The 204,023-nt window shown below is 39.0% G+C and overlaps 27 protein-coding genes and 2 long non-coding RNA genes across 30 annotated transcripts; 3 read left to right on the top strand and 26 right to left on the bottom strand.

Annotated features, from left to right (window-relative positions):
- Window positions 1-37,117: 37,117 nt before the first annotated feature.
- On the bottom strand, window positions 37,118-44,197 carry LOC130424696 (protein-glutamine gamma-glutamyltransferase 5-like). Its single transcript, XM_056750573.1, has 14 exons — window positions 44,040-44,197; window positions 43,610-43,789; window positions 42,354-42,647; window positions 42,053-42,171; window positions 41,721-41,849; window positions 41,449-41,626; window positions 41,181-41,316; window positions 40,912-41,015; window positions 40,346-40,585; window positions 39,946-39,981; window positions 39,646-39,852; window positions 38,878-39,041; window positions 38,581-38,717; window positions 37,118-38,137 (listed from the first exon to the last, which is right to left on the bottom strand). The coding sequence occupies exons 1-14, from the start codon at window positions 44,044-44,046 to the stop codon at window positions 37,987-37,989; spliced, it is 2,082 nt and encodes a 693-aa protein (XP_056606551.1). The 5' UTR covers window positions 44,047-44,197; the 3' UTR covers window positions 37,118-37,986.
- Window positions 44,198-54,778: 10,581 nt separating this feature from the next.
- Window positions 54,779-55,874, bottom strand: LOC130424200 (uncharacterized). Its single transcript, XM_056749645.1, has 3 exons — window positions 55,720-55,874; window positions 55,308-55,590; window positions 54,779-55,171 (listed from the first exon to the last, which is right to left on the bottom strand). Exons 1-3 carry the CDS (start codon window positions 55,848-55,850, stop codon window positions 54,929-54,931), a joined length of 657 nt encoding a protein of 218 aa, XP_056605623.1. The 5' UTR covers window positions 55,851-55,874; the 3' UTR covers window positions 54,779-54,928.
- A 15,279-nt stretch (window positions 55,875-71,153) lies between these two features.
- On the bottom strand, window positions 71,154-77,180 carry LOC130424734 (protein-glutamine gamma-glutamyltransferase 5-like). 2 transcript variants are annotated; one of them, XM_056750632.1, is made up of 16 exons: window positions 77,054-77,180; window positions 76,634-76,813; window positions 75,992-76,151; window positions 75,657-75,901; window positions 75,235-75,353; window positions 74,897-75,025; window positions 74,624-74,801; window positions 74,337-74,472; window positions 74,039-74,142; window positions 73,499-73,738; window positions 73,399-73,422; window positions 73,102-73,131; window positions 72,786-72,992; window positions 72,429-72,592; window positions 72,132-72,268; window positions 71,154-71,513 (listed from the first exon to the last, which is right to left on the bottom strand). In XM_056750632.1, exons 1-16 carry the CDS (start codon window positions 77,058-77,060, stop codon window positions 71,363-71,365), a joined length of 2,211 nt encoding a protein of 736 aa, XP_056606610.1. In that variant the 5' UTR covers window positions 77,061-77,180; the 3' UTR covers window positions 71,154-71,362. The 2 variants fall into 2 exon arrangements, with proteins under 2 accessions (XP_056606610.1, XP_056606609.1); XM_056750631.1 differs by having other exon boundaries at window positions 75,657-76,151.
- An 8,610-nt stretch (window positions 77,181-85,790) lies between these two features.
- On the bottom strand, window positions 85,791-88,221 carry pxmp4 (peroxisomal membrane protein 4). The gene is made up of 4 exons (XM_056750136.1): window positions 88,083-88,221; window positions 87,717-87,779; window positions 87,172-87,370; window positions 85,791-86,947 (listed from the first exon to the last, which is right to left on the bottom strand). Exons 1-4 carry the CDS (start codon window positions 88,193-88,195, stop codon window positions 86,687-86,689), a joined length of 636 nt encoding a protein of 211 aa, XP_056606114.1. The 5' UTR covers window positions 88,196-88,221; the 3' UTR covers window positions 85,791-86,686.
- A 584-nt stretch (window positions 88,222-88,805) lies between these two features.
- On the top strand, window positions 88,806-102,232 carry acvr1bb (activin A receptor type 1Bb). The gene is made up of 9 exons (XM_056750135.1): window positions 88,806-88,960; window positions 95,973-96,218; window positions 96,347-96,595; window positions 96,673-96,903; window positions 97,461-97,628; window positions 97,758-97,914; window positions 98,028-98,152; window positions 98,247-98,377; window positions 99,071-102,232. The coding sequence occupies exons 1-9, from the start codon at window positions 88,894-88,896 to the stop codon at window positions 99,194-99,196; spliced, it is 1,500 nt and encodes a 499-aa protein (XP_056606113.1). The 5' UTR covers window positions 88,806-88,893; the 3' UTR covers window positions 99,197-102,232.
- Window positions 102,233-103,361: 1,129 nt separating this feature from the next.
- LOC130424446 (E3 ubiquitin-protein ligase RBBP6-like) lies at window positions 103,362-106,296 on the bottom strand. Its single transcript, XM_056750096.1, has 10 exons — window positions 105,917-106,296; window positions 105,358-105,457; window positions 105,238-105,274; window positions 104,832-104,873; window positions 104,666-104,754; window positions 104,496-104,592; window positions 104,271-104,410; window positions 104,015-104,190; window positions 103,834-103,937; window positions 103,362-103,749 (listed from the first exon to the last, which is right to left on the bottom strand). The coding sequence occupies exons 1-10, from the start codon at window positions 106,074-106,076 to the stop codon at window positions 103,498-103,500; spliced, it is 1,197 nt and encodes a 398-aa protein (XP_056606074.1). The 5' UTR covers window positions 106,077-106,296; the 3' UTR covers window positions 103,362-103,497.
- Window positions 106,297-107,514: 1,218 nt separating this feature from the next.
- On the bottom strand, window positions 107,515-110,373 carry LOC130424445 (E3 ubiquitin-protein ligase RBBP6-like). The gene is made up of 8 exons (XM_056750095.1): window positions 109,994-110,373; window positions 109,435-109,534; window positions 109,316-109,351; window positions 108,744-108,801; window positions 108,349-108,488; window positions 108,093-108,268; window positions 107,912-108,015; window positions 107,515-107,827 (listed from the first exon to the last, which is right to left on the bottom strand). The coding sequence occupies exons 1-8, from the start codon at window positions 110,151-110,153 to the stop codon at window positions 107,576-107,578; spliced, it is 1,026 nt and encodes a 341-aa protein (XP_056606073.1). The 5' UTR covers window positions 110,154-110,373; the 3' UTR covers window positions 107,515-107,575.
- A 1,001-nt stretch (window positions 110,374-111,374) lies between these two features.
- On the bottom strand, window positions 111,375-114,324 carry LOC130424919 (E3 ubiquitin-protein ligase RBBP6-like). The gene is made up of 10 exons (XM_056750908.1): window positions 113,930-114,324; window positions 113,371-113,470; window positions 113,254-113,287; window positions 112,845-112,886; window positions 112,679-112,767; window positions 112,509-112,605; window positions 112,284-112,423; window positions 112,028-112,203; window positions 111,847-111,950; window positions 111,375-111,762 (listed from the first exon to the last, which is right to left on the bottom strand). The coding sequence occupies exons 1-10, from the start codon at window positions 114,087-114,089 to the stop codon at window positions 111,511-111,513; spliced, it is 1,194 nt and encodes a 397-aa protein (XP_056606886.1). The 5' UTR covers window positions 114,090-114,324; the 3' UTR covers window positions 111,375-111,510.
- A 1,095-nt stretch (window positions 114,325-115,419) lies between these two features.
- Window positions 115,420-118,264, bottom strand: LOC130424924 (E3 ubiquitin-protein ligase RBBP6-like). Its single transcript, XM_056750913.1, has 10 exons — window positions 117,885-118,264; window positions 117,326-117,425; window positions 117,209-117,242; window positions 116,800-116,841; window positions 116,634-116,722; window positions 116,464-116,560; window positions 116,239-116,378; window positions 115,983-116,158; window positions 115,802-115,905; window positions 115,420-115,717 (listed from the first exon to the last, which is right to left on the bottom strand). The coding sequence occupies exons 1-10, from the start codon at window positions 118,042-118,044 to the stop codon at window positions 115,466-115,468; spliced, it is 1,194 nt and encodes a 397-aa protein (XP_056606891.1). The 5' UTR covers window positions 118,045-118,264; the 3' UTR covers window positions 115,420-115,465.
- A 992-nt stretch (window positions 118,265-119,256) lies between these two features.
- LOC130424442 (E3 ubiquitin-protein ligase RBBP6-like) lies at window positions 119,257-120,850 on the bottom strand. Its single transcript, XM_056750088.1, has 8 exons — window positions 120,830-120,850; window positions 120,734-120,775; window positions 120,568-120,656; window positions 120,398-120,494; window positions 120,173-120,312; window positions 119,917-120,092; window positions 119,736-119,839; window positions 119,257-119,651 (listed from the first exon to the last, which is right to left on the bottom strand). The coding sequence occupies exons 1-8, from the start codon at window positions 120,848-120,850 to the stop codon at window positions 119,400-119,402; spliced, it is 921 nt and encodes a 306-aa protein (XP_056606066.1). The 3' UTR covers window positions 119,257-119,399.
- A 259-nt stretch (window positions 120,851-121,109) lies between these two features.
- On the bottom strand, window positions 121,110-122,193 carry LOC130424939 (E3 ubiquitin-protein ligase RBBP6-like). The gene is made up of 3 exons (XM_056750933.1): window positions 121,812-122,193; window positions 121,253-121,352; window positions 121,110-121,176 (listed from the first exon to the last, which is right to left on the bottom strand). Exons 1-3 carry the CDS (start codon window positions 121,969-121,971, stop codon window positions 121,125-121,127), a joined length of 312 nt encoding a protein of 103 aa, XP_056606911.1. The 5' UTR covers window positions 121,972-122,193; the 3' UTR covers window positions 121,110-121,124.
- Window positions 122,194-127,148: 4,955 nt separating this feature from the next.
- Window positions 127,149-128,505, bottom strand: LOC130424915 (E3 ubiquitin-protein ligase RBBP6-like). The gene is made up of 5 exons (XM_056750902.1): window positions 128,419-128,505; window positions 128,024-128,163; window positions 127,768-127,943; window positions 127,587-127,690; window positions 127,149-127,502 (listed from the first exon to the last, which is right to left on the bottom strand). Exons 2-5 carry the CDS (start codon window positions 128,098-128,100, stop codon window positions 127,251-127,253), a joined length of 609 nt encoding a protein of 202 aa, XP_056606880.1. The 5' UTR covers window positions 128,101-128,163; window positions 128,419-128,505; the 3' UTR covers window positions 127,149-127,250.
- On the bottom strand, window positions 128,502-130,059 carry LOC130424916 (E3 ubiquitin-protein ligase RBBP6-like). The gene is made up of 4 exons (XM_056750903.1): window positions 129,668-130,059; window positions 129,111-129,210; window positions 128,991-129,027; window positions 128,502-128,626 (listed from the first exon to the last, which is right to left on the bottom strand). Exons 1-4 carry the CDS (start codon window positions 129,825-129,827, stop codon window positions 128,531-128,533), a joined length of 393 nt encoding a protein of 130 aa, XP_056606881.1. The 5' UTR covers window positions 129,828-130,059; the 3' UTR covers window positions 128,502-128,530.
- A 1,060-nt stretch (window positions 130,060-131,119) lies between these two features.
- Window positions 131,120-134,000, bottom strand: LOC130424905 (E3 ubiquitin-protein ligase RBBP6-like). Its single transcript, XM_056750885.1, has 10 exons — window positions 133,606-134,000; window positions 133,047-133,146; window positions 132,930-132,963; window positions 132,521-132,562; window positions 132,355-132,443; window positions 132,185-132,281; window positions 131,960-132,099; window positions 131,704-131,879; window positions 131,523-131,626; window positions 131,120-131,438 (listed from the first exon to the last, which is right to left on the bottom strand). The coding sequence occupies exons 1-10, from the start codon at window positions 133,763-133,765 to the stop codon at window positions 131,187-131,189; spliced, it is 1,194 nt and encodes a 397-aa protein (XP_056606863.1). The 5' UTR covers window positions 133,766-134,000; the 3' UTR covers window positions 131,120-131,186.
- A 1,095-nt stretch (window positions 134,001-135,095) lies between these two features.
- On the bottom strand, window positions 135,096-137,940 carry LOC130424846 (E3 ubiquitin-protein ligase RBBP6-like). The gene is made up of 10 exons (XM_056750809.1): window positions 137,561-137,940; window positions 137,002-137,101; window positions 136,885-136,918; window positions 136,476-136,517; window positions 136,310-136,398; window positions 136,140-136,236; window positions 135,915-136,054; window positions 135,659-135,834; window positions 135,478-135,581; window positions 135,096-135,393 (listed from the first exon to the last, which is right to left on the bottom strand). The coding sequence occupies exons 1-10, from the start codon at window positions 137,718-137,720 to the stop codon at window positions 135,142-135,144; spliced, it is 1,194 nt and encodes a 397-aa protein (XP_056606787.1). The 5' UTR covers window positions 137,721-137,940; the 3' UTR covers window positions 135,096-135,141.
- A 992-nt stretch (window positions 137,941-138,932) lies between these two features.
- LOC130424439 (E3 ubiquitin-protein ligase RBBP6-like) lies at window positions 138,933-140,526 on the bottom strand. The gene is made up of 8 exons (XM_056750082.1): window positions 140,506-140,526; window positions 140,410-140,451; window positions 140,244-140,332; window positions 140,074-140,170; window positions 139,849-139,988; window positions 139,593-139,768; window positions 139,412-139,515; window positions 138,933-139,327 (listed from the first exon to the last, which is right to left on the bottom strand). The coding sequence occupies exons 1-8, from the start codon at window positions 140,524-140,526 to the stop codon at window positions 139,076-139,078; spliced, it is 921 nt and encodes a 306-aa protein (XP_056606060.1). The 3' UTR covers window positions 138,933-139,075.
- A 259-nt stretch (window positions 140,527-140,785) lies between these two features.
- LOC130424868 (E3 ubiquitin-protein ligase RBBP6-like) lies at window positions 140,786-141,880 on the bottom strand. The gene is made up of 3 exons (XM_056750831.1): window positions 141,495-141,880; window positions 140,936-141,035; window positions 140,786-140,852 (listed from the first exon to the last, which is right to left on the bottom strand). The coding sequence occupies exons 1-3, from the start codon at window positions 141,652-141,654 to the stop codon at window positions 140,801-140,803; spliced, it is 312 nt and encodes a 103-aa protein (XP_056606809.1). The 5' UTR covers window positions 141,655-141,880; the 3' UTR covers window positions 140,786-140,800.
- Window positions 141,881-146,831: 4,951 nt separating this feature from the next.
- Window positions 146,832-149,728, bottom strand: LOC130424864 (E3 ubiquitin-protein ligase RBBP6-like). Its single transcript, XM_056750827.1, has 10 exons — window positions 149,353-149,728; window positions 148,794-148,893; window positions 148,670-148,710; window positions 148,268-148,305; window positions 148,102-148,190; window positions 147,932-148,028; window positions 147,707-147,846; window positions 147,451-147,626; window positions 147,270-147,373; window positions 146,832-147,185 (listed from the first exon to the last, which is right to left on the bottom strand). The coding sequence occupies exons 1-10, from the start codon at window positions 149,510-149,512 to the stop codon at window positions 146,934-146,936; spliced, it is 1,197 nt and encodes a 398-aa protein (XP_056606805.1). The 5' UTR covers window positions 149,513-149,728; the 3' UTR covers window positions 146,832-146,933.
- Window positions 149,729-150,645: 917 nt separating this feature from the next.
- LOC130424891 (uncharacterized) lies at window positions 150,646-155,864 on the bottom strand. Its single transcript, XM_056750872.1, has 4 exons — window positions 155,486-155,864; window positions 154,927-155,026; window positions 154,807-154,843; window positions 150,646-154,148 (listed from the first exon to the last, which is right to left on the bottom strand). Exons 1-4 carry the CDS (start codon window positions 155,643-155,645, stop codon window positions 153,660-153,662), a joined length of 786 nt encoding a protein of 261 aa, XP_056606850.1. The 5' UTR covers window positions 155,646-155,864; the 3' UTR covers window positions 150,646-153,659.
- Window positions 155,865-156,997: 1,133 nt separating this feature from the next.
- On the bottom strand, window positions 156,998-159,802 carry LOC130424855 (E3 ubiquitin-protein ligase RBBP6-like). Its single transcript, XM_056750816.1, has 10 exons — window positions 159,427-159,802; window positions 158,868-158,967; window positions 158,748-158,784; window positions 158,342-158,383; window positions 158,176-158,264; window positions 158,006-158,102; window positions 157,781-157,920; window positions 157,525-157,700; window positions 157,344-157,447; window positions 156,998-157,259 (listed from the first exon to the last, which is right to left on the bottom strand). Exons 1-10 carry the CDS (start codon window positions 159,584-159,586, stop codon window positions 157,008-157,010), a joined length of 1,197 nt encoding a protein of 398 aa, XP_056606794.1. The 5' UTR covers window positions 159,587-159,802; the 3' UTR covers window positions 156,998-157,007.
- A 1,110-nt stretch (window positions 159,803-160,912) lies between these two features.
- On the bottom strand, window positions 160,913-162,398 carry LOC130424438 (E3 ubiquitin-protein ligase RBBP6-like). Its single transcript, XM_056750081.1, has 8 exons — window positions 162,378-162,398; window positions 162,282-162,323; window positions 162,116-162,204; window positions 161,946-162,042; window positions 161,721-161,860; window positions 161,465-161,640; window positions 161,284-161,387; window positions 160,913-161,199 (listed from the first exon to the last, which is right to left on the bottom strand). The coding sequence occupies exons 1-8, from the start codon at window positions 162,396-162,398 to the stop codon at window positions 160,948-160,950; spliced, it is 921 nt and encodes a 306-aa protein (XP_056606059.1). The 3' UTR covers window positions 160,913-160,947.
- On the bottom strand, window positions 162,199-163,742 carry LOC130424847 (E3 ubiquitin-protein ligase RBBP6-like). Its single transcript, XM_056750810.1, has 3 exons — window positions 163,367-163,742; window positions 162,808-162,907; window positions 162,199-162,724 (listed from the first exon to the last, which is right to left on the bottom strand). The coding sequence occupies exons 1-3, from the start codon at window positions 163,524-163,526 to the stop codon at window positions 162,673-162,675; spliced, it is 312 nt and encodes a 103-aa protein (XP_056606788.1). The 5' UTR covers window positions 163,527-163,742; the 3' UTR covers window positions 162,199-162,672.
- A 1,147-nt stretch (window positions 163,743-164,889) lies between these two features.
- On the bottom strand, window positions 164,890-167,468 carry LOC130424436 (E3 ubiquitin-protein ligase RBBP6-like). The gene is made up of 10 exons (XM_056750080.1): window positions 167,309-167,468; window positions 166,750-166,849; window positions 166,630-166,666; window positions 166,224-166,265; window positions 166,058-166,146; window positions 165,888-165,984; window positions 165,663-165,802; window positions 165,407-165,582; window positions 165,226-165,329; window positions 164,890-165,141 (listed from the first exon to the last, which is right to left on the bottom strand). The coding sequence occupies exons 1-10, from the start codon at window positions 167,466-167,468 to the stop codon at window positions 164,890-164,892; spliced, it is 1,197 nt and encodes a 398-aa protein (XP_056606058.1).
- Window positions 167,469-172,229: 4,761 nt separating this feature from the next.
- On the bottom strand, window positions 172,230-174,925 carry LOC130425094 (E3 ubiquitin-protein ligase RBBP6-like). Its single transcript, XM_056751155.1, has 10 exons — window positions 174,659-174,925; window positions 174,100-174,199; window positions 173,976-174,016; window positions 173,574-173,611; window positions 173,408-173,496; window positions 173,238-173,334; window positions 173,013-173,152; window positions 172,757-172,932; window positions 172,576-172,679; window positions 172,230-172,491 (listed from the first exon to the last, which is right to left on the bottom strand). The coding sequence occupies exons 1-10, from the start codon at window positions 174,816-174,818 to the stop codon at window positions 172,240-172,242; spliced, it is 1,197 nt and encodes a 398-aa protein (XP_056607133.1). The 5' UTR covers window positions 174,819-174,925; the 3' UTR covers window positions 172,230-172,239.
- A 2,119-nt stretch (window positions 174,926-177,044) lies between these two features.
- LOC130424435 (E3 ubiquitin-protein ligase RBBP6-like) lies at window positions 177,045-179,839 on the bottom strand. The gene is made up of 10 exons (XM_056750079.1): window positions 179,464-179,839; window positions 178,905-179,004; window positions 178,785-178,821; window positions 178,379-178,420; window positions 178,213-178,301; window positions 178,043-178,139; window positions 177,818-177,957; window positions 177,562-177,737; window positions 177,381-177,484; window positions 177,045-177,296 (listed from the first exon to the last, which is right to left on the bottom strand). The coding sequence occupies exons 1-10, from the start codon at window positions 179,621-179,623 to the stop codon at window positions 177,045-177,047; spliced, it is 1,197 nt and encodes a 398-aa protein (XP_056606057.1). The 5' UTR covers window positions 179,624-179,839.
- Window positions 179,840-180,934: 1,095 nt separating this feature from the next.
- On the bottom strand, window positions 180,935-183,728 carry LOC130424434 (E3 ubiquitin-protein ligase RBBP6-like). Its single transcript, XM_056750078.1, has 10 exons — window positions 183,353-183,728; window positions 182,795-182,894; window positions 182,678-182,711; window positions 182,269-182,310; window positions 182,103-182,191; window positions 181,933-182,029; window positions 181,708-181,847; window positions 181,452-181,627; window positions 181,271-181,374; window positions 180,935-181,186 (listed from the first exon to the last, which is right to left on the bottom strand). The coding sequence occupies exons 1-10, from the start codon at window positions 183,510-183,512 to the stop codon at window positions 180,935-180,937; spliced, it is 1,194 nt and encodes a 397-aa protein (XP_056606056.1). The 5' UTR covers window positions 183,513-183,728.
- A 2,930-nt stretch (window positions 183,729-186,658) lies between these two features.
- prkag1 (protein kinase, AMP-activated, gamma 1 non-catalytic subunit) lies at window positions 186,659-196,525 on the bottom strand. The gene is made up of 13 exons (XM_056750369.1): window positions 196,340-196,525; window positions 195,311-195,362; window positions 193,727-193,827; window positions 193,517-193,598; window positions 193,380-193,438; window positions 193,240-193,285; window positions 193,099-193,153; window positions 192,861-192,987; window positions 192,477-192,642; window positions 192,199-192,236; window positions 190,777-190,923; window positions 190,483-190,582; window positions 186,659-188,772 (listed from the first exon to the last, which is right to left on the bottom strand). The coding sequence occupies exons 1-13, from the start codon at window positions 196,346-196,348 to the stop codon at window positions 188,762-188,764; spliced, it is 993 nt and encodes a 330-aa protein (XP_056606347.1). The 5' UTR covers window positions 196,349-196,525; the 3' UTR covers window positions 186,659-188,761.
- Window positions 196,526-196,532: 7 nt separating this feature from the next.
- On the top strand, window positions 196,533-199,112 carry LOC130424583 (uncharacterized). The gene is made up of 3 exons (XR_008906961.1): window positions 196,533-196,830; window positions 196,939-197,020; window positions 199,035-199,112. It is a non-coding gene; the product is annotated as an uncharacterized LOC130424583 (long non-coding RNA).
- Window positions 199,113-200,643: 1,531 nt separating this feature from the next.
- On the top strand, window positions 200,644-203,611 carry LOC130425139 (uncharacterized). The gene is made up of 3 exons (XR_008907036.1): window positions 200,644-200,779; window positions 201,986-202,059; window positions 202,882-203,611. It is a non-coding gene; the product is annotated as an uncharacterized LOC130425139 (long non-coding RNA).
- Window positions 203,612-204,023: the final 412 nt, after the last annotated feature.

Here is a 204,023-nt window from a genome sequence, read left to right as displayed (position 1 = left end):
TATGCGCGTTGATGGAAATCTTGAATGGTTTCAGAATGCAGTCCTGTTGAAACGCTGAGTTTGGGTTCTGAGTCCAAAGTTCCATGGCCTAAACAGACTCCCCAGAGGGGAGTCCCTTGGAGTGTCTTCTCGTCCTCTTTCTTTTCCTTTGTGATTCCAAAAGTTCTCTCAAAACATGGTTCGGTGATGCTGTTTTAAATGCATACCTGCCCTGCCCCCAGATGGTCTGCGGGCCAATGCCATGAAAGTGAAAAGGGGGCCTAAGAAAGATCCTTTGTTTCTCATGGCACCTCATTTGCATAGCTCTGACAGTTTGGTCAGTTTGCGTTTAATACCTAAACTTAGTTATGGGCATAGTATGATGTGTGCTATGTTTTTTATAACATAGCTCATCATATAGGGAATTCAAAGATGTGTAGTTACATATGAAACATGCAAGGCATTGAACTGTGAACGTATGAATACGTCAAATGAACCCTGAATCAAAACTTGCATATCTAACAAATACAGAGTATATAAAATAGCACGAGCGACAACACACAACCTAGACATTTGGATAGATTTACAAAAAGGATAGTTTAAATCACATAAGTTCCTATTTGTCATAGAAGTTTCTCTGGTTAGCCTCAGATGGTAAGTTAGAGATGAGACACAGACTTAATTACTTACGCTTTGAAGTCTATGAGTCGTAAACATCCTACAGGGAAACCAAATGGTTATCACACTATCTTTGAGAGTTTAAACCCTAAAACCAGACCCCATGGAGCTAGGTCTGCTATGGTCTTTGAAGATGTGATCTTAATACCTAGACAAAAGGGAGTGAGAGGTTGAATGGCTTGATCCATACACTACACCACCTAACTATTGATGGGGTGGGGTGTTGACAGGACTTGTCACAGTTTCACACAGTCAGTCCTGTTCTCTGCCCTTTCCGAGAGGTCTCCTGCTTTCGAAAGATACCTATATTACAGTTGTGTTCAAAATTATTCAACCCCCACTGAAATTGATTGTTTTGGTCGGTTTGACATTGATTATGATCATTCAGTCATCCTGCTTACAATTAAATCAAAGAGGCACGTGTAGGTCAGACAAATATAACATAACATTTATAATGAAATAACCACAAATGTCTTTTCTGAGCTCACATCATTATCAGTTTTATTCAACCCCCAAGTGATATTCAATCTTAGTACTTAGTACAACATCCTTTTACAGTTATAACAGCTTTTAAACGTGAAGCATAGCTTGACAAAAGTGTCTTGCAGCGATCTACGGGTATCTTCGCCCATTCATCATGGGCAAAAGCCTCCAGTTCAGTCACATTCTTAGGCTTGCGCACTGCAACTGCTTTCTTTAAGTCCCACCAGAGGTTCTCAATCGGATTTAAGTCTGGTGACTGCGATGGCCACTTCAAAATGTTCCAGCCTTTAATCTGAAACCATGCTCTAGTGGACTTGGAGGTATGCTTGGGATCATTGTCCTGTTGAGAGGTCCAACGTCTTCCAAGCCTCAGGTTTGTGACGGACTGCATCACATTGTCATCCAATATCTCCTGGTACTGAAGAGAATTCATGGTACCTTTCACACGCTGAAGCTTCCCAGTACCTGCAGAAGCAAAACAGCCCCAAAGCATGATTGACCACCCGCCATGCTTCACAGTAGGCAAGGTGTTCTTTTCTTCATAGGCCTTGTTCTTCCTCCTCCAAACATAGCGTTGATCCATGGGCCCAAACAGTTCTAATTTTGTTTCATCAGTCCACAGAACACTATCCCAAAACTTCTGTGGTTTGTCCACATGACTTTTGTTATACTGCAGTCGACTCTTCTTATTCTTTGGGGACAGCAAGGGGGTGCGCCTGGGAGTTCTGGCATGGAGGCCTTCATTACGCAGGGTGCGCCGTATTGTCTGAGCAGAAACTTCAGTACCCACATCTGACAAATCTTTTCTCAGTTCCTCAGCAGTCACACGGGGACTTTTCTCCACTCTACGCTTCAGGTAGCGCACAGCAGTCGAAGTCAGCATCTTCTTTCTGCCACGACCAGGTAGCGTTTCAACAGTGCCCTTTGCCTTGAATTTGCGAATGATGCTTCCTATGGTGTCTCTTGGTATGTTTAACATCTTTGCAATCTTCTTATAGCCATTGCCCTTCCTGTGAAGAGTAATCACCTGTTATCTTGTCTTCCTGGACCATTCTCTTGACCTCACCATGTTTGTAACCACACCAGTAAATGTCTAGAAGGAGCTGAGTATCACAGTCATTTTAAAGCTGCCTAATTGGTGCTTATTAGGCTTTATTGCTGCTCCCTGATATCCACAGGTGTTTCAATTCCTGATTGAAAACACTTCATTGAACCTCTGTTCTTCAGAGTGGTAGTCTTTAAGGGGTTGAATAATTATGTCAATGAAGAATTCACAAAAGAAACATTTACTACTGTATTACAAAACTAATTTATGTCATTTTAGCTGCATATGGTTCTTTAAGAAGTCCTTGTAGGATTTCATTCTGAATACAATTACAAATGTACACTAAATTCCCTAAAACCATTTACAGCATTGGGGGTTGAATAATTTTGAACACAACTGTAGGTAAAAGTGTGGGTTCAGCTGGTTTTGGGTTTGTTCTGAAAAAGTAATGAATTACTAGTTACTAATTACATATTCAATAGTGTAATTACATTACTTTACTAATTACTTTATCCTTTAACAACCTTGATTAGTTAAGAGATTCAAGAATAGACATGAAACGGCTCTTTTAATCCATTCAAATAAATAATGTAAAAATAGGTAGTATTACAAATAAGGTAGTATTACAAATAAAAAGTATGAAAAATGTGAGAATTATAAATTAAAGGAATAATTTTAAAGTTTAACTTAAAATTTTGATGACAATTCCACTATTGCACTGTAACAGAGAGTAACAAGTCAGATAAGCGGATCCAAGTGCAATGTAGATTTAATTAAATAATAACTGACAAACAGAAACCAAGGTAATCCACTGAACATAGGAGGCACAAAAACAAAGCATGAAACAAAGACCGACATCAAATAAAGGAAACACTATGGCTTAAATACACTTGGATAACAAGGAAACAAGAAACACCCTGGGAAACTAATTGACTGGAAAAAACTACAACAGACTACAAACATGGCACACAACAGGAAACAAAGCAAAAGTCCAAAACAACAGGGGAACAAAGAACAGAATCGTGACATGCACACACCTATAGTGTATTACAAAGAGAATTTAGTTTAATTACTTCAGAAGTAACTGTAATTAAATTACCGAAAAAATAAGAGTGATCCCTTACTTTACTTTTTCAAGGGTAAAGTACTCAAGGGTAAAGTACTAAGTAACTTGTAACACCCAACACTGGTTATAAATGAGAAAGTCTGAAATATCATGCCACGTGTTGCTGTCCTGATAACGTTTATTCATGGACGACTGAAGGGAGGGTTGAAGATATGTAGGATGTAGGATGTAGCACTTTTCCACAGCCAATCGAGGCAAAGAGGATTCTGGACAGCAGGTGCATGTTTATCTGGGGAAAAGTGAAATGACACTGAGTGTCATTCAAAACAAAATATCATACAAGGGTGTTTTTAAAAGCCTTAAAGCACAAGTAATCCAATAGGTGATTTGCAATCCAATGATATTGATGACGCGCAAAGTGCAGCCAGTGGGCAAGACTTTTGATAACACCTAGAATAACAAAAAACAACCAAACGGGTAGAACTTTCTCATAAATCGCACATAATCTCTAGAATAGCCTTCCCGAAATTATTCAAGGTCAGACACACTCTCTCAATTTAAATCTAAACACATATTTTCAGCCAAGCATTCACTTACTGCATAATATGCTAAATAAATGAATGAACAGGAGCCACGCTAATTATTATCTTTCTGCCCTCCTCCTACGCCTCGGGATGCCCAGCTACGGCTGAAAATTGTGTGCCATCCTCCTGCGAGATCCTGTGGACTGACTGACCGTCCCAGGTCCATCCAAGGCAAATCCATCACAACCCAAGAGCAAAGTGACAATCTTAGCATACCAGCTCCATCTCAGACAATTCCTTCACCACCCAAGAGCAAAGTGTCAATCTGACCATACCAGCTCAGACAATTCCATCCCAGGAGCAATGACGAACTACTAGTCACATTGATGCAGAATTTACAATACTTGGTATCTAATGCTAAACTTACATTACATGACAGCAGTTTGAAATTATAGCTGCACACAAGTTACATTATGGCATTACTATTTTCCCTTCTTATAACATTCAAATAAGACCAAATTAGACCTAAACAGTTTCAACACATGAACTTCCTAAATCACAACTCATAATCTCTCGCTTTTTTTAATAAACATTAACTCAGTAACTTTTAATCAAAGTCACTGAGTGCTGCTGTGACATGTCAGATGACATGAAATTTACCAATTAAACACTTAAAATATAACAAACTTAATTTTACAAAAACAAAAGAGAGGCACGTTCTTTAGTAAAAGAGAGGTACAGTACAAAGAAACAGTATGGACAAAAAAGCAGCATCGAAAAATGTTGCCCCACAAGTTAAGCTTAAAATGTTCATTTGTCCTTCATGGTGACTCCACGGCAGTAAAATCACTAAAGCAGCCACACAAATTAAGGCATTACGAGGACACGAGGCCAAGCGGAGGGTGTTCTTGTGTGACAGGGTTTATTCCACAATACCAACAGTCACTTATTATCAGATCCGATAGAGATACATGTCCGACAGTTTACTTTCACTTAAGACATAACGGATTGTTTTCATGTTCTTCTGACATTAACTCGTATTTCACAGTAATTTATATAGAGGTGCAAAAAGACGCTATAGGGAATTTGCTTAGCCTTGCGCTGTATGAGAACTGGTGTTTACATGTGTGCGCACTTCAAGCAAGAAATCGATAGAAAGTTTAATTGGGCAAACGTTTTTAAAAGCATAAAAAGAATCATCCTTGTGATGACAAACAACGGCAATGACTGTATAAGAGATATGCGGGGACATGCGTCACACTGCATGTTAGGACAGGAGTGCGTAGAGAAGACTCTTGTAGACTTTTGAAACACTCTTGCAGTAGTTTGGTATTGTGTGCGTTGACGTTGGAGACACATAAGAGTTATAAAGGCCCCACCTCTAAGCCCAAAGCAACACATGTTCACTGCTGTAAGAAAGGGATATCAAGACATGTATATCAGGACATACAAGACTTTATTTTGGTACATAAATATTTAAAAAAGCTGAATGGCATAAACCCGAGAAGCATTTTTCAAAATATCTTCGTGTTCTGCAGAAGAATAAGGTCATACAGGTTTGAAATGACAGGAGGGCGAGTAAATTATGACAGAATTTTCTTTTTTGGGTGAACTATCACTTTTATGTCAGATTATTGCTGTTAATAACTAACATTCATTTAATCTGTGACTGTGGATAGCCGATTATAACGTTGTAAATAAAATTCAAGTTTCTTGGACAGACCAATCAAATCGCTTTATTGTTTGTAGCAGCGTTTTGGACTATCAAAGATGTGGTGTCTCAGGACATGCATTTACACAGTTCTTAAAGTCCTAGTGAACTGAAAGCTGTGATATCACTTCCGTATTCTGACACATTTCCGAGTGAAAAGGAATTTCAAAGTAGAAAATGAGTGGGCAATGCTTGCGTTTTTCACTGCGAATTTTTTGGATGTGTAAAAACAGATGTTGCATTGATTTCGAAATGAAACTGGGAGCAGACTGACAGTTGAAGAGAAGGAGTTAACGGATCATTTACCTCATTTGATATTTATAGTCATTTCAAGGCAGAAGTGCATTTTAAAACATTAGGAGGTTGGATGAATTTTTAAAGGAAAATGACCCACATTGATAAGCTATTATATACACGCTGCAATATTTCATGAAAAAATAAAAATCATCATTTTTAATTTCACTGGAACTTTAAAGTCTCAAAATGATTGGCGGGCCAGCAGTTGACTAGACCTACCAAGACATATTTGGCTCGGGGTTGCTGCACAACTAGGGATTATCATTCCTACTGGCATCTCTTCTGATGAAAGGTGGTGATTAGGCTATTATTCCGTGTTTTACGTGCTATGAATTAAGGTATAACATAGTTTTCTTGTTTTAGCCTGAAGTGCTGTCTGTTTTTCTTAAAGGGACATTTCACCCAAAAATTAAAATTCTGTCATCATTTATTTCAGCTGTTCCAAATCTGTAGGATATATTTATTTGACTACTATTGATATTTTTCCTACTTTGTAGTCAATGGTGGGCAAGAACTGTTTGGTCACAAGCAGTTCTGTCTTTGTGTTCATCAGAACAAATGCATGTTGACAGATTTAGAACAACTCAAAGTTGAGTATAGATGATGACAGAATATTTATTTTGCGGTGAACTATCCCTTGGAATCCATTGAGTTCGAATTAAAAGACTAGTTTACCCCAAACTGAAAATTCTGTCATCGTTTATAGATATTAACAAATAGACCTATCGTCCTCAGACCAATTACTTACTTTTTTAACTACAGAAAGAAACTATGAAAAAAGACCATGATTACTATAGACTGTACTTCATTTTTGATAAGGTTAATCATTTCTGTGCATTTTGTAAATAATTTAATATTACGGTATACCTTTCAGGCTAGATGTGTGTTGAAAGCAGAACATGTTGAGTTTTTCAATAAATTATCAAAGCAGCAGTGAACTGAACACAGCGGGCTCGAGCCATTAGAGCATTTTGTTTGCATTCCATCAAAATGTGCCATCTGAACCAAACTCCCAACCAGATGTTCTTTTCATATGGGAATTTATGAAAAGATAATACAGCATAAAATAATGTTAAGCATTAGATACTTTTACTTGGGAATACACACTAACTAAATTAGAATCTCTCATTATTGCAGGATTATCACAGTTTCTGTTATGTTCAGATAGCACAGGTACCTCTGTAAGATGTCTGCGACAGTAAACGACCCAAAGCTTAGTGAACTAAAATAAATCATTCATCTGGGGTTGGCCACATTCAAAACAAGACATGGGGAGCTAATGGCCTTTCTGATATGAACTTGTCTAGGATTTGAATTTAAGGGCCAAAGGTTTACCTTGTTGGACATTGTAGATTACATCATTTTTTTTTAACCAAGACGAATGGTGTATTCTTAATGATTGCAATATGTAATCATGATGAATCATAAAAATTGGTCAGATGAATCATGATTAAACATTTGTGTCTACTACTGACAGACAGATTTGTATGTGAAACACACATAATTTCTGCCCTCTAGTGTCAAGGGTGGTATGTGTCAAAGTATTTGTAATGAAAATGCTTAATTTTCAGGCTATTTAAATGACTATATTTATAGTGATATTACATGTTAAACAAAGAAACAAAGAATCATTTTCAAAGTTAGTTTATTACTTTACATAAGGATTGCTTTCACACTTACTGTACATATATATATATATTTAGCAGATTGTTTTAACTTACAAATAAGGAAAACTACTGATTTGTTCTAAATAAACATGATATAAGAAATAGCACAATAAAAAGATTACAAATATGCTCAGTTGAGTTCATACACAGTTTCCCCAAAAATCTCTAAGCTTTCACCCTCTTCAAGACTGTTTAACATTGATGGTCATAAACCAATGGAGGACACTGGTCAGGTTTGTCATCATGGTCTCTACAGGCTTCAGTGTGAGTCTGAGTGACAAAAGAACACAACATTTAGAAAATGATAGAAAACTGTATACATACTATATACTACTACTACTGTTCATATTTAATTTTAAAGGGGTGGTGCAACGGTGTGTCATGCATTCTGACTTCTTTACAATGTTAAATGTTCTGTCCTCTCATGCTTATATGAACTTGTCAAAAAAACTGTTTGGGCGTATTCTGTAGTATTTCTGTGCTCGATACACTCACCCAGCGATCGTTCATGTTTCAGAAACTTTTTTTCGAACATAGAAAAGTTTTTCGTAACAATTTTTCTTAGTCCCTTATTGGACAATTCTCTGGAAAAGCACGCAGCACGCCCACGCGGCGGCAAGTAGAGCAGGAGCATACGCAGACATCACTGTCGCTTGTGTCCAGGAGAGAGAGAGAGAGAGAGAGAGAGAGCATATGTTCGCTAAATTCAGGTGATTGTTTGTTCACTGCATTTGGGGGATTATCTGAATGTTATATAAACGGTGGATATAACGCTGGATTTGGAGATTGTTTGAAACTGATATATAGAGCCGTCCCAGTGCTAAAAGATGCCGGAAATGAACCCCATGAGGTGAGTGAAACTGATGTCTGTGTTTTGATGGCAATGGGTGCACACGTGCTTTAGTTCAGCCCAGTGGCGGAGCTAGAGTTTAATTTATGGGGTGGCAAGGGGGTGGCCAAGGCAATTTCAGGGGGTCCACAGACCACGGCAGAAAATGTGTGTGTAACCCTGACCTGTGACATATGTACAGTATACAAAACAGCTGCACAACTTAATGGCATTAATTTAATTCTGAATGTATTTGGATTAAATACATTATAAAATATAAATAATGAAAATGTTGAAAAAATAGTTTAACCATGATAACTTGCTTAATTTAAACAGGAGCAAAGCAGCACCAGAGGTGTCTTTTAAGTGATGTGGATCAGAGCATCTTACATGTTTGATAAAACATACTCATTCTATGGGACTGCAAGATTATAACAAAATCATTGCTGCGGATTATTGTGAAAATACAGAACAGTAGACTTGCTAATGAATCAGAATCAGAAATACTTTAATAATCCCAGGGGGGAGAAGACAGTGGAAAGCTTGATAGTGACATGGGTCTGACTGGATTGTGACTGAGACTGCTAAAGCTTGCTTACTTGCGCCGTGAAAAGGGGAGATATAAAAAATGCCAACACAAAGCTTTTTCTCTGGTGGTATAAATGATGTAACAATTTACTGTTTTAAAACATTAAAATATTCTACACTTTTCTTTCATGGTTCTTCAACAGGTACAATCAAACATAATCGGTAAGTATCCACAAACGTATTCAGCTAATCACAAAAACAATGCTCAAAATATCAATAGCACTGGTAATAAACTCCTAAATACACTGCTTAACAAGGACAATTTGTCCCTCCTCCTCGTCAATTCCCTGCCTTCTTCATCACAGTGATACATTGCATGCCACATAGATAACCGAATTTAGCTAGCTTCTGAACAATATCCCAATTTGCAATTAGCATTAGTCTAAAAAACGAAATATAATTCAGAAAACACTCGACATATCAACAAAACATAAACAGAACATCTTCCCAAACACATATCAAGGTTATTTAAAAACCTGGAAATCATAAACACTCATTGAAAGTAACTGGAAAAGGGAGACGTAAATAACCATAAGATCCCGCCTCCTCAGCACGAGCTGACCGATAACACACCAAGAGAGGCGGGACTTAGGGCAGAACAGCCAATCATCATCCGGTCACACTTAAAGCCGGCGTCCTGTTTGAGTGGGAGGGGAGATGAAGCGGCCGCATCGAGAGCAGACACAGAGCTGCCAGATAAACGAGGAACGACTGCTGTAAAGCGTTTGCACAAAACTGCGGAAAACGGCAGAAAAAGTGCGGGTGTTTAACCCTCTCACCGGGAAAAGTTGCGACGCCCCTGATGGCTACCTACCAAATAAATAATTCATTTGACACAACATATTGATTTAAAAAGGGAGTTTATTGATTTAAAAACTATTTATATTGCTTCCGCTAAAGAAAATAGTCCGTTCGGTCTCTACGGTTAGAATCCTGCGTCCATGGCAACGCTCTGTTTTTCATGACAACGGTCTGTTATACTAAGATTAGTGCTGCATTACACGTGCCAATATGAATAAGTCTACCTAATGTCTGTGATTGTTGCTGAACATTTGCCAACGACATGTTTTAACCATATTCACGCAGGCGTGACAGTATTAGTCAGTCAGTTTCACGACTAGTAATGCTCATGAAGTATTAATGCTAAGCACTAAAGTGAAGCGTCTCCCTTACTTCCCGATAAAACACTACTTCGTTTAATTTAATACCAATAAAAGCCGTACATACCAGCAAAATGCTCTTCATCTATCCCGTGTGCTGTCGGCGTAGTTTTGGAGCCGTTTGGAGCACGTCACGAAGGTGCTGCGTGTCAGCTTAACCAATGAAAAGTGTAGCAGCAACAAGCACGCTGCGGCTGCACGCTTGTGCGTGCTGCGTAAGGATGCATTCACGTCCGCTGGGAGATTTGGGAAATGTTCGTAAAAATCTAACAGTCTTATGTTTTCAGCGGGGTGCAACAGGGGTGACAAGGACTTCGTCTGGGGTGACAATTGCCACCCCAACTAGCCCTCTGGCTCCGCCACTGGTTCAGCCTACCCTGCACGTGCCGTATGCTTTCGGAAATAATCGTACAGTTGTATCTATCTTTTATAAACGTGATCAAATTAAATACTCTTCTTAGATACGAATTATGCAATACTACTCTAGATTAATATGAGATTGGCAGAAACAGCGTGTGTTAAGGTTGCTTTAATGATTCGAACTGTGTTTTTAAACAAATTCAGATATTCTTGAGATATTGAGACATTTACTTTGAGATGTTTTGTATGTTAATCTAGGATTGATTATGTATCTAATGGAGCAATTCTGTTTATCCTAAATTCACTCCAGAGTTTTAGTGACTTTCATATAACAGCAGCACACACTGTTATGCAGACTCACACACACATACACACACACCTACACACACACACACACACACACACACACACACACCCAGGGACACACACACAACACATGTACTACACTTGTAATAACAGTTTAATTTACAGTTTCTCTGAAATGCTGCCAGTCAAGTCAATCAAAGTTCAACAAAAACAAATCAATCTGTTGGATTTCTTCCAGTGAATCAATCTCAAGTCTTTATGTAAGTCACCTCTCCCTGTTTGCAAATACAGTAAACAGCATGCATTTGTAATTTTCCACATTTGTTACTGGCTTTGGATAAAACTGTCTGCTAAACAAATAAATGCTGATGTATTTGATGTCACTTTTCTCATTTAGCAAGTTGCAACCCCTGAAACAAGTAAGAATGATAAAACACACTGTATGTACCTGATTTTAACCTTTTCTTCCCAGAGTCCTGAACCCATAACCGTAAGCTCTCCATTCACTGGAACGGCGAAGGGGCTTGTGAAGGTAACCGTGGCAACTTGCTGCTTATGGCGATATTGGCGATCTGGAAGAATGACAGTGATCTTTCAAAATCGATATTGGTACTTTTGGTTTGTTTATATTATAAACGTGTATTCTCTCCCTCATAAGGCAGTGACACAAGTATTTATTTAGTCCATGTAGTCAAGTTTATGTGTAGGTTTGTCCATTACAGGCTGACATACCTGTATAGTGAGAGTATGACTGATGATGTTAAACTCTTCAGATGCAAAGCAACTTACATTGCATTATCCTTCATTTGTTTCTAAGTATGTGCCATCAGCTGGGATCGAACCCATGACCTTCGCATGCTCTTACCACTGAGCTACATGAAATACTTAAAGTAGTCTTACAAATGTGAGAATTATACATTTCAGGACGGATTGTATAGTTAGACTTTGAATTCTGATGTCAATTCCACAATTGCACACACATATAGTACACACTTTATTTAGTTTAATTACTTTAGAAGTAACTGTAATTAAATTACAGAAACAATTTGAGTAATCCCTTCCTTTATTTTTTCAAGGGAAAAATTATTTAATTACAGTAACTAATTACTTAGTAACTAATTATACCCAACACTGATCATAAACGAAAATGTCTGAAATATCATGCCATCTGTTGCTGTCGTGATAACGGGTACGACTGAAAGGAGGGTTGAAGATATGAGGGTCATACTCAAACAGCCAGAGCCCAGTGGGCTAGTTTCACAAGATGGAGCTGTTGAGCATTTGCAAGCCCAGACTCTGCAGACTAATTTTCGGTCTTATAACACTATCGAGGTGTTTTGGCTTAAATATATAAAAACGTATTGTTTGAGTGGATGGCCTGGCACAGTGCCCCTGATTAACAACTTCAAAGGCAATTTTCTCAATCTTGTGATTTGTTTGCACTCTCAGATTCCAGAGTTTTAAATATGTGTATCTCAGCCAGATATTGTCCTTTTCTAACAACTCATATCTCAATAGAAATCTTTTTTCTTCAGCTTTTAAATTATGTAGAAATCTCAATCGAATTAAAGACTTGGTTTTGTTGTCCAGGGTCACATATAGGCTAAATAACGGTGTTGACTGAATGGGCATGATGGCTCTGAGCACGTATCTGCATGGAGTGAGTTGGTGTCTCACTGCGTTTACAGGAGCATGCACTTTTTGTTTGATTTAATCCTGGATCCCTAATACAATAGGTTATATTTATTCGTGTGGGGAACTAAAACCTAACAATTATGAAGTAGGAAGAGATTTAATCCCACAGAGAGCACTGATCATTATGAATTAGCCGCAGGTTGATGCTATGTGCGAGACTCCAAAACCCTCCTGCTTAGAGGTTACACAATGTGCATTTTAAACCAAGTAAATTATTCTTATTCACCATGGCAACAGTATTAATAAAGGATATCTGAAGAATCACTGGGATGCAAAACATGGTAAGTGCTTTAATTGCTCAGGTGTGAAAAGGATGACAAAGCCACTTCACAGTACAGGTACGTCTTTGAACTTGGCCTCTAAGACTTAGCTTACGTAAAGTTCATTTGAATATTCTTTTGGTTAAAATCATACCAATTTTGTAAAACAGGATGTTTACATGTGTTGTCTTCTCATGCTTAATTTGGAGTTTGGACGTCTGATGTAAATTTCTGGGCTTGATACACTCCCTCAGCACTCCAACTTGTTTCTGCAAATCATTGTACATGAAGGAATGGATCCGGCATAATATCCTAATTGTTAATCAACTCATTGACAAGAATGGGAATCTATACACTTACCAAAATTTTATTTCGACATATGTTTTCTTGTAAATGAAAAAGAGTTCAAGAAAGTAATTAAAGGGATATTTCAGTAATAAACCCAAATTTCCCCATGTTTTACTCACCCTCAAGGAATCATAACTGAATGAATATTTCTTCTTGAAGAATAATGCAGTCAGAGTTATAATACCACATATCATTTTAATTCCAAGCGGAAGAATGGGAGTGAATGGTTGTTCATTTTTTTCAAGCTCCAAAAAGTGCATCCATAGATCAAAAACTGCTCAACACAGCTTCATGGTCTTAAAGGTCTTCTGAAGCGAATCGATTCTTTTGTTTAATATCCATATTGACAACGATATTACCGATAATGTCTAACATCCCCTAACCCTCAGATCATTACACCATATTTGGCCGCCTCGACAGGTGTAAATATAGTGGTGGCATAACTCCGCTACAAGTAGGCCTACAGTAAATCAATGGGAGAGATTAATTTTGAGTGACAGTAAAACTGACCAGTCATATGATCTTTCTAAACGGGCGCTCTTTTTGTTTGGCTAACTTTCCAACATCTGTGGGTTGCGCGTGCGCAGAGGGCCAAGGCTCAATCGTCACGGTTTGCTAATGCTAGGTACTCAAGATTAATATGAGGTGCTGAAACTGCATGTGATGGCAGCTTTAACGACATAGCATATTTATATTACAAAGAAACCTGCAAACTTACTTACAGTTGAAACCATTTTTCCAGATTTAGATGTTAATTGCACAAAGCAAAACCCAACATTTAACAATTTAATGCAGTTTGATATAAACTATTTGTGATATTTTGATGACAGGAAATAATGTAACATGTAACATGTAACATTTCTAATTAGTGCACAGAACATAAGACAACGAGACTTGACAAATAACACAACAAGAGAAATGGCATATATAGTGTTTTGGGGATGAGTTTCAGATGTGAGTGCAATCATGATGGTAATCAGGTGCAAGGCTTTATGGGAAGTCTAGTCCGTAATATCAAAGTCTGGAGTGTGGGAACGGGTTAAGCTGGGTGGAGGCGCTGATGAGGGGGGCGTGACTGGCAGCGGTGGATAGCTTATTACAATTACTACCCACATAATTCATGTGTTGTGCCATGTGTACCATATACACTCACCTAAAGGGTAATTAGGAACACCATACTAATACTGTGTTTGACCCCCTTTCGCCTTCAGAACTGCCTTAATTCTACGTGGCATTGATTCAACAAGGTGCTGAAAGCATTCTTTAGAAACGTTGGCCCATATTGATAGGATAGCATCTTGCAGTTGATGGAGATTTGTGGGATGCACGAAGCTCCCGTTCCACCACATCCCAAAGATGCTCTATTGGATTGAGATCTGGTGACTGTGGGGACAATTTTAGTACAGTGAACTCATTGTCATGTTCAAGAAACCAATTTGAAATGATTCGAGCTTTGTGACATGGTGCATTATCCTGCTGGAAGTAGCCATCAGAGGATGGGTACATGGTGGTCATAAAGGGATGGACATGGTCAGAAACAATGCTCAGGTAGGCTGTGGTATTTAAACGATGCCCACTTGGCACTAAGGGGCCTAAAGTGTGCCAAGAAAACATCCCCTACACCATTACAGCACCACCGTAATTGCATTAATGAGAAATTGAAAAGGTGTTCCTGATAATCCTTTAGGTGAGTGTATCTTTCTTGAGTATACTGAAAACATTGATAATCCTTTTCATAATTTATTTTGGAAACACATACATTTCAAACCCAAAATGTTTATGACATTACAAAGAAACAAATTAAACTTGGAAACAAAAAAATGAATTTTCTTACATTTGACACAAACTAACATAATAGCGGAACTGAGAGGTTTTTTTTAAAAGCGGTTTTAGTCTTACAGGAAGTGCCAGGATGTAACACTAACTAAATCTGTTAAAACACTCCACGTTGTAGCTGTTTACTCCCACACCAAATATGATGATGTGTAAAAAAACGAAAGGCAACAAGTGCCACAACTTGCTCTCTTTCAGTCTATGCAATTCTGTTATGCCTGTAATGTCGCGAAAAATGGAAAGCGTCAGCTTTCAAATCTTTCAGAGAGAACACATTGCTCTGAGTGAGATGATGTTAAAACAAAAGGTTTGTATGGGACAATGGTATTACACTGCTACTAAATGAAAACTCATCATCAGATGTGTAAATAGAGTTGTGTGTTTTTTCTGGAATGTTTAAAAAGTGTCCCTAAAAATACATCAGAATTGTCGTATCACTTACGTATGATTCAAAAAAATCGAGTTAAATACAATAATACAGAAAACCAAAAAAAAGCAAAGAAAGGCAATTAAATCTTCCAGTAAGTACAGAGCAGAACTCAATTACACACGCCATTACATCTCAAAGCCACTGTAATGTTCTACCATTTTTTCTACACCAGCAGAAATGTCATCCGACTCCTTCATGTTGCAACTTTTTTCTCTCTCGCTCAGCTATCTCTCAAGCTCTCAGACTCCCCATCGGTACACTATAAAGATCAGAAGATGCTTGGGAAATTGGACGAGTGAATATCACATGATCACAGTACTGCAAGAGTGAGCGTTTGTAGAACAAAAGATCCTCTGCTAGACTTAAATAAACATATTTGAATAATGTGTGTTGTAACAATCATATATTTGTTAACTTTTTTGCCTTGATAACAGATTAGCCAAACATAAAGTTAATTTTGGACAAGAAACCTTAAATGTCTCATCAGACAACCACTTTCAACAAGTTGGTAGGATTTATTAGGGTCTTCATGAAATGTCTGGAACATATTTTCCTTGAAAACACTCAATGGCTGTGTAAACAGAACCCGTTTTGCCTCGTGAAAACAGCTCTGCTAACAGCAACCCGTTTTGGTGCATGTCTCTTTAAATGATAATGAGTTACAGCGCACCGCACCGCACCGCACCGCACCCCCTTCCGTTTTGTCTTGTTCAGTTGGTCTAGATCCCTATTGAGGAACAACTTCGAAGCTAATCCTGTTTGTACTGTCCCAGGTTTAAAAAGCAATCAGGCTTGGAGTGATTCGCGCAAAGAAGCAGGTTTTTACTTATGGTTTCTGATGGATTTCCACTAAAAATTAAATAAATACATTCCTCGCTCTTCCAAGTTTGGACACTGTGCAGCAACTGTATATGCGTTGTCCACAAACTTTAGCCATGACGTCACTCACGTACACCGCCGTCGTGTGTGAAAACTACAATGGTAGAGCGCGGTGGGTGGAGCTGTGTAGAATAAGGGGCGGTTACATTAATAAAATGCACTTTGGACATCACAACCGGAGCGAAATGTGAACGGCTCGATTTCACACATGCTTGCAGGAAAAGGCACACCAAAACAAACTTACTGGGTTCTCATTTTTTGCTCCGGGGACCCGTTTATAGCACTTAAACACTGAAAAAAGTGGGGTTTTCATATGATGTCTCCTTTAAATAATATTATAAGTAGATAATAGAAAGATTTAATAAAATAATAAAAATATAAAATTACCTTTTTTTGTTACGTGTCTATACTGTTCTGTGTAAGGCAGGACATTAACCCAATCCATGAATTACCCATCCCATATCAAACAGGAATGATTGTGGGGAAAATGGTGCTGTCATCACGTTATCTGAACACATGCATTACAGGAGGGTTGCCATGGCTACATCTCACCATCAGACTACACCCCTGATGAATAATAAAGACCTAGATTGCTCATGTTGCCATGACAATGAAGCAACCGAGCCGCCATGTTGATATACCCGGACATATAGTTAAATAAGTCAGGAATTTTCCCTACATACTTACAAGTGATTAATAGGCAAGGAAAGGCAAGTTTATTTATATAGCACATTTCATACACAAGGGCAATTCAAAGTGCTTTACATAAAATTATTGACAGAGAGAAGTAAGACAATATCTTTAAAATGCAAATGATTTAAGATCACAAATACTTTAGATTTTAAGAAACAATAAAACAGCAATAAAATTGATAAAAAATGTGAGTGTATATATAAAAAGAATAAGAGCAAAAGAAAAAGAAATTAGAAATAGAAGTGCAGTTGATGTAGACCAGCAGTGCTCAGGCTGTAAATGCACAGTTGTAATATAGATGCTTGTTATTATTTTAGCTTTGATTATTATTATTTTGCCTTTTTACTGACAGTATAAGACTGTAAACAATGGGATGAGAGAAAGGGGTACAGGCATCGGGAATGGACCATGAGCCAGGATTCAAACTCTTTTTCTATTTTGTGTGCTTGTGTCAGCACACAGGACCATCGGTAACTCACAGCTTATTTTTTTGACAAACCACCACCAACACCACTATGCAACCAACAATATTTTGCAGTCAAAACAGAACTTGATAGGTAGTTGATGTAGAGATGACAGAGACACATAGATAGTTAGAAAGACATATAGATAGACAGACAGATAGATAATCAGACATAGAGACCAACAGATAAAAAGAAAAAGCGTTGTTAATGTGACCCTGGACCACAAGTAGCACAGAAATATTTGTGGCAATAGCCAACTAGACATTGTATTGGTCAAAATTATAGTTTATTCTTTTATGCCAAAAAAGATCATGTTCCATGAATATATTTTGTCAATTTCATTCCGTAAATAAATCAAAACGTTATTTTTGTGAATGGATGCTTGGGTTCTTCAGATGTTAAAGGGATACTTCGCCCAAGAATGACAATTCTGTCATCATTTACTCACCTTCGAGTTGTCTGCATTTACATCTGCAAGATGTGTTTTTTATTGTCTTCTAATCTACTTCTTATTGTATCTGATGTATCCTGTCATATAGACATTTAGAAGATGTCTTTAAAATGTTTTGATCCACCAACAGATTCTACAAAACCTGGCACCCTCTGATAACTTATGTGAACAATTTACCTGGGCTGGAACTGGAACTCTGAATGTTTACATTAACCCCTGGTCAATCCTGTGATAAGGAATGTTAGGTGCACTTGTCCTCTTTTTTTTGTGTGTGTTTTTGTTTTGTTTTTATTTTATTTATTTTAGTTTGTCAGGTCGATTTTGGGTCTCGTCTGTCTGTGTCTTTCTCTTGTTGGGTTTTCTGTTTACTCATTTTTTTCTATTATTATTTGCATAACTGTTGTATACAATAAGTGAAAAATTACAAATAAAGTGAAGAAAAAAAAATGTTTATGATTTAGAATATATGTGAAACTGGTATTTCTAATGTTTACACTGTTTTTTCCACACAACACATGTTTTCCAGATCTCCAGATCTTTAGCAGACATCTTACAGATTTATTATCTTTGTTATCTGGGTAATTTGGGATCCCTCAAGTGGAAAGAATATGACTGACTGCTCAAAAAAATGGACGACATGCTCTAAATTAGAGACAGTTAAGTTAGTGAGTCCAATTTCATTGGTTAAAACATGCATGAAAGACTTCATAAGTGTGAACTTGGTCTAGTCTTTAAAGAAGAAACATAAACATAAAAAACATAAAAAGTCCTTTCAAATTTCCAAACTACTACACTGTCTCACATAGCTAGATGTTTCCTTAGGCTACTGTTGTCATGGAGAAGTGCATATACACTAACAACGTGAACAGGATGGGTGTCGAGTCAACAGCTTTAACCAATGTGAGGTTTGCAAGAGTTACACAAACACATCCCAGCAATATGCAGTATAACTTGGTCAGAGACACATTATGGGATGTTTTCAAATGTCTGTGTGTATGTATATCCTGTAATTTTCTTCGTGTTGAGTCATTTGTATTAGGTCAAAGTTATGTTTGGTTTTCTCTTGGTTTATCTGCAGATCCCTGAGAACTACTGAGATTATTATTGTTTTTTGCGGATGAGTCACGGCTGGTGATTCCAGATTGTTGTTTTTGCTTGTTGGCACTTAGTTTGAGCATTTTTATTGTTCTAAACTTATTGATGAACTACTTCTTATACTGTGCTTTTTCTAGCATTATCAGGAAGCCGTGCCATTATACTGTGGTTCACAACCTTTTCCCCTGTGTATTGTGTTTTGTCAGAGAAGCTCAGTCTGTTGTTACTTTTAAATCTATTGTTGTTTGGTTAGAAGAACTTTGACTGAAGACATGTTTGTAAAGGTCTTGTACTTTCCACATGCGACATCCTCTTTAACTCTATAGACACCGGAGGATTATAGCAAAGGACACCAGGTAATGTATATTATAGAGACTATTCTGGTATGAAGAATATTTATTGATATTTCCCGTTGCCATGTCATCACTTTAGAAGTGTTAATGATTTAAAACATGTTTATGTGCTCACAATAACACTGTTAAACTGCTAAACTTGAAGCTCATGTATAACATTAAGATTCACCAACAACGAAGTAAAATGTAGACAGATAAAGAGACTGTTAGATGTATTCTGTACATTGATATCCATGTACTGTGCTTTTGGTTAAAGGAATAATTCACCAAAAAAAATTCCTTAAGACGTAATTTACTTACCCTCATGTCATCTTAGGTGTATTTGACTTTCTTTTTTCAGCTGAACAAAATTTAAGGATATTTTTTTTGAGTTTTCGAGTAAAAATTATTAATATTTTGAACTTGTTTAGTCACACTTGGATATAAACAACACTAGCCACACACAACGTGGCTGCACACAGGCTCTACCTAATGCCCAGGGCTGGGTTGGGACTAAAAAGCGGCCATGTACTTCATCGCCAAAAACCTCTGTTCATCTTTTTCACCCACTGCGATTATGATTTTTTGAGGAAAGGATCATATACATTAAGAAGTCATGTACATTTGACATGAGGGTGAATAAATTATGGCTTAAATTCCATTTATGGGTAAAAGATTTATTTATTTCACTTTATAAAAAAGGAATTCAAATATGTAATGGGTTTTTGTTTTTTGCTAGGTAATGGACACGCTTCAGCTTTACCCAATTTATGTAGTTGGTGCCATACTATTTCATCTTGGAATAGCTGCATTTCTTTTCTGTATCCGGAACAGAGGTAAAGCAGATAGAACAGTCCTGAAATAATGTTACTTTGATGTATTGTATGAATCTGTGGTGTTTTTTTAAACTTCTTAAAAGTTTATGAACTCCTATGTTCTTTTCTCTTCTTTAAGGGTATTGGATACATGAAGAAGACGTCAGCCTTTAATACAGGCTCCTACAAAAAAAAGGCACCATGCACAAAACTCCTACCTTTGGTTTTTATTTTATTTTTAATATGATTTTTTTATAGGCCTACATAATTTTATATGATTTTTTTAATTAATCATATTATGTTTAAAATGATGTTTAAGTAGTTTAAAATTAGTTAATATCGTCATTATTCTGCCTCATCATGTTTTTCTTGATCTTGTGGCAGAATCATGAGATTATCCCTTGTTTTATATTTAGAGAGGCATTTTGGTCCATTTTGCTTTCCATATGCTCTCTCTGGACTCGTCTCTGTTTTCACCCTTTCGCCTCTTCATTATTGTTTGTTAATTAATTCATGGCCCGCACCTGTTCCCTCTTGATTTGTTCCTATATATTGCCCTTGTGTGTTCTGTCCTGTGCGGATTTGCTTTGCTTGGATTCAAGCTTGTTTCCCTGTACCTTGCATTGTTGACTGCGGTCAGGCCAGCCTCCACTTTGAAAACGTCGGTCAAGCCAGCCCTCACATTGGTTTTCTGTGCACGCATATATGAAAGATTGCGGTAGGAGCGCGGGACGACAAATTTCAAAATAAAAGCGGTTTCAGACTCTTTCATTTGTATGTGTTTTAACGGCTGCTAGTGATGTTGCTATGGTTACTCTTCAGTTCCCTTTCTGTCGGTCTCTCGACGTTGTGTCGAGAACGACAGATGGGGTTCGCCCTTGAGAACCAATCAACTCTGACTACTATAGAAAAGGCCAATGAAATTTGGCGAATGAAATTTGCATGCCGGGCTCCGCCCCCGGATATCCGGTATAAAAGGAAGCCGGCGTGCAGCATTCATTTACCTTTTGTTCTTCAGAGCCTTCGCTCATGACTACGAACTGAACGAATTCAATGAATTCTTCGTCTTCTTCTACTGCCGGATCTACGACGTGTAGCAGCGGATCGTCCCTACCTGCAGCGACCTTCCCCTGGGCGTCTCGGCAGTTCCGAGGGTGTGAGATTTATCTAAAAGTCCTTTTCAGGACTGACTGAGCATTCTCCAGCGCGGCTGTTCTCTTTGGTGCGGAAAGGAATGGATACGATCGCTGCATTAGGTGTGTGGGCGTCCAGCACACTGAAGCAGCGTTCGTTGACACATCTGCCCGCACTGCGGGTAGATTGTCATTCAGAAGTTGCGGTCACGGGTGGCTGTCTTCCTACGGGAACCAGCCACCATTTCGTTTGCTACCAGGGCTGTGACATCTGTGGCTACGGCCCTGATGACCACCCATGTTAGCAGCGTTAGTGATATGGGGAACTCTGCGAACGTAAACCCGCCAGCTAAGTGCTCACGGGCCGATCGCACCCCGATTCGCTTTTCTGAACGTTCCCCAACCGGCGGTGGCATACCGTCCGGATTCTCACGCACACACATCGAGAACGACATGTCCCGCTGTTCTCTTGGGTGCGGCAGGGGACTGACACGATCGCTGCATTAGGTGTGTGGGCGTCCAGCACACTGAAGCAGCGTTCGTTGACACATCTGCGCGCACTGCGGGCAGATTGTCATTCAGAAGTTGCGGTCACGGGTGGCTGTCTTCCTACGGGAACCAGCCACCATTTCGTCTGCTACCCGAGCGGTGACATCTGTGGCTACGGCCCCGATGACCACCCACGTTAGCAGCGTTAGTGATATGGGGAACTCTGCGAACGTAAACCCGCCAGCTAAGTGCTCACGGGCCGATCGCACCCCGATACGCTCTTCTGAACGTTCCCCAAACGGCGGTGGCATACCGTCCGGATTCTCACGCACACACATCGGGAACGATGTGTGACGTAGATGAGATGTCGCTCGCAGCATCGGAGGGAGACTGACATCCGACTCTGACGAATCCGAGCTCCACCCCCAGCGGTCGAGTTAGGAGGAAGCAGAAATGTCATTCATGCTAACCCCGGGTTCCGGAGGTGCATGGGGAGCTGTGTAAAACTTGGAGCGCTCCACTCTCGGACCGCTCCAGTGAAAACCAGCTCCACCTCCCTTACTTCCCTCGATGGTGGGGCAGCCAAGGACTGCGTCGAGATCCCCCGAGTGGAACGTCCGCCCGCGGTGCACCTGTGCCGCGGACGGCTACCACCTGGGGGGAATCGGCCACGCCTACGGTCCAAAGCACGTAAGACTTCGGCATCACTGGTGTCGAGGGCTTGCGATGTCGCGGACAAGGCTGCCTCCTCTCTCTTCGCCATGGCCATCCTGCAGGTCCGCCAGGCCAAGGCGTTGAGAGAGCCCCACGAGGGTAAGACCGACCTGGGTATAATGCAGGATCTCCGTGCCGCCGCTGACAGCGCTCTACGGGTGACTAAGGCGGCGGCACGGGCCCTGGGTCGGACGATGTCCACGGTAGTGGTCCAGGAGAGACACCCCCGGCTATACCTTGTGCAGAAGAGTGATACCAAGGAAGTCCGCTTTCTTGATACACTCATCTCGCAGGGTGGGTTGTTGGTAAAGACCGTCGAGGACTGCGCTCAGCAGTTTTTGACGGTGAAGCAGACAGTGGCAATTAACCACAGTTTTCTCACCGCGACTCGGCCGCCTGAAGGCCTCCGAGATCCCGCGTGACGTCTGCTTCCCTGCAACCCAGGACCCCTTCGACATCGATTCCGGTTCCTGTGCCCCCACAGGCGGCACCCCGGAAGCAGAGGTCGAGGGGGAAACCTCCACCCCGTCAGCAAACTTCTCACGAGAAGGGACACTGACGGGAAGACTCCAGGGAGAACAACATCGGGCCCGAACCATCACAGCCACGGCTCTGATCGGTCGGCACGTGACGACTCCTGCCTCGTCACCAAAGCCGGGCCCTTTTCAGGGCCTGGCGCCCACTTACTCACAGAGTTTTTCGGTCTCCCCGGGTGTACTTGCAGCCGATCCCACACTCCACTGGACTGTGCTCGGCGAACCGACCTCACGCCCTGGCGAGGCGTGAGGTCGTACACATACGACAGTTGTCACCACTCTCAAACCGACAGTGCGTGCCATTGTCCCGCCAGGCAGGTAAAAAGGCGGAGCCATCCTTCCCTCCGGGGACCCCCCGCGACAGATGGTTAGCTCCGCCAGCCGACGAACCACCCCCCGTGGAAATGATGAAGCAGACTGCCCCCTTGGTCACCCTGTACAGTCCCTGGGAGCTCAAGAGCTGCCCACACTGTCTCGCTGGCTAATGCGGGTGGTCCGTCTTGGTTACTCGATCCAGTTTCCCAGAGACTTCTGGCAAAACAGGCATCGAGTTCGTCCAAAATCAAGACGTTCAGTGGGTCACAACCTGCACTTCATCATTCCCTAGAAAGACGGCGGGTTGCCATAGGTCTGCGTACCCTGAACAAGCACCTTCACGAGTTGCCGTTCAGATGCTCACGCAGAGGCGCATCCTGACATCTATCAGGTGTCAGGATTGGTTTGTGGCAATCGACCTGAAGGACGCTTACTCTAATGTCTCGATCCCCTCGACACTGCCCCGTTCCCATGGTTCGAGTTCGAGGGGTGGGCATATCAGTACAGAGTCCTCCCTTTCGGTCTGTCCCTGAACTATCTCGACGACTGGCAAACACTCGTGAGATCTGTTCTGTACACAGAGGGACCTGGTGCTCCGGCATCTAGATCGATTGGGATTTCAGGTCAACCGAGAAAAGAGCAAACTCTCCCCAGTGCAGAGCATCCTCTTTCTCGGTATGGAACCAAACTCTGTCACCATGAAGGCACAGCTGTCCGCAGCACGTGCCCAGTCAGTGTTGGAACTGGAGGCTCCTGGGACACATGGCATCCTCCGCGGGGGTAAGACCCCTCGGGCTGATGCACATGAGACCGCTTCAACACTGGCCACAGAGTCAAGTTCCGAGGACAGCGTGGCACACCGGCAGCAGGCGCACGGTGATGACGCCCTGCTGCCGACGCACCCTAACCCCTTGGTCTTCCATGACCTTCCTCCGGGCGGGGATTCCCCTCGGGCAGGTTACGAGGCACGTCGTGGTGACGACGGACGCCTCGCTGCAGGGGTGGGGTGCAGTGTGCAACGGGCACGCAGACGCGGGGCGCTGGACGGGCCCCGTCTGCGCTGTGCAATTGCCTAGAGTGGTGTACGCTCACGGTAACTAACACAACTTGCCCGACGCCTCCTCCTGTGGAGTTAGCAGGTGATCCGCTCCCTGCGGGCCACACACATCCCAGGCAGACTGAACCAGACAGCCGACACGCTCTCTCGTCAGTATACGCCTTGCGGAGAGTGGAGACTCCACCCCCGGTCCAGCTCATTTTGGGTGTTGTTCGGACAGGCACAGATAGACCTCTTTGCCTCCCAGGACACCACCCATTGTCTGCTTTGGTACTCCCTGACCAAGGCCCCCCTCGGCACGGATGCCCTGGCGCACAGCTGACCACGGGACGGGCGGAAGCACACCTTCCCCCCCCAGGAGCCTTCTTGCACAAACACTGTGCAAGGTCAGGGAAGAGGAGCACCAAGTGTATTGGTTACACCACACTTGTCTAACCGCACTTGGCTTCAGAGTTGATGCTCTGAACAGCGACTCCCCCTGAACCATTCCCCTGACAGAGGACCTGCTCTCTCAGGGCAAGGACACGTTCTGGCATCCCAGATCAGACCTCTGGAACACCCAGGTCTGGTCTCTAGACAGGACGAGAAAATCCTGAGATGGCTACTCCCCCTCTATGGCTGAGACCATCACCCAGGTTAGGGCCCCATCTACTAGGCGGTCACACGCCTCTAGACGGCGCCTCTTCTCGTCCTGGTGTCTCTCTCTCTCAACGAGAAAAGACCCACTGAGGTGCTTGATCAGGATTGTGTTCCCCTTCTCACGAGACTGGAGACTAACATCTCCCCTCCAAACTGAAGTGTATGTAGTCGCTATCGCCACTCATCATGACTCAGTTGATGGAAAGTTTCTAGGGCAACTCGACCTGATCACCAGGTTCCTAACGGGCGTGAGAGGGCGGAATCCGCCTCATCTCCGCTCCATACCCTCTTGAGAGCCCCTCTGAGGTTCCGATCTTCCTCACCTGAGTAAGACAGCCCTCCTGTTGGTGCTCGCTTCCGTCAAGAGGGTAGGGGACCTCCAAGCATTCTCTGTGTCACCGGATTGCCTTAAATTCGGCCCTGGTATTCTCACGTTATCTTGAGACCCAGGCCCGGATACGTGCCCAAAGTTCCCACTTCTCCCTTCGAGGACCAAGTGGTGGACTTGCAGGCGCTCCCCACTGGGGAGGAAGACCCAACCCCATCCGTGTTGTGTCCTGGACCGCACGCAGAGCTTCAGTAGCTCTGACCAGCTCCTAGTTTGTGTTGGAGGACAGCAGAAGGGGAAGGCTGTCTCCAAGCAGAGTCTGGCGCACTGGGTCGTGAATGCCGTTACGACGGCATTTTGATCTCAGAATCTCCCATGCCCATTGGCAGTGTGGGCTCACTCCACCGGAGTTTAGCCACCTCCTGGGCACTGGCAGAAGCACCTCTCTAGCAGACATCTGTAGAGCTACGGGTTGGGCTACGCCCAAACACCTTCGCAAGGGTTAACAACCTTCGCGTAAACCCGGTGTCAGCCCACGTCCTGCGTGGCGACATGTAGGACTGGCATCCGGGGGGGCGTATGCCTGCGAAAGCACCTTCCCACCCTCCAAGAGGTTGGGTCAGTGTGCTATCTACCCTTTTCTTCTTACCCAAACACATGGCTAAGAAAATTGGTACCTCACCAACCTTCCTTCTTACCCAGACACTGGTTAAGAACAGGCATTCCATCCATCACTAAGCAAGCACCTCCTGGGGGTTGGCTGGGCAGAGCAGCCTTCCCCCTTAGGCCGGGAAACATTATGACCTATCACAGATAGTTCTAACCGGACCTGTGCTATCGGACGCAGTAACACCCCCACCGTGGGCTGTTCCGTCTGTTATACCCTCATGACAATGGTTCCCACGCATGGTAACCCATGAGCTTCCCCAGGTGGACCTCCACCTCGCGGTACTACCCAGTCCCCCCCTTCCATGCGTTCTCCTCCAAGGACGAGACCATATCTTATCTCCACCATATTCCTCCCCACGGGTAGGAGGTGGCCTCTGCAGCGCTTCTCTGATTAAGAGTTGCGCTTTTCCCGGTGTAAAACCGAGCCGGACTGCCTCTCGCCTGTAGAGAGCTAAGGCCCCGTCCGTGAAAGGTACCGGTCAGGGCTGTACCCATCTTTCTCCCAGAAAGCTCTGGAACCCCCCGACCACCACACTGGTAGGTTACAAGTTTCACGAAAGCGTCGAGCTGACACGCCCAGGCTTGTTACCGTCGCTTCGCTGAGATTGTGACGCGATACAGCGTTTGTGGCGTTTTCCATAGATAACCCCATCTGTCGTTCTCGACACAACGTCGAGAGACCGACAGAAAGGGAACGTCTTGGTTACGTATGTAACCTCAGTTCCCTGATGGAGGGAACGAGACGTTGTGTCCCTTATGCCACAAACACGTATCGTATTCTGCTGCAGTCGTGAGAGGATCTCAGGCTCTTCAGAACAAGAGGTAAATGAATGCTGCACGCCGGCTTCCTTTTATACCGGATATCCGGGGGCGGAGCCCGGCATGCAAATTTCATTCGCCAAATTTCATTGGCCTTTTCTATAGTAGTCAGAGTTGATTGGTTCTCAAGGGCGAACCCCATCTGTCGTTCTCGACACAACGTCTCATTCCCTCCATCAGGGAACTGAGGTTACATACGTAACCAAGACGTTTCTATAATGTTTTGATTGATTTCTAGGCCATTGATTAGATATTTTGGTGGTTATAAGAGAATTGCAATGCAGTTTGTGTGGCGTTCTGTGTGGTTACTAGGGCGTTGCTAAGGCATTCTGATGGTTGGTTTTGACCTAGCGGGCCAGTTGTGGACTAGTTGTAGGTCACAAAAAATAGGTAATTTTTCATACACCATATCAGGACTTTCTGATGTGGAGTTTTTGTAATAAAAGTCCCCTCTAAATCATATATAGACCTTTTTTCCTCTAAATTCAGATAGGGATTAAAAATAAACTACCTGTTTCTAGAAAATTATTTCACCTCAGAATCATAGAACACCATCTCAGATTGACACTCAAACAATATGAGGTATTTCTGATGTGGAGTTTTTTAATAAAAGTCCCCTCAATATCCTATATAGGAAGATTTTTCTCTATATTCAGATAGGGATTAAAAATAAACTACCTGTTTCTAGAAAATGATTTTACCTCAGAATCATAGTAAGTACACCGTCTCAGATTGGCACTCAAACAATATCAGGACATTCTGATCTGGAGTTTTTTAATAAAAGTCCCCTCAATATCCTATATAGGAAGATTTTTCTCTATATTCAGATAGGGATTAAAAATAAACTACCTGTTTCTAGAAAATGATTTTACCTCAGAATCAAAGTAAGTACACCGTCTCAGATTGGCACTCAAACAATATCAGGACATTCTGATGTGGAGTTTTTTAATAAAAGTCCCCTCAATATCCTATATAGACTGTTTTTTCTCTATGTTCAGATAGGGATTAAAAATAAACTACCTGTTTCTAGAAAGTGATTTCACCTCAGAATCATGGTGCACCATCTCAGATTGACACTCAAACAATATCAGGACTTTCCGATATGGAGTTTGTTATTTAAATGCCTTCAAAATGTCTCATATATGCTGACTTTTACATTTTCAGTTGTGAAAGGGAAACTTTACATTAGAAATCAAAAATTTGGTTTGTGTTTTTATTCACTGCTGAGGGGATGTTTTTCTTAACTCCATCACACTTCAATTATATCCTTTTTTGTGATGCTTATACGGAGCCATTATTTAAAAGTAATTACTAAGTTTTGACAAAGACGTAATTATTTTGATTTTTGTAAATTATTTAAGTCTTTGAGATGCTAAAAAGTTTTTTGGCATTTGTTTTTGATTTCTTAGTGTAGGCATTGATTCTTTGCTCTTGAGTATGTGAACAGCTTTCCCTGGGTATGTGAATGTACATCTTATTGCTATGTTTTTTAAATTATTCTGATTTACACATATTAAAACCCATTGATCACAATAGTGATCATGAATAGTTATTTTTCTTTCAGTGAGTTACTAATGGATATTTTTATGTTTAAGAAGTTTAAGAGTGTTTTTTTTCTTTAATTTGTCTCATTTGACTCTTTGTATATTTTCAATATATGCACTTATTGTATAAATTACAGAAGTATGGTACATTTAACCATAAAAATTCATTACTCATTCCCCATGTTGCCTATTGACTTATATGCTGCACCCACTGCTTTTTCCCCTATCAACCATCATCTCATAGCATTATGGGAATGTGTTTTTTCTTGTTGACTAAAGTGAACAGGAGTTTTGTGTAAGTTTTCTTTTTTGTTTTTGTAATCTGTCTAAAAGAAAGACAGCTGAAGGGTCCTATTCAATGTTTTGATAATAATCTTGAATACAAGGGTGCTGGAGGGTTCATGGGAGTTTGCCCAACAAATCCACATGTTTTGTGGATTTTGAGAAGGTATTCGACTCTGGAGTATGGGATTCGGGACCCTTTGCTTAGGGCTATCCGGTCCCTGTACGACCGGAGCAGGAGCTTGGTTCGCATTGCCGGCAATAAGTCAGACTTGTTCCCGGTGCATGTTGGACTCCGGCAGGGCTGCCCTTTGTCGCCGGTTCTGTTCATAATTTTTATGGACAGAATTTCTAGGCTCAGCCAGGGGCCGGAGGGCGTCAGGTTTGGGGACCACACGATTTCATCTCTGCTCTTTGCGGATGATGTTGTCGTGCTGGCCCCATCAGACCAGGACCTTCAGCATGCACTGGGACGGTTTGCAGCCGAGTGTTAAGCGGCTGGGATGAGAATCAGCACCTCCAAATCCGAGGCCATGGTTCTCAGTCGGAAAAGGGTGGCTTGCCCACTTCCTCAAGTGGAGGAGTTCCGGCCTCAAGTGGAGGAGTTCAAGTATCTGGGGGTCTTGTTCACGAGTGAGGGAAGGATGGAACGGGAGATTGACAGACGGATCGGGGCAGCTTCTGCAGTAATGCAGTCCCTGTACCGGTCTGTCGTGGCGAAGAAGGAGCTGAGCCGCAAGACGAAGCTCTCGATTTACCGGTCAATCTACGTTCCTACTCTCACCTATGTTCATGAGCTGTGGGTCATGACCGAAAGGACAAGATCCCGGATACAGGCAGCCGAAATGAGCTTTCACCGCAGGGTGGCCGGGCGATCCCTTAGAGATAGGGTGAGAAGCTCGGTCACTCGGGAGGAGCTCAGAGTAGATCCGCTGCTCCTCCACATCGAGAGGGGCCAGCTGAGGTGGCTCGGGCATCTTTTCCGGATGCCCCCTGGACGCCTTCCCGGGAAGGTGTTCCGGGCATGTCCCACCGGGAGAAGACCCCGGGGAAGACCTAGGACACGCTAGAGGGACTATGTCTCCCGGCTGGCAAGGGAACGCCTTGGTGTCCCCCCGGAAGAGCTCGAGGAAGTGTCTAGGGAGAGGGAAGTCTGGGCATCCCTGCTTAGACTGCTGCCCCCGCGACCCGGCCCCGGATAAGCGGAAGAAGATGGATGGATGGATGGATAATCTTTGTGTTCTGTTATTACTTGTCAGGCTTCCCTGCACACACCAGAAACTTTTGTATTATACTTGGCTGAAGGGCAATAAATGTTTTTATTTATCGCCCACAAAAACACCACTAATAACATTTACGTGTTATCTTTAGAAAATTAAAGGAAACAATGACTTCGCGAAGCATTACACAGGAATGATTTCCAATGCTCCACTACAGAAGGAACCAAACAATTACTTTTGCAAAGGTCTTGTTAAACACATCGATAGGTATCTTCTTCCCTATGCTGCACTGTGGAGTGGAATAATGCTAGGTAAGTCATATTTAATTACGCATCATAACCCTTCTTTAAAAAAGTGGCTATGCACATAACGCATAAGATTATTGTGATATTAAGGTGATCTTGGTCGCCATGGCACAAGTTTTTTTATTATGTTTCAATGCTTGATTTTAGTTCATAAATGCTTTGACCCATACTGTGTATGTGGTCAACCCAGCAAAGAGCCTCAAAGAGAAAGCTGAATCCGGCTGTGCTGCAAAAAACTTCAGGTATTTTTTTATTTTGTTTAACAGAATAATTGACAGTCAAAATGTGTCAGGACTGTGCATACTTGATGTACCTTGCTCTACACCTCTTCAGACAGTTTAATGCTGATCCAGAAGAATGTCTTTATATTATTTAGCATACTTTAATGAAACTGATATTGACACATATCAAACAGTTATACAAGCTATGAAATATTGGCTGTCCACGATTTTGCAGCTCACACATTTTTTGGGGGAAATTAATTACCCAATAAAATTATATTATTATTACATTTTATTTATATTTTATCTAAAAAAGGATGTGAAATTTTGCCTGCTTATTATTCACTCTTTACGCCCCGATACTTTATAATTTGTATCAAATGTACCTATTTTTTTCTGTGTTCTAAATATCAATTTCAATAACTATCATAAAAAATCACATTCAGCAAGTACCTAAAACTAAGAAGACAGTGCCATGGGAAAACAGAGTGGCAGAACATTAAATGGAAAGGAGGAGTGCTGACCCATCCAACCCAGCAGGATTCCAGTAGCTGTGGCGTCATTGTTACCATGGTATGTGAAGTAATGCAGAGTAATATGTGAAATATAATTTTATTTTTAAGTTAGTTTGCTGATAGATGTTGTCTCTACATTACATGCACTTTTTATTTTTAGATAGGTTTTGCTTGTGGATTTATCTACATTATACAAATATACATTTGGAATGGTCTCCTTTAGTTTTTTCAGCAGCGGTATCTAATGCATTGAATGTTGATGCTTGTTTAGATTGCAAGGGAAGTGATGAAGGCCTTTCCAGCCGTCCCAGTCATAAGCTTTGGGACTTCCAAAAGAGAAATGGCAATCGAAAGAGGAGTAATGGGTGCCCAGATACTGGAATCATCAGGTTTGTTAAGGAATTGATTGTATGTACTATGGTGCAATGATAACAAAATGCAGTTTTGTCAACAATACACTCACAAAAATAAAGCGCCTTAAAGGTTGTTCACAGCGATCCCATAGAAGAAACATTTTTTGTTCCCCAAAGAACCATTTAGTTAAAAGGTTCTTCAAGAACAATCTGTTTCTTGATTTTTGTTATCTGAGGAATCTAGTTTTGCCACAAAGAACCTTTTGCAAAACAGAAAGATTTTTGTGGAACCAAAAGGTTATTCTATGACATTTAATTACCTTTCGAAGCACCTGTATTTTAAATAGTGTATCCTAAAGTAGTTTTAACGTAACTTGTTGAGGAAAATTTCATTGAACTTGATTGTTGAAGAAAATCGTTTTTAACTAATCTTCAGACAAAACATCTATTTTTTATGATCACATTACTGTCTAGTAAAATTAATTTAAATAAGAAAGATTTCAAGAATGTCAAAATTTTGAGCAAATTACATACCGGACAACACAATATGTTGTGGGCTAGGCTAATCAATATGTCCAGGTTAGCAAAGGCAATTAAACTTTAAATACAGTTAATAACACTCATGAAATCTAAGAGAGTAATAATTGACTAAACAATTTGTTTTGACCCTTTTTGGCTAAATTCTTCAACACATTGGTTAGTAATATCTCTATCAGCACTGAAGGTTGTCCGGTAAATTTAATTCACATATAAGTTACAGACAGCTTCTGGCACAAACACAAAGGGTTCTTATAATCATTAGTAGAGTGCAATATCTTGTATTTATTATTGAACCTAAAGCAATAGTACTGTATAAAAATCAAAAATGTGATTATAGGGGAATGCATGCCTTTACCTGGACAAAATCAAGAAGCCTTTATTACAGTGGTAAAGATTGCTTTTTCTCAAAAAAAAGGTAGTTGTAAAATAAATTACACTGTAAGTTATCTATGAGGCAAGTGTATCAGGGGAGAAGTTAAATGGGAGTGTTGAACAAAACGGGAGTAGTTTGACAGCTGCAATGATTAACCCAGATGATTGTATTAACTCATGGCTGGAGATATAAATTATGCCGTTAGAAGCAAAAATCAATTACAGATATTAAGAGAGATTGAGATTAACAGAAATTTTTGGACTCTTGACAAAGTATACCTAATGTTGATGTAAAAGTACACAATACAAAAGAAATCTTAAACGGGTAGTTCACTCAAAACTAAAGGTACTTTTATAATTGACTTACTTTGTCATTTTAGACCTTAATGACTTTTTTTCTTCTGCAGAAACCAAAAAAATATATTTTGAAGAACATTTGTTATTAAAATAATACAATGGACTGTACAAAGACAAAACATGTCTTTAGTGTTAAGTTTTCAAAGACAAATAGGGTGAATCAATAACATTTGGTGTTTAATTTTCCATGAAGGGTCAAATTTAGTATTAATATAAATATAGATAAATAATAAATACATGCATGCTAAATATAATCTAAAATAACTAGAAATTTGAATGCCGTATTTGCTGCACAAAATTAAAATATGTTAAGCTTATATCGGTTTAATTGTTTACATATTTTTTAGTGTTTGATGTAACTGTGCCATGTGTTCAATGGCAAAAGCAATTGGCTCTGGGCCTCCCACTACACACTGGGTGAGTTTTTTGTTTCCTTTCACATTTCAGTATCATTTCACATTTTGGTCTCATTTTTTAGTCTGTGCTTGTGTAGTAAAGGCTGAATATGAAGGATAATTAATACAATTAAATAAGTTATCTTGTAATCTGAAGATATTTATAATTTCATTGAAATTGTACCTTTCCACTCTAGATCCAATGTGACTGTTGTGACAGGTGGTTCCATGAAGAGTGTCTGGGATGTGAAAAAAAAGAACTGAAACGAGCAAGAGCACACAGCTGGAATTGCAAGCTATGGTCTTTTGAATGTCTTTAAAACATTCAGAAAGTTTAATGACAATTGTGTTGGTTTCTATAAGCCAAGTGTACGTGTATTATAAAAACAGTATACTGTATATAGGACATTTGGGGGGGGGTATTTAAAAACATATCCCGATATTGTTTAAGTGCAAATCAAAAATGTTGTATATATGTGTATATGTCTATATAGAATATTGAGGATACCTTTATTAAAGAGCTCCACATCAGTAAGTCCTGATATTGTTTGAGTGTCAATCTGAGAGGGTGTTCTATGATTCTGAGGTAAAATCATTTTCTAGAAACAGGTAGTTTATTTACTCCATCCAGGGTGTATCCTGCCTTGATGCCCGATGACTCCTGAGATAGGCACAGGCTCCCCGTGACCCGAGGTAGTTCGGATTAAAGCGGTAGAAAATGGAATGGAATGGAAAGGTAGTTTATTTTTATTTTTCATCTGAATATAGAGAAAAATCTTCCTATATAGGATATTGAGGGGACTTTTATTAAAAAACTCCACATCAGAAAGACCTGATATTGTTTGAGTGTCAATCTGAGATGGTGTTCTATGATTCTGAGGTGAAATAATTTTCTAGAAACAGGTAGTTTATTTTTAATCCCTATCTGAATTTAGAGAAAAAAAGGTCTATAGGATTTAGAGGGGACTTTTATTACAAAAACTCCACATCAGAAAGTCCTGATATGGTGTATGAAAAATCACCTTTTTTTTGTGACCTACAACTAGGCCACAACTGGCCCACTAGGTCAAAACCAACCATGCCTTAGCAACGCCCTAGCAACCACCCAGAACCCCACACAAACTGCATAGCAACACTCTTATAACCACCGGCGGCGCCAGGGGGGGTCTTGGGGGGTCTCAAGACCCGCCCAAAAAACGCCTTGACCCCCCATTTGACCCCCCACCGCCTCCGTGATTAAAAAATATTTAATATATATTAAAATATATATATCCGGGATAAAGATTTAACAATGGTCCTCTTCAAACTACGCAGAACAATAATAATTCATTATTTATTCGACATATAAAAAAATATAAACATAAGAATCACTGCGACGCCCCATGAACGCGAGCCCGCAAGTGCTGCAACGTACTTTATATCTTTAAGCTAAAAATGGATCGCTTCGTCATACCTAAAAACAAATTGACAGCAGACGGAAATAGGACTGAAAATATACCCGTTGCAGTGGAGGGCGAGCCCTGCTTGAACCTAGAATTAGAAATAGAGGACACCGAGGAATTAGAGCAGTGGTTCTCAACTCTGGCCCGCGAGATCCATTTTCCTGCCGAGTTTAGCCCGAACTCTGATATAAAACACCTGAACAAGCTAATCCGCGTCTTTAGGAATAGACGCGTTCAATTTAATGCGTCGCTGCGCAAATCTATCAGAGTATGAGATTTAAGTACCGCGAGAGCAATTCAAGTGCAGATTGTTCTGTACGGATTTGAATCGCTCTCGCGGTACTTTAATGCGATATGCCAAACAATCTGTGGAGCCCTACATTAAGTTGAACGGGTCTGTTCCTGAAGACACTGATTAGCCTCAACAGGTGTTTTATCAGAGTTTGGGCTAAACTCTGCAGGAAAATGGATCTCGCGGGCCAGAGTTAAGAACCACTGAATTAGAGGATTAGGAGGTGGGACCGCAGCAACTCGCATATGGAAGCATATGTGTTGCAAAATTCTATTTGCAATGTAATATGCAAAATGGCAATGCAGTATGTAAATTGACAATGCAATTGTGTATCTAAATATACAATTCAAATAACGTATGTGCAACATTAAGTGCAAAATGAAAATAAAAATTAAATTATATCAATTACATTTGGGAGTTCCTACATGGGTTTTATGATTACAAATGAAATTGATATAATTGAATTTTTATTTTCATTTTGCACTTAATGTTGCACATACGTTATTTGAAATGGAAAGGATTTAACAGGGGATTTAAGCCATGGCCCAGACGAGAAACCAAGACAGCCTAAATTAAAATCATAACCCTGTCGTTCTTTCGGATCTCAGGGGCAGCATCCAGGGGTTTTAGTTACTCGTGGTTCAAACAGTACCAGTGTCTTGAATATTCTGTCAAAAGACGCGGCTTTTTGTTTTGCCTGTCGTCATTGTTTTCACAGTGTGCATGGATCTGGTTTTATTTGTTTAGTAGCAGTAATATGCAGTTATTAGCCGTGTCCACTGTTTTGTTTTTGGTTTTCATGAGACCCCCCTTGAAATGACCAGGACCCCCCATTGCCCCCCCAATCAAAAGTATCTGGAGCCGCCACTGCTTATAACCACCAAAATATCTAATCAACGGCCTAGAAATCAATCAAAACTTTATAGAAACTGAAGAGTAACCATAGCAACATCACTAGCAACCGTTAAAACACTTACAAATGAAAGAGTCCGAAACCGCTTTTATTTTGAAATTTGTCGTCCCGCCCTCCTACCGCAATCTTTCATATATGCGCGCACAGAAAACCAATGTGAGGGCTGGCTTGACCGACGTTTTCAAAGTGGAGGCTGGCCTGACCGCAGTTTAGCTTCTTGGGGACCATCTTGCGTTTCTCTTCTTTTACGTTTTTAAAATAAAAACTTTTGTGTGTGTGTGTGTCTGTGCCTGCGTGCGTTTGTCTTTGTGTGTCTGTGAGCGTCTCTGTATGTGCGTGCGAGGGAGCACGCGTGTGCGTGTGTGCGTGTGTGTGTGTGTGAGAGAGAGAGTGCACAGAGGATGGGCTGCTGCTTGCTGTCTAAGTCATGACATGCTGAATGCCCCTTGAGATAACCGTGAACTTCACATGGAACATCCATCACCCACTCCCCTCACCATATATTACTTTGATAGAACAGTTTTTAGGCAGCCTATCTCCACCATGAATATTAATCACATCCAAAAGTACCTACATGTTTGAAAGTGCAGTATTCTAGTGCAGAGCATGCAGTACGGTTTATGCATTATTAAGTAATTTACGTGTATATTTGTAAAAAGCATAGTATACACCGTTTTGTTATACTTTGCATATCTATAATTAACTGTCCCTCTTACCTCTTATGTAAATTTATTATTTTCATCATTGATGTATTTTATTTTTATTCTATATATTTATTTTTTTCCATTTCCTGTGTTTGTCTATACTGTATTTTTTCATTCTGAGCTCCTAAAACCACAACACATTGCTTGTCTGTGTGTGCACAATTGGAAAATAAAGCTTATTCGAATTTGTTTCTGATCCATTGCTCTTATACAATTTATTATACTCTTGATGGTCTTAGCCAGTGCGTACAATTTGGGGTGCCATATCTCGACTTTCTTTGAGGGTGCGTTAGACGTTCTACGTTGGAGTTATACCCAGTATTCGTGACTAACATCTAGCCAAAAAGCAGATAGTTTTATTGTAGAATTTTGTTGCAGAACATCGCTGGAGACCCATCTTCTGCAGCGTAGTGAAAATCTCTTTATGTGTTTTGACAGTTTCAAATAAGTCTTTAATTAAATCAGCATATGATTCCAGTGCGGCCATGATGTCGATACGAAATTACTAAAACAATACTGAGTTAATAACTGCAAGATTTTTTTTTCAGGATTCTTTTAACTTTTTGCAATTGCGGCAAACTTCCAAGTGCAACACACACACAAACACGAAGATAACTTCCGGTTCACGCAAATCGAACAAATTAAATATCAAAATCGGTCGTGCCCCCTTTATTTCATTTCCTATTTTTGATCTGATCATTAAATCAAAATTACGACAAATGAGCCGTTATTTGTTTTTTGGTATCACATTTATAAACGAATAACGAAATAACAAACCGTTTTTTAATTTTCCAATTTTGCAATCTCAATTGAATATGAAAAGAACGAATGATACACGGATTATTTTGCTTAATTGCTTGTCTATTTTTGTTTTGTTTTCTCTCCCTCTTTGTTGTTGGGAAATGTTACCATGGAACCATGGAAAAGAAAAGAGTGGAAAACATATTAAAAAAAATTCCATACTTTACATAAGGATTTCTTTCAGGTTTACATTTATTTATTTATCATATGTTTTAACTTACAAATAAGGAATACTTTTGTCAGGAAATGGATAGGAAGAACCCAGATGCAGATAGATGTATTAAACTAAAAAGACTGTTAATATATGTAAATACAAAACAAACCCAGGATGGGGCGAAAAACTACATTAAACAAGGACTCAAAAGAAAAACTTCCCCCTAAGGGGGCAAAACGAAAGATGACAAAATTAACAAAGTCCACTTGACAAAATCCACAAATCGGTGCACAGTAAACAGGAACAAGGCAATCCAAGTCAAGACATGAAAACGACAGGGATGAAAAACGACAATGATCCGCACATGACAATACACGAGTGGCATTACATAAGGGAACTAACAAAGGAAGATAGAAATGAGCTGGTGTTGGTAATGAGACACAGGCGGAAAGCTAAACAAGGTAATGAGAGGAGACCTGATGCGGCTGGGAGAGGAGCCTTTGACCAGCTCCTCTCAGAGCTGCTGCCGTTCCACCAATTGTGGGACCGGCTGATAAACCATCTCCTCTCGCTCCGGAAAAGGTGAGGGTCGTCCATCCGAGCCACCAGGTAGGCACGGACTAGCACCTCAGGAACGGAAGCCCTCCTGGCCCAGATCTAGACTTATCTACCGACGGACAGATAACTATGTGAAACACACATCATTTCTACCCTCCAGTGTCAAGGGTTGTATATTTAAAAGTATATGCAATGAAATGATCAATGATCAACTTTAAAACAATTGTTCTTAATAAACATAATACGAGAAAAACTGCAGAACAAGGATTTCAAATATGCTTAGTTGAGTTCATACATATTGACCCACAAATCTTTTAAGCTTTCACCCCCGTCAAGCCTGTATGACATTGATAGACTTGAACCCATGGAGGACACTGGCCAGGTTTGTCAACATTAAACTAGCCTGGAGCATCTTGGAACCTGTCATCTCTGGAGTGAACTGAACGGGTCTTTTCATGGTCTCTCCAGGCTTCAGTGTGAGTCTGAGAGACAAAAGAACACAACATTTAGAAAATGATTTATTGTAAATTCTGTGTTTGTGATTTGCATATAACAGCAGCGTGCGCACACAAGCAGACAGAACACACACATTTTCAATAAAAGTGTAATTTACAGTTTCTCAGGAATGCTGCCAGTCAAGTCAATAAAAGTTTATGAAACACAAATAAAAGATCAATCTATTGTATTTTTCCAGTGAATCAATCTCAAGTCTTTATGTAAGTCACCCCTCCCTGTTCGCCAGCATAGTATGTATGTGACACAGTATGCATTTGTATTTTTCCTCATTTGTCCCTGGCTTGGATTAAACTCTCTGCTAAACAAATAAATGCTGATGTATTTGATGTCACTTTTCTCATTTCTCGGGTATTTGAAGCAAGTTGCAACCCCTGAAACAAGTAAGAATGTAAAAACAGACTGTATATACCTGATTTGAACCTTCTCTTCCAAGAGTCCTGAACCCATAACCGTAAGCTCTCCATTCACTGGAACGGTGAAGGGGCTCGTGAAGGTCACCGTGGCAGTTTGCTGCGTATTAACTACGACAGAGTTCTCGTTGGCGATCTGGAAGAATGAGAGTGATCTTTCAAAATTGATATTGATACTTGTCACATGTTTATCTAATAAACGTGTATTCTCTCCATCATACGGCAGTTACACGACTGTTTATTTAGTCCATCTAGTTAAGTTTATGTGTAGGTTTGTCCATTACAGGCTGAAATACCTGTATAGTGAGAGTAGGACTGATGAGGTTAAACTCTTCAGATGCCAGTGTTCTCTTCTGAGTCTTCATGTCCTCTATAACCACAGCCAGGTTAACCAGATAATCCTCCCTCACCTCTTTAGATGCATAATCGCTGGACAAAATCTCGTGTTTGAAAGTCTTAGCTGGTGATAGATAACAGGAATCAGTCATAATCAGACTCTGATATATGATGTGTCTGCATGGAGGACATACAGGCTTTGTTTTTATATATGTTGATAATGCATATTGCATATGTTGATATTGCAAACTTAAATAATTACATTTTTGGCAGCACAAATTATTTAATACTGTTTAATGAAGCTGAAGCAGATTTCAGAAGATATGTTCGTTTTTATATCATCTTACAGGATTCATATTTTAAGGATTTGCTGGATAATAAAATATGAATGATCAATTTCACTTATTTACGATTTACATTTTGTTTGCCATCCTTTAGTACTCAAATTTCCTCTTTAGTTCAATAAATAACTTAATAATAAATTGTAACTGAATACAATCATCAGTAGATCAGTAAACTTTGGATCGTCGTCTCTCTAGCGCCACCACCGGCTTAAAGTTTACCTCTGTTCAGCTTGGTGAATTTAATTCACACTATTAGATTGTCCTTAATTGTGAACTTTCTCATACTTGTATCTTCTAAAGTAAATATGGTTCCATTGTAGTATACAGGACCGGTAGTTAGAAGTGAAAGTTAAAGCATCACGTAGGTTATTGTAGAAATCTTACTTTCTTTAGGAGCGAGCTTCAGGTCGTAATGAGCCTCCCAGAAGGTGTTGGTGGGATTGCTGTTGTACTCTTTATTCTGAGCGTTGACGTGCGCTTTAAGCTCTTTGTGTGTGCTCTCATTATTGGTGACAGTGACGTTGAATAAAATGTTTTGTCTGACTACAGGAGTCTTCAGAAGATTCAGAGACACAAAAACATCCTTAGGAGCTACATACAAAAAAATATCAAATGTTATAAAGCAAATAGACAAAAAGTTATGCATGTTTAGATTTTTTCAAATCTGTAAATGCTAGAACTTACTGACTCTTGTCGTCTCTTCAGAGCTAGGCCTATATGCTAGAAAAAGGTTAAATTGTTAGTAAAAAACATACAGATTTCAATCTAGTCAAATAATTTTTGTAATCAGCATGTTTGCAGTTTTACAGATTTTACAGCAAAACTGCAGATAAAAAATGAGATGTGTATTTTTTTTTTTTTAAGAATATATTTTGAATTCTTATCCCATTGGCCAATGAATATTCTTTTCTTGATCTTACTCAATTTAATTTCAATTTAAGAATGTTTGAACTTTTATTAGAAAACTTTTGTGGTGTAAGAAGTGACTTACCCATGAACACAGTTCTTTCATATGATAAAATGTGTTTGTTTTTGCAATTATGTCCTCAATATAAAGCCATTATCTGTCTTCTGTTTCTCTTACCTGTCTCAGTTTTGTATTGTGAGGTGATGTTTAACATTTTCATTGATCCTGGACACTTGGTGCAGATCAGAGATCCGACTCTTCTGGTGTCAGTCTCAGATGACAAAATCTTCCCGTCATGCACAATCATTGTATGCACATCAGCATTCACTGCAGCATAGAGAAATGGTACGTCGTACTCTGCCTCAACTCTCCTGTCACGAATGGCCCTCAGAGCAGCAGGTCCACATCTGTACATTCCTGCAGCAGAAGATTAAAAGATTCATTTGATTTGAAAAATATTGAAACAATTATTTCCTAATGTCTAAATATGATTTATTCACACAGGAGAACCCAAAATTTCCCTGCTGAAAAATGATTATGTTAAAGTTCCATTTAAATTCAAATTTACCCCGTTTACTTTGTAAGTACATATTAATAATTTTGTTGTAAACAATTTATCTGTGCTAATTCACAAAAAAGTATTTTCGAATTGTTCTTTATTCGTCTAATTTCACTAGAAAATACATTACAACACTGAAGTAAACTCAGTGAACTCATGGTTCAACTTGACTTCTATATCTGACCTGCGCTAATCTCCTGGGGTGTGGGGTCGAGTACCTGCCAACCATCAAACCTTTGACCCAGATCAGGCCTCTTCATCCACGACTCTACCCACAGATGGAAGTTCCTGAAAAATATTGGTCCTCAAAGTAAAAACATGATTGACAACAACATTTGGTCCAAAAGCATAAATGTAAATACTAGTGTTAGTCTGATTAACTATTTAGATCCTTATCCATTTATTGTGATTATAAAGCAGTGCCATCAGTCATTTTTCACAGATGTAACTCACCAGATGCTATCCTTACTGAGAGATAGCTTTTTCCCCAACTCTGAGTAATATTCCTCAATCACCATGTTTCCATTTGTGTCATGGGCGGAGCTAAAGTTGGTGACCACACGAGTTGGAATGCCAAGGGCCCTCATTACTGTTAGATGAATAAAACACATTGCGATTGAAAACCAACCGAAAGAATGCTGTTCATGCATTACAGTTTTTCTTTCAGGGCCGTATCTGACTGCAAAATAGCCTACAGTGGTAAAACTGATGTTTGTCTTACCTGTGCACATGACAGCAGCAAACACCCAGCACTGCCCATATTTAACAGGCCTGAATTGTGATTCTGACCATCTCCTGAGGATATCTGCACTCCCAGACCATGTTGATGGGTTAACGCCACCTCTGTATTCACCTGACCAGTTTCCTAACAGCACACCTCTATCATCCTGAGAGTTCACCTGTTCAAAGACAAATTGAGAGGAACAGTGAGTTAAAACTGAGAAGAATAGAAGATCGTAAAACAGTGGAGAGGAAAAGAGATGAGATGCTCACCATAGCTGAGATCACCCTGCCAATATAGACCGGATTGCTGCGGTTCAGTAAATCTCTTCTCCTGTCGGTTAGACACTGGGGACTCAACTCCAGCAGTTTCATACAGATGTCTAATATCCCCCTTTCATACTGTGACCATAAAAAATAAAATTTAAATATTTCAATTTATCTTTTAATGTTTTCCAACATGTGGCTCAATTTTGTTTATTCTCTTACCGGTAAGAAGTGAGGAATATAGACAGAGTCTGAATTGAACTGTACAATATAGGCGTTTAATCCTGTAAAATCCTTGCAATATTTCACTCTGTTTGGCAAAATAAGACATGGCTCACCTGACCAAAAGACCACGGTCTAGAGACGCAGTTACTCGGTGCACCTTTAAAGAGCAATCCAAAATCATTCCTTACATATTCATCTCTCAGCTCCTCAGAGCTCAGAAACACTGAATCACCTGCACAAGAAAAAATATAAAAAACAAATTTTTGACATGTGACCACATTACAAATTAACAATAATAATTACAATGATTTGGTTATTTTGATCTTTTTTTAAGTGTAAAAATAATTTATTATAATTGTAGAAATTACAATTCATTCATAATGAACAATTGTTCACATCTGGGGTGAGGCTCACCTTGACACCAGGGGTTGCAGAGCAGCGTGAACTGACCGAGCGAGTGGGTGCTCACACTCGTGCGTGTTTCGGCTCTCAGGCTGAGGCTGTATACCCCCACAGAGGCGGACGGTGTGCTGAGCACCAAGACTGATATTGTGCGGGGTGAGTTTGGATTGGGTATACCCCGCTCCAGAGTGGCACTCCATTGCATTGTAGATTGTTCTCCGGTCCCAGAGAAAGCCTGTCCAGACCAAGAGGCCGAAATTCCAGACACAGTCAGTCCAGACACAGGCAGTTCAACAGTTAACGGACCTGCACAGTGGAAATTATGAGAGGCCATTTGGTTTAGGTAGAGAGCAGAACAGTTGGGTCCCATTAGCACATATTGTACATAAAACAAATAAAATCAACATAATTTGATGACGTATTATTATTTTAGGAAGAATGTGGAAAATACGCAGAAACATGATTAGCAGTCACTGTTGACCTCTAAACAGAAACAAGAGAATTATGGAAAAGAGAGAATTATGGTTTCAAATACTGAATAATCCAGTATTGATGAATGCATCTTTGTGGGTGAGGATCTGGGCTGGCAATTAAACTGTTTTCAGTTCCAACCCAAGAATGATTCTTGAGATATAAACTGGATTTCCTGTGCTCCCTTGGAGTTTTGGAGTTTTGTGTGGAAATGCATGATAATTGTTTATTTATGATCATTGTCATGCATTCTCCGGTCTTGTCATTTGCCCTGCCCCCTCATTTCCTCGTTTAGCTTCCTGCCTGTGTCTCATTACCCACACCTGCCCATTGTTAAGTTTCCTAATCAGTTCCCCTATATCATGCCCTATATCGTGTTTGTTGTCCAGTGCTGTTGCGTTTTGCTTTGTTTGCATGAGGTTGCTTTTTCTTGTTCACCTTGTACCACCTTTTGGACTACCTTGCCCCTTTTGGATACAGTATGTATATGTAATCATGTCATTATCATTTTGTAAGTGATTTTAGTTCTCCTGTTTCCTCTGCTTTTGCCCCCTCGAGGGAAATGTTTTGTTTCTGTTTATTTTCCGTGTTGTTCCTGTTTATCCCTATCGTGAGTCTTATGTTTTTATTAACAAATTCTTGTTATTACATGTACCGCTGCCTGTGCTTGGGTTCTTTTTTCGTGTAAAACTGTGACATAAACACATAATTATATTCTGACTAACTATTAGTGACAACCTAACTGATGGATTTCAGTGCAATAGGCGTTCATGATATGGGATGATGCAGAACATTACCTAGGACAACTTGGAAGACAAGTTTATCCTGGCGTGGATCAAATGCCCGTCCATCGAAGCTCAACAAAATCTGAAAGGCCTGTCCTCTCCTCAGGACTAAAGTGCTGGAGCTCAGACCATTGGTCTTGTGGTTGAACTGGTTTTTGGCTGACTGCAGGTCGACACTTTTAAGCTTGAACACTACACAATACGAAAAAAATCATATCATGAACTATGAATTTAGCCACAAAACATATATTATTTACAAATATTGAACTATTATTATAATTGTATAGTAAAAAAATTTAATAATAATTATTTAAAATACTACAAGGTCACTTTTAATTTCTATATAGTACAATTTTTTGCAGGTTTCTGTAATGTCTTGCTTGCTAAATAGGAAAACTGTTAATAAATAAATCTAATATATAAAAATGAATGTCAAACTTACCATCCATGAGACTCTACCGAGTTGTTAATTTTCTGCTCAGCTGTAAATCTGTAAAGCTGTAAAGGATCCTGATCCTTCGTTTATTCTCCCCCTTTTTATAGGAGATTCTCGCACCCCTCCTTTCTGAAGTGTCATAAAACTGGTTGAACCGCAATAAAAACCTGCCAGATGATAGAGTCGACGCAACCAACACCTTTGACGATTACGCAATCCGACACACAGGAGCATTGTGCATTTAAGGGTGTGTGTACAGTAGTACGTACTATGTCCAGATACAGGATATTACACACACTTTTAATCTGACATCTTTAAAGGCACAGTTTATGAATTACAGCGGCCACTAGCGTTGTATTACATATTTGTAATGAATCTCTCAGTCCAAACACAACAGTGGCCTCCACTGTACAAAAATAAGTCATTCTCACGCAGTGAAGAGATTTTGCAGTTATTAGAAAGACTGTAGAAGAAAGAGAGAGCTATGACTTATTTCTCACATTAAATAAAAGGTCTGGATTTTAAGAATAAAAAGAAGGATACAGTCAGGCAGGAGCTATAGGACCTGTTAATATTATAAAGACTTTCCAGCAGAGACATGTTAGAACCTGCGGTACTAAGGCTTTAAGCAGAGATACTCGTACATATCTATGGAAATACTTTCCAGCAGAGAGACGTTGGAGAGAAAGAGAGAAAAAGATATGTACTGCCTGAGACCCATCAGACATACAATATCTAGTTATATTTCTTAAAAATAACAACAACACCCCTCCGGCACGGTGGTCGCCAGGGGGTCTGCCCCCAATGTCCCATGAACAATAGACGCAGGACCAGATCTCTGGTGACCACAGCAACCCAAACCATCAAGATAAGAGTATTTTACATCTGAATGGAATGTAGGGAGATGAACTCTCTTTACTCACTTTGGGGACAGACATACAATCCTAAATAGATATATGTACATCAATAAATCTATATAGAAAATGTACATGTAATCATTTATAACCTTTCCATGTATTGATGAAATACCGATGTAAAATGCATAGGATATAGCAATGTAAGCTGCTTTGGATAAAAGCGTCTGCCAAATGCATAAATGTAAATGTAAATGATGTTCTTGTTGTTATGTCTCTCTTAAACGATGTGTGTATAACTACTAGAATTATTAGATTTTTATTAACTCATTTAACCAAGATAATATGTAGATCATGTTTGGTGTCGGGCGCATTTGTGATTTCCTTAATGTTGATGTTTGTTGTGTTTTGGAAACTCTTTTCATATTAGTTTAATCAAACTTCCCTTTCTGTCGGTCTCTCGACGTTGTATCGAGAACGACAGATGGAGTTCGCCCTTGAGAATCAATCAACTCTGACTACTATAGAAAAGGCCATTGAAATTTGGGGAATGAAATTTGCATGCCGGTCTCCATGCAAATTTGCAGCATTCATTTACCTTTTGTTCTTCAGAGCCTTGGCTCATGACTACAAACAAAAGATAATTCAACAAATTCTTTTTCTACATTGCCGGATCTACGACGTAGAGCAGCGGATCGTCCCTACCTGCAGCGACCTTCCCCTGGGCGTCTTTGCAGTTCCAGAGGTGTTAGAGATTTTTTTTTAAAAAAAAGGTCATTTTCAGGACTGAGCAATCTCCAGCGCGGCATGTCCCACTGTTCTCTTGGGTGCGGCACCCTCATCGAAGAGGGGAATGTACACGATCGCTGCGTTAGGTGTCTGAAGCAGCGTTCGTTGACAGGGAGGGAGACTGGCACTCGACTCCGAATCCGAACTCCACCCCCAGCGGTCAAGCTCAGGAGGAAGCAGAACTGCCACCGACGGCGCTCTACGGGCGACCAAGGTGGCGGCACGGGCCCTGGGTCGGGCGATGTCCAAGGTAGTGGTCCAGGAGAGACACCACCGGCTCTACCTTGTGCAGAAGAGTGACACAGAGAAAGTCTGCTTTCTTGATACATCCATCTCGCAGGCTGTGTTGTCGGAAACGCCTGTTGTCGGTAACAGTTCCTGTGCCCCCACAGGCGGACCCCGGAAGCAGAGGTCGAGGGGCAAACCTCCACCCCGTCAGCAACCTTCTCGTGAGAAGTGACACTGACGGGAAGACACCAGGGAGAACAAACATTGGGCCCGACCTTCACAGCTACGGCTCTGATCGGTCGGTACGGGACGGCTCCTGCCTCGTCACCAAAGCCGGGCCCTTTTAAGGGCCGGGTGCCCACTTACTTGCAAAGAGTTTTCTGTTCTCCCTGGGTGTACTTGCAGCCGATCGCACACTCCACTGGACTGTGCATGGCAAACCCGACCTCACGTCCTGGCGAGGCATAGGGTCATACACACACGACAGCTGCTACCACTCTCAAACCGACAGTGTGTGCAGCTGTCCCGCCAGGCAGGAAACGAGGCGTAGCAAACCTTCCCTCCGGGGAACCCAGCGACATGGTTAGCTCCGCCAGCCATCGAACCACCCTCCGTGGGAATGGTGAAGCAGACCGTCCCCTTGGTCCCCCTGTCACAGTCCCTGGGAGCTCGAGAGCTGTTGAAACGCTGAGTTTAGGTTCTGAGTCCAAAGTTCCATGGCCTAATCGGACTCCCCAGAGGGGAGCCCCAAGCGCGGTTGGAGTGTCCTCCGCGTCCTCTCTCTTTTCCCTTCCAATTCTTGATTCCAAAAGCTATAAACTTCCGAAGTGGATCGGTGATGGTGTTTTAAATGCATACCTGCCCTGCCCCCAGATGGTCTGCGGCCCAATGCCATGAAAGCGATAAGTTTGCCAGATAAAGTTCCTTTGTTTCTCATGGCGCCTCATTTGCATAGCTCTGAAAGGATGGTCAGTTTGCATTTAATATCTAAACTTAGTTATGGACATAGTATGATGCATGCTATGTTTTTGTAACATAGCTCATCATATAGGGAATTCAAAGAGGAGTAGTAAAATATGAAACATGCAAGGCATTGAAATGTGAATCATCCCTAAAGTATGAATACATCAAATGAACCCTAAATCTAAACTTGTATATCTAATAGTTACAGACTATTTAAAATGGCTCGAGTGCCAACACACAACCTGCGCCTCTACCTGGACCGCACGCAGGACCTTAGAAGGTCCGAGCAGCTATTTGTCTGTTTTGGGAGACAGCACCAGGGGGGCCATTTGAGTTAGAATTGATTGGTTCTCAAGGGCGAACCCCATCTGTCGTTCTCGACACAACGTCTCGTTCCCATCACCAGGGAACTGAGGTTACATACGTAACCAAGACGGTTTCTTAGTGAACATCCAATCAGCTTCCACATGCAAAACAACATGTTGGAAAACAAAGGCCGACAACATTCCCTCCAAAGGTGCCATCTCCTCATTGAGTCAGTCACATCTGATATGATAACCTAACAGCTTAAAAGAGACCACAGTCTCTTCTGATAGCTGTTGGTTCTTTCTCTACTCTACCTTCTAACGTTTTGCTTTTCTTTTTGTTCAGTTTCTGTCCGTGCCATCTCTACAAGGGTAGAACTATCTCATAAGAATGGACTAGAAGGAGACTTCATCTGGACCCCTAAGTTTGTGTCAGGCTGCGGCTTCGTTTTTCCAGATAGAGAGCCTCTGCATAAAACTGCGCTACAAAAAAATGACTTTCTTACTTAGTCTCTTTTTCTTGTTTTCCAGTAAAAATGTCTAAAGGTTCTTGAATCAAGAATCATTTACTTGATGATTAAACTGACCTAAGAAAACAAGTCTTGTTTTAAGCACAAATTCACTCATATTTCATATCTGTTTACTAAAAACAAGCAAAAAAATCTGGTAAGAAAAATAATCTTGAATTAAGGTTGACCTATTTCTATGTCACTCAATTCAAGACCTTTCATGAATTTAATTGTGACAAAATTTCTGTACTAGTCAGGGCCGGCTCCCGGCATGGGCAGGGGTGGGCTGAGCCCACCTAAACGTCTGTCTCCACCTCCCAATGAAAAAAAAAAAAAGTGCAGTATTTTTCTATCGGCTGAAAGCAATGCCACTCTTCACTCACATAGCCAGGGCCGGATTATCCAATGGGCATTATGGTCACAGGCCCAGGCGCTTGGGGCCCAGGCAACGGGAAGAAAATTTCACATAACAGCGTTTATACACCATAATTATTCTGCTGTGCGCTTCTCTGGTCCGCGCACATGGAGGTGGGCACACAGAACTTTGTTTCTATATAAGGAAGTCTGTCTTTTAATTAAGTCACTTTTACTAGCCCTCTAGTGGCTTTTATTCAGAAGAAGCACATAGCAAAAAATCTAGAGACTAAATGTCGCCAGCTCTGTCCCGCGAGCGCGAGGTCTCTCTTTCCTGGCGCAGGGAACCCTTATCTTGGCATCATTCTGTACAGTGAGCGTAAGGAAGAAGCAGCACTGTAAGACAGGTGACTTGCGAATGAAATGAGTACAAAACAGCGTTTCCAACAACACGCCCCTGTTATTGACTGTTTGAATATAAAATATTGTGATAAAGTGTGGTAGTTGACCTATGTGTCATAGGGGTAATTGGAGGGGGGGTGTCCTAATGGGAGTATACAGGTGATGCGGGTAAAATCTAGCAGGCTATTTACGTTTTTTTACATTTATTGGGTGCGTGGTTCCTAGCCAATTATGAATTATTCTATATTGATATAATTTTGATCAGTAACTGCCTTATACTTCACCCATATTTAGCCTTCATTATTAAATGATCCACAGCGCTTTTACATAGCCTACATAGCCTAAATTACAACATTACAAAATGTTTACGTACACACAAATACGATGAAGCCATAATATATGGCAAAAGAAGTATACTTGCATATAAAAACCTACTTGTTAATGCCGTTTATTGTAAAACATTACACATATAAGAACGGGAGACTCGAGCTACACACTTGTTACACAAATAAAGTTTAACAAATGGACAAGTTACTCTTGAAGTATATTCATTGAAAATCCCTGCCCGTTTATTCTTGGAAAATTGATGAAAATTGCACTTAAGAATATTCTAAAGGACTTTCTGTAATTTATCTTAAGAAAGTTTGTCTCGGTTACGTCTGTAACCTTGGAGGGACAGACTGGGGTTTGATTCTGAGAACCTATCAATTCCGAGATAAAATTAAATCGGCAATGGGGTATAAAAGGAAGATGGCGGCAGTCATTCTTCTCCCTTTGTGCTGAGGAACCTGAGAGGTGCTCCTTGCAGCGGATCGGCAAAGCGTTGTGGCATGAAGCCACAATGTCTCGTTCCCTCCATCAGGGAACGAAGGTTACAGACGTAACCGAGAAGTTCCCCTTCAGTCGGCCTCTCTACGTTTTTGAGAGACAGAATGGGGACATATCTCTAGACGCCACAGCGCTGAGCCGTATTACGACCTCAAGCTTAGGGACACCGACTAGACTAGCGAGTCACGAGTGAGCGTTGCAGCGAGAAGTAACCTTCCAGTGGAATAGTTGTGGACATACTATGAAGCCTGTACTGACAGTCATCACGGACAGGGTGTTCGCCTTGTAAGTGAGGCGCCGTCCGGAGCCGTTGCACTGGCAACAACACTGCTGTCCTCTTAGAGAGTGTGTTACGGAGACCACATCCTGCCGTACTGGAGGTAACATGTGGAATACTGACATGGTCCCCCGAAGGAGATCACATGCGAATCGCAGGTGTACGCCCAGACCAGATGCCTGTCCTACACTGTAGGTTGTATAAGCAGGGCTGACACTGCTTCTACTCGGAGGTTGTAGAACCTCGCGAAGGTGCTGGTTGTAGCCCAACCCGCAGCTTGGTAAATGTCTATGAGGAGGCCACACTCCGTGTGGAGTGGGCTCTCACTGCAAGCGGACACGGGCGATCTTGGGATCAGTACGCCAAAGAAATGCCGTCCACGATCCAGTTTGCCAGTCTCTGTTTGGAGACAGCCCTACCCTGGTGCTGTCTCCCAAAACAGACAAATAGCTGCTCGGACCTTCTAAGGTCCTGCGTGCGGTCCAGGTAGAGGCGCAATGTCCGTAACCGGACACAGCACATTGAAGGTTGGGTTTTCCTCCCCTGGTCCCTGAAGGGAGTGGTGGGAACTTTGGGCAAGTAGCCGGACAATTTCTAGGCATCCCTGGGACACGGCAATGCCTGGAGGTCCCCCACGCTCTTGATAGAGAAAAGCGACATCAAGAGCATGGTCTTCATCGACAGAAGAGGAAGAGAAGCGTCTTCCAGGGGTCGAAAAGGGGCCGTACCAAGGCCCCAAAGGACTATAATTAGGTCCCAAGAGGGTATTGAGCGTGGTCGAGGTGGATTCACCCTTCTCGCGCCCCTGAGGAACCTGGTGACCAGGTCGTGCCGACCCAGAGACTTACCCTCCACGAGGTCGTGATGTGCGGCAATAGCGGCAACAGACACTTTCAACGTGGATGGGGAGAGGTTAGTCTCTAGTCTCTGCTGTAAAAAGGCCAGTACAGACACAAATGGGCAATTCCGTGGGTTTTCCCGGTGGGAAGAACACCAGGACGAGAACAGACACCACTTATAACCGTATAGGCGCCTAGTGGCGGGGTCCTGGCAGGCAAACAGGTCTACCTGTGCCTGCCCAAACCGCTCCCATAAGAGCAGGACTGCTCGGGGATGGAGTCGCCACTCTCCGCGGGGCGTCCTCTGACAAGAAAGCATTTAGGCTGTCTGGTTCAGGTCGCCCGTGAAAAATGTGGCCCGTAGGGATTTGCTCACCTGCTGACTCCAGATGTGGAGGCATCGGGCGAGTTGTGTCAACTGCCGTGAGTGCATGCCGCCCTGTCAATTGATGTCCCGCTACTGCGTGCCCGTTGCACACCGCACCCCAACCTCGCAGGGAGGCATCCGTCGTAACCAAGACGCGCCTCGAGACCAGCCCGAGCGGGACTCCCACTAGTGAAAAGGTCAGCTGTGACCAAGGTGTGAGGGTGCGCCGGCACTGAGGCTTGATCGTAAACCTCCTGGTGCCGGTGTGCCACGACATCCCTGGTACTCGACTCTCTAGCCTGTGCTGAAGCGGCAGCATGTGCATCAACCCGAGAGGGATTGCAAGGGTATCTTGTGATGTTAGGGATTACCCCTGCCGGGGACGCCATATGCCCCGGGAGCTTCTGGAAGTGCTTCAGTGGAACTACCAGAGACTGCCTGAACAGTCTCAGGCAGTTCAGCAATGACTGTGCCCGCTCGTTGGTGAGACGTGCCGACATGAGAACAGAGTCTAGTTCGATACCAAGTTAAGAGGAGCTCTGCGCTGGGGAGAGCTTGCTCTTCTCTAGGTTGACCCGTAGGCCCAAACGGTCTAGGTGCCGGAGCACAAAGTCCCTTTGCATACACAACACATCTCGCGAGTGTGCCAAGATAAGCCAGTCGTCGAGATAGTTGAGAATACGCACGCTTCGCTCTCTGACGGGAGCTAAGGCGGTCTTGACGAGTTTTGTGAAAACCCGTGGAGACAGGGCCAGACCGAAGGGCAGTACTTTGTGCTGGTATGCCCATCCCTCGAACGTGAACGGCAGGAACGGCTGATGTCGAGGGAGAATAGAGACGTGAAAGTACGCATCCTTCAGGTCGATTACCATGAACCAATCCTGGTGACGAACTGACTCCAGTCAGTTGTCCAGTCCGGTGCAGCCGGTGTCCAGTCCGGTGCAGCCGTTGTCCAGTCCGTTGTCCTGTCCGGTGTGTCAGTCGGCCTTCCTGCCTGCTTTCCAACCGGAGTCCAGTCCAGGACTTCTCCCGTTAAGCCCCCCGGGCCTACTGGTCTGAGTTTGTTCCCCCCCATCCCAACCCTAATGGACATCCCCCCATTAACTTTGTTGTTCCCCCTCCCCCCCCTCCCATGTTAGTTATTTTTATTGAGTCACCCCAATCCCCTGTTTATCCTTGCCTGTCTGCCCCTGATTTTGTTCTCTATATTTTGTTTGGTCTTGTCAATGTCCCAGTCTGTCTTGTCCTGTGAGTCTCCTTGAGGAGCGTCAGGATGTCGCTCCTTAAGAGGGGGGTTCTGTCACGGTTATGCCTATCATTGTTGGCTATCATATAGCCTATATATTGTTTATAGTCCATACCGACTGTCATATTTTCATAGAACATTCCTTCTGTAAAGTTTTTTTCATAGTAAATGCCCACTGTCTAGTATTTCCTAATATTGTATTCTGTATTTAATCACACTGTATATCCGGCACTTGCTAATTGCACTTCTGGTTAGACCTAAACTACATTTCGTTACACTGTACTTGTATATGTGCTATGACAATAAAGTTGAATCTAATCTAAAAAAAATGTATGATAGGCTGTGGTTTATGACAGGGATTTTCCATCTGGGGTGCGTGGACCCCATGGGCCCTCCAGAAGGTTAAGTGTTTATCTGATTTTTTTGCTACATGCTAAATTTCTGAATTGTTTGTATTTGTATTTTTCTAGTAGATATTTCCTTTTTTCCGCACTCAAAGTTAAAGTTGCTGTTATACAGTTCAAAGTAGGGAAGGAAGGAGGCAGGAACAGGAGAGCATTAAAATGAAGTTTTAATAAAATAAACAAACAATAACCCATGAAGTAAAAGGCTGGCAGCCACCTCACGGTCGACTGCCAGCTCCAAGAACATAAACACAAATTTAACCCATGTCCGGGCCCGGTCCTCTCTCGTCGTAAACTTTGCTGCTCGTCCTTTTATACTTCCGATCACCACAGTGAAAGATATGGAGCCTGTGCAACGCTCAGCTGACACTCATTATCACTCGTGTCACCGGCCACGCATCATTCCCTCACGGCTCTTGACCCGCCTTGCTCGTCACAGTTACATATTACAGTACCAAAACATATTGAAATGTCTCTTCAGGGTTATATACCTCCATCAATATTTGTAAGTTTGGAAAAAAAAAATTGTTATACTGTAATATCCACTCCAGCAACCGGCACCAAGCCCGGTCCAGCAACCGGCGCCGCCCGGCCGGCAGTTATCCAGCCGGAATCCAGGCCTTCCTGCCGGGTTCCAGTCCGGCATTCCCGCCGGGGTCCTTTCCGGCATTCCAGCCGGGGTCCGTTCCGGCATTCCAGCCGGGGACAGGGACTCTTCCCCACCCAGCCCCACCCCTTTTGAACATCCCCAAATGTACTCTGGTTTGCCCCCATCCCCCCTCCCTTGTTTGTTATTTTTACTGTCCCACCCTAACCCATTTATTGTACTTGCTTGTATGCCCCTTGTAATGTTTACCTTGTCTGTCTGGTTTTGGTCATTGTCCCAGTCAGTCTTGTCTTGTTAGTCTACCCCTTGATGAACGCCCGGAGGTATTCATTTAAGGGGGGGGCTTATGTCATGAATCCGCTATCATGCCATGTTTATTCTTGTTCTTGCAGTGGAGTCATGGCATAGCCTTAAGTTATGTGGAGGGAGAGATTGTTTCCCTAGGGTCCTTCTATACTCTCTCTCCGTGTCTGCCAAATGCCTAAATCTAAATGTAATGTAAATGACTTCCCTGAGCTATTCCCCATTGTTGCTTGTGTTATGACACTATTTCACATTGACACGTCAATAAAACACCCTCTGGGGCTTTGCAAATCTCAATTGTTTGTTTCTTTCGTGCTTTGCTCGCCACACCTTATTCCTCATCCTACTCAGCGGTTCCCAGATTGACAACCCATGAGCACCACCACACTGATGAATGCATAGAGTATGCCTCTATATGTAATCAAAAGGATTCTGAAAGATTAATTCAAAAGACAGTGACAGCTGGGGGAACTTGCTAGTTTTGTCAGTCTACTCAGCCAGTAAATAGTAACATTTTAGCCTTCCATTATTTTTTCAGCAGGGCAACTAAGATAATGTTAAGAATAACCTGTGAAAGTAAAGTATAATCTTTAGATTTTAATTTAGTTACAGTTTGACTGACTTAGACCTGATTCTCGTCACTAATAACTAGATTTCTTGCCTAGTTTTCACACACTGGGTCACACTTATGAGTGCAAGTTGCGCCTATTACAGTTTTTCCTCAAATGCTAAAACACATTTCACAAACGTTTCCTCCATGTTCCCCAATGTCTAAACACAACACCCTTTTCTAAAGCTACATAAACACAACCACACCTTCCCACTTCAAAACTCAAACTTTCACACCAAAAGAGCAGCTCGAAGCTTTCAAAAATGTAAACATTATACACATCATTACACACTACAGCAAAACAATTGAAAACACAATGCTCAATTTGTGAGAAGGTTCTTTGTTTCATAACTGCCAATGCATATTTTTAGAAACTTTACAGTAATGGATCTTCTTAGATCTCTGCAGAGGATTAGGCATTTAGATTTGTGAGTTTCATATGAAGAGTATAAGTCTATTGTAAATTCTGCATGTACAATACTGTAACACAACTCAATGCAAAGACAGAATCTATTGCACACAACAATACTCTTGAAAACATGATCAGGGTGTGAAGTTTTTTTATTTACTTTATTCACACCACAATCACTGTGCGGCATCATGCCGCTGAGCTGCATCGGGCCACATCACCTCATCCACGTCGCAGGCTATATTGTCTCTTGCCAGGCACCTCGGGAAAAACGCCCTGGAATGGCGAATCCATCCTTGGAAGGCCTCCACTGGGATGTCAACACAGGCCAGCTCCATTGCCCTTAGGAGGTTCTCTCTAGTGTATGGTTGTCTGTCATAAACCTTCCATCTCCACGATGAGAAGAACTCCTCTATAGGGTTCAGGAAAGGGGAGTAGGGTGGCAGACAGACGTTTAAAAAGTGGTTACTGTTGGTGGTGAACCACTCTCTGATTTGGTTTGTTCTGTGGAAGCTTACATTGTCCCAAATGATCACATAAATGTGATGTGCGGGCCCAGGATGGTGTTGTTGGCGGTCCAGGAGGATGTCTTTAAGCTCCTCTAGGAAGGTGAGGAGACGTTGGGTGTTGTAAGACCCAAGGACAGCATGCCGGTGGACAAGCCCCTCCAAACCCATGGTCGCACAAAGAGTAATATTACCCCCCGTTGGCCAGGAACCTCAGTGATGGCTCTTTGCCCAATGAAGTTACGGCCTCTTTGCCTTCGTTTCTGCAGGTTGAAGCCAGCCTCATCCAGGAAGAGGTACTCATGAGGTCTGGCCATCGCGTCCAACTGTAATATCCTCTGTGAAAATGTGAAAGTGCACAGGTGTTAAGAACAACAGTCAATCAGGTAGCACAGTATTGTCCAGAAGTAATGTAGGCCACTGAGCAACACAGTATATCCACTAACTGTACTGTGAACATGGATGTATACTTACTTGCACATACTCGTAACGTAGGTCTTTGTGTCGTGCAGAGTTGCGCTCAAAGGGAACCCTATAGACCTGTTTCATCCGCATCTTTTGGCGCCGGAGAACTCGGTCTATTGTGGCCAAGCTGACATCATCAATGCTCTCAAAGTTGACATTATCGGCAATGACTTTGTCTCTGATCTCCCGGAGTCTGATGAGGTTGTTCTCACGAACCATATCCACAATGAGGGTTTCTTGTGCTGCTGTAAATATGGCAACCCTCCCACCTCTATGTGGCATTCTTTCAACTCTAAAGAAAGAAACATGTGTTGTCAATTGACATGTTTTACAACACAGTAACAACTGATTTGAAACCAATAGACTACTTCACAGGCTTGTTAAATTGTATTGTGACAAAGAAAGCAATAGAGTACAATACCTGTTGTGTTGTCTGAATGCCCTGATAAAGGTGGCCACGGTGAACCTACTCAGGTTTGGACGGACTCTTAGTCCTGCTTCAGCCATTGTCATGCCATGGACAATGACATGGTCATTGACTGTTGCTCGCATCTCGTCCGTAATGATGGTGCGAGGTTGTCTTGCTCTCCCTCCTGGACCTTCTCCTCTCCCTTGTTGGCCTCCTCCTCCTCTCCCTTGTTGGCCTCCTCCTCCTCTCCCTTGTTGGCCTCCTCCTCCTCTCCCTTGTTGGCCTCCTCCTCCTCTCCCTTGTTGGCCTCCTCCTCCTCTCCCTTGTTGGCCTCCTCCTCCTCTCCCTTGTTGGCCTCCTCCTCCTCTCCCTTGTTGGCCTCCTCCTCCTCTCCCTTGTTGGCCTCCTCCTCCTCTCCCTTGTTGGCCTCCTCCTCCTCTCCCTTGTTGGCCTCCTCCCCCTCTCCCTTGTTGGCCTCCTCCTCCTCTCCCTTGTTGGCCTCCTCCTCCTCTCCCTTGTTGGCCTCCTCCTCCTCTCCCTTGTTGGCCTCCTCCTCCTCTCCCTTGTTGGCCTCCTCCTCCTCTCCCTTGTTGGCCTCCTCCTCTTCTCCCTTGTTGGCCTCCTCCTCCTCTCCCTTGTTGGCCTCCTCCTCCTCTCCCTTGTTGGCCTCCTCCTCCTCTCCCTTGTTGGCCTCCTCCTCCTCTCCCTTGTTGGCCTCCTCCTCTTCTTCTTCTTCCATGGCCAGCTCTTCTCCCTCCTCTGACTCGAATTCCTCTTCCCCTGACTCTGCCTTCATCCATTGTGTTGGTTTGGAATCTTCAGCAAACTGTGCACTCTGAACTTGCTTTTATACATGTGGTCACAGCATTAGCAACAAGTGTCTTCAATTTTGAGTCGTTGTGTGTAATGATTGACGGCAGGTGTGTTCATTGTGTTCAAATATTGCTGACTGTGGCAAGCATTTTGCATCACATGAGCTTTCATTTGAGAATATGAGCAGAGTTCTTTTGCAACTTGTGTTTTAGCAAGGGAAAATGTGCTAAGATTTATGAGAACGGAGGATTGTGTTTTGTGAATTGTGTCTTCATGTGAAATGTGTTTATGGTATTGGAAAATGATGGCTAGATTTGGTAAATGTGTTTAGACAACTGGTCATTTGGTTTAGAGGATTGGCTTTTGTGTTTTAGCATTTGAGAAAAACTGTATTGACATTGATAGTGAACTTTAATAATTAAAAATAAAGATTTGTGCAATTTTATCACCCGTTGTACTTATAGATTGTAGGCATTGTCTCTAGACTGACTTTCCCAAGGCTGGACAGCAGTTCTCATTTCTTATCATCTAAAACAATTATAAACATTGTAGCATAAGTCATCCCTCCATTTATCCCTCATTTATTGATTCAACACACAAACTAACGTTTGTGATGTTGGCTAGGTAGGCAAGATACAATATATTATTGCAAAAATCCCCTAACAGTTTTGTTAATTATAACAAATATACCCATTTTATTAAAGAATACGCAGTGGTTTTAAAGTGGGGGTGAGTTATGTTTATTTAGTCATTCGGCAGACGCTTTTATCCAAAGCGACTTTCAGTGCACTTATTACAGGGACAACATGGAGTAAAGTGTCTTGCTCAAGGACACACTGGTGTTGGCTGCTGGGATCAAACCAGCAACCTTTTGATTTACCAGTTCAGTGGTTTAACCCACTAGACCACCATCTCTGCAGAACTATAAAACACCGCCGAACAGAGAAACCGCTATCGCACGGAGCGGGACCCTGCGTAGCATGAGCATTGTCGGCCTCATTTTCTGTAACACCTGCTGCAGCGTCACCCCGAAGCTACAGTAGCTTCAGGGGAAGGCTTATGAAAACTGAAATAATGTAATTTTGACACAGCCTTCTTCGTGGGCGTTCTTTTGGAAATTTCTCAGTGTGAGAAATACAAGGTGTGGCCTGTGAGCGTGTGAACGGGTTGAAATGCATGTGTCTCACGCCCAGGGGTTGTTGCACAACTAGGTATTATCATTCCTACTAGCATCTCTTCTGTTGTAAGGTGGTGATTAGGACTTTATTCTGCTCAGAGTTTTAAGTGCTATTAATGAAAGCATTACATAGTTTTCTAGTTTTAGCCTGAAGTGCTGTCAGTTTGTCTTAAAGGGACATTACACCAAAAAATTAAATTCTGTCATCATTAACTTCAGTCGTTCCAAATCTGTGAGCTATATTTCTTTGAAGGATGAGTAAATGAAGATAGAATTTTTGTTATTGAGTCATTTAAAAAAAATCAAAATGAGACACAAATTTCTGAAAGTAAATCCTCGACGAAATCTAAAAAGTCACTATATTAAAAATGTTTTTCTTAAAATATTGTTGACCTGTTTAAAGGTCATTGTGGACATGATATTCAGATTTTTTTCCCGCTGTTGGTCTGCAGAGTTGGGGAGGTTACAAGCTTCTTTAAAAAAAAACACTGTATGCTGGCGGCATCTACTGGTGAAAATGTTATAAAAGCATCTAGAACTCTGCAAAAAGATCACACAAAACAACTGCCATATCTTTCAAATTATTTTTTATAGTAAATCATTAAATATTATAAAACATTAGTGTTTTGTATTGTGTTTTATTAAAGATTATTAACAGTATCACTTTCCCCTTTGAATGAGTTTCTCAAGGAGCAGTCAAAGAATTAGATTTTTTTAACTTTTCTAATGGAATAAGTGCTATGGAAATCGTCTTGATTACGTATGTAACCTCAGTTCCCTGATGGAGGGAACGAGACGTTGTGTCGAGAACGACAGATGGGGGTTCGCCCTTGAGAAATCAACTCTGACTATTATAGAAAAGGCCAATGAAATTTGGCGAATGAAATTTCAACGAACGCTGCTTCAGCGTGCTGGACGCCCAGACGCCTAACGCAGCGATCGTGTCCATCCCCCTCCTCGATGAGGGTGCCGCACCCAAGAGAACAGCGGTACGTGCCGCGCTTGAGATTGCTCAGTCAGTCCTGAAAAGGACTTTTTAGAAAAAATCTCTAACACCTCCGGAACCGCCGAGACGCCCAGGGGAAGGTCGCTGCAGGTAGGGACGATCCGCTGCAACACGTCGTAGATCCGGCAATGTAGAAGAAGATGAATTCATTGAATTCGTTCTGTTCGTATTCATGAGCGAAGGCTCTGAAGAACAAAAGGTAAGTGAGTGATGCACGCCGGCTTCGTTTTATACCGGATATCCGGGGGCGGAGCCCGGCATGCAAATTTCATTCGCCAAATTTCATTGGCCTTTTCTATAGTAGTCAGAGTTGATTGGTTCTCAAGGGCGAACCCCCATCTGTCGTTCTCGACACAACGTCGAGAGACCGACAGAAAGGGAATTCATTTTGTATTAAAAAGAGAATATGTTTAGTATTTTAGCATTTAAATCATTTTTCATAGAATTCATTTGAAAAAAACTTTCACATTGCACTGATATGGCTGGAAATGTGCTCTGCTGTTTCAGTAAACTTGAGAACTGCTAGCACATCAGATCACTTCCAATCAGCACAGACGTAATGGCAATTTAAACAAAAATGGCACTTTTGTGACATGTTTGTGTACGTTTCAGCTATAAAGCATGCAGCAATAGCCATATCTCATTGGCTACTGAAGGTATCCCATCGAAGACAGCCTAATGAAAGTGTGATCGGGGTGGCAGTAACTGTAAATCAGGGAAGCAATCAAATAATCCTTGGCATACTACACAACTAAGAATTCTTTTGGATAATGCCGGTTGCAACAAGCTTCAAAATGGGCCCAAAATCTCCCAACTCCCACGACCTGATGTGGCTCTGACCTCATACAGCTTTTAATATATTTAATTCATAATGTGTTTGTTTGCACGAGTGAAACGTCAAAACTTTTTAAATGCCTAGAAATTAACATTTTGACAAAGTGATAGACAATATTCAGTTGCTTGTTTTATGAATACAAAATTGACAGTAAATCCTTACATATAATTTAAATATAAGATAATTCATATAGAATGATTTCCAAACAAAGCAGAACGCAGCAGATAAAAGGAAACAGAAGAGTGGTAAACATTTATGTAAAAGCCCATTAGAGCTTTTACTTCAAAGATTGTAACCCACCACACCATTAAGAAACTCTTACTTCAAAGATTGTAATAAACCACATCATTTAGAAACTGTTACTTTAAAGATTGTAATAAACCACACACAATAGTTGTGACCAAATATGAGTAGACAGAATACATAGATGTAGCTACAAACATTATATATTTTACACCAAGAAAATCATGTGCCCTCAGTGTTTTATCTTTCAAATCATCATATTGCAGAATCGGCCATAAAAGTATAAATATTGGTGAACTAATATAATACACTTACTGTATATGTGTATTTAACGAGGTTCAAAGTAAGGAAGCACGGAGACAGGGTCGGCGTGGCTGGGAAAAACACAAATAATTACAAGCCGCCAATTAATTCGACAATAACTCAGAATACTCTACTTCTTTGGGAAAGCCGTTAACCCAGCTCCTCTCAGTGAACTCAGGACCGCTGTCAGGTGCTGCATACCTCTGCCATTCATTACTATAGATGATGATGTCATCCAAGTAAGCAGTGGTATATGTCACGTGCGGCCGAAGTATGCATTCCATGAGACACTGAAAGGTGGCAGGAGCTCTGAATAAGCAGAAGGAAAGGGTGACAAATTGGTGCTATCCGAACGGCGTGATGAAGGTCTTTTCTTTGGATAAAGGAGATAAGGGGATCTGCCAATAGCCCTTTGTTAAATCCAGTGTCGAATAAAAACGAGCCGAACCTAGCCGTTCAAGCAATTCGTCAACCCACGGCATTGGATATGCTGCGGGTTGACGAATTGGATATGCATTGAACATTGACACAGCATTCACCTTGTGAAAGTCCACGCAGAATGGTACTGAGCCGTCCGTTTTAGGTACCAAAAGTATCGGGCTCACCCTATCACTGCTGGACTTACTCCCATACCTAGCATGGCGCTTAATTCTGTCTGAACCACTTCTTTTGGCCAGGCAGGAGCGAGAACACATCCGCAAATGCTCTGGACCGGATTTCAGTCCAATTTACTAACTTCAACTGTTCTCATATCTCAAATGATGATTAATCAAGATTATAGCAGAGAGCTTGTGCATAAAAGTGTAGTGTTAGTGTGAAGAAAGAAAGTACTCTATACTTCAAACTATGTACAAATGTCTTTAGTAACTCGGTGCATCCTTCAACACACAATTGTTAAACTTAAGTCCTGGAATCTTGCCTACTTGCCTCTAAGGTCTCTTGCTTTTGAAAGATACCTATGGCAGGTCAAAGTGTGGGTTCAGCTAGTTTTGGGTTTGTGTTGGGCAGGTCACTCTTAAAAAAGTTACCAGTTACTAATTACATATTCAATAGCGTACTGTAGAGTCGTGGATGAAGAGGCCTGATCTGGGACATGAGTTTGATGGTTGGCAGGTTCTTGACCCCACACCCCAGGAGACCAGTGCAGGTCAGTCATGCATTTTTATGAAACGTTAGACAATGGAGTAGCTCACTATCATGTTTGTAGTTAAATCAAATAAAAAATACTTTTCAATTGCTATTTCTTTTTGACTTGCATCAAACTGAGATCATTAAACTCAAACTGTGTTGACAAATGCACTTTTGGAATTGTAACACTGTAATGCATTAAAGCAACCCCATGCAGTTGAAAGTTGACATTGCATTTGGCACATACCTTCTACCCGTCCATGGATTCCCTGGGATTTGACTCCATCACCCTGTTTTGTACCATGCTTTGTCAGGCTGTAGACACAACGAGTGCTATTGACTAGCCATGCTGTTGTCTTATCTGCAGGAAGTTTTTGGTTTGTTTAAATGTAAATCCTCATGAAGAATAATTTAAAAATGAAGAATCCCTCATTCTGTTACAGGATGGTTCAGATGTGGCCCTGCTTCTGTAAAGGCGCAGAATCTAACATTACATTATAGACTGGGTGTAAAACTGATTTGTAAAACTAAGGCTCACCTGCGATGAAAACGCATTTGCTAAATAAATTCTGACATGGCGAACATTAAAACCACCAATTTCACATTAGGTTTTCCTTCTGTTATTGCAAACTTTGAAAAGATACGCATCATGTTTGAATGAAAACTCAGAGTTCTCATTCAAACATCAGCAACAAAAGGCTATTAAGTCTTTCAGTGATCATCAAAACATGCAGTTAACTGTTCATGTTGGTAAAAACTCCTCGAAACTCGCCACAGTCAGCAGCTGTTTGCGGATTGGTTGGCAGTCCCAGAGCCATTAAAAGAGAGAGTTGTGTCAACTTTGTTGACTCATTCATGGAGGCTCTCAATAGCAAGTTACTACAGTAACGCATGGAACTGCGGCTTATCTCACCAACCGAGGTAAACTTCTAACCCATTTAAAGACGAAAGCCATTTAATGAATAAAAAAATTAAAACTAGAAAAAATAATTCTGCATTTATTTTTAGGTGGGTGGCACCCGGCATACAACGTGGCTACGCCACCAACTTCTATTTGTTCAGAATAGACTTTTATTCAAAGTCACATGTGTCATATAAAGGACAGGTGTCTTACATAAAGATATGAGATTGATTCTCATGAAAAAATTCAACCGATGAACTGTGATAAATAGTAATTTATTGGCACACTTGAATCCAAATGTTTCTGAGAAACTGTAAATTACACTTTTTGCATGTGTGTATGTTATATTCAAGTCACAAGAGTGATTAAACAGAAATCTCCATTAGATACACCATCAATAACATCCAAAACTCTGTGTGTATCTTGTCATCTCAACAATATCTGAATTTATATTTTCTATTACTATAACTTTTTCAAGCTTAATGTAGTTCAAATCATTAAAGTGAAATATAAGCAAAAGTAGTAGTATATGCTAAATTCAATAAATTTGTGTTCTCTTGTTTCTCAGTGTCACCCTGAATCCTGGAGAGACCATGAAAAGACCCGTTCAGTTCACTCCAAGGATGACAGGTTCCAGGATGCTCCAGGCTAGTTTAGTGTTGACAAACATGCCCACCGTTCTCCATGGGTTAATGACCATCAATGTTAAACAGGCTTGAAGGCTGATGTAGTTTGAATTTGGAAACCGCCTGTGAATTTGGCTTCAAAAGATTTGTTTTCCTTGTATTGCAGTGTTCCTTACATTTGTGTTTCTTTAGTATAAAACAGTAGTTCTACCAGAAAGACTCAGGAAACATAGAACGGTAGATAATATTTATTAAACATAATATTAAGATCTTTGGCCATAGGCCCCGTCCAATGAATGAATCATGGAATATGGTTCCGATGTTCCAGCCTGAAGATAAGGCAGGGGCGGAGCCTACCCCCGGACTGAGGACGGGACCCTGACCTGGTGGTGGTGGTGGTGGGGAGGATGGAGGTTTCACACATGCGTTAGTTTCTGCGAATGAAAGAGAGGGTAAGTACCATCCTTATATACTACGTGCTGAGAGATGATAGGCTAACCGGTAATTAATTATGATGTGAGGAGTCTTCCTGATAGAACTTGCGCGAGAGCTTTCATTTCTACCAGAAAGACTCAGGAAACATAGAACGGTAGATAATATTTATTACACATAATATTAAGATCTTTGGGCATAGGCCCCGTCCAATGAATGAATCATGGAATATGGTTCCGATGTTCCAGCCTGAAGATAAGGCAGGGGCGGAGCCTACCCCAAAAGAGAAGTAAACGAAATCAACCCACCGGATGATGTGTCTCCTTGCAGTTCCTAAAGGAGAAAGTAAGTGTCGGTTAGCCATGGTTGAAATATGAAGTAACATTATACCTGCCTTCTATTGATGGTGGGCACCGGCTAATTGGGCTTCTAAAAGCCTTCAAATTCTCCGGAAGCCTGCCCAGGCTGATGGGCTTGCACAAGCCAATGTTTCCCCCAACTTATTTCCGGATGCCTGATCAGGCTGAATGGCTTACATGAGCCAAACGTTTTCCCCCAACATATTACCAGAAGCCTGCTCAGGCTGAATGGGCTTGCACAGCCAATGTTTCCCCCAACGTATTTCCAGATGCCTGATCGGCTGAATGGGCTTACATGAGCCAAACATTTTCCCCAACGTATTACCTGAAGCCTGCTCAGGCTGAATTGGCTTGCACCAGCCAATGTTTCCCCCAACGTATTTCCAGATGCCTGATCGGGCTTACATGAGCCAAACATTTTCCCCAACGTATTACCCGAAGCCTGCTCGGCTGAATGGGCTTGCACAAGCCAATGTTTCCCCCAACGTTTTTCCAGATGCCTGATCGGTCTGAATGGGCTTACATGAAGCCACATTTTCCCCAACGTATTACCTGAAGCCTGCTCCGGCTGAATGGGCTTGCACAAGCCACATTTTCCCCCAACATATTTCCAGAGCCTCCACGGCTGAATAGGCTTGCACGAGCCAAACATTTTCCCCAACGTATGAAATTTTCCCCAACGTATTACCAGAGCCTGCTCGGCTGAATGGGGTTGCCTACTATTGTCGTAGGCTGGGCTTACAGGGTCATCACCATGGACAGCAACATGACCTTGACTCGCGAGAGTTTCAGGGCAGAGCGAGGCAGAGTGTCGGTGAGAGCTGCATACGACACAGGTCAAAGTTTCCTGACGGCCGAAGTAACGCACCAGTAACTGTGTCGATGATGGACCAGCCAGCCATGAGTTGAGCAATGAGACGAATGAAGCAGATTTAGTGGAACTTGAACTATGATATTCAGGGCCGTCCCTTGCATTTTGAGGCTCTAAACGGATTACAAAATGAGGTCCCCCATGATCTAATGCACACAACAAACTACATTTATTTATTTAGAAATTAGATATTATTTATTAGAATGATCTTATTCGTTGTATAAATACCATGCACTGTGCTGTGTTTTACCTCTTCTGTTTTTCCTGTTTTCCCCTGTAAAGCTGCTTTGAAACAATACACATTGTGAAAAGCGCTATATAGTTTTGAATTGAATTGAATTGTATAGACCCTTACATTTCCTGTAGCTCAGGGGTCAGAGCGTCGCTCCAGAAACGCTAACATCGTGGGTTCGAATCCAGGGAATGATACACACTTACCCTATTCTTGATCCTCATCTTCTTTCCTCTTTCTCTTCTCTGCACCAGACTGATAGTGCCGAATTTCCATTTTTAATCTTAGCACAGTTTAAAGTTAACGCACATAATGATTGACACTGACATGAATAGCATGTAAATTCAATTTTCACGCACGGCAGAGGCCCTCTAGTGGCCAAGGAGGCCCTATGCAACTGGCTATATCGCTTATAAGGTAGGCCCGGCACTGATGATATTCATAGAAAATGGTGCATCCGTATCTCTGATAAAAGTCCGCCATCACTGCAAGATAAGTGTCTAATTCTTCACGGCGCCCAGGGAAGTTGTGGCAGAGTATATCTCTGTAAACTCTAAAAGCGTTTACAAACTCAGAAATGATAGATTGGGTTGTAGCCTCAAATCTGAAGTTCTAAGGAAAACCGCCACGTCACCACAGTCCACCATTTGCTGTTCAGACGCAGGTAAAGGCGTCAGTAGGAAGCTAAATTACCGTCCTTACCTTCGATGATGTTAGAGCATATTTGGTGCGAAACTGAAGCCGCATCCGGTGGCCGAATCGTCCGTCGAAGTATTGGGCAGCCTCTGCCGTAGACATATACACAGAGTAGCGCTCAGAGCTGCTCGACGAAAGTTGAAGTCTGCACCATCGGTGGAGCTGTCGCTTAGACGTTTGAGGATGTAGACGAGGATGTCGAGGGATTTATCGACTCGAGTAGGTTGGGAAAATCCGGGGATAAAGCAAATATTTTAGGCCTACCTGTTGCAGAACTGGAAGCAGGGTTCCCGATAACTCTCTCAAAGACCCCTAGCATATTTCCTAGACTTTTAACGTTTTCGGACAGTACTTGGACTCTTTGCAGAACCCGTTTATGAGAGCTATAGTCGTGAAGATTACCGAAACGTCCATGGACAGCAGGATTTACCCAGACGTTAGAAGCCAACGGCATGATATTTTTATCCACTGGAATACCTTTGCGGCTCTAAGTTAATGATTTTTCCGTTGGCCGTTGAGCCCACGGGAATTCCCGTTCTGAATGCGGGAACTACGCCGCACGTTTGAGGGGGAAGTAGGAGGTGGGTCGTCATCATAATCTGTGAAGTCGCAATCGACTAGATGTTTTTCAACACGATTGGTTTGCTTAATTTACGACGGCCACTATGTCACACATGCGTTAGTTTCTGCGAATGAAAGAGAGGGTAAGTACCATCCTTATATACTACGTGCTGAGAGATGATAGGCTAACCGGTAATTAATTATGATGTGAGGAGTCTTCCTGATAGAACTTGCGCGAGAGCTTTCGTTTATTGAAGTTTCCGTTATTTGTGAGTCAAGCGCATCTGCTAAATAAATACAGTAAATATAAACTTGAAAAAAATCTTAATATGAAGTACTAAACTAACTATGGGAACTTTAAACAATTTTATTTTAGGAAAAAGCCTGAAAATTATACTTTCTTCATTACATAAACTCTGAATCAAATCTCCTCAATAAATAAATGTAAACGTGCAGAGTGATTTTAAATAAAATACAAAGTATGATTTCTGTTTTCTTTTTACACATAATATCACTGTACAAATGTTTATGGCTTAAAGTCAAATTTATCCCGAAAAAGTGAAAATATTTGTCATTACATCCATCTACTATTTACAATCTGGTCACATACAGTCTTTGAAACACAAATAATTTCTGCCCTCTATTGTCAAAGTAGATCTTTTCAGTTTTATAACATTAGAAAACTTGTTGTGATAATAAAGCAATGTCACACTGGAAGTATTTTAGAAAAAGTCAATTTCTCAAATGAAAGATGAATACCTTCTATTTTTAGCTGGGAATAGTACCCCCTTAAAATTCACTTCCTGGACATCCCCCATTTTCTGCTTGCTTATGGCTATCTGTAGGCTGACTACATCCGAGTTTGTACTTCCATTCAATTTCAGTTTGCTTCAGTACTCTGATATAGCGAACCAGCTCCCATATTATCTCCGGCTTCATACCAGCCGTCCAAACAACGAACAGAGGGCGGGCTTTGCTGCAATGTAAAGTAGTCATTTTTATTGCAGTGTAATTTTGCTGTCCCCTCAAAATAACTCAACACACACAGCCATTAATGTCTAAACCGCTGGCAACAAAAGTGAGTACACCTATAAGTGAAAATGTCCAAAATTGGGCCCAATTAGCCATTTTCCCTCCCCTGTGTCATGTGATTCTTTGGAGTAACAAGGTCTCAGGTGTAAATTGGGAGCAGGTGTGTTAAATTTGGTGTTATTGCTCACACTCTCTCATACTTGTCACCGGAAGTTCAACATGGCAACTCTCTTGCAAAGAACTCTATGATGATCTGAAAAACATAATTGTTGCTGTAAATAAAGATGGCGTAGGCTATGAAAAGATTGCCAAGACCCTGAAACTGCACTGCAGCTAGTGGTCAAGACCATACAGCGGTTTAACAGGACAGGTTCCACTCAGAACAGGCCTCGCCATGGTCGACCAAAGAAGTTGAGTGCACTTGCTCAACGTCATATCGGGTCATGGTCCGGGGCTGCATGAGTGCTGCTGGCACTGTGGAGCTATAGTTCATTGAGTCTCCCCTCGAAAACTGGGCTGCATGGCAGTATTCCAACATGGTTATGACCCCAAAAGAAGCCTTAAAGGTGATGGACTGGCCAAGCATGTCTCCAGACCTAAACCCTGCCGAGCATCTGTGTGGCATCCTCAAACAGAAGATGGATGAGTGCAAGGTCTCTAACATCCACCAGCTCTGTGATGTCGTCATGGAGGAGTGGAACCTGAATCCGGTGGAAACCTGTGAAGCTCTGTTGAACTCCATGCCCAAGAGGGTTAAGGCAGTGCTGGAAAATTGACACTTTGGCCCAATTTGGACATTTTCACTAAGGGGTGTACTCACTTTTGTTGCCAGCAGTTTAGACATTAATGGGTGTGTGTTCAGTTATTTTGAGGGGACAGCAAATTTACGCTAAATTTATTCAAGCTGTTCATTCACTACTTTACATTGTGGCAAAGTGTCATTTCATTAGTGTTGTCGCTTGAAAAGATAAAATAAAATATTTACAAAAATGTGAGGGGTGTACTCACTTCTTTGAGATACTTTAGATAGACAGATCGATAATCAGTAAATTGTATTAGAAATACATAAGAATACTGTGCATTTAAGTGTAAATGACAGACATTTCTGTGGAGATCAGGTACTAAGTAGCTCTATTTTTTGTTACTGACAAATAGACTCGTACACGCTTTTTGCTCTTTCTAATCTTCTCATTTAATGTTAAGCGAAAATAGTGCAGACAAGTGCACTTAATGCTCTGTCCAACATTAACAGCTTCAAACAGATAAAAAAAATATGTTGTCAGAGTGCTAAATAAACATTCAACTCTCTTCACGCACATACTGAACTCATCGGTAGAGACTAGAGTAAGAGAAGACGGTCTGTTTAAAGTCCTTCTCAAAAGACAAACACACTTATATGATTTGAAAAATGTGTGGATAGCTTTCATACATGCAGAATATTTTACGTCATTCCGATCTAGATTTCATTCATAATTTTTTCTGAAATCTGTACTGTTGTAGACAAGATACTAATGTGATTTAGCTGACCGGGGACATCGACTAAGGGCGGGTATTGCAGAAGGCTCTTAAAGAGAACTCTATTAATTTTTTAATCGATTACCAGCCCAAGGCCACACACTTCTTTTATTTGTTAATCCTGCCAAGGATGTTTTTTTTTTTTTCAATATACATGTTGTACAAACGTTCTGTCGTCTCATGCTTAACATGGTCCAATTCTCAAAAAAACGATGGGCATATTAGGTAGTAGTTCTGTGCTCAATACACTCCCCAAGCGATCGTACAGGTTTCGGAAAGTTTTTTCTTAATCCCTTATTGCATTATTCTCTCGGAAAAGCATGCGGCACCCCCATGCGGCAGCAAGGAGAGCAGGAGAAGGAGCATGTGCACACGTCACTTTCACACGTGTGCAGAGAGAGAGAGAGAGAGCATGCGTTCGTGAAGTATGGTGAAGCTGTTTGTTTGTTCACTGCATTTGGGTGATGAATGTTATATAAACGGTATATAATGAACTATATAACGCTAGATTTGGAAATCGTTTGAAACGGATATATGGAGCCGTCCCCTCGCTAAAAGTTGACTGACATGAAACTTGCGTTGTTGAGTGAAACTGATGTCTGTATTTTGTTGACAATGGGTGCGCACGTGCTTTAGTTTAGCTTACCCCTTCCCCACGCACACGCCATATGCTCTCGGAAATAATCGTACAGCTCTATCTTTCTTTTATAAATCTGATCAAACTAAATACTCTTCGAAGATATGAAGTATGACTTGACTACCTTACTACTCATTAGGTAGTCAACATTAGTATGAGATTGGCAGAAACTGCGTGTGTTACGGCCGCTGTAAGAAAGAATTGTTGTTATTAAAAATTAACATCATAGTAATCGATCAATCTGCAACTTTTACAATTCAAAGTGACAACAACAGACTCAAATCCATATGATAAATGTCACAATCAACTGATGAGTCATTATATCGTAGAAGGAACACAACCTGATATGTATCCCTGCCTGAATTCAGAACAAGGAATTCTTTTCGGGGCTATCAAAACACCCTTCAGCTCTCTATAACTAGGTGCAGAAAAATAACACAGCACTTAATGACACATTTCTGTGCGCTACAATTTCATCGTGGCCGTTTTCTAAAATATGTCGTCATTGGTGTGAAATGCTTTCCTTTTGCTGGAGTTAAACAAGTTAGTTAACAGTGTGAGTGAAGATAGGTGAAAGCAAGCAAAACTTTTTTACAGTGGATGGGAAATTGTCTGGTTTCGCTCCCGCAATGTTTTATGGAAGACGCATTTATCACAAAGAATGGCAAAGATGCAGATGTCATGTTACGCACACCTTTATCCTCTGCTTTGACGTTCACTCCATTCTTAGCCGCTGTGAATGTGAATGTACTAAATAACGAAGCCTGCTCCTGTTTTATTACTAAGAGCTTTAAAGAGGACTATAAAGCGATCTCAAATTCCTGTAGAAATTAAATAATAACTCACAATTTTTAAGGGGGCTAAGCTAGAACTTCAGGGTGGCTGAAGCCCACCTAAAAAGGGCATAGCATAGCCAATCAAATTAAAGGGATAGTTCACTAAAAAAGTAAAATTCTTTCATGAATTACTCACTCTAGTTGTAACAAACCTGTTTAATATTTTTTGTTGAACACAGAAAGATATTTGGACAATAATTTATAACCAATCAGTTATTGGACCCCATTGACTCCCATAGTAGGACAAATTACTATGGTAGTCAAAAGTGCCCAAGACTGTTTGCTGTCTTACATTCTACGAAATATCTTCAATTGTGTTCAACAGAACATAATATTGTATTCCTACAATATTAGTCAGTGGGGTCCAAGAATTGTTTGGTAATAAGCATTTTTCCAAATATCGTTCTCTGTGTTCATCAGAAAAAATGACATTTAAATAGATTTGGAACAACTTGAAGGCAAGTAAATGATGACAGAATTTAGATTTTTGGGCAAACTATCCCTTTAATCCATTCAAATCGAATTAAAGGGATAGTTCAATAAAAAATGAGAATTCTACTGACTGTCTTGTCATTTCAAACCTTTTTTTCTTCCCCAGAACACAAAAGAGGGGTGGTGGGCGTTGCCCATTGACTTGAATTGGTTTTCTATCCATACCTTTGAAGTGTGGGTATTGTTTAACTTAAAAATAGGATATATACTTGATTATATTCTATCATTATTGAAAGATTATCACTGTTTCTGTCATATCCAGCACAGGTATGTTTGAAAATTGTCTGAGACAGTAAACCACCCAAAGCTTAAAGTGTATTAAAAGAAATCATCCATTATGGGATTGCCAGATTCAAAACAAGACATTGGCAGCTAATGGGTTTTCTGAGTTAAAATTGTCTTAAATGGAGAAGTTGTATTTAAGGGCCAATGGTTTACCTTGTTAGATATAGTAAATGTTGACATAATAAACATGTTAACCAAGATGAATGGTGTATTCTTTATGTTCACATATGAACTCATGATGAATCATAAAAATGGATGAGATGAATCATGATTAAATATTTGTATCTAATGACAGACAGATTTCTAATGCCGTGAAATACACATCATTTCTGCCCTCTATAGTGTAACAGATTGTATATGTAAAAGTAGGCTATATATTATGAAAATTCTTATTTTTTTCTTAATTATCTAAAGGAATGATTATAATTAAAGTGATATTACATGTTAAACAAAGAAACAAGAATCATTTCCATAGTTAGATTATTACTTTATATAAGGATTTCTTTCACATTTACATTTATTTATTAAGCAGATGTTTTAACTTACAAATAAGGAAAAATACTGGTTTGTTCTAAATAAACATAATATAAGAAACACTGCAAATCAATGATTATAAATGTGCTGAGTTGAGTTCATACACAGTTTCCCCATAAATCTATTAACCTTTCACCCTCTTCAAGCTTGTTTAACATTGATAGTCTTGAACCCATGGAGGACACTGGCCAGGTTTGTCAACACTAAACTAGCCTGGAGCATCTTGGAACCTGACATCCTAGGAGTGAACTGCACAGGTCTTTTCATGGTCTCTCCAGGCTTCAGTGTGAGACTAAGAGACAAAATAACACAACATTTTGAAAATGATAGAAAAAATGTACATACTGTATATTACTACTATTGTTCATATTTCATTTTAATTATTCAAACTGTAGTTTTAAAAGTCATAACAATGTTACAGTAGTAGATAATAAAAAATTCTGATATACTTGAGATGTTGAGACATACACTTTGAGATGTTTTGGATGTTAATCTAGGATTGATTATATCTAATAGACCAATTCTGTTTATCCTAAATGACTCCAGAGTTTTTGTGATTTGCACATAAAAGCAGACACACACACACTTGTAATAACAGTGTGATTTACAGTTTCTCAGAAATGCTGCCATTCAAACCAATCAAAGTTCTAGAATCACAAATAAAAGATCGATCTGTTGGATTTTTCCAGTGAATCAATCTCAAGTCATTATGTAAGTCACCTCTCCCTGTTCGCAAACACAGTATGTATGTGACACAGCATGCATTTCAGTATTTTTCCTCATTTGTTACTGGCTTTGGATAGAACTGTCTGATAAACAAATAAATGCTGATGTATTTGATGTCACTTTTCACATTTAGCAAGTTGCAACCCCTGAAACAAGTAAGAATGATAAAACACACTGTATCTACCTGATTTTAACCTTTTCTTCCAAGAGCCCTGAACCCATAACCGTAAGCTCTCCATTCACTGGAATGGCGAAGGTGCTCGTGAAGGTCACCGTGGCAACTTGCTGCGTATTAACTACGACAGCGTTCTCGTTGGCGATCTGGAAGAATGACAGTGATCTTTCTAAATCGATATTGATACTTTTCATTTGTTTATATAATAAACGTGTATTTTCTCCCTCATAAGGCAGTGACATAAGTGTTTATTTAGTCCATCTAGTTAAGTTTATGTGTAGGTTTGTCCATTACAGGCTGACATACCTGTATAGTGAGAGTAGGACTGATAATATTAAACTCTTGAGAAGCCAGCGTTCTCTTCTGAGTCTCCACGTCCTCTATAACCACAGCCAGGTTAACCAGATAATCCTCCCTCACCTCTTTAGATGCATAATCGCTGGACAAAATCTCGTGTTTGAAAGTCTGAGCTGGTGAAAGATAACAGGAATCAGTCATAATCAGACTCAAAGTTTAGCTCCGTTCAGCTAGGTGAATTTAATTCACACTTGTGGATGGTCTACAATTGTGAACGTTCTCGTACATGTGTTTTAAAAGTAAATTTGGTTCCATTGTACGTAGTACGCAGTTAAAGCATCACTTAGGTTCTTGTAGAAATCTTACTTTCATTAGGAGCGAGCTTCAGGTCATTATGAGCCTCCCAGAAGGTGGTGGTGGGATTACTGTTGTACTCTTTGTTCTGAGCGTTGACGTGCGCTTTAAGCTCTTTGTGTGTGCTCTCATTATTGGTGACAGTGACGTTGAAAATAATGTTTTCTCCAACTACAGGGGTCTTCAGAAGACTCAGAGACACAACAACATCCTTAGGAACTACATGCAAAATACACAAAAAATTCAAATCACTGTGTTATAAAGCAAGTAGACAAAAAACGTTAGGCGTGTTTATAATGATTAAAAATCTGTAAATGCTAGAACTTACTGACTCTTGATGATTCCCTGATTGAATTTACTGGAAAAAAATGTTGTAATGTCAATGAAAATCATGCATATTTCAATGTAGTTAAATCATTTTCATATTTTTGTGTCTTTTAAGTTATTACACCAAAACCGCATGTAAAAAAGAAAATATTATTAAACATTTTACTGAGAATATATTTTGAAATCTTATTCCATTTGCAAATAATAATTATTGTCTTGATTTTATGCAGCTTTACTTCTCAACTATTGACCTTCTTTTAAGAATGTTTAGATATAGATTTTATTAGAACTGACTTACTAGCGACTCCAGGTTGTTTTAGAACTGAAAAAAAGCAAGAAGATTGTTTTGAAACTTTCTCATTAACAGCAAGAAATTATCTGTCTTCTGTTTCTCTTACCTCTCTCGATTTTATATTGTGTGGTGATGTTTAACATTTTCATTGATCCTGGCTGCTTGGTGCAGATCAGGTCTCCGACTCTTTTAGTATCAATCTTGGTTGACAAAACCTCCCCATCACGAACAATCATTGTATGCACATCAGCATTTACTTCAGCATAGACAAACGGTACATCGTATTGTGCATCAACCCTCTTGTCAAGAATGGCCTTCAGAGCAGCAGGGCCACATCTGTACATTCCTGTAGCAGAAGATTTAAAGATTCATATGATTCGAAAAATACTTCAGAATGATTTTCATTTGGACAAACAGGAGAACCAAACATTCTCTTGCTGAAAAACATGAATGTTAAAGTTCCTTTAAAATTGTATTACGTACTTTGTTAGTAAACAATGTACATTTTGAGGTAAACAATTTATTTGTGCCAATCCACAATTTTTTTTTTTTTAAGTTTTTATTTGTCTAATTTCACTTGAAAATACATTACAACACTGAAGTAAGGCCAATCAGCTTCTGGTTCAACTTGACTTTAATGACTGACCTCCGCTGGTCTCCTGGGGTGTGGGGTCGAGTACCTGCCAACCATCGTACTCTTTACCCAGATCAGGCCTCTTCATCCATGACTCTACCCACACATGAAAGTTCCTGAAGAACATTGGTCCTCAGAATAAAAACATGATTGACAACCGGATTTGGTTCAAAAGCACAAATATAGATACTGGTGTTAGTCTCATTAACTATTCGCCAGTAAGTGTCTTAAAATATATAAAAAAAGATTATTATCCATTTATTGTGATTATAATGCAGTGCCATCAGTCATTTTTAAAGATGTCACTCACCAGATGCTGTCTCTGCTAAGAGATAGCTTTTTCCCCAACTCTGAGTAATATTCCTCTATTACCATGTTTCCATTTGTGTCGTGGGCGGAGCTAAAGTTGGTGACCGCACGAGTTGGAATGCCAAGTGCCCTCATTACTGTTAGACGAAAAAAACACATTTGCGATTGAAAACCAACTGCAAGAATGCTGTTCATGCATTACAGTTTGTCTATATCAGTATTAAGCTACGGATAAACAGGGGTACGTCTGACTGCACAATACAGTGGTAAAACTGATGTTTGTCTTACCTGTGCACATGACAGCAGCAAACACCCAGCACTGCCCATATTTAACAGGTCTGAATTGTAATTCTGACCATTTCCTGAGGATATCTGCACTCCCAGACCATGTTGATGGGTTAACGCCACCATTGTATTCACCTGACCAGTTTCCCATCAGCAAACCTCTATCATCCTGAGAGTTCACCTGTTCAAAGACAAATTGAGAGACAACAGTGAGTTAAAACTGAGAAGAATAGAAGAGCGTAAAACAGTGGAGAGGAAAAGAGATGAGATGCTCACCATAGCTGAGATCACCCTGCCAATATAGACCGGATTGCTGCGGTTCAATAAATCTTTTCTCTTGTTGGTTAGACACTGGGGACTCAACTCCAGCAGTTTCATACAAATGTCTAATATCCCCCTTTCATACTGTGAAGATAAGAAATTATCATTTAAATATTTAAATTTATCTTGAAAAACACTTTTTAATGTTTTCAAACATGTGGCTCAATTTTGTTTATTCTTTTAGCGGTAAGAAGTAAGGAATTAAGACATAGTGAGCATTGAACTGTACAGTTAAATCCTTTAAAATTCTTGCTATATTTTAAACTGTTCTGGAAAGATCAAACATTGCTCACCTGGTCATAGGACCACGGTCTAGCGACGTAGTTACTCGATGTACCTTTGAAGAGCAATCCAATATCACTCCTTACATATTCATCTCTCAGCTCCTCAGAGCTCAGAAACACAGAATCACCTGCACCACAAAATGTATCAATTACAAATAATAACAACCTTAACATATGACCACGTTACAATTTTACAATGACAAAATTACAATAATAATTACAATAATAACATTTTAAATATTTTAATTATATTACATTTTTATTTTATTGTAATAATAATTTACAATAATCATAATGAATAATGCCTTGATGCCCGATGACTCCTGAGATAGGCGCAGGCTCCCCGTGAGCCGAGGTAGTTCGGATAAGCGGTAGAAAATCGAATGGAATGGAAAAATGAATAATTGTTCACAACTGGGGTTGAGGCTCACCTTGACACCAGGGGTTGCAGAGCAGAGTGAACAGACCGAGAGAGTGTGTCTTCACACTCGTGCGGGTCTGGACTTTCAGGCTGAGGGTGTAAACTCCCACAGATGCGGACGCTGGGCTGAGTAGTGAGACAGATATTGTGCGAGGTGAGTTTGGATTGGTGCCCCGCTCCAAAGTGGCACTCCATTGAGTCGTAGATGGTTGTCCGGTCCCAGAGACAGGTTGTCCGGAACCAGGTGCAGGCTGTCTGGAATCAGACACAGGGAAACCAACCTCAGATACAGCGACACTGGACCCAGACACAAGCAGTCCAGACCCAGAAGCAGGCAGTTCAGACCCAGAGGCAGGCAGTCCAGACACAGGCAGTCCAGACACAGGCAGTCCAGACCCAGAGGCAGGCAGTCCAGACACAGGCAGTCCAGACCCAGACCCTGGCAGTCCAGTCCCAGAAAGAGGCAGTCCAGTCCCAGAAAGAGGCAGTTCAAAAGACAGCGGACCTACACAGAGGAGATTATGAGAGACCATTTGCAGGAAGATGCACAGCAGTTGGGTCCCAATAGCACATATTTTACATAAAAAAAATGACAATGAAAATAATTTGATGACTTATTTTTATTTTTAAAACCTATGAAGTAAGAAGAAAAGAATGGGGAAAATATTCAGAAACATGACTACTAAAACGTGGGCAGTCACTGTTGACCTCTAAACAGAAACGAGAGATTAGAAGAGATAATTATGGATGCATATAATAAATAAATGAATGCATTAATCCAGGAATGATGAATGCATCTTTGTGGGTGAGGATCTGGGCTGGAATTTCAACAGTTTTAGGTTCAAACCCAAGAATGATTCATGAGCTATAAACTTGATTTTTCTGGGCTCCATAAACATGCTGTAAATTAATTACATTTTGACTAACTATGAGTAACAACCTAACTGATGAATGTCATTTATGAAATAGTATGATGCAGAACATTACCTAGGACGACTTGGAAGACAAGTTTATCCTTGCGTGGATCAAATGCCCGTCCATCGAAGCTCACCAGAATCTGGAAGGCCTGTCCTCTCCTCAGGACTAAAGTGCTGGAGCTCAGACCGTTGGTCTTGTGGTTGAGCTGGTTTTTGGCTGACTGCAGGTCAACACTTTTAAACTTGAACACTACACAAAATCAACAAAATCAAATCATGAACTATGAATTTAGCCACAAAAAAGATATTAATTACAAATAATTAACTGCAATTATAAATGTACTATTCATATATCTTGAATAATAATTTAAAACACTACAAGATTACTTAGAATTTCTATATAGTACATCTTTTTGCAGCTTTGTGTAAAGTCCTGTTTGGTAAACATTAAAACTGTTAATAAATAGATAAAAATGAATGTCAAACTCACCATCCATGATATTCTACCGAGTTGTTTATTTTCTAATACTGATCCTTCGTTTATTGTCTCTGTTTTATAGAATATTTTCGCACCCCTCCCTTCTGAAGTGTCACTAAAGTGGTTGAACCACATTCACTTACTACAAAAACATGCCAGATGATAGAGTCCATGCAACCGACACAGTTGACGATTAGGCAATCCGACAAACAGGAGCATTGTGCATTTAGGGGGGTATGTACAGTAGTATGTACAGTGTTCCGATATAAACTATTACACACACTCTTAATCATACATCTATAAAAGTAGAAAAGTCAGTTATTATTTGTTAAACTGTATAGTTTTAGGAAAGGTGGTGATATTTCTTGGGTTTTTTTGCTCCATAGAGCATTTCATGTAATATCACAAAAACAGCCTACTTCCTTCCATCTTAATAATGTTGCAAAATTATGAAATATTCTATGTGTTGCTGAAGCAGAGATTATTCATTCATTTGTGACCTCAAGACTTATCTTTTGTAATAAAATACTTAGTGGTTGCCCTGCATCATCAAAAAGCAAACTACAGTTAGTTCAGATTGCAGCTGCCAGAGTTCTAACCAGGTCCAGAAAATGCGATCACATAACCCCAATGTTATCATTCCTTCACTCGTTACCCATTAAGTATCGTATTGTCTTTAAAGTTCTTTTAATTGCTTATAAAGACCTAACCGGTTCAGCCCCTATACTTAACAGAGCTTCCATCACATTACAACCCATCACGTTTTTAAGATCTAAAAACTCTGGACTTTTGATAACACCTAGAATAACTAAAATCCACAAAAGGGGGTCGAGCTTTCTCATACAGCACCTAAACTCTGGAATAGCCTTTCCAATATTGTTTGAGGTTCTGACACACTCTCCAAGTTTAAATCTAAATTAAAGAAACATCTTTTCAGCCAAGCTTTCAGGTAATGCATAATATGCTCAATAAACCAACTTCATTTATTAGACTTTATTTACTAGAATGATTTGGTTGTTATTTAAACAACATGCCCCTTGCTGTGTTTGACCTTTTTTGTGTGTGTTTTTCTTATTTTCTCCTGTAAAGCGGCTTTGGAAGAATGTGCATTGTGAAAAGCGCTATATAAATAAAATTGAATTGAATTAACTAAACATCATAATTAATTAATAAGAAAATCCATTAAAAAAAATGCCATTCGATATTCCGGGGAGAACCCAGACAGAATTAGACTTCTGTGTCGGCCTACAAATCGATAACATGACCGAACAGTTCTGCTTGATATAGCTGGTAAAAATATGCACTGTATGTGTAATGATTCAATTTATGAGTGAGAAATGAATTATAAATAATGCTGACGCTCGCAAAACCAGCAATCACATAAAATAATCAGAAACTGGAATCTTTTTTTAATGATTAAGATTAAAAATCACACAGGTCCCATTTTCACCCAAGGAATAAAAATGATAAATCAAAATAGGCATATAAATAAATACTGTAGTACAATTTTTTTGCATTGACATTCATTTTAGGTCTGGTTTCCCAGGCTAAAGACTATTGCTAGACTAAAATAAACATTAAAGATGTCTAAACTGTAGAGCTTGCACTGACATATCCAAAAATACATCCGTGCAATTGTTTTTTCTCAAAATGCACACAAGTAATGTTTTTTGTAAGGCATTTTTGTAAAAACTTCTTAAATGTCCTATTTAAGGTTTTGTCCTGTCTTAATCTAATCCATGTCTGGGAAACCACCTCATAATGTCAATTTTTATTAATTTCTCTTAACATGCATTTCTTTGCTTTTATTTTCAATAAATAGTTACAATTAATCCTGACAAACCTTATAATTTATTTTTTATTTCCTGGAAATCTTTGGGATGATACAATCAAATATAAACAACATTCATTTACTGATTTAAGCATGTTTTTTTATTTTTTGAAGTGGCATAACATTATTGTTATTGTCCCTTTAATTGGTATATACAGGAATTTCTAATCTCCAGCAAGGCAATTATTTGGCTTTACACACCCTTACTCAAGCAAACACAGAGCATGAACATCTATCATCATTGATGAAACCACCTAAGTATTGATGGGGTGGGGTTTTGTCAGGACTTGTCACAGTTTCACTCAGTCACTCCCATACTCTGACAACATCTTGCATTTACAGAAAAAGCTTCCGTCCAACTGTTCGAGAAATAAAACTAGCTTATGGAATGGGTGTTATATTTAAAAAAATATTACAACCTCCTGATGCACTAAACATTTTTGTAAACCTTGAAAGAACAGACGTGCATTATAAACAGTTGTAAGTACACGTTGTAAATTAGATAAATCTCTGTATAATTAATTCAGCTGCCAGTTTAAAGCCCATCCCTTAATAAACAAGTAATTTAGTGTTGCTAACCTACATACATCCATCACACTGCAGCGTTATACAGTGATTCATGACTTAATAGGGTAATGTTTCCATATTTCCATATAAAATCTTCTCAACATTGTATGATGTTCTTGGAGAAATAAACAAAGAGGTTTGATCAAAGATGAATTCCAAATAGGAAACCTCCCCTAAAACGAGATTTTTACTGCTTCTCACAACCTTGACTTGGCAATTTTGAAGTCACTTAAATAAGAACAATCTCCTGCTTAAACTGTTTCTAAGGCTAAAATGTCTATTTATTTCAATGTTTTAATGTTGAAATACAACATAATATTTAGAAATTCAATTATGCTTTGTCTAGTATTTTTGTCTGAAACACTGCTTATACTTTCTTTGTACTTTACACATGTCCTAAAGAAATATTTGATTTGGGATTTACAGATTTTATTTCACAACCTGATTTCATCACCTAAACACACATGAAGAGATTTCTCCATAGGAATTTACTATAACAAACTCAAAATACATATGTTTTGTTTTGTTTGTTCAAATAGATCAAACCATAAAACCACAATGTGTTATTATTGTCTAGCAAAAGATGATTGTGCAGCTTTTGCTACACTATAAAAACACCTTGCGATATATAACATAATATATTGCTGAAAGTAAATGTATGAGCTGGTGGCTCATACATTTTTCAATTTAAATTTATAAACAAATTTTCCTCATACATTCTCATAGCTTTACACTCCCTTTTTACACCCACCACCGTTAAAATTAACAGCAGACAAAAAGTAAACTTTTTTAAATTTCTGAATTTTGAAACTGCCAATGTAGTAACATGACTTTATATAAACATGTGTCAATTAACACCACCAATGACTCATGTGTACATCCTTTTTTCTTTGTGTTTAATCAATCAGGAAATGCATCGTTGCATCACATCGTCACCAGGGAATATGCTCTTTGGGTCACTTTGGTGCAGCGCTGACTGGAATACTAAATAAGAATAAAGATATACTGTTTCTCGATTAATTTTTTTTTTCTCGTCAGTTAGTTTATTTCATTATTTGATCAGAAATTTTCCTGCATTATTAAAGCTGATTTGCAGCATGATTTAAAATAATGCGAAATACCCGTAATAAAGCGTTGAAATGAAGCCCTGCTTTAGCCCTGGCAAAAAAAAAATGTATCACCCCCTGCTTACAATAAGTTCCCTCGGCCATGATTACAAATATGCTGAGTTCAGTTCATTGACATTTGCCTATGAATGTTCAGACCGCTTTAGTCATAAATGGTCATAAATACATGGAGAACGAAATAGAGTTCCATTAAAACATAAATTTTAGAAATATTCTGGGTGTTAATCTAGGATTGTGACTAATAAAGCTAATGTTTACTTGTAAATTTACTCCAGAGTTTTTGTGATTTGCATATAACTGCATCACACAGGTAGTGTGATGCCTGTAATTTACAGTTTCACCCAAAATGAAGGTATTCAAAGCAGAGTTTATAACAAATCAAGAAACACAGAGCTCAATCCGTTTATTTTTTCATCAGAATAATTTGCAAGATGTTATGTAAGACACCCCTCCCTGTGCGCAAACATAGTATGTTCAGTATGTGACACATGCACTTGAACTTTTCCCTCATTTATAAATCACTTTGGATAAAAGAGTCTGCTAAACAAATAAACGTTGAAGGATATAATGTCACTTGCTTCATTTCTCAAGAATGTGAAACAAGTTGCAACTAAAATATACAATAGTTTCTTTTCTTAATCTTTTCTTGCATGAGTCCTGCACCCATGACCATGAGCTCTCCATTCACTGGAACAGCGAAAGGAGTCAAGGGACTGGTGAAGGTCAACTTGCTGAATGTTAACCATGACATGGAAGAATGATTTCATTTAATTGATGTTGATTCTCGTCATTTGTTTATAAAATTATGTGTATTCTCTCCCTCATTAACACGAGTGTTAAGATCACACAATTTAACCCCGTTAGAGATGAAGGTTTGTCAATCACAGGCTTTATACATTTATACAATTTACATCCTGGGAGAGGCCTCACATTGACACCAGGGGTTTCAGAGGAGCGTAAATTGACCAAGCGACTGGGTACTTAAACTCGTGCGGGTCTCGAATCTCAGGCTGAGGGTGTAAACCCCCACAGAGGCAGATGATGGGCTGAAGAGCAAAACTGATATTGTGTGGGGTGAGTTTGTGGCAGTCCATTGAGCTCTAGATGGTTGTCCAGTCCCAGAGACAGGCTTTTCGGACCCAAATACAGGCAGTTCGGAACCAGAGACGTGTTGTTCGGAACCAGGGACAGGCAGTTCGAAAGACAATTCTCTGTTTTATTTTCACGTTTGAACTAGTTGAATACCTTACATTAAGACATATTATTTTTCAATGCATTCCCAATACATCATAAATTAATCATGCATTAAGTGACACCTCCAAAATTATTTTCAGTTATTATGAATTAAGTAATTCCTGAGATAGGCGCAGGCTCCCCGTGACCCGAGGTAGTTCGGATAAGCGGTAGAAAATGGAATGGAATGGAATGAATTAAGTAAAATTATTATTTGTGTTTCATTGAATGAACTGGCAACAACATTTCACCTAAATTCCAAATTAAAATATTGTTTTTTATTTGCATTTATTGGCAGAAAAATGAAACAGGACAAAGTGGTAAATATAACAAAAAATATTACATGTATACAGAGCTTCAGAAAACAACAAATTGCTTATGTTTTTACATGTATTTTAAGTACAGTGCATAAACGAACATATGATAGAATAAGCCTGGTTTTTATCACAACTTTTAACCCCAAAATTATTCATGCTCTATAAACAGAGTTTTCTTAGGTTACTCCCTTAAGTAAAAATGCGCTGTGAGTTTCTGACAAACCTTTAATCACATGCACAAACAGAGACGACAGCTAGGAAGACCGGCTTATCCTTGTTTGGATTGAATTCACGTCCATTGAAGCTCACCAGAATCTGAAAGGTCAGTCCTCTCCACAGGACCAAAGTTCTGGAAATCAGACTGCTTGTATTGTGGTGAGGTGGTTTCTGGTCGACTTAAGGTCGACATTTCTAAACCTCAACTCTGGACAAAATGAACAAAATCAACTTATGCATAAACAAGAAAGTGTTTTTGACTAACTATGAAATTGAAGCTTAATCAATAATTAAATGAGATGTTAATAACAAATAATAATGCATTATAAATGCATTGTCACTAATAACCACAGCAAATTTATATGAAGATCTTTTCATTTCCCAATACCTTTTGCAAAGATCTATGTACTGTTTTAATCAATAAACAATAAAACTGTTAATAAATTAAATGTGACCCTCAATAACAAAGCCAGTCTTAAGTAGCACGGGAACATTTTATAGAAATCGCCAAAAATACAAGGTATGGGTAAAAATGACAGACTTTTCATTTATGCTAAAAATCATTAGGATGTTAAATAAAGATAATGTTCCGTGAAGATATTTTATAAATTCCCTAATGTAAATGTATAAAAACTTTATTTTTGTGACTGGATGGCCTGCTACAGTATCTCAGATTAACAAAATCACACATTCACACTGAGCAGTGGGCAGCTATTAGTGTAGCACCCGGCGAGCAAGTGGGTTAGGTGCCTTGCTCAAGGACACCTCAGTCATTTACCTGCCGGTGCTAAGAATCGAACTTGCGACCCTTTGGTCACGACTCCCACTCTCGAACCACTTGCAATATAACATTTTTGGATTAATACTTTATTTCAATAATATTATTATAATATCCAGTCCTGTAAATTCCTCTGTAAAATCTCTTATATCTTAGTAATCAATTTCTATACTCTCAGTATAGTCCTGACAACCTTATAATGTATTATTTCCTGGAATTTTTGGGATGGTATAGCTTACCGAATATAACTGAAATTTCCTGATAAGTGATTTATATATGACAAATCTTTTATCTTGTGTGACACAATCGTTATTTTAATTGGAATAGGAGCATCTCAATTCCGGAAAGGAAATGATTTTGAATTACACACCCGCATTCACACTAAGGTGTGACTGTCCATCAGTGATGAAACATGCACCTTAGTATTAACTGGGTGTGGTAGTCAGGGCTTGTCCCGGTTTCACTTGGTCACTCCTCTACTCTTTCCATTTTCAGAAGTCTTTCATGAGCTTCCATTTAAAAAATATCAAACAAAAACAAATCAACGTAAACTTACACAGAAGTTAGCCAGTGATCGTCTTCACAAAATATCAGCTTTCACCAAGGTTGCTAGTTTCAGGCCCTTCCCTTTAAATAAACAGGTGTTTTAGTGTTGCAATCCTTAAGTATTTCCATCGCACGCCAGCTTTCTGTAGTGATTCATGACACAGGCTAAACTTTATTTCATACTTTATTTCAATAATATTATTATAATATCCAGTCCTGTAAATTCCTCTGTAAAATCTCTTATATCTTAGTAATCAATTTCTATACTCTCAGTATAGTCCTGACAACCTTATAATGTATTATTTCCTGGAATTTTTGGGATGGTATAGCTTACCGAATATAACTGAAATTTCCTGATAAGTGATTTATATATGACAAATCTTTTATCTTGTGTGACACAATCGTTATTTTAATTGGAATAGGAGCATCTCAATTCCGGAAAGGAAATGATTTTGAATTACACACCCGCATTCACACTAAGGTGTGACTGTCCATCAGTGATGAAACATGCACCTTAGTATTAACTGGGTGTGGTAGTCAGGGCTTGTCCCGGTTTCACTTGGTCACTCCTCTACTCTTTCCATTTTCAGAAGTCTTTCATGAGCTTCCATTTAAAAAATATCAAACAAAAACAAATCAACGTAAACTTACACAGAAGTTAGCCAGTGATCGTCTTCACAAAATATCAGCTTTCACCAAGGTTGCTAGTTTCAGGCCCTTCCCTTTAAATAAACAGGTGTTTTAGTGTTGCAATCCTTAAGTATTTCCATCGCACGCCAGCTTTCTGTAGTGATTCATGACACAGGCTAAAGGGTATAATACAGAGGTTCTCAACCTTTTGCAACTCATGGACCAAGGACTGTTTAAAAACATTCCGAGGACCACCTTTCCAAATATGTGACCCTGGACGACAAAACCAGTCTTAAGGGTCAATTTTTTTAAATTAAGATTTTTACATCATCTGAAAGCTAAAGAAATAAGCTTTCTATTGATAGCCTATATGGTTTGTTAGGATATGACTATATCTGGCAGAACAACAACCATTTACACAGCTGGAATCTGAGGGTGCAAAAAACCCATTTCGAAACACCAGATTGAATGTGTCAGTTCAATCTGACATTGTTGTGTATTTGGTGTTGCGACATTCAAATACTTATTTTTTTTAAGGTAATGCATCTTGACTCCATTTTAGTGTTTCTTTAACGTGCTTCTTTAACATGTAAATTCATAAGACTAATTAAATCATAAGAAAATAACAAAATGTGTCAATTTAAAAATGATTACAAATTAATTTGGTGGTAGTTTACCACTGTCTATACTGCCCACCAGATGGCGCTCCAAGGCACACCAAAGTGCCGTGGCCCACCGGTTGAGCATCAGTGGTATAATAAACTCTTTACTAAACATGTTTACAGTTTCTATATTTTCATCTAAAATCTTCTTAACAAAATTCTTCTTTAACTTTTTCACCACATTGACTTGACAGTAACTTCAATAAGGAACATCTCTTGATTTAATCAGTATGTTTTTTTAATGGTTAGCATTTGTTAATTTGTGCAATTTAATATTAAAGGTTTTACATTTAATAATCTGATTTCACCACCTGTACTTATAAGAAGCTTATAATAATTAAAATGCCATGTTAAAGAAAAATACTATATATTTTTATTTATTACAAAGCATTAATTCACATTATAAAGCATGCCTTATATCTCTTCTCCTAGAAAAAGATCCTATTCTATTCTATCAAAAAGATCAATTTCAGTATAAAGTATAACCTTTACACTTAAACATAAAACAACTGTAAAGAAACATTTTCAGAAAACTATCCAGTCTCTTGATTTTGCTCCTAAAGCTAAGAAAAGTTAATTGTTGAATTGCAATCTAGTATGCTTTCAGAAAGGATGTGTTAATAATCACCATATTGTTTTGTTATGCTATTTTGTGTGTTGTCCGTGAACTAACAAAGATTGTATTTAAACACAACCGTTATATTTTCCTCATAAATTCTTATAGGTTTTACATACCGTTATACCCACCATGCAAAAATGAAAACACAACTCAAATTAATTTCGCAATCAACTACCTGATGAGGAAGAATAACTCAATTCTAAACCAATTCTAAATTGATGACTCATTTTTCCAATCTTTTTATTCAATTAGAAAATACATTCTCAACTCAAATCCACACCATTGGTAATATACTCATAAATTGTAGTTATGTATACAATTGTCCGTTAATTTAATTTAAAAAATCCACACTGATGCTGTGATGAGAGTGTGACGTAAACTATGGACTATGTTAAAAGTATTATTATTACAGTCAAATCAACAAATTACTGTATATCATTGTTTAGGAGATATTTGAAGGATTTTTTTGATTGATTGTTGACATAACATGACAATATGACATCCAAACCACGAATGACAGATCCCCCATATTTATTTAGTTCAGAAGATGTCTTAATGAATCTGATGAAATACTAACATGCCTGGCTCATATTTCACCCAAAAAATCAAAATGCTATTATAATATATGACTTAATTACAATTTAAACAATAAATCTTTCAGTGTTAACCGAAGACCTGCTTTCTGTGAGATGAACTTTATAACAGCTGTCATAACACACATGAAGATTTAACGAAATTGAAATAGGGCAATGTGCAAGTGTTTAAATAGTGTTGTGTGATGAAAGCCAGTCTGCTGCACTCTATACAATCTACAACAGTCAAAATTACTTCAGGGCATGCTCTCATGTGTGTCAAATTCCAGTCCTGAAACTCACCTTTTTGGAGGGTTTAGCTCCACACTAAACAAGCACAATTCATGTTTTGGCCTAAATTCTGTAGAACAATAACCCTCCAGGACTCTAGCTTCACTTACGATAACCGGTCGTGGTTATACAACTTTGAAAACAGCCAAGGCTACATACATTCAAACTTCATTTGTCTCATTAAAAAAGTGAAAGTCACGGTAATTAAACTATTCAATTACACAAGCGGAAGACCGTTCTGAGGTCTCCTGTGGGTTTAGTTGGTTTTGGGTTTGTTATAAATGAGAAAGTCTGAAATATCATGCCATGTGTTGCTGTCGTGATAAAGGTAATTCATGGACGACTGAAGGGAGGGTTGAAGTGTATGAGGGTGATACTCAAACAGCCAGAGCACAATACCCCACACCAGTGTGGCAAACAGTGGGAAGGGATCTCTCTTGGGTTGGGGGATGTAGCCCTTTTCCATAGCCAATCGAGACAAAGCAAAGAGGATTCTGGAGAGCAGGTACATGTTTATCTGGGGAAATGTAAAATTACACTAAGATTATCACTTATCAAAGCAAAATATCAAACACTTTTTATAGTCATAAATCACAAGGAATCTTATTCTAGAATATCAATTAATTGTACCAAAAACTTTTGGGTTTACACAAATTAATCTCAAGGTGATCCATCTTATATTTTCTTGTTATACTTATCAAATATCATGAAAAAATACTTAATAAACTCTGCTATGCTCACCTGGCTGTTTATGTTGTTATTTTCTCCAAACACAAGCCAGCCTCCGACGCACGCAGCGAGGAAGGCGTGAGACTGGCGCTGCTTCCCCTGTATTTGCTGCTGAATTCCCTGCAGACCTTTATACGTGAACACAAAGCAGGCCAAGTTCCTGGAGTGGGTGTAAGTGGCCTGAGCTATCGCTCTAAACTTCTCTCTCAGACTGTTGTGCAAGTCAGATACAAATACAAAATATCTATTAAAATGTGAACATTAATGCAGAAACTACATTTAATTAGCAAAGAATATTATCTGGTTAGGTTTTCAGTATGTTTCAGCAGTCATATTAGAATTTTGATTTGTCCAAGGTCCTCAATCTTGAAATCTAAAGTGTAATGCACAGGCAACAGTCGTTTTTACTGTAAAGTAGTTAGAATTGTATAATATCTGCTTAAGATTGCAATGAGTAAATACAATCAAACACGGGCAATATGAACAAGCAACAGTAAAAACCGCATTCATTTGAAAGTGTAATGTGGTTTTATTAGAGATGTCAAAGTTCACTTTACCTTCCGCTTCTGAACAGAAACGTCATGACAAGGGCATGAGGAGCACGGATTTTAGCACCATATCTACGAACCAAAAAAGGCTTTGAGACTTTCATTTATTTACAGTAAAATAATGACGTGTTTCCAATAGTTTTTACTAATATATTAACTATTATATTAGGAATGGCTTTCATAATTGCAATTTTGAGTCCAATAAATGTGTTACCTTTACATGAGCAAACAAACAAAGAAACAACAGATGCTCTTTTTATAGGACATGTAACTTAATATAATCAACTGTAAGAAATGTCCAGATGTAATGAACATGAGAACAACACTTTCTATTAAGTGTCTCTCAAAAAAATAGTAGTCAAACAATTAACTCACACAGCTCCATTCCTGAAGCCTTTAACAACAGCGAGTGCAGTTTTATATTTGTGTTGTTGGAGGAGATTGTTAACTGTGTATAATACAGTTCTCAAGAGATCTGAAGCTGCCATGACAAGTCCGGACGCTTAACACCGTAACACAAGTGCATCTGTTATCGTCATCGTTGGGAAACTTTATCTTTGATAATAGTTCCGCCAAAATGGCTACGTAAATATTTCTCTGATTAATACAGAATACATTTCATATAAATGTACACCGCAAAATTGTAAAAAAATATAATAATAAGCTGCTTAGTTATTGAATGCTTTAAATTATTTAAATGTATGTACGTTACATTGTATCTGTTATATGGTGTAAAGTGAACAAAAATGATGATACAAAAGCAAATTTCTCCTATTGGTAACTTTAACTTTTATTATCATTATTTCGATTTTTGAGCCGCAATAAAACAAAAGACAAAATCAACCATTGTGGGACATTGTTGTGCATGATTAATAGTTTTCATTTTGTTGATGTCCAGCTGATGGCAGTATAATACCGAATAAGGCGCTTACGACGACGTTTACACAAATGTGTATGTCACTCAAAACAAACTGAACTCTCTTTGTAGCCGTTAAACATTTATTAGAAATAGTTATTTCGAGGCCAGTGTCACGTTTTAGCCGACTGTCTATATATTTTTAACATATATAAAAAAGTGCAGGTTAAAAACTGCGTCCCCAACTTGGAAGAATCAAATGCGCGTGCTCGCCACACTGACTCTCGTGTTCATGCGCGTAACGTCACTCAGTGAGATGGAAGTCCTGTGATGATGGACCAACGGAGAATCCTGCGGCTCCTGGTCGTCATATTTGGATTAAACAGAGTGTGTGAATGTGAGTGTTAATTCTTTATTTATTTCAGTTGCGTTTTATTCACCAGACTTAAGTCTGAAAGCGTGTTACAGTCGCTGAGGGTTGTGAGTAAAACACGACAACAACATGGCGCGCGCCTTAAACGAACGTTTCCATAAACTCTTCTGATGTTCAATTGATATCTCACCCCCCCCCCCCAACCCACCCTATGTGATTGATGAATCTGTATCGGTCTGCCAGTTGTATTTAACCTAACGTTATATGTTTAATTTAATCAATAACCCAGCAGGACGGTGGTGTTTATGTCTGAAGATTGTATGGGTGATAAGATAGCATGCTAACAGGCTAACTTCGCTTTGTAACTTACGTTACGTGGCTGTAAATTGAAACAACAATTTATTTGAACTTCCAAAAGGTTTGTGTTTTTCGTCTTTAAGTTTGTTAGTTGACGGGTAACCGGTAATCACAATACAGTAACTGGAATGTCATCTAGTAACTTATTGATTTTAGTGCCGTTGCTGAACCAGAGGAGTTTGTACAGACCCCATACTTACGTTAACTCATTCACAAAAGAGTTTAATGTCTCTTTCCCATCACTGGGGTTCTATTTTACACGCATGTGTTTTTGTAAATGTTGTTTTATTGTTCAAGTTGAAATTTAGTTGAAAGTTGAGTTTATTTGTCCGTTTGTTTGGTCTTTTAGTATTGCGGAAGTGATCTGCATCCACATTGATCCTTTACTCTTAAATATTTTTTTTCAGTGGTCTGCTGCACATTTTCTGTAGGCCTAACTTAATACGTAGTTTGTGTGTTGGTTTAGTTGATGATTTTTCGTCTACTTGTTGTAAGGAAAGTTGGTCAGCAAACCTGCATATAGCACAGAGAAAAAGATAGTCTATCAAGCAAACGATTGTTCTTACTCAGTATGAAAATTATGTTTTGGAAATAAGATTTTAATACCAGAATATTATTGTGTATCATATAAAGTGTATTGATGCCTAGGTCTGCCCTGTGCCTGGGAATTATAATACTGATTCTTGTAACAACGACCTCTCAGACATGTTATGGTGTCTTTGGGTCACTAAGGCTCTGATATCATTCAGTTGTTTCAGGCTCTACAAAAATTGCTGTTCTAAGTGACCGAGCAGTGACCCCATCTCTCTTTATTTATTTGTCTCTTTCTTGCAGCGTCAATGTAAAACACAGTGTGTTTCTTAGTTTGGTTTCATGTGGAATAACTCATAGCCAGGGGCTTTATTTACAGCTGTCAACACTCTTCATTTTAAAGGATAATTGGTTTGGGCACACACAAGTTTGTATCTTTTGGAGACTTGGATTTAAAGTGTCTTCCCTTTTGAATTTTTCAATTTTAGAGAATGTGAAAGAGTTTTGGAGGTTTAATAAAGTTAACTAGTCAATAATCAGTTTTTTCTTATCAATGTGTTGTCGAGAAATTTAGCAATTGAAAATATGTAATGTGAAACAATTTTACTAAAAGTATTGATTGGGTCAGTAAAATTCTGAAAATATTGACTTGTTTATGAGAGTAGGAATGCTATATCGTCAGGTATAATTTCATAATCCTCTGTTAGTTAGTCATAAATATGCTATTTTAGTCATAGTTCGACATTCGATCCATTCATACTAAACAACATTATTTGTTTTTGCTCAATACAGTTGCCAAGTTCATATAGGTAAGGGTAATGTGCAGGCAGCCGGTTGTTAACGCAGAGACAAGTCCAAACTAGGGATGGGCATTTAAAGCAAAAACAATATTCGAAGATCGATGAGAACTATTCAAAAATTATTCAAAATTCACACCCCTCCCCCACATGGACGCATTTACAGTATTACACACACAAATGGAGAGAGAGAGAGAAAATTAACGCTTCAAATCAGTATAACGGCACACTGCTTTATGTATTATAGAATATGCAATCTAACATTAAGCAATACATTAAAATAACGTGCTGAAATTAATATATTAACAACCGAATGACGGCACTTATTAACAGTACGTCGATCAGCATCAACCGCTCATAATGCTAGAACATTTCCTTGTAAAATATGAGCATGCACATTTATACCAACTTAAATACAGCAGTGTGATTAATCAGGAAAATATATTAAAGCCATAAAGATTTTAGACCAAACTTAACACGCATAAAACATATTAACCGAATGATGTCATTTATTAACAGTTCGGAGCGATTTCATGAATTAAAAGCTCAAAAGGCTTCAGTTTCTATTGTCTTGAAAAGTTTCTGCAGTCTGGCAGTGATGGTTTTTCTAGACGAACAGTAAACTCAGGCTGAACAAACTCCATAAGATTTTTAAAACCTTCTCCTTTGACAAAGCCGATCGGAAGCATATCCTTAGCGATCATCTTGCTAGTTAGAGCCGTTATTTGCTCCGCCCGTTTGGGATCCAAACGGGGATTTGCTTTGCCCTGAAATGATTGTGCATCGTAGTTGTTGATCCATGATAAGCCAGCCTTGCATTGCAGAGTTTGCACTGCACTTTATTCTCATTCATTTTATTAAAGGACCCCCACACATCGAACACATTTTTGATATCAATTTACCGTTTCCGTTATGCCACGCGGGTCTACAGTGTGCGTAACTTCGTTACCAATTCTTGTGGGAAAATGTTACTGTCTCTTGATTGACAGCCTTTATGTTTTAGGTGCGTCGTTATTGGCAGCGCCACCCTTTGGTTACATGAACGCGTTACACGTGAAAACACGGTGAGTTTTTTAAGATCGCACACACTATTCGAAATTCGATAATTAAATATACTATTCGAATATTTGAAATTCGTGACTTATCCCTAGCCCAAACAGTGTGATATTTCGCGATAACAAACGTCTGCTTATACATTATCCCACTTGTTACATGGCTACTTGCCACATGAGAAAAAAAACTGGACGTGAATTTGAAATATTTTATAAGCTAATTTTTAGCTAAAGCTGTTTACTTTTGGTTTTAATGTAAGAAACTACGTTCAAATGTCACAAACAGGATTTTTTTAATCTTTCGTAAATATTTCATATAATATATAGACATATTTATAGTTAATTTGACAAAAAAACTGTCAAAATAATTAGCTCCATCTGGGTTACCGTGTTAGTTTTGAGAAGTTGTTATCTGGGAATAACAAACGTGCAAATGTCTCGACTAGAGGTCGACCGATAATTGAACTGGCCGATATTAGGCATTTTTTTGATTATCGACATCAGCCATTTTAAAAGCCAGTTTGCCGATAAAGTAATATAATTTTGAAATGCGCCATTTGGCTCTGATGCAGCCAAGTATTTTGTGGGACCCATCGGAACAAGGCACTAGAGTCTAGTCTGTTGCTTAGAGTAATGCCTGCCTACAGCCCATCTAATTTGTTGGGAGTCACAAGTCCGGTCATTCAACGCAGGAGGCTGAAGGCACTGGAAGGATTGCTAGTTCGAGCTGCTTCATTGATCGCGCATCAGTTGACGGAATAGACATTTGCACATTATTTTAAGTCATGCCAATCACAAATACAAACCATTTTAAAGCATCATGTACTCGCGTATTCTCAAAAGACGATCTTTAGTCCGTACATTCACTCGGGACATGGCCGTCACTCAAAATGCTTGCAACAAGTGTCAGATTGAGTTATTTTCACAACTTATTTCGCTTAAATGTTATGACACAAACATTATAATGCCCGTCTTGGAGCGTATACACATAAGCAAAGTCAGTTGTCTTCAAAGAGTGTCTTCAGATCTGTTTAATAAGGGTATTTCCTTAATGTCTTAACGCGCAGCAACATCTTTTTTATTGCTATGGAGAAAGACTTAAATATGCCAGTAATTATGGTCATACAAATAAGTCTAATACATGATTCGAAACTATGATTGGTCTACTTAAATTTTTGTGTACTCATTATCTAAAGTAAAATAATGACAATATACAGGCTGTGCTTTCACCCGTCTCTCTCCGCGTGCATCTTTCTGAAACGGATTATATACTATGTATGAATGTAAAGAAAGGTGCAGTTTCTTCTGCATCAGCTTGTCATGTGATTACATCCTTCCGCAGAGTGCTCTATTTACATGATCCTCACAAGCCCCAAGCAATGGCACAACAAAACGGCAATAATCTTTTCTAAATATGTTGATTGAACTATTGTTTGTTTATTTCCTTACTGTTTACCAAGGTGTTACTATAGTAAGCGTGTAGTATCCATGGTTTTTGTCAGAGCTCTTGTTATCTTGAATTATATTTTTCATTTTTACACCTGACATATATATCGATTTAAAATATCGGTGATCGGTATGCGTGACCTCTAACAATCGATATCGACATCGGCCCTGAAAATTGTATATCGGTCGACCTCTTACTCTCGACTGGCCAATCAGAATCAAGCATTCCAACGAGCCGTGTAACAACCAGTTTTTGAATATTCATGTTTCCACTGAGATTTTGATCATTGTGAATTTTTCAATTTGCTTTCATTTTAAAGGTAGAGTTTGTAAGAATTTCAGTAAAATATCCAAAAGCCACTTGGCCAATGTTATATATTTTTTTCAGCCAAGTATTTACAATATCTCAAATGTTTCCAACTGCTGCTGTTCATCAAACGCAACATTTATAGAACTTTTGCTTCACCTCTTCCGCTTATATGATTTCTCGTTCCTGTCTTATTGACGTATCAGTGGTACCATCAGTGTTGGTGTTGAAGACAACAAATCCCATTATACCACGCTTCTACACAGAGTCATCAAGCTACACGATTGTTGTTGTTTTGATCGTGCGCCCTTAAGCGGCGATTTCTACCAACTGTACACAAAGCCACAAGTATAAAGGATGAACCTAGTTTGGAATAATTTTAAATGGGTACCAGCCCCACGAAAATCGTATGACTGCAGATGAGCTGTTGGTGCTGTGTTACTGGCAGATGTGATCATTCACATGATGTCCTGTATTATTTATTTAGTATGCGTTTTTCACTGATATGTGTGGATTTATTTTACTGGATTTATTCACTGTTTTCTAATGTTCAGTACTGAGCAGAATTTAAGCATGTTCTTCCTGGCAGAACTGCTTTAGCTCTGTCATATTCATGTGTATGGCCCTCTTCAAGTCAATCCATAGCATCTCTATTGGGTTGAGGTCTGAGCTCTGACTTGGCCACTCCACTGAAGCCATTCTGTTGTGGACTTGCACCGGTGTTTTGGTTCGTGGTCCTGTTGTATCACCCACCTTCTAGACAGTTTCAGCTGACGTACAGACATTCTCACATTATCCTTAAGAATTGTCTGATATACCTGGAAATTTATTTTCCCCTCAATGATTCCAAGCTGACCGGGCCCTGATGCAGCAAAGCAGGCCCAAATCATGATGTTTCCTCCACCATACTTTACAGTTTGGATGATGTTTTCATGATGATATGCTGTGCCCTTTCAACTAAAACTAACCGCGCTTTATACTTGCACATTTACATGGGCAATGTCAGTTTGAGGTTGTGAATGTAGCCATGAAGTCCTGTTTTTGGATCTTACAATTGAACTGGTCCAGGCTGGATGAACTTTTGAGCTATTGCAGCTAAACCTAAAGAAGTCCATACCTGCATGCATGGTGATAACACATGCTGTCATACAGTATGACATCATTTATCACGCCATTGCAACTGTAATCGTTGTTTCACCCAGTTCACACCCCACTGGGTTCCCACAGTACACAGGCTCAATAAACGCATTCATGTGTCAATGACCTTAGATAACAAAAAATCCTGGTAACTGAAAACTAATTCACAATGTGTTACAGAATACACTTAGTTTATTTACTTTTATATTACATTTAGATCAAGCAGAAGACCTTTGTACTATGTTTACATGTTGCGGAGAGCACAAAAATTTAAAGAGCTAACCAAATTAGGCCATAAAGCTAGATCCTTTTCATGTGAATCCGTCAATAGCTTCATTTGTTTAATGATTCAGTGTTTTTGTTGGATACGATTCCTGTTGGCATGCGCTGGAGCTGTGTTCAGTCACGCCACCAGCACAACACGCTATAGCTTGCATGCGGCGCTGTGAAACCAGAGCTGTGCAGAGAACATTATGACCATAAACACAACAGTTTTGTATTTTATTAAGTCCAAGCAAATAATTAAATTAGACACTATTGACTCTTGCATAACATCGCTGGTATGATTTTTAATGTTTAGTGTTTTACAAGACAATTTTTTTGTGTTTAAAAGTCAACATATTAAATTAGAATCTGCACATCTCTAGAGAGATCCACGGCTAAAAAGATTTAACCACACAGCCAATGACAATCCAGCACAAATGATATCAGACTGGCTGTACTGCAGATTAGAGAAGTGTGTTTGATCTGACGTCCATTTAAATGTCCTTTGGTAGCAGGTTTATTGAATCAGCTCTGTCTGACTTCTCCTAGTGATACCACACAGGCATTTAACACACAGGCGGATTAAGGGGAAGAAAACAGCTTGAACTTCATCGTCTTTTTTGTGTGAAAACTAGGACTGTCAAACAATTAATCGCGATAAATCCCATCCAGAATAAAAATTTTTGTTTACATAATATAGCCAATGTTTGTGTATACATTTATTTTAATTTTTTTAACACAATGCATATATTTAAGAAAAATATTATATAGACATGTATGTGTACGTGTTTATGAATTCAAAATACATATGCAAAGAACACAGACATATACTATGTAAACACAAACTTTATTCTAGATGCTTTAATCGTGATTTAATCTTTTGAAAAAAATATGTGAAAAAAACTGTACTGACATCTGTCACCCCCTGCTGTTCAAAAGGGGCACAACAGTCTCCACATCCATTCAGTTTTACATTTTATAGATTTGCCACATGAATGTGCTTCCAATCTACATTTTCTTAAACATTATTTTTCCTTCTTGGGATCAAACCCATGACCTGGTGTGTTGCACACGCTGCTCAACCAATTTAGCAGCACTTGTGTTTGTCAAGAAATCAATGTTTTTATGTCTGTTTCTCTTTGCAGCGTTGTTCTGTAACTGCACCACACCGAGCTGTGAGAAGTATGGTTATAAGTGCGAGACAAATGGGGCGTGTGTGGTGTCAACCTCTGTTATCGGTGGACAGGAGCAGAATGTGCGTCTCTGCATCCAGAAGGAGAAGCTGGTTCCTCCCGGCCAGCCGTTCTACTGTCTCAGCGCTGAGGGACTGATGAACACACACTGTTGCTATAAAGATTACTGCAACAGCATCGATCTCAAACTGCCGACCAGTGAGCATCAATCCATCATTACATAACCCGACAGTTCAACATATACATTATAAGCCAAAAGGTCATCTTTACAGTTTCTACAAGATTGAAGGAAAATTTGAGACTAACATATCATGTTCCTCTGTTAGTGACTAAGCAATTGGGTGCCGGTCAGGAATGGGGTCCGGTTAAGCTTACAGCGGTAGTGGCTGGTCCGGTCTTTGTGGTGTGCGTGCTGGTTCTGCTGGGTCTCTTTTTGTTCCATCACCACCAGCGTGCCTACGGTCACCGCCAGAGACTGGAGGTGGAGGACCCCAGCACTGAACACATGTTTCTGGCCAAAGACAAGACCTTACAAGACCTCATCTATGATCTCTCCACCTCAGGGTCTGGCTCAGGTTAGTATCACCTTTTTCTTGTTTCCGTTTTCTTTTTCTCTTCAGTGAGTTATAACCTCTTTTATGTCTTTGTGCAGGTCTGCCCCTGTTTGTCCAGAGAACTGTGGCTCGTACCATAGTACTGCAGGAGATCATTGGTAAGGGACGTTTCGGAGAGGTGTGGAGGGGAAGGTGGAGAGGAGGCGACGTCGCTGTGAAGATCTTCTCCTCTCGGGAGGAACGCTCTTGGTTTCGTGAAGCAGAAATCTACCAGACCATTATGCTCCGTCACGAGAACATTCTGGGGTTCATCGCTGCTGATAACAAAGGTAAACAACACACTTCAGGACCTATGCCGTAGTCTCTATACCAAAGGCTACGCGGCAGTTTTCGTTTATACTTGTACCTTGTTGTCTGCGTCGGCAGGCAATGGCCACTAGACTCAGTGTCCATAGGTGTGTTGCTTGATAAGATACAAGCCAAGATAAGAGCGGAAGAAGGAGCGGTTCGTTGTGTACGCTGTCCAAGAAGCATTTAGAAGTGATAGCCGCAAGTAAACAGTCACTTTTGCAGCTTGAGTTGTTAAATACATAAATTAAAAAAATATATATATTTAGACAATAATTATGAAATGTGTATTAGTAAACTGATGCTATCTCTTGACTTTTTTTTACCTGAACAGAGGGGGTTTAAGCAGTCCAATCACAGGACTTGTATTTTGTGTTGCATTGACGAGCTGTTACATTTTTAGAGAGGTGCGCGTCAGGCTAAGGTTTAAGGAATCTGTTCTGCTGCGTACGCATGACTATAAACTGCACTTTAAGCTCATGTTTATAGTTTTCACATTCTTTTTTTATTGAAAAACATGTGTTCTTGTGTCTCACAGATAATGGCACGTGGACTCAGCTGTGGTTGGTATCAGACTATCATGAGAACGGCTCTCTGTTTGACTATCTGAACCGATACTCGGTCACCATTGAGGGCATGATCAAACTTGCTCTGTCGGCTGCCAGCGGACTGGCACATCTGCACATGGAGATCCTGGGCACTCAGGGTGAGTGCGTGTGCGCGTTTATTACATATTAGACATAGCAATAGGACAGTGCTGTTTCTTCTGAAATTAAAAACGAGGCTTCGTACAAGGTAGCATTATTTTGCCGGCTAAGTGAATTTTTTTTTGCAGGTAAGCCCGGCATAGCTCACCGGGATCTTAAGTCCAAGAACATTCTGGTGAAGAAAAACGGCACTTGTGCTATTGCCGATCTCGGCCTAGCAGTTCGGCACGAGTCCGTCACAGACACCATCGATATCGCACCCAACCAGCGCGTCGGCACCAAGAGGTACAGCTACTTTATTCGCACAGACAGAAAATATAAACCTCCCCGCACTATCATTTATTTTAATACATTTATTTACAGTCAAAATCATTTGTTGTGTTGTTTGTGTGCATCAGGTATATGGCACCTGAGGTTCTAGAGGAGACCATAAACATGCGTCACTTTGACTCATTTAAATGTGCTGATATCTACGCTCTAGGTCTGGTTTACTGGGAGATCGCTCGCCGTTGCAATGCTGGAGGTACTCGGGTCAAACAACACACAGCAGTATGATTTCAAATATATCAAATAATTAGTTTGTTCAGAATAATAACCTTTTTTGTGTTGTGTGTCAGGTATTCATGAAGAATACCAGCTGCCCTACTATGATCTGGTGCCCTCTGACCCCTCCATAGACGAAATGAGGAAAGTGGTGTGTGACCAGAGGTTAAGACCCAACATCCCGAATTGGTGGCAGAGTTATGAGGTGAGAGCTATTGACCCTTTGCTCCTTTAGAACTTCATATATTTCATTAAATTTTTTCCTCAAGTCTTGATATGGTTCTATAGTTTATAAATGGTCTTTATTGGACTGGGGTAAAAGTTTTAAATCTTTAAGTGAGAGTTTACAAATGAACAATATTTATATAACATCATATAAATATTTAGATAGGGTAACGGCACAGAAAATTTTGAGTCACATTCTGTTGATCATCTTAAAATCATGTTTTAGTTAAAGAAAAACTAAATAGCTTGGCTGATGGGTGAATAATTTGTGGGTCATTCCGTGTGTTTTTTTTTTTTAAAGACCAACATCTGGAGTGATGTTAAAAAAACTGATGAAATACCACGATGAATAGTAAATAAGTACTCCATTACTTTGTAAAGTGAGTCAGGTGATTTTCACCTGAAATTTGGAGCCATTTTAGATTGGGTAAAGAATGACATGAGAAATATCCCAGCATCATAATTTTATTTTTACAAAGAGATCGGTTTATCTGTTGCCGTATCTGTTCATTTGAGCAATCTTCAATGTAAATTATGCCAATTCTGAAAACTCCTCTTCTAAAGAGGAATGTTTGAAGAACAAATGTTGAAACTAGAAATGTTGAAGAAAAATTGGAGTCGGGGACCTTTTAACACACACATGCTCTAAATTCTATCTCTCATTCTCCTGCAGGCATTACGCGTGATGGGAAAGATCATGCGCGAGTGTTGGTATGCTAACGGTGCCGCCCGACTCACAGCTCTCCGCATCAAGAAAACCCTGTCGCAGCTCAGCGTGGACGAAGACATCAAAATCTGAAACGAAGTGTGAGAGACTGGTGTTCTTAGAAAAAAACGAATTTGTACAGAAACGCTACCAGTCGAAACTTTCCTGCCAGTTTTAAAGCAAAGTTTTTCCGTCCGCTAGATTGCGACGGGTCCTACCTCACCCCAACGCCAAAACTACTGAATCCCACGGTACCCAAAAACTTTCTTTCTGTCTGCTTTAAACGGTTATCGCCATCTGCTCTTCATATATCAATCTTTATCTTCGCGACTTTAGACTACTCAAAATATACCACTGGCCCCGGGTAAAACCTGTTATCTCTCTTTATAGTGAAATGGTTCTTGGTGGGTTTTGTTTTCTAATCATTTGCCCCAAAGACTCACATTTGACCCTTTAACTTGGTTGCTGTGAACATTTGATGTGGGCTTGTTGCTGTCAGTCTTTGATCTGTCAAAGGTCTACCTCGGTTAAGATGCTATATAGCTTTGTAACATTTATGAACGCATACACACACTCCAGGAGATAAGGGGTTCGGTAAACGGTGTGAATTGGTGCAAGATGAGCTGATTAAAATGGAATGGTAGAGATACCGGAAGAAAAATAATTTTTGGACCAATTATTTCCTTTTTTATAACCACGTAAGCAAATCAACCTTGTTTGCACTTTATTATGGAGGTTTTGCAAGTATGAAGTGGATTATAGCCATCTTAATTTTGGATTCGCTCACTGACACACTGTTCTACTGATTGGTACGGAGAGATCTATTTATTTTAGATTTTAGAGCCATCATATTATCCTTATTTTTTTATTGCAATTCAAATTTTCCTCCACTCCACAGCAAAGCTACTGTATATAGTCTATTTTTAAACGTATGGAAATGTAAATAGCTTACCCTTTTTTAATTTCGGATATCTTTGACAGCTCAATTAAAGTGTTGGGTTCTTTTTTGAGATGTTTCTTATATTATGGACGTTTGGCAGTCAGGTATTGCGATAGGAATGCGGGAAACTGATGTGTGGAAATGTACGGGTCGCGGGTTTGAAAATTATTTGTTTTTGTGTCGTGTACAGTATAGTAAAACTTCTTTTGTTTGACCCAGTCTGTTTTTTAAGCTAATCGTGTGGAGAGTGTGGCTTCTCATGGTAGCATTAAAGGGATAGTTCTCCCAAATATGTAAATTCTGTCATCATTTCTTCACCCTCATTCAAACCAGTACGACTTTCTTGCTTGCGCAGAATACAAAAGAAGATATTTTGAAGAACGTTGTTAACAGGCACCCATTCACTTGCATTGGTTTTGTCTCAATACAATAGAAGTGAATGGTTTCAAACGCTGTTCGGTTACCAACATTCTCATACAGGTAGGAGTGAGTAAATGATGCCAGAATAGTATTTTGTGGGTGAGCTATCCCTTTAAATTTCACTAAATATGACTTAACACTGGTTACATACATTTTATTTGAGGTTTAGGAATTGTTTGTGGCTAAGACGAAAGTGCTTAAACTCTTGAACTCTTAAATTATTTTTATCATCGGAAACGAAGACAAAAAGCAAGGCCATAAAACCATAGGATAATTGATGAACGGACTAAAAATGAAGGAGCTGGAAATCTCATCCTCTGCTGCAGCTCTCAAATTAAACTGCACTTTGAAGTGCATTAGGATCAGTTTAGATGCACAATAATCATTGACGTTTTGCATTAGACTTTTAAAGCTTTGAATCATGAATGAGATTTATGAATGATTTATGTGTGAGCTGAAGATTTGTAGTCAGCAGTTGTGACTTGGATTTCAGTCTGTTCTTGGTGTAAAGCTGTCCTACTTATTTATATAGACCGAGCAGGATGTGCATGGACTGCTTTTATTATTGCTTTTTTAACATTGACATCCGCACTGTTTCATTAATTCTGTTGTATGAATGTATTATTTTATTTTTTTGTGATGATCTGTTTCTTTAGATGTATGTCATGATTCAAGAGGAAATGTTTCATTCTTTACACACTGGCAGGAATGACTTGAAAGGTTTGGTGTAAACTAGGCTCGTCTTTACATCTGATACACTGTATTTTTGACAGGTGACCCTGACAAGTACTCTCCCTTAATACTACTGCCCTTCTGTACTCCACTCCTGTATGGGATATACAAGATGTAAATATAATAATTATCATGTATGATTTTTTTAAACAATCATGTTTTCTTTTTATTCTATTTTGTGGTTGTAGCCAGCTGCCTTTATTAGCTGTTTTGTCACTCTCCATTTTGTGATTCATCCATTTTTGTAATGTGAATTAATTTAGGTTCATTTGTAATGAGCTTTTAACAGTAGAAATGCTCTTAAAGCAGCTGTATAGGATTTTTGTGTGTATTTTATTTTTGTAATTAGTGGATCTCCCGGCCTCTCCAGAATGTTCCAGGACTGATGTTTAGAGTTTTGTCTGATCTTGGGAGTGTTTGACAATCTCAAAAGTAAGTGCTAGGTAACTTGCTAAACTTGCTTCGTCCATTTGCAACAATTCAAAGCCACCATATGAAAATGTATTTATTCCAGAGAAAACCAAAAATAATTGGATATGTTACAAAGGATGTGTTGATGGCTGTTATGTTTCTCTAGATATTTATTTTCATTTGTTTTTGTAATATTTGGATTTAAAAAAAAAAAAATTGTGATGTAACACTGGATTGATTTTGAGTCAATACACTACTGAGATCACACTAGCACGCTGCTAATTGTGAAATGCCTGTCAATATAGTTTGGAAAATCTAATTTAATTTTTGCTTTTACATGTACAGGATAATGGACAGTCATTAACTCAACATAAATCCAATCGGGACATACAAGACCCCTCCTCCCTACATCAGGGTCTTGATCACCCTGTCGGAGTTTATATTGTGACATAATGTCCATTTAATTAAAGCCTTGTATTGTTATAAGGAAATATTTCCTTTAGCCTCTGTGACCTTTGACCGCACAACCTACCTATAATCGCAGTGTATTTCCCAAATCTGAATAGGGATGTTTCAGGAATTTCCAATCATGTACATGGGTAATAAATACAGATTTTCCTACGTTTGAGGTTGTGTTGTGTGCTCATTTTTTGCAGCATTTTAGAATGTGTTAAGTATGATTTATGAGCTCAAATTAGGGGTGAATCGGATTGTGGTTGTCAATTGATGGGATCTATGAAGTGAGGAACTCATTTACACCATATGTAAATTGTAGGTGAAAGCAATAGTTTGTTATAGAATAAAAATGTCTCTCATCGATGAATAACACAGGCTTAAAGGTAGGTGCAATAAAAGTTCTTTACAAGCCACCGTGCCCCCCCACGATTATTTTATCCAATAAGCAAAATTATAAAATTGTAACTTCGAGGAATAGGAAGGATCACAAATACATGAGCCTTCAAGTCAATTTGATGTTCAAACCATTCAGTCAAAAATGGCACCTTGTTTTTAAAAGTGTAAAGGCCCTATTGAAAAAATAATTTTCTGTGTCCTTTTCAGACACCAGTCCATCGCTTAGGGGTTTGTTTTATTTTTCACATTGCAGAATCTGTCAACAGGGAATATATATTGTTATACACAGTGACTCTTTTAACCCTGCTCTAAAAAACATGCATATTTATAAAACACCAGAAAAACAGTTTGAATTGTTTATGAATATGATCCAGTGAGTATTATAAGATCCCACTTTACATGTTTTGTTGCTGTGTCTACATATTCATATATAACCCAATGACTGAGTAACAAAAAGAATTACTTTGAGGAATAGCTGGATTGCACCAGATGCTAATACCATATTTCGTTGTATAAATAATGTGAAAATAATTAATGATTAATAAAATAATAATTAAATACATATTGCAGGACTTAAGTGATTTTTATATTTTGTGTGCTTTTTGTTAGTCAAAGAGCTGCTTATAATCAATGATTTTGTTATTGTGATAGTACCTTGTTACCTGTGATTGGTGACACCAACCTTCAAATTGTAGTTAGGTAAGAAATGATTATGGATTTTTTTATTAAGGCTTAAGTCGATTCGTATTGTGTGTGTGTGTGTGTGTGTGTGTGTGTGTGTGTGTGTGCGTGTGTGTGTGTGTGTGTGTGTGTGCGCATGTGAGTGTTTGAGCACGCATGCATGCGTCTGTGTGTGTGTGTGCGAGTGTGTGAACAAAAGCAAGGATGCTACTATGTCAAAGGTTTCATAAACACTCTTCAAACTTTATTAACTATATTAACAAACTATATAACTCTTTATTAAGTCTGTGCTATCTTATTATATACATAATATTTACATAATATATACATTATGATGATGAAGCGCTCTAGATGTTCTTTACACAGCAGTATGCTTGGTTTTCTTGTGGAGAGGTGTGGAGCCATTGTCTTCATCATCATTCTCGCTCAAGTCCCGTCGCCTCTTACCAGAGGGTAAATTGGTGCGAGAGCTCTGAGGTTCAGAAGAAATCGATCTGGATCCATGGCTGAGGCTCGGGCTTGTGGTGGAACACGCCGATTGAGAGTGAAGGGGTCTTTGCTGGTGTGAGAAAGCAGACCCCTCGGTTCTGTTCTTAAAACGGTTCACTTCCTGTGTGAGCAAGAACCAGAAAACCGGTTTTGATAGAAGGCAGAGCTCGATACTTGAGAACAAACATGATGTTCACAATCTTACCTGGCGTAAGAACGTGTTTATATTCAGAGAATCAGGAGACACACAAGACTGTTTGCAGGTGGGACAAACATGTTCTTCTGAATCCAGCAGACACGATCGGATACCTGCGACCAAACAATCACATATGTTCTCAAAGGTTAAACAAACTTTCTGACTAACATTTGTTTGTGCAGAAACTCACAGTCGTCGCAGTAGCTGCTGCTGCAACAGGGAGTCGACACAGCATCGGTGATGAGATCTTTACAGATCTTACACAGAAAGGCATCGGGCACTGGATCTCCATCTGAGGTCGACGAGGAGGACTCGATCTGGGGTAAGAAAGGTGGATTCTCTTTCTTCTGAGATGCGTAAGCCTCACTAAACAGAACAAGCACACAATTATCAACCAAATGCTAATGTGTGTTCATGGTGATACACGGATGACAGTTAAAACTCACGCATTAATAATGGGAATGACATGCTTTCCGCTGCTGCTCAGCATCACTCCCTTCATGTTGGGGTCCTCCACCTCCATTAGGAAGCTGACAGGAATTCCTGCGCTTCTCCGAATGCGTTTACCCCCAACAAAAGTTGAATCCTGTGAGGGCACAAGCAACAGGTTGCATTTACATTCATGACATAACATGTGCACAAATGCTGTCCACGGTTTCCTTATGTGTTACCCGTGTCTTTGGGCAGTTTCTGATGTGATGCCCAGGGATGCCACAGTTATGGCACACATAGTTTGGTGGAAGGCCTCCAACCAGCCTGAGTGCTTCACTGGTAAGTGATGAGATTCATGATAGAGTGCACTTGAAAATTCTGCTCGTGATGTGATTGTTATTATACTCACTTCGAAGAATAGTAACAGAGGCTGGACTGGAACATGACAGCTTTTATTTTGTCCTCCTCTGATGCATTTGCCTCAGCCAGATTCTCAGTCTGTTCATTTAGAAATAAATGCTTTATGCGCCTATACAGTTTACATAGTTTTCATGTTGTTCAGTGGATTTCAGTACCCTGAAAAGCTGCTCCAGTGACAGTGATGAACTGTTCACTTGCTGTTGAAAGAAAAACAAAGAGATTTACTAGTAGCAGGCATAACCCCATCACACCCAGAGAGACAAACTAAACATGCTTAAAACAACGCAAACAGAACCCCATCAACTGGTATTTTAAAGCAAAATAGCTAAACCACAGCAAGGTAAACATTTTATATTGAAATTAGTTCATTACAGAACATGTATGTGAAACTTATAAGGTGATGTGAAGTTTTTCTTAAAAAAGAGTTTTAACTTCCTGAATTGTATAGTACAATAACATATGTGCCAATTGTCCCAGGCTTCTTCGTGGTCAACTCTGACCAGCTTAAAGAGATCATACGGTACAATGTAAATAACCGAGTCAACACTATTGTTTACATACTGCTTTTGAAGATCCACTTGATGGTTCAGAACAGTTACTGCAAAACAAAACAACAAAGACTCAATGACTGATTGAAATTCACTTAAAGATTCAAATTCGTAACATCTTCACGTGACTTACTTGGCATGTCTGTTATATGTGGATTTTAGTCCAGTTCCAGGGATTCGTCTGACGGTCACCATGGTGTAACTGGGGATGATGTCCGCATCATCAGTGTATTCTGTGGTAAACACACACTTATTTACAGTCCGTCCACATCAACCAAAGTAATACCAAGGGATTGTAAACCAACCACAGTACATATCAATATAACATGCTAACACTACTCGCAACACTTGTTTGTTAAAACATTGCATACTAATGAGTGTCTTAAATGCACCAGGTGAGCTGCGCCGTCGCCAAGCAACAGTAAACTGACTGAAGTCAAGCCATTTGACTTGGCAAAAGATAATTTAGCAACGTTATTTTAATCATTAATTTGCAAAGGCTTGTTAAACATGTGTGTCTTATCGTTTTGATTGTTTTTCTTAATGTCCATTTAATGCATTTAAATAGTAAAACAAATATTAAACCAGTGACCCTTATTTTCATAAAAACATTTAATACTTCACAAAAATCAACGTCCCCGTTTAAAGAAAGCAAATAAGTCCATTTTTACATGTGAAATATCAGAACTTACCTTCATTGGTTTGGTCGTTTTTGATGCTCAGATCGCAGCGCTTCAGTTTCTCTCGTCTCATGATTTGGCGTTTCAAATCTCCGAGAGTGATGTGAAGGCCATCAAAGATCACCGTGTCGTGTGTTAGTTTACTGAAAAACTTATAATGAACACACGGCATGTTGACTCGGCTGCGTTCTGATGCCCCTGCAACAATAACAACAGATCAATGAATGCAATAAATTGCAGAAATGCAGAAGAAATTAACAGAAATAACAGCAAGTAATTAACCAGAAATATAATATATATAATCAACACAAATATGAACTTCAAAAGTTAAAAACTTGACAACAACGAGGATGAAGAAATGTGCTCTCAGGAACCGCGATCTGCAACACTAAACAAAACGTAGCTTGTTACCATGGAAACCGATCAAGCGCATCAATTAAAGGGTTCCAGTGACGCAAATGTCTAAGCAAGAGAGCACAACTAAACAAAACAATAAAGTTTTATCGAAGTGTGTTATCAGTGTTTGGTGTCTTTGATTAAGTAAGATCATAATGTTTAATTTAGATGAATCCTTATAAACTTTTAATAATTATTTATACTGTCAATGTGGACAAGTATGCGATTTTTATAAATTAGGCCTATAGACACCTGTGTAGGCTATCTATACCTACTCCCTTCCTCCAGAGGAAGTCATCACGTTTTTTATATCTTGTTAAAATGCATCCTGGCTATTTTCTCAGCATTAACTATACAAAGATTTAGATTATTTTATCCAATAAGCAAAATTATAAAATTGTAACTTCGAGGAATAGGAAGGATCACAAATAGATGAGCCTTCAAGTCAATTTGATGTTCAAACCATTCAGTCAAAAATGGCACCTTGTTTTTAAAAGTGTAAAGGCCCTATTGAAAAAATAATTTTCTGTGTCCTTTTCAGACACCAGGCCATCGCTTAGGGGTTAGTTTTATTTTTCACATTGCAGAATCTGTCAACAGGGAATATATATTGTTATACACAGTGACTCTTTTAACCCTGCTCTAAAAAACATGCATATTTATAAAACACCAGAAAAACAGTTTGAATTGTTTATGAATATGATCCAGTGATTATTATAAGATCCCACTTTACATGTTTTGTTGCTGTGTCTACATATTCATATATAACCCAATGACTGAGTAACAAAAAGAATTACTTTGAGGAATAGCTGGATTGCACCAGATGCTAATACCATATTTCGTTGTATAAATAATGTGAAAATAATGAATGATTAATAAAATAAAAATTAAATACATATTGCAGGACTTAAGTGATTTTTATATTTTGTGTGCTTTTTGTTGGTCAAAGAGCTGCTTAAAGTCAATGATTTTGTTATTGTTAAAGTACCTTGTTACCTGTGATTGGTGACACCGTCCTTCAAATTGTAGTTAGGTAAGAAATGATTACGGATTTTTTTGTTAAGGCTTAAGTCGATTCGTATTGTGTGTGTGTGTGTGTGTGTGTGTGTACAAAAGCAAGGATGCTACTATGTCAAAGGTTTCATAAACACTCTTCAAACTTTATTAACTATATTAACAAACTATATAACTCTTTATTAAGTCTGTGCTATCTTATTATATACATAATATTTACATAATATATACATTATGATGATGAAGCGCTCTGGATGTTCTTTACACAGCAGTATGCTTGGTTTTCTTGTGGAGAGGTGTGGAGCCATTGTCTTCATCATCATTCTCGCTCAAGTCCCGTCGCCTCTTACCAGAGGGTAAATTGGTGCGAGAGCTCTGAGGTTCAAAAGAAATCGAGCTGGATCCATGGCTGAGGCTCGGGCTTGTGGTGGAACACACTGATTGAGAGTGAAGGGGTCTTTGCTGGTGTGAGAAAGCAGACCCCTCGGCTCTGTTCTTAAAACGGTTCACTTCCTGTGTGAGCAAGAACCAGAAAACCGGTTTTGATAGAAGGCAGAGCTCGATACTTGAGAACAAACATGATGTTAACAATCTTACCTGGCGTAAGAACGTGTTTATATTCAGAGAATCAGGAGACACACAAGACTTTTTGCAGGTGGGACAAACATGTTTATCTGAATCCAGCAGACACGATCGGATACCTGCGACCAAACAATCACATATGTTCTCAAAGGTCAAACAAACTTTCTGATTAACATTTGTTTGTGCAGAAACTCACAGTCGTCGCAGTAGCTGCTGCTGCAACAGGGAGTCGACACAGCATCGGTGATGAGATCTTTACAGATCTTACACAGAAAGGCATCGGGCACTGGATCTCCATCTGAGGCCGACGAGGAGGACTCGATCTGGGGTAAGAAAGGTGGATTCTCTTTCTTCTGAGATGCGTAAGCCTCACTAAACAGAACAAGCACACAATTATCAACCAAATGCAAATGTGTGTTCATGGTGATACACGGATGACAGTTTAAACTCACGCATTAATAATGGGAATAACATGCTTTCCGCTGCTGCTCAGCATCACTCCCTTCATGTTGGGGTCCTCCACCTCCATTAGGAAGCTGACAGGAATTCCTGCGCTTCTCCGAATGCGTTTACCCCCAACAAAGGTTGAATCCTGTGAGGGCACAAGCAACAGGTTGCATTTACATTCATGACATAACATGTGCGCAAATGCTGTCCACGGTTTCCTTATGTGTTACCCGTGTCTTTGGGCAGTTTCTGATGTGATGCCCAGGGATGCCACAGTTATGGCACACATAGTTTGGTGGAAGGCCTCCAACCAGCCTGAGTGCTTCACTGGTAAGTGATGAGATTCATGATAGAGTGCACTTGAAAATTCTGCTCGTGATGTGATTGTTATTATACTCACTTCGAAGAATAGTAACAGAGGCTGGACTGGAACATGACAGCTTTTATTTTGTCCTCCTCTGATGCATTTGCCTCAGCCAGATTCTCAGTCTGTTCATTTAGAAATAAATGCTTTATGCGCCTATACAGTTTACATAGTTTTCATGTTGTTCAGTGGATTTCAGTACCCTGAAAAGCTGCTCCAGTGACAGTGATGAACTGTTCACTTGCTGTTGAAAGAAAAACAAAGAGATTTACTAGTAGCAGGCATAACCCCATCACACCCAGAGAGACAAACTAAACATGCTTAAAACAACGCAAATAGAACCCCACCAACTGGTATTTTAAAGCAAAATAGCTAAACCACAGCAAGGTACAAATTTTATATTGAAATTAGTTCATTACAGAACATGTATGTGAAACTTATAAGGTGATGTGAAGTTTTTCTTAAAAAAGAGTTTTAACTTCCTGAATTGTATAGTACAATAACATATGTGCCAATTGTCCCAGGCTTCTTCGTGGTCAACTCTGACCAGCTTAAAGAGATCATACGGTACAATGTAAACTACCGAGTCAACACTATTGTTTACATACTGCTTTTGAAGATCCACTGATGGTTTAGAACAGTTACTGCAAAACAAAACAACAAGGACTCAATGACTGATTGAAATTCACTTAAAGATTCAAATTCGTAACATCTTCACGTGACTTACTTGGCATGTCTGTTATATGTGGATTTTAGTCCAGTTCCAGGGATTCGTCTGACGGTCACCATGGTGTAACTGGGGATGATGTCCGCATCATCAGTGTATTCTGTGGTAAACACACACTTATTTACAGTCCGTCCACATCAACCAAAGTAATACCAAGGGATTGTATACCAACCACAGTACATATCAATATAACATGCTAACACTACTCGCAACACTTGTTTGTTAAAACATTGCATACTAATGAGTGTCTTAAATGCACCAGGTGAGCTGCGCCGTCGCCAAGCAACAGTAAACTGACTGAAGTCAAGCCATTTGACTTGGCAAAAGATAATTTAGCAACGTTATTTTAATCATTAATTTGCAAAGACTTGTTAAACATGTGTGTCTTATCGTTTTGATTGTTTTTCTTAATGTCCATTTAATGCATTTAAATAGTAATACAAATATTAAGCCAGTGACCCTTATTTTCATAAAAACATTTAATACTTCACAAAAATCAACGTCCCCGTTTAAAGAAAGCAAATAAGTCCATTTTTACATGTGAAATATCAGAACTTACCTTCATTGGTTTGGTCGTTTTTGATGCTCAGATCGCAGCGCTTCAGTTTCTCTCGTCTCATGATTTGGCGTTTCAAATCTCCGAGAGTGATGTGAAGGCCATCAAAGATCACCGTGTCGTGTGTTAGTTTACTGAAAAACTTATAATGAACACACGGCATGTTGACTCGGCTGCGTTCTGATGCCCCTGCAACAATAACAACAGATCAATGAATGCAATAAATTGCAGAAATGCAGAAGAAATTAACAGAAATAACAGCAAGTAATTAACCACAAATATAATATATATAATCAACACAAATATGAACTTCAAAGTTAAAAACTTGACAACAACGAGGATGAAGAAATGTGCTTTCAGGAACCGCGATTAGCAACACTAAACAAAACGTAGCTTGTTACCATGGAAACCGATCAAGCGCATCAATTAAAGGGTTCCAGTGACGCAAATGTCTAAGCAAGATAGCACAACTAAACAAAACAATAAAGTTTTATCGAAGTGTGTTATCTGTGTTTGGCGTCTTTGATTAAGTAAGATCATGATGTTTAATTTAGATGAATCCTTATAAACTTTTAATAATTATTTATACTGTCAATGTGGACAAGTATGCGATTTTTATAAATTAGGCCTATTGTGCTTTGCGTGAGTGATGTAATTAGTAAATTATTAGATTTTTGAGGTAACATAGCCAAAATTGGTATAATTAATTTGCATTGTCTCTAAAGCCCTTTTCAGACACCAGTCCATCGCTTAGGGGTTAGTTTTATTTTTCACATTGCAGAATCTGTCAAAAGGAATATATATTGTTATACACAGTGACTCTTTTAACCCTGCTCTAAAAAACATGCATATTTATAAAACACCAGAAAAACTGTTTGAATTGTTTATGAATATGATCCAGTGATTATTATAAGATCCCACTTTACATGTTTTGTTGCTGTGTCTACATATTCATATATAACCCAATGACTGAGTAACAAAAAGAATTACTTTGAGGAATAGCTGGATTGCACCAGATGCTAATACCATATTTCGTTGTATAAATAATGTGAAAATAATGAATGATTAATAAAATAAAAATTAAATACATATTGAAGGACTTAAGTGATTTTTATATTTTGTGTGCTTTTTGTTAGTCAAAGAGCTGCTTAAAGTCAATGATTTTGTTATTGTTACAGTACCTTGTTACCTGTGATCGGTGACACCGTCCTTCAAATTGTAGTTAGGTAAGAAATGATTATGGATTTTTTTGTTAAGGCTTAAGTCGATTCGTATTGTGTGTGTGTGTGTGAGTGTTTGAGCACGCATGCATGCGTCTGTGTTTGTGTGTGTGTGTGTGTGTGTGAGTGTGTGTACAAAAGCAAGGATGCTACTATGTCAAAGGTTTCATAAACACTCTTCAAACTTTATTAACTATATTAACAAACTATATAACTCTTTATTAAGTCTGTGCTATCTTATTATATACATAATATTTACATAATATATACATTATGATGATGAAGCGCTCTAGATGTTCTTTACACAGCAGTATGCTTGGTTTTCTTGTGGAGAGGTGTGGAGCCATTGTCTTCATCATCATTCTCGCTCAAGTCCCGTCGCCTCTTACCAGAGGGTAAATTTGTGCGAGAGCTCTGAGGTTCAGAAGAAATCGAGCTGGATCCATGGCTGAGGCTCGGGCTTGTGGTGGAACACGCCGATTGAGAGTGAAGGGGTCTTTGCTGGTGTGAGAAAGCAGACCCCTCGGTTCTGTTCTTAAAACGGTTCACTTCCTGTGTGAGCAAGAACCAGAAAACCGGTTTTGATTGAAGGCAGAGCTCGATACTTGAGAACAGACATGATGTTCACAATCTTACCTGGCGTAAGAACGTGTTTATATTCAGAGAATCAGGAGACACACAAGACTGTTTGCAGGTGGGACAAACATGTTCTTCTGAATCCAGCAGACACGATCGGATACCTGCGACCAAACAATCACATATGTTCTCAAAGGTCAAACAAACTTTCTGACTAACATTTGTTTGTGAAGAAACTCACAGTCGTCGCAGTAGCTGCTGCTGCAACAGGGAGTCGACACAGCATCGGTGATGAGATCTTTACAGATCTTACACAGAAAGGCATCGGGCACTGGATCTCCATCTGAGGTCGACGAGGAGGACTCGATCTGGGGTAAGAAAGGTGGATTCTCTTTCTTCTGAGATGCGTAAGCCTCACTAAACAGAACAAGCACACAATTATCAACCAAATGCTAATGTGTGTTCATGGTGATACACGGATGACAGTTTAAACTCACGCATTAATAATGGGAATGACATGCTTTCCGCTGCTGCTCAGCATCACTCCCTTCATGTTGGGGTCCTCCACCTCCATTAGGAAGCTGACAGGAATTCCTGTGCTTCTCCGAATGCGTTTACCCCCAACAAAAGTTGAATCCTGTGAGGGCACAAGCAACAGGTTGCATTTACTTTCATGACATAACATGTGCACAAATGCTGTCCACAGTTTCCTTATGTGTTACCCGTGTCTTTGGGCAGTTTCTGATGTGATGCCCAGGGATGCCACAGTTATGGCACACATAGTTTGGTGGAAGGCCTCCAACCAGCCTGAGTGCTTCACTGGTAAGTGATGAGATTCATCATAGAGTGCACTTGAAAATTCTGCTCGTGATGTGATTGTTATTATACTCACTTCGAAGAATAGTAACAGAGGCTGGACTGGAACATGACAGCTTTTATTTTGTCCTCCTCTGATGCATTTGCCTCAGCCAGATTCTCAGTCTGTTCATTTAGAAATAAATGCTTTATGCGCCTATACAGTTTACATAGTTTTCATGTTGTTCAGTGGATTTCAGTACCCTGAAAAGCTGCTCCAGTGACAGTGATGAACTGTTCACTTGCTGTTGAAAGAAAAACAAAGAGATTTACTAGTAGCAGGCATAACCCCATCACACCCAGAGAGACAAACTAAACATGCTTAAAACAACGCAAACAGAACCCCACCAACTGGTATTTTAAAGCAAAATAGCTAAACCACAGCAAGGTACAAATTTTATATTGAAATTAGTTCATTACAGAACATGTATGTGAAACTTATAAGGTGATGTGAAGTTTTTCTTAAAAAAGAGTTTTAACATGCTGAATTGTATAGTACAATAACATATGTGCCAATTGTCCCAGGCTTCTTCGTGGTCAACTTTGACCAGCTTAAAGAGATCATACGGTACAATGTAAACTACCGAGTCAACACTATTGTTTACATACTGCTTTTGAAGATCCACTGGATGGTTTAGAACAGTTACTGCAAAACAAAACAACAAAGACTCAATGACTGATTGAAATTCACTTAAAGATTCAAATTCGTAACATCTTCACGTGACTTACTTGGCATGTCTGTTATATGTGGATTTTAGTCCAGTTCCAGGGATTCGTCTGACGGTCACCATGGTGTAACTGGGGATGATGTCCGCATCATCAGTGTATTCTGTGGTAAACACACACTTATTTACAGTCCGTCCACATCAACCAAAGTAATACCAAGGGATTGTTTACCAACCACAGTACATATCAATATAACATGCTAACACTACTCGCAACACTTGTTTGTTAAAACATTGCATACTAATGAGTGTCTTAAATGCACCAGGTGAGCTGCGCCGTCGCCAAGCAACAGTAAACTGACTGAAGTCAAGCCATTTGACTTGGCAAAAGATAATTTAGCAACGTTATTTTAATCATTAATTTGCAAAGGCTTGTTAAACATGTGTGTCTTATCGTTTTGATTGTTTTTCTTAATGTCCATTTAATGCATTTAAATAGTAATACAAATATTAAGCCAGTGACCCTTATTTTCATAAAAACATTTAATACTTCACAAAAATCAACGTCCCCGTTTAAAGAAAGCAAATAAGTCCATTTTTACATGTGAAATATCAGAACTTACCTTCATTGGTTTGGTCGTTTTTGATGCTCAGATCGCAGCGCTTCAGTTTCTCTCGTCTCATGATTTGGCGTTTCAAATCTCCGAGAGTGATGTGAAGGCCATCAAAGATCACCGTGTCGTGTGTTAGTTTACTGAAAAACTTATAATGAACACACGGCATGTTGACTCGGCTGCGTTCTGATGCCCCTGCAACAATAACAACAGATCAATGAATGCAATAAATTGCAGAAATGCAGAAGAAATTGACAGAAATAACAGCAAGTAATTAACCACAAATATAATATATATAATCAACACAAATATGAACTTCAAAAGTTAAAAACTTGACAACAACGAGGATGAAGAAATGTGCTTTCAGGAACCGCGATTAGCAACACTAAACAAAACGTAGCTTGTTACCAGGGAAACCGATCAAGCGCATCAATTAAAGGGTTCCAGTGACGCAAATGTCTAAGCAAGAGAGCACAACTAAACAAAACAATAAAGTTTTATCGAAGTGTGTTATCAGTGTTTGGTGTCTTTGATTAAGTAAGATCATGATGTTTAATTTAGATGAATCCTTATAAACTTTTAATAATTATTTATACTGTCAATGTGGACAAGTATGCGATTTTTATAAATTAGGCCTATTGTGCTTTGCGTGAGTGATGTAATTAGTAAATTATTACATTTTTGAGGTAACATACCCAAAATTGGTATAATTAATTTGCATTGTCTCTAAAGCCCTTTTCATACACCAGGCCATCGCTTAGGGGTTAGTTTTATTTTTCACATTGCAGAATCTGTCAAAAGGAATATATATTGTTATACACAGTGACTCTTTTAACCCTGCTCTAAAAAACATGCATATTTATAAAACACCAGAAAAACTGTTTGAATTGTTTATGAATATGATCCAGTGATTATTATAAGATCCCACTTTACATGTTTTGTTGCTGTGTCTACATATTCATATATAACCCAATGACTGAGTAACAAAAAGAATTACTTTGAGGAATAGCTGGATTGCACCAGATGCTAATACCATATTTCGTTGTATAAATAATGTGAAAATAATGAATGATTAATAAAATAAAAATTAAATACATATTGAAGGACTTAAGTGATTTTTATATTTTGTGTGCTTTTTGTTAGTCAAAGAGCTGCTTAAAGTCAATGATTTTGTTATTGTGATAGTACCTTGTTACCTGTGATCGGTGACACCGTCCTTCAAATTGTAGTTAGGTAAGAAATGATTATGGATTTTTTTGTTAAGGCTTAAGTCGATTCGTATTGTGTGTGTGTGTGTGTGTGTGAGTGTGTGTGTGAGTGTTTGAGCATGCATGCATGCGTCTGTGTTTGTGTGTGTGTGTGTGTGTGTGAGTGTGTGTACAAAAGCAAGGATGCTACTATGTCAAAGGTTTCATAAACACTCTTCAAACTTTATTAACTATATTAACAAACTATATAACTCTTTATTAAGTCTGTGCTATCTTATTATATACATAATATTTACATAATATATACATTATGATGATGAAGCTCTCTAGATGTTCTTTACACAGCAGTATGCTTGGTTTTCTTGTGGAGAGGTGTGGAGCCATTGTCTTCATCATCATTCTCGCTCAAGTCCCGTCGCCTCTTACCAGAGGGTAAATTGGTGCGAGAGCTCTGAGGTTCAGAAGAAATCGAGCTGGATCCATGGCTGAGGCTCGGGCTTGTGGTGGAACACGCCGATTGAGAGTGAAGGGGTCTTTGCTGGTGTGAGAAAGCAGACCCCTCGGTTCTGTTCTTAAAACGGTTCACTTCCTGTGTGACCAAGAACCAGAAAACCGGTTTTGATAGGAGGCAGAGCTCGATACTTGAGAACAAACATGAAGTTCACAATCTTACCTGGCGTAAAAACGTGTTTATATTCAGAGCATCAGGAGACACACAAGACTGTTTGCAGGTGGGACAAACATGTTCTTCTGAATCCAGCAGACACGATCGGATACCTGCGACCAAACAATCACATATGTTCTCAAAGGTCAAACAAACTTTCTGACTAACATTTGTTTGTGAAGAAACTCACAGTCGTCGCAGTAGCTGCTGCTGCAACAGGGAGTCGACACAGCATCGGTGATGAGATCTTTACAGATCTTACACAGAAAGGCATCGGGCACTGGATCTCCATCTGAGGCCGACGAGGAGGACTCGATCTGGGGTAAGAAAGGTGGATTCTCTTTCTTCTGAGATGCGTAAGCCTCACTAAACAGAACAAGCACACAATTATCAACCAAATGCTAATGTGTGTTCATGGTGATACACGGATGACAGTTTAAACTCACGCATTAATAATGGGAATGACATGCTTTCCGCTGCTGCTCAGCATCACTCCCTTCATGTTGGGGTCCTCCACCTCCATTAGGAAGCTGACAGGAATTCCTGCGCTTCTCCGAATGCGTTTACCCCCAACAAAAGTTGAATCCTGTGAGGGCACAAGCAACAGGTTGCATTTACATTCATGACATAACATGTGCGCAAATGCTGTCCACGGTTTCCTTATGTGTTACCCGTGTCTTTGGGCAGTTTCTGATGTGATGCCCAGGGATGCCACAGTTATGGCACACATAGTTTGGTGGAAGGCCTCCAACCAGCCTGAGTGCTTCACTGGTAAGTGATGAGATTCATGATAGAGTGCACTTGAAAATTCTGCTCGTGATGTGATTGTTATTATACTCACTTCGAAGAATAGTAACAGAGGCTGGACTGGAACATGACAGCTTTTATTTTGTCCTCCTCTGATGCATTTGCCTCAGCCAGATTCTCAGTCTGTTCATTTAGAAATAAATGCTTTATGCGCCTATACAGTTTACATAGTTTTCATGTTGTTCAGTGGATTTCAGTACCCTGAAAAGCTGCTCCAGTGACAGTGATGAACTGTTCACTTGCTGTTGAAAGAAAAACAAAGAGATTTACTAGTAGCAGGCATAACCCCATCACACCCAGAGAGACAAACTAAACATGCTTAAAACAACGCAAATAGAACCCCACCAACTGGTATTTTAAAGCAAAATAGCTAAACCACAGCAAGGTACAAATTTTATATTGAAATTAGTTCATTACAGAACATGTATGTGAAACTTATAAGGTGATGTGAAGTTTTTCTTAAAAAAGAGTTTTAACTTCCTGAATTGTATAGTACAATAACATATGTGCCAATTGTCCCAGGCTTCTTCGTGGTCAACTTTGACCAGCTTAAAGAGATCATACGGTACAATGTAAACTACCGAGTCAACACTATTGTTTACATACTGCTTTTGAAGATCCACTGGATGGTTTAGAACAGTTACTGCAAAACAAAACAACAAGGACTCAATGACTGATTGAAATTCACTTAAAGATTCAAATTCGTAACATCTTCACGTGACTTACTTGGCATGTCTGTTATATGTGGATTTTAGTCCAGTTCCAGGGATTCGTCTGACGGTCACCATGGTGTAACTGGGGATGATGTCCGCATCATCAGTGTATTCTGTGGTAAACACACACTTATTTACAGTCCGTCCACATCAACCAAAGTAATACCAAGGGATTGTATACCAACCACAGTACATATCAATATAACATGCTAACACTACTCGCAACACTTGTTTGTTAAAACATTGCATACTAATGAGTGTCTTAAATGCACCAGGTTAGCTGCGCCGTCGCCAAGCAACAGTAAACTGACTGAAGTCAAGCCATTTGACTTGGCAAAAGATAATTTAGCAACGTTATTTTAATCATTAATTTGCAAAGACTTGTTAAACATGTGTGTCTTATCGTTTTGATTGTTTTTCTTAATGTCCATTTTATGCATTTAAATAGTAATACAAATATTAAGCCAGTGACCCTTATTTTCATAAAAACATTTAATACTTCACAAAAATCAACGTCCCCGTTTAAAGAAAGCAAATAAGTCCATTTTTACATGTGAAATATCAGAACTTACCTTCATTGGTTTGGTCGTTTTTGATGCTCAGATCGCAGCGCTTCAGTTTCTCTCGTCTCATGATTTGGCGTTTCAAATCTCCGAGAGTGATGTGAAGGCCATCAAAGATCACCGTGTCGTGTGTTAGTTTACTGAAAAACTTATAATGAACACACGGCATGTTGACTCGGCTGCGTTCTGATGCCCCTGCAACAATAACAACAGATCAATGAATGCAATAAATTGCAGAAATGCAGAAGAAATTAACAGAAATAACAGCAAGTAATTAACCACAAATATAATATATATAATCAACACAAATATGAACTTCAAAGTTAAAAACTTGACAACAACGAGGATGAAGAAATGTGCTTTCAGGAACCGCGATTAGCAACACTAAACAAAACGTAGCTTGTTACCATGGAAACCGATCAAGCGCATCAATTAAAGGGTTCCAGTGACGCAAATGTCTAAGCAAGATAGCACAACTAAACAAAACAATAAAGTTTTATCGAAGTGTGTTATCTGTGTTTGGCGTCTTTGATTATGTAAGATCATAATGTTTAATTTAGATGAATCCTTATAAACTTTTAATAATTATTTATACTGTCAATGTGGACAAGTATGCGATTTTTATAAATTAGGCCTATTGTGCTTTGCGTGAGTGATGTAATTAGTAAATTATTACATTTTTGAGGTAACATACCCAAAATTGGTATAATTAATTTGCATTGTCTCTAAAGCCCTTTTCAGACACCAGTCCATCGCTTAGGGGTTAGTTTTATTTTTCACATTGCAGAATCTGTCAAAAGGAATATATATTGTTATACACAGTGACTCTTTTAACCCTGCTCTAAAAAACATGCATATTTATAAAACACCAGAAAAACTGTTTGAATTGTTTATGAATATGATCCAGTGATTATTATAAGATCCCACTTTACATGTTTTGTTGCTGTGTCTACATATTCATATATAACCCAATGACTGAGTAACAAAAAGAATTACTTTGAGGAATAGCTGGATTGCACCAGATGCTAATACCATATTTCGTTGTATAAATAATGTGAAAATAATGAATGATTAATAAAATAAAAATTAAATACATATTGAAGGACTTAAGTGATTTTTATATTTTGTGTGCTTTTTGTTAGTCAAAGAGCTGCTTAAAGTCAATGATTTTGTTATTGTTACAGTACCTTGTTACCTGTGATCGGTGACACCGTCCTTCAAATTGTAGTTAGGTAAGAAATGATTATGGATTTTTTTGTTAAGGCTTAAGTCGATTCGTATTGTGTGTGTGTGTGTGAGTGTTTGAGCACGCATGCATGCGTCTGTGTTTGTGTGTGTGTGTGTGTGTGAGTGTGTGTACAAAAGCAAGGATGCTACTATGTCAAAGGTTTCATAAACACTCTTCAAACTTTATTAACTATATTAACAAACTATATAACTCTTTATTAAGTCTGTGCTATCTTATTATATACATAATATTTACATAATATATACATAATGATGATGAAGCGCTCTGGATGTTCTTTACACAGCAGTATGCTTGGTTTTCTTGTGGAGAGGTGTGGAGCCATTGTCTTCATCATCATTCTCGCTCAAGTCCCGTCGCCTCTTACCAGAGGGTAAATTTGTGCGAGAGCTCTGAGGTTCAGAAGAAATCGAGCTGGATCCATGGCTGAGGCTCGGGCTTGTGGTGGAACACGCCGATTGAGAGTGAAGGGGTCTTTGCTGGTGTGAGAAAGCAGACCCCTCGGTTCTGTTCTTAAAACGGTTCACTTCCTGTGTGAGCAAGAACCAGAAAACCAGTTTTGATAGAAGGCAGAGCTCGATACTTGAGAACAGACATGATGTTCACAATCTTACCTGGCGTAAGAACGTGTTTATATTCAGAGAATCAGGAGACACACAAGACTGTTTGCAGGTGGGACAAACATGTTCTTCTGAATCCAGCAGACACGATCGGATACCTGCGACCAAACAATCACATATGTTCTCAAAGGTCAAACAAACTTTCTGACTAACATTTGTTTGTGAAGAAACTCACAGTCGTCGCAGTAGCTGCTGCTGCAACAGGGAGTCGACACAGCATCGGTGATGAGATCTTTACAGATCTTACACAGAAAGGCATCGGGCACTGGATCTCCATCTGAGGTCGACGAGGAGGACTCGATCTGGGGTAAGAAAGGTGGATTCTCTTTCTTCTGAGATGCGTAAGCCTCACTAAACAGAACAAGCACACAATTATCAACCAAATGCTAATGTGTGTTCATGGTGATACACGGATGACAGTTTAAACTCACGCATTAATAATGGGAATGACATGCTTTCCGCTGCTGCTCAGCATCACTCCCTTCATGTTGGGGTCCTCCACCTCCATTAGGAAGCTGACAGGAATTCCTGCGCTTCTCCGAATGCGTTTACCCCCAACAAAAGTTGAATCCTGTGAGGGCACAAGCAACAGGTTGCATTTACATTCATGACATAACATGTGCACAAATGCTGTCCACGGTTTCCTTATGTGTTACCCGTGTCTTTGGGCAGTTTCTGATGTGATGCCCAGGGATGCCACAGTTATGGCACACATAGTTTGGTGGAAGGCCTCCAACCAGCCTGAGTGCTTCACTGGTAAGTGATGAGATTCATCATAGAGTGCACTTGAAAATTCTGCTCGTGATGTGATTGTTATTATACTCACTTCGAAGAATAGTAACAGAGGCTGGACTGGAACATGACAGCTTTTATTTTGTCCTCCTCTGATGCATTTGCCTCAGCCAGATTCTCAGTCTGTTCATTTAGAAATAAATGCTTTATGCGCCCATACAGTTTACATAGTTTTCATGTTGTTCAGTGGATTTCAGTACCCTGAAAAGCTGCTCCAGTGACAGTGATGAACTGTTCACTTGCTGTTGAAAGAAAAACAAAGAGATTTACTAGTAGCAGGCATAACCCCATCACACCCAGAGAGACAAACTAAACATGCTTAAAACAACGCAAACAGAACCCCATCAACTGGTATTTTAAAGCAAAATAGCTAAACCACAGCAAGGTACAAATTTTATATTGAAATTAGTTCATTACAGAACATGTATGTGAAACTTATAAGGTGATGTGAAGTTTTTCTTAAAAAAGAGTTTTAACTTCCTGAATTGTATAGTACAATAACATATGTGCCTATTGTCCCAGGCTTCTTCGTGGTCAACTCTGACCAGCTTAAAGAGATCATACGGTACAATGTAAACAACCGAGTCAACACTATTGTTTACATACTGCTTTTGAAGATCCACTGGATGGTTTAGAACAGTTACTGCAAAACAAAACAACAAAGACTCAATTGAAATTCACTTAAAGATTCAAATTCGTAACATCTTCACGTGACTTACTTGGCATGTCTGTTATATGTGGATTTTAGTCCAGTTCCAGGGATTCGTCTGACGGTCACCATGGTGTAACTGGGGATGATGTCCGCATCATCAGTGTATTCTGTGGTAAACACACACTTATTTACAGTCCGTCCACATCAACCAAAGTAGTACCAAGGGATTGTTTACCAACCACAGTACATATCAATATAACATGCTAACACTACTCGCAACACTTGTTTGTTAAAACATTGCATACTAATGAGTGTCTTAAATGCACCAGGTGAGCTGCGCCGTCGCCAAGCAACAGTAAACTGTCTGAAGTCAAGTCATTTGACTTGGCAAAAGATAATTTAGCAACGTTATTTTAATCATTAATTTGGAAAGGCTTGTTAAACATGTGTGTCTTATCGTTTTGCATGTTTTTCTTAATGTCCATTTAATGCATTTAAATAGTAATACAAATATTAAACCAGTGACCCTTATTTTCATAAAAACATTTAATACTTCACAAAAATCAACGTGCCCGTTTAAAGAAAGCAAATAAGTCCCTTTTTACATGTGAAATATCAGAACTTACCTTCATTGGTTTGGTCGTTTTTGATGCTCAGATCGCAGCGCTTCAGTTTCTCTCGTCTCATGATTTGGCGTTTCAAATCTCCGAGAGTGATGTGAAGGCCATCAAAGATCACCGTGTCGTGTGTTAGTTTACTGAAAAACTTATAATGAACACACGGCATGTTGACTCGGCTGCGTTCTGATGCCCCTGCAACAATAACGACAGATCAATGAATGCAATAAATTGCAGAAATGCAGAAGAAATTAACAGAAATAACAGCAAGTAATTAACCACAAATATAATATATATAATCAACACAAATATGAACTTCAAAAGTTGAAAAACTTGACAACAACGAGGATGTAGAAATGTGCTCTCAGGAACCGCGATTAGCAACACTAAACAAAACGTAGCTTGTTACCATGGAAACCGATCAAGCGCATCAATTAAAGGGTTCCAGTGACGCAAATGTCTAAGCAAGAGAGCACAACTAAACAAAACAATAAAGTTTTATCGAAGTTTGTTATCAGTGTTTGGTGTCTTTGATTAAGTAAGATCATGATGTTTAATTTAGATGAATCCTTATAAACTTTTAATAATTATTTATACTGTCCATGTGGACAAGTATGCGTTTTTTATAAATTAGGCCTATTGTGCTTTGCGTGAGTGATGTAATTAGTAAATTATTACATTTTTGAGGTAACATACCCAAAATTGGTATAATTAATTTGCATTGTCTCTAAAGCCCTATCAAAAATGTTTACATTTTTTTATTTGACCTCAAATCGGGCACGAGCATTGGTCAATTAAACTGCCTCCCAAATGCGCGCGCGCGCGCAAACAGGGAGTTCACATAGGGAAAAACACAGCATGAAAAGAAACATGTCGGCTCACATTCTTTACTAACGCACATCACTAATTTTTACAAAATACATAAGTGTGTTCGAGCCTTTGCATTAATAACAGGGGTGAGAATGAGACTCGTATTCAAATGCAAAACAAGAGGCAGCCAACACCGTGCTGAAAGCTTCATATGTTTTAAATTAGTATTCAAAAAGATCTCACATGACGTGAACATTAAACAAGAACTACAAAACAAATGAAGACTTTTTGATAAAAACGTTTGTAATTAATTGAACGTGAATTACAGACCTAAACAAACATGAACGCTCTTCCTCCACTCCAGACCCGATCCAGAAAAACTATCTGCTATTAGATTAGATTCAACTTTATTGTCATTACACATATACAAGTACAGTACAGTGTTAACGAAATGTAGTTTAGGTCTAACCAGAAGTGCAATTAGCAAGTGCAGGATATACAGTGTTAATAAATACAGAATACAATATAAGGGAAATACTATACAAATGTTCTACAACAATATGACAGTCGGTATGTACTATGGACAATATATAAAGAAGGCTATATACTGTGAACATTAATGTACAGGTGGATATGAACAGATAACAATTTAGACTATACAATAGTGCAAGTGACTTAAGTGTGCATTAATTACAGACATTAGCTACTAAAGTTACAGTGAAGAAGATGAGTTAATGAAGTTATTAAGGTTACAGTGCAGTAGATGAGTTAATGCAGTTATTAAGGTTACAGTGCAGTAGATTAATTAATGCAGTTATTGAAGTTATGGTGCAATAGATGAGTAGATGCCGTGAATAGAGTTACAGTGCAGTAGATGAGTTAATGCAGTTATTAAGGTTACAGTGCAGAAGATGAGTTAATGCAGTTATTAAGGTTACAGTGCAGAAGATAAGTTAATGAAGTTATTAAGGTTACAGTGCAGTAGATGAGTTAATGCAGTTATTAAGGTTACAGTGCAGAAGATGAGTTAATGAAGTTATTAAGGTTACAGTGCAGTAGATGAGTTAATGCAGTTATTGAAGTTATGGTGCAATAGATGAGTAGATGCCGTTAGTAGAGTGACAGTGCAGTAGATGAGTTAGTGCAGTTATTGAAGTTACAGTGCAGTAGATGAGGTAATGCAGTTATTGAAGTTACAGTGCAGTAGATGAGGTAATGCAGTTCTGAAAGTTACACTGCAGTAGATGAGTTTTTGCAGTTATGGAAGTTACAGTGCAGTAGATGAGTTAGTGCAGTTATTGAAGTTACAGTGCAGTAGATGAGGTAATGCAGTTATTGAAGTTACAGTGCAGTAGATGAGGTAATGCAGTTATTGAAGTTACAGTGCAGTAGATGAGGTAATGCAGTTATTGAAGTTACAGTGCAGTAGATGAGTTTGTGCAGTTATTGAAGTTACAGTGCAGTAGATGAGGTAATGCAGTTATTGAAGTTACAGTGCAGTAGATGAGGTAATGCAGTTATTGAAGTTACAGTGCAGTAAATGAGTTTGTGCAGTTATTGAAGTTACAGTGCAGTAGATGAGGTAATGCAGTTCTGAAAGTTACACTGCAGTAGATGAGTTGGTACAGTTATTGAAGTTACAGTGCAGTAGATGAGGTAATTCAGTTATGAGAGTAGTCCATTAGTGCAAATGGGCATTCAGTAATATTCCTTGTGTGCAAGTGAGCAGTATAGAGTGCAAATTATGCTGTGTGTGTGTAAACAGTCCGGTAGAACAGATACATGAAATACTGGTGTGTACAGTTCAGTCATGCATGGCAGCCCTGTAGTGCAATGTAAACAATGTAATAGCAGCATTAAAGTTAAAGTTATGGGGGGTAGTGGAATCAGTGGGGAGCAGAGTTCAATAATGAAACAGCTCTGGGAAAAAAGCTGTTTCCTAGTCTGCTGGTTCTTGTCCGGAGGCACCTGAAGCGCCTACCGGAAGGCAGGAGAGTAAACAGTCTGTGAGCGGGGTGAGAGGAGTTCTTGAGAATGCTGCGAGCTCGACACAGACAGCGTTTCTTCTGGATGTCCTCAACGGAAGAGAGTGTAGTCCCTGTGATGCGCTGGGCTGTTTTCACCACCCGCTGCAGTGCCTTGCGCTCAGCAACAGAACAGTTCCCATACCAGACTGTGACACAGTTGGTCAGGATGCTCTCTATCGTGCAGCGATAGAAGTTCACCAGGATAGTTGAAGACAGTTGGTTCTTCTTCAGTGTCCTCAGAAAGAAGAGACGCTGGTGAGCCTTCTTGACCAGGCATGAGGTGTTGGTGGTCCAGGACCGGTCCTCCGAAATATGGGTCCCCAGGAACTTAAAACTGGAAACACGTTCAACAGCCGTCCCGTTAATGTGGATGGGGTCGTGTGTGCCTCCCTTCGCCTTCCTGAAGTCCACGATGATCTCCTTTGTCTTGGAGGTGTTAAAGAGCAGGTTGTTGTTTGAGCACCATGTGGCCAGGTGCCGTACCTCCTACCTGTAAGCAGTCTCATCGTTGTTGCTGATGAGACCAATCACTGTTGTATCGTCTGCGAACTTGATGAAGGAGTTAGATCCATTCACAGGTCTGCAGTCGAGTGTGAAAAGGGAGTAGAGAAAGGGGCTCAGTACGCAGCCCTGTGGAACACCAGTGTTGAGGGTGATTGTGGTGGAGCAGATGTTGCCTAACCTAACAAGCTGAGGCCTGTTCGTCAAGAAATCCATAATCCAGTTGCAGGTTGAGTTGTTAATGCCTAGGTTTCCAAGTTTGATGATTAGCTTGGAAGGGATGACGGTATTGAATGCAGAGCTGAAGTCTACACACAGCATGCGTGCATAAGTTTCCTCATTGTCCAGATGTGTGAGCACGGAGTGCAGCGCCATAGACACCGCATCATCTGTGCTCCTATTACTACGATAGGCAAATTGTTATGGGTCCAGTGTGGATGGTTGAGAGTCTTTTAGGTGTGACAGGACCAGCCGCTCGAAGCACTTCATGACAATGGGTGTGAGTGCTACAGGGCTGTAGTCATTCAGGCATGTCGGGCTGGAATTTTTTGGAATGGGCACAATGGAGGTGGATATAAAACATGCAGGAACCACTGCTTGGGCGAGGGACAGGTTAAAGATGTCCGTGAAGACCCCAGCGAGCTGTTCCGCACATGCCCTGAGTACGCGACCAGGGATGCCATCTGGGCCAGCAGCTTTGCGCGTGTTTATCCGGCTTAGTGCAGTGAAAACATCTGTGGAATTTAGTTTGATGATTGGCGGGTTCCTTATTGTCTCTCTCAAAGCGTGCATAAAAGTCATTAAGCTCGTTCAGAAAGTTAGCATCTGTGCCTGTGGGGATGGAGTGGTTGGGTTCTGTCTGTCTCTCGCTACAGTTCTCCTGAAGAATAAGAAACACCATCATTTCAAGTGTGCCTACCTCCCTGTTAACAAAAATATGAATACGTTTTACTACAAAAAAAGTGTTTTAAGTTAAAAAAATCGTATTGATGTGACCGGATGAAGTGGTTTGTTGAAGATCTAGACACCTGTGTAGGCTATCTATACCTAGTCCCTTCCTCCAGAGGGAGTCATCACGTTTTTTAAATCTTGTCAAAATGCATCCTGGCTATTTTCTCAGCATTAACTATACAAAGATTTAGATTATTTTATCCAATAAGCAAAATTATAAAATTGTAACTTCGAGGAATAGGAAGGATCACAAATAGATGAGCCTTCAAGTCAATTTGATGTTCAAACCATTCAGTCAAAAATGGCACCTTGTTTTTAAAAGTGTAAAGGCCCTATTGAAAAAGATAATTTTCTGTGTCCTTTTCAGACACCAGGCCATCGCTTAGGGGTTAGTTTTATTTTTCACATTGCAGAATCTGTCAACAGGGAATATATATTGTTATACACAGTGACTCTTTTAACCCTGCTCTAAAAAACATGCATATTTATAAAACACCAGAAAAACAGTTTGAATTGTTTATAAATATGATCCAGTGAGCATTATAAGATCCCACTTTACATGTTTTGTTGCTGTGTCTACATATTCATATATAACCCAATGACTGAGTAACAAAAAGAATTACTTTGAGGAATAGCTGGATTGTACCAGATGCTAATACCATATTTCGTTGTATAAATAATGTGAAAATAATTAATGATTAATAAAATAATAATTAAATACATATTGCAGGACTTAAGTGATTTTTATATTTTGTGTGCTTTTTGTTAGTCAAAGAGCTGCTTAAAGTCAATGATTTTGTTATTGTGATAGTACCTTGTTACCTGTGATTGGTGACACCGTCCTTCAAATTGTAGTTAGGTAAGAAATGATTATGGATTTTTTTATTAAGGCTTAAGTCGATTCATATTGTGTGTGTGTGTGTGTGTGTGCGTGTGAGTGTGAGTGTTTGAGCACGCATGCATGCGTCTGTGTGTGTGTGTGCGAGTGTGTGTACAAAAGCAAGGATGCTACTATGTCAAAGGTTTCATAAACACTCTTCAAACTTTATTAACTATATTAACAAACTATATAACTCTTTATTAAGTCCGTGCTATCTTATTATATACATAATATATACATAATATATACATTATGATGATGAAGCGCTCTGGATGTTCTTTACACAGCAGTATGCTTGGTTTTCTTGTGGAGAGGTGTGGAGCCATTGTCTTCATCATCATTCTCGCTCAAGTCCCGTCGCCTCTTACCAGAGGGTAAATTTGTGCGAGAGCTCTGAGGTTCAGAAGAAATCGAGCTGGATCCATGGCTGAGGCTCGGGCTTGTGGTGGAACATGCTGATTGAGAGTGAAGGGGTCTTTGCTGGTGTGAGAAATCAGACCCCTCGGCTCTGTTCTTAAAACGGTTCACTTCCTGTGTGAGCAAGAACCAGAAAACCGGTTTTGATAGAAGGCAGAGCTCGATACTTGAGAACAGACATGATGTTCACAATCTTACCTGGCGTAAGAACGTGTTTATATTCAGAGAATCAGGAGACACACAAGACTGTTTGCAGGTGGGACAAACATGTTCTTCTGAATCCAGCAGACACGATCGGATACCTGCGACCAAACAATCACATATGTTCTCAAAGGTCAAACAAACTTTCTGACTAACATTTGTTTGTGAAGAAACTCACAGTCGTCGCAGTAGCTGCTGCTGCAACAGGGAGTCGACACAGCATCGGTGATGAGATCTTTACAGATCTTACACAGAAAGGCATCGGGCACTGGATCTCCATCTGAGGTCGACGAGGAGGACTCGATCTGGGGTAAGAAAGGTGGATTCTCTTTCTTCTGAGATGCGTAAGCCTCACTAAACAGAACAAGCACACAATTATCAACCAAATGCTAATGTGTGTTCATGGTGATACACGGATGACAGTTTAAACTCACGCATTAATAATGGGAATGACATGCTTTCCGCTGCTGCTCAGCATCACTCCCTTCATGTTGGGGTCCTCCACCTCCATTAGGAAGCTGACAGGAATTCCTGTGCTTCTCCGAATGCGTTTACCCCCAACAAAAGTTGAATCCTGTGAGGGCACAAGCAACAGGTTGCATTTACTTTCATGACATAACATGTGCACAAATGCTGTCCACAGTTTCCTTATGTGTTACCCGTGTTTTTGGGCAGTTTCTGATGTGATGCCCAGGGATGCCACAGTTATGGCACACATAGTTTGGTGGAAGGCCTCCAACCAGCCTGAGTGCTTCACTGGTAAGTGATGAGATTCATCATAGAGTGCACTTGAAAATTCTGCTCGTGATGTGATTGTTATTATACTCACTTCGAAGAATAGTAACAGAGGCTGGACTGGAACATGACAGCTTTTATTTTGTCCTCCTCTGATGCATTTGCCTCAGCCAGATTCTCAGTCTGTTCATTTAGAAATAAATGCTTTATGCGCCTATACAGTTTACATAGTTTTCATGTTGTTCAGTGGATTTCAGTACCCTGAAAAGCTGCTCCAGTGACAGTGATGAACTGTTCACTTGCTGTTGAAAGAAAAACAAAGAGATTTACTAGTAGCAGGCATAACCCCATCACACCCAGAGAGACAAACTAAACATGCTTAAAACAACGCAAACAGAACCCCACCAACTGGTATTTTAAAGCAAAATAGCTAAACCACAGCAAGGTACAAATTTTATATTGAAATTAGTTCATTACAGAACATGTATGTGAAACTTATAAGGTGATGTGAAGTTTTTCTTAAAAAAGAGAATTAACATGCTGAATTGTATAGTACAATAACATATGTGCCAATTGTCCCAGGCTTCTTCGTGGTCAACTTTGACCAGCTTAAAGAGATCATACGGTACAATGTAAACTACCGAGTCAACACTATTGTTTACATACTGCTTTTGAAGATCCACTGGATGGTTTAGAACAGTTACTGCAAAACAAAACAACAAAGACTCAATGACTGATTGAAATTCACTTAAAGATTCAAATTCGTAACATCTTCACGTGACTTACTTGGCATGTCTGTTATATGTGGATTTTAGTCCAGTTCCAGGGATTCGTCTGACGGTCACCATGGTGTAACTGGGGATGATGTCCGCATCATCAGTGTATTCTGTGGTAAACACACACTTATTTACAGTCCGTCCACATCAACCAAAGTAATACCAAGGGATTATACCAACCACAGTACATATCAATATAACATGCTAACACTACTCGCAACACTTGTTTGTTAAAACATTGCATACTAATGAGTGTCTTAAATGCACCAGGTGAGCTGCGCCGTCGCCAAGCAACAGTAAACTGACTGAAGTCAAGCCATTTGACTTGGCAAAAGATAATTTAGCAACGTTATTTTAATCATTAATTTGCAAAGGCTTGTTAAACATGTGTGTCTTATCGTTTTGATTGTTTTTCTTAATGTCCATTTAATGCATTTAAATAGTAAAACAAATATTAAACCAGTGACCCTTATTTTCATAAAAACATTTAATACTTCACAAAAATCAACGTCCCCGTTTAAAGAAAGCAAATAAGTCAATTTTTACATGTGAAATATCAGAACTTACCTTCATTGGTTTGGTCGTTTTTGATGCTCAGATCGCAGCGCTTCAGTTTCTCTCGTCTCATGATTTGGCGTTTCAAATCTCCGAGAGTGATGTGAAGGCCATCAAAGATCACCGTGTCGTGTGTTAGTTTACTGAAAAACTTATAATGAACACACGGCATGTTGACTCGGCTGCGTTCTGATGCCCCTGCAACAATAACAACAGATCAATGAATGCAATAAATTGCAGAAATGCAGAAGAAATTGACAGAAATAACAGCAAGTAATTAACCACAAATATAATATATATAATCAACACAAATATGAACTTCAAAAGTTAAAAACTTGACAACAACGAGGATGAAGAAATGTGCTTTCAGGAACCGCGATTAGCAACACTAAACAAAACGTAGCTTGTTACCAGGGAAACCGATCAAGCGCATCAATTAAAGGGTTCCAGTGACGCAAATGTCTAAGCAAGATAGCACAACTAAACAAAACAATAAAGTTTTATCGAAGTGTTTTATCAGTGTTTGGTGTCTTTGATTATGTAAGATCATAATGTTTAATTTAGATGAATCCTTATAAACTTTTAATAATTATTTAACTGTCAATGTGGACAAGTATGCGTTTTTTATAAATTAGGCCTATTGTGCTTTGCGTGAGTGATGTAATTAGTAAATTATTACATTTTTGAGGTAACATACCCAAAATTGGTATAATTAATTTGCATTGTCTCTAAAGCCCTTTTCATACACCAGGCCATCGCTTAGGGGTTAGTTTTATTTTTCACATTGCAGAATCTGTCAACAGGAATATATATTGTTATACACAGTGACTCTTTTAACCCTGCTCTAAAAAACATGCATATTTATAAAACACCAGAAAAACAGTTTGAATTGTTTATGAATATGATCCAGTGATTATTATAAGATCCCACTTTACATGTTTTGTTGCTGTGTCTACATATTCATATATAACCCAATGACTGAGTAACAAAAAGAATTACTTTGAGGAATAGCTGGATTGCACCAGATGCTAATACCATATTTCGTTGTATAAATAATGTGAAAATAATGAATGATTAATAAAATAAAAATTAAATACATATTGAAGGACTTAAGTGATTTTTATATTTTGTGTGCTTTTTGTTAGTCAAAGAGCTGCTTAAAGTCAATGATTTTGTTATTGTGATAGTACCTTGTTACCTGTGATCGGTGACACCGTCCTTCAAATTGTAGTTAGGTAAGAAATGATTATGGATTTTTTTGTTAAGGCTTAAGTCGATTCGTATTGTGTGTGTGTGTGTGAGTGTTTGAGCACGCATGCATGCGTCTGTGTTTGTGTGTGTGTGTGTGTGTGTGTGAGTGTGTGTACAAAAGCAAGGATGCTACTATGTCAAAGGTTTCATAAACACTCTTCAAACTTTATTAACTATATTAACAAACTATATAACTCTTTATTAAGTCTGTGCTATCTTATTATATACATAATATTTACATAATATATACATAATGATGATGAAGCGCTCTAGATGTTCTTTACACAGCAGTATGCTTGGTTTTCTTGTGGAGAGGTGTGGAGCCATTGTCTTCATCATCATTCTCGCTCAAGTCCCGTCGCCTCTTACCAGAGGGTAAATTGGTGCGAGAGCTCTGAGGTTCAGAAGAAATCGAGCTGGATCCATGGCTGAGGCTCGGGCTTGTGGTGGAACACACTGATTGAGAGTGAAGGGGTCTTTGCTGGTGTGAGAAAGCAGACCCCTCGGTTCTGTTCTTAAAACGGTTCACTTCCTGTGTGAGCAAGAACCAGAAAACCGGTTTTGATAGGAGGCAGAGCTCGATACTTGAGAACAAACATGAAGTTCACAATCTTACCTGGCGTAAAAACGTGTTTATATTCAGAGCATCAGGAGACACACAAGACTGTTTGCAGGTGGGACAAACATGTTCTTCTGAATCCAGCAGACACGATCGGATACCTGCGACCAAACAATCACATATGTTCTCAAAGGTCAAACAAACTTTCTGACTAACATTTGTTTGTGAAGAAACTCACAGTCGTCGCAGTAGCTGCTGCTGCAACAGGGAGTCGACACAGCATCGGTGATGAGATCTTTACAGATCTTACACAGAAAGGCATCGGGCACTGGATCTCCATCTGAGGCCGACGAGGAGGACTCGATCTGGGGTAAGAAAGGTGGATTCTCTTTCTTCTGAGATGCGTAAGCCTCACTAAACAGAACAAGCACACAATTATCAACCAAATGCTAATGTGTGTTCATGGTGATACACGGATGACAGTTTAAACTCACGCATTAATAATGGGAATGACATGCTTTCCGCTGCTGCTCAGCATCACTCCCTTCATGTTGGGGTCCTCCACCTCCATTAGGAAGCTGACAGGAATTCCTGCGCTTCTCCGAATGCGTTTACCCCCAACAAAAGTTGAATCCTGTGAGGGCACAAGCAACAGGTTGCATTTACATTCATGACATAACATGTGCACAAATGCTGTCCACGGTTTCCTTATGTGTTACCCGTGTCTTTGGGCAGTTTCTGATGTGATGCCCAGGGATGCCACAGTTATGGCACACATAGTTTGGTGGAAGGCCTCCAACCAGCCTGAGTGCTTCACTGGTAAGTGATGAGATTCATGATAGAGTGCACTTGAAAATTCTGCTCGTGATGTGATTGTTATTATACTCACTTCGAAGAATAGTAACAGAGGCTGGACTGGAACATGACAGCTTTTATTTTGTCCTCCTCTGATGCATTTGCCTCAGCCAGATTCTCAGTCTGTTCATTTAGAAATAAATGCTTTATGCGCCTATACAGTTTACATAGTTTTCATGTTGTTCAGTGGATTTCAGTACCCTGAAAAGCTGCTCCAGTGACAGTGATGAACTGTTCACTTGCTGTTGAAAGAAAAACAAAGAGATTTACTAGTAGCAGGCATAACCCCATCACACCCAGAGAGACAAACTAAACATGCTTAAAACAACGCAAACAGAACCCCACCAACTGGTATTTTAAAGCAAAATAGCTAAACCACAGCAAGGTACAAATTTTATATTGAAATTAGTTCATTACAGAACATGTATGTGAAACTTATAAGGTGATGTGAAGTTTTTCTTAAAAAAGAGTTTTAACATGCTGAATTGTATAGTACAATAACATATGTGCCAATTGTCCCAGGCTTCTTCGTGGTCAACTTTGACCAGCTTAAAGAGATCATACGGTACAATGTAAACTACCGAGTCAACACTATTGTTTACATACTGCTTTTGAAGATCCACTGGATGGTTTAGAACAGTTACTGCAAAACAAAACAACAAAGACTCAATGACTGATTGAAATTCACTTAAAGATTCAAATTCGTAACATCTTCACGTGACTTACTTGGCATGTCTGTTATATGTGGATTTTAGTCCAGTTCCAGGGATTCGTCTGACGGTCACCATGGTGTAACTGGGGATGATGTCCGCATCATCAGTGTATTCTGTGGTAAACACACACTTATTTACAGTCCGTCCACATCAACCAAAGTAATACCAAGGGATTGTTTACCAACCACAGTACATATCAATATAACATGCTAACACTACTCGCAACACTTGTTTGTTAAAACATTGCATACTAATGAGTGTCTTAAATGCACCAGGTGAGCTGCGCCGTCGCCAAGCAACAGTAAACTGACTGAAGTCAAGCCATTTGACTTGGCAAAAGATAATTTAGCAACGTTATTTTAATCATTAATTTGCAAAGGCTTGTTAAACATGTGTGTCTTATCGTTTTGATTGTTTTTCTTAATGTCCATTTAATGCATTTAAATAGTAATACAAATATTAAGCCAGTGACCCTTATTTTCATAAAAACATTTAATACTTCACAAAAATCAACGTCCCCGTTTAAAGAAAGCAAATAAGTCCATTTTTACATGTGAAATATCAGAACTTACCTTCATTGGTTTGGTCGTTTTTGATGCTCAGATCGCAGCGCTTCAGTTTCTCTCGTCTCATGATTTGGCGTTTCAAATCTCCGAGAGTGATGTGAAGGCCATCAAAGATCACCGTGTCGTGTGTTAGTTTACTGAAAAACTTATAATGAACACACGGCATGTTGACTCGGCTGCGTTCTGATGCCCCTGCAACAATAACAACAGATCAATGAATGCAATAAATTGCAGAAATGCAGAAGAAATTGACAGAAATAACAGCAAGTAATTAACCACAAATATAATATATATAATCAACACAAATATGAACTTCAAAAGTTAAAAACTTGACAACAACGAGGATGAAGAAATGTGCTTTCAGGAACCGCGATTAGCAACACTAAACAAAACGTAGCTTGTTACCAGGGAAACCGATCAAGCGCATCAATTAAAGGGTTCCAGTGACGCAAATGTCTAAGCAAGAGAGCACAACTAAACAAAACAATAAAGTTTTATCGAAGTGTGTTATCAGTGTTTGGTGTCTTTGATTAAGTAAGATCATGATGTTTAATTTAGATGAATCCTTATAAACTTTTAATAATTATTTATACTGTCAATGTGGACAAGTATGCGATTTTTATAAATTAGGCCTATTGTGCTTTGCGTGAGTGATGTAATTAGTAAATTATTACATTTTTGAGGTAACATACCCAAAATTGGTATAATTAATTTGCATTGTCTCTAAAGCCCTTTTCATACACCAGGCCATCGCTTAGGGGTTAGTTTTATTTTTCACATTGCAGAATCTGTCAAAAGGAATATATATTGTTATACACAGTGACTCTTTTAACCCTGCTCTAAAAAACATGCATATTTATAAAACACCAGAAAAACTGTTTGAATTGTTTATGAATATGATCCAGTGATTATTATAAGATCCCACTTTACATGTTTTGTTGCTGTGTCTACATATTCATATATAACCCAATGACTGAGTAACAAAAAGAATTACTTTGAGGAATAGCTGGATTGCACCAGATGCTAATACCATATTTCGTTGTATAAATAATGTGAAAATAATGAATGATTAATAAAATAAAAATTAAATACATATTGAAGGACTTAAGTGATTTTTATATTTTGTGTGCTTTTTGTTAGTCAAAGAGCTGCTTAAAGTCAATGATTTTGTTATTGTGATAGTACCTTGTTACCTGTGATCGGTGACACCGTCCTTCAAATTGTAGTTAGGTAAGAAATGATTATGGATTTTTTTGTTAAGGCTTAAGTCGATTCGTATTGTGTGTGTGTGTGTGTGTGTGAGTGTGTGTGTGAGTGTTTGAGCATGCATGCATGCGTCTGTGTTTGTGTGTGTGTGTGTGTGTGTGAGTGTGTGTACAAAAGCAAGGATGCTACTATGTCAAAGGTTTCATAAACACTCTTCAAACTTTATTAACTATATTAACAAACTATATAACTCTTTATTAAGTCTGTGCTATCTTATTATATACATAATATTTACATAATATATACATTATGATGATGAAGCTCTCTAGATGTTCTTTACACAGCAGTATGCTTGGTTTTCTTGTGGAGAGGTGTGGAGCCATTGTCTTCATCATCATTCTCGCTCAAGTCCCGTCGCCTCTTACCAGAGGGTAAATTGGTGCGAGAGCTCTGAGGTTCAGAAGAAATCGAGCTGGATCCATGGCTGAGGCTCGGGCTTGTGGTGGAACACGCCGATTGAGAGTGAAGGGGTCTTTGCTGGTGTGAGAAAGCAGACCCCTCGGTTCTGTTCTTAAAACGGTTCACTTCCTGTGTGACCAAGAACCAGAAAACCGGTTTTGATAGGAGGCAGAGCTCGATACTTGAGAACAAACATGAAGTTCACAATCTTACCTGGCGTAAAAACGTGTTTATATTCAGAGCATCAGGAGACACACAAGACTGTTTGCAGGTGGGACAAACATGTTCTTCTGAATCCAGCAGACACGATCGGATACCTGCGACCAAACAATCACATATGTTCTCAAAGGTCAAACAAACTTTCTGACTAACATTTGTTTGTGAAGAAACTCACAGTCGTCGCAGTAGCTGCTGCTGCAACAGGGAGTCGACACAGCATCGGTGATGAGATCTTTACAGATCTTACACAGAAAGGCATCGGGCACTGGATCTCCATCTGAGGCCGACGAGGAGGACTCGATCTGGGGTAAGAAAGGTGGATTCTCTTTCTTCTGAGATGCGTAAGCCTCACTAAACAGAACAAGCACACAATTATCAACCAAATGCTAATGTGTGTTCATGGTGATACACGGATGACAGTTTAAACTCACGCATTAATAATGGGAATGACATGCTTTCCGCTGCTGCTCAGCATCACTCCCTTCATGTTGGGGTCCTCCACCTCCATTAGGAAGCTGACAGGAATTCCTGCGCTTCTCCGAATGCGTTTACCCCCAACAAAAGTTGAATCCTGTGAGGGCACAAGCAACAGGTTGCATTTACATTCATGACATAACATGTGCGCAAATGCTGTCCACGGTTTCCTTATGTGTTACCCGTGTCTTTGGGCAGTTTCTGATGTGATGCCCAGGGATGCCACAGTTATGGCACACATAGTTTGGTGGAAGGCCTCCAACCAGCCTGAGTGCTTCACTGGTAAGTGATGAGATTCATGATAGAGTGCACTTGAAAATTCTGCTCGTGATGTGATTGTTATTATACTCACTTCGAAGAATAGTAACAGAGGCTGGACTGGAACATGACAGCTTTTATTTTGTCCTCCTCTGATGCATTTGCCTCAGCCAGATTCTCAGTCTGTTCATTTAGAAATAAATGCTTTATGCGCCTATACAGTTTACATAGTTTTCATGTTGTTCAGTGGATTTCAGTACCCTGAAAAGCTGCTCCAGTGACAGTGATGAACTGTTCACTTGCTGTTGAAAGAAAAACAAAGAGATTTACTAGTAGCAGGCATAACCCCATCACACCCAGAGAGACAAACTAAACATGCTTAAAACAACGCAAATAGAACCCCACCAACTGGTATTTTAAAGCAAAATAGCTAAACCACAGCAAGGTACAAATTTTATATTGAAATTAGTTCATTACAGAACATGTATGTGAAACTTATAAGGTGATGTGAAGTTTTTCTTAAAAAAGAGTTTTAACTTCCTGAATTGTATAGTACAATAACATATGTGCCAATTGTCCCAGGCTTCTTCGTGGTCAACTTTGACCAGCTTAAAGAGATCATACGGTACAATGTAAACTACCGAGTCAACACTATTGTTTACATACTGCTTTTGAAGATCCACTGGATGGTTTAGAACAGTTACTGCAAAACAAAACAACAAGGACTCAATGACTGATTGAAATTCACTTAAAGATTCAAATTCGTAACATCTTCACGTGACTTACTTGGCATGTCTGTTATATGTGGATTTTAGTCCAGTTCCAGGGATTCGTCTGACGGTCACCATGGTGTAACTGGGGATGATGTCCGCATCATCAGTGTATTCTGTGGTAAACACACACTTATTTACAGTCCGTCCACATCAACCAAAGTAATACCAAGGGATTGTATACCAACCACAGTACATATCAATATAACATGCTAACACTACTCGCAACACTTGTTTGTTAAAACATTGCATACTAATGAGTGTCTTAAATGCACCAGGTTAGCTGCGCCGTCGCCAAGCAACAGTAAACTGACTGAAGTCAAGCCATTTGACTTGGCAAAAGATAATTTAGCAACGTTATTTTAATCATTAATTTGCAAAGACTTGTTAAACATGTGTGTCTTATCGTTTTGATTGTTTTTCTTAATGTCCATTTTATGCATTTAAATAGTAATACAAATATTAAGCCAGTGACCCTTATTTTCATAAAAACATTTAATACTTCACAAAAATCAACGTCCCCGTTTAAAGAAAGCAAATAAGTCCATTTTTACATGTGAAATATCAGAACTTACCTTCATTGGTTTGGTCGTTTTTGATGCTCAGATCGCAGCGCTTCAGTTTCTCTCGTCTCATGATTTGGCGTTTCAAATCTCCGAGAGTGATGTGAAGGCCATCAAAGATCACCGTGTCGTGTGTTAGTTTACTGAAAAACTTATAATGAACACACGGCATGTTGACTCGGCTGCGTTCTGATGCCCCTGCAACAATAACAACAGATCAATGAATGCAATAAATTGCAGAAATGCAGAAGAAATTAACAGAAATAACAGCAAGTAATTAACCACAAATATAATATATATAATCAACACAAATATGAACTTCAAAGTTAAAAACTTGACAACAACGAGGATGAAGAAATGTGCTTTCAGGAACCGCGATTAGCAACACTAAACAAAACGTAGCTTGTTACCATGGAAACCGATCAAGCGCATCAATTAAAGGGTTCCAGTGACGCAAATGTCTAAGCAAGATAGCACAACTAAACAAAACAATAAAGTTTTATCGAAGTGTGTTATCTGTGTTTGGCGTCTTTGATTATGTAAGATCATAATGTTTAATTTAGATGAATCCTTATAAACTTTTAATAATTATTTATACTGTCAATGTGGACAAGTATGCGATTTTTATAAATTAGGCCTATTGTGCTTTGCGTGAGTGATGTAATTAGTAAATTATTACATTTTTGAGGTAACATACCCAAAATTGGTATAATTAATTTGCATTGTCTCTAAAGCCCTTTTCAGACACCAGTCCATCGCTTAGGGGTTAGTTTTATTTTTCACATTGCAGAATCTGTCAAAAGGAATATATATTGTTATACACAGTGACTCTTTTAACCCTGCTCTAAAAAACATGCATATTTATAAAACACCAGAAAAACTGTTTGAATTGTTTATGAATATGATCCAGTGATTATTATAAGATCCCACTTTACATGTTTTGTTGCTGTGTCTACATATTCATATATAACCCAATGACTGAGTAACAAAAAGAATTACTTTGAGGAATAGCTGGATTGCACCAGATGCTAATACCATATTTCGTTGTATAAATAATGTGAAAATAATGAATGATTAATAAAATAAAAATTAAATACATATTGAAGGACTTAAGTGATTTTTATATTTTGTGTGCTTTTTGTTAGTCAAAGAGCTGCTTAAAGTCAATGATTTTGTTATTGTTACAGTACCTTGTTACCTGTGATCGGTGACACCGTCCTTCAAATTGTAGTTAGGTAAGAAATGATTATGGATTTTTTTGTTAAGGCTTAAGTCGATTCGTATTGTGTGTGTGTGTGTGAGTGTTTGAGCACGCATGCATGCGTCTGTGTTTGTGTGTGTGTGTGTGTGTGAGTGTGTGTACAAAAGCAAGGATGCTACTATGTCAAAGGTTTCATAAACACTCTTCAAACTTTATTAACTATATTAACAAACTATATAACTCTTTATTAAGTCTGTGCTATCTTATTATATACATAATATTTACATAATATATACATAATGATGATGAAGCGCTCTGGATGTTCTTTACACAGCAGTATGCTTGGTTTTCTTGTGGAGAGGTGTGGAGCCATTGTCTTCATCATCATTCTCGCTCAAGTCCCGTCGCCTCTTACCAGAGGGTAAATTTGTGCGAGAGCTCTGAGGTTCAGAAGAAATCGAGCTGGATCCATGGCTGAGGCTCGGGCTTGTGGTGGAACACGCCGATTGAGAGTGAAGGGGTCTTTGCTGGTGTGAGAAAGCAGACCCCTCGGTTCTGTTCTTAAAACGGTTCACTTCCTGTGTGAGCAAGAACCAGAAAACCAGTTTTGATAGAAGGCAGAGCTCGATACTTGAGAACAGACATGATGTTCACAATCTTACCTGGCGTAAGAACGTGTTTATATTCAGAGAATCAGGAGACACACAAGACTGTTTGCAGGTGGGACAAACATGTTCTTCTGAATCCAGCAGACACGATCGGATACCTGCGACCAAACAATCACATATGTTCTCAAAGGTCAAACAAACTTTCTGACTAACATTTGTTTGTGAAGAAACTCACAGTCGTCGCAGTAGCTGCTGCTGCAACAGGGAGTCGACACAGCATCGGTGATGAGATCTTTACAGATCTTACACAGAAAGGCATCGGGCACTGGATCTCCATCTGAGGTCGACGAGGAGGACTCGATCTGGGGTAAGAAAGGTGGATTCTCTTTCTTCTGAGATGCGTAAGCCTCACTAAACAGAACAAGCACACAATTATCAACCAAATGCTAATGTGTGTTCATGGTGATACACGGATGACAGTTTAAACTCACGCATTAATAATGGGAATGACATGCTTTCCGCTGCTGCTCAGCATCACTCCCTTCATGTTGGGGTCCTCCACCTCCATTAGGAAGCTGACAGGAATTCCTGCGCTTCTCCGAATGCGTTTACCCCCAACAAAAGTTGAATCCTGTGAGGGCACAAGCAACAGGTTGCATTTACATTCATGACATAACATGTGCACAAATGCTGTCCACGGTTTCCTTATGTGTTACCCGTGTCTTTGGGCAGTTTCTGATGTGATGCCCAGGGATGCCACAGTTATGGCACACATAGTTTGGTGGAAGGCCTCCAACCAGCCTGAGTGCTTCACTGGTAAGTGATGAGATTCATCATAGAGTGCACTTGAAAATTCTGCTCGTGATGTGATTGTTATTATACTCACTTCGAAGAATAGTAACAGAGGCTGGACTGGAACATGACAGCTTTTATTTTGTCCTCCTCTGATGCATTTGCCTCAGCCAGATTCTCAGTCTGTTCATTTAGAAATAAATGCTTTATGCGCCCATACAGTTTACATAGTTTTCATGTTGTTCAGTGGATTTCAGTACCCTGAAAAGCTGCTCCAGTGACAGTGATGAACTGTTCACTTGCTGTTGAAAGAAAAACAAAGAGATTTACTAGTAGCAGGCATAACCCCATCACACCCAGAGAGACAAACTAAACATGCTTAAAACAACGCAAACAGAACCCCATCAACTGGTATTTTAAAGCAAAATAGCTAAACCACAGCAAGGTACAAATTTTATATTGAAATTAGTTCATTACAGAACATGTATGTGAAACTTATAAGGTGATGTGAAGTTTTTCTTAAAAAAGAGTTTTAACTTCCTGAATTGTATAGTACAATAACATATGTGCCTATTGTCCCAGGCTTCTTCGTGGTCAACTCTGACCAGCTTAAAGAGATCATACGGTACAATGTAAACAACCGAGTCAACACTATTGTTTACATACTGCTTTTGAAGATCCACTGGATGGTTTAGAACAGTTACTGCAAAACAAAACAACAAAGACTCAATGACTGATTGAAATTCACTTAAAGATTCAAATTCGTAACATCTTCACGTGACTTACTTGGCATGTCTGTTATATGTGGATTTTAGTCCAGTTCCAGGGATTCGTCTGACGGTCACCATGGTGTAACTGGGGATGATGTCCGCATCATCAGTGTATTCTGTGGTAAACACACACTTATTTACAGTCCGTCCACATCAACCAAAGTAGTACCAAGGGATTGTTTACCAACCACAGTACATATCAATATAACATGCTAACACTACTCGCAACACTTGTTTGTTAAAACATTGCATACTAATGAGTGTCTTAAATGCACCAGGTGAGCTGCGCCGTCGCCAAGCAACAGTAAACTGTCTGAAGTCAAGTCATTTGACTTGGCAAAAGATAATTTAGCAACGTTATTTTAATCATTAATTTGGAAAGGCTTGTTAAACATGTGTGTCTTATCGTTTTGCATGTTTTTCTTAATGTCCATTTAATGCATTTAAATAGTAATACAAATATTAAACCAGTGACCCTTATTTTCATAAAAACATTTAATACTTCACAAAAATCAACGTGCCCGTTTAAAGAAAGCAAATAAGTCCCTTTTTACATGTGAAATATCAGAACTTACCTTCATTGGTTTGGTCGTTTTTGATGCTCAGATCGCAGCGCTTCAGTTTCTCTCGTCTCATGATTTGGCGTTTCAAATCTCCGAGAGTGATGTGAAGGCCATCAAAGATCACCGTGTCGTGTGTTAGTTTACTGAAAAACTTATAATGAACACACGGCATGTTGACTCGGCTGCGTTCTGATGCCCCTGCAACAATAACAACAGATCAATGAATGCAATAAATTGCAGAAATGCAGAAGAAATTAACAGAAATAACAGCAAGTAATTAACCACAAATATAATATATATAATCAACACAAATATGAACTTCAAAAGTTGAAAAACTTGACAACAACGAGGATGTAGAAATGTGCTCTCAGGAACCGCGATTAGCAACACTAAACAAAACGTAGCTTGTTACCATGGAAACCGATCAAGCGCATCAATTAAAGGGTTCCAGTGACGCAAATGTCTAAGCAAGAGAGCACAACTAAACAAAACAATAAAGTTTTATCGAAGTTTGTTATCAGTGTTTGGTGTCTTTGATTAAGTAAGATCATGATGTTTAATTTAGATGAATCCTTATAAACTTTTAATAATTATTTATACTGTCCATGTGGACAAGTATGCGTTTTTTATAAATTAGGCCTATTGTGCTTTGCGTGAGTGATGTAATTAGTAAATTATTACATTTTTGAGGTAACATACCCAAAATTTGTATTATTAATTTGCATTGTCTCTAAAGCCCTATCAAAAATGTTTACATTTTTTTATTTGACCTCAAATCGGGCACGAGCATTGGTCAATTAAACTGCCTCCCAAATGCGCGCGCGCGCGCAAACAGGGAGTTCACATAGGGAAAAACACAGCATGAAAAGAAACATGTCGGCTCACATTCTTTACTAACGCACATCACTAATTTTTACAAAATACATAAGTGTGTTCGAGCCTTTGCATTAATAACAGGGGTGAGAATGAGACTCGTATTCAAATGCAAAACAAGAGGCAGCCAACACCGTGCTGAAAGCTTCATATGTTTTAAATTAGTATTCAAAAAGATCTCACATGACGTAAACATTAAACAAGAACTACAAAACAAATGAAGACTTTTTGATAAAAACGTTTGTAATTAATTGAACGTGAATTACAGACCTAAACAAACATGAACGCTCTTCCTCCACTCCAGACCCGATCCAGAAAAACTATCTGCTATTAGATTAGATTCAACTTTATTGTCATTACACATATACAAGTACAGTACAGTGTTAACGAAATGTAGTTTAGGTCTAACCAGAAGTGCAATTAGCAAGTGCAGGATATACAGTGTTAATAAATACAGAATACAATATAAGGGAAATACTATACAAATGTTCTACAACAATATGACAGTCGGTATGTACTATGGACAATATATAAAGAAGGCTATATACTGTGAACATTAATGTACAGGTGGATATGAACAGATAACAATTTAGACTATACAATAGTGCAAGTGACTTAAGTGTGCATTAATTACAGACATTAGCTACTAAAGTTACAGTGAAGAAGATGAGTTAATGAAGTTATTAAGGTTACAGTGCAGTAGATGAGTTAATGCAGTTATTAAGGTTACAGTGCAGTAGATTAATTAATGCAGTTATTGAAGTTATGGTGCAATAGATGAGTAGATGCCGTGAATAGAGTTACAGTGCAGTAGATGAGTTAATGCAGTTATTAAGGTTACAGTGCAGAAGATGAGTTAATGCAGTTATTAAGGTTACAGTGCAGAAGATAAGTTAATGAAGTTATTAAGGTTACAGTGCAGTAGATGAGTTAATGCAGTTATTAAGGTTACAGTGCAGAAGATGAGTTAATGAAGTTATTAAGGTTACAGTGCAGTAGATGAGTTAATGCAGTTATTGAAGTTATGGTGCAATAGATGAGTAGATGCCGTTAGTAGAGTGACAGTGCAGTAGATGAGTTAGTGCAGTTATTGAAGTTACAGTGCAGTAGATGAGGTAATGCAGTTATTGAAGTTACAGTGCAGTAGATGAGGTAATGCAGTTCTGAAAGTTACACTGCAGTAGATGAGTTTTTGCAGTTATGGAAGTTACAGTGCAGTAGATGAGTTAGTGCAGTTATTGAAGTTACAGTGCAGTAGATGAGGTAATGCAGTTATTGAAGTTACAGTGCAGTAGATGAGGTAATGCAGTTATTGAAGTTACAGTGCAGTAGATGAGGTAATGCAGTTATTGAAGTTACAGTGCAGTAGATGAGTTTGTGCAGTTATTGAAGTTACAGTGCAGTAGATGAGGTAATGCAGTTATTGAAGTTACAGTGCAGTAGATGAGGTAATGCAGTTATTGAAGTTACAGTGCAGTAAATGAGTTTGTGCAGTTATTGAAGTTACAGTGCAGTAGATGAGGTAATGCAGTTCTGAAAGTTACACTGCAGTAGATGAGTTGGTACAGTTATTGAAGTTACAGTGCAGTAGATGAGGTAATTCAGTTATGAGAGTAGTCCATTAGTGCAAATGGGCATTCAGTAATATTCCTTGTGTGCAAGTGAGCAGTATAGAGTGCAAATTATGCTGTGTGTGTGTAAACAGTCCGGTAGAACAGATACATGAAATACTGGTGTGTACAGTTCAGTCATGCATGGCAGCCCTGTAGTGCAATGTAAACAATGTAATAGCAGCATTAAAGTTAAAGTTATGGGGGGTAGTGGAATCAGTGGGGAGCAGAGTTCAATAATGAAACAGCTCTGGGAAAAAAGCTGTTTCCTAGTCTGCTGGTTCTTGTCCGGAGGCACCTGAAGCGCCTACCGGAAGGCAGGAGAGTAAACAGTCTGTGAGCGGGGTGAGAGGAGTTCTTGAGAATGCTGCGAGCTCGACACAGACAGCGTTTCTTCTGGATGTCCTCAACGGAAGAGAGTGTAGTCCCTGTGATGCGCTGGGCTGTTTTCACCACCCGCTGCAGTGCCTTGCGCTCAGCAACAGAACAGTTCCCATACCAGACTGTGACACAGTTGGTCAGGATGCTCTCTATCGTGCAGCGATAGAAGTTCACCAGGATAGTTGAAGACAGTTGGTTCTTCTTCAGTGTCCTCAGAAAGAAGAGACGCTGGTGAGCCTTCTTGACCAGGCATGAGGTGTTGGTGGTCCAGGACCGGTCCTCCGAAATATGGGTCCCCAGGAACTTAAAACTGGAAACACGTTCAACAGCCGTCCCGTTAATGTGGATGGGGTCGTGTGTGCCTCCCTTCGCCTTCCTGAAGTCCACGATGATCTCCTTTGTCTTGGAGGTGTTAAAGAGCAGGTTGTTGTTTGAGCACCATGTGGCCAGGTGCCGTACCTCCTACCTGTAAGCAGTCTCATCGTTGTTGCTGATGAGACCAATCACTGTTGTATCGTCTGCGAACTTGATGAAGGAGTTAGATCCATTCACAGGTCTGCAGTCGAGTGTGAAAAGGGAGTAGAGAAAGGGGCTCAGTACGCAGCCCTGTGGAACACCAGTGTTGAGGGTGATTGTGGTGGAGCAGATGTTGCCTAACCTAACAAGCTGAGGCCTGTTCGTCAAGAAATCCATAATCCAGTTGCAGGTTGAGTTGTTAATGCCTAGGTTTCCAAGTTTGATGATTAGCTTGGAAGGGATGACGGTATTGAATGCAGAGCTGAAGTCTACACACAGCATGCGTGCATAAGTTTCCTCATTGTCCAGATGTGTGAGCACGGAGTGCAGCGCCATAGACACCGCATCATCTGTGCTCCTATTACTACGATAGGCAAATTGTTATGGGTCCAGTGTGGATGGTTGAGAGTCTTTTAGGTGTGACAGGACCAGCCGCTCGAAGCACTTCATGACAATGGGTGTGAGTGCTACAGGGCTGTAGTCATTCAGGCATGTCGGGCTGGAATTTTTTGGAATGGGCACAATGGAGGTGGATATAAAACATGCAGGAACCACTGCTTGGGCGAGGGACAGGTTAAAGATGTCCGTGAAGACCCCAGCGAGCTGTTCCGCACATGCCCTGAGTACGCGACCAGGGATGCCATCTGGGCCAGCAGCTTTGCGCGTGTTTATCCGGCTTAGTGCAGTGAAAACATCTGTGGAATTTAGTTTGATGATTGGCGGGTTCCTTATTGTCTCTCTCAAAGCGTGCATAAAAGTCATTAAGCTCGTTCAGAAAGTTAGCATCTGTGCCTGTGGGGATGGAGTGGTTGGGTTCTGTCTGTCTCTCGCTACAGTTCTCCTGAAGAATAAGAAACACCATCATTTCAAGTGTGCCTACCTCCCTGTTAACAAAAATATGAATACGTTTTACTACAAAAAAAGTGTTTTAAGTTAAAAAAATCGTATTGATGTGACCGGATGAAGTGGTTTGTTGAAGATCTAGACACCTGTGTAGGCTATCTATACCTAGTCCCTTCCTCCAGAGGGAGTCATCACGTTTTTTAAATCTTGTCAAAATGCATCCTGGCTATTTTCTCAGCATTAACTATACAAAGATTTAGATTATTTTATCCAATAAGCAAAATTATAAAATTGTAACTTCGAGGAATAGGAAGGATCACAAATAGATGAGCCTTCAAGTCAATTTGATGTTCAAACCATTCAGTCAAAAATGGCACCTTGTTTTTAAAAGTGTAAAGGCCCTATTGAAAAAGATAATTTTCTGTGTCCTTTTCAGACACCAGGCCATCGCTTAGGGGTTAGTTTTATTTTTCACATTGCAGAATCTGTCAACAGGGAATATATATTGTTATACACAGTGACTCTTTTAACCCTGCTCTAAAAAACATGCATATTTATAAAACACCAGAAAAACAGTTTGAATTGTTTATAAATATGATCCAGTGAGCATTATAAGATCCCACTTTACATGTTTTGTTGCTGTGTCTACATATTCATATATAACCCAATGACTGAGTAACAAAAAGAATTACTTTGAGGAATAGCTGGATTGTACCAGATGCTAATACCATATTTCGTTGTATAAATAATGTGAAAATAATTAATGATTAATAAAATAATAATTAAATACATATTGCAGGACTTAAGTGATTTTTATATTTTGTGTGCTTTTTGTTAGTCAAAGAGCTGCTTAAAGTCAATGATTTTGTTATTGTGATAGTACCTTGTTACCTGTGATTGGTGACACCGTCCTTCAAATTGTAGTTAGGTAAGAAATGATTATGGATTTTTTTATTAAGGCTTAAGTCGATTCATATTGTGTGTGTGTGTGTGTGTGTGCGTGTGAGTGTGAGTGTTTGAGCACGCATGCATGCGTCTGTGTGTGTGTGTGCGAGTGTGTGTACAAAAGCAAGGATGCTACTATGTCAAAGGTTTCATAAACACTCTTCAAACTTTATTAACTATATTAACAAACTATATAACTCTTTATTAAGTCCGTGCTATCTTATTATATACATAATATATACATAATATATACATTATGATGATGAAGCGCTCTGGATGTTCTTTACACAGCAGTATGCTTGGTTTTCTTGTGGAGAGGTGTGGAGCCATTGTCTTCATCATCATTCTCGCTCAAGTCCCGTCGCCTCTTACCAGAGGGTAAATTTGTGCGAGAGCTCTGAGGTTCAGAAGAAATCGAGCTGGATCCATGGCTGAGGCTCGGGCTTGTGGTGGAACATGCTGATTGAGAGTGAAGGGGTCTTTGCTGGTGTGAGAAATCAGACCCCTCGGCTCTGTTCTTAAAACGGTTCACTTCCTGTGTGAGCAAGAACCAGAAAACCGGTTTTGATAGAAGGCAGAGCTCGATACTTGAGAACAGACATGATGTTCACAATCTTACCTGGCGTAAGAACGTGTTTATATTCAGAGAATCAGGAGACACACAAGACTGTTTGCAGGTGGGACAAACATGTTCTTCTGAATCCAGCAGACACGATCGGATACCTGCGACCAAACAATCACATATGTTCTCAAAGGTCAAACAAACTTTCTGACTAACATTTGTTTGTGAAGAAACTCACAGTCGTCGCAGTAGCTGCTGCTGCAACAGGGAGTCGACACAGCATCGGTGATGAGATCTTTACAGATCTTACACAGAAAGGCATCGGGCACTGGATCTCCATCTGAGGTCGACGAGGAGGACTCGATCTGGGGTAAGAAAGGTGGATTCTCTTTCTTCTGAGATGCGTAAGCCTCACTAAACAGAACAAGCACACAATTATCAACCAAATGCTAATGTGTGTTCATGGTGATACACGGATGACAGTTTAAACTCACGCATTAATAATGGGAATGACATGCTTTCCGCTGCTGCTCAGCATCACTCCCTTCATGTTGGGGTCCTCCACCTCCATTAGGAAGCTGACAGGAATTCCTGTGCTTCTCCGAATGCGTTTACCCCCAACAAAAGTTGAATCCTGTGAGGGCACAAGCAACAGGTTGCATTTACTTTCATGACATAACATGTGCACAAATGCTGTCCACAGTTTCCTTATGTGTTACCCGTGTTTTTGGGCAGTTTCTGATGTGATGCCCAGGGATGCCACAGTTATGGCACACATAGTTTGGTGGAAGGCCTCCAACCAGCCTGAGTGCTTCACTGGTAAGTGATGAGATTCATCATAGAGTGCACTTGAAAATTCTGCTCGTGATGTGATTGTTATTATACTCACTTCGAAGAATAGTAACAGAGGCTGGACTGGAACATGACAGCTTTTATTTTGTCCTCCTCTGATGCATTTGCCTCAGCCAGATTCTCAGTCTGTTCATTTAGAAATAAATGCTTTATGCGCCTATACAGTTTAGATAGTTTTCATGTTGTTCAGTGGATTTCAGTACCCTGAAAAGCTGCTCCAGTGACAGTGATGAACTGTTCACTTGCTGTTGAAAGAAAAACAAAGAGATTTACTAGTAGCAGGCATAACCCCATCACACCCAGAGAGACAAACTAAACATGCTTAAAACAACGCAAACAGAACCCCACCAACTGGTATTTTAAAGCAAAATAGCTAAACCACAGCAAGGTACAAATTTTATATTGAAATTAGTTCATTACAGAACATGTATGTGAAACTTATAAGTTGATGTGATGTTTTTCTTAAAAAAGAGTTTTAACTTCCTGAATTGTATAGTACAATAACATATGTGCCTATTGTCCCAGGCTTCTTCGTGGTCAACTCTGACCAGCTTAAAGAGATCATACGGTACAATGTAAACTACCGAGTCAACACTATTGTTTACATACTGCTTTTGAAGATCCACTTGATGGTTCAGAACAGTTACTGCAAAACAAAACAACAAAGACTCAATGACTGATTGAAATTCACTTAAAGATTCAAATTCGTAACATCTTCACGTGACTTACTTGGCATGTCTGTTATATGTGGATTTTAGTCCAGTTCCAGGGATTCGTCTGACGGTCACCATGGTGTATTTGGGGATGATGTCCGCATCATCAGTGTATTCTGTGGTAAACACACACTTATTTACAGTCCGTCCACATCAACCAAAGTAATACCAAGGGATTGTATACCAACCACAGTACATATCAATATAACATGCTAACACTACTCGCAACACTTGTTTGTTAAAACATTGCATACTAATGAGTGTCTTAAATGCACCAGGTGAGCTGCGCCGTCGCCAAGCAACAGTAAACTGACTGAAGTCAAGCCATTTGACTTGGCAAAAGATAATTTAGCAACGTTATTTTAATCATTAATTTGCAAAGACTTGTTAAACATGTGTGTCTTATCGTTTTGATTGTTTTTCTTAATGTCCATTTAATGCATTTAAATAGTAATACAAATATTAAGCCAGTGACCCTTATTTTCATAAAAACATTTAATACTTCACAAAAATCAACGTGCCCGTTTAAAGAAAGCAAATAAGTCCATTTTTACATGTGAAATATCAGAACTTACCTTCATTGGTTTGGTCGTTTTTGATGCTCAGATCGCAGCGCTTCAGTTTCTCTCGTCTCATGATTTGGCGTTTCAAATCTCCGAGAGTGATGTGAAGGCCATCAAAGATCACCGTGTCGTGTGTTAGTTTACTGAAAAACTTATAATGAACACACGGCATGTTGACTCGGCTGCGTTCTGATGCCCCTGCAACAATAACAACAGATCAATGAATGCAATAAATTGCAGAAATGCAGAAGAAATTAACAGAAATACCAGCAAGTAATTAACCACAAATATAATATATATAATCAACACAAATATGAACTTCAAAAGTTAAAAACTTGACAACAACGAGGATGTAGAAATGTTCTCTCAGGAACCGCGATTAGCAACACTAAACAAAACGTAGCTTGTTACCATGGAAACCGATCAAGCGCATCAATTAAAGGGTTCCAGTGACGCAAATGTCTAAGCAAGAGAGCACAACTAAACAAAACAATAAAGTTTTATCGAAGTTTGTTATCAGTGTTTGGTGTCTTTGATTAAGTAAGATCATGATGTTTAATTTAGATGAATCCTTATAAACTTTTAATAATTATTTATACTGTCCATGTGGACAAGTATGCGTTTTTTATAAATTAGGCCTATTGTGCTTTGCGTGAGTGATGTAATTAGTAAATTATTACATTTTTGAGGTAACATACCCAAAATTGGTATAATTAATTTGCATTGTCTCTAAAGCCCTATCAAAAATGTTTACATTTTTTTATTTGACCTCAAATCGGGCACGAGCATTGGTCAATTAAACTGCCTCCCAAATGCGCGCGCGCGCGCAAACAGGGAGTTCACATAGGGAAAACACAGCATGAAAAGAAACATGTCGGCTCACATTCTTTACTAACGCACATCAATAATTTGTACAAAATACATAAGTGTATTCGAGCCTTTGCATTAATAACAGGAGTGAGAATGAGACTCGTATTCAAATGCAAAACAAGAGGCAGCCAACACCTTGCTGAAAGCTTCATATGTTTTAAATTAGTATTCAAAAAGATCTCACATGACGTGAACATTAAACAAGAACTACAAAACAAATGAAGACTTTTTGATAAAAACGTTTGTAATTAATTGAACGTGAATTACAGACCTAAACAAACATGAACGCTCTTCCTCCACTCCAGACCCGATCCAGAAAAACTATCTGCTATTAGATTAGATTCAACTTTATTGTCATTACACATATACAAGTACAGTACAGTGTAACGAAATGTAGTTTAGGTCTAACCAGAAGTGCAATTAGCAAGTGCAGGATATACAGTGTTAATAAATACAGAATACAATATAAGGGAAATACTATACAAATGTTCTACAACAATATGACAGTCGGTATGTACTATGGACAATATATACAGAAGGCTATATACTGTGAACATTAATGTACAGGTGGATATGAACAGATAACAATTTAGACTATACAATAGTGCATGCGACTTAAGTGTGCATTAATTACAGACATTAGCTATTAAAGTTACAGTGCAGAAGATGAGTTAATGCAGTTATTAAGGTTACAGTGCAGTAGATGAATTCATGCAGTTATTGAAGTTATGGTACAATAGATGAGTAGATGCCGTTAATAGAGTTACAGTGCAGTAGATGAGTTAGTGCAGTTATTGTTATTGAAGTTACAGTGCAGTAGATGAGTAGATGCAGTTAATAGAGTTACTGAGTTACTAATACAGTAATTGAAGTTATGGTGCAATAGATGAGTAGATGCAGTTAATAGAGTTACTGAGTTACTAATATAGTTATTGAAGTTATGCTGCAATAGATGAGTAGATGCCGTTAATAGAGTTACACTGCAGTAGATGAGTTCGTGCAGTTATTAAGGTTACAGTGCAGTAGATGAATTCATGCAGTTATTGAAGCTATGGTGCAATAGATGAGTAGATGCCGTTAATAGAGTTACACTGCAGTAGATGAGTTAATGCAGTTATTAAGGTTAAAGTGCAGTAGATGAATTCATGCAGTTATTGAAGTTATGGTGCAATAGATGAGTAGATGCCGTTAATAGAGTTACAGTGCAGTAGATGAGTTAGTGCAGTTATTGTTATTGAAGTTACAGTGCAGTAGATGAGTAGATGCAGTTAATAGAGTTACTGAGTTACTAATACAGTAATTGAAGTTATGGTGCAATATATGAGTATATGCAGTTAATAGAGTTACTGAGTTACTAATACAGTTATTGAAGTTATGGTGCAATAGATGAGTAGATGCCGTTAATAGAGTTACACTGCAGTAGATGAGTTCGTGCAGTTATTGAAGTTACAGTGCAGTAGATGAGGTAATTCAGTTATGAGAGTAGTCCATTAGTGCAAATGGGCATTCAGTAATATTCCTTGTGTGCAAGTGAGCAGTATAGAGTGCAAATTATGCTGTGTGTGTGTAAACAGTCCGGTAGAGCAGATACATGAAGTACTGGTGTGTACAGTTCAGTCATGCATGGCAGCCCTGTAGTGCAATGTAAACAATGTAATAGCAGCATTAAAGTTAAAGTTATGAGGGGTAGTGGAATCAGTGGGGAGCAGAGTTCAATAATGAAACAGCTCTGGGAAAAAAGCTGTTTCCTAGTCTGCTGGTTCTTGTCCGGAGGCACCTGAAGCGCCTACCGGAAGGCAGGAGAGTAAACAGTCTGTGAGCGGGGTGAGAGGAGTCCTTGAGAATGCTGCGAGCTCGACGCAGACAGCGTTTCTTCTGGATGTCCTCAATGGAAGAGAGTGTAGTCCCTGTGATGCGCTGGGCTGTTTGCACCACCCGCTGCAGTGCCTTGGGCTCAGCAACAGAACAGTTCCCATACCAGACTGTGACACAGTTGGTCAGGATGCTCTCTATCGTGCAGCGATAGAAGTTCACCAGGATAGTTGAAGACAGTTGGTTCTTCCCTTAGTGTCCTCAGAAAGAAGAGACGCTGGTGAGCCTTCTTGACCAGGCATGAGGTGTTGGTGGTCCAGGACAGGTCCTCCGAAATATGGATCCCAGGAACTTAAAACTGGAAACACGTTCAACAGCCGTCCCGTTAATGTGGATGGGGTCGTGTGTGCCTCCCTTCGCCTTCCTGAAGTCCACGATGATCTCCTTTGTCTTGGAGGTGTTAAGGAGCAGGTTGTTGTTTGAGCACCATGTGGCCAGGTGCCGTACCTCCTCCCTGTAAGCAGTCTCATCGTTGTTGCTGGCGGCCGGCGGTGGCTCCTCCTTTATCCGGGAGTCGGGGTAGGTTCCCCGTCCCCTGTTCCTCCCCCTTGGGCGGACGGACGCAGGCTCCGGCCTCTGGCAGGCGGTGGCTCACCCGGCACTTCCGCCCCCTGCTCCTCCCCCTCGGGGGACGGACACAGGCTCCGGCCTCTGGCTGACGGCGGCAACCCCCCCGCTCCCACTTGGACGAAAGCCACCTCACCTCGACCCAGGGGCGCGGCAGCAAAGGTCGCCGTTCCACCGAAGTTTTGACGGTGGCCGCACTGTGCACTTCCGTTTCCCCAGAGCCACCGCTTCGGGCAGCCACTGGCGGACGCCCTTCGTCCGCGCTGCCCGAACTCTCCGGCACCGCGAGGCCACTCGGCGGCGAGGACTCTCCCACAGCATGTCTCTCCTTCCTCCCGGGTTTCGGCACCAATGTAACAAATCTCAATAAAATGGAAGGAAGGAGGCGGGAACCGGCAAACATTTAAAAATTTAATAAAGTAATATAACAGCCGGCGGCCCCTCACGGACGACCGCCGGCGAACAAAACATAATATAAATACAAACATAACATAAGTTCGGGCCCGGTCCTCTCTCTTCAACGGTCCGGTCGCTCGTTCCTTTTATATTCTCCCATCTCCTACGTGATTCGATGCCGGTGTGCGCACAGCTGGCGCTAATTCACAATTACTCACCGGACTCGAACCACGGTCTCGCCCCGCCTACTCTACTACAGATCCATTCACAGGTCTAGAGTCGAGTGTGAAAAGGGAGTAGAGAAAGGGGCTCAGTACGCAGCCCTGTGGAACACCAGTGTTGAGGGTGATTGTGGTGGAGCAGATGTTGCCTAACCTAACAAGCTGAGGCCTGTTCGTCAAGAAATCCATAATCCAGTTGCAGGTTGAGTTGTTAATGCCTAGGTTTCCAAGTTTGATGATTAGCTTGGAAGGGATGACGGTATTGAATGCAGAGCTGAAGTCTACAAACAGCATGCGTGCATAAGTGTCCTCATTGTCCAGATGTGTGAGCATGGAGTGCAGCGCCAGAGACACCGCATCATCTGTGCTCCTATTACTACGATAGGCAAATTGTTATGGGTCCAGTGTGGATGGTTGAGAGTCTTTTAGGTGTGACAGGACCAGCCGCTCGAAGCACTTCATGACAATGGGTGGGAGTGCTACTGGGCTGTAGTCATTCAGGCATGTCGGGCTGGAATTTTTTGGAATGGGCACAATGGAGGTGGATATAAAACATGCAGGAACCACTGCTTGGGCGAGGGACAGGTTAAAGATGTCCGTGAAGACCCCAGCGAGCTGCTCCGCACATGCCCTGAGTACGCGACCAGGGATGCCATCTGGGCCATTAGCTTTTCGCTTGTTTATCCGGCTTAGTGCAGTGAAAACATCTGTGGAATTTAGTTTGATGATTGGGTGGTCAGTAGAAGGTGTGTGCCTGGTGGCGGGTTCCTTATTGTCTCTCTCAAAGCGTGCATAAAAGTCATTAAGCTCGTTCAGAAAGGCAGCATCTGTGCCTGTGGGGATGGAGTGGTTGGGTTCTGTCTGTCTCTCGCTACAGTTCTCCTGAAGAATAAGAAACACAATCATTTCAAGTGTGCCTACCTCCCTGTTAACAAAAATATGAATACGTTTTACTACAAAAAAAGTATTTTAAGTTAAAAAAATCTTATTGATGTGACCGGATGAAGTGGTTTGTTGAAGATCTAGACACCTGTGTAGGCTATCTATACCTACTCCCTTCCTCCAGAGGGAGTCATCACGTTTTTTAAATCTTGTCAAAATGCATCCTGGCTATTTTCTCAGCATTAACTATACAAAGATTTAGATTTTATCCAATAAGCAAAATTATAAAATTGTAACTTCGAGGAATAGGAAGGATCACAAATAGTAGCAGGCATAACCCCATCACACCCAGAGAGACAAACTAAACATGCTTAAAACAACGCAAATAGAACCCCACCAACTGGTATTTTAAAGCAAAATAGCTAAACCACAGCAAGGTACAAATTTTATATTGAAATTAGTTCATTACAGAACATGTATGTGAAACTTATAAGGTGATGTGAAGTTTTTCTTAAAAAAGAGTTTTAACTTCCTGAATTGTATAGTACAATAACATATGTGCCAATTGTCCCAGGCTTCTTCGTGGTCAACTTTGACCAGCTTAAAGAGATCATACGGTACAATGTAAACTACCGAGTCAACACTATTGTTTACATACTGCTTTTGAAGATCCACTGGATGGTTTAGAACAGTTACTGCAAAACAAAACAACAAAGACTCAATGACTGATTGAAATTCACTTAAAGATTCAAATTCGTAACATCTTCACGTGACTTACTTGGCATGTCTGTTATATGTGGATTTTAGTCCAGTTCCAGGGATTCGTCTGACGGTCACCATGGTGTAACTGGGGATGATGTCCGCATCATCAGTGTATTCTGTGGTAAACACACACTTATTTACAGTCCGTCCACATCAACCAAAGTAATACCAAGGGATTGTATACCAACCACAGTACATATCAATATAACATGCTAACACTACTCGCAACACTTGTTTGTTAAAACATTGCACACTAATGAGTGTCTTAAATGCACCAGGTGAGCTGCGCCGTCGCCAAGCAACAGTAAACTGACTGAAGTCAAGCCATTTGACTTGGCAAAAGATAATTTAGCAACGTTATTTTAATCATTAATTTGCAAAGACTTGTTAAACATGTGTGTCTTATCGTTTTGATTGTTTTTCTTAATGTCCATTTAATGCATTTAAATAGTAAAACAAATATTAAACCAGTGACCCTTATTTTCATAAAAACATTTAATACTTCACAAAAATCAACGTCCCCGTTTAAAGAAAGCAAATAAGTCCATTTTTACATGTGAAATATCAGAACTTACCTTCATTGGTTTGGTCGTTTTTGATGCTCAGATCGCAGCGCTTCAGTTTCTCTCGTCTCATGATTTGGCGTTTCAAATCTCCGAGAGTGATGTGAAGGCCATCAAAGATCACCGTGTCGTGTGTTAGTTTACTGAAAAACTTATAATGAACACACGGCATGTTGACTCGGCTGCGTTCTGATGCCCCTGCAACAATAACAACAGATCAATGAATGCAATAAATTGCAGAAATGCAGAAGAAATTAACAGAAATAACAGCAAGTAATTAACCACAAATATAATATATATAATCAACACAAATATGAACTTCAAAAGTTAAAAACTTGACAACAACGAGGATGAAGAAATGTGCTTTCAGGAACCGCGATTAGCAACACTAAACAAAACGTAGCTTGTTACCATGGAAACCGATCAAGCGCATCAATTAAAGGGTTCCAGTGACGCAAATGTCTAAGCAAGATAGCACAACTAAACAAAACAATAAAGTTTTATCGAAGTGTGTTATCAGTGTTTGGTGTCTTTGATTAAGTAAGATCATGATGTTTAATTTAGATGAATCCTTATAAACTTTTAATAATTATTTATACTGTCAATGTGGACAAGTATGCGATTTTTATAAATTAGGCCTATTGTGCTTTGCGTGAGTGATGTTATTAGTAAATTATTACATTTTTGAGGTAACATACCCAAAATTGGTATAATTAATTTGCATTGTCTCTAAAGCCCTTTTCAGACACCAGGCCATCGCTTAGGGGTTAGTTTTATTTTTCACATTGCAGAATATGTCAAAAGGAATATATATTGTTATACACAGTGACTCTTTTAACCCTGCTCTAAAAAACATGCATATTTATAGAACACCAGAAAAACTGTTTGAATTGTTTATGAATATGATCCAGTGATTATTATAAGATCCCACTTTACATGTTTTGTTGCTGTGTCTACATATTCATATATAACCCAATGACTGAGTAACAAAAAGAATTACTTTGAGGAATAGCTGGATTGCACCAGATGCTAATACCATATTTCGTTGTATAAATAATGTGAAAATAATGAATGATTAATAAAATAAAAATTAAATACATATTGAAGGACTTAAGTGATTTTTATATTTTGTGTGCTTTTTGTTAGTCAAAGAGCTGCTTAAAGTCAATGATTTTGTTATTGTTACAGTACCTTGTTACCTGTGATCGGTGACACCGTCCTTCAAATTGTAGTTAGGTAAGAAATGATTATGGATTTTTTTGTTAAGGCTTAAGTCGATTCGTATTGTGTGTGTGTGTGTGAGTGTTTGAGCACGCATGCATGCGTCTGTGTTTGTGTGTGTGTGTGTGTGTGTGAGTGAGTGTGTGTACAAAAGCAAGGATGCTACTATGTCAAAGGTTTCATAAACACTCTTCAAACTTTATTAACTATATTAACAAACTATATAACTCTTTATTAAGTCTGTGCTATCTTATTATATACATAATATTTACATAATATATACATTATGATGATGAAGCGCTCTGGATGTTCTTTACACATCAGTATGCTTGGTTTTCTTGTGGAGAGGTGTGGAGCCATTGTCTTCATCATCATTCTCGCTCAAGTCCCGTCGCCTCTTACCAGAGGGTAAATTTGTGCGAGAGCTCTGAGGTTCAGAAGAAATCGAGCTGGATCCATGGCTGAGGCTCGGGCTTGTGGTGGAACACGCCGATTGAGAGTGAAGGGGTCTTTGCTGGTGTGAGAAAGCAGACCCCTCGGTTCTGTTCTTAAAACGGTTCACTTCCTGTGTGAGCAAGAACCAGAAAACCGGTTTTGATAGAAGGCAGAGCTCGATACTTGAGAACAGACATGATGTTCACAATCTTACCTGGCGTAAGAACGTGTTTATATTCAGAGAATCAGGAGACACACAAGACTGTTTGCAGGTGGGACAAACATGTTCTTCTGAATCCAGCAGACACGATCGGATACCTGCGACCAAACAATCACATATGTTCTCAAAGGTCAAACAAACTTTCTGACTAACATTTGTTTGTGAAGAAACTCACAGTCGTCGCAGTAGCTGCTGCTGCAACAGGGAGTCGACACAGCATCGGTGATGAGATCTTTACAGATCTTACACAGAAAGGCATCGGGCACTGGATCTCCATCTGAGGTCGACGAGGAGGACTCGATCTGGGGTAAGAAAGGTGGATACTCTTTCTTCTGAGATGCGTAAGCCTCACTAAACAGAACAAGCACACAATTATCAACCAAATGCTAATGTGTGTTCATGGTGATACACGGATGACAGTTTAAACTCACGCATTAATAATGGGAATCACATGCTTTCCGCTGCTGCTCAGCATCACTCCCTTCATGTTGGGGTCCTCCACCTCCATTAGGAAGCTGACAGGAATTCCTGTGCTTCTCCGAATGCGTTTACTCCCAACAAAAGTTGAATCCTGTGAGGGCACAAGCAACAGGTTACATTTACTTTCATGACATAACATGTGCACAAATGCTGTCCACGGTTTCCTTATGTGTTACCCGTGTCTTTGGGCAGTTTCTGATGTGATGCCCAGGGATGCCACAGTTATGGCACACATAGTTTGGTGGAAGGCCTCCAACCAGCCTGAGTGCTTCACTGGTAAGTGATGAGATTCATGATAGAGTGCACTTGAAAATTCTGCTCGTGATGTGATTGTTATTATACTCACTTCGAAGAATAGTAACAGAGGCTGGACTGGAACATGACAGCTTTTATTTTGTCCTCCTCTGATGCATTTGCCTCAGCCAGATTCTCAGTCTGTTCATTTAGAAATAAATGCTTTATGCGCCTATACAGTTTACATAGTTTTCATGTTGTTCAGTGGATTTCAGTACCCTGAAAAGCTGCTCCAGTGACAGTGATGAACTGTTCACTTGCTGTTGAAAGAAAAACAAAGAGATTTACTAGTAGCAGGCATAACCCCATCACACCCAGAGAGACAAACTAAACATGCTTAAAACAACGCAAACAGAACCCCACCAACTGGTATTTTAAAGCAAAATAGCTAAACCACAGCAAGGTACAAATTTTATATTGAAATTAGTTCATTACAGAACATGTATGTGAAACTTATAAGGTGATGTGAAGTTTTTCTTAAAAAAGAGTTTTAACATGCTGAATTGTATAGTACAATAACATATGTGCCAATTGTCCCAGGCTTCTTCGTGGTCAACTTTGACCAGCTTAAAGAGATCATACGGTACAATGTAAACTACCGAGTCAACACTATTGTTTACATACTGCTTTTGAAGATCCACTAGATGGTTTAGAACAGTTACTGCAAAACAAAACAACAAAGACTCAATGACTGATTGAAATTCACTTAAAGATTCAAATTCGTAACATCTTCACGTGACTTACTTGGCATGTCTGTTATATGTGGATTTTAGTCCAGTTCCAGGGATTCGTCTGACGGTCACCATGGTGTAACTGGGGATGATGTCCGCATCATCAGTGTATTCTGTGGTAAACACACACTTATTTACAGTCCGTCCACATCAACCAAAGTAATACCAAGGGATTGTATACCAACCACAGTACATATCAATATAACATGCTAACACTACTCGCAACACTTGTTTGTTAAAACATTGCACACTAATGAGTGTCTTAAATGCACCAGGTGAGCTGCGCCGTCGCCAAGCAACAGTAAACTGACTGAAGTCAAGCCATTTGACTTGGCAAAAGATAATTTAGCAACGTTATTTTAATCATTAATTTGCAAAGACTTGTTAAACATGTGTGTCTTATCGTTTTGATTGTTTTTCTTAATGTCCATTTAATGCATTTAAATAGTGAAACAAATATTAAGCCAGTGACCTTTATTTTTATAAAAACATTTAATACTTCACAAAAATCAACGTCCCCGTTTAAAAAAAGCAAATAAGTCCATTTTTACATGTGAAATATCAGAACTTACCTTCATTGGTTTGGTCGTTTTTGATGCTCAGATCGCAGCGCTTCAGTTTCTCTCGTCTCATGATTTGGCGTTTCAAATCTCCGAGAGTGATGTGAAGGCCATCAAAGATCACCGTGTCGTGTGTTAGTTTACTGAAAAACTTATAATGAACACACGGCATGTTGACTCGGCTGCGTTCTGATGCCCCTGCAACAATAACAACAGATCAATGAATGCAATAAATTGCAGAAATGCAGAAGAAATTAACAGAAATAACAGCAAGTAATTAACCACAAATATAATATATATAATCAACACAAATATGAACTTCAAAAGTTAAAAACTTGACAACAACGAGGATGAAGAAATGTGCTCTCAGGAACCGCGATTAGCAACACTAAACAAAACGTAGCTTGTTACCATGGAAACCGATCAAGCGCATCAATTAAAGGGTTCCAGTGACGCAAATGTCTAAGCAAGAGAGCACAACTAAACAAAACAATAAAGTTTTATCGAAGTGTGTTATCAGTGTTTGGTGTCTTTGATTAAGTAAGATCATGATGTTTAATTTAGATGAATCCTTATAAACTTTTAATAATTATTTATACTGTCAATGTGGACAAGTATGCGATTTTTATAAATTAGGCCTATAGTGCTTTGCGTGAGTGATGTAATTAGTAAATTATTACATTTTTGAGGTAACATACCCAAAATTGGTATAATTAATTTGCATTGTCTCTAAAGCCCTTTTCAGACACCAGTCCATCGCTTAGGGGTTAGTTTTATTTTTCACATTGCAGAATCTGTCAACAGGGAATATATATTGTTATACACAGTGACTCTTTTAACCCTGCTCTAAAAAACATGCATATTTATAAAACACCAGAAAAACTGTTTGAATTGTTTATGAATATGATCCAGTGATTATTATAAGATCCCACTTTACATGTTTTGTTGCTGTGTCTACATATTCATATATAACCCAATGACTGAGTAACAAAAAGAATTACTTTGAGGAATAGCTGGATTGCACCAGATGCTAATACCATATTTCGTTGTATAAATAATGTGAAAATAATGAATGATTAATAAAATAAAAATTAAATACATATTGAAGGACTTAAGTGATTTTTATATTTTGTGTGCTTTTTGTTAGTCAAAGAGCTGCTTAAAGTCAATGATTTTGTTATTGTTACAGTACCTTGTTACCTGTGATCGGTGACACCGTCCTTCAAATTGTAGTTAGGTAAGAAATGATTATGGATTTTTTTGTTAAGGCTTAAGTCGATTCGTATTGTGTGTGTGTGTGTGAGTGTTTGAGCACGCATGCATGCGTCTGTGTTTGTGTGTGTGTGTGTGTGTGAGTGAGTGTGTGTACAAAAGCAAGGATGCTACTATGTCAAAGGTTTCATAAACACTCTTCAAACTTTATTAACTATATTAACAAACGATATAACTCTTTATTAAGTCAGTGCTATCTTATTATATACATAATATTTACATAATATATACATTATGATGATGAAGCGCTCTGGATGTTCTTTACACAGCAGTATGCTTGGTTTTCTTGTGGAGAGGTGTGGAGCCATTGTCTTCATCATCATTCTCGCTCAAGTCCCGTCGCCTCTTACCAGAGGGTAAATTGGTGCGAGAGCTCTGAGGTTCAGAAGAAATCGAGCTGGATCCATGGCTGAGGCTCGGGCTTGTGGTGGAACACGCCGATTGAGAGTGAAGGGGTCTTTGCTGGTGTGAGAAAGCAGACCCCTCGGTTCTGTTCTTAAAACGGTTCACTTCCTGTGTGAGCAAGAACCAGAAAACCGGTTTTGATAGAAGGCAGAGCTCGATACTTGAGAACAGACATGATGTTCACAATCTTACCTGGCGTAAGAACGTGTTTATATTCAGAGAATCAGGAGACACACAAGACTGTTTGCAGGTGGGACAAACATGTTCTTCTGAATCCAGCAGACACGATCGGATACCTGCGACCAAACAATCACATATGTTCTCAAAGGTCAAACAAACTTTCTGACTAACATTTGTTTGTGAAGAAACTCACAGTCGTCGCAGTAGCTGCTGCTGCAACAGGGAGTCGACACAGCATCGGTGATGAGATCTTTACAGATCTTACACAGAAAGGCATCGGGCACTGGATCTCCATCTGAGGTCGACGAGGAGGACTCGATCTGGGGTAAGAAAGGTGGATTCTCTTTCTTCTGAGATGCGTAAGCCTCACTAAACAGAACAAGCACACAATTATCAACCAAATGCTAATGTGTGTTCATGGTGATACACGGATGACAGTTTAAACTCACGCATTAATAATGGGAATCACATGCTTTCCGCTGCTGCTCAGCATCACTCCCTTCATGTTGGGGTCCTCCACCTCCATTAGGAAGCTGACAGGAATTCCTGTGCTTCTCCGAATGCGTTTACCCCCAACAAAAGTTGAATCCTGTGAGGGCACAAGCAACAGGTTGCATTTACTTTCATGACATAACATGTGCACAAATGCTGTCCACGGTTTCCTTATGTGTTACCCGTGTCTTTGGGCAGTTTCTGATGTGATGCCCAGGGATGCCACAGTTATGGCACACATAGTTTGGTGGAAGGCCTCCAACCAGCCTGAGTGCTTCACTGGTAAGTGATGAGATTCATGATAGAGTGCACTTGAAAATTCTGCTCGTGATGTGATTGTTATTATACTCACTTCGAAGAATAGTAACAGAGGCTGGACTGGAACATGACAGCTTTTATTTTGTCCTCCTCTGATGCATTTGCCTCAGCCAGATTCTCAGTCTGTTCATTTAGAAATAAATGCTTTATGCGCCTATACAGTTTACATAGTTTTCATGTTGTTCAGTGGATTTCAGTACCCTGAAAAGCTGCTCCAGTGACAGTGATGAACTGTTCACTTGCTGTTGAAAGAAAAACAAAGAGATTTACTAGTAGCAGGCATAACCCCATCACACCCAGAGAGACAAACTAAACATGCTTAAAACAACGCAAATAGAACCCCACCAACTGGTATTTTAAAGCAAAATAGCTAAACCACAGCAAGGTACAAATTTTATATTGAAATTAGTTCATTACAGAACATGTATGTGAAACTTATAAGGTGATGTGAAGTTTTTCTTAAAAAAGAGTTTTAACATGCTGAATTGTATAGTACAATAACATATGTGCCAATTGTCCCAGGCTTCTTCGTGGTCAACTTTGACCAGCTTAAAGAGATCATACGGTACAATGTAAACTACCGAGTCAACACTATTGTTTACATACTGCTTTTGAAGATCCACTGGATGGTTTAGAACAGTTACTGCAAAACAAAACAACAAAGACTCAATGACTGATTGAAATTCACTTAAAGATTCAAATTCGTAACATCTTCACGTGACTTACTTGGCATGTCTGTTATATGTGGATTTTAGTCCAGTTCCAGGGATTCGTCTGACGGTCACCATGGTGTAACTGGGGATGATGTCCGCATCATCAGTGTATTCTGTGGTAAACACACACTTATTTACAGTCTGTCCACATCAACCAAAGTAATACCAAGGGATTGTTTACCAACCACAGTACATATCAATATAACATGCTAACACTACTCGCAACACTTGTTTGTTAAAACATTGCATACTAATGAGTGTCTTAAATGCACCAGGTGAGCTGCGCCGTCGCCAAGCAACAGTAAACTGACTGAAGTCAAGTCATTTGACTTGGCAAAAGATAATTTAGCAACGTTATTTTAATCATTAATTTGCAAAGACTTGTTAAACATGTGTGTCTTATCGTTTTGATTGTTTTTCTTAATGTCCATTTAATGCATTTAAATAGTAATACAAATATTAAGCCAGTGACCCTTATTTTCATAAAAACATTTAATACTTCACAAAAATCAACGTCCCCGTTTAAAGAAAGCAAATAAGTCCATTTTTACATGTGAAATATCAGAACTTACCTTCATTGGTTTGGTCGTTTTTGATGCTCAGATCGCAGCGCTTCAGTTTCTCTCGTCTCATGATTTGGCGTTTCAAATCTCCGAGAGTGATGTGAAGGCCATCAAAGATCACCGTGTCGTGTGTTAGTTTACTGAAAAACTTATAATGAACACACGGCATGTTGACTCGGCTGCGTTCTGATGCCCCTGCAACAATAACAACAGATCAATGAATGCAATAAATTGCAGAAATGCAGAAGAAATTAACAGAAATAACAGCAAGTAATTAACCAGAAATATAATATATATAATCAACACAAATATGAACTTCAAAAGTTAAAAACTTGACAACAACGAGGATGAAGAAATGTGCTCTCAGGAACCGCGATTAGCAACACTAAACAAAACGTAGCTTGTTACCATGGAAACCGATCAAGCGCATCAATTAAAGGGTTCCAGTGACGCAAATGTCTAAGCAAGATAGCACAACTAAACAAAACAATAAAGTTTTATCGAAGTGTGTTATCAGTGTTTGGTGTCTTTGATTAAGTAAGATCATAATGTTTAATTTAGATGAATCCTTATAAACTTTTAATAATTATTTATACTGTCCATGTGGACAAGTATGCGTTTTTTATAAATTAGGCCTATTGTGCTTTGCGTGAGTGATGTGATTAGTAAATTATTACATTTTTGAGGTAACATACCCAAAATTGGTATAATTAATTTGCATTGTCTCTAAAGCCCTTTTCAGACACCAGGCCATCGCTTAGGGGTTAGTTTTATTTTTCACATTGCAGAATCTGTCAACAGGGAATATATATTGTTATACACAGTGACTCTTTTAACCCTGCTCTAAAAAACATGCATATTTATAAAACACCAGAAAAACTGTTTGAATTGTTTATGAATATGATCCAGTGATTATTATAAGATCCCACTTTACATGTTTTGTTGCTGTGTCTACATATTCATATATAACCCAATGACTGAGTAACAAAAAGAATTACTTTGAGGAATAGCTGGATTGCACCAGATGCTAATACCATATTTCGTTGTATAAATAATGTGAAAATAATGAATGATTAATAAAATAAAAATTAAATACATATTGAAGGACTTAAGTGATTTTTATATTTTGTGTGCTTTTTGTTAGTCAAAGAGCTGCTTAAAGTCAATGATTTTGTTATTGTGATAGTACCTTGTTACCTGTGATCGGTGACACCGTCCTTCAAATTGTAGTTAGGTAAGAAATGATTATGGATTTTTTTGTTAAGGCTTAAGTCGATTCGTATTGTGTGTGTGTGTGTGAGTGTTTGAGCACGCATGCATGCGTCTGTGTTTGTGTGTGTGTGTGTGTGTGTGTGTGAGTGTGTGTACAAAAGCAAGGATGCTACTATGTCAAAGGTTTCATAAACACTCTTCAAACTTTATTAACTATATTAACAAACTATATAACTCTTTATTAAGTCTGTGCTATCTTATTATATACATAATATTTACATAATATATACATTATGATGATGAAGCGCTCTGGATGTTCTTTACACATCAGTATGCTTGGTTTTCTTGTGGAGAGGTGTGGAGCCATTGTCTTCATCATCATTCTCGCTCAAGTCCCGTCGCCTCTTACCAGAGGGTAAATTGGTGCGAGAGCTCTGAGGTTCAGAAGAAATCGAGCTGGATCCATGGCTGAGGCTCGGGCTTGTGGTGGAACACGCTGATTGAGAGTGAAGGGGTCTTTGCTGGTGTGAGAAAGCAGACCCCTCGGCTCTGTTCTTAAAACGGTTCACTTCCTGTGTGAGCAAGAACCAGAAAACCGGTTTTGATAGAAGGCAGAGCTCGATACTTGAGAACAAACATGATGTTCACAATCTTACCTGGCGTAAGAACGTGTTTATATTCAGAGCATCAGGAGACACACAAGACTGTTTGCAGGTGGGACAAACATGTTTATCTGAATCCAGCAGACACGATCGGATACCTGCGACCAAACAATCACATATGTTCTCAAAGGTCAAACAAACTTTCTGACTAACATTTGTTTGTGCAGAAACTCACAGTCGTCGCAGTAGCTGCTGCTGCAACAGGGAGTCGACACAGCATCGGTGATGAGATCTTTACAGATCTTACACAGAAAGGCATCGGGCACTGGATCTTCAGCTGAGGTCGACGAGGAGGACTCGATCTGGGGTAAGAAAGGTGGATTCTCTTTCTTCTGAGATGCGTAAGCCTCACTAAACAGAACAAGCACACAATTATCAACCAAATGCTAATGTGTGTTCATGGTGATACACGGATGACAGTTTAAACTCACGCATTAATAATGGGAATGACATGCTTTCCGCTGCTGCTCAGCATCACTCCCTTCATGTTGGGGTCCTCCACCTCCATTAGGAAGCTGACAGGAATTCCTGCGCTTCTCCGAATGAGTTTACCCCCAACAAAAGTTGAATCCTGTGAGGGCACAAGCAACAGGTTGCATTTACTTTCATGACATAACATGTGCACAAATGCTGTCCACGGTTTCCTTATGTGTTACCCGTGTCTTTGGGCAGTTTCTGATGTGATGCCCAGGGATGCCACAGTTATGGCACACATAGTTTGGTGGAAGGCCTCCAACCAGCCTGAGTGCTTCACTGGTAAGTGATGAGATTCATGATAGAGTGCACTTGAAAATTCTGCTCGTGATGTGATTGTTATTATACTCACTTCGAAGAATAGTAACAGAGGCTGGACTGGAACATGATAGCTTTTATTTTGTCCTCCTCTGATGCATTTGCCTCAGCCAGATTCTCAGTCTGTTCATTTAGAAATAAATGCTTTATGCGCCTATACAGTTTACATAGTTTTCATGTTGTTCAGTGGATTTCAGTACCCTGAAAAGCTGCTCCAGTGACAGTGATGAACTGTTCACTTGCTGTTGAAAGAAAAACAAAGAGATTAACTAGTAGCAGGCATAACCCCATCACACCCAGAGAGACAAACTAAACATGCTTAAAACAACGCAAACAGAACCCCATCAACTGGTATTTTAAAGCAAAATAGCTTAACCACAGCAAGGTACAAATTTTATATTGAAATTAGTTCATTACAGAACATGTATGTGAAACTTATAAGGTGATGTGAAGTTTTTCTTAAAAAAGAGTTTTAACTTCCTGAATTGTATAGTACAATAACATATGTGCCTATTGTCCCAGGCTTCTTCGTGGTCAACTTTGACCAGCTTAAAGAGATCATACGGTACAATGTAAACTACCGAGTCAACACTATTGTTTACATACTGCTTTTGAAGATCCACTGGATGGTTTAGAACAGTTACTGCAAAACAAAACAACAAAGACTCAATGACTGATTGAAATTCACTTAAAGATTCAAATTCGTAACATCTTCACGTGACTTACTTGGCATGTCTGTTATATGTGGATTTTAGTCCAGTTCCAGGGATTCGTCTGACGGTCACCATGGTGTAACTGGGGATGATGTCCGCATCATCAGTGTATTCTGTGGTAAACACACACTTATTTACAGTCTGTCCACATCAACCAAAGTAATACCAAGGGATTGTTTACCAACCACAGTACATATCAATATAACATGCTAACACTACTCGCAACACTTGTTTGTTAAAACATTGCATACTAATGAGTGTCTTAAATGCACCAGGTGAGCTGCGCCGTCGCCAAGCAACAGTAAATTGACTGAAGTCAAGCCATTTGACTTGGCAAAAGATAATTTAGCAACGTTATTTTAATAATTAATTTGCAAAGACTTGTTAAACATGTGTGTCTTATCGTTTTGATTGTTTTTCTTAATGTCCATTTAATGCATTTAAATAGTAATACAAATATTAAGCCAGTGACCTTTATTTTCATAAAAACATTTAATACTTCACAAAAATCAACGTCCCCGTTTAAAGAAAGCAAATAAGTCAATTTTTACATGTGAAATATCAGAACTTACCTTCATTGGTTTGGTCGTTTTTGATGCTCAGATCGCAGCGCTTCAGTTTCTCTCGTCTCATGATTTGGCGTTTCAAATCTCCGAGAGTGATGTGAAGGCCATCAAAGATCACCGTGTCGTGTGTTAGTTTACTGAAAAACTTATAATGAATACACGGCATGTTGACTCGGCTGCGTTCTGATGCCCCTGCAACAATAACAACAGATCAATGAATGCAATAAATTGCAGAAATGCAGAAGAAATTAACAGAAATAACAGCAAGTATTTAACCACAAATATAATATATATAATCAACACAAATATGAACTTCAAAAGTTAAAAACTTGACAACAACGAGGATGAAGAAATGTGCTCTCAGGAACCGCGATTAGCAACACTAAACAAAACGTAGCTTGTTACCATGGAAACCGATCAAGCGCATCAATTAAAGGGTTCCAGTGACGCAAATGTCTAAGCAAGAGAGCACAACTAAACAAAACAATAAAGTTTTATCGAAGTGTGTTATCAGTGTTTGGTGTCTTTGATTAAGTAAGATCATAATGTTTAATTTAGATGAATCCTTATAAACTTTTAATAATTATTTATACTGTCCATGTGGACAAGTATGCGTTTTTTATAAATTAGGCCTATTGTGCTTTGCGTGAGTGATGTAATTAGTAAATTATTACATTTTTGAGGTAACATACCCAAAATTGGTATAATTAATTTGCATTGTCTCTAAAGCTCTATCAAAAATGTTTACATTTTTTTATTTGACCTCAAATCGGGCACGAGCATTGGTCAATTAAACTGCCTCCCAAATGCGCGCGCAAACAGGGAGTTCACATAGGGAAAAACACAGCATGAAAAGAAACATGTCGGCTCACATTCTTTACTAACGCACATCAATAATTTGTACAAAATACATAAGTGTGTTCGAGCCTTTGCATAAATAACAGGAGTGAGAATGAGACTCGTATTCAAATGCAAAACAAGAGGCACCCAAAACCGTGCTGAAAGCTTCATATGTTTTAAATTAGTATTCAAAAAGATCTCACATGACGTGAACATTAAACAAGAACGACAAAACAAATGAAGACTTTTTGATAAAAACGTTTGTAATTAATTGAACGTGAATTACAGACCTAAACAAACATGAACGCTCTTCCTCCACTCCAGACACGATCCAGAAAAACTATCTGCTATTAGATTAGATTCAACTTTATTGTCATTACACATATACAAGTACAGTACAGTGTAACGAAATGTAGTTTAGGTCTAACCAGAAGTGCAATTAGCAAGTGCAGGATATACAGTGTTAATAAATACAGAATACAATATAAGGGAAATACTATACAAATGTTCTATTACAATATGACAGTCGGTATGTACATTGGACAATACATACAGAAGGCTATATACTGTGAACATGAATGTACAGGTGGATATGAACAGATAACAATTTAGACTATACAATTGTGCAAGTGACTTAAGTGTGCATTAATTACAGACATTAGCTATTAAAGTTACAGTGCAGAAGATGAGTTAATGCAGTTATTAAGGTTACAGTGCAGTAGATGAATTAATGCAGTTATTGAAGTTATGGTGCAATAGATGAGTAGATGCAGTTAATAGAGTTACAGTGCAGTAGATGAGTTAGTGCAGTTATTGTTATTGAAGTTACAGTGCAGTAGATGAGTAGATGCAGTTAATAGAGTTACTGAGTTACTAATACAGTTATTGAAGTTATGGTGCAATATATGAGTAGATGCCGTTAATAGAGTGACAGTGCAGTAGATGAATTAGTGCAGTTATTGTTATTGAAGTTACAGTGCAGTAGATGAGTAGATGCAGTTAATAGAGTTACTGAGTGTCACGGTTCTGCCCATCTTGTCTGGCTAATTCTTGGTCTTGAGGCAGAACCAAAACAGAATTCCCTGTTTCATGTGGGGAGAGACATTTTGGACCTTTTGGCCTTCCATACTCTCCCCTAGTCTCGTCTGTGTTTCCCGCCCTTTCCGTGTCATTAGCTTCCCCTTAGTGTTTCATCTGTTTCACCTGGTCCCCATTAATTATCCTGTGTTTTGTCTCCCTATAAGAGTCCTCATGTTTCATTGTCCTGTGCGCGTTCATTGTATATGATACCCTGTAAGCTGTACCCTGTCTGTTCCTGTAGTTGAATGCTGTGCCCATCAAAGTCTTGCTGTTTCAAGTTTGTTGTCTCCCGAGTTCCTGTCTTGTAAGTGTAGTTTAGTTCAGTTTAGTGTTTGTCTCTAGTGTTTGTTTTCTTAGTTTATTGAGACGGTGTCCTTGTTTATTATCTTAGTATATTTATCCCTGTATTGTTTTCCCCCATCGTGGGTCTTTGTTTTACCTGTTTGTTAGTATTTCTTTGTTAATAAATATCCTTGTATACCCCACGTCTGAGTCCTGCCTGCACTTGGGTTCTCCTGCCTTATCTCCCTGCGAGATTCTTGACACTGAGTTACTAATACAGTTATTGAAGTTATGGTGCAATAGATGAGTAGATGCAGTTAATAGAGTTACTGAGTTACTAATACAGTTATTGAAGTTATGGTGCAATAGATGAGTAGATGCAGTTAATAGAGTTACTGAGTTACTAATACAGTTATTGAAGTTATGGTGCAATAGATGAGTAGATGCAGTTAATAGAGTTACTGAGTTACTAATACAGTTATTGAAGTTATGGTGCAATAGATGAGTAGATGCAGTTAATAGAGTTACTGAGTTACTAATACAGTTATTGAAGTTATGGTGCAATAGATGAGTAGATGCCGTTAATAGAGTTACACTGCAGTAGATGAGTTGGTGCAGTTATTGAAGTTACAGTGCAGTAGATGAGGTAATTCAGTTATGAGAGTAGTCCATTAGTGCAAATGGGCATTCAGTAATATTCCTTGTGTGCAAGTGAGCAGTATAGAGTGCAAATTATGCTGTGTGTGTGTAAACAGTCCGGTAGAGCAGATACATGAAGTACTGGTGTGTACAGTTCAGTCATGCATGGCAGCCCTTTAGTGCAATGTAAACAATGTAATAGCAGCATTAAAGTTAAAGTTATGAGGGGTAGTGGAATCATTGGGGAGCAGAGTTCAATAATGAAACTGCTCTGGGAAAAAAGCTGTTTCCTAGTCTGCTGGTTCTTGTCCGGAGGCACCTGAAGCGCCTACCGGAAGGCAGGAGAGTAAACAGTCTGTGAGAAGGGTGAGAGGAGTCCTTGAGAATGCTGCGAGCTCGACGCAGACAGCGTCTCTTCTGGATGTCCTCAATGGAATAGAGTGTAGTCCCTGTGATGCGCTGGGCTGTTTTCACCACCCGCTGCAGTGCATTGCGCTCAGCAACAGAACAGTTCCCATACCAGACTGTGACACAGTTGGTCAGGATGCTCTCTATCATGCAGCGATAGAAGTTCACCAGGATAGTTGAAGACAGTTGGTTCTTCCCTTAGTGTCCTCAGAAAGAAGAGACGCTGGTGAGCCTTCTTGACCAGGCATGAGGTGTTGGTGGTCCAGGATTGGTCCTCCGAAATATGGATCCCCAGGAACTTAAAACTGGAAACACGTATAACAGCCGTCCCGTTAATGTGGATGGGGTCGTGTGTGCCTCCCTTCGCCTTCCTGAAGTCCACGACGATCTCCTTTGTCTTGGAGGTGTTAAGGAGCAGGATGTTGTTTGGGCACCATGTGGCCAGTTGCCGTACCTCCTCCCTGTAAGCAGTCTCATCGTTGTTGCTGATGAGACCAATCACTGTTGTATCGTCTGCGAACTTGATGAAGGAGTTAGATCCATTCACAGGTCTGCAGTCGAGTGTGAAAAGGGAGTAGAGAAAGGGGCTCAGTACGCAGCCCTTATGGAAGCAAATAAGAGACATAATGTTTTGAAATTTAACAGCCTATGAATACTTGATTTTGAACTATTTTACTTTGGAAACCATGAATCTGAATTTATTTGTTTCAAATTTACCTCTATGAAATTTAAATATGAAAATTCTTGATTTCCAATTTGAAAACCTGAATTTAATGCTCACAAATTCAGATACAAAAAAAATCAACTTACAGAATTTCAGATAAAATACATTCAGATTGATCAAATTTGATTGCTCTTATTCAGATCTCAAATTTCAAGTTAATACTTTTCAAAGAAAACATATGTCTAATTCGACTGCTCAAATTCAGATCGAAAAATTCAAGTTAAATATTCACATGGTCACCAGGCCATCGCTTAGGGGTTAGTTTTATTTTTCACATTGCAGAATCTGTCAACAGGGAATATATATTGTTATACACAGTGACTCTTTTAACCCCGCTCTAAAAAACATGCATATTTATAAAACACCAGGAAAACTGTTTGAATTGTTTATGAATATGATCCAGTGAGTATTATAAGATCCTACTTTACATGTTTTGTTGCTGTGTCTACATATTCATATATAACCCAATGACTGAGTAACAAAAAGAATTACTTTGAGGAATAGCTGGATTGCACCAGATGCTAATACCATATTTCGTTGTATAAATAATGTGAAAATAATGAATGATTAATAAAATAAAAATTAAATACATATTGAAGGACTTAAGTGATTTTTATATTTTGTGTGCTTTTTGTTAGTCAAAGAGCTGCTTAAAGTCAATGATTTTGTTATTGTTACAGTACCTTGTTACCTGTGATTGGTGACGCCAACCTTCAAATTGTAGTTAGGTAAGAAATGATTACGGATTTTTTTGTTAAGGCTTAAGTCGATTCGTATTGTGTGTGTGTGAGTGTGTGTACAAAAGCAAGGATGCTACTATGTCAAAGGTTTCATTAACACTCTTCAAACTTTATTAACTATATTTACAAACTAAATAACTCTTTATTAAGTCAGTGCTATCTTATCATATACATCATATTTACATAATATATACATTATGATGATGAAGCGCTCTGGATGTTCTTTACACAGCTGTATGCTTGGTTTTCTTGTGGAGAGGTGTGGAGCCATTGTCTTCATCATCATTCTCGCTCAAGTCCCGTCGCCTCTTACCAGAGGGTAAATTGGTGCGAGAGCTCTGAGGTTCATAAGAAATTGAGCTGGATCCATGGCTGAGGCTCGGGCTTGTGGTGGAACACGCCGATTGAGAGTTAAGGGGTCTTTGCTGGTGTGAGAAAGCAGACCCCTCGGCTCTGTTCTTAAAATGGTTCACTTCCTGTGTGAGCAAGAACCAGAAAACCGGTTTTGATAGAAGGCAGAGCTCGATACTTGAGAACAAACATGATGTTCACAATCTTACCTGGCGTAAGAACGTGTTTATATTCAGAGAATCAGGAGACACACAAGACTGTTTGCAGGTGGGACAAACATGTTTATCTGAATCCAGCAGACACGATCGGATACCTGCGACCAAACAATCACATATGTTCTCAAAGGTCAAACAAACTTTCTGACTAACATTTGTTTGTGCAGAAACTCACAGTCGTCGCAGTAGCTGCTGCTGCAACAGGGAGTCGACACAGCATCGGTGATGAGATCTTTACAGATCTTACACAGAAAGGCATCGGGCACTGGATCTTCAGCTGAGGTGGACGAGGAGGACTCGATCTGGGGTAAGAAAGGTGGATTCTCTTTCTTCTGAGATGCGTAAGCCTCACTAAACAGAACAAGCACACAATTATCAACCAAATGCAAATGTGTGTTCATGGTGATACACGGATGACAGTTTAAACTCACGCATTAATAATGGGAATGACATGCTTTCCGCTGCTGCTCAGCATCACTCCCTTCATGTTGGGGTCCTCCACCTCCATTAGGAAGCTGACAGGAATTCCTGCGCTTCTCCGAATGCGTTTACCCCCAACAAAAGTTGAATCCTGTGAGGGCACAAGCAACAGGTTGCATTTACTTTCATGACATAACATGTGCACAAATGCTGTCCACAGTTTCCTTATGTGTTACCCGTGTCTTTGGGCAGTTTCTGATGTGATGCCCAGGGATGCCACAGTTATGGCACACATAGTTTGGTGGAAGGCCTCCAACCAGCCTGAGTGCTTCACTGGTAAGTGATGAGATTCATGATAGAGTGCACTTGAAAATTCTGCTCGTGATGTGATTGTTATTATACTCACTTCCAAGAATAGTAACAGAGGCTGGACTGGAACATGACAGCTTTTATTTTGTCCTCCTCTGATGCATTTGCCTCAGCCAGATTCTCAGTCTGTTCATTTAGAAATAAATGCTTTATGCGCCTATACAGTTTACATAGGTTTCATTTTGTTCAGTGGATTTCAGTACCCTGAAAAGCTGCTCCAGTGACAGTGATGAACTGTTCACTTGCTGTTGAAAGAAAAACAAAGAGATTTACTAGTAGCAGGCATAACCCCATCACACCCAGAGAGACAAACTAAACATGCTTAAAACAACGCAAACAGAACCCCACCAACTGGTATTTTAAAGCAAAATAGCTAAACCACAGCAAGGTACAAATTTTATATTGAAATTAGTTCATTACAGAACATGTATGTGAAACTTATAAGGTGATGTGAAGTTTTTCTTAAAAAAGAGTTTTAACTTCCTGAATTGTATAGTACAATAACATATGTGCCAATTGTCCCAGGCTTCTTCGTGGTCAACTCTGACCAGCTTAAAGAGATCATACGGTACAATGTAAACAACCGAGTCAACACTATTGTTTACATACTGCTTTTGAAGATCCACTTGATGGTTCAGAACAGTTACTGCAAAACAAAACAACAAAGACTCAATGACTGATTGAAATTCACTTAAAGATTCAAATTCGTAACATCTTCACGTGACTTACTTGGCATGTCTGTTATATGTGGATTTTAGTCCAGTTCCAGGGATTCGTCTGACGGTCACCATGGTGTAACTGGGGATGATGTCCGCATTATCAGTGTATTCTGTGGTAAACACACACTTATTTACAGTCCGTCCACATCAACCAAAGTAATACCAAGGGATTGTATACCAACCACAGTACATATCAATATAACATGCTAACACTTCTCGCAACACTTGTTTGTTAAAACATTGCATACTAATGAGTGTCTTAAATGCAACAGGTGAGCTGCGCCGTCGCCAAGCAACAGTAAACTGACTGAGGTCAAGCCATTTGACTTGGCAAAAGATAATTTAGCAACGTTATTTTAATCATTAATTTGCAAAGACTTGTTAAACATGTGTGTCTTATCGTTTTGATTGTTTTTCTTAATGTCCATTTAATGCATTTAAATAGTAAAACAAATATTAAACCAGTGACCCTTATTTTCATAAAAACATTTAATACTTCACAAAAATCAACGTGCCCGTTTAAAGAAAGCAAATAAGTCAATTTTTACATGTGAAATATCAGAACTTACCTTCATTGGTTTGGTCGTTTTTGATGCTCAGATCGCAGCGCTTCAGTTTCTCTCGTCTCATGATTTGGCGTTTCAAATCTCCGAGAGTGATGTGAAGGCCATCAAAGATCACCGTGTCGTGTGTTAGTTTACTAAAAAACTTATAATGAACACACGGCATGTTGACTCGGCTGCGTTCTGATGCCCCTGCAACAATAACAACAGATCAATGAATGCAATAAATTGCAGAAATGCAGAAGAAATTAACAGAAATAACAGCAAGTAATATACCAGAAATATAATATATATAATCAACACAAATATGAACTTCAAAAGTTAAAAACTTGACAACAACGAGGATGTAGAAATGTGCTCTCAGGAACCGCGATTAGCAACACTAAACAAAACGTAGCTTGTTACCATGGAAACCGATCAAGCGCATCAATTAAAGGGTTCCAGTGACGCAAATGTCTAAGCAAGAGAGCACAACTAAACAAAACAATAAAGTTTTATCGAAGTGTGTTATCAGTGTTTGGTGTCTTTGATTAAGTAAGATCATAATGTTTAATTTAGATGAATCCTTATAAACTTTTAATAATTATTTATACTGTCAATGTGGACAAGTATGCGATTTTTATAAATTAGGCCTATTGTGCTTTGCGTGAGTGATGTAATTAGTAAATTATTACATTTTTGAGGTAACATACCCAAAATTTGTATTATTAATTTGCATTGTCTCTAAAGCCCTATCAAAAATGTTTACATTTTTTTATTTGACCTGAAATCGGGCACGAGCATTGGTCAATTAAACTGCCTCCCAAATGCGCGCGCAAACAGGGAGTTCACATAGGGAAAACACAGCATGAAAAGAAACATGTCGGCTCACATTCTTTATTAACGCACATCAATAATTTGTACAAAATACATAAGTGTATTCGAGCCTTTGCATTAATAACAGGAGTGAGAATGAGACTCGTATTCAAATGCAAAACAAGAGGCACCCAAAACCGTACTAAAGCTTCATATGTTTTAAATTAGTATTCAAAAAGATCTCACATGACGTGAACATTAAACAAGAACTACAAAACAAATGAAGACTTTTTGATAAAAACGTTTGTAATTAATTGAACGTGAATTAAAGACCTAAACAAACATGAACGCTCTTCCTCCACTCCAGACACGATCCACAAAAACTATCTGCTATCTGTCTGTCGCTACAGTTCTCCTGAAGAATAAGAAACACCATCATTTCAAGTGTGCCTACCTCCCAGATAAAAAAAATATGAATATGTTTTACTACAAAAAAAAGTATTTTAAGTTAAAAAAATCGTATTGATGTGACCGGATGAAGTGGTTTGTTGAAGATCTAGACACCTGTGTAGGCTATCTATACCTACTCCCTTCCTCCAGAGGGAGTCATCACGTTTTTTATATCTTGTTAAAATGCATCCTGGCTATTTTCTCAGCATTAACTATACAAAGATTTAGATTATTTTATCCAATAAGCAAAATTATAAAATTGTAACTTCGAGGAATAGGAAGGATCACAAATAGATGAGCCTTCCAGTCAATTTGATGTTCAAACCATTCAGTCAAAAATGGCACCTTGTTTTTAAAAGTGTAAAGGCCCTATTGAAAAAATAATTTTCTGTGTCCTTTTCAGACACCAGGCCATCCCTTAGGGGTTAGTTTTATTTTTCACATTGCAGAATCTGTCAACAGGGAATATATATTGTTATACACAGTGACTCTTTTAACCCTGCTCTAAAAAACATGCATATTTATAAAACACCAGAAAAACTGTTTGAATTGTTTATGAATATGATCCAGTGAGTATTATAAGATCCCACTTTACATGTTTTGTTGCTGTGTCTACATATTCATATATAACCCAATGACTGAGTAACAAAAATAATTACTTTGAGGAATAGCTGGATTGCACCAGATGCTAATACCATATTTCGTTGTATAAATAATGTGAAAATAATTAATGATTAATAAAATAATAATTAAATACATATTGCAGGACTTAAGTGATTTTTATATTTTGTGTGCTTTTTGTTAGTCAAAGAGCTGCTTAAAGTCAATGATTTTGTTATTGTTACAGTACCTTGTTACCTGTGATTGGTGACGCCAACCTTCAAATTGTAGTTAGGTAAGAAATGATTATGGATTTTTTTGTTAAGGCTTAAGTCGATTCGTATTGTGTGTGTGTGTGTGTGTGTGTGTGTGAGTGTGTGTACAAAAGCAAGGATGCTACTATGTCAAAGGTTTCATAAACACTCTTCAAACTTTATTAACTATATTAACAAACTATATAACTCTTTATTAAGTCAGTGCTATCTTATTATATACATAATATTTACATAATATATACATAATGATGATGAAGCGCTCTAGATGTTCTTTACACAGCAGTATGCTTGGTTTTCTTGTGGAGAGGTGTGGAGCCATTGTCTTCATCATCATTCTCGCTCAAGTCCCGTCGCCTCTTACCAGAGGGTAAATTGGTGTGAGAGCTCTGAGGTTCAGAAGAAATCGAGCTGGATCCATGGCTGAGGCTCGGGCTTGTGGTGGAACACGCCGATTGAGAGTGAAGGGGTCTTTGCTGGTGTGAGAAAGCAGACCCCTCGGCTCTGTTCTTAAAACGGTTCACTTCCTGTGTGAGCAAGAACCAGAAAACCGGTTTTGATAGAAGGCAGAGCTCGATACTTGAGAACAGACATGATGTTCACAATCTTACCTGGCGTAAGAACGTGTTTATATTCAGAGAATCAGGAGACACACAAGACTGTTTGCAGGTGGGACAAACATGTTTATCTGAATCCAGCAGACACGATCGGATACCTGCGACCAAACAATCACATATGTTCTCAAAGGTCAAACAAACTTTCTGACTAACATTTGTTTGTGCAGAAACTCACAGTCGTCGCAGTAGCTGCTGCTGCAACAGGGAGTCGACACAGCATCGGTGATGAGATCTTTACAGATCTTACACAGAAAGGCATCGGGCACTGGATCTCCATCTGAGGCTGACGAGGAGGACTCGATCTGGGGTAAGAAAGGTGGATTCTCTTTCTTCTGAGATGCGTAAGCCTCACTAAACAGAACAAGCACACAATTATCAACCAAATGCAAATGTGTGTTCATGGTGATACACGGATGACAGTTTAAACTCACGCATTAATAATGGGAATGACATGCTTTCCGCTCCTGCTCAGCATCACTCCCTTCATGTTGGGGTCCTCCACCTCCATTAGGAAGCTGACAGGAATTCCTGCGCTTCTCCGAATGCGTTTACCCCCAACAAAAGTTGAATCCTGTGAGGGCACAAGCAACAGGTTGCATTTACATTCATGACATAACATGAGCACAAATGCTGTCCACGGTTTCCTTATGTGTTACCCGTGTCTTTGGGCAGTTTCTGATGTGATGCCCAGGGATGCCACAGTTATGGCACACATAGTTTGGTGGAAGGCCTCCAACCAGCCTGAGTGCTTCACTGGTAAGTGATGAGATTCATGATAGAGTGCACTTGAAAATTCTGCTCGTGATGTGATTGTTATTATACTCACTTCAAAGAATAGTAACAGAGGCTGGACTGGAACATGACAGCTTTTATTTTGTCCTCCTCTGATGCATTTGCCTCAGCCAGATTCTCAGTCTGTTCATTTAGAAATAAATGCTTTATGCGCCCATACAGTTTACATAGTTTTCATGTTGTTCAGTGGATTTCAGTACCCTGAAAAGCTGCTCCAGTGACAGTGATGAACTGTTCACTTGCTGTTGAAAGAAAAACAAAGAGATTTACTAGTAGCAGGCATAACCCCATCACACCCAGAGAGACAAACTAAACATGCTTAAAACAACGCAAACAGAACCCCATCAACTGGTATTTTAAAGCAAAATAGCTAAACCACAGCAAGGTACAAATTTTATATTGAAATTAGTTCATTACAGAACATGTATGTGAAACTTATAAGGTGATGTGAAATTTTTCTTAAAAAAGAGTTTTAACTTCCTGAATTGTATAGTACAATAACATATGTGCCTATTGTCCCAGGCTTCTTCGTGGTCAACTCTGACCAGCTTAAAGAGATCATACGGTACAATGTAAACAACCGAGTCAACACTATTGTTTACATACTGCTTTTGAAGATCCACTTGATGGTTTAGAACAGTTACTGCAAAACAAAACAACAAAGACTCAATGACTGATTGAAATTCACCTAAAGATTCAAATTCGTAACATCTTCACGTGACTTACTTGGCATGTCTGTTATATGTGGATTTTAGTCCAGTTCCAGGGATTCGTCTGACGGTCACCATGGTGTAACTGGGGATGATGTCCGCATCATCAGTGTATTCTGTGGTAAACACACACTTATTTACAGTCCGTCCACATCAACCAAAGTAATACCAAGGGATTGTTTACCAACCACAGTACATATCAATATAACATGCTAACACTACTCGCAACACTTGTTTGTTAAAATATTGCATACTAATGAGTGTCTTAAATGCACCAGGTGAGCTGCGCCGTCGCCAAGCAACAGTAAATTGACTGAAGTCAAGCCATTTGACTTGGCAAAAGATAATTTAGCAACGTTATTTTAATAATTAATTTGCAAAGACTTGTTAAACATGTGTGTCTTATCGTTTTGATTGTTTTTCTTAATGTCCATTTAATGCATTTAAATAGTAATACAAATATTAAGCCAGTGACCCTTATTTTCATAAAAACATTTAATACTTCACAAAAATCAACGTGCCCGTTTAAAGAAAGCAAATAAGTCCATTTTTACATGTGAAATATCAGAACTTACCTTCATTGGTTTGGTCGTTTTTGATGCTCAGATCGCAGCGCTTCAGTTTCTCTCGTCTCATGATTTGGCGTTTCAAATCTCCGAGAGTGATGTGAAGGCCATCAAAGATCACCGTGTCGTGTGTTAGTTTACTGAAAAACTTATAATGAACACACGGCATGTTGACTCGGCTGCGTTCTGATGCCCCTGCAACAATAACAACAGATCAATGAATGCAATAAATTGCAGAAATGCAGAAGAAATTAACAGAAATAACAGCAAGTAATTAACCAGAAATATAATATATATAATCAACACAAATATGAACTTCAAAAGTTAAAAACTTGACAACAACGAGGATGAAGAAATGTGCTCTCAGGAACCGCGATTAGCAACACTAAACAAAACGTAGCTTGTTACCATGGAAACCGATCAAGCGCATCAATTAAAGGGTTCCAGTGACGCAAATGTCTAAGCAAGAGAGCACAACTAAACAAAACAATAAAGTTTTATCGAAGTGTGTTATCAGTGTTTGGTGTCTTTGATTATGTAAGATCATAATGTTTAATTTAGATGAATCCTTATAAACTTTTAATAATTATTTATACTGTCAATGTGGACAAGTATGCGATTTTTATTAATTAGGCCTATTGTGCTTTGCGTGAGTGATGTAATTAGTAAATTATTACATTTTTGAGGTAACATACCCAAAATTGGTATAATTAATTTGCATTGTCTCTAAAGCCCTTTTCAGACACCAGGCCATCGCTTAGGGGTTAGTTTTATTTTTCACATTGCAGAATCTGTCAACAGGGAATATATTGTTATACACAGTGACTCTTTTAACCCTGCTCTAAAAAACATGCATATTTATAAAACACCAGAAAAACTGTTTGAATTGTTTATGAATATGATCCAGTGATTATTATAAGATCCCACTTTACATGTTTTGTTGCTGTGTCTACATATTCATATATAACCCAATGACTGAGTAACAAAAAGAATTACTTTGAGGAATAGCTGGATTGCACCAGATGCTAATACCATATTTCGTTGTATAAATAATGTGAAAATAATTAATGATTAATAAAATAAAAATTAAATACATATTGCAGGACTTAAGTGATTTTTATATTTTGTGTGCTTTTTGTTGGTCAAAGAGCTGCTTAAAGTCAATGATTTTGTTATTGTTACAGTACCTTGTTACCTGTGATTGGTAACACCAACCTTCAAATTGTAGTTAGGTAAGAAATGATTATGGATTTTTTTGTTAAGGCTTAAGTCGATTCGTATTGTGTGTGTGAGTGTGTGTGTGTGAGTGTGTGTACAAAAGCAAGGATGCTACTATGTCAAAGGTTTCATAAACACTCTTCAAACTTTATTAACTATATTAACAAACGATATAACTCTTTATTAAGTCAGTGCTATCTTATTATATACATAATATTTACATAATATATACATTATGATGATGAAGCGCTCTAGATGTTCTTTACACAGCAGTATGCTTGGTTTTCTTGTGGAGAGGTGTGGAGCCATTGTCTTCATCATCATTCTCGCTCAAGTCCCGTCGCCTCTTACCAGAGGGTAAATTGGTGCGAGAGCTCTGAGGTTCATAAGAAATCGAGCTGGATCCATGGCTGAGGCTCGGGCTTGTGGTGGAACACGCCGATTGAGAGTGAAGGGGTCTTTGCTGGTGTGAGAAAGCAGACCCCTCGGCTCTGTTCTTAAAACGGTTCACTTCCTGTGTGAGCAAGAACCAGAAAACCGGTTTTGATAGAAGGCAGAGCTCGATACTTGAGAACAAACATGATGTTCACAATCTTACCTGGCGTAAGAACGTGTTTATATTCAGAGCATCAGGAGACACACAAGACTGTTTGCAGGTGGGACAAACATGTTTATCTGAATCCAGCAGACACGATCGGATACCTGCGACCAAACAATCACATATGTTCTCAAAGGTCAAACAAACTTTCTGACTAACATTTGTTTGTGCAGAAACTCACAGTCGTCGCAGTAGCTGCTGCTGCAACAGGGAGTCGACACAGCATCGGTGATGAGATCTTTACAGATCTTACACAGAAAGGCATCGGGCACTGGATCTTCAGCTGAGGTCGACGAGGAGGACTCGATCTGGGGTAAGAAAGGTGGATTCTCTTTCTTCTGAGATGCGTAAGCCTCACTAAACAGAACAAGCACACAATTATCAACCAAATGCTAATGTGTGTTCATGGTGATACACGGATGACAGTTTAAACTCACGCATTAATAATGGGAATGACATGCTTTCCGCTGCTGCTCAGCATCACTCCCTTCATGTTGGGGTCCTCCACCTCCATTAGGAAGCTGACAGGAATTCCTGCGCTTCTCCGAATGCGTTTACCCCCAACAAAAGTTGAATCCTGTGAGGGCACAAGCAACAGGTTGCATTTACTTTCATGACATAACATGTGCACAAATGCTGTCCACGGTTTCCTTATGTGTTACCCGTGTCTTTGGGCAGTTTCTGATGTGATGCCCAGGGATGCCACAGTTATGGCACACATAGTTTGGTGGAAGGCCTCCAACCAGCCTGAGTGCTTCACTGGTAAGTGATGAGATTCATGATAGAGTGCACTTGAAAATTCTGCTCGTGATGTGATTGTTATTATACTCACTTCGAAGAATAGTAACAGAGGCTGGACTGGAACATGACAGCTTTTATTTTGTCCTCCTCTGATGCATTTGCCTCAGCCAGATTCTCAGTCTGTTCATTTAGAAATAAATGCTTTATGCGCCCATACAGTTTACATAGTTTTCATGTTGTTCAGTGGATTTCAGTACCCTGAAAAGCTGCTCCAGTGACAGTGATGAACTGTTCACTTGCTGTTGAAAGAAAAACAAAGAGATTTACTAGTAGCAGGCATAACCCCATCACACCCAGAGAGACAAACTAAACATGCTTAAAACAACGCAAACAGAACCCCATCAACTGGTATTTTAAAGCAAAATAGCTAAACCACAGCAAGGTACAAATTTTATATTGAAATTAGTTCATTACAGAACATGTATGTGAAACTTATAAGGTGATGTGAAGTTTTTCTTAAAAAAGAGTTTTAACTTCCTGAATTGTATAGTACAATAACATATGTGCCTATTGTCCCAGGCTTCTTCGTGGTCAACTCTGACCAGCTTAAAGAGATCATACGGTACAATGTAAACTACCGAGTCAACACTATTGTTTACATACTGCTTTTGAAGATCCACTGGATGGTTTAGAACAGTTACTGCAAAACAAAACAACAAAGACTCAATGACTGATTGAAATCCACTTAAAGATTCAAATTCGTAACATCTTCACGTGACTTACTTGGCATGTCTGTTATATGTGGATTTTAGTCCAGTTCCAGGGATTCGTCTGACGGTCACCATGGTGTAAGTGGGGATGATGTCCGCATCATCAGTGTATTCTGTGGTAAACACACACTTATTTACAGTCCGTCCACATCAACCAAAGTAATACCAAGGGATTGTTTACCAACCACAGTACATATCAATATAACATGCTAACACTACTCGCAACACTTGTTTGTTAAAACATTGCATACTAATGAGTGTCTTAAATGCACCAGGTGAGCTGCGCCGTCGCCAAGCAACAGTAAACTGACTGAAGTCAAGTCATTTGACTTGGCAAAAGATAATTTAGCAACGTTATTTTAATCATTAATTTGCAAAGACTTGTTAAACATGTGTGTCTTATCGTTTTGATTGTTTTTCTTAATGTCCATTTAATGCATTTAAATAGTAATACAAATATTAAGCCAGTGACCTTTATTTTCATAAAAACATTTAATACTTCACAAAAATCAACGTCCCCGTTTAAAGAAGCAAATAAGTCAATTTTTACATGTGAAATATCAGAACTTACCTTCATTGGTTTGGTCGTTTTTGATGCTCAGATCGCAGCGCTTCAGTTTCTCTCGTCTCATGATTTGGCGTTTCAAATCTCCGAGAGTGATGTGAAGGCCATCAAAGATCACCGTGTCGTGTGTTAGTTTACTGAAAAACTTATAATGAACACACGGCATGTTGACTCGGCTGCGTTCTGATGCCCCTGCAACAATAACAACAGATCAATGAATGCAATAAATTGCAGAAATGCAGAAGAAATTAACAGAAATAACAGCAAGTATTTAACCACAAATATAATATATATAATCAACACAAATATGAACTTCAAAAGTTAAAAACTTGACAACAACGAGGATGAAGAAATGTGCTCTCAGGAACCGCGATTAGCAACACTGAACAAAACGTAGCTTGTTACCATGGAAACCGATCAAGCGCATCAATTAAAGGGTTCCAGTGACGCAAATGTCTAAGCAAGATAGCACAACTAAACAAAACAATAAAGTTTTATCGAAGTGTGTTATCAGTGTTTGGTGTCTTTGATTAAGTAAGATCATAATGTTTAATTTAGATGAATCCTTATAAACTTTTAATAATTATTTATACTGTCAATGTGGACAAGTATGCGATTTTTATAAATTAGGCCTATTGTGCTTTGCGTGAGTGATGTAATTAGTAAATTATTACATTTTTGAGGTAACATACCCAAAATTTGTATTATTAATTTGCATTGTCTCTAAAGCCCTATCAAAAATGTTTACATTTTTTTATTTGACCTCAAATCGGGCACGAGCATTGGTCAATTAAACTGCCTCCCAAATGCGCGCGCAAACAGGGAGTTCACATAGGGAAAAACACAGCATGAAAAGAAACATGTCGGCTCACATTCTTTACTAACGCACATCAATAATTTGTAAAAAAAACATAAGTGTGTTCGAGCCTTTGCATTAATAACAGGAGTGAGAATGAGACTCGTATTCAAATGCAAAACAAGAGGCACCCAAAACCGTGCTGAACGCTTCATATGTTTTAAATTAGTATTCAAAATGATCTCACATGACGTGAACATTAAACAAGAACTACAAAACAAATGAAGACTTTTTGATAAAAACGTTTGTAATTAATTGAACGTGAATTAAAGACCTAAACAAACATGAACGCTCTTCCTCCACTCCAGACACGATCCAGAAAAACTATCTGCTATCTGTCTGTCGCTACAGTTCTCCTGAAGAATAAGAAACACCATCATTTCAAGTGTGCCTACCTCCCAGATAAAAAAAATATGAATATGTTTTACTACAAAAAAAAGTATTTTAAGTTAAAAAAATCGTATTGATGTGACCGGATGAAGTGGTTTGTTGAAGATCTAGACACCTGTGTAGGCTATCTATACCTACTCCCTTCCTCCAGAGGGAGTCTCGTTTTTATATCTTGTCAAAATGCATCCTGGCTATTTTCTCAGCATTAACTATACAAAGATTTAGATTATTTTATCCAATAAGCAAAATTATAAAATTGTAACTTCGAGGAATAGGAAGGATCACAAATAGATGAGCCTTCCAGTCAATTTGATGTTCAAACCATTCAGTCAAAGATGGCACCTTGTTTTTAAAAGTGTAAAGGCCCTATTGAAAAAAAAATTTCGGTGTCCTTTTCAGACACCAGGCCATCGCTTAGGGGTTAGTTTTATTTTTCACATTGCAGAATCTGTCAACAGGGAATATATATTGTTATAAACAGTGACTCTTTTAACCCTGCTCTAAAAAACATGCATATTTATAAAACACCAGGAAAACTGTTTGAATTGTTTATGAATATGATCCAGTGATTATTATAAGATCCCACTTTACATGTTTTGTTGCTGTGTCTACATATTCATATATAACCCAATGACTGAGTAACAAAAATAATTACTTTGAGGAATAGCTGGATTGCATGAGATGCTAATACCATATTTCGATGTATAAATAATGTAAAAATAATTAGTGATTAATAAAATAATAATTAAATACATATTGCAGGACTTAAGTGATTTAAATTTTTGAAAACTTATCGGACAACAAACTCTGCAAGCTTCTGAAAGCAAAAGAAAAAAAAAGAAAGAAAAAATTATAAGAGACAAACAAGGTAAACTGTTCAATAAAAGACACCGAACACATGACTTACATCATTTGCATCCAGGGGAGCTGGTGTGGATGTCTGACACGGAAGCTTGAATGCAAACAATTCTCCAGTCCTTACCAACATGCTGGAGAAAAGATACCCTTGAAGGACATTGTTCTTAGTCAGCAGGTGCTTTTGGAAAAACTGAGTGACTTGCTACGGGGCAGAATAAACCACCACAGACAGTAGTGGGAATTGGCAGTCTACCCCACCCTTCTTAGATAGTGAAAAAAGGTTACATGTTCTTATTTGTACAAAAGTAATCTGTATTGAACTTATTCTGTGATACATTTGTTACAATGTTTAATACTTAAAAAATATTGGAGATTTTCTAGTATCAGTGAAAACTGTTCAACTATTGTATGTTTACATACTTCCACACATACTTATTTGATGTGAAGTAAAGTGTTAATCTCAGAAAGCAGGATGTTGACAGATGGTAGAATACTTCCCCTTTTGGAGGAGGGAATAAAAAAAGTGCATATGAACACGTCCATCGGCCTGGCCTACAAATATTGAGGTTTAGCCATCATAATACAACAGAAATCACAACAGTTGGTATTAAATGAGCAAAAGAAAAAAGATGTAACAAGAAAATATTTATTTCTTTATATCCTCAAAGTGGGTCGGCCCACATCGAGCAATGGCTCACTGAGATAACTGATATGCGCTGTAGGCCTGTAAAACGATTTATTTATATACATATCTTTAAAAATATGACTGGCCCACATTTTAAAAATGGTGCGTGGCCCACATGTCAGTTGCCAGAGTTGCCAATCCACCTATGGACTCCAACAATCTTTTACCAAAAGCTGTCATCTAAACAGACAGGCAGTGGGCCTCAACATTCATAGTGCAATACCTAAATTCATTATGTTACAAACATTGCACAATATTAAGAATGTCAACTGCACATTTTAAAACAGTGTCTGTATTCATAAAACAAATAGGTATAATATAAATTACTATACACTAGGCTAAATGACTTTTGAACATGTTGAAAGGTGTTGCTTTGACCACTTTGAACATCTATAATAACACTCTGAACAGTTCGCCATTATGCCCCTGACATGCAATTTTAATGTTGTCTTTTCCATCCATAAGATATGCAGAAAATGTCAATCTGTTTAATTGTTCAATGAAACATCTAAGAAGCAACATATGTGACAAACAGAATACATTTTATTGTTCTTGTGATCTGAATAAAACATCTTTGACATGATAGAAAACAGTTTAGGCATATTTACATTCTATATTATGAATTCATAAAAATAATTACAGAGCAAAATATATAAACGTGATAGAAGAAACTCTTTTTCGGTAGGAAGTCGAACTACAATACAATGGTGCTGAGAAAATCGGATCCAACGCGAAATAACAACATGCCGATGGACAGCTTCTATAGTCCTCGTGTTGGTCATTTAATGGGATGCAACAACTCCAATAATCCAGTTGAAAACCAAATTAAATTAAAACTGAGATTTTCCATCTAAACCTGAAAGTAAATGTCAGAAATTCGATGAAGGTTATTTCATAGATTTTAACCTATTTACTCTTGTCTTGTACAAAATATCAGATTTTGTTGCTTCAAAGCACAAAGTGGAGATATAAATCACTAAACATGCAGGGATTACTTAATTTATAAATTTAAAAATGTATCAATTTATTTGGAAAACATCTGTGTTGAAAACAAATATATATCAGAAAAGAATGCAAAATAGAACAATTTTCACAATGGGTTTCTAACGTTTGGACCCCACTGTACATTTTGTCAAACAATATCATCAATATTTCTTAGAACGATGTTTTACAAGGACAAAATAACGTTTTTCTCATACAGCTGTCAGGAAGTTTCATTACACAGCTCTGTTCCTATGAACAATCACGCTGAATGTACCTTTATTGATACTTTATATACATAAAAAAACATAATGTTTACCGGCTGTGAATTATGAAGCAACCAAAGTGAATTTAGTAGCATTATTTTAATATAGACACACCATCAGGCATCAACATGAGGGCTGCTAACGGATGTCTTACCGGCCCCAAACAAGAAATCAAAATGAAAGATAAAGAACTACATTTCTGTATAACATACACACACAAAACAAATTATAATATGGTGTTGTGGTTCTATTACAAAATTACCATGACCCTATTCCCAATCTCAAAATGTTTTATCAAAGCGCTCTTGTTATTTCTGCTATTCGTGCTTCACATTGTGATGATGTTTTAAATGGCTCTTAGTGTTGAACTACAGAAAACTGTCTCTGCCAAGAATGATTCTTTCTCCTGAATACTGAAGGAGGGAATGTTTGTGTGGTACTTTAGAAACAGTCATTTTTGGTGTGCTGCAGAGGACTCACCTCTGAACTTTTGTAAATGCTTCTGAAATGCCCACTGAGATGCAAACATTAGCTGGACATAAAATTTTAACATCTCTCACTTTCAATTTACCATGTCAAACCTTAAGTGTCAATTTCTTTTCGGCACACAAACTTTATTCTTTTACTTCGTTGTGAGGGCAGATCCTCATCTTATTTGACATACATTTTCTATAATTTGAAATATTGATTTATGGGTAAAAGATCATGTTTTTTGTTTTTTAAATCAAATAAAATGTTTATAATTTCTAATGACATAAGAAGGAGTTTCTTCATAGTGAGGGGTATTTGTTTTCAAATGTGACCCTGCATCACAAAACCTTGAAGTCATTAAGTAGCATGTGAATATTTGTGGAAAAAGCCAAAAAAACATTGTATTGGCCAAATAATCTTTTATTTTATGCCAAAAATCATTAGGAAATTAGGTAAAGATCATGTTCCATGAAGATATTTTGTAAATGTCCTACCATAAATATATATTTTTTTTATTTTTGTGAGTAATATGTTATGCTAAGGACTTCATTTGGACAACTTTAAAAGCGATTTTCTCAGTATTAAGATTTTTTTGCACCCTCAGATTCCAGAGTTTAATATAGTTATATCTCAGTCAAATATTGTCCTAACCTAACAAACATATATCAATGGAAAGCTTAATTATTTAGATGATGTATAAATCTCAATTTTGAATTTTTTTACACATAAGACCGGTTTTGCTGTCCAGGGTCACAAATTAAACTTTCTTTACTTGCTGTATACTTAATAACTTCAGTTGTGCCTTATATACTCCTGTTATTGGGGTAAGTGTATATTATACATTCTTTTTAATCTTTCCTGATACAGAGAAGGAAAGAGACGCCCTGCTTTACTGATCTGCACTTCAATCAAGCTGTGCCTGGAAATAAAACAAAACATAAGTTGATAATAAATTTGCATTTACTTGTATTACATTTTAATTTACTCAAAATAATTTTACAAATACAACATTTGCATACGCGTACATACAGTGCTGTGAAAAAGTATTCCTTTATTATTTTTTTTGGATATTTGTCATGCTTGAATGATTCAGATCATCAAACTATTTTTTTGTTACTCAAAAAACCAGAGTAAATACAAAATGCAGTTTTTAAGTGATGGTTTTATTTACTAAGGGAAAAAACAATTCACTTAAGTAGAACCTGTCTGACAAAGTGAAGTAGTCTTAAAGATCTCAAATGGCAACACATCATGCCGCGATCTAAAGAAATTCGAGAACAGATGGGAAACAATGTAATTGAAATGTATCAGCCATTTCTAAGTGAGAGCCATTATCCACAAATGGAGAAAGCATGGAATAGTGGTTAACCGTCCCAGGAGTGGCCGTCTACCAAAATTACTCCACGAGCACAAGGACGACTCGTCTAGGAGGTCATAAAAGACCCCAGAACAACATCTAAAGAACTGCAGGCCTATTTTGCTTCAGTTATGGTCAGTGTTCATGATTCTACAATAAGAAAGAGACTGTGCAAAAATGGCATCCATGGGTGAGTTCTAAGGCGAAAACCACTGCTGACCAAAAAGAACACAAAGGCTTGTCTCACATTTGCTAAAAAACATCTTGATGATCTCCAAAACTTTTGGGCAAATATTGTGTGGACTGATGAGACAAAGGTTGAACTTTTTGGAAGGTGTGCGTCCCGTTACATCTGGCATAAAACTAACACAGTATTCATAAAAAGAACAGCTTACCAACAGTCAAACATTGTGGAGGTAATGTAATGGTCTGGGGCTGCTTTGCAGCTTCAGGACCTGGATGACTGGCCATAATTGATGGAACTATGAATTCTGCACTCTACCAGAAAATCTTAAAAGAGAATGTCCAGCCATCGGTTTGTGACCTCAAGCTTAAACGCATCTGGGTTATGCAGCAGGACAATGATCCAAAACACACCAGCAATTCCACCTCTGAATGGCTAAAAAAAATCAAAATAAAGGCTTCGGAGTGGTCTAATCAAAGTCTGGACTTAAATCCAATTGAAATGCTTTGGCATGACCTTAAAAAAGGCTGTTCATGCTCAAAGACCCTCCGATGTTGCTGAATTAGAAGAGTAGGCCAAAATTCCTCCACAGCAATGTGAAAGACTCATTGCGAGCTATTGCAAACGCTTGATTGCAGTGGTTGCCGCCAAGGGTGGCACATCTAGTAGTTAGGTTTAGGGGGCACTTACTTTTTCACATAGGGTCAGAAACGTTTGGATTGTTATTTCCCTTAATAAATAAAACCATAATTTAAAAATGGCATTTTGTATTTACTCTGGTTTTCTTTGTGTAATATTAAAATTTGTTTGATGATCTGGATCATTTAAGCATGACAAATATGCAAAATAACAAAAAATCAGGAAGGGGGCAAATAATTTCACACAACTGAATATTGGAAGCCGTTCAAATGCAATGTTTACATAGACTTACATATACTTGAAGCCCTTTAAATACATTTGATGTATTAGCATTAACAATAAAACAAATTAAATTAAATTTCATGGTAAAATGCTTATATGTTTTATTAGATAAATGCAAGAGGTATAAACATAAGTTATCAAACTTGACAAACTTATAGCTGTCTTACCATCATCTCCGTTGGTGAGCACCAAAGCCTGCAAGATATCTGACAGCGAAACGATCCCTTTCACAACTTCCTGTTCATCCACTATAACCAACCTGTGAACCTAAGATTAGGAAACAAACAATTCTCATTTTAACCATAGGGGGCGCTATAGTGCACATTAGCTTATCTCAACAGGTAGTTTCTTTATCAGGCAACTATTCAGACAGAACAACGTCAAGTATGTACATCTGCCACGTGTCTCTGTTTGCAGACATGTTTTCGGCTGCAAGCATTCAGAGAGGGTCTGTTCCTCACCTCAGCCTCTACTAGTCGATTGATAATGGCTTCTAAAGTCTCACTGTCTCGGCAGGTGAGCACGCCCTCAAAATGCTGCGAGCGATGCTGTAGAGCTTTAGTCACAGTGATGTCCAGATTATTATACGTCTTCTCAGCTGCCAGATTCTGTGTGGTAAAACCAAAGATTGTGATACATGGACATATACAGACCAGGGTTATTATAGTTAAAAAAAAATATTTGAACATTTTAAATTTGTCTTTTTATTGAGTTAAGTTGTAGTTATTTTTTACTTTGAGTTTGTATCTAGTTTTAGTATTGTTTGAGTCTATTTGTAATATCATGGTACACCTTGACAAATCTGTAAATGTTAAAAATATGTTAAAAATATAATTAAAAAAAGTTTGTTGACTTCTTGAGCATCACTAAACGTTTTGACATTGTTGTGTATTAGTCTCATGATTATCCTCATTGTGGAAAGATGGACAAATTGTTAATATACTGTAACTCTACACACGTACATCTAAAATGCAACAAACTTAGTGTTTAAATTAATTGTATTTTTTTACCGTTTTAAACAAAACCCAAATACATCATGTGAACTTTTTAAATGCACTTTCAAGTTTGTTGGATTCTTACCCTTAAGTAAAGTCCCACCAATGCTACCATCGGTTCTGATCACCATAAACTTGCTGTTGGTGAATCGTATTTAAAAAAAATCCAGAATGGGCTCTGCCTCTCCCTACCTACTACCTTCGCCATCTCTGCCAGAGCAACTGCTTCGTTGCTGGGCCGATCAGAAGTTAATAGTTTGTCCGCCACCTACGGGTCATTAATAATCCAGCAATATCTGCTTACAACACGAGTCACTCCGCGTTGAACTGCCGATTCAACACAATTCAAAATACGAAACGTAAGCTTTGTTTTGCTACATTTGATTCATTTTTCGTACGTTTTGTAGTTGCACATTTTAGTTACAGTATAGTTTTCACTCTAGTTAAAAGTTTTTTCACTTATAGTTTCCGTTTTAGTGATAGTTTACGATAATAACCCTGATACAAACACACAGGTCTTTCTATGAACAGCATTCAGCCTTTTTAAGCAAGTTGTATATTAAAACATTATATATAAATTTCTTAAAAATCTGATTTATTGTTCAGCTGAAAGAGCAGGATTAATTCAACTTGCTAACACAGAAGTTGACGCAATGCAGACTTGATAATCAATACAACATTACCAGGGGCTACAGATGGCACACACACACACACAGCTCATCAGCACCAGCGGATGTGATCAAGCTCAATTAAACCAGCAATACCGGCACACCACACACACAAAACAGCATTAACTCACAACAAACAACACACACTCGTTCAATAGGTCACCATCATGGCTCAATGTCAACCATTCTGTTTAGAAGTAAATACATAAACACAACTTACTATAACATCAAATTTGGAATAAATGTCAACCACTCGTCCTGTTGGCCCAAATCACAATAAAAAACAGTGAAATCACAGATCAATTGTTTTATAAAGGTGCTTTATACATATATGCTATAATATGTAACAATATGAAGTATTGATGCAAGAACAGTGTTTAAGTATTCAAGAGTTGGTTCTGTGTGAATGTACAGTATATAAGTATAAATATTTTGCATTGGTATAAATAATGTGTTTTCTGAAAATCTAACTGTTGGTCCCTCATGTTTTCCACTCACCGTTCTCATCTACCACAGGGAGAGCAGACACCCGCTGATCCACAAAGATCCCCAGCGCGGCGTACAGCGGTGTGTTGGAATTCACCACTGCGATGTTGTGAAAAGTACCGATGTTCAATTCCTCCAATGTTTGAGAGAGAAAGGCAGTTTTTGGGATCTCACATATCTGGCAGAGATAAAAACATCACATTACACATGCTTTACAAAAAAACACAATCTCTTTTGGATGCTTTGTTATGCAAGTCATATTATTCTGCTGTTTTACTGAATCCACAAAACAAGAAATTCACAAAAATGTTGTATACAGAGGACAAAAGAATTGAGGTATCATATTTGTTTTATATTTGGGATAAGTATTAAATTGAATGTCTTTAGGAAACTTACGAAGAGCTTCAGGAATTTGAGGATCCTCTTGTGTGTTAAGATGTAAAGCGTGTTTCCTGTCAGAGGATCTATCACAGGTAATCTATGGATCTTATTCTTCAGTAGAGATGAAACTGCATCGTACAGACTAAAAAAACAGAGAAAACATCCATCAAAGGTTTTACAACAACAACTGGCAAAATGGCTAATGTTTCATAACCTTTGGATATTAAATGAGAAAGAAATCTCAGAACCTCACCTGGCATTGGGTGATATGCTCACAAGAGGCTTGAAGGAATCTTGCAGATAAACTTCTATGTTACAAAGAAAAACAGGCCCATATCAGTTCAGAGGCCCATCCAACCTCTAAATACTACATAATAAACACACTTATTTCTACCTCTCCATGTCTCGATCTTGTGTTCTTCTAACTCATATATCTGAACCTAAAACAGAGACATAACACATTAACACTCCTCATTATGAGTTGAACTTGGGAACATATTGCTTTGACATTTGAGAGTGAGGTCAGATTTTTACCAGAGGTGATTTGTAATAGCGGTGAAGTATATTGATGAAGTCTGTGATGGTCAGCATTCCTATTATAAAAAATGATAGTACAATAATAGCACAAACACACTACAGATGCTTTAGAAATGTCACTTAAATGAACGTACCGACAAAACATTGCTTCTTGCTATCCCAGAGAGGAGCAGCTCTTACTCCATTTGACACCAAAGCAAAGAAAGCTTTCTTCACCTGGAAACCACAAAGTTAGCACAGAGACAAAGCACAGAGGAAAAGACAATTTCACTAGTCAGTCACGTGTGTGTTGTGAATAATATCGGAATCCAGAGTCATTTAGAAGTGTGAATAGTGTTGCCCACCTGGAGTGAAGTGTCAAATACAACCAACTTCGAGCTGGTGGGCACCAGGTCATAACAGCGGTGCGACTTCATGAAGCGTGCATACACATTGTACTCAGGGTCTGTGTGTAAGAAGGCAAGAGACAAGTTACTTTTTAAATCAAGAGTTTTACTGAAAAACATCAGGGCGCGTATTCTTAAAGCTTCTAAGAATCCTCTAAGGCCCTTTTACACTGCAGGTCTTGAGGCTCAATTCTGATATGTTGCCTATATCCGATTTCAACTGTCCGTTTAAACGTACTCTCAATTGTGACACATATACGATTTACGTGCTTATACTTGCCAAACCATTTGAAACATTGCGCATGCGTGAACGCGGGTTATTGAGTAACTAGTAATTAATTACTTTTTCAGAGTAACTTACCCAACACTGGTCTCTAATAGGATCAGTCATAAACATGAACTCCGCATGATCTAATGTGTTGTGTCTTATAAACTGTCATTCAATTCAAAGAAAACCAAGATAAATCAAAGTTGGACACACACAAAAACATTACAAAAAATCTGATTAACCTTTAAAGTAATATGGAAATTGTCATGCATTACAACACATTTCTTCTCATATTTCGTGTTTCGTATATTTTCTCTGCTGCTAAAGAAACTCTTAAGTTTCTTAAAAGTCCTTCTCACTACTCCTAAAATTGTGAACCTCAAGAGCTCTTTAAAAGGTTAAGATGCTTTATGAATTACTTTTTTCTTTACTAGGATCTTTCCTGTAATTTTAAGGAGAAACGCCCACATTTCTCAACTCTTTGCAATAAGATTTTTCATACGGGCCCAGATAATGAACCAGTAATAAAAATAAACTGAAAAACACAGTGGATCACATTTCTGTTGAAGTGTCTGATTTAATTTACAACAGTGAAGTCAAACCTGTTCATTCTAATAAAATCACTGAAACATGGCAGGAAAGCATAAAACATAATTTGGTAAAACGAAATAGATCATAAGCATAACTGTGTTTGGACAATGCATAATTTTAACACAGGAATGAATCATTTATTTATTTATTGCTTGCTTTTTTGCTAAAATTCTCATTACCGTAATGCGTCCCAAGTGCATTATATGTTGCAACAGTTTATTTAATATTTTTATAGTTATAAGATTAATATTCTATTGACTTTTTTCATTATCATTACCAATATGGGTAGTTTTTCTGAATTTCAAAAATGTTATATGTTTGATTTTCAATTATAATTCATGAATTTGTTATTATTCATGATTAATAACAACTGGTTTAAGCATTATGGCTTTTCAACAAAACGTGCTATGGGATTGACAGTTTTTAATGGTACGGAAATGAGAATTCTTAAGCCTTTTTGTAAAAGATATGTTAAAAATTGTGAAATTAATGGTGTTAAAATGTAAAACCTTTTAATAAAAAATTAAATAAAAAGTGTTTTTAAGAAAATTATGTTTGACATCTTGAAACCAGGATTTTGTGAGAATCACCCAACCCCTGCTAAGCTGGGGGTGATATAACCGCAACTTTGTGTCCTCAAATTCCAGTTTATATTTTTCCAAGTTTTTATTTTGCATTCCTACCCTCTATGGGTGCCTCCTTTTTACCATCCAACTCATCCAGAACAGCAGGAACCTGGAAAACAGATGATCAAATCTCAAAAATCAAACATTCTCATCATAAACATCCCTTATGAAAGCTAAAATGTCACAACCTTATAAATACACAAGTTTCTTTTAAACACACATTAGTTATATACGTTAATAGCAGAACTATTTTGCTTGTTTCTCAGACCCTGTTTTGCTGGGTTCTTATCTATTAACTTATGTTTAACTCCAGTGCTTCAAACTTAGTTACCAAAATGGATACTGGTATAGAAAAACATCCTTGTGTACTCACACTAAGCATATGACCTTAAAGTACAAACTGATGTTGAATGGCCAACCCTTGAATAAACATTTCGATCTTGAATCACGTGTTAAATCAACTCCTTGTACCTCAGTTAAGAACAGTCACACTTCAGCAAAGCGTTTTTCAGTACAAAAGTGTCAAAGTAACAGCACTAAAGAAACAGTGTTGAACTGTAATAACATAGTAAGTAACAGCAGTGAACTATCATAGCACTGCAGTTACGGTTAACAAAGCGTTACATCGTCTACTTAAGTACTGAAAAGTAGTCAAATGAGTTAAAAACGAACACTTAACTTGAGTAACGAAGCAAACGGATGACGTATACGTGTAAGAGCAATACAGAAATAAATAATAATGTAATAGCAGTCAACAAATACAGTGAAGACCAGTAACAAGAGTAACAGCAGCAGTATGACCAATATAGTAACATATGAGTAACGTTAGTTAACTAATATAGTACTTAATAAACAGAAAGCAGAGTTTTACTGAGTACTGCAAATTAATGGTAAATAATACGCAACATCACCTTCGTACCCTACGTTACCTCACCGGAAATGTTTTAAATGTAACAGCGTAAAACGTAACTGATCTTATCGAGAATCAAACCATTGTATCGTGGCCTTATACACTAAAATCGAGCAGTAAAAGAGTTTATTGAGACCAGCTCTGTCTGCCGGACTCTTTAAACGGAAACTACTTACACAATCCATGGTCCATTCACAGTCCCTCGGTACAAAAAAATAACTCGATTTTAGAGCATACACAGGAATGTTAAACCCGGTCTCTGAAGACAGAAATGTGGTTATAACGCGTTTTTTATCCCCAGCTCGCTGGCAGACTTCTTTAAGGATGAGGAAAAAGCGCACCGCTACGCAGGCCTTGGCCGGATATGACGTCGCAACACATAAAGTTACGCGCGTTCTTCAAAATAACAACATAAATATTATATTAATAACAGTAATCAATTTCTTGTGGTTTCAATTTTCTAGACACTCTGAAAATAAATATGTATAATACTTCAAAACAAATACATTTTAGTTATATAATAAGCGATTCTTTTTTATAATAATTCAAAATGAACATCACAAAAAAACATTAAAAAACATCCATCAATTGACCATATACAATAGAAAAAAACAGACAAAAGGAAAAATAAAAACTATATCTAATGAGGATATTTCAAATATAACCGGTAAGTTAAATTTAACACATGGCAGGAAAGACTAGCCTAGCTATGACTGGATTTAATATGTGAATTTATAAATGTGTATGTACTTAAATCATCATCATCTGTTTGCAGAGCAGTCGAATGGAAAGCAGGTCAAGGGAACTCGAGGTTCTCCTAAAAAACAACACATTTTCAACACATTTTAAGTCTTTCAGTAAGTAAATTCCTATCTTTCTTCTCAATTCATTATCCTGGAGCTTAATGCGACTTCTTATCAGGGGGTGGGTCAAACCCCTCTGTTCCTGCCTTCAGAGAACAAGTGTCTAATGTGTCCAAATCCACATCTTCCTAAGTTAATAAAGCAGTACTGTGACTGTTATTATTCTTAACAAGTCTATAACTTACAGGAATAGTTTTTTGTTGTTATATAAGCACACTTATGTCATTCCACATCTTTATGCTTCAAAAACAGGCATCCCTGGCTGTATCTTAAGCTGTGGGTTTGCTCGCGAGGAAAACTGAGTGGAAGGAGATTTCACAGAGGAGTATTTCACAGAGGTCACGCATATTGTTAAAGGCGTCATATGGCATGAATACGTGTTTTTTTGTGTCTTATGTGTGTTTTAAGCTGCCCATGCATGTATTAGACAGGTAAAACTACAAAAATTAAAGTGTCGGAACAAAAGATGCATTCTATCTAAAAGCGTATGCACCAAGACCTGCCTGAAAGAACTTCCCGTCGTTTACACCCCCACAAATCTACGTCAGTTTGTGATATGATTTGACAAAGGCCGCCAAAATGTAGGTTATACGCAAGTTAGGTGCATGTACCTGTCAGTACATTGCTTTGGAACCTGATGTTCCAAATATGGTAAGAGATGTTACATTTTCGTCACACGCTTGCAGTATTAGACCAATCACTACGCGCTAGTAAACTGGCCCATCATAGCATAGCTCGCTTTTCAATGCGATGAGCTAAAGAATCTGCACGTTTCAAAGAGGAGGGGCAAAGAGGAGATACAAAAATGCACGGTATGTGGAATATACAGCGTTTTTCAACCTTAAATCGTGTATACACATTGCATTACATCTTAAACAAATTATAATATTCGTTTGTGCCATGTCATATGACCCCTGTAAGTAAATTATCTTCTCCTCACTGATTCTCTTAAATATCAGTGGTTGTTGAGTTATTTTCAACTTGCTTACATGACACCGAAGAACTAAGGGTGTTTGTTGTTATTAAACCACCTATAGCATTTTAACACAAGAGATGAGAACAGAACAGAGCAGAGAAAGTAGAGGTCCGGAACAGCAAGGATGAAGTGATAAGTGATAGAAGTTTCATTCTTTTAATCTGTTTCCCTTGTTTCGCATGCTCTAAAACACACAAAAATATTTGGCTTCTACCTTGCATTGGACACCCTGCAGTGCACGTGGATGTCATCAACAGTGTGTCGCAAATGGACGTGAACACAATGTCATTTTCACTGTTCTTCATCTGGTTGCCAAGTCCCTGGAAGTCACGTCGTATTCTGACAAACTGCTACAACTAAAAGTTATGTTACTATGTATAAACCCTCAAGTAATAAAAAAACAGTATATGACTCCTTTTATGTAGAATACAAAAGAAGATATTTTGAGAAATGTTTCAGTGTTCTCTGTCCATACAATGGAAGTCTATGGGTTGTTTGGTTACCGAGGTTATTCAAAATATGTTCTTTAGCGTTCTGCAGAAAAAGTCATAGAGGTTTGGATTTTGTACTATCCCTTTAAAAATGTTGTCTCTCATTTATTTTCTGAAGAAATAAAAGTTGAAACCAAAAATCAGTCAAATGTTGATATACAGTACATCAAGAGTATAGAGCTGTAAAAGTTATGTGGATAGCTGTGCTCACAAGTTTTACAATTGCGACTGTAGTTCTGGTAAAGTCTTGGACAATCTAGTTGCTCTCTATTTAATGTAATTGCTGTTTAAAAAAAATGAGATAACAAAGCATTGCATGCTATTATGCTTTTAATACATGTTTCTTGAATAACTTCAACAGGTTCAGACAGTATCAGGAATCATTTGCTTCATCTCCAACCTCATAGACAGCTGATGGATAAAATGGTCAAATATTTCTTTAGATTAAAATTGCTACCTGTATTTCACGAGTCAATCCTGCTGCTTCTGTTTTGCAGATTCCGGCTTATTAATAATCTAATTTTATTCTTCATTCATTTAGGAAAAAATGTCCGGGAGGTGTTCAGCGATGTAAAGGATCGTGAGATGCAAGCTGAGTTCGAGGAGTATTTGTTTCGGGGCTATGAGCACTTCTCTGACCCTGAGTGCTTATAGAGTCCATTGGTTTAATTCAGGTCAGTTCTACGCTAACTGAAACCTCCCTTGTTTTTTTCAGCCTGTAAAGTGAAATCCAGGCCACAGCATACTTTAGATTTTTCTGATGCTGAAGAATCATTTAAACCCAGGATTCAGAGCATTATCAACAAAACCATTATTGTGAACTTCTTACCCACTGACTTTTCCTTGGAGTGTGAAATGTAATAAATTGTCCAGCAGAGGGCGGAATATACTTAAACAAATACAGTAGTTCACCCAAAAATTGAAATTCTGCCATCTTATATTCACCCTCATGTCATTCAAACCACACTGAAAATACTCCTGACTTATTCCCAACTTGTAATGAATTTTTGTAAAACCTAGTACTGTACAAAACAAAGTGTTCTTAACATCTAAAATTCTTTGAAAGAGTTTTGTGCTCACATTTTCATTTTCATCATAACTTAAGCTCAGAGATGGCATACTAAGGCTGTTTGACTCGGGGAAGGTTTATTGCACAAGGTTTTATTCAGCTGATGGACGTCTTCCCTGTTATAATCTACTGAAGGAAAAAGTAATAAGACGCTCAGGTATACACAAAGCAAAGCAGTGTGTCTAGATTGAACAAACAAAGCCAGTGTCTCTGTGTAAAAACTTGTAATTGAAAAATGTGTTATTGAGGATTCAGCCAGCACTAGTTTTAGTATAAAGATTATGTTTTAGTTATACATTCAGTACCATTCAAAATGAAATTGATCTTACAAATCTAAAGGTATGCTCAAATGTCTGAAAGGAGTTTTGTAGACTGTGCAAAAATGCGTTATTGTAACGGGTACACACGGATGAATGACAGTGCACTCAACAAAAGGTATAATCCAAGGGTTTTAATGAAGATGAATCCAAACGAACATAAACAGAAAGACCTGGAACAGGAAATTCAGGGAAGACAAAACAATGTTGACATTACAATAACCTACACTGAACTGAGAAACATACAAGGCTTAAATACAAATGCAAACACTCGGGGAAAACAGAACCAGGTGCGGGACTACTTGGCAATAACAAGGGACATGTGAAAACAGTTGACAATGCAAAACACGTGGGAGACAGCAGGGGACAGGCTGAAGTGTTACAGTAATTTCATTACAAAAGAAAATACTTAAGAAGAAAAGTCAATCAGTAAAAGAACAGATGGAACTCCTTCAATATGGTTTGAAAAAATATATATAAATAAATCTTGTTATCAATATAAGTATAAAGATTATCATTAAGTTTCATTAATATATGGTCCCCTTGCCAATTTCAAGGTCACTTTACACAATGCTGTGATAATTTTACGTCAAAGCAATTCCATTGAGACAAAAATCACACAGTTTGTAACCAAAAACTTTTTGTGTTAGTGTATTCATGTCAGCTATTATTATGAGGTGCAGTATAATTAGTACAGTTATTCTCATTACTAGTATTTTTTAATGCAGATGTAGGCTAGTCGTTGGTATAAACGGATACTCTCTTTAACAGGTTTCGCTTGCTAAAGACAATCAGAAATATGTCTGGAGTCACAACTCTGGAGGACCATCTCTATGCCTGAGGGAGAGTGTCCTGCAAATATCCAGTAACAAAACATCAAGATTGTCAAATCAGATAAAGGTATGTACAATGGAAATAGAAAGAAGGTTATCATCAAAAACCTTTTGTTTGACCACTTTACTACTGGGATTTTACTAGTCAAAGAGCTGACGCTTCGCCGATGCTTTCTCCAGCATGGGCTGATACGGCTGTTCCCATGAACCAAGCACCTGAATACTTAAGCTCTTTGTCAGAATATTTGGCAATTAGTTGCATTAAAAGTGTACATTCACATGAGACTGGTAGTGTTATGACTGTATGTATCTTTTTGTACAAATATATTAGATTTACAGAACAAAATTATTTTATGAGGTTAGAAGGTATAATGTGACCCTCCGCATCATTTATTTCCAATAAGCTGCATTCTCCACAATTCTACCTATTGAATTTTTCAAGGACTGAAAGAAATACAAGTATGGTTAAATAACAGTGCAGTAAAAAAAGAAAATTTTGTGTCAAGTAAGAACCAGAGATCTTAACATTCATTCACACCCCTGCATCCTGAGAATGTGTTAATGACTAAATCAGAATATTTTGCTATAAATGAAGACCTCCGATCTAAACTGTGGGTATGAAGTTTCACCGGCGAAGAATAGAATTCCACATGCATGTGCTTTGTAAGAAATATGTTATTTAGATTTTAGGAATTTCGAATTTGGGTTGAATTTTTTTTTAGTCCTACTTGAGGGGCTTTTGGTGTAGTTTCTGACTTCTGGCTCTAGAGGGCAGTGCAACCTCAGATTGATCTTGCTACAAAAAAATCTATTGTTTTGAAAATATTTCTAAATTTTAATAAAGTATTTTAATGGTCATCATGTGACCATCATTATTTTTTAACTTTAGTTTTTGAACATTTCAATTTCAGTGCTGCTTTTTATGGATTTAGCACGTGTTGGATGTGTGCACGAGTGATTAAAAACACATGGGGGACGTTCAAGCACAAACCGGTGTGCCACGGTTTTCGACATGTTTCCTGGAATACGTTTTCTCTTGTTTGGTGGCTGTATCAAATTACAACCCATTTAGCAGCAACGTGTATATAAATCATGCGGTATTAAAGAGACGGGTCCAAGTAAAGTCGTTTACAAATGTGTCCGCTGCAGCTTGGTGTACGCAACAATTGAAGATATTAGAAGACATTTATTTTGCAGTATTAAACATGTATTTATACCAATTTCATCATGCTACGAAAGTCTTCAAAAATAACACAAAGAATGGCCTTCTCAGCTGCAGGGCCGGATCATCCAATGGGCCTTATGGACAGAGGCCGAGGGACCTTTGCAGCTTTGGGCCCAGGCAAGGTGAAGAACATTTCACATAAGAGCGTTTCCACTTAATTCTTTCTGCCGTGCACTTCTCTGCCCTACACACAAAACAGCGTTCCTAATTCAGGAAATCTATCTCTTCATTTAATCACTCTTACGAGCCCTCTAGCTTTTGTTGAGAAGAAGCACATAGCGACAAATCTAGCTACTTCGTGGATAAACCTTTTTTGGATAAAGCTTTCATTCGGTAGGAAAATGTCTTTCCTGGTGCAGGGATCCCTTGTCAGGAATCTCTCTATGAGACAAGGCTTGAGAACCCAAGTGCAGGCAGACAGACGGTATTGGTGTAACAGATATTTATTTAAACAAAGAAACACAAAACAAAGACCCACGATGGGGTAAAACAAGACAGGGAAATATATACTTAACAATTAACACTGACTAACTAAGACTACAAAACAAACACTTGAAACAAAACACTAACACTGACTGAACTAGACTTACTATAAAGAACAGGAACAACGACCAATGGGAACAGCAAACAAGAACATCCAGCGAACAGCAAACAGGTATCGAACACCTAGCAACAAGTAATGCACGAGCAACGAGACAAAGAAACATGAGGACTCTTTATAGGGGAAACAACAGAGGATCGAAACGAGCAACAGGTGCTGGGGATTAGCACTCAGGGAAAGCTGACGAGGGACGAGATGTAGGGAACAATGACAAGACACGAGAAAGATCACTCAATCTCACACAAAACCATAGGTTATGCCATGACTCCACTCAAACAACAAGAATAAACATGACATGATAGTGGAATCATGACATCCCTTCTCTCTGCATCACTCCGTACAGGTAGCGGCAAGAAGAAGCAGCACCGTACGACAGGTGACTTCTCTGAAGACTTCTGTGTACAAAACATTTCCAACAACCTTTCACTGTCATCGACTGTTTGGATATACACATATAAGAAAGTTATTCTGTAAATATGCACATGGTTACCAGACAGAGGCTGTATGAAAGAATATGTTTGTGTGTGCAATATGGAAGAATCTAATAGAACTGAATTGGTAGAGGTGTGGTAGTGTGTGGTAGTGAGTTACAGCATGCAGGGAAATGTCTAAATATTTTTGTTGCAGGTCCGGAAAAGCATTGTTGCAATCATATAGTGTAAATCCTGTATGATGGAGGATGTGTACAGCTGTAGATATTGTCCTTCAGGTTGTGATCATAGTTTGTAATCCTGAATAATATACACATAGTACCTTATAGGCAATTTTAAAACTTTATTTTGCACACGTGTGTTGTCCATAAGACCCTTGTGCCCAGGGACCTCTGAATTCTTAATCCGGGCCTGCTCAGCTGCCATTGTTGCAAGTCTTGCTTCATCACAACAGGGTGGTCAACCGCACCTCCGTTTCCGTTTAAAAAACGTTTTGTCGGGGCTGGCTGAATGCAGCCCTGAATTCAATGTGTTAACACATGTGATTAGCATCTGATGTGTCCACCTGTCAAATTGAATGTGTTTGGAGTTGGAAAAGGCAGTGAAATATTTCTGCAGCTCACTGATTCTATACTGGAAAAGTAATTATTTATCAAGGGATTCTTTTTAAATCCATATTTAACAACAACAGATGCTAATGTGTTCTGTCATATAAAATATTTAATAGAGACATTGTCAAATAAATAAATCAGGTGGTTTAGAGCAAGTGACATATTTATCATATTTATTTATACATACAAAATTGAGTTATGTAGATTAAATAAAACAATACTTAAATAAGGTTTTATGTTCCACACAGTAGATGGTTAAGACCTTTTCCATCATGGGTGGTGACATTGGGGTCTCTACAATAGAAACCTGTAAACGCACACCATGTAGACACCCTCATGAACTTTCTATTTTGAAGAAAATGGTTTCGTATTAGTATGCAGAACACGGCTTTACATATCAAGGAATTAATTTACTCTGGTAATTTGAATTAAAAGTTTTCTAC

The sequence above is a fragment of the Triplophysa dalaica genome, chromosome 6 (assembly GCF_015846415.1).
Source record: "Triplophysa dalaica isolate WHDGS20190420 chromosome 6, ASM1584641v1, whole genome shotgun sequence".
Lineage (NCBI taxonomy): Eukaryota > Metazoa > Chordata > Actinopteri > Cypriniformes > Nemacheilidae > Triplophysa > Triplophysa dalaica.
Note: the sequence above shows the minus strand (reverse complement) of the source record. Positions and strands in the feature narration are given on the sequence as shown.

Coding starts and splice junctions, on each gene's coding strand:
- prkag1 (XM_056750369.1), bottom strand. Junction 193,154..193,239: donor CAAGATCGAGACATGGAGAG/GTAGAAATAAGT, acceptor TTTGTAACATAG/AAGTTTATCTGCAAGATTCC. Junction 190,924..192,198: donor ATTCCAAATTTGATGTTATA/GTAAGTTGTGTT, acceptor TTTACCACACAG/AATCTGGCAGCTGAGAAGAC.
- LOC130424435 (XM_056750079.1), bottom strand. CDS start 179,623: ATGCCGTGTGTTCATTATAAGTTTTTCAGTAAACTAACACACGACACG. Junction 177,738..177,817: donor GTCATTCCCATTATTAATGC/GTGAGTTTAAAC, acceptor TGTTCTGTTTAG/TGAGGCTTACGCATCTCAGA. Junction 177,297..177,380: donor TAAACACGTTCTTACGCCAG/GTAAGATTGTGA, acceptor TTGCTCACACAG/GAAGTGAACCGTTTTAAGAA.
- pxmp4 (XM_056750136.1), bottom strand. CDS start 88,195: ATGGCAGCTTCAGATCTCTTGAGAACTGTATTATACACAGTTAACAAT. Junction 87,780..88,082: donor GGCTTCAGGAATGGAGCTGT/GTGAGTTAATTG, acceptor TTTGGTTCGTAG/ATATGGTGCTAAAATCCGTG. Junction 86,948..87,171: donor ATAACAACATAAACAGCCAG/GTGAGCATAGCA, acceptor ACATTTCCCCAG/ATAAACATGTACCTGCTCTC.
- LOC130424924 (XM_056750913.1), bottom strand. CDS start 118,044: ATGCCGTGTGTTCATTATAAGTTTTTCAGTAAACTAACACACGACACG. Junction 117,426..117,884: donor AAACGACCAAACCAATGAAG/GTAAGTTCTGAT, acceptor TGTTTACCACAG/AATACACTGATGATGCGGAC. Junction 116,561..116,633: donor CTCTGTTACTATTCTTCGAA/GTGAGTATAATA, acceptor ATCACTTACCAG/TGAAGCACTCAGGCTGGTTG.
- LOC130424445 (XM_056750095.1), bottom strand. CDS start 110,153: ATGCCGTGTGTTCATTATAAGTTTTTCAGTAAACTAACACACGACACG. Junction 108,802..109,315: donor TCAGTGGATCTTCAAAAGCA/GTATGTAAACAA, acceptor CAAATGCATCAG/AGGAGGACAAAATAAAAGCT. Junction 107,828..107,911: donor TAAACACGTTCTTACGCCAG/GTAAGATTGTTA, acceptor TTGCTCACACAG/GAAGTGAACCGTTTTAAGAA.
- LOC130424436 (XM_056750080.1), bottom strand. CDS start 167,468: ATGCCGTGTATTCATTATAAGTTTTTCAGTAAACTAACACACGACACG. Junction 166,850..167,308: donor AAACGACCAAACCAATGAAG/GTAAGTTCTGAT, acceptor TGTTTACCACAG/AATACACTGATGATGCGGAC. Junction 165,142..165,225: donor TAAACACGTTCTTACGCCAG/GTAAGATTGTGA, acceptor TTGCTCACACAG/GAAGTGAACCGTTTTAAGAA.
- LOC130424734 (XM_056750631.1), bottom strand. Junction 76,152..76,633: donor TGTCTTCCAAGTCGTCCTAG/GTAATGTTCTGC, acceptor TCCTCTGTGTAG/GTCCGCTGTCTTTTGAACTG. Junction 73,423..73,498: donor ACAATATAAAATCGAGAGAG/GTAAGAGAAACA, acceptor GCTTTTTTTCAG/TTCTAAAACAACCTGGAGTC.
- LOC130424200 (XM_056749645.1), bottom strand. CDS start 55,850: ATGCGAGCAACAGTCAATGACCATGTCATTGTCCATGGCATGACAATG. Junction 55,591..55,719: donor GCATTCAGACAACACAACAG/GTATTGTACTCT, acceptor TTCTTTCTTTAG/AGTTGAAAGAATGCCACATA. Junction 55,172..55,307: donor TACGTTACGAGTATGTGCAA/GTAAGTATACAT, acceptor ACATTTTCACAG/AGGATATTACAGTTGGACGC.
- LOC130424446 (XM_056750096.1), bottom strand. CDS start 106,076: ATGCCGTGTGTTCATTATAAGTTTTTCAGTAAACTAACACACGACACG. Junction 104,874..105,237: donor CAAGTGGATCTTCAAAAGCA/GTATGTAAACAA, acceptor TTCTTTCAACAG/CAAGTGAACAGTTCATCACT. Junction 104,191..104,270: donor GTCATTCCCATTATTAATGC/GTGAGTTTTAAC, acceptor TGTTCTGTTTAG/TGAGGCTTACGCATCTCAGA.
- LOC130424919 (XM_056750908.1), bottom strand. CDS start 114,089: ATGCCGTGTGTTCATTATAAGTTTTTCAGTAAACTAACACACGACACG. Junction 113,288..113,370: donor ACATATAACAGACATGCCAA/GTAAGTCACGTG, acceptor TTTGTTTTGCAG/TAACTGTTCTAAACCATCCA. Junction 111,763..111,846: donor TAAACACGTTCTTACGCCAG/GTAAGATTGTGA, acceptor TTGCTCACACAG/GAAGTGAACCGTTTTAAGAA.
- LOC130424916 (XM_056750903.1), bottom strand. CDS start 129,827: ATGCCGTGTGTTCATTATAAGTTTTTCAGTAAACTAACACACGACACG. Junction 129,211..129,667: donor AAACGACCAAACCAATGAAG/GTAAGTTCTGAT, acceptor TGTTTACCACAG/AATACACTGATGATGCGGAC. Junction 129,028..129,110: donor ACATATAACAGACATGCCAA/GTAAGTCACGTG, acceptor TTTGTTTTGCAG/TAACTGTTCTAAACCATCCA.
- LOC130424939 (XM_056750933.1), bottom strand. CDS start 121,971: ATGCCGTGTGTTCATTATAAGTTTTTCAGTAAACTAACACACGACACG. Junction 121,353..121,811: donor AAACGACCAAACCAATGAAG/GTAAGTTCTGAT, acceptor TGTTTACCACAG/AATACACTGATGATGCGGAC. Junction 121,177..121,252: donor ACATATAACAGACATGCCAA/GTAAGTCACGTG, acceptor TTTGTTTTGCAG/TAACTGTTCTAAACCATCCA.
- LOC130424434 (XM_056750078.1), bottom strand. CDS start 183,512: ATGCCGTGTGTTCATTATAAGTTTTTCAGTAAACTAACACACGACACG. Junction 182,712..182,794: donor ACATATAACAGACATGCCAA/GTAAGTCACGTG, acceptor TTTGTTTTGCAG/TAACTGTTCTAAACCATCCA. Junction 182,192..182,268: donor CACTGGAGCAGCTTTTCAGG/GTACTGAAATCC, acceptor CTAAATGAACAG/ACTGAGAATCTGGCTGAGGC.
- acvr1bb (XM_056750135.1), top strand. CDS start 88,894: ATGATGGACCAACGGAGAATCCTGCGGCTCCTGGTCGTCATATTTGGA. Junction 97,915..98,027: donor CAGCGCGTCGGCACCAAGAG/GTACAGCTACTT, acceptor TGTGTGCATCAG/GTATATGGCACCTGAGGTTC. Junction 98,153..98,246: donor TCGCCGTTGCAATGCTGGAG/GTACTCGGGTCA, acceptor GTTGTGTGTCAG/GTATTCATGAAGAATACCAG.
- LOC130424905 (XM_056750885.1), bottom strand. CDS start 133,765: ATGCCGTGTGTTCATTATAAGTTTTTCAGTAAACTAACACACGACACG. Junction 133,147..133,605: donor AAACGACCAAACCAATGAAG/GTAAGTTCTGAT, acceptor TGTTTACCACAG/AATACACTGATGATGCGGAC. Junction 132,100..132,184: donor GAAACTGCCCAAAGACACGG/GTAACACATAAG, acceptor GTGCCCTCACAG/GATTCAACTTTTGTTGGGGG.
- LOC130424868 (XM_056750831.1), bottom strand. CDS start 141,654: ATGCCGTGTGTTCATTATAAGTTTTTCAGTAAACTAACACACGACACG. Junction 141,036..141,494: donor AAACGACCAAACCAATGAAG/GTAAGTTCTGAT, acceptor TGTTTACCACAG/AATACACTGATGATGCGGAC. Junction 140,853..140,935: donor ACATATAACAGACATGCCAA/GTAAGTCACGTG, acceptor TTTGTTTTGCAG/TAACTGTTCTAAACCATCCA.
- LOC130425094 (XM_056751155.1), bottom strand. CDS start 174,818: ATGCCGTGTGTTCATTATAAGTTTTTTAGTAAACTAACACACGACACG. Junction 172,933..173,012: donor GTCATTCCCATTATTAATGC/GTGAGTTTAAAC, acceptor TGTTCTGTTTAG/TGAGGCTTACGCATCTCAGA. Junction 172,680..172,756: donor CAGCAGCTACTGCGACGACT/GTGAGTTTCTGC, acceptor GTTTGGTCGCAG/GTATCCGATCGTGTCTGCTG.
- LOC130424846 (XM_056750809.1), bottom strand. CDS start 137,720: ATGCCGTGTGTTCATTATAAGTTTTTCAGTAAACTAACACACGACACG. Junction 136,518..136,884: donor CATCCAGTGGATCTTCAAAA/GCAGTATGTAAA, acceptor TTCTTTCAACAG/CAAGTGAACAGTTCATCACT. Junction 135,835..135,914: donor GTCATTCCCATTATTAATGC/GTGAGTTTAAAC, acceptor TGTTCTGTTTAG/TGAGGCTTACGCATCTCAGA.
- LOC130424442 (XM_056750088.1), bottom strand. CDS start 120,850: ATGTTTAGTTTGTCTCTCTGG. Junction 120,313..120,397: donor GAAACTGCCCAAAGACACGG/GTAACACATAAG, acceptor GTGCCCTCACAG/GATTCAACTTTTGTTGGGGG. Junction 119,840..119,916: donor CAGCAGCTACTGCGACGACT/GTGAGTTTCTTC, acceptor GTTTGGTCGCAG/GTATCCGATCGTGTCTGCTG.
- LOC130424438 (XM_056750081.1), bottom strand. CDS start 162,398: ATGTTTAGTTTGTCTCTCTGG. Junction 162,324..162,377: donor TGTTTAGTTTGTCTCTCTGG/GTGTGATGGGGT, acceptor TTCTTTCAACAG/CAAGTGAACAGTTCATCACT. Junction 161,861..161,945: donor GAAACTGCCCAAAGACACGG/GTAACACATAAG, acceptor GTGCCCTCACAG/GATTCAACTTTTGTTGGGGG.
- LOC130424847 (XM_056750810.1), bottom strand. CDS start 163,526: ATGCCGTGTGTTCATTATAAGTTTTTCAGTAAACTAACACACGACACG. Junction 162,908..163,366: donor AAACGACCAAACCAATGAAG/GTAAGTTCTGAT, acceptor TGTTTACCACAG/AATACACTGATGATGCGGAC. Junction 162,725..162,807: donor ACATATAACAGACATGCCAA/GTAAGTCACGTG, acceptor TTTGTTTTGCAG/TAACTGTTCTAAACCATCCA.
- LOC130424439 (XM_056750082.1), bottom strand. CDS start 140,526: ATGTTTAGTTTGTCTCTCTGG. Junction 140,333..140,409: donor CACTGGAGCAGCTTTTCAGG/GTACTGAAATCC, acceptor CTAAATGAACAG/ACTGAGAATCTGGCTGAGGC. Junction 139,328..139,411: donor TAAACACGTTCTTACGCCAG/GTAAGATTGTGA, acceptor TTGCTCACACAG/GAAGTGAACCGTTTTAAGAA.
- LOC130424864 (XM_056750827.1), bottom strand. CDS start 149,512: ATGCCGTGTGTTCATTATAAGTTTTTCAGTAAACTAACACACGACACG. Junction 147,847..147,931: donor GAAACTGCCCAAAAACACGG/GTAACACATAAG, acceptor GTGCCCTCACAG/GATTCAACTTTTGTTGGGGG. Junction 147,374..147,450: donor CAGCAGCTACTGCGACGACT/GTGAGTTTCTTC, acceptor GTTTGGTCGCAG/GTATCCGATCGTGTCTGCTG.
- LOC130424915 (XM_056750902.1), bottom strand. CDS start 128,100: ATGGAGGTGGAGGACCCCAACATGAAGGGAGTGATGCTGAGCAGCAGC. Junction 127,944..128,023: donor GTCATTCCCATTATTAATGC/GTGAGTTTAAAC, acceptor TGTTCTGTTTAG/TGAGGCTTACGCATCTCAGA. Junction 127,503..127,586: donor TAAACACGTTCTTACGCCAG/GTAAGATTGTGA, acceptor TTGCTCACACAG/GAAGTGAACCGTTTTAAGAA.
- LOC130424696 (XM_056750573.1), bottom strand. Junction 42,648..43,609: donor TGTCTTCCAAGTTGTCCTAG/GTAATGTTCTGC, acceptor TCCACTGTGCAG/GTCCGTTAACTGTTGAACTG. Junction 42,172..42,353: donor CTGCAACCCCTGGTGTCAAG/GTGAGCCTCACC, acceptor TTTCTTGTGCAG/GTGATTCAGTGTTTCTGAGC.
- LOC130424855 (XM_056750816.1), bottom strand. CDS start 159,586: ATGCCGTGTGTTCATTATAAGTTTTTCAGTAAACTAACACACGACACG. Junction 158,384..158,747: donor CTAGTGGATCTTCAAAAGCA/GTATGTAAACAA, acceptor TTCTTTCAACAG/CAAGTGAACAGTTCATCACT. Junction 157,701..157,780: donor GTGATTCCCATTATTAATGC/GTGAGTTTAAAC, acceptor TGTTCTGTTTAG/TGAGGCTTACGCATCTCAGA.
- LOC130424891 (XM_056750872.1), bottom strand. CDS start 155,645: ATGCCGTGTGTTCATTATAAGTTTTTCAGTAAACTAACACACGACACG. Junction 155,027..155,485: donor AAACGACCAAACCAATGAAG/GTAAGTTCTGAT, acceptor TGTTTACCACAG/AATACACTGATGATGCGGAC. Junction 154,149..154,806: donor CCAGTGGATCTTCAAAAGCA/GTATGTAAACAA, acceptor CTTATTCTTCAG/GAGAACTGTAGCGAGAGACA.